We start from the raw sequence: 213,931 nt of genomic DNA on the forward strand, positions 1-213,931 counted from the left end.
ACATATGTCAATGAAACTTTTAATATTCGCTAGATTTTGGTTGATTTTTTTGTGAATGTTCTTAAGAAACACTTTTAACATTTCTTTTTTCCACCAAAAAATGTTTAAAACTTTCCTAAAAAAGTTGAAAATGTGGGTATCAGAAGTTTCACTGTAAAAATATACATTAGTTTTCCACATTTTCAAACTAAAATGGGTCAATTTTGACCAACAGGATGACAAGAGGGTTAAAGACTCCTGTATCTGGTACTCCTAGATAAGAACTCCACCACAAAGACTAAAGAACAGGAATAAGTTGGGAGATGGACAGAAGAACATTTTCAAGTCTCTGAATACCTCTTGGAGTTCAGTTAAATCCATCATTAAGAAATAAAAGAAATATGGAACACAAGTAGATCTGACTAGAGCAGGACGTCTTCAAAAACTGAGAGACTGAACAAGAAATAAACTTATTAGAGAGCCACCAAGACCACTGTGATTCCTCTGAAGGAGTTACAAGAAAGAGACTAGTTATGGAGGCCACCAAGACACCAAGACACCTCTGAATGAGTTCTAAGCTTCTGTTCTTCACCAGTCAAAGCTTTATGGAGACAAAGAGAAAGACTCTGTTGGAAAAATCTGGACTAGAGTTCACCAGAAGACATGTGGAGACTCTGAAGACACCTGGAAGGAAGTTCTTTGGTCTGAGGAGACCAGGATGGAGCTTTTTGGGCATCAGTGACCAGACTAGACACTACTAAACACTGAGCATCATCACAAACACACCATCTCCACTGTGGAGCATGGTGGTGGCAGCATCATGGTGTTCCTCAGCAGCAGATCCTATAAGGCTTGTAAAGGTAGAGAGTAAATTAATGCAACAAAGTCTAGAGAAATCCTGGAGGACAACCTGATGCAGTCTGGAGAGAACTGAGACTTGGAGGAGATCAGTTTTCCATCCAGACGGTAAGTCGAAGCAAACAGACAAAGATCCTCAGAAATGGTTTGAAGACAACAAGGAGGATTAGAGTATGGACCTGAAAAGGGACGTTTGATTATCATTTGTGTTGAACTCACCTCTCCAGCAGGTCCAGTCTCAGCTGTTGTCCATGTGGCAGCGTGAGCAGCTCCATCCCAGAACTAACTCCCATCATCCTTTGAACCTCCGGAGTCACCTCCAGAATCCTGGCCACCTGAGAACCACAGACACGAAAATTATTGGACTAATATGTGTCTTTAAAACATGATGCAGCTTTTTATTTGTTTTCTTCAGTTAGCAACAACTGTATGTATGCCTTTCAAGCTTTTGGGGTCAAAACACAACATTGACATCACCACCTCAAAGTAAAGCCATTGCGCCTCCATTTAATATCGTGTTTCTGTCTGTTTTTGGCGCTGATTTAGTCTCTACAAACTTTTAAGATAATAATCTGTCTCTTTAGTTGCTCCACTTTTTGTGTTTGGTGCTGAGCAGATAGGGTTCCCTGAAAGCAGCATGTGGAAACGCTGAAACTGGAGAGACGAAAGCAAAGGAAACCATAAAGAGGCTAACGGAGCTCAAACCCTTCAGAGAGCTGCAGTTTCTGGGATTAAAAGTGCAGCTTCGTACCATGCAGTCGGCCTTGGTGATGTGTTTTGCCGCCGTCCGTGGGTCGACCTCGGCCAGCAGCTCCTTCACCCGCCGCAGGATGCCCACCTCCAGGGGTTTGTTCTCTTTGGGCATCAGCGTCGACTGGTACCTGCTGGGCCTGAAGCACGACACCGTCTCCACCACCGGGCAGACGTAAACGTTTCCGTCTTCCACCCTAAGTGGTTCAACGCCCAGTGAGGTTCCCTCCTCGGCCCGGAGCCGCTCTACGTAGCTCTGAGGGCCCGGATACAGCTCCGTGTAGCAGCTTCCATCCAGATCGGAGGTGGAGTCCTGGTCCGGTCCGTCCAGGTGCTGCTGTTGGAGGGTGCCGCTGGGGGAAGGCAGCGGTCGGCCTGTGTCCGAACGCCTGGAGGGCGACGGGGACGGAGCCACGCTGGTTGATTGGCTGCTGGAAGGACTTCTGGACTGTGGGGCTGTAGGGGAAAGAAGAAGAAGAAAAAGTATATTTGAACTGCAGCTGAAGTTCTGTTTTTTTTAAATTAATCTCATTCACAGCTTACCTTTGTGGATTTTATCAACATGAAAATATACGTCCCTTTAAACTACTACTATTGGGTCAATCCTTCTAAAATCATCCATTTTTAAAAAATAATTTCTGCCCGAATACCTTTGATCATTGACTCAAAGCACCCACATCTGTAATTATGTAGAATTTAAAGCCTGAATACAATTAAAAAGAGTGAGTTCTGTAAAAGTTCTCCCACAATACAGATGTCACAAATTATAAAAATTAGCTATGGAGACCAAAAACATGCTTTGCAGAAGGTTGGAAATATGTTTATTTGTGCTGTAAAGTTTGACTTTTGAACATAAATACACAGATTTTTGATGTGATTATTCACTAACTGTATTTTTTTCCAGTATGACAGTTTGTCACAGATTTTTTAAAGTAGCAGGTACACATTTTTCTTATGTATCACCACCCCACTTTTGTTTAAATTGAATACAATTTGATCTTTTATTATCATTTATTATTCAGCAATGTTGATTTAGGTATACATCTTGCCTATCACAGCTTTAATGAGTCATTTTTTAAAAGTTGAAATCATTTTAGTAACAGTCAGATTGTCTCATTGCACCGTCACCTCAGCGTATTTGTTCTCTTATGTAATTCATTTGTCTTATAAAATCAGCCAACGAAGGTATGGAGTCCATGTGGCAGCGCACTGTTGGGTTCCACACTGCGATTACCCTTAACTTGCAGTCACACTATCAAAAAACTTATCAGTGAAACTGTAATAGAGGAGGCTGACATTACTATGTGAAGGGCCATGGTATGACTCATGTAAAAAGGTGCTACTTCAGTACATATGTATTTAAGTCCTGCTTCCTCAGCATCGACACCCTCCAGTTGGATACTCTGCAGAGACGACGACTGGACGTCAAACTACGAGCTCAGTCTGAAGACCTGTCGGCTGGAGGCTCACGGTAAGTTCACAAATGAGAGTCCAGGAGTTTTAGAAGCAGAAACTGTGACGAGGCTGCCGGTGTTTGAAGATAAACAACTTTTTCCTGAAGCCTGTTATTGAGCTCGACAAAAAACATACTGTAGTTAACTGGTAACTCTGAATTGTCCGTCAGTGTGAATGTGAGTGTGATTATTTGTCTCTATATGCGACCCTGTGATAGACTGGTGACCTGTCCAGGTCCTTTGCCCCAAGTCAGCTGGGAAGGACTCCAGTCCACCCATGACCCTAATGAGGACTAAACAGTGCAAAGAGAATGGATGGATGGACTTTGTGCAGTTTACTGCAGTTGCTAAACTCAAATTTGCCATAGATGTTTGTTTGCAACAGTTTTGAATCTTTTTTAACCACTAAAAATGCCACAAAACGCACACATTTATCATCATTATTAGCGGTAGTCGCAGTTTAAAGCTGAAGAAATTGTTCTTTGGCTCAAACAACAGCACGAGTCCTTGGCTGAATATTTTATGATTCCACTTCTTGCTAATTCACAGTGTGACAAACTTCAACCCTCCTAAATACATAAATCTCAAATACATAAAGTTTACAGCAACAACAACAGCTCAGGACTAATGTCCACTGGGCTCAATTTGTGTCAACGCACCAGTTCATCAAAATATGCCTCCTCAAATTGTGCTCAACAAAAGATCAGGTTCAGGTTTGTGCAAATACTGATCAAATGAAAAATATCTTGATCAGCCTGAATCATTCAGATTAGTTCACTAGCGAAAATGAGACTGAAGTGAAAAAGAAAGATATAATTGTAGTACAACATGGATCTTTCACCTTCATTGACCCCTCTGACCTTCACATGTGCTTCCTCGTAGAAAATGCACAATTGTGGCTTCCCCATTAAATGAAATAGCTCCATGAATCTCAAAGGTGTAGGAAGATTCCTACTGGATCAAATGTACGAGTACGATAATTCATTCAATGGGCTAATCACATTGGAAAGAAGTGGGTTGTGCCAAATATGACACTATGAGTTTGTTATGCAAGTGTTTCACATGGTAGGTAATTACCGGAAGAATGACCAAGACCTCAAACAAGGTGATTTTGTACCAGGAAGGAGGGGGATTTTCTGCGAAAAAGACAATTTCCTTTTGAGCTTTATAATTTTATTTAAAAAGTTAATTAACAAACCCAATATGAGTTCTTTAACAAGCTGCCAAAGTTGACAAATGACTCCAATTTCCAATGGCTCAATCATTGCCCTGACTAAATCCTTAGGCTCTCGGTGCACAATGAGACATATCTGAGAGGATTGCTCATTGTTTGTTGGGCTGATGAACATTCTTTAACTCAAGTCCCGAGTTGAGAAGAGATCTAACATCCTGACATGTCTCTTTCAGAAATGCACCGACCTATCTTGGTGGTGCTTGCAGCGCTGCTCTGCTCTGCAGCTTTGGTGAATGGAGGGAAGGTCTTGGTGTTCCCTGTAGATGGAAGTCATTGGCTCAACATGAACGTCATCGTCGAGGAACTTCACTCCAGAGGTCATGAAGTCACCGTGATGCGCCCGTCAGACACCTGGTACATCAAGGCAGATTCCCCTCACTACAAGTCCATCACGCTGAATGCTGCAGGTGGTTTCGATCATGACAATTTTGGCCAATTTGTAAAGAGAACGGTGGAGATGCGACGGCAAGGAGCGTCATTTTGGACTCGTATGGCTCTGGAGATTGACTTGATGAAAGAATCAAACAAGATCCACAGGATGGTGCTTCTAATGATGGAGGAAATGTTTGCTGATGACAAACTGATGCAGAGCCTCCGCGATACCAAGTATGATTTGGTCCTGACGGACCCTGCGATCGGTGGAGGAGTTCTTCTGGCTCACCGTTTGGGTCTTCCACTCGTCTTTAATGTGAGATGGACGATTCAGGGTGAAGGGCATCAAGTAATCGCACCTACTCCACTATCCTACGTCCCTGTAACCGGGTCAGAGTTGACTGACAAGATGACTTTCACCGAGCGGGTCAAGAACATGCTGATCTATGTTTTCACGAATTTACAGATTTGGTACATGGTAGACCCAAATTACACCCCGTTCGTCCATCGTTACTTCGGTCCGGATGTCCACTATATGGAGCTGTTCCAGTCAGCCGACATCTGGCTCATGAGGAATGACTTCACCTTCGAGTGGCCACGACCCACCATGCCCAACGTCGTCTACATGTCGGGATTCCAGTGTAAACCCGCCAAGTCCCTGCCCAAAGAACTGGAGGATTTCGTTCAGAGTTCTGGTGAACACGGAGTCATCGTGATGACACTGGGGACCTTGGTGGAAAAACTTCCAGAGGACATCACAGAGGACATCGCTGCTGCCTTCGCACAGCTTCCCCAGAAGGTGATCTGGAGGCACAAAGGCAAAAGACCGTCCACGCTGGGAAACAACACCTTAATGTTGGAATGGTTGCCCCAGAACGACCTCCTGGGTCACCCCAAAACCAGGGTGTTCGTGGCCCACGGAGGCACCAACGGCATGCAGGAGGCCATCTACCACGGCGTCCCCCTGGTGGGACTGCCGCTCATGTTCGACCAATCTGAAAACTTCTTCAGGATGAAAGCCAGAGGTGTGGCCAAAGTCCTGGACTTGGCGACGGTGAACAGAGACAACTTCCTGGAGGCGCTGAAGGAGGTCCTGTACCAACCGTCCTACAGGGAGAAGATGAAGGTTCTGTCCAGCCTGCACCGAGATCAGCCCATGAAGCCACTGGACCGGGCCATGTTCTGGATCGAGTTCGTCATGAGACACAAAGGAGCGGCCCACCTAAGGACAGAGTCTTACAAGATGTCCACGATCCAGTACCACTCCATCGATGTGGCGGCATTTCTGCTGGCAGTTGTTTTGTTCATATTTGCTGTTTTTATTGCTGCAGTCAAGTTTGTCTGGCGAAGGTTATTTGGCCGAAACAAAGTCAAAAAGGAATGATATATAAATATTTCACACAAATTTGAAATATATATATATATATATATATATATATATATATATATATATATATATATATATATATATTTCAAATTTTGAATGCAAATAGTTCTGACATTTTCTGAAGACCAAATCTAAACAAATCAGCTGAATCAGCAGGATCTCAAATCTGTGAATGTGAAAATACAATCTGGTGAGAGGTGCAATCTCCAGGGAAACAAATCGGGAAGTTTTATGGAATAATTTTGTAGCAGTGCTCTTTCTACTGCTGTAAACTACTGCACATTTTGTAAAAGAACAAATTACTTTTTTTGAAACTACAAATTTTTGATTTTAATATGAACTATAGTTTTAGGCATTGTTCGTACAGTGAATGTAAATATTTCTTTCGTGCTATACATTGTCTAGAATTCAACAAAATAATTAAAATAATGACATTTACTAGTTCTTTATTAACTTAATTGTTCTTTTTAATAACAGGCAAATACATTTTTTAAAAATTAATATAAATACAGTAGTCAGAACTTTATGGTCACACATTGTAAATTAATATCAATCAATACATTTTTTTCTTGTGATTTACTAGATATTATCTGCACTTTAACACAACAAGATTAAAGGTTAAAAAAATTGAACAAAAAATGCCACAGAATCATTTTCATAACAATCAGATTGTATTATCGGACCGTCACCTCTGCAAAATTGTTTACATAAGGAATTTATTTGTCTCATTAAGTCCGCCAACGAGGTTATGGAGTTTATGTGTCAGTTCACTGTTTGGTTAAACGCTGCAATCATCTTTAACATCCAATCACACAATAAAAAACGAACATCTTATCAGTGGAAGTGTAACAATGTCAGAGGTTGACTTTACTGTGTGAAGGCTGACGATATGATTCATGTTGTAAACTGGTGCTATAATAAAAAATCAGATTTTTGCTCACATTTCTTTTAAATTTTTGTGTTTTCTCCCTTTTTATTGTCACTTTATTTTATTTTCAGATTTTCTGCTTGAATTCCGATCAAGGTCTGTTACCATGTTAGTTTTACTGTTATTTGTCCCAGCAGCTCAATTTTTATCCCAATTTTATGATAATTTTCCGACAACCGTTCATCCAGTCAACTTAAAGTTCAGTGGGTCTGTCGTGAGTAAATTTCATCGTCAATTACGAGGTTTTCTGGATTAATGATTGGGCATGTTGATGTTTTTGTTGGTAATTTTTCCAGATTGAATGTTGTTTTTCTGTTGTTTTCTACTGCAGCATCCTTCAGTCAGACGTTGGCTGTTTATCTCGCCTTTGTCCTGAAATAATCGGCAACAATTAGGGCAGCAATAAATGTCAAATTGTAGTGTCAAAAATAGAATTAAAAAACCAAGGGGAAAGAATTCTACTTTTTGTAAACAATGTTTATCGATTACAAATCGCAGTTTTTTAACTATATGTTTTCAGACACAAAGAAAAAATAATGTACACTAATGTATGTATCAATAAAAAATATCTAATTAACTAAATCAATCTATAAAATAAACAATGTAATTCAATTCAATAATTAAATCGATAAGATAAATAAATATATTAAAAATTGAAAGAAAAAAAACTACTTTAGCTGATTATTGACAGTCACAGTAGCTGTTTAAACTGAAATGAAAAAGTCCAAAGAAGGTGATGGGTTATTAAAATAAAAGGCAATAAAATAAACATAAGGAACCTGTCTCCTCACGTTATCTCGCCTTTCATCTACAGTATCAACCTCAGGTGGAGCTCAGAGCAGAGTTCGAGGGCTTATCTTCTGATTCAGCTCTGCTTTTGGTAACCGCCCAACCAGCTGCTCCAGGAAAAGATCACACAGTGAGTACTTAAGTCCTGCTTCCTCAGAGTCGACACCCTTCAGTGGGATACTCTGCAGAGACGACGGCTGGACGTCAAACTACGAGCTCACTCTGAAGACCTGTCAGCTGGAGGCTCACGGTAAGTTCACATACGAGAGTCCAAGAGTTTTAGAAGCAGAAACTGTGACGAGGCTGCCGGTGTGAGAAGCTAAACAACTTTTTCCTGAAGTTGTTTTTCCATTTGACAAGAACTAAATTAATTGCACCTTTCTATTGCACCGGTTCATATCTCCTGGTCGTCTGACGTTACGGTGAGCGTATTGCGTCATTTCCTGTTTCAGCACTGTGTTGTGGTGTTAGCATGGCTTCTGCTTCTGCTTCTTCCTCTCCCTCTCCCTCTCTCTCTTTCTCCTGCTCAGTGTGCCACATGTTTAGTTATTCCTCTGCCTCCTTTAGTGATAACGATATATGTAATAAGTGCAGCCTTTTTGTAGTTCTGGAGGCGAGGCTCTCCGAATTGGAATCGCGGCTCCGCACCATGGAAAATAACCCGCTAGCAGCTAGCCAGGCCCCCTTAGCCGGTGCGGACCGCAATAGCTTAGCTTGTGTAGCATCTGTTAGCCGTCCCTTAGCAGCGCCCGAACAGCCGGGTGGATGGGTGACAGTTCGTAGGAAAAACAGTCCTAAACTCAAGCCTGCTGTCCCGACTCACCACAAACCGCTTCATGTTTCTAATCGTTTTTCCCCGCTCAGCGACACACCCGCTGAGAAACCAACTCTGATCATTGGCAGCTCCATAGTCAGAAACGTGAAGCTAGCGACACCAGCGACCATAGTTAAATGCCTCCCAGGGGCCAGAGCGGGCGACATAGAAGCAAATTTGAAACTGCTGGCTAAAGATAATCGTAAATATAGTAAGATTGTTATTCACGTCGGCGGTAACGACACCCGGTTACGCCAATCGGAGGTCACCAAAATTAGCGTGGCATCGGTGTGTACTTTCGCCAAAACCATGTCGGACTCCGTAGTTTTCTCTGGACCCTTGCCTGATCTGACCAGCGATGACATGTTTAGTCGCATGTCGTCGTTTCGCCGCTGGTTGTCTATGTGGTGTCCATCAAACGACGTGGGCTTTATTGATAATTGGAGCTCTTTTTGGGGAAAACCTGGTCTGATTAGGAGAGACGGCATCCATCCCACTTTGGCTGGTGCAGCTCTCATTTCTAGGAATATGGCTGATTTTATTAGTACTCCTAAAGCATGACAACCCAGAGTTAAGACCAGGATGCAGAGCTGTAGTCTTGCACACCTCTCTGCAGTTTCCTCACAGCTGTCACCCTCCAGTAATTCAGTTAATTCAGTTAACTTTATTGAGACTGTGTCTGTCCCCCGACCACCAAAATTCAATAAATTAATCAAATCAAAAATATACAAAAGAAATAGTAACCACAAAAATTTAATAAAAATTAATACCTCTATTTCAACAGAGCAAAGAGACAGGAAAATTAAATGTGGTCTGTTAAATATTAGATCTCTCTTGTCTAAATCTCTGCTAGTAAATGAGTTGATAACTGATCACCAGATTGATTTGTTCTGTTTGACTGAAACCTGGTTGCAGCAGGAAGAATTTGTTAGCCTAAACGAATCAACTCCCCCTAGTCATATTAACTGTCATATTCCTCGAATCACAGGCCGAGGAGGAGGAGTAGCAGCAATCTACCATTCTAGTTTAAAACTGAACCAGAGGCCTAAACCTGATTACAGCTCATTTGAAAATCTCACTCTTAGTCTCTCTCATCCAAATTTGAAAGCTCAGAAACCAGTTTTATTTGTTGTTATATATCGTCCTCCTGCTCCTTATTCTGAGTTTTTATCTCAATTCTCAGACTTTTTATCTGAATTAGTGCTCAGTTCAGACAAAGTTATTATTGTGGGTGACTTTAACATTCATGTTGACGTAGACAGTGACAGCCTTACAACAGCTTTTAATTCAAAATTAGACTCAATTGGGTTTTCTCAACATGTAAATAAACCAACTCATAGTTTTAATCACACTCTTGACCTTGTCTTGACTTATGGCTTAGAAATTGAAGAGTTAACAGTATTTCCCCAGAACCCTCTTCTTTCTGACCATTTTATGATAACGTTTCAATTTAAAGTAAAGGATTGTTTAGCAGCTGAGAACAAATATCATTACAGTAGGTGTTTGTCTGACAATTCAGTATCTAAATTTAAGGAAATAATACCCTCACTGTTTACTTCAGCAACATTTACTGATAAATCAGAAGGCAAATATTATTATTTTACCCCCACAGAAGTGGATTATTATGTTAATACTGCTTCAGCCTCACTGCGTACAATTCTTGATAGTGTTGCACCCGTAAAAAAGAAAGTTATATCTCAGAGAAGACTTGCTCCTTGGTATAATTCCCAGCTGCGGACTTTAAAGCAGGCATCCCGAAAGCTGGAAAGAAAGTGGTATTCCACTAATTCAGAGGTAGTGTATGTGGCTTGGAAAAATAGTCTAGTAATCTATAAAAAAGCTCTTCATAATGCCAGGACAACTTATTATTCATCTTTAATAGAGGAGAACAAGAACAACCCCAGGTTTCTCTTTAGCACTGTAGCCAGGCTGACAAAGAGTCAGAGCTCTGTTGAACCTTGTATTCCTTTAGCTTTAACCAGTAACGACTTCATGAGCTTCTTTACGCATAAAATAGTTCTGATTAGAGATAAAATTAATCTGGCCCTTCCTACAAATGTCACAGATGCTTTTGAATTGGCTGTTAGACCTGATGAATCTTTAGAATTCTTCACTCCTATATGTCTCTCTGAACTAATTTCAACAGTTTCTACATCCAAACCATCAACATGTCTTTTAGATCCTATCCCAACTAGACTCTTCAAGGAGATTTTACCTTTAATTAATTCTTCAATGTTAGATCTGATTAATCTCTCTCTAGTAACAGGCTATGTACCACAGGCTTTTAAGGTTGCTGTCATCAAACCTTTGCTTAAAAAGCCCACTTTAGATCCAGATGTGTTAGCTAACTATAGACCGATATCCAACCTACCATTTCTCTCTAAAATTCTGGAAAGAACAGTTGCAAATCAATTATGTGAACACCTACAAAGGAATAATTTGTTTGAAATGTTTCAGTCAGGCTTCAGAGTGCATCATAGCACAGAAACAGCTCTAGTGAAAGTTACTAATGACCTTCTCATAGCATCAGATAATGGACTAGTCTCTATACTTGTTTTGTTAGATCTTAGTGCAGCGTTTGACACAATCGACCACAAAATTTTATTACAGCGTCTAGAATATTCAATTGGCATTAAAGGGACAGCACTGGATTGGTTTAAATCCTACTTATCAGATAGGTTCCAGTTTGTGCATGTCAACAATAACTCTTCTGAGCATACTAAAGTTAATCACGGAGTTCCTCAGGGTTCTGTCTTAGGACCGATACTTTTCACATTATACATGCTTCCTTTAGGCAATATTATTAGGAAGCATTGTATTAACTTCCATTGTTATGCAGATGACACACAATTGTATTTATCTATGAAGCCAGATGAAACTGATCAGTTAGCTAGACTGCAAGATTGTCTTAAGGACTTAAGGATTTGACTGTAATTGACGCTATATAAATAAAATTGAATTGAATTGAATTAAATATTCTAGACTGTGCGTAATAACTAACAGAGCACGTCAGATCGATTGTCAGCTCACAGAAATGTTTCCTGTTGTTAAAACAAGTAAGTAAATGAATAAAAAGCTTGACAGGGGCCTTCACAGTGGCATGGGGGTTCGCACTTTTGCCTTGTAGCGAGAAGATCCCCGGCTCGCATCCCGAACTTCACGGGATCTTTCTGGTTGCATGTTCTCCCTGTGCATGGGTGTATTTTCTCCAGGTACTCTGGCTTCCTCCCACACTCCAAAAACATGCACAGGTTAATTGTCCGTCGGTGTGAATGCGAGTCTGATTGTTTGTTTGTATATGTAGCCCTGCAACAGACTGGCAACCTGTCCAGGGTGTCAGCTGGGATAGGCTCCAGCCCCCCCACGACCCTAATGAGGATGAAGAGGTGTAAAGATAATGAATAGATGGAAGTCCGACAGGGAGAGACTTTTCTTTGCTTGAACTGAGAGAAAATGCATTTTCATTCATCTTATTACACAGAATCCTGGTTATTTAGTGCAAAACTAACATAAAAAGGTACAATTTGTGAAGTTTATTGCAGCTGTTAACTGTAATGTGTCATAAATGTTTGTTAGCAATGGTTTTGAATCTTTTTCAACAACTAAAAATGCCACAAAGCCCACAGATTTATCTTCATTATTAGCAGTGTCATAGTTTAAACACTTAAAAATTACTCTTTTGCTCAAACTCAACATCACGAGCCCTCGGCTGAATATTTTAAAATTCCAGTTCTTGTTAATTGCAACATGCGACGAACTTCGAACCCCTTAAACATAAATCTCAAATACATGATGTTCAAAGCAACAACTACAGCAAAGGACTAATGTCCAATGGACTCCATGTGTGTCATCAACTCACTAGTTCATCAAAACTTGACTCCTCAAATTGTGCTCAACTTTTATGACATAAACAAGCCATCAGGCTCAGGTTTATGCCAATATCGATCAAATAAAGAATACCTTGATCGGCCCCAATATTTCAGATTAGTTCATGAGTGAAAAACCACACTGAAATTATAAGGAGAGATATAATCATGGTTTCAAAGTGGGACTGTCGCATTCATTGACCCCTCTGACCTTCACATGTGGGTCCTCATTGTAAGTTTAAAATCGTGGCCTCCCCATTTAATTAAATAGAAGCGGGCTCTGTGAATCTAGAAAGTGTAAGAAGATCCCTACTGGACCATATGTATGGGAATGATAAATCCTTTATTGTGCTAATATCATCTGAAACAAGTGGGTTGTGCGAAATGTGACACAACAAGGGTGTTACGCAAATGTTTCACATGGTAGGTCATTACCAGTATACTGACCAAGATCTCAAACGAGGTGTTTTTATACCAGAAAGGAGCAGGATTTTCTGTGGAAAAGAAAACTTCCTTTTGAGATTTGTAAGTTTAGTTAAAAAGTTCTTTAAGCACCAGCTAAAGTTGACAAATGAGTCTACTGTCCAATGGGTCAATCATTGCCCCGACTAAACTCTTAGGCTCCCAGTACAATATCAGACAGATGTCAGAGGACTGCTCATTGTTTGTTGAACTGATGAACATTGTCTAACTCAAGTCCCTTGTTGAGGAGGTCTAACATTCTGACATGTCTCTTTCAGAAATGCATCGACCCACCTTGGCGGTGCTTGCAGTGCTGCTCTGCTCTGCAGCTTTGGTGAATGGAGGGAAGGTCTTGGTGGTTCCTTTGGATGGAAGTCACTGGATCAACATGAAGGTCCTCATCGAGGAGCTTCACTCCAGAGGCCATGAAGTCACTGTGATACGTCCACCAGATGCCTGGTACATCAAGCCGGATTCCCCTCACTACAAGTCTGTCACGCTGAACGCTGCAGGTGGTTTTGAGGAGGACAATTTTGGCCAATTTGTAATGAGAACACTGGAGATGCGACGGAAAGGGGCGTCTTTTTGGACTCGTATGGCTCTGGAGATTGATGTGATGAAAGTGTTCTATGAGATGCACAGGACATTGGTTTTAATGATGGAGGAAATGTTTGCGGACGACAAACTGATGCAGAGCCTCAGTGATGCCAAGTATGATGTGGTCCTGACGGACCCTGCGACCTGTGGAGGAGTTTTTCTGGCTCACCGTTTGGGTCTTCCACTCGTCTTTAATGTCAGATGGACTATTCAGGGTGAAGGACATGAAGCAATTGCACCTACTCCACTATCTTACGTCCCCATACCCATGTCAGAGTTGACTGACAAAATGACTTTCACCGAGCGAGTCAAGAACATGCTGATCTACTTCTTCAACTGTTTACAGATTTGGTACATGACAGATCCAAACTACATACCATTCGTCCATCGCCACTTCGGTCCGGACGTCCACTACATGGAGCTGTTCCAGTCGGCCGACATCTGGCTCATGAGGAATGACTTCACCTTTGAATGGCCGCGACCCACCATGCCCAACGTCGTCTACATGTCGGGATTCCAGTGCAAACCCGCCAAGCCCCTGCCCAAAGAACTGGAGGATTTTGTTCAGAGTTCCGGTGAACACGGAGTCATCGTGATGACACTGGGGACCCTGGTGGAAAAACTTCCCGAGGACATCACAGAGGACATCGCTGCTGCATTCGCACAGCTTCCCCAGAAGGTGATCTGGAGGCACAAAGGCAAAAGACCCTCCATGCTGGGAAACAACACCTTAATGTTGGAATGGTTGCCCCAGAACGACCTCCTGGGTCACCCCAAAACCAGGGTGTTCGTGGCACACGGAGGCACCAACGGCATGCAGGAGGCCATCTACCACGGCGTCCCCCTGGTGGGACTGCCGCTCATGTTCGACCAACCTGACAACTTCTTCAGGATGAAAGCCAGAGGTGTGGCCAAAGTCCTGGACTTGGCGACGGTGAACAAAGACAACTTCCTGGAGGCGCTGAAGGAGGTCCTGTACCAACCGTCCTACAGGGAGAAGATGAAGGTTCTGTCCAGCCTGCACCGAGACCAGCCCATGAAGCCGCTGGACCGGGCCATGTTCTGGATCGAGTTCGTCATGAGACACAAAGGAGCGGCCCACCTAAGGACAGAGTCTTACAAGATGTCCACGATCCAGTACCACTCCATCGATGTGGCGGCGTTCCTGCTGGCAGTTGTTTTGTTCATATTTGCTGTTTTTATTGCTGCAGTCAAGTTTGTCTGGCGAAGGTTATTTGGCCAAAACAAAGTTAAAAAAGAATAATATCTGAACCGTTTTTGCATTTTGGATGCAGATAGTTGCACAAAAATCTGATATTTTCTCATGACCATGTCTGAACAGGTCAGGTTAATCAGCCCCATCTTAAATCTGTGAATGTGAAAATATAATCTTGTGACACGTGCGACCTTCAGGGAACAAATTAGAAAGTTTTATGAAACAATTTTGTCACATTGCTCTTCTAAAACTACTGTAAATGTAATAAAATACATTTTGTAAGCGTACACATGTTGTATCATTTTATATAAATCAAATTATTGAAAATGGTGAATACAACTGTGGATACCTATTAAGTAAGAATGTTTCTTAGCCGATTTGAATACAGTAAATCTTACATTCATAAACCTTCAAAGAAATAATTACTGTTTTTAAAAAAACATATTTTTGTTGTCAATATTAATTAAATGTATTTTTTTCTGGTATTGCAGCTTTTAACCCTTTAAGTTTCAGTCAATTCCAGCCGTTTTCAGTACAAAAAATCGCTAATATTCTATTTTTAAATAAAAAAAATTACGAAAAATACGGGGAATATTGGACGTCGGGAGGTGCATTTCCTTGAAAACGACCGATTCGGGGATTTTATACCGACTTCAGGACATGTTTTGGACAAAATAGTTTCCTGGCTTGTGTCATCTGGATGTAAAAGGTTGGATTATGGCCGTTTTTTGTGGAATCTTTTTTTTTGTGTGTAATAATGAACCCGGAAATGTGAGTCGCGCTGTGTGCGTTGAAGCCGTGTATAGAGAACGGATGGATGAATATTTGTTTTTGTCGGACAAATGTGTTTTTCTCACCCGCTGTGGTAATCGCATCTGAAAGTGGTTTATACCGGCAGATTCATGAGAATCTAAGCTTTCCATCGGCGTATAATGTTTATATAATCGCGTTTGCACCCGTCGGACATTCTTGAAATTCCTATGCAAATTAGTAGGTGTACCGCCGGCGGTACACTGAAGCTTAAAGGGTTAACAGATTTTGTAAAGTAGTTGCTAAATGTTTTTCTTGGGTATCACCCTCCCTTTTTATTTAATAATTCAATATTATTTATTACTTAATAATGTTTATTTAGGTATTTGTCTTGCCTGTTGCAGCTTTAACAAGTCATTTGTTGGAATATTTGGAATATTTTAAGAACAGTTATTTTTAACAGATACTGCATCGTCACCTCAGCATATTTGTTTTATGATGCAATTTATTTGTCTTATAAAGTCAGCCAATGAAATTATGGAGGTCATTTGGCAGCGCACTGTTTGGTTAAACGCTGCGCTTACCTTTATCTTTCAATCACACTGCAAAAAAATAAAACTTGTATCAGTGGAACTGAGGTTGACGCAACTATGTGAAGGGCCATTATATGACTCGTTGTAAACTGGTGCTACTTCAGTGCACATGTACTTAAGTCCTGCTTCCTCAGAGTCGACACCCTTTAGTCGGATACTCTGCAGAGACGACGGCTGGACGTCAAACTACGAGTTCACTCTGAAGACCTGTCAGCTGGAGGCTCACGGTAAGTTCACATACAAGAGTTCAGGAGTTTTAGAAGCAGAAACTGTGACGAGGCTGCCGGTGTGTGAAGATAAACAACTTTTTCCTGAAGCTGACTTTGCGTTCAACAATAGACTCAATTGCACCTTTAATTGCACTAAATATTCTGGACTGTGCGTAATAAAAAACAGTGCATATCAGATTGTCAGCTCATAGAAATATTTCCTTTTGTTAAAATAAACAAAGAAAGAAAGAAAAAAGAAAGAAAGAAACAAAGAAAAAGTCTGACAGGAAGAGACTTTTCTTGTCTTTTACTGAGAGAACACACACTTTTGTGTCGTTTATTACAGAGAATCCTGTTTTTTTAGTGCAAAACTGACATAAAAGGGTACAAATTTGTGGAGTTTGTTGCAGCTGCTAAACTCAAATGTGCCATAAAGGTTTTTCTGCAACAGCTTTGCACATTTTTCAACTACTAAAAATGTCACAAAATCCACACATTTATCATCATTATAAACGGTGTCACAGTTTGAGACTCAAAAGAAAAAGAAAGCTACAATTATGGTACAACATGGGACTGTCGCCTTTCTTGACCCCTCCGACTTTCCAATGTGGGTCCTCGTTGTAAGTGCAAAATCATGGCATCCCCATTAAATTAAAGTGCAGTCTAGCTCCATAAATCTCAAAGGTGTAGGAAGATCTCTACTGGATCGCATGTATGAGAATTATGAGTCATTCAATGGGCTCATATCATCTGACCGAAGTGGGTTGTGCCAAATACTACACTACAAGGGTGCTCTGCAAATGTTTCACATGGTAGATTATTCCCAGTGGAACAGGCCAGATGAACCCCCAGCCAAAATATACCCCTCTAGGCCAAAGTATACCCCAGGATATAGTCTGGCTTAAGTGAGTTTATACCTGTTGACACAAAAAGATTAAGCATGTTAAACAGGGTGACCATACGTCCTCTTTTGCCCGGACATGTCCTCTTTTGAGAGGCTGTCCAGCCTGTCTGGCCGGTGTTTATAAAGTTCTTCAAATGTCCGGGTTTTTTATCTTGCCTAGCTTGTGGCTTCAGCGACCAGTGTATTTATCATTCACGTTGAATGGTTCCTTTGGAAACACGCTCTGAGAGGCGGAGTTTGAGCCAAACCCCGGAACATGTATTAATCATTCACACAGCAGTACAGAGGCGCTCCACACTCCCTCACTCCTCGAAGGCTGACGGGCAGGTAGACACACTGCGAGAGAACACTCGAACCGAAAGAAAATGCCGAAACGCAAATGTCATTTCACTGATGAAACGCGAAAAAAGTACCCCTGTTTTCGTCTGGGTCGTGTCAAATGGGAGGCAGAATGTACAGTCTGCAAAGCTGGGACTTATGTCTCTGTAGCTAAGAAGAAAAGGAAAAAGAAGGGAAAAAAAGGACTGTTGACTTGAGGCATTATTTCTATATTTTTTTCATTTGCCATTAGACACATTATTTTGAAGAATGGGCTAACTGAACATTGAAGAATAGGCTACCTCTCTTTTTTCTTTTTGTTTAATATTTTGAGGCATTATTTCTATTTTTACATCATTGATAATTGAGAGGTTATTTTGAAGAATGGTACTCTACCTCACTTTTCCTAACTAAGGTGTAAGTGTCAGACTTAAGAGAGATGATTATTTCTTATTTTGTTAAACATCTGAATACATGTGTTCTACACAACTTGAGTCAGTAACTATTAAAGACTAGAGCATGCCATATTTGTATGTGACTGATTATATTGTTTAGGAGAATTGCTTTAAATTAATAAATATAATATTTATAAAGCAACTGTTTGTGAGTGTTTTGGGCTATTTTTCTGTATATCCAGGTAAAGTGTTCTTTTCTGGGGAATTCAGAATATCTGTTTAACTGAGTTTGAAGTACAGAAAGCCCCCTGACCCACAGAAAACCCCTAAAAATGGTGTGGGTTACCTAATGTTACCTCAATTTCAGCACAGATCAATGAAATTAAATGAAAAATTTTAGGCAAAAAAGGGACTGCACAGTGGATCAGTGATTAGCACTGTTGCTTTCGAGCTAGAAGATCCCCGGATCACGTCCTGGCCAGCCTGAGATCTTTCTGCATGGAGATTGCATGTTCTCCCTGTGTATGAATGGGTGTTCTCCAGGTATTCCGGCTTCCTTCCACAGTCCAAAAACATTGTGAGGTTAATTGGTAACTCTAAATTGTCCATAAATGTGAATGCAAGTGTGGTGTGATTGTTTGTCTCTACATGTAGCCCTGTGATCGACTGTTACCCATCCAAGTGAACCCAACCCAGACACCCAATATACGATGCAATATTCTGCTGATGTAATGGTTTATTTATGGAGCACAAATCAAGAAAATCTTAGTTTAAGCAAAATACAAAGGTAATAAAGATATTGTACTGAAATCAGTAAAACAGCAACAATTAAAATTAACAACAGCCAATGTTGATCTTCTTTGATCATGTTTTGCTTACAGCAAAATTTTATCTGAAAATGCAATTCAGTGTTTCCTTTGACTTGAACTTTTTAAATTGAAATTAGCTCAAGGAAATTCTAGTTTTGTTGTTTCATGATGACTTACTTGCTTAGCATACCTCTTTGTTAAAAAAACTAAATAATTTAAGAGCTTAACATGCTTAATCTTTACGTGCCAACATAATGGTAATCCACAGGGGGTTGCTTCTATTGATGGAGGAAATGTTTGCTGATGACAAACTGATGCAGAGCCTCCGTGATGCCAAATACGATGTGGTCCTGACGGACCCTGCGATCGGTGGAGGAGTTTTTCTGGCTCACCGTTTGGGTCTTCCACTCGTCTTTAATGTGAGATGGACTGTTCAGGGTGAAGGGCATCAAGCAATTGCGCCAACTCCACTATCTTACGTCCCCATAACCTGGTCAGAGTTGACTGACAAGATGACTTTCACCGAATGGGTCTAGAACATGTTGACCTACTTTTTCACAAGTATACAGATTAGGTACATCATAGACCCAAATTACACCCCGTTCGTCCATCGCCACTTTGGCCCGGACGTCCACTACATGGAGCTGTTCCAGTCGGCCGACATCTGGCTCATGAGGAATGACTTCACCTTTGAGTGGCCGCGACCCACCATGCCCAACGTCGTCTACATGTCGGGATTCCAGTGCAAACCCCCCAAGCCCCTGCCCAAAGAACTGGAGGATTTCATTCAGAGTTCCGGTGAACACGGAGTCATTGTGATGACACTGGGGACCCTGGTGGAAAAACTTCCTGAGGACATCACAGAGGACATTGCTGCTGCCTTCGCACAGCTTCCCCAGAAGGTGATCTGGAGGCACAAAGGCAAAAGTCCGTCCACGCTGGGAAACAACACCTTAATGTTGGACTGGTTGCCCCAGAACGACCTCCTGGGTCATCCCAAAACCAGGGTGTTCGTGGCACACAGAGGCACAAACGGCATGCAGGAGGCCATCTACCACGGCGTTCCCCTGGTCGGACTGCCGCTCATGTTTGACCAACCCAATAACTTCTTCGGAAGAAAGCCAGAGGTGTGGCCAAAGTCCTGGACTTGGCGACGGTGAACAAAGACAACTTCCTGGAGGCGCTGAAGGAGGTCCTGTACCAACCGTCCTACAGGGAGAAGATGAAGGTTCTGTCCAGCCTGCACCGAGACCAGCCCATGAAGCCGCTGGACCGGGCCATGTTCTGGATCGAGTTCGTCATGAGACACAAAGGAGCGGCCCACCTAAGGACAGAGTCTTACAAGATGTCCACGATCCAGTACCACTCCATCGATGTGACGGCGTTCCTGCTGGCAGTTGTTTTGCTAATATTTGGCGTTTTTATTGCTGCAGTCAAGTTTGTCTGGCAAAGGTTATTTGGCCGAAACAAAGTCAAGAAGGAATGATATATATAATCTGTTTTCACATTTTGGATTCAAATAGTTTTTTTATTTTCTAATGACTGCATCTAAACGGGTCAGGGTAATCAGCAGGATCTCAAATCTGTGAATGTGAAAATATGATCTGGTGAAAAATGCGACCTCCAGGGAAACAAATCAGAAGTTTTATGGAATAATTTGGTAGCAGTGCTCTTCCTATTGCCATGAACTACTGCAAATAAAATAAAATACATATTATAAGAAATGGTGCATGTATGTGTTGTGTAATTTCATTATATGTCAAACAATTTCTTAAAAATCTTGAATTTTTACAGTATTTTTTAGCTGATTTAAATACAGTAAAAAAAGACTTTTACAGTCACATATTGTAAAAGAAAAAAATACTATTTTCAAAAATACAAGTTTTTATTTTAATGTTAAATACAATTTTAGCCGTTGGTTTTACAGTTAACATACATATTTCTTTTTGTCATTCATCATCTGGAATTCAACAACACAGTTTAAAAAATGACATTGATCATCCTTCATAAACTTAATTGTTCTTTTAAATAACAAGCAAATACACTTTTAAAAAGTAATCTAAATACAGTAGTTGGAACCTTACGGTCACACATTGCAAATGAACATAAATCAATAACGTTTTTTGCTGTGATTTACTAGACATTATTTGCACTTTAAGACAATAGGATTAAGGGGAATATATATATATATATATATATTCTTTTAAAAAGCAAATAATAAAATCACAGAATTATTTTAATAAAAATCAGATTGTATTATTGGACCGTCACCTCAGCATATCTGCCTCAATAAGTAATTTATTTGTCTTGTAAAGTCAGCCAATGAGGGTATGGAGTTTATGTGGCAGCGCACTGTTTGGTTAAACGCTGTGTTCACCTTTAACATCCAATCACACTATAAAACACAAACATCTTATTAGAGAAACTGTAATAATGTTGGAGGTTGACGTTACTATGTGAAGGATCATGATATGTCTTGTGTTGTAAATTGTTGCTATTTCAGTGCATATGTACTTCAGTCCTGTTTCCTCAGAGTCCACACCCTCCAGTCAGATACGCTGCAGGGACGAAGGCTGGAAGTCAAACTACGAGCTCAGTTTGAAGACCTGTCGGCTGGAGGCTCACGGTAAGTTCACATACGGGAGTCGAGAAATGTTATGAGCAGAAACTGTGCCGAGGCTGCTGGTGTGAGAAGCTAAATAACGTTTCCTGAAGCTGTTTTTCCATTTGACAAAAACTAAATTAAATGCACCTTTTTACTGCACTAAATATTCTGGACTGCGCGAAATAAATAACAGTGCACGTCAGATCGACTGTCAGCTCACAGAAATGTTTCCTGTTGCAAAAATAAATAAATAAAAAAATAAATTAAAAGTTTGACAAGGGCCTACACAGTGGCTCGGTGGTCAGCACTTTCACCTTGCAGCTAGAAGATCCCCAGTTCGCGCTCTGGCCATTCTGGGATCTTTCTGCATGGAGTTTCCATGTTCTCCCTGTGCATGCGTGGGTTTCTCCAGGTACTCTGTTTTCCTCCCACACTCCAAAAATATGCTGAGGTTAATTGGTGATTCTAAATTGCCCGAGTGTGACTGTTTGTCTGTATATGTAGCCCTGTGATAGACTGGCAACCTGTTCAGGGTGTCCGCTGCCTTCGCCCCAAGCCAGCTCGTACAGGCTCCAGCCTCCCGCGACCCTAATGAGGATGAAGTGTTGTATAGAAAATGGATAATGGATAGAAGTCTGACAGGGAGAAATTTTTCTTTGGTTTCACTGAGAGAACATGTATTTTTATGTATTTTGTGACACACACTCCTGGCTATGTAGTCCAAAACTGACATAAAAGGGTACAATTTGTGAAGTTTGTTGCAGCTTTTAACTCAAATGTGTCATAAATGTTTGTTAGCAACAGTTTTGAATCTTTTTCAACGACTAAAAATGCAACAAAACCCAAAGAATTATCTTCATTATTAGCAGTGTCATAGTTTAAACCCTCAAAAATTACTCTGTTGCTCAAACAAACTCAACATCACGAGCCCTTGGCTGAATATTTTGTGATTCCAGTTCTTGCTAATTGCACCGTGTGACAAACTTTGAACCCACGTAAACACATAAATCTCAAATACATGATGTTCAAAGCAACAACTACAGCAAAGGACTAATGTCCAATGGACTCCATGTGTGTCATCAATGCGAGTTCATCAAAACTTGACTCCTCAAATTGCGCTCAACTTTTACGATGTAAACAAGACACCAGGCTCAGGTTTGTGTCAATCCGATTAAATAAAGAAGACCTTGACTGGCCCCAATCTTTCAGATTAGTTCATGAGTGAAAACCACACTAAAATGAGAAAGAAAGATTTAATCATGGTACAACATGGGACTGTCGCCTTCATTGACCCCTCTGACCTTCACATGTAGGTCCTTGTAAATTCAAAATCATGGCTTCCCCATTAAATTAAATAGAAGTGGACTCTGTGAATTTAGAAGGTGTAGGAAGATCCCTACTGGACCATATGTATGGGAATGATAAATCCTTTATTGTGCTAATATCATCTGAAACAAGTGGGTTGTGCCAAATATAACACTACAAGGGTGTTACACAAATGTTTTACATGGTAGGTCATTACCAGAAGACTGACCAAGACCTCAAACGAGGTGTTTTTATACCAGAAAGGAGCAGGATTTTCTGTGAAAAAGAAAACTTCCTTTTGAGATTTGTAACTTTAGTTAAAAAGTTCTTTAAGCACCAGCTAAAGTTGACAAATGAGTCTACTGTCCAAAGGGTCAATCATTGCCCCGACTAAACTCTTAGGCTCCCAGTACAATATCAGACAGATGTCAGAGGACTGCTCATTGTTTGTTGAACTGATGAACATTGTTTAATTCAAGTCCCTTGCTGAGGACAGATCTAACATCCATACATGTCTTCTCAGAATCTCTTTCAGAAATGTACCGACCCACCTTGGCGGTGCTTGCAGTGCTGCTCTGCTCTGCAGCTTTGGTGAATGGAGGGAAGGTCTTGGTGGTTCCTTTGGATGGAAGTCATTGGATTAACATGAAGGTCCTCATCGAGGAGCTTCACTCCAGAGGCCATGAAGTCACTGTCATACGCCCATCAGACGCCTGGTACATCAAGCAGGATTCTCCTCACTACAAGTCCATCACGGTGAATGCTGCAGGTGGTTTTGAGGAGGACAACTGGGGCCAATTTGTAACGAGAACACTGGAGATGCGACGGCAAGGGGCCTCATTTTGGACTCTTATGGCTCTGCAGATTGACCTGGTGAAAGTGTTCCATGAGATGCACAGGACGATGATTGTAATGATGGAGGAAATGTTTGCAGACAACAAACTGATGCAGAGCCTCCGTGATGCCAAGTACGATGTGGTCCTGACAGACCCTGGACTCTGTGGAGGAGTTTTTCTGGCTCACCGTTTGGGTCTTCCACTCGTCTTTAATGTGAGATGGACTATTCATGGTGAAGGGCATTTAGCAATCGCACCTACTCCACTATCTTACGTCCCCCTACCTGGGTCAGAGTTGACTGACAAGATGATTTTCACCGAGCGGGTCAAAAACATGCTGTTCTATTTCATCGGCCATTTTCAGATTTGGTTCATCATCGACCCAAATTACAGACCATTTGTCCATCGTCACTTTGGGCCGGATGTCCACTACATGGAGCTGTTCCAGTCGGCCGACATCTGGCTCATGAGGAATGACTTCACCTTTGAGTGGCCGCGACCCACCATGCCCAACATCATCTACATGTCGGGATTCCAGTGCAAACCCGCCAAGCCCCTGCCCAAAGAACTGGAGGATTTTGTTCAGAGTTCCGGCGAGCACGGAGTCATCGTGATGACACTGGGGACCCTGGTGGAAAAACTTCCAGAGGACATAACTGAGGACATTGCTGCTGCCTTCGCACAGCTTCCCCAGAAGGTGATCTGGAGGCACAAAGGCAAAAGACCCTCCACGCTGGGAAACAACACCTTAATGATGGACTGGTTGCCCCAGAACGACCTCCTGGGTCACCCCAAAACCAGGGTGTTCGTGGCACACGGAGGCACCAATGGCATGCAGGAGGCCATCTACCACGGCGTCCCCCTGGTGGGACTGCCGCTCATGTTCGACCAACCTGACAACTTCTTCAGGATGAAAGCCAGAGGCGTGGCCAAAGTCCTGGACTTGGCGTCGGTGAACAAAGACAACTTCCTGGAGGCGCTGAAGGAGGTCCTGTACCAACCATCCTACAGGGAGAAGATGAAGGTTCTGTCCAGCCTGCACCGAGATCAGCCCATGAAGCCGCTGGACCGGGCCATGTTCTGGATCGAGTTCGTCATGAGGCACAAAGGAGCGGCCCACCTAAGGACAGAGTCTTACAAGATGTCCATGATCCAGTACCACTCCATCGATGTGGCGGCGTTCCTGCTGGCAGCTGTTTTGCTAATATTTGCTGTTTTTATTGCTGCCGTCAAGTTTGTCTGGCGAAGGTTATTTGGCCGAAACAAAGTCAAGAAGGAATGATATATATAATCTGTTTTCACATTTTGGATGCAAATAGGTCTGATATTTTCTAATGACCATGTCTAAACAGGCCAGATTAATCAGCAGGATCTCAAATCTGAGAATGTTGAAATACAATCTGGTGAAAAGTGTAATCTTCAGGGAAGCAAATCAGAAAGGTTGATGTGAAACATAAAATTTTGTAGCAGTGCTCTTCCTATCATTGGAAATGACTGTAAATAAAATAAAATACATATTATAACAAATGGCATGTGTGTATGTGTTGTGTAATTATATATAAATTTAACAAATTCTTAAAAATAGTGAAAATGGTGAATATTACTGTAAATATCTATTAAGTAATTATGTTTTAAACCTGGTTGAAATACAGTAAATCATAGTCATAAACTTTTTAAAAAAACTATTTACCACTTTTTAAAAAACAGATTTTTGATGTGAATATAAATTGAAAGTATATTTTCTTGTCTTGCAGCATTTCACCGATTTTTTACAGTAGCCGGGAAATGTTTTTCTTGTGGATCACCCTCTCTTTTAATTTACTTTAAACCATTTCCATAATGAAATATTATTTATTATTTAACAATATTAATTGAGCTATATGTCCTGCCAGTTACAGCTTTAACAAGTCATTTGTTAAAAGTTGGAATCATTTTATAACAGTCAAATAGTCTGACTGAACCTTCACCTCATCGTATTTGCTTTAATAAGTAATTTATTTGTCATATAAAGTCAGCCAACGAAGTCATGGAGGTCATGCGGCAGTGCACTGTTTGATTAAACGCTGTGATTACCTTTAACTTCCAATCTCAGGATAAAAAAAACAACTTATCAGTGGAACTGAGGTTGACATTACTATGTGGAGGGCCACGATATGACTCATTGTAAATTGCTGCTATTTCAGTGCATATGTACTTAAGTCCTGCTTCCTCAGAGTCCACACCCTCCAGTTGGATACTCTGCAGGGACGACAGCTGGACGTCAAACTACGAGCTCAATCTGAAGACCTGTCGGCTGGAGGCTCACGGTAAGTTCACATACGAGAGTCCAGGAATTTTACAAGTAGAAACTGTGACGAGGCTGCCGGTGTGTGAAGCTAAACAACTTTTTCCTGAAACTGTTTTTTCTGTTCAACAAAAAACTCATTGAATTACACCTTTATATTGCACTAAATATTCTGGACTGTGCATCATAAACACCAGTGCACAGCAGCTCACAAAAATATTTCCTGTTCTGAAATCTACATGCAAAAAACCCCCAAAGGTCTGACAGGGAGACATATTTCATTGCTATCACTGACAGAACATGCACTTTTATTTGTTTTATTAAACAGAATCCTGGTGTTTTAGTTCAAAATTGACAGAAAAAGGTATAACTTGTGAAGTTTATTGCAGGTGCTAAATTCAAACGTGCCATAAATGTTTGTTTGCAACAGGTTTGAATCTTTTTCATTGCCACAAAACTCACACGTTTACTATCATTATTCGCTTTAATTGCAGGTAAACCCCTTAGAAACTGCTCTGTTGCTCAAACAAACTCAAGATCATAAGCCTTTGGCTGAATATTTCATGATTTCAAATCTTGCTAATTCATCATGCGTTGAACTTGGACCTCCATAAACACATAAATCCCAGATACATAATGTTTACAGCAACAACAACAGCACAGGACTAATGTCCACTGGACTCAATTTGTGTTAACTCACCAATTCATCAAAATATGCCTCCTCAAATTGTGCTCAACAAAACAAAAGATCAGGTTCAGGTTTGTGCAAATACTGATCAAATGAAAAATATCTTGATCAGCCTGAATCATTCAGATTAGTTCACTAGCGAAAATGAGACTGAAGTGAAAAAGAAAGATATAATTGTAGTACAACATGGATTTTTCACCTTCATTGACCCCTCTGACCGTCACATGTGCTTCCTCGTAGAAAATGCACAATTGTGGCATCCCCATTAAATGAAATAGCTCCATGAATCTCAAAGGTGTAGGAAGATTCCTACTGGATCAAATGTACGAGTATGATAATTCATTCAATGGGCTAATAACATTGGAAAGAAGTGGGTTGTGCCAAATATGACACTATGAGTTTGTTATGCAAGTGTTTCACATGGTAGGTAATTACCGGAAGAATGACCAAGACCTCAAACAAGGTGATTTTGTACCAGGAAGGAGGGGGATTTTCTGTGAAAAAGACAATTTCCTTTTGAGCTTCGTAATTTTAGTTAAAAAGTTAATTAACAAACCCAATATGAGTTCTTTAACAAGCTGCCAAAGTTGACAAATGACTCCAATTTCCAATGGCTCAATCATTGCCCTGACTAAATCCTTAGGCTCTCGGTACACAATGAGACATATCTGAGAGGATTGCTCATTGTTTGTTGGGCTGATGAACATTCTTTAACTCAAGTCCCTAGTTGAGAAGAGATCTAACATCCTGACATGTCTCTTTCAGAAATGTACCGACCTATCTTGGTGGTGCTTGCAGCGCTGCTCTGCTCTGCAGCTTTGGTGAATGGAGGGAAGGTCTTGGTGTTCCCTGTAGATGGAAGTCATTGGCTCAACATGAACGTCATCGTCGAGGAGCTTCACTCCAGAGGTCATGAAGTCACCGTGATGCGCCCGTCAGACACCTGGTACATCAAGGCAGATTCCCCTCACTACAAGTCCATCACGCTGAATGCTGCAGGTGGTTTCGATCATGACAATTTTGGCCAATTTGTAATGAGAACAGTGGAGATGCGACGGCAAGGAGCGTCATTTTGGACTCGTATGGCTCTGGAGATTGACTTGATGAAAGAATCAAACAAGATCCACAGGATGGTGGTTCTAATGATGGAGGAAATGTTTGCTGATGACAAACTGATGAAGAGCCTCCGCGATACCAAGTACGATGTGGTCCTGACAGACCCTGTGCATGGTGGAGGAGTTCTTCTGGCTCACCGTTTGGGTCTTCCACTAGTCCTTAATGTGAGATGGACTGTTCAGGGTGACGGGCATCAAGCAATCGCACCTACTCCACTATCCTACGTCCCTGTAACCGGGTCAGAGTTGACTGACAAGATGACCTTCACCGAGCGGGTCAAGAACATGCTGATCTATGTTTTCACGAATTTACAGATTTGGTACATGGTAGACCCAAATTACACCCCGTTCGTCCATCGTTACTTCGGTCCGGACGTCCACTACATGGAGCTGTTCCAGTCAGCCGACATCTGGCTCATGAGGAATGACTTCACCTTCGAGTGGCCGCGACCCACCATGCCCAACGTCGTCTACATGTCGGGATTCCAGTGCAAACCCGCCAAGCCCCTGCCCAAAGAACTGGAGGATTTTGTTCAGAGTTCCGGCGAGCACGGAGTCATCGTGATGACACTGGGGACCCTGGTGGAAAAACTTCCAGAGGACATAACTGAGGACATTGCTGCTGCCTTCGCACAGCTTCCCCAGAAGGTGATCTGGAGGCACAAAGGCAAAAGACCGTCCACGCTGGGAAACAACACCTTAATGTTGGAATGGTTGCCCCAGAACGACCTCCTGGGTCACCCCAAAACCAGGGTGTTCGTGGCACACGGAGGCACCAATGGCATGCAGGAGGCCATCTACCACGGCGTCCCCCTGGTGGGACTGCCGCTCATGTTCGACCAACCTGACAACTTCTTCAGGATGAAAGCCAGAGGCGTGGCCAAAGTCCTGGACTTGGCGACGGTGAACAAAGACAACTTCCTGGAGGCGCTGAAGGAGGTCCTGTACCAACCGTCCTACAGGGAGAAGATGAAGGTTCTGTCCAGCCTGCACCGAGATCAGCCCATGAAGCCGCTGGACCGGGCCATGTTCTGGATCGAGTTCGTCATGAGACACAAAGGAGCGGCCCACCTAAGGACAGAGTCTTACAAGATGTCCATGATCCAGTACCACTCCATCGATGTGGCGGCGTTCCTGCTGGCAGCTGTTTTGCTAATATTTGCTGTTTTTATTGCTGCAGTCAAGTTTGTCTGGCGAAGGTTATTTGGCCGAAACAAAGTCAAGAAGGAATGATATATATAATCTGTTTTCACATTTTGGATGCAAATAGTTCTGATATTTTCTAATGACCATGTCTAAACAGGCCAGATTAATCAGCAGGATCTCAAATCTGAGAATGTTGAAATACAATCTGGTGAAAAGTGTAATCTTCAGGTGAAGCAAATCAGAAAGGTTGATGTGAAACATAAAATTTTGTAGCAGTGCTCTTCCTATCATTGGAAATGACTGTAAATAAAATAAAATACATATTATAACAAATGGCATGTGTGTATGTGTTGTGTAATTATATATAAATTTAACAAATTCTTAAAAATAGTGAAAATGGTGAATATTACTGTAAATATCTATTAAGTAATTATGTTTTAAACCTGGTTGAAATACAGTAAATCATAGTCATAAACTTTTTAAAAAAACTATTTACCACTTTTTAAAAAACAGATTTTTGATGTGAATATAAATTGAAAGTATATTTTCTTGTCTTGCAGCATTTCACCGATTTTTTACAGTAGCCGGGAAATGTTTTTCTTGTGGATCACCCTCTCTTTTAATTTACTTTAAACCATTTCCATAATGAAATATTATTTATTATTTAACAATATTAATTGAGCTATATGTCCTGCCAGTTACAGCTTTAACAAGTCATTTGCTAAAAGTTGGAATCATTTTTATAACAGTCAAATAGTCTGACTGAACCTTCACCTCATCGTATTTGCTTTAATAAGTAATTTATTTGTCATATAAAGTCAGCCAACGAAGTCATGGAGGTCATGCGGCAGTGCACTGTTTGATTAAACGCTGTGATTACCTTTAACTTCCAATCTCAGGATAAAAAAAACAACTTATCAGTGGAACTGAGGTTGACATTACTATGTGGAGGGCCACGATATGACTCATTGTAAATTGCTGCTATTTCAGTGCATATGTACTTAAGTCCTGCTTCCTCAGAGTCCACACTCTCCAGTTGGATACTCTGCAGGGACGACAGCTGGACGTCAAACTACGAGCTCAATCTGAAGACCTGTCGGCTGGAGGCTCACGGTAAGTTCACATACGAGAGTCCAGGAATTTTACAAGTAGAAACTGTGACGAGGCTGCCGGTGTGTGAAGCTAAACAACTTTTTCCTGAAACTGTTTTTTCTGTTCAACAAAAAACTCATTGAATTACACCTTTATATTGCACTAAATATTCTGGACTGTGCATCATAAACACCAGTGCACAGCAGCTCACAAAAATATTTCCTGTTCTGAAATCTACATGCAAAAAACCCCCAAAGGTCTGACAGGGAGACATATTTCATTGCTATCACTGACAGAACATGCACTTTTATTTGTTTTATTAAACAGAATCCTGGTGTTTTAGTTCAAAATTGACAGAATAAGGTATAACTTGTGAAGTTTATTGCAGGTGCTAAATTCAAACGTGCCATAAATGTTTGTTTGCAACAGGTTTGAATCTTTTTCATTGTCACAAAACTCACACGTTTACTATCATTATTCGCTTTAATTGCAGGTAAACCCCTTAGAAACTGCTCTGTTGCTCAAACAAACTCAAGATCATAAGCCTTTGGCTGAATATTTCACGATTTCAAATCTTGCTAATTCATCATGCGTTGAACTTGGACCTCCATAAACACATAAATCCCAGATACATAATGTTTACAGCAACAACAACAGCACAGGACTAATGTCCACTGGACTCAATTTGTGTTAACTCACCAATTCATCAAAATATGCCTCCTCAAATTGTGCTCACCATCTACGATGCAAAAAAAAGATCAGGCTCAGGTTTCTGCCAATACCGATCAAATAAAGAATATCTTGATGGGCCCCAATCTTTCAGATTAGTTCACGAGCAAAACCGAGACTGAAGTGAAAAAGAAAGATATAATTATGGTACAACATGGGACTTTCACCGAAATTGAACCCTCCAACCTTTACATGTGGGTCCTCAGTGTAAATGCAAAATCGTGGCTTCCCCGTTGCAGTGGAGCTCCATGACTCAGGAAGGTGTAGGAAGAGTCCGACTGGACTATATGTATGGGAATGTTAAGTCCTTTAATGTGCAAATGTCATCTGAAACAAGTGGGTTGTGCTGAATGTGACACTATCAGGGTGTTATGCAAATGTTTCACATGGTAGGTAATTATCAGAAGACTGACCAAAACATCAAACAAGGTGTTTTTATACCAGGAAGGAGCTGGATTTTCTGTGGACAAGTCAACTTCCGATTGAGCATTGTAAGTTTAGTTAAAAAGTCAGTAAAAAAAAAACTCAATATGAGTTCTTTAAGGACCAGCAACAGCTGACAAATGAGTCTACTTTCCAGCAGTTCAATCATTGTCCCGACTAAACCTTGAGGCTCTCGATACAATATCAGACAGATGTCAGAGGACGGCTCATTGCTGAGGATGACGGTTCTAACATCCTGACATGTCTTGTCACAATCTCTTTCAGAAATGCATCGACCCACCTTGGTGGCACTTGCAGCGCTGCTCTGCTCTGCAGCTTTGGTGAATGGAGGGAAGGTCTTGGTGTTCCCTTTGGATGGAAGTCACTGGATCAACATGAAGGTCCTCATCGAGGAGCTTCACTTCAGAGGTCATGAAGTCACCGTGTTGCGCCCGTCAGACGCCTGGTACATCAAGGGAGATTCCCCTCACTACAAGTCCATCACGGTGAATGCTACAAGTGGTTTTGATGATGACAACTTGGACAAATTTCTAAAGAGATCGCTGGAGATGCGACGACATGGGACACCATTTTGGACTCGTATGGCTCTGGAGATTGAAATGGTGAAAGGGTCCTACGAGTTCCACAGGATCTCTCTTTTAATGATGGAGGAAATGTTTGCAGACGACAAACTGATGCAGAGCCTCCGTGATGCCAAGTACGATTTGGTCCTGACGGACCCTGCGATCGGTGGAGGAGTTTTTCTGGCTCACCGTTTGGGTCTTCCACTAGTCCTTAATGTGAGATGGACTGTCCAGGGTGAAGGGCATCAAGCAATTGCACCTAGTCCACTATCCTACGTCCCCATACCCTGGTCAGAGTTGACTGACAAGATGACTTTCACTGAGCGGGTCCAGAACATGTTGATCTATTTCTTCAGCCATTTTCAGATTTGGTATACCACAGACTCAAACTACAAGCCGTTCGTCCATCGCCACTTTGGCCCGGACATTCACTACATGGAGCTGTTCCAGTCGGCCGACATCTGGCTCATGAGGAATGACTTCACCTTCGAGTGGCCGCGACCCACCATGCCCAACATCGTCTACATGTCAGGATTCCAGTGCAAACCCGCCAAGTCCCTGCCCAAAGAACTGGAGGATTTCGTTCAGAGTTCCGGTGAACATGGAGTCATCGTGATGACACTGGGGACCCTGGTGGAAAAACTTCCAGAGGACATCACCGAGGACATTGCTGCTGCATTCACGCAGCTTCCCCAGAAGGTGATCTGGAGGCACAAAGGCAAAAGACCGTCCACGCTGGGAAACAACACCTTAATGATGGACTGGTTGCCCCAGAACGACCTCCTGGGTCACCCCAAAACCAGGGTGTTTGTGGCACACGGAGGCACCAATGGCATGCAGGAGGCCATCTACCACGGTGTCCCCCTGGTCGGGCTGCCGCTCATGTTCGACCAACCCGACAACTTCTTCAGGATGAAAGCCAGAGGTGTGGCCAAAGTCCTGGACTTGGCGACAGTGAACAAAGACAACTTCCTAGAGGCGCTGAAGGAGGTCCTGTACCAACCGTCCTACAGGGAGAAGATGAAGGTTCTGTCCAGCCTGCACCGAGATCAGCCCATGAAGCCGCTGGACCGGGCCATGTTCTGGATCGAGTTCGTCATGAGGCACAAAGGAGCGGCCCACCTAAGGACAGAATCTTACAAGATGTCCACAATCCAGTACCACTCCATCGATGTGGCGGCGTTCCTGCTGGCAGTTGTTTTGCTAATATTTGCCATTTTTATTGCTGCCGTCAAGTTTGTCTGGCGAAGGTTATTTGGCCAAAACAAAGTCAAAAAGGAATGATATTTATAATCTGTTTTCATATTTTGGATGCAAATAGTTCTGATATTTTCTAATGACCATGTCTAAACAGATCAGGTTAATCAGCAGGATCTCAAATCTGTGAATGTGAAAATACAATCTGGTGAAAAGTGCGACCTCCAGGGAATAAATCAAAAAGTTTTATGGAATAATTTTGTAGCAGTGCTCTTCCTATTGCCGCAAACTTCCGTAAATGAAATATATATTATAAAAAGTGGTGTGTGTATGTGTTGTGTAATTTCATATGTTAAACAAATTCTTTAAAATGCTGAATTTTTTACATTATTTTTTTAGCTGATTTAAATAGTTTTAAAATAAAGATTTTTGCAGTCAAGAAGAAGTTACTATCTTAAAAAACATTCATTTTTGATTGTAATATTATGTACAGTTTGAACTGTTGTTCTTACAGTTAATGTAATACCAATATTTAAGGGTTACAATATGGTCGATACTTCGCGGATTTTCGTCTATCACAGGAGGTCTGGAACGTAACCCAACGACAGGCGAGGGACCACTGTGTTTCTTTGTGGGATTTGCTATTCAGAACCTGGAATTCAACAGAACAGTTCAAAAAATTACATTTTTCTGTCTTTAGCAGACTTATTTTTTCTTCTGAATAACAGGCAAATACATTTTTTTCAACTTTAAATACGGTAGGTGTAACCTTCCGGTTGTACATTGTAAATTAATAGAGATTTTTTTTTTTGCTGCTTACTAGATAGTATCTGTACTTTAACAAGACAGGAGAAAAGATGAAAAAAATGTACATTTAAAAAAAAATCAGATTCTCGTATTGCATCTTCCCCTCAGTGTATTTGTTTTAATATGTAATTTATTTGTCTTATAAAGTCAGCCAATGAGATCATGGAGGTCATGTGTTAGTGCACTGTTTGGTTAAATGCTGCGATCACCTTTAACTTCCAATCACACTATAAAAAACACCTTATTAATGGAAGTGTAATAATGTCAGGGGTTTACAGTGTGAAGGGCGACGATATGATTCGTGTTGTAAACTGCTATAATAAATAAATCTAACTGACTTTTGCTCACATTTCTTTTATATTTCTGTGTTCTCTCACTTTTTATTGTCAGTTTACTTGATTTTATTGTCAGATTTTCTGTTGCCATATTACTTGTACCAGCAGCTCAGTTTTTATCATAATTTTATGATAATTACACAACAACACTCATCCGGTCAGCTTAAAGTTTGGCAGGTGTGTCGATGAGCAAATTTCAGTGTCGATTATGAGATTTTCTGGATTATTGGTTGGACATTCTGGTGTTTTGTTTTTTTTTTCTAGACCAAATGTAGCTTTCTGTTACTCTGCTACTGCAGTATTCTTCAGTCAGACTTTGGCTGCTTGTTATCTGTGAATGAACAGAAATGAAGTCCACTGCACGACAAAAAATAAAGCATGTGGACAATCGAAAATAAAAATACACTGAGACGAATGTTCCTGTAAACATACCATTATTGTATATCAGTGTATATTCACTAGTTTTGAACTCGTAAATTTCTTAAACGGTTAATTCTAGAAATTATTTCAGTATTCTAGAATAGAAAATGTGGTTTAATGCTTAATATTGTGACTAGAACATGGAGTCATGGAGCTTCACATCATGATGCTGCCACCAGAATTCAAGAAGCTGATGGGTTAAAAAAAAAGAAATAAAACCAACTCCTCTCACATTACCTCGCTGTTGTTCTGTGATAACCCGTAACAATTAGGGCAGCAGTAAAGGGCAAATTCTAGTCTCACAAATAGAATTAAGAAACCAAGGAAAAATAATGAAACTTTTTGTCAACATAGTTTAATATATGACAAATTGTAGTTTGATAAATATGTATTTTTAGAAACAAGGGGGAAAAAATAGTCAAATGCATGAATAAACAAAGAAAGGAAGAAAGAAAGAAACAGTCTATCGAAGGTCATCAGTGTAAAATGAGAAAAAGATTATTATTGTTTATATTTATTTGTACCTGAATGAGCATGAAAAAAACAGAAGTAGGAGGGAATCATAATTGTGTAATTTCATTGCTATTTTAAAAGATAAAATGAATATATTCAATTAATTAATTAAATACATTTAATTAAATAAAGAAATCGATATAAAAAATAAATAAATGAATAAAATTTGGGGAAAAATACAGTCAGTAATTTTTTTGTTTTAAATTTTTAACAGTCACAGCAGCTGTTTAAACTAAAACTTAAAAGCCCAAAGAAGGTGATGGGTTAAAAAAAAAGGGAATAAAACAAACATTAGGAACCTCTCTCCTCACGTTATCTCGCATTTCACCTACAGTACCAACCTCAAATGGAATTCAGAGCAGAGTTTGAGGGCTTATCTTTTGATTCAGCTCTGCTTTGCTCAACTGACCAACCAAATGCTGCAGAAAAACGTCAAACAGCGAGTACTTAAGTCCTACTCCCTCAGAGTCCACACCCTCCAATCAAATACTCTGCAGAGACGACGGCTTGGCGTCAAACTACGGGTTCAGTCTGAAGACCTGTCGGCCGTAGGCTCACGGTAAGTTCACATACGAGAGTTGACAAATTTTAGAAGCATAAACTGTGACGAGGCTGCTGGTGTGTCAAGATAAACAACTTTCCCTGAAGCTGTTGTTGTGTTTGACTCGACTGTGATGAGTTGAAACCGCTCTGAGCAGCTGCAGCTGGATGCTACAGAGTCCAGATTTTTCCTATTGACAACGACAAGAGCCGAGCTTCAGGAATTAAAGCAGCAGATTTCACAAGTTTAATCTACTACTAAACTACTACTATCAAAATTAAAATGGTGTTGCTTTTATGCACTTTTCTAATACTTGAAGGTGTTCTAAATGCTTCACAAAAACATTTATTAATGCTGCAAACACAAAAGTGATGGAAAATTTGAGATGAGTAAATTTTTTACTGACAAAAACCAAATTAATTGCACTATTGTATTGCACTAAATATTCTGGACATGTGTTCTCATGCTGTCAGATCGTCTGTCAGCTTACAGAATGATTTGTTGTGAAATCGACAAAAAAAAATGGCCTGACAGGGAGAGACTTTTCTTGGCTTTCACTAACAGAAGATGCATTTTATTTTATTGCACAGAATCCTGTTTACTTAGTGCAAACCAAACATAAAAAGTGCAATGTTTGTAGTTTATTGCAGCTGCTAAACTCAAATGTGTCATAAATGTTTGTTTGCAACTATTTGAAACATTTAAAGCACTTTCAAGTCTTTAAAATGCCACAAAACCGACACATTTATCATCATTATTAGCGGTAGTCACAGTTTAAACCTCAAGAAATTAAATTAAAATCTTCATTGTTGTCCCATAAAAAAATAAAATCAATTATTCACAGAAATGTGAGGGGTTTACTCACTTTTATGAGATAATTATAGGTATGGTACAACATGGGACTTTCACCTTCATTGACCTCTCCGACCTTCACATGCGGTTCCTCGTTGCGACTTGTGTGTTAAACTAAATCACATTGGAGGTCCATAACTCTAGAAGAGCCCAACTGGATCATATGTCTGGAAATGATGAGTCATTGATGGGGTCACATCATCGTTAAAAAAAGTCGGTTGTGACAAATGTGACAGGAGGAAGGTGTTATACAAATGTATAAACGGTGAGTAATTAGAAGAATGACAAGACCTCAAACAAGGTGTTGTTGTACCAGGGAGGGGCAGGATTTTCTGTGGAAAAGCCTTCATTTGTAAGTTAGGTTAAAAGTTAGTTTAAAAGCTGAAAAAAAACAGCAGCAAATGCTGACAAATGAGTCAATGTTTCCAGGATTCATTCATTGCCCCGACTAAACCCTTTGGCTCTGGGTAGAATATCAGACAGATCTCAGAGGACTGCTCATTGTTTGTTGAGCTGATAAACATTGTCTAACTCAAGTCCCTTGTTGAAAAGGACAGATCTAACATACTTATATGTCTTGTCAGAATCTCTTTCAGAAATGCATCAACCCACTTTGGTGGTGCTTGCAGCGCTGCTCTGCTCTGCAGCTTTGGTGAATGGAGGGAAGGTCTTGGTGTTCCCTGTGGATGGAAGCCATTGGATCAACATGAATGTCCTTATCGAGGAGCTTCACTCCAGAGGTCATGAAGTCACTGTGATACATCCACCAGATGCCTGGTACATCAAGCAGGATTCCCCTCACTACAAGTCTATCACGCTGAATGTCGCGGCTGGTTTCAATAGGGACGTTTTTGACCAATTTGTAATGAGAACACTGGTGCTGCGACGGCAAGGAGCGTCATTTTGGACTCGTATGGCTCTGGACATTGAAATGGCGAAAGAGTTGCAAGAGTTGAACAGGAAGTTCCTAATAATGATGGAGAGAATATTCGCGGACGACAAACTGATGGAGAGCCTCCGTGATGCCAAGTACGATTCGGTCCTGACGGACCCTGCAAACGGTGGAGGAGTTCTTCTGGCTCACCGTTTGGGTCTTCCACTTGTATTTAATGTGAGATGGACTATTCGGGGTGAAGGGCATGAAGCAATCGCACCTACTCCACTATCCTATGTCCCCCATCCTTGGTCAGAGTTGACTGACAAGATGACTTTCACTGAGCGGGTCCAGAATGTCTTGATCCACTTTCTCACAAGTTTTCACTTTTGGTACATGGCACACTCAAGCTACAAATCATTTGTCCATCGCCACTTCGGTGAGAACGTCCACTACATGGAGCTGTTCCAGTCGGCCGACATCTGGCTCATGAGGAATGACTTCACCTTCGAGTGGCCACGACCCACCATGCCTAACGTCGTCTACATGTCGGGATTCCAGTGCAAACCCGCCAAGCCCCTGCCCAAAGAACTGGAGGATTTCGTTCAGAGTTCCGGTGAGCACGGAGTCATCGTGATGACGCTGGGGACCCTGGTGGAAAAACTTCCCGAGGACATAACCGAGGACATTGCTGCTGCCTTCGCACAGCTTCCCCAGAAGGTGATCTGGAGGCACAAAGGCAAAAGACCGTCCATGCTAGGAAACAACACCTTAATGTTGGACTGGTTGCCCCAGAACGACCTCCTGGGTCACCCCAAAACCAGAGTGTTTGTGGCCCACGGAGGCACCAACGGCATGCAGGAGGCCATCTACCACGGCGTCCCTGTGGTCGGACTGCCGCTCATGTTCGACCAACCCTACAATGTCTTCAGGATGAAAGCCAGAGGTGTGGCAAAAGTCCTGCACTTGGCGACAGTGAACAAAGACAACTTCCTGGAGGCGCTGAAGGAGGTCCTGTACCAACCGTCCTACAGGGAGAAGATGAAGGTTCTGTCCAGCCTGCACCGAGATCAGCCCATGAAGCCGCTGGACCGGGCCATGTTCTGGATCGAGTTCGTCATGAGGCACAAAGGAGCGGCCCACCTAAGGACAGAGTCTTACAAGATGTCCATGATCCAGTACCACTCCATCGATGTGGCGGCGTTCCTGCTGGCAGTTGTTTTGTTCATATTTGCTGTTTTTATTGCTGCAGTCAAGTTTCTGTGGCGAAGGTTATTTGGCCGAAACAAAGTCAAAAAGGAATGATATTATAATCTGTCTGTGTATTGTGAGTGCAAATTGTTGTACAAAAATTTGACATTTTCTAATGATTGCGTCTATAGAGGTTAGGTTAATCAGCCCCATCTCAAATCTGTGAATGTGAAAATACAATCTGGTGACAAGTGCAATCTTCAGGGAATAAATCAGGAAGTTTTATGGAATCATTTTTTCTTCCTATTGTCATAAACTACTTCAAACAAAATAAAATACATTTCGTAACAAATGGCATGTGTTGTGTAATTTTACAAAAATCTAACAAATTTTTAAAAATGGTGAAAATGGTAAATACAACTGTAAATATCTGTTAATTGTGTTTATAGCTGATTTAAATACATTAAATCATACAGTCGTAAACTTTAAAAAAAATAATTACTACTTTTAAAAATGCTGAATTTTGATGTTTTTTGATGTTTTTAAAAGTTGGAATTATTTTAAGTCATTTTTATAAGCCAGGTTCTATTAGTGCGCCGTCACCTCAGGGTATTTGTTTTAATATGTAATTTATTTGTCGTGTAAAGTCAGCCAATGAAGTTATGGAGGTCATGAGGCAGCGCACTGTTTGGTTAAATGCTGTGATTACCTTTAACTTCCAATCACACCATAAAAAAAAACCTTATCAGTTGAACTGAGGTTAATGTTACTATGTGAAGGGCCAAGATATGACCCATGTTGTGAACTGGTGTTATTTCAGTGCATATGTACTGAAGTCCTGCTTCCTCGGAGTCGTCACCCTTCAGTCGGATACTCTGCAGGGACGAAGGCTGGACATCAAACTACGAGTTCAGTCTGAAGACCTGTCAGCCGTAGACTCACGGTAAGTTCACATATGAGAGTCCAGGAGTTTTACAAGCAGAAACTGTGACGAGGCTGCTGGTGTGTGAAGCTTAACAACTTTCCCTGAAGCTGTTGTTGTGTTTAACTCGCCTGTGATGAGTTGAAACCAGCTGGATGCTACAGAGTCCGGATTTTTCCTATTGACAACGACAGGAGCCGAGCTTCAGAAATTAAAGCAGCAGATTTCACAAGTTTAATCTACTACTAAACTTGCACTAACAAAATGAAAATTGTGTTGGTTTTATGGACTTTTTAAATACTTGAAGATGTTCTAAATGCTTCACAAAAAAATTTATCATTGCGGCAAACAAAACAGTGATGGAAAATTTGAGATGAGTAAAGTTTGTACCGACAAAAAACTAATTAATTGCACCGTTTTATGGCACTAAATATTCTGACGTGTTCTCATGCTGTCAGATCGTCTGTCAGCTCACAGAATGATTTCTTGTGGTGTAATCCATAAAAAAAAACAAGAGCAAAAACTGTCTGACTTTGAGAGACTTTTCTTGGCTTTCACTGACAGAACATGACCTTTCATGTATTTTATTGCACAGGATCCTGGTTACTTAGTGCAAACCAAACATGAAAAGGTGCAGTGTGTGTAGTTTATTGCAGCTGGTGAACTCAAATCTGGCACAAATGTTTGTTTACAACAATTTCAAAACTTTTTGTAAGGCATTTAAAGCATTTTCAAGTCTTTAAAATGCCACAAAACCCACACATTTATCATCATTATTTGCGGTACTCGCAGTTTAAACCTCAAGAAACTGCTCTTTGGCTCTAACAAACTCAACAGCACGAGCCCTCAGCTGAGTATTTTATGATTCCAGTTTGTCCTAATTCACTGTGCAACGAACTTCGACCCCCATAAACACATAAATCTTGAATACATATTGTTTGAAGCAACAATAACAGCAAAGGACTGTTGTCCACTGGGCTCCATTTGTGTCATCAACTCACTAGTACAGTTTGGACATTTTCAATTGGGGAATACTCAATTTTGTTGCCAGTGGTTTAGACATTAACGGCTGTATGTTGACTTATTTTGAGGGGACAGTAAATTTACACAGTCACACCAGTTGTACACCGACCACTTTACATCGTATAAGTGTAATTTCTTCATTGTTGTCCAAGAAAAGATATAATCAAATATTTGCAGAAATGTTAGGGGTGTACTCACTTTTGTGAGATAACGTATAGGTATGGTACAACATGGGACTTTTGCCTTCATTGACCCCTCCGACCTTCACATGTGGTTCCTCATTGCAAGTGCAAAATTGTGACTTGCCCATTAAATTAACTGCAGCAGAGCTCCATGAATCTAGAAGATCCTGACTGGATCATATGTATGGAAATGTAGTGTTTCCTTTCGGATTTTTTTAAGCAGTGGCGGCAGGGTCTTCGGGAGCCGTGATGCGCAAACCAATGACGCTTGACAGCAGATTTTAATTGTACAACCTATTTATTGAAGGGCCAGTTGAAAATAGCTTTTTAAAGGCTGAATATAAAAAGAAATTTAAAAAAATATTTGAACAAGCTCATCTGAAAACGCAGTCAGCAGTTATATCACGGTGTGTAGATATTAGCTTAATGCTATCAATTAGTTTACTCACGTTAGCGACACTGAGTTGGCACTGGACCCGATTAACTAAAGCTACCGATATGTTACGTAAAGTTTGCTGGCCACCAATATTTTAGGAATGTGTATTTAACTTGTAAAATATATTAAGAATGATCTTCAGCTAATAGTTTTTCTCCGTTAAGTTGCTGTCCTATTTTGCAAGACGGCACTCCTCCGACTCTCTGACCTGGTGCCTGGTGCCGGCGTACCAAAAGTAGATATTGAGCAAGATAGTTATCTGTGGTTTACCTTAATACTCGCGAGTACCCGGCACAATGCGGAACTTTGCTGTGAAGGTGGAGACATGTGGCGGTGGTGTATTTGCGACAATAGCAAAAAAAGAAAGAAATAAATTTGAAGGAGTGGCAGTTACGATGTAGGAATGGCGGCCTGCCACTGCTGAATGAATGGAGAGGAAACACTGAAATGATAAATCATTCAATGGGCTCATATTGTCTGAAACAATTAGGTTGTGCCAAATGTGGCACTAGGAAGGTGCTATACAAATGTGTCAAACGGTGGGTAATTACCAGAAGAATGAAAAGACCTCAAACAAGGTGTTGCTGTACCAGGGAGGAGCAGGATGTTCTATGGAAAAAATTATTTTGTATGTTTAGTTAAAAAGTCAGTTAGAAAGCTGAATATGAGTTCATTGCCCTGACTAAACAATCAGGCTCTGGGTACAATATCAGACACATCTCAGAGTGCTCATTGTTTGTGGAACTTATGAACATTCTTGAACTCAAGTCCCTTGTTGAAAAGGACAGATCTAACATTCTTATATATCTTGTCAGAATCTATTTCAGAAATGTACCGACCCACTTTCGTGGTGCTTGCAGCGCTGCTCTGCTCTGCAGCTTTGGTGAATGGAGGGAAGGTCTTGGTGTTCCCTGTGGATGGAAGTCACTGGATCAACATGAATGTCCTCGTCGAGGAGCTTAACTCCAGAGGTCATGAAGTCACTGTGATACGTCCACCAGATGCCTGGTTCATCAGGCAGGATTCTCCTCACTACAAGTCCATCACACTGAATGTTGCGTCTGGTCTTGATAAGGACAACTTGGACGAATATGTAACGAGAACACTGGCGCTGCGACGGCGAGGGGCATCATTTTGGACTCGTATGGCTCTGGACATTGAAATGGTGAATGAGTTGCACGCACTGCACAGGCTGCTGCTTGTAATGACGGAGGAAGTGTTTGCAGACGACAAACTGATGCAGAGCCTCCGTGATGCCAAGTACGATTTGGTCCTGACGGACCCTACATACGGTGGAGGAGTTTTTCTGGCTCACCGTTTGGGTCTTCCACTCGTCCTTAATGTAAGATGGACTGTTCAGGGTGAAGGGCATCAAGCAATCGCACCTACTCCACTATCCTATGTCCCAATGCCCTGGTCAGAATTGACTGACAAAATGACTTTCACCGAGCGGGTCCAGAACATGTTGATCTACTTCCTCACAAGTTTTCAATTTTGGTATGTCACAGACCCAAACTACACCCCGTTTGTCCATCGCCACTTTGGCCCGGACGTCCACTACATGGAGCTGTTCCAGTCGGCCGACATCTGGCTCATGAGGAATGACTTCACCTTCGAGTGGCCGCGACCCACCATGCCCAACATCGTCTACATGTCGGGATTCCAGTGCAAACCCGCCAAGCCCTTGCCCAAAGAACTGGAGGATTTCGTTCAGAGTTCCGGTGAACACGGAGTCATCGTGATGACGCTGGGGACCCTGGTGGAAAAACTTCCTGAGGACATAACAGAGGACATCGCTGCTGCCTTCGCACAGCTTCCCCAGAAGGTGATCTGGAGGCACAAAGGCAAAAGACCGTCCACGCTGGGAAACAACACCTTAATGATGGAATGGTTGCCCCAGAACGACCTCCTGGGTCACCCCAAAACCAGGGTGTTCGTGGCCCACGGAGGCGCCAATGGCATGCAGGAGGCCATCTACCATGGCGTCCCCGTGGTCGGACTGCCGCTCATGTTCGACCAACCCTACAACGTCTTCAGGATGAAAGCCAGAGGCGTGGCCAAAGCCCTGGACTTGGCGACGGTGAATAAAGACAACTTCCTGGAGGCGCTGAAGGAGGTCCTGTACCAACCGTCCTACAGGGAGAAGATGAAGGTTCTGTCCAGCCTGCACCGAGATCAGCCCATGAAGCCGCTGGACCGGGCCATGTTCTGGATCGAGTTCGTCATGAGGCACAAAGGAGCGGCCCACCTAAGGACAGAGTCTTACAAGATGTCCACGATCCAGTACCACTCCATCGATGTGGCGGCGTTCCTGCTGGCAGTTGTTTTGTTCATATTTGCTGTTTTAATTGCTGCAGTCAAGTTTGTCTGGCGAAGGCTATTTGGCCAAAACAAACGCAAAAAGGAATGATAAATATAATGTGTTTGCGTATTGTGAATGTAAATTGTTGCACAAATATCTGACATTTTCTAATGATTGCATCTAAACAGGTTAGGTTAATCAGCTCAATCTCAAGTCTGTGAATGTGAAAATACAATCTTGTTTAAAGTGTGACGTTCAGTGAACAAATCAGGAAGCTTGATTGAATCATTTTTTAGCAGTGCTCTTCCTATCGCCATAAACTAAAAATAATTTAAAAAAAAAAAACGTCTTAAAGCAAATGGCATGTGGGTATGTGTTGTGTCATTTTATTTGAATCATAATAATTCTTAAAAATGGTGAAAATGGTGAATACAACTGCAAATATCTGTTCAATAATCAAGATCTTTTTTAGCTGATTTAAATACAGTAAATCAGACAGTCATAAACTTTATAAGAACTAATTACTACTTTAAAAAATGCATATTTTTGATGTGAATATTAATTCAAAGTATTTTTTCTGGTAGTGCAGCATTTCACAGATGTTTGAAAGTAGCAGACAAATGTTTTTCTCGGGTGTCACCCTCCCTTTTTATTTAATTTAAGACAACAATTTAATATTATTTATTACTTAAGAATGTCTATATGAGTACACGTCTTGCATTTTGCAGCTTTAACGAGTAATTTTTTAAAAAACGCTGGAATAATTTCAATAACAATCAGTTATTATTATACCAATCAGATTGTAGTGTTGCACCGTCACCTGAGCTTATTTGTATTAATATGTAATTATTTGTCTTATAAAGTCAGCCAATGAGGTTATGGAGTTTATTGTTTGATAAAATGCTGTGATTGCCTAACTTCCAATCACAATATCAAAAAAAAACCTTATCAGTGGAACCGAGGTTGACGTTACTATGTGAAGGGCCACGATATGACTCGTTGTAAAATGGTGCTATTTCAGTGCATATGTACATAAGTCCTGCTTCCTCAAAGTCGACACCCTCCAGTTGGATACTCTGCAAAGACGACGGCTGGACGTCAAACTACGAGCTCAGTCTGAAGACCTGTCAGCTGGAGGCTCACGGTAAGTTCACATACGAGATTTCAGGTTTTTACAAGCAGAAACTGTGACAAGGCTGCCAGTGTGTGAAACTAAACAACTGTTTCCTGAAGCCTGTTTTGTGTTCGACAAAAAACAAAACTAATTTCACCTTTTTATTGCACTAAACATTCTGGACTGTGTGTAATAAAAAACAGTGCACATCAGATTGTCTATCAGCCCACAGAAATATTTGCTATTGTAAAAACTACACAAGAAAAAAACTCAGAGGTTTGACAGAGAGAGATTTTTCTTTGCTTTCACTGAGAGAACGTGCACTTTTATGTGTTTTATTACACAAAATCCTGGTTATTTAGTCAAAAATTGACACAAAAAGGTACAATTTCTAAAGTTTATTGCAGCTGGTGGACTCAAATGTGCCATAAATGTTTGTTTACAGCAATTTTAAATCTTTTTCAACAACTAAAAATGCCAGAAAACACACACATTTTCATCATTATTAATGGTAGTTGCAGTTTGAACCCGAAGAAACTGCTCTGTTGCTCAAACAAACTCAACATCACGAGCCCTCGGCTGAATATTTTATGATCAAATCTTGCTAATTCATCATGCATTGAACTCTGACCCCCATAAACACATAAATCACAGATACATAATTTTTTCAGCAACAATAACAGCACAGGACTAATGTCAATGGGGCTCAATTTGTGTCATCAATTCACCAGTTTATCAAAATATGCCTCCTCAAATTGTGCTCACCATTTACGATGCAAACAAAAGATCAGGCTCAGATTTGTGCCAATACCGATCAAATAAAGAATACTTTCATGAGCCCCAGTCTTTAAGATTAGTTCACTCGCAAAAACAAGACTGAAGTGAAAAAGAAAGATAGAATTATGGTACAACATGGGACTTTCACCTTCCTTGACCCCTCTAACCTTCACATGTGTGTCCTTGTTGCAAAGGCAAAATCATGACTTTCCCGTTAAATTAAATAGCAGTGGAGCTCCATGAATCAGGGCGGTGTAGGGAGAAGCGTACTGGTCCATATGTAAGGAAATGATGAATCCTTTAATGGGCTCATATCATCTGAAACTAGCGGGTTGTGCTAAATGTGACAATATGAGGGAGTTATGCAAATGTTTCACATGGTAGGTAATTACCGGAAGAATGAACAAGACCTCAAAACAAGCTGTTGTTATACCAGGAAGGAGCAGGACTTTCTGTGGAAAAGAAAATTTCCTTTTTAGATTTGTAAGTTCAGTCAAAAAGTTAGTTTAAAAATTCAAAATGAGTTCTTGAATGAGGTGCGAAAGTCAACAAATGACTCCAGTTTCCAATGGCTCAATCATTGCCCTGACTAAACTCTTAGACTCTTGATACAAAATTAGACATATCTCAGATCACTGCTCATTGTTTTTTTAGCTGATAAACTTTGTTTAACTCAAGTCCCTTGTTGAGGAGGACAGTTCTAACATCCTGGCATGTCTTGTCAGAATCTCTTTCAGAAATGTATCGACTCACTTTGGTGGTGCTTGCAGCACTGCTCTGCTCTGCAGCTTTGGTGAATGGAGGGAAGGTCTTGGTGTTCCCTGTGGAGGGAAGTCACTGGATCAACATGAAGGTCCTCATCGAGGAGCTTCACTCCAGAGGTCATGAAGTCACTGTGTTGCGCCCGTCAGATGCCTGGTACGTCAAGGCAGAATCCCCTCACTACAAGTCCATCACGCTGAATGCCGCATCTGGTGTCAATAGGGACAACATGGGCAATTTTGTAAAGAGAACGCTAGAGATGCAACGGCAAGGGGCGTCATTTTGGACTCGTATGGCTCTGGAGATTGACCTGGTGAAAGAGTTCTATGAGATGAACAGGGTTTTGATTGTACTGATGGAGAAAATGTTTGAGGACAACAAACTGATGCAGAGCCTCCATGATGCCAAGTACGATTTGGTCCTGACAGACCCTACATACGGTGGAGGGGTTCTTCTGGCTCACCGTTTGGGTCTTCCACTAGTCCTTAATGTGAGATGGACTATTCATGGTGAAGGGCATACATCAATTGCACCTAGTCCACTATCCTACGTCCCTGTAACAGGGTCAGAGTTGGCTGACAAGATGACTTTCACCGAGCGGGTCAAGAACATGTTGACCTACTTCTTCGTATGTTTACAGATTATGTATGTCATAGACCCGCTTTACAAGCCATTCGTCCATCGTCACTTCGGTCCCGACGTCCACTACATAGAGCTGTTCCAGTCGGCCGACATCTGGCTCATGAGGAATGACTTCACCTTCGAGTGGCCGCGACCCACCATGCCCAACGTCGTCTACATGTCGGGATTCCAGTGCAAACCCGCCAAGCCCCTGCCCAAAGAACTGGAGGATTTCGTTCAGAGTTCCGGCGAGCACGGAGTCATTGTGATGACACTGGGGACCCTGGTGGAAAAACTTCCCGAGGACATCACAGAGGACATCGCTGCTGCATTCGCGCAGCTTCCCCAGAAGGTGATCTGGAGGCACAAAGGCAAAAGACCATCCATGCTGGGAAAAAACACCTTAATGGTGGAATGGTTGCCCCAGAACGACCTCCTGGGTCACCCCAAAACCAGGGTGTTTGTGGCACACGGAGGTACCAACGGCATGCAGGAGGCCATCTACCATGGCGTCCCCCTGGTCGGACTGCCACTCATGTTCGACCAACCCGACAACTTCTTCAGGATGAAAGCCAGAGGCGTGGCCAAAGTCCTGGACTTTGAAACAATGAACAGAGACAACTTCCTGGAGGCGCTGAAGGAGGTCCTGTACCAACCGTCCTACAGGGAGAAGATGAAGGTTCTGTCCAGCCTGCACCGAGATCAGCCCATGAAGCCGCTGGACCGGGCCATGTTCTGGATCGAGTTCGTCATGAGGCACAAAGGAGCGGCCCACCTAAGGACAGAGTCTTACAAGATGTCCACGATCCAGTACCACTCCATCGATGTGGTGGCGTTCCTGCTGGCAGTTGTTTTGCTAGTATTTACCGTTTCTGTCGCTGTTATCAAGTTTGTCTGGCGAAGGTTATTTGGCCGACACAAAGTCAAAAAGGAATGATATATATAAAATGTGTTTTCACATTCTGAATGCTAACAGTTCTGATAATTTCTTATGACCACATCTAAACACATAAGGTTGATCAGCAGGATCTCAAATCTGTGAATTTGAAAATACAATCTGGTGAAAAATGCAATCTCCAGGGAAGTTAATCAGGATGTTTTATGGAATAATTTTGTGGTAGTGCTCTTTCTATTGTAAATTACTAATCAAATCAAATAAAATCAACTTTATTTATATGGCACTTTTCATACAATAGAGTAACACAAAGTGCCTCACAGAGGATAAAAACAAAAACAACACAATACAAAACACTGTGAAAAACCCGAAACCTTACACCCTCCAACAAATATACACACAGATACACAATCACATATACATTCACACACATACGTAGACATACGAACAGACATACATACCCACACACACAAACATAATGACATGCACACACCCACATACACCATCTGTCATTAAAGGAGATATAGAGGAGACATGGCTGGGCACCGAAATCCAAAGTGAGGAAGAAGCCACCTGTGGGGGCCACACACACCGAATGGAGTCCTGGACCATGACTGCAGGGGAGCCAACACAAGGACCACCCCAGCCCAGGCAGACAAGAGGCTCCACACGAAGGTGTAGAGCTCTCCAGCCACCCGGGCCAGGGCCATCCACGGGCCAGCACCCCCATCAGTGGACCAGAATCAACTCCAGGTGTGGTAGGCCCCCAGGAGGAAACACTGGAGAAACGAGGGACTAAAATAGTAAAACAAATAAATAAATTAAAAATGAAAAATAGTAAAAAATAAATACATCAATAAATAAATAAAAGGTATGGAAGCTAAGACTGAGATAAGGGAAAAGAATGTATAAAGTAAAAATTTATACATAAAATAATAATAAAAAGTCTAAGAATAAAAAATGTAAGAATAAAAGTCAGATTAAGAAATTATAAAGAATTAAAATCAGTCAGTTAAAAGCCTGATTAAAAAGATGGGTCTTGAGCCTCTTTTTAAAAACATCAACATTCTCTGCGGCCCTGAGGTTCTCTGGGAGGGTGTTCCACAATTTTGACTTTGTGTCGGCCATAATAACCGAATGCTGCCTCCCCGTGTGTTCTAGTTCTAACTTGTGGTATCGTTAAAAAGCCAGCACCAGAGGACCTCAGGGTCCGCGAGGGTTGATAAAATAAAAGTAGTGCAGACAAATAAGAAGGCCCAAGACCGTTAAGACACTTATAAACTAATAAAAGAACCTTAAAATCGATCCTGAAGCGCACGGGGAGCCAATGCAGCGATTTTAAAATAGGTGTAATATGCTCCCGCCCTCTGGTCCTCAACAGCACTCGTGCGGCTGAATTTTGCAAATAGTTGTAAGTTATGCATGCTCTTTTTAGGAAGACCAGAGAGCAGGGCATTACAGTAATCTAAACGACAGGAAATAAAAGCATGCATCAGCACCTCCGTACTGGCCTGAGAGAGGAACGGGCGGACTCTGGCTATATTCTTGAGATGGTAAAAACCTATCTTTGTTATGTTTTTGATGTGTGGAATAAAAGTGAGCTCAGAGTCAAAGATCACGCCCAGATTTTTTACTGATTTTGAGGGTTTAAAATCCTGTAACTTTGGTAAAATTTTCTCTCTCTGGCCTTCAGGACCAATAACTAAAACCTCTGTTTTGTCCCGGTTGAGCTGCAGGAAGTTTGCTGCCATCCATGAGTTGATGTCTAAAATACAGTGAAAAAGGGCATCAAGTGGCCCTGTGTCATCAGGAGACACGGTGATGTACAGTTGCGTATCATCAGCATAACTGTGGAAGCTGACGCCATGCCTCCTGATGACGTCCCCAAGGGGCAGCATGTAAAGATTAAAAAGAGTTGGACCTAAAATTGACCCTTGGGGAACCCCACACTTTATCTTATGGGTTGCTGAGGAACATGTATCCATACTTACAAAGAAACTTCGGTCAGTGAGGTAGGACGTGAACCAGTTAAAAACAGTACCAGAGAGGCCGACCAGGTTCCTCAGTCTATTTAATAAAATGTGATGGTCTACTGTATCAAAGGCGGCGGTTAGATCTAGCAGAACCAAGACTGTGAGTTTATGGCTATCTCAATTACTAATAAAATAAAATAGATATTATAAGAAATGGTGTGTGTGTGTGTGTGGTGTGTAATTTCATATAAGTCAATTTCTTAAAAATGCTGCATTTTTACATAATTTTTTAGCTGATTTAAATACAGTAAAAAAAGATTTTACAGCCACGTATTGTAAAAAAAAACAAATTACTGTTTTAAAAAATACAAGTTCTGATTTTAAAATTAACTTCAGTTTTAGCTGTTGTTTGTACAGTTCACGTAAATATTTTTTTCTTGCTACTCATTTTGTGGAACTCAACAGAACAGTTACAAAATTCCTCATCAGTCCTTAATAAAGTTCATCGTTCTTTTAAACAACAGACGAATACATATTTTTAAAATTAATCTAAATACAGTAGTCATAACAGTCGTTTGCACATTGTAAATTAATATAAATAAATAAACTTTTTTGCTGTGATTTACTAGATCTTGTCTGTACTTTAACAAAACAGAATAAAAGGTTAAAAAACTGCAATTTAAAAAAAGCACAGAATTATTTTTAGAACAATCGGATTGTCTTATTGCATCTTCCTCTCAGTGTATTTGTTTTAATATGTAATTTATTTGTCATATAAAGTCAGCCAACGAGATCATGGAGGCCATGTGTTAGTGCACTGTTTGGTTAAACGCTGCAATCACCTTTAACATCCAATCACACTATAAAAAAAATATCAGGGGAAGTGTAATACTGCAGGGGGGTTGACTTTACTGTGTGAAGGGCGACGATATGATTTGTGCTGGAAACTGGTGCTATAATAAAAAAAAATCTAACTGCCTTTTGCTTACATTTCTTTTATATTTCTGTGTTTTTTTGCATTTTCATTGTCAGTTTACTTGATTTTATTGTCAGATTTTCTGCTTGAATTCACATTCAGCTCCGTTCCCATATTATTTGTCCCAGAAGGGAACAAAAAAGAAAAGGGAATAAGACAAACATTAGGAACCTCTCTCCTCGCATGATCTCGCATTTCACCTACAGTACCAACCTGAGATTAAGCTCAGAGCAGAGGTCGAGAGCTTATCTTCTGATTCTGCTCTGCTTTTGGTAACCGGCCAACCAGCCGCAGCAGAAAAACATCACACAGCGAGTACATAAGTCCTGCTTCCTCAGAGTCGACACCCTCCAAGTCAGATACTCTGCAGAGACGACGGCTGGACGTCAAACTACGAGCTCAGTCTGAAGACCTGTCGGCTCACGGTAAGTTCACAAATGAGAGTTAAGAAATTTGACAAGCAGAAACTGTGACAAGACTGTCAGTGTGTGAAGATAAGTGCCTTTTATCTGTAGCTTTTTTTATGTTCAACAAAAAAATGAATAAATTGCACATTTTTATTGTACTAAATATTCTGGACTGTGCTTAAAAAGTAACAATGCACATCAGATTGCCACAGAAATATTTCCTGTTGTTAAAATAAATAAATAAATAAACGAAAACTCTGACGGAGAGATTTTTTTTTTGCATACACAGAGAATGTGCATTTTTATTTTTATTTTTACACAGATTCCTTGCTATTTTGCAAAAAACTAACAGAAAAATGTGCAATTTTGGAAAGTTGAGTGCAGCTGCTAAACTCAAATGTGTCATGTATGTTTACAGCAATTTTAAATCTTTTTCAACAACTAAAAATGCCACGAAACACACTTTTATCATCATTATTAGCAGTAGTCACAGTTCGAATCCAAAGAAACTGCTCTTTTGCTCAAACAAACTCAACAGCACGAGCCCTCAGCTGAATATTTTACAATTCCAGTTCTTGCTAATTCATCATGCATCGAACTTTGACCCCCATAAACACATAAATCTCAAATACATAAAGTTCAAAGCAGCAAGAACAGCTCAGGACTAATGTCCACTTGGCTCAATTTGTGTCATCAACTCACCAGTTCAATTTGGACATTTTAAATTCGGGGTGTACTCACTTTCGTTGCCAGCGGTTTAGACATTAATGGCTGTGTGTTGACTTGTTTTGAGGGTACAGTAAATTTACAGTCATTCAAGCTGAACATCGACCATTTTACATTGCATCAGTGTCATTTGTTCAATATTGTCACATGAAAAGATATCATCAAATATCTGCAGAAATGTGAGGGGTGTACTCACTTTTGTGAGATAATGTATAGTTTTGGTACAACATGGGAATTTGCCTTCATTGACCCCTCCGACCTTCATATGTGGTTCCTTGTGACAAGTACAAAATTGTGGCCTCCAAATTAAGTTAATCTGCAGTGGAGCTAGAACATCCATACTGGACCATATGTAAGGAAATGGTGAATCCTTTAATGGGCTCATATCATTTGAAACAAGTGGGTTGTGCTAAATGTGACACTAAGAAGGTGTTATGCAAATGTGTCACATGGAAAGTAGTTACCAGAAGAATGACCAAGACCTCGACCAAAGTGTTTTCAAACTGGTAAGGAGCAGGATTTTCTGTGGAACAGACTTCTTTTCTAAATTTAGTTAAAAATTTTGTTAGAACGCCAATATGAGTTCTTGCACCAGCAGCAAATGTTGACAAATGAGTCCATTTTCAAGGGGTCCAATCATTTCCCTACTAAACCCCTAGGCTCTTGGTACAATATCAGACGCATCTCACATGACTGCTCATTGTTTACTGAGCTGATGAACATCAACAAGAGACTGAAGTCTCTTGTTCAGAAGGACAGATTTAACATCCTTACATGTCTTCTCAGAGACTCTTTCAGAAATGTACCGACCTACCTTGGTGGTGCTTGCAGCGCTGCTCTGCTCTGCAGCTTTGGTGAATGGAGGGAAGGTCTTGGTGTTCCCTGTGGATGGAAGTCATTGGATCAACATGAATGTCCTCATCGAGGAGCTTCACTCCAGAGGTCATGAAGTCACCGTGTTGCGCCCGTCAGATGCCTGGTACATCAAGCCGGATTCCCTTCACTACAAGTCCATCACGCTGAATGCTTCAGGTGGTTTTGATAAGGACAACTTTGGCCAATTTGTAACGAGAACACTGGAGCTGCGACGGCAAGGAGCGTCATTTTGGACTCGTATGGCTTTGGAGATTGAGATGATGAAAGCGTTCTATGAGATGGACAGGTTGTTGGTTGTAATGATGGAGGAAATATTTGCGGACAACAAACTGATGCAGAGCCTCCGTGATGCCAAGTACGATTTGGTCCTGACGGACCCTGTGATCGGTGGAGGAGTTTTTCTGGCTCACCGTTTGGGTCTTCCACTCGTCTTTAATGTGAGATGGACTGTTCAGGGTGACGGGCATCAAGCAATCGCACCTACTCCACTATCCTACGTCCCCGTACCCTGGTCAGAGTTGACTGACAAGATGACTTTTACTGAGCGGGTCAAGAACATGTTGATCTACTTCTTCACATGTTTTCAGGTTTGGTACATCACAGACCCAAACTACATACCATTCGTCCATCGCCACTTTGGCCCGGACGTCCACTACATGGAGCTGTTCCAGTCGGCCGACATCTGGCTCATGAGGAATGACTTCACCTTCGAGTGGCCGCGACCCACCATGCCCAACATCGTCTACATGTCGGGATTCCAGTGCAAACCCGCCAAGTCCCTGCCCAAAGAAATGGAGGATTTCGTTCAGAGTTCCGGCGAGCACGGAGTCATCGTGATGACGCTGGGGACCCTGGTGGAAAAACTTCCCGAGGATATCACAGAGGACATCGCTGCTGCCTTCGCACAGCTTCCCCAGAAGGTGATCTGGAGGCACAAAGGCAAAAGACCGTCCACGCTGGGAAACAACACCTTAATGTTGAACTGGTTGCCCCAGAACGACCTCCTGGGTCACCCCAAAACCAGGGTGTTCGTGGCACACGGAGGCACAAATGGCATGCAGGAGGCCATCTACCATGGCGTCCCCCTGGTGGGACTGCCGCTCATGTTCGACCAACCCGACAACTTCTTCAGGATGAAAGCCAGAGGTGTGGCCAAAGTCCTGGACTTGGCGACGGTGAACAAAGACAACTTCCTGGAGGCGCTGAAGGAGGTCCTGTACCAACCATCCTACAGGGAGAAGATGAAGGTTCTGTCTAGCCTGCACCGAGATCAGCCCATGAAGCCGCTGGACCAGGCCATGTTCTGGATCGAGTTTGTCATGAGGCACAAAGGAGCGGCCCACCTAAGGACAGAATCTTACAAGATGTCCACGATCCAGTACCACTCCATCGATGTGGCGGCGTTCCTGCTGGCAGTTGTTTTGCTAGTATTTACCGTTTCTGTCGCTGTTATCAAGTTTGTCTGGCGAAGGTTATTTGGCCGAAACAAAGTCAAAAACGAATAATATTTATAATCGTTTTCACATTTTGGATGCAATTAGTTCTGACCTTCTGACCTTGAGGGAAGGGAATCAGGAAATTTTACAGAATAATTTTGTAGCAGTGCTCTTCTGATTGTCGTAAACTACCACAAATAAAATAAAATACATTTTATCAGAAATGGTGCATGTGTTATGTGTTGTAAAATTTTATATAAATCAAACAAATTCTTTAAAATGCTGAATGTTTAAATTACTTTTTAGCTGATTTAAATAGAGTAAGAAAATTACATTTTTGCAGTCACATATTGTAAAAGAACAAATTGCTATTTTTCAAAATACTTATTTTTGATTTAAATATTATGTACAGCTTTAGCTGTTGTTTTAACAACAAACAAATATTTCTGTGATTTTATTTACTTTCTGGAATTCAACAAAACAGTTCATAAAATGACATCTTTCAGTCCTCAAAACAATTTTTTTTCTTTTAAATAACAGTCAAATATATTTGTTTTAAATAGATCTAAATACAGTTGTAATTTTGCAGTCACACGTTGTAAATTAATTTAAATTAATACATTTTTGTTGAGATTTACTGGACGTTATCTATTTTAACAAAACAGGGAAAATGATTTTTTTTAAATTCATATTTTTTTTTAAAAATCACAGAATGATTTTCCTAATAGTCAGACTGCCTTATTGAACCCTCACCTCAGCGTTTTTGCTTTAATAAGTAATTTATTTGACCAATAAATTCAGCCAACGAGGTTATGGAGTTTATGTGGTAGAGCACTGTTTGGTTAAACGCTGCCATTACCTTTTACTTCCAATCACAGGATAAAAAAACACCTTATCAGCGGAACTGTAATAATGTAGTAGGTTGACTTCACTATGTGAAGGGCCACGATACGACTAGTGTTGTAAACTGTTGCTATAATTAATCAATAAATAATTATTTATATATACAAGAAAAAAATTCAGTCACTGATTGTTGACAGTCATAGTAACTAAAATTAAAAAGTCCACAGAAGGTGATGGGTTCAAAAAAAGAGAGTAAAACAAACATTAGGAACCTCTCTGCTCACGTTTTCTGAGCATTTCACCTACAGTATCAAACTCAGACGGAGTTCAAAGCAGAGCTCCAGGGCTTATCTTCTGATTGAGCTCTGCTTTGTGTAACCGGCCAACCAGCTGCTGCAGAAAAACATCACAGCGAGTACATAAGTCCTGCTTCCTCCGAGTCGACACCCTCCAGTCGGTTTCTCTGCAGAGACGACGGCTGGACATTAAACTACGAGCTCAATCTGAAGACCTGTCTCACGGTAAGTTCACATATGAGAGTTCAGGAATTTTACAAGCAGAAACTGTGACAAGGCTGCCGGTGTGTGAAGCTAAACAACTTTTTCCCCGAAGCTGTTTTTGTGTTTGACTCGACTGTGATGTGTTGAACCGACTCTGAGCAGCTGCAGCTGGATGCTACAGGTTCCAGATGTTTCTTATTGACAGAAAGAGCCGAGCTTCAGGAATTGAGCTCCAGGAATTAAAGCAGCAGATTTCACAAGTTTAAACTGCTACCGCTAACAAAAATGACAACTGTGTTTTTGTTATGGCATTTTTTTAATACTTGAAAACGCTGTAAATGCTTCACAAAAACATTTGCCACTGCTGCAAAGACAATAGTAATGGACAATTTAAGTTGAGTAAAGTTTGTACCTGTAAAAAATCTAATTAATTTCACCTTTTTATTGCACTAAATATTCTGAACTGTGCATAGTAAATAGCAGTGCTTGTCAGATCATGTACCAGCTCAAACAAATATTTCTGTTGTGAAATCTCCGCAAAAGAATCCAACAAAAATAAAAAAACGAAACCCAAAGTCTGGCAGGGAGAGATTTTTCTTTGCTTTCACTGAGAGAACGTACACTTTTATTGATTTTATTACACAGAATCCTGGTTATCTAGTGCAAAACTGACATTAAAATTTGTAATTTGTGTAGTTTATTGCAGCTGCTAAACTTAAATTTGCCTCAAATGTTTCTCTGTAAAGCATTGAAAGCATTTCCGGGTCTTAAAAAATCCACAAAACCCACACATTTATCATCATTATTAACAGTAGTTGCAGTCTAAACCTGAAGAAATTATTCTTTTGCTCAAACTCAACATCACGAAACCTCGGCTGAATATTCTATGATTCAAGTTCTTGCTAATTGCACCATGTGTCGAACTTTGACCCCCAAAAATACATAAAGCAGCTTCTAAATCCCCTTTTACAGGCCTCCAGCTCTCACTGCTTTACGGAACATGTGCTCCAACATGACACTGTGAAACCTGAGAGGGAGAATCCGCCCAAACACAAACAGCTTTTGTAAACCTCCGGGGGTTTAGCGGCAGGAATTCCCACACGGTAGTTGTGTAAGGATTTAGCTGTTGTTGAGCAGCAGAGGAGTTATGTAAGTCTGTGAGGCCTCAGGTTACAGAAAGAATCCTGAAAATCCTTTGTGGAAAAGGCTTTAAGTGCTCCCTGGCGTATGAGTCACATTAACAACCATGTTTGTGTACAATATCTTAGTCCCAAGGCTACACTTTAAGACTGACAAGACATTTGTTTTGCATGTTAAGAACTAAACTATTAAAATAAAGATTAAAAAGTTTTTGAAAAATGTTGGTGCATGGACCAATTTCAACCAATTAATTAAGCATGTTGTTGCAAAATAATGAAAAACAGTCCTTTAAATTGGTTGGATTGCGACAACTTGTGATTTTTTTGTCAATTAACTTCAAATTTTTGCATTAGTGGATTTAAAACTTGAGGTAACTTAATGAAGTTGGCTTGAGAATTTCATTTTTTTTACTTGCTTGGCGGCCACTTGGACTTCAAGCAGCTCTTTTTTTGGAAGCAGAGAGCATTGCAGAGGTTAAGCTAACAACAGGCAACATGACAAAGACTTCTTTGATGCTTAATGGCCTCCAACTAAAGTCACATAGTTGAACATGGACTGAGAAATCTGCAAAAAGGCCAATAATTTGATGATTATCCAGTGTTCGAGAGCAAAAATGAAAGAGCATCATGACAAAGACTTCACTTCTGTGATGCTTAATGACCTCCAACTAAAGTCATAGAGTTGAACATGGATCAAGGAGGACTGCAAAAAAAAAGCCAATTAAATTGACTATTATCCAATGCTGTGGAGCAAAAATCAGAGAGCACCATGACAAAGACTTCTGTGATGCTTAATGACCTCTGACTATAGTCATATAGTTGAACATGGATTAAGGAGGACTGCACAAAAAGGCCTTTAAATTGACTATTATCCAATGTTGGAGAGCAAAGTGAGAGAGCACCACGACAAAGACTGTGTTGAATGACCTCTGTGGAAAAGACAACTTCTCTTTGTAAGTTTAGTGAAAAAGTTACTCAAAAAGCTCGATATCAGTTCTTTGTCGAGCAGTCAAAATTGACAAATGAGTCCTGTTTCCAGCTGTTCAATCATTGCCCTGACTAAACCATCAGGCTCCCGATACAATATCAGACATATCTCAGACCACTGCTCATTGTTTGCTGACATGATGAACATTCTTTAACTCATCTCCCTTGTTGAGGAGGACAGATCTAACATCCTGACATGTCTCTTTCAGAAATGTATCGACCGACCTTGTTGGTGCTTGCAGCGCTGCTCTACTCTGCAGCTTTGGTGAATGGAGGGAAGGTCTTGGTGTTCCCTGTGGATGGAAGTCACTGGATCAACATGAAGGTCATTATCGAGGAGCTTCACTCCAGAGGTCATGAAGTCACCGTGTTGCGCCCGTCAGATGCCTGGTATGTCAAATCAGATTCCCCTCACTACAAGTCCATCACGGTGAATGCTTCAGTGGGTTTCGATAAGGACAACTTTGGCCAATTTGTAACAAGAACACTGGAGATGCGACGGCAAGGGGCATCATTTTGGACTCGTATGGCTCTGGAGATTGACCTGGTGAAAGAGTTCTGTGAGATGAACAGGGTGTTGCTTGAAATGATGGAGGAAATATTTGCAGATGACAAACTGATTCAGAGCCTCCGTGATGCCAAGTACGATTTGGTCCTGACGGACCCTGCAAACGGTGGAGGAGTTCTTCTGGCTCACCGTTTGGGTCTTCCACTAGTCCTTAATGTGAGATGGACTGTTCAGGGTGAAGGGCATCAAGCAATTGCACCTACTCCACTATCCTATGTCCCCATACCTGGGTCAGAGTTGACTGACAAGATGACTTTCACCGAGCGGGTCAAGAACATGCTGTTCTTTGTCTTCACACGTTTACAGATTTGGTACGTGACAGACCCAAATTACACCCCGTTTGTCCATCGCCACTTCGGTCCGGACGTCCACTACATGGAGCTGTTCCAGTCGGCCGACATCTGGCTCATGAGGAATGACTTCACCTTCGAGTGGCCACGACCCACCATGCCCAACGTCGTCTACATGTCGGGATTCCAGTGCAAACCCGCCAAGCCCCTGCCCAAAGAACTGGAGGATTTCGTTCAGAGCGCCGGCGAGCACGGAGTCATTGTGATGACACTGGGGACCCTGGTGGAAAAACTTCCTGAGGACATAACAGAGGACATCGCTGCTGCCTTCGCACAGCTTCCCCAGAAGGTGATCTGGAGGCACAAAGGCAAAAGACCGTCCACGCTGGGAAACAACACCTTAATGTTGGACTGGTTGCCCCAGAACGACCTCCTGGGTCACCCTAAAACCAGGGTGTTCGTGGCACACGGAGGCACCAACGGCATGCAGGAGGCCATCTACCATGGCGTCCCCCTGGTCGGACTGCCGCTCATGTTCGACCAACCCGACAACTTCTTCAGGATGAAAGCCAGAGGCGTGGCCAAAGTCCTCGACTTCGCAACAGTAAACAGAGACAACTTCCTGGAGGCGCTGAAGGAGGTCCTGTACCAACCGTCCTACAGGGAGAAGATGAAGGTTCTGTCCAGCCTGCAGCGAGATCAGCCCATGAAGCCGCTGGACCGGGCCATGTTCTGGATCGAGTTCGTCATGAGGCACAAAGGAGCGGCCCACCTAAGGACAGAGTCTTACAAGATGTCCACAATCCAGTACCACTCCATCGATGTGGCGGCGTTCCTGCTGGCAGTTGTTTTGCTCGTATTTACCATTTTTATTGCTGCAGTCAAGTTTCTCTTGCGAAGGTTATTTGGCCAAAACAAAGTCAAAAAAGAATGATATTTATAATCTGAGTGCGTATTTTGAATACAAATAGTTCTGATATTTTCTAATGATCACATCTAAACGGGTCAGGTTAATCAGCAGGATCTCAAATCTGCGTTTCCACCAGTCAACTCTGCATTGCCTTCACTATACTGTTATGCTAACTTACATACTGTTTGAATTTTACTGCTAGCTATATATGGAGTATGTTTAATGTCAGAGCCGTACATCATAAGAGTAAATTATGAGTCAGTTTTCAATGTTAGCTTATACTTTGTCTGTGTCACATATCCTGTCATGCATGTATCCAAATGTGTGTTGTGTTTTCCTTGCTTTCCCACCCCTCCCTCTTCTCCCATCCCTCCCCCTTGCCCTCCTCTGTCCTTCTCAACCCGCCCGGCCAGCAGGCAGATGGGTCCCCCCTATCAGCCCGATCTCACGAGGATTCGTGAAACTGTCACGTAAATTTTTGTTTCGGCTTCGTGCGCACCAACACGATTTCGTCATGTTTTTCGTGCCGCTCACCACGAAATGCGCACCAATGTATTTTAAACGGCGGACTTTTCGTGCCACTCAGAACGTATTTCAAAAGAATGTGTATATTATATCTTTAATGTAAAACCGTGGCGAATCCAACGCTATATTTTTCATGACATCGTCCCTAAACATAACCCTAACCATAACCTAACCATAACCTAACCATAAGCCGGTGGTACACTTACCAATTTGCATAGGAATTTCAAGAATGTCCGGCGGCCGGCAGCCGCAAACGCGATCACACAAGCAGTATACGCTGATGGACAGCTTAGATCGTCATGAATCCGCCGGTATAAACCACTTTCAGATGTGATTACCACAGCGAAAAACATTTCGTGGTGAGCGGCACGAAAAACATGACAAAATCGTGTTGGTGCGCACGAAACCGAAACTAAAACTTACGTGACAGTTTCACGAATCCCCGTGAGACCGGGTTGCCCCTATATAGAGCCGGGTTCTGCTCGAGGTTTCTTCCCTGTTAAAAGGGTGTTTTTCTTGCCACTGTCGCCTTTGGGCTTGCTCTGGGGGTCAGGCATATGGGTTCTGTAAAGCGTCTTGAGACGATTTGACTGTAATTGACGCTATATAAATAAAATTGAATTGAATTGAATTGAATTGTAAAAGTGAAAATACGATCTGGTGAAAAGTGCGAACTTGAGGGAAACAAATCAGGAAGTTTTATGGAATAATTTTGTCACAGCGTTCTTCCTATTGCTTTAAATTACTGCAAATAAAGTACATTTTGTAAGAAATGGCACATGTGTATGTTTTTTTAAATCTTATATAAATCAAATTCTTAAAATGGTGAATACAATTGTAAATATCTGTAAAGTAATTATGTTTTTTAGCTGATTTAAATACAGTAAATCATACAGTTATACACTTGAAAAGAAGTAATTACTTCTTTTAAATTTTGATGTGACTATTATGTACAGTTTTGGTTGTTTTTTTCAAAAAGTATTTTCTTTTACAGTTAACACACATATATTTCTTTCTGTGACTTTGCTATTTTTTAATCTGGAATTCAACAGAACAGCTAAAAATATATAAAATAACAGTTAAAAGATTAATAGTTCTGATCAGACTTAATTTTTCTTTTAAGCAGCAGCAAACACATTTTTAAAAAAAAAAGGTAATTTAAATATACAAAATATTTTACAGTCACACAATGTAAATGAATTGTGCAGGAGTTTCGGTGGAGCTAAACACCCTGACAGCTTTGAGTAATTGGTGTTTTTTTTCTTATATTTCAGAGGTAATGAGGAGTAAAGATTAATGAAAGTCATTTAAACCCATGTACGGATGTTATTGCAGAAATTTTCCTTCTACAGACAACAGCCTGCAGAAAACACTTTGAATGTTGAAACTCTGTCACCACCTTAATTTCTCCCTTCTCTTTTTCCATGTAATCCCAATGTCGACATTCAGGTGAGACATTCAGCGACAAACCAACCACCTGTTCCCCTTGACTTCCTCAGAAGCAGCTCATTTTATATGTACAATAACAGACTTATGACTTTTTAGTGGACTTCTTCTATCATTTCTGAGCCTCTGAAGTTCATCATTGCAGCAGATAAAAGAGTGTTTAGCTTTTGACTCACTTGGAGGAGAAGCTGAGGATTCTGCAGGATTCTGGTTGACATCTGCCCCCTGGTGGTGGAGAGAGGAAGGACTGGATGGAGATAAAGACAGACATGTTACCAGGAAGCTCTTTCTGGATTTTATTCCTTTTCCACACCATTTAAAGAGCTTAAAGAGGAACATGTGATGGAGTATCATGTGTAATTTCCCCCTGAAAGACAGGAAACTGCATGTTTTTAAAGTAAATAAGACGTATTCGCCATCTATACATAAAGGAAAATACATTTTATAGACTAAATGTTGCAAATCAGAGGTACTAGACGACTGAATATTTTCCCTTTTATTTGTTTACTGGGTAAAAATTAAAAACAGTCCACCTTAAAAAAAATGTGTCTAATTATGTTTTTTTTATTTGTTTAATAGATTTGGGGGCATTGGAATTTTTTAGAATTCAAATTTTAATTTTTCAAATATTTTCAATTCAAAACACTTTTTCTATCCTCCAGGGGCAAATAATTGATAAATAAATTGCACTGAATTAAATTGAATATGTATGAATAAATGCAATTTTATTTGGACATTTAAAAAAAACAATGTGAGACATTTTTAAAACTTTTTTAAGATGGACTCTATTCCACTTTTATGAACACTAAATGAAATTTAAAAATACAATTTTAATGCAATTTTTCAAAATGAAACAAACAAAACAAACCAATATGATGCATTTTTATTAAAGTGGGCTGTAATTTATTTTTACAATAAAGAAAATGAATCAATAAAAAATGGGATTTTAATGAAAAAATTTAGAAAAAAGAAACAAACCAAAAAACAATAATACCAGTAATTTAAATTTTTTAAAAAGTCGACTGTATTTCATTTTTACAATCATTAAAATAAATAAATGAAAATAAGACTTTAATTTAAAAAAGAAGAATTAACAAACAAAAAGATAACGCTTTTAAAGACAGATTTCAATTTAAGGTGGACTGCAATTAATTTTTACAATCAACAAAATAAATCAGTAAAAATATTATTTTAATTACATAAAATACAATGCATTAAAATAAAATTGGTGTATTTATTTTCCTTTAAGGACTAAATTTTTCAATGTATTTGGGCCATTGGTACTTTATTTTTAAAAAATTACAGAGGAACATTAGTAGAAACAACCTATTTTAATGCATATGGAGATTAAAAAGTTTTTTGGGTTTTTTTATTTTTCAGGGTTCTTTGTCTCAAATCACTCAGATCCACTGCTACATTTTCCAAAAAAAATCCTCAAATATATATAATACAAATTGTTTTCTATATTTGGGTTTTACAGGGGAAAAAATTAGTAAAAATTAATAGATATATATTTGCTATTTTTTCTATATTAAAATAGGCTGTAAAATAGGCTCTTTCTTCTAATATTACTCCATTATATATATATATATATATATAAATAATACTCCATAAGTTTTTTCCAGCACTCACAAAATTTTATTAAAAATCTCCTCATCTGAACATTCCCATAATACTTCCACTGTGACTCTACAGTTGATACTAACTTTGCACCTCCTTTTTAGCGATTTAGGGCAAATACAAACAAAGAGAAGGTAAGTAAAAACCCCAGCCATCTCAGTCGAACCTCACCTTCTCGGACAGACCCGCTCCTCTCCTGACTCGCTGCCGTCCAGCGCCCCCTGGTGGCCGGTTGGTGGGCTGCCTGCGGTTCTAAAAGCCGTCTCCAGGTAGCTTAGCGGTAGTGTCCTGTTGACCGGCTGCTGGATCTGAGCTCCACTCCAGCAGGTCAAAGTCTCACGGCTGCCCACGTAGAAGTGGACGAGGGCCGGTAAGGAGTCGAAGGACTCGGTCTCCAGGCTGAACTGGACCCGGGTGTACATCTCCGAAGACTGAACTGCTGTCTTCTTTACCAGGAAGTGGAGTGTTTTCTGCTCCCAGCGGCTGGTGAGGACGAAGTCGCCTGAGCTGGACTGGGAGTCTCTGATGAGGAAGTCACCGTGGTTCACCACCAGAGTCTCTGACACCTGTTTTGAAACAAATATACCTAGATCTGTATATGGTTGGTAAAGATGCCCCAATCCAATCTTAGAGGTAAGGAGTCCCAATCAAGTCACTTTTTTTGGACTACACAAACCTAAACCTGATTTTTGTTTACATCTACTGTTGCTCAAAACACATTACTTATGGTTGGAGGTCATTAACCACCACAGAAGTCTTTGTCATGAGCTCTTTATGAGCTAAACCTCCACAATGCTCTCTTCACAAACCCCAACCCAATCTTTTGCTTATGCCCGCTGTCAAATAGGTGTCGTAAAGGAAGAGCACGATTTGTGACAGGGTGCCAGGGATGCTAATGCCAAACAGTTTTCTTGTAAAAGTTTCACAATAATAGTGCACAAATTGAAGACAACACTTATTTATCCAGATATTTCTGATTTAGTCAAGAGATACATGATTTGGTCCACAAAGTTCTGGTCCATTTCGGGTCGTCCTGAACACAAAAGCTCTAGTCAGAGATCATTAGGCACCACAGAAGTCTTTGTTATGGTGCAAATTTACTAGCTAAACTCTCACAGTGGTCTCTGCCAGTAGTCTGAGTTATGCCTCATCTGGTTTCCACAGTATTAAACAGGAAGGGGCTCCACCTGGTGGAAGAACCAGGAACTACAGCTGATCTGCAATACATTAACTGACGTGGAGAATACAGGTTTCTACATCTGCTGGAGCCTTGTGGAACCACAGTACATCCTATCAGCTAATACTACATTTACCTTCTGAAGCTACATGTACCCTCTAATACTACATTTACCTTCCAACACTACATTTACCCTCTAAAGCTACATTTACCCTCTAACACTACATTTACCCTCTAACACTACATTTACCCTCTAAAGCTACATTTACCCTCTAAAGCTACATTTACCCTCTAACACTACATTTACCCTCTAAAGCTACATTTACCCTCTAATGCTACATTTATGTCTTCTCAGAACGCTGAAATCTTCCTTCTACAGTTGAACTATGTGACTGTTGGTGAGTATTGAATCCGAACCTCCCAGGGGATGCACCCGTGGTACCAGGCGTGGCTCTTCAGGTCTGCTCCGCTCAGCTTCAGCTCCTCCTCCAGTTCCTTCCTCAGCTTCTCTGACGGCGGCTCCAGCCAGAACTTCTCCTTGGAGAACTGGAACGGCATCGCATTCAGTCAGGAGATAGAAAAACACGACAACGCAACCATCACAGAGACCCAGAGCAAACTTTAGTCAGTTAACGTCCCCACCCTGGCCTCCATCCATCCCAGCATCCATCCATCCCACCAGAGGCCCAAACACCAAGCCGGAGTCTCGGCCTCGTCGCCACGGCAACGTTATTGTGCCACATGTCCATCGCTCAGTGGCGGCCTTTTGTGTCTTTACACAAACAAATCAAAAATAAAGCTACTGTAAATCAGTCAAGGACGAACTGGAAAACACTTACACTGTAAAAAAATAAACTGTGCAAAAAATTTAAAAAAAAAGTGAAAAACTGGCTTAAAGGGAGCCAGAAAAATGTCGAAAATAGTAATGCAGAGAAAATAACAGCCAGTATCTTCAAAATAAGCAAAAAAACTGTCATTTTTCAATCTAATGTTGTATAATAATTAACTATCAATTAGAAACTTTATTTTACTTGTTTTTCTACCATAATATTTTCTAATAACAGCTAATATGTGATAATATTTATTAAAACAGAAGTAAATAAATACATTCAATTTGAAACAGGCAAATAAATGAAGACAGCTTTTAAAATAGAAATTAAAGCTTAAATAAATACCTGTAGAACTGCTTAAACATCTAAATTTAGAACTAAATAAATGTGTCATTTTAATCTCCTTTTCTGTGATTTCATTGGATATTATCTACAATTTAATTAGTTGTTTTTTACAGTGTTTTTCTCCTCCCCCCTCAGCTCGGATAGAATGATTCGTCCCACCGGACCCTGAATCAGGCAGCGGGCCAAACCACTTCAAAACAAAGCAGGAGTGTGTGTGTGTGCGTGTGTGTGTGTGTCCAGTGTTTTCGTTCATCAAGTATCCAATTAGAAGTCAACGGGCTGGAACTCCTCTCTTCTCTTCTTCTCTGGTTGCCATTGGTAACCGAGGCAGCATCAAACTATGCCGGTGAATTCCTCGAGTCTTTTCTGTTTTTCTGTGGCTTGAACCCGAGCCAGATTTACAGAAACCAGGTTTGATTTCACTCAGAAAGTGTCGGTTTAGGCGAGAAGAAGCAAGAAAAGCAGCAGAAAGAAGAAAAAACACGAAGAAGAAGAGATAAAAGATAAAGTTTAACTCACTTTGACGTATTCTCCACCGCCGTAGGTCACATCCTGAGGCCTGGAACACCAAATAAACACTTAATAACAGTTAATATTAAAAATAGTTTATTCTACAGGCCTGAAACTGACAATAAACTCCCAAACATACATAAAGTCTCTGTTTCTGGATGAGTTTATTACAGAAAAGCTGTCTATTATAAATGTACAACAAGCCTTTGTGTAGCAAGCTCTTTTGCACGTTTAAAAATAAATATGTAAAAAACAAATGGTCAAAAATCACATCAAAAACTGTTAGAATACTGTGATGTTTGAAAACCATAAAAGATAAATATCTGCAAAATAGTCTTTTTATTTTTAGTTTATTTAATCCCGTTTAAAATCTGTAAAATACTTGAAACATTTAAAGTATTATTTTGTATTTATTATTATTTCTGATTCCGTGATTTTACTAGATATTATCTCTAATTTAAAAAAATAGGGGAAATCTGTAAAAATATGTACATGAAAATGTATTTATTAAAAACGGAAAAAAGTGAATTAATTCAACATTTCAAAGTATAATAATCACACTTTTTGAAAATTAATTAACAGCTGAAAAAAAATTAATTGAAAACAAAAATCTATTAATTAAAAACAAAAAATATTTGAAAACTAAAAAAAATTCAACTAATAAAACTAAAAACTCAAAAATCTAAAGCAATTAATTACAGTTTAAAAAAACTACAGAAACATTTTTTTACAGTGCAGCATCTAAACACTGATAAAACCAAACTATACAAACACAGCGGGTTTTAACCTAAATATGTAAACTTGTGCTCCATAAAACACTAAAACCTGCATTGTACTCATGAGGAGAGTTGATATTTCACAGCTTGTTGTGACCTCATCGCTGTCAGACGGCGGTCGGATCAGATTTATTTACCGTTTCCACGGTAACAGAAGTAAACAACCCGACCGCTGACATCATGTTTACAGTCTGTTTGCTCTGGTTGGTTCATGTGGAAATACCCAACAACTTCCACGTCTTAATCAGTAAATATTACATGTATCTGAGTAGGAGTACTAGTAGTACTAACAGTATTAGTAGCAGTAGATGTACACTGTGTGTTCTGAGCTGTGAGCTGATCCGACTCCACCCAGCTGCTTCTCCAGGGAGGAATTTATTTCTCTGCTGTTCTGTGAAAACCTCAAATCTACACACTCACTTCCTCAGAAGCAAAATGAAATACTGTTTGTAAAGATACACAGTGTTGAAAATATTTACAGTTTTGGCATTTTATTAACAGCAACAAATTAAAAAATAAAAAGGTAAATTAATCATTTTTTCAGTGATTTTATTAGCAATTAACTGTAATTTAAGAAAACAGGAAAAATCGTAAAAAATATTTAAAATCTGCACTTTTTAATACATAAATTTTTAAAATATTATATGTTATATACTATATAATATTATCATATATTATATAGCATTTTATCTATCATAATGTATATTTTTAATAAAGATTATTATTCTTTTAAATTATGGTAAATATCTGGGTTTTTTCAAATATTAATTTTATTTACTGCCAATCATTTGTAAAAACATAAAAAAATTCTGATTTTACTAGCAATTAAAAATAATTTAATTAATTAATTTATTTCATTAATTTAATTACAAATATGTAAAATAATGATCTGTTTTCTGATTTAAATACATTTAAATTTGTGTAATTTCACTGTTGGTCTAACGTTACAAAAGAACAAATGACTCGTTGTAGAAACAGTCGAACAGCAGCAGTCTTCAGAGTCTAACTTTGTGGTTTTTTGTGTTGTTGTCTTTTTTTTTTTTGGGTCTCTGTTCACGCTGCATACTTCAGGAGTCTGGGGAGGCGACCTTTTGTTCCCAAACACAAACTCTGAGGACAGACGGCAGAAAAACACAGATGTGGAGGAGAAACCGTCTGAGAAACGTCGAGAAGAACAAACCTCCAGCGGCTCATTTTAGGTCCTGAATGTCGACGTTTAACCGCCTGAAAGCTCGATTTTATCACGTTTATGCCAAACTGTGGAGGAAAAACAGACGGACTGATTTCTGTTTCCTCATAGCCAGCTTTAGTTTAATGGAATAATTACATCTGCAGAACTTTGTGGTGGAATATGAGTCAAAACAAATGTGATTTATGGAGTTTGTGCAACAATTTCAGACTGAAGAGAGAAAAAAATCTTCATCTTTTCTTTATTATGAGTAAAGCTGGAGTCCAGACAGGCAGAAATGAGAAAATTCTGGAGGCTGCAGCTCTTTTCCTGTTTTAAACTGAAATTAGTTTTAGTCCAAACAGATTCAGTTCTAATAATAAGTTATTTAACTGATATTCTTAATTAAAGCTGCTGCTTTTACTGTTTTTTTGTTTGCGGTTATCAGATTTCTGTTAGACTGAAGCTGAAACTAACTAAACATCATCAGTTTTCCTCCTTTACAGGTGAACAGAAGGTCAGTGAAGCTGTCGGAGCTCTGATTGGTCAATAAGGCAGAACACCTGAGAGGGGGCGGAGCTTAGAGATCAGTCTGTGAAACACATGGAGGCTGAAGAGCCGACTGAAACGTTCAACTTTAAGACTTCCAGCTGCAGCAGAATCACCTGAACTTTGGTGGATTTAAACTTTTAAACTGCTTTATAAAGAAAAGACCATCGTCATCGTCATCGTCGTCGTCGTCGTCGTCGTCGTCGTCGTCATCGTCATCGTCGTCGTCGTCGTCGTCGTCATCGTCATCGTCATCACAGCAGTTCTTTTCTTTTGGGGTTTAAACCGCAGAGATCAGAGCTCTGAACCACAAAATGAGATTACCGGGTCGATATGAAAATGTCCCGCCGTCATTTTCACACATTTCTAACGTTAAACTATTCAGTCTTTCTATTAAAAGTGTTCTGGTTCTGATTCTCCTTCTGGTCCTGGTTCTGGTTCTGATTCTTGTTCTAGTTCTGGCTCTTGTCCTGGTCTTGTCTCTGGTTCTGGTCCTGGTCCTGTCTCTGTCTCTGGTTCTGATTCTGGTTCTAGTTCTGGCTCTTGTCCTGGTCCTGGTCTTGGCTCTGGCTCTGATTCTGGTTCTGGTTCTGGCTCTTGTCCTGGTCCTGGTCTTGGCTCTGGCTCTGATTCTGGTTCTGGTTCTGATGATCTGCAGCTGTTCTACTAACGGTTGAAGTCTATTCCTCCAGACTTCTCTCCTTAAACCAGCATGGGGTTCTACAGCCTTTAACTTCCTGCAGACGTCCAGAAACATCCCATAATAACCCAAACAGAGAGTAACAGGAAGGAGAAAGTCTGTTGAACCTCAGAAACCACTTCTTCTGCTCCGACTGATTCAGAAACCAGAAACAAAACCCACTCTGAAAGTTAAACTTAGACTGAAACTAGACGGTTGCCGTGGTAACAGTACACCAAATGTTGATGTTTATTAACATTAAATTAAAAATGTTTAGTAAAACTGCTGCTTTATAAACAAGAGTGGCTTTGTTTTAGTTTTAATATTACAACTATACAACATTTAACTGAAAAATTACACATTTTTTAGATTAAATTAAATTCTTATTATTTCTACAGATTTTATAACAGAATTATTATATTAATTATTATATTAAATATTTAAAAAAATAGGTTCAACTCTGAGCTCAGGTTCTACAGTGATGTCTACACTGCAAAATAAATAAAAATATATTTTAAAAAAAAACCTTCGACAATAAATAAATAAATAAACAGCTGATTATACACAACGTTTGCTGTTAGGGGGCTTATTCCATCTCAAAACACCAAATATTCAGGAAGGTGATTGCAGCACCATCTTCAATATACCTGTGGGTGCTGGTGGTGGAAGATCATGATAAAAAAGCTTTGTGTGCAAAATTACAGGCTTATACTCCCAGTAGTTTTTGAGTTATGGCATTTTCAAATTTTAATAATTCAGGCCAAAATGCCCTCCCCCCAATCCTCGCCTGGAATTTTTAGGTTTTAAAATGCTTATATCTCTGCTTCTGGGTATCAAAGAGACTTGAAATTTTTTCTCCAAGCTCCCTGCATGTTGGTGATGTCCTAGAAACACACACACGATCAGGAGAAGTCTCTACAGAGCAGGGGGGGGGCTTGCCCAAAATGTATAATTATTTGTAAAAATCACTCGCGAGTAGGGTTAAGGGTTTTAAAAATACTAGAAATCTTACAGATTAATGTCTTAGCACCATTTAGTTTTGCTCTAGACCAGACTGGCTTATAACTTATACAGGGGGAGCCCTCGAGGCCCATTATTTAGAGAGATATGGACTGCTGAACATTGACCCCCATGAAAAGTGCCGAATTTTCAAGGACCCTGAAGTCAATGTAGCGCAGGTGGTAGAGATCTGCAAATTTGCACAGAAACTCGTCTATCCTCTTACTATAGCCATGCAACGTCCCAACTTCTAGCCATCACTGCATCATGCTCAATTTTACCCTCAAACTAGCCCATAAAACCTAAAAATTCCAGGTGAGGATTGGGGGGAGGGCATTTTGACCTGAAATATTAAAATTTGAAAATGCCATAACTCAAAAACTACACATTTTGCACGTAAAGTTTTTTTTTTTTTTTATCATGATCTCCCACCACTATCTTCCAAAGCCAAATTGAAAATGATGCTGCAACCCCCATCTGTGAATTCAGACGGAACTGGTCAGGGGGCTTTTTAAAAATAAAATCAGAAATGTGCTTGAACAGTGTGGCAAAAATATTTCTAATGCAATGATTCAGTCAGACTGAAATGTCATTCTGTAAAAAATAAAAGTCTCTTTTCTTTACATGAAATGACAGTTTGTAAAATAATGCTGTTTTCTATCTGATATTACAACTTATTTAGCAACATTTTTCAAGTTCATTATTTTTACTTTGTTCATTTACAAAACATATTTTCTTGGAACTTTTTCAAAATGAAGTTAAATGCTCTAAGAAATTTATTTAACCTTTTTTCTCTTACATTTACATCCTCTAGATCAGGGGTATCAAACCATTACTTACATGGCAGCAGGTTTTATAGCATTTATTTGCATTTTAGTAAAAAATAAAGGATCTGATTACTGTTTAACATAGAAGTTTAGAGTTTTTTCTCACAATAATGCGACTTTTTGGTCAAATTAAAACCATATTCTTATGAAATATTAACTTTTTAAGGAAAACTGCGATTTCTTTCTCATCGTTGTGACCTATATTTTTTAATTGAACAAAGAAAACTATGTTTTCCTGCAAATATTTTATTTTGTTTGAGTAAAACCTTGACTATAGTAGTATTATTTGTATTATAGCAGTTTTATAGCGTTTTATTGGTACTGGTGCAAGTTAAACTGTGAAAATATCAGTAAAATACCATTTTTCATACCAATAAAACAATACAAAATTCTCTTAACAGTTCTATTTTTAAAATTGTAATCACATTGAAGTAAATTATTCACAGAAAAATTTGCATGTTACTGATATTTTTACAGTTTTCTGAGCTTTAACTGTCATAACTTGAACAAAAGCACCAATAAAACACTATAAAATACTCTAATAACCCTGTTTTTAGAATTTTACTCAATTAAAGTGAAGTATTTGCAGTAAAGTGTAGTTTTTCTCTGTTCTATTAACTGTATTTGAAAAAAACATGTAATCTGATTTTTTTTTATTCAAATATCATCTTAATTATGAAATAAACCACAACAATGTTTGAAAAAATCAATTTAGAGGAAAGTTAAGACCCTGGAAGCTCTTCTGAGACACTTTCAGGTCCTAAAGCAGTGAAATCTCCTCAATAAAGTGATTTTAAATGAGGTCAGACTGAGAGAAAGCAGCTGCTGCATCTCTGCCAGAAACTCTTATCACAAACTGAGACCAGAGCTGAGGATCAGATTCTCTTCTTATGTAACTCCAGGCTGCACACAAACAGCTCAAACCGCTAAAACTCTGCTCAAAGCTGCAAAGCTTTCACCGTTTTCTGCTTTTCAGGATCCAAAATCAGCAAAAACGGCAGAAAAACTCAACTTTCTGCTTCAAATGCATCAAAATAAACTCCTAAAATCCGTCCAGAGTCTGAATGTTTACCGTGAATTCTCTTCAGTTTCTCCTCAAACCTCCTCAAAAAACGTAAATCTCGAAGCTCCTCACCTCCTCACATCCTCCGGTTCTCCGCAGCGGACCGAGCGGCTCTTTAAACCCCCAGATTCGCTCATCTTCTCCCGCAGCAGACCGACGTTCGACCCGCTGCCTGACGGAGCTCCGGGACGCTACTGCGCATGTCCGCTGCTGATACGACTGTTTATGTTTTTATCTTAAAATACGTTTTGTAGAAGTGTTTGAGTAAGTGTTTGATAACTGCTCAGACTGACCAATTCTCATAATAGCATTAATTTTACTGTCCTGTTAAAACGTTTGTCTTCTACAATTCCGATTTTTTTCGGAATATTTTAAAATTATAACGTTTTTCTGATAGTAAAACCAATTTCTCCTAAAATTACACAAAATTCTGATTAAAATGACAGCTTATTATTATTATTACTCTATTACTATTATTATTACTTATTTATTAATCAAATAAAATTCCAACCTTTTTCTCACTGTAAAGCATTTTTTTGTCTTTAGTCTTGTAATAATAATAAAAATAATAATAAAAAAAATAATTAAAAATTATCTGTGGGGTCGTTCCCATATATTGTAAATAATAATTTTAAAAATGCAACTTCTTACCATATATTATTATATACATTATGTTAATATAAATAGTATAATCTTAAATATAAATTGATTATTTACTATGTTTACTCTAAAAGTAATGTCACTTTCTTGAAATTTAAAAGACTTTTCAAAAGCTTTTTGCTTCACATTAAACTAATAATGTTTTAGATGAACATGTTAAATTCTCACTAATAACAATAATTAAAAAAACAATAATACAAATAATTTATTCATTGCCAGTAATATAATAATGCAATATATATAATATTTATATTATTAAAATTTATAGATTTATTTTATAATTAAGTCATGAGGAAATTTATTTCATTATAACTTGAAAAAATTATTCTTTCCTTTCATTTTCTCCTTAATCCACTGCAACCAATCCTCCTCTTACTAAGTCATTGTTCTCTGTTTTAAAAACCTCAAACTCTTACTTTCTTGCCCAGTAAAAGTTTTTCTGGTGACATTTTCAGGCTGACTACAGATAAACTGAACACAAACGAGTTCAGGTCTCTGAATGTGTCGCTAATCAACACCTTTAACTCCTCCGGTGACAGCAGGTTTCCTCCTCAGACTATTTCTGGACGTCTAAAAATAAAAATAAACGCTCCTTACTTTCCTCCGTTCTGCTCTTCCTGTGAACACGTGACGCCTCGCTGCCTCTCGCTTTCAGATATGGGGTCCATCGGTACGTACAGATCCTGGGTTTGCGTCGCTCTGGGGCTTTTAGCTGCAGCTTCTCCTCCACTTTCTGCCTCCTGGATGCTAACAGGATCCACTGGAGGAGGCCTGGAGCTGCCTGGAGCTGGAGCCCGGCTGGGTGTGGGGGTGGCGGGCAGCGGCCGGGCCGAGGCCGGGGGAGCCTCCATGCTGCTCAGACTGAGGCTGGACAAGGCGCTGAGGAGGGGGGAGTCTCTGACGTGGTCCGTCCTCCTGCTCTGCCCTCCGTCCATCCCTTCCTCCTCCTCGTTCTTCTTCTTGTCTCTCGGCCCTCTGCAGCTCTTCTTCTTCTGCCTCTCTCCTCGGGGCACGGTGCCCACATGGGTGTACATGTCGCTGGACCGGGCGTAGCTGGTGCTCCGCAGGCAGGGCTCCAGGTCGTCCACCGACTCGTCCCCGGCCCTGCCGCTGGTTTGGCCCTGCTGTGGCTGTTGTCGGGCCCCGGGGATGCTTTGATGGTGGTCTTGGCCGGCTGGAGGCGGGTAGAGAGGTTGGTGAGGCTCCCGAACCATTTCAGACCTGTAGAGGAGGAAGTTCATTAACAGACAGAACCTAAAAGCCTGAGCCAGTCTGTGCTGGTCGATGGGTTCAAGACCAACAAAAGGAGCAACAAAAGGTGGAAACCTTACTGTCAGTTTAACTGTTTTAGCCAGAAACATCCAAAATTGGTGCAAAAACCTCGATAACAAAGATGCCTTTCTGGTGGAAAATTCAACGTAGCCTTATGAAGAACCCTCAGGATGCATAGGTATATAGAAAAGCATCAAAGCTTTCTCCTCTTATTGCTTTTCAACCTTAAATGGCAGTTAATTTAATCAAACATCACGTCATTACAATCACACCATCTCCACTGTGAAGCATGGTGGAGGCAGCATCATGATGTGAAGCATGGTGGAGGCAGCATCATGATGTGAAGCATGGTGGAGGCAGCATCATGATGTGAAGCATGGTGGAGGCAGCATCATGATGTGAAGCATGGTGGTGGCAGCATCATGATGTGAAGCATGGTGGAGGCAGCATCATGATGTGAAGCATGGTGGAGGCAGCATCATGATGTGAAGCATGGTGGAGGCAGCATCATGATGTGAAGCATGGTGGAGGCAGCATCATGATGTGAAGCATGGTGGTGGCAGCATCATGATGTGAAGCATGGTGGAGGCAGCATCATGATGTGAAGCATGGTGGAGGCAGCATCATGAGGTGTTCTATAGTCTTCATGGTGTCTTTGTACTGGAATCACAGAGACACTTTCACTGATCTACATGCTTTTATTTTTAATTAATTGACTTTACTTGGTAGAAATCTGTTCCACTTTGACATGAAAGAGTCTTTAAGCCAAATGTTGAAAAACAATGAGAGGGAAACCTTTTATTTTCTATGTATTGAATATTTAAAGAGGTTTGGTGTTTTCTAATGAACATTCCAGCCTCATGTAGCTGCTGGTGCGACTGCAGAGCATTTATTTAGAGGACAGTTTGTTAATTATGAACAAAAACACATCCTGTTTTCTATCTGCCCAACTCATCTTCTGAGTCACTGGAGGCTGGCTGACCTTAATGTTGACTCACTCTGAGTGATGAAGTCCAGGAAACGGTTCTTACAAAACGGAACGTTCAGTACGACACGAAACTCTGAACTGTTGACCTCCTTATCCAGCACTGTTTTCAAGTGAACATACTTTAAATTCTTCTCAACCAAAGCTCAGATTCATGGTTTTATTGAGCTAATACAGTAAAAAGTGTTTTATTTATAGAGATAATTAAAGGACAGCAGAGTCTCCTGCTACAAACGTTTCATTCCTACTTCATCCCGCAGAGAAACCAAAGTGTTTTCTTTGCATAGGAGTCTTGCCAGGAATGTCTTGATGCCCTCGGTTGGGTTCTGAAGTGGAGCGTCTCAAGCTGTTTGATTATGTTTGAACCCCGGGGACCCATTAGACTCCCAAAACACCGACGGATATTTATCTCTGCAGCTAAACATGGACGACGGAGGAGGAAGAAGAAGCAAAGATGCTTTGTCACAATGAAGACAGGACATATCAGCGATACGCAAACATGTTGTTGCACCACCTCTGAATTCACAGTTTCGTTATTTAAGAGGCAATAATCAGCCTCATGTGTGGTTAAATATCTGCATTTAGACAACATGGGAGCAACTTGGAACTTTGCAAATTTAACACCAACATATAGACGCCAGTTTAGTTTCCTACCAATAAGTCCACGTCAACATTTAGTCTAACTATCCAAAAACTTGAACTTTGTCTTGTCAAACTGCTACAAATCAGATTCTACTGATGTTAGAGCCTCAAAAGTTGGTGGAATGTCGATCAAAGACTGTATTTTAGTAAAAGCAAAATATGGATCCATCCATAGACATACACTTAGAGGAACTTGATGGACATAACACCATAGTCATTCCAAACATTTCCACTTTTTTCCCCCCCGTTTTGAAAGACCAAGAATCAAAGATTTTGCCAGATGACTCAAAAAATGTCTGAAATGATTCAAGATTGGTCTAAAACTATTAAAAAAAACATAAAAAGTTTAAATGAGATGACACAATGACACAAAAACTGTCCGAAAAGATCAATATCTGCCCTGCTGTGTGTCAAAATATCTACTAATGGTATCGGATGGGGACTTGGTATCCACATATTCTAAATACGACAACTGCTTTTTTAGTCGAAGTTAATTCTCCAACCCAAAATGTGCAGAAAGAAGTGTGTGGTTTCAACTATCTGCTCATTTAGCCTCCATCTACTTCTTCAAACTTAATTCAGAAACTACTGATCAGACCTCAAACGTCTTTCAAACAGACAGATTAGCTGGTTGACGATCAACAGCAGAGTTTAACTTCCTGTCGTGTGTTTACGTGACTTCCCAGATCAAAACAACATGAATCTGATCCCTATCTGAACAAGAGATTCTCAGAATGTCACCAAATTCTGAGGCGCTATAATCAGTAGAATCTGATTTGTGGCAACACAAGCTTCCTGTTTTTCACTATGTTGGCATGAAATCTGTTCGAACTTACAATCATTAACAATTATTGGCCTTTAAAAATCAAAAAAGTGCAAGAAAAAGTGCAACATTTTCAACCAAGAGTGTTGTTGTGTCTCCAGAACATTCCTGTAAATGTATATCTATGGATGGATCCATTTTTCTACTAAAATCCAGTCTTTGGTCGACATTTCACCAACTTTTGAGGCTCTAACATCACTAGAATCTGATGTGTGGAAAGTTTGACAAGACAAAGTTCCAGTTTTTAGATATTTTGACAAGAAATCTGTTCAAAGTGACTGAAAATTTTCCAAGACGACAGTTTGTCTAATATGACTCTAAATCATTTGAATTTACTCAAAATGACTCAAAATTGTTAAAAATGTATATCCATTGTTGCTTAAAAGTGGTTAAAAGTGCAAAATTTTCAACTAACACTAGAATTGTGTCTCCATAAAGTTCATGTAAGTGTAAATATATCTATGGATGGATCCATGTTTCTACTAAAATACAGTCTTTGGTTGACATTTCACCAACTTTTGAGGCTCTAACATCAGTAGAATCTGATTTCTGGAAAGTTTGACCAGACAAAGCTCCAGTTTTTATATATTTTACTTGAAATCTGTCTAGAATGACTGAAAACAGTCAAAATTTAATCAAGATTTGTTCAAAATAAGATAAAGACTGTCTAAAGGGACTTAAAATCTGTCCAAAAATGACAACAATGAATAATTATTGCTCCTTGAAAATGGAAAAAAGTGAAAGTTTTTCAAACAATGATCATAATATGTCTTCCGAAAGTTCCTCTAAGTGTATATATACGCTTACACAATAGTATTCGGATTAAAAATACAGTCTTTGGTCGACATTTAACCAACTTCTGTGATTCTGACACCAGGAGAATCTGATGTGTGACAAACATGCCAAGAAAATTTTCCATTTTTTGACTATTTTAGCAGGAAACCATCCAAATTTAATAACAATTTGTTCATATTAAGATAAAGACTGCCCAGAATGGTTTTTCTACGAAATTTAAGAGCATAATTGTCATTTAAAACAAACAAAAACATTAATAAATCCTTCAAAACAAACAAAGCTACTATTAATTTGCCTCTAAAGCAACATAAAACAGCTCTATAACCTTCTGTAAGGATCATTTTTAAATAAAGCTTTCAAATATACCAAGGAAACTGTAGTATTATTTAATTTTATGACAGTTTATCATGTTTTTGTCTTTAAAGTCTTTGTGTAATTTATTTTTTAAAATCAGGCTGATTGTTAAAGAGCTTTAAAATTAAACTTTTCATGATTAAACTGTTTGATTTGCAGCTCTGGAGGGTTTGAAGCTTCGAAATCAGCAGAACTCTGAGTTTTTATTTCACTGAATTTCTTCCTGTCATGCAGCTGAAGTCTGTCAGAAAGACTGAAGTCAGAAACACTGAGCTGCTGTTCTTTTCTGCAAACATTCGCTGCTTTTCTCGCCTCAAACCTCCACAAAGACGCGTTTCTTCTGCTTCTACAATCGACCAGAACACTGTTTGTCGGATGAAACAGAGGACAAAGCCTCAGCAAACAGCCACAGAGTCGAGGAATCACATCTTTTATAGCGACTCATAAACTGACGTCTAATCATAAAGTAGAACTGTGTTTCAGTACATTTACTGAAGTAGTACTCTGAAGCACACGTTAGAAGTACTTTACTGAAGGCTTTCTAGTTTCTGCTGCTCCTCTAGAAGTTAAACACTAAACTTTTTACTGCACTACATTCATTAAACACACTCTACAAAGAGATTTATTTATGAAATGCACAACTACAAGACGATAATTTGCAGATTTACTGTAGATTTTTAAGTTGTAAGCATTACTTTCTAGGTTTAATGTTTCCATATTTCAATATTTATGAGCTGACAGTTGATTAATGTGGAGTCCCAGGAGTGCCACATCAAAATATAAATAAATAAATAAGTAAATAAATAAATGTGGAAATATAAAGACAAATAAATAAATAAATGTGGAAATATAAAGACAAATAAATAAATAAGCAAATAAATAAATGTGGAAATATAAAAATAAATAAATAAATAATAAATAAATAAAAGGAAAAAAACAGAAAAGGTAAAAGCAAAGACAAAATTTTCCTTTTTATTTATTTATTTCTCTTCATATTTCCACATTTATTTATTTATTTATTTATTTATTTATTTCTCTTTATATTACCACGTTTATTTATTCATTTATTTATTTATTTTCTCTTTATATTTCCACATTTATTTATTCATTTATTTCTCTTTATATTTCCACATTTATTTATTCATTTATTTATTTATTTCTCTTTATATTACCACATTTATTTATTTATTTATTTCTCTTTATATTACCACATTTATTTATTTATTTATTTCTCTTTATATTACCACGTTTATTCATTCATTTATTTATTTATTTCTCTTCATATTTCCACATTTATTTATTCATTTATTTATCTATTTCTCTTTTTATTTCCACATTTATTTATTTATTCATTTATTTATTTATTTATCTTTATATTTTCACATTTATTTATTTATTTATATTTTGATGTGGCACTCCTGTGACTCCATAGAATAAAAAATGAATTTGCCTCGATTAAATCACTTTTCAGTGGCTTTTTTGATTTTTTTTTTTTTTAATCTAACAGACCAATTTCAGAGATCTACTCATAATTAAGAGCAAGCTTCTGACATAAAAGTTTTAATTCTATTATTTACCAAATAACGTTTTTTCATACTAATGCTGCATTAATTTAATATTTTACGTGTAATTTAGACTCTAATTTCTGCCTTCATTGATTAAAAACTGAATTAAATTCAAGCTACATTAATGAAATTGGCTTCATAACCTCATTTTTCTTCACTTTGAGTTTAAAAAATGTAGGATTTGTAGCTGAATAAATAAGATAAAAAGGACAGTTCATGTCTTTTACTGATAAATTCCATTAAATTCATGGATTTTTGAATATTTTCACCTGTTACAGAACCAATATTGAACTCATACAGAGTTTAGGCTGCCCCATTATATTTGAGGGAAAATGCTTTATAACACGTAGCTGATGTTAAGTCATACATAGCAGTGTATGACTTAAGTCATACACTGTGTATGTTGTTGAGTCATACATAGCAGTTCATTTTGGGGATTTTTCGCTTTCGTTTAGCATAAAAAAATAAAGTTTCATTGACAAATCTGCTCATATAAGTTAAATGTGTGTTTTTTCGCATTTAAGAGTTAAATATAGGTGAAATATATGTTATTTTGGGTGATTGTACAGTATGTTCTGTATTCAATGTACACCCCCTGTCAAAAGTTTTAGGACACCTTCTCATTCAAATGAATGAGAACGTGTCCTAACACCTTTGACAGGGGGTGTACATACTTTTTTAGGCCTTTTGTCTCATTTTAAAAAATATATATATATATATATTTTTAACTTTTATTTTAGAAAAAAATACATAAAACTTTGATTTTAGAAATGCATAAATTTAAATATAAATTTTAGTCATTTTTTTGTTCTCTCAGGTAAAACTAGCGTTCCCATTTCTGCTAATCCTGGATCACAAAAACGAGGATTTTTAAAATCTGGATTATTCTGAACCAGATTAAACCTTTTAGACAACTAGAGAATGCCATAAATATATTAAAAAGCACACTAAATCTTGTTTTTTTGGAAATAAATGCTGATATCTGAAGCGGAAAATATAAAAACAACATTATGATGCACAAATATACAGTTTTTTTGTGAAATATTTAAAATTTTAACACATTTGTACCCCAAAAATGAAACTAAATATTAAATTTTGAGGGAAAAATCTGTTTTAAGTGAAGAAGCGGCAACTTATAAACAGCTGAATACTAAATAAATCATGAAAATGTCATTTTAATGAGTCTAAAAGAGACAGAAACATAAATAAATCCTCTGAAATAAATAAATCGACTCTTAATTTACCTCTAAAGCGACATAAAACAGCTTTTTAATCATCTGTAATGATATTTTTTTTCCAAATATCCCAGATATTCCATAAAACAGCCGTGAACTCACTCAGTTTGCGTTTGTTCATGTCTCTCGCTGCCTGTTCCTGGTTTTCTGCTGTTAAAAGGCTTTAAAAGTGGTTCCTGCTGTGAGATAGAAGCCTCATGCTCTTCACCCAAAGCCGCTTCCTTCTTCTTCTGAAGTCGGCGGAAGTGTTCAGGGGAGAAAATTTCAAACAGTTTCATGTTTGATGCAATCAGGTCGACTCGTAGCTTCACGCTGGAAACCTAAAAACAGCAGCGGCGTAAAGAATAAAGATGCTTCTTAACAGATTAGCAGGAAAATGTTGCTAAAAAATCAAACAACAGCAGCAAAAGCAGCAAAGAAATGACACAAATTTGGATTTAATACACATTTTTTAGGTAAATTACACCGTATGCACCATAAATTATCTCTAAATATTCACATTTTTTATGCTTCTTGTCTTGTTTTTGAATATTCGACCAAAATATTCAAGAAAACCACATTTTTTTGCACATGATTCAACATCTGCTTTACTTTAGAGCCCAAAAAATGACACAAATGTGAATTTAACACAAATAAAACACAGGGTTGTGACCTAAACTGTAAAGATATGTGTGTTTTTGGGTGAATTACACCATCTGCACCACAAATTATTTACAAATATGCCCCGTCTTTTATACTTCCTGTTTCATTTTTAGAATATTCGACCAAAATAATCAAGAAAACCACATTTTTTTTGCACATGAATCAACATCTTCTTTACTTTAGAGCCCATAAAATGACTATTTGAATTTAGCACATATTTTTTAAGTACATTAGACCGTATGCACCATTTTCTATCTATAAAAATTTTCTTTTTTTATACGTCGTCTTATTTATAGAATATTAGATCTAAAACAATCAAGAAAACCAAATTTTTTCCTCATAAATCAACATCTGTTTCACTTTAGAGACCAAAAAAGACAACAATTTGAATTTAACACACATAAAACACAGTTTGTTATTAAATTAAGGCCTGAAATTTACATATATGTCTGTTTTTGGATGAATTACACCATCTGCACCAAACATTATCCTCCTTATTTTATACTATTTGTCTTGTTTTTAGAAAATTAGACCAAAATTATCAAGAAAACCACATTTCTTGCCCACATGATTCAACATCTGCTTACTTTAGAGTCCAAAAAATGACACAAATGTGAATTTAACACACATTTTTGGGGTGAATTACACCAAATGCACCATAAATTATCTGTAAATGTTCTGGTTTTCTATAGTTCTTGTCTTGTTTTTAGAATATTAGATCAAAATAATGACGAAAACTGCATTTTTCCACATAAATCAACATCTGCTTCAACTGAGAGACCCCCAAAATCTGGCACCAATTTAATTTAATTTAATTTAATTTAATTTTAATTTTTTTGTCTGCATTTATTCTCACTGTTAAACTCCACAGAAGGGGTGTCAACACTTTATGAGATTAATGCATATTTTAGTCTTGCAGCCAAATATTTTATTATTTAGCGCATGCGTGTGACCATCACCAGCCCTCCCTGAAAGCTAAGCTGACATTCTTTATTACAATTCCCTGTTAAGAGCCAGGGAGGGCAGTGCTACACCTCAGTGGTGACGCGCAGGGACGTGCAAGAGGACCCACCCGCCACTCATGCCCCAATCCCGCCCGCCCCAGCCCCCACCAGGAACGGAAGTACGGCTATCAAATATCTCGGCTGAATGCCGGCTTCAGGTCGATTTTACGCTAACAAACAGTCACATAATTAATGTGGTAATTTCAAGCCGGCACTCCTCATGCAGTTATTAGCCAGATTATGCGAATCGTTTCAATTGTAGCTGCAGGCGACTGGAGGTAGCTGCTACTTGTTCTGTATGCAAAGCGAGCTGCTGCAACTAGCTGCTAGCATTCAGTAGCACGTTGTGAGGCGTCTGACAAATTTAAAACATTGGTCGGAAAACGCCTATTTCTGAAATCTGTGGGGTGATTAGGATGACTACTTAACCACATAAAATAAAATAAAAATTGCCCCGGTCCAGCCACAGATCCCGCGGAGGCTTCCATTTCGGTGGGCAGCTCGCAAAGCATTATGGGGCGGTTGAGTATGACTCGTGTGGTCACCACGCATACTTAAAAATTTTCCGGAAATAGTATACATCCGGGTATTTCTCGCGTACTCAATCTTTTCATACTATCTAATGTGAACGCACTACATACTTATTTTGATGTCACACTTAGTATTAGTAGTACGTTAGTATGCCATTTCGGACACAGCCATAGTGCCACCTGGTGGCCATTTTGAATGTCTCGCCACGAAACAGGAAGTGCTGTCTAACTAGCATGTACATGCTCCAATCTGCTTCAAATTTTAAAAGTGTCATCAGAGTCCGGCCCTAATCATATCCATGGGACACCTGGTGGCCATTTTGGAATCATCGCCATGAAACAGGAAGTGCTGTATACGTAGTCCAATCTGGCCGAAACTTTTCACTCTCAGTTTTAGCAGCACCTGGTGGACATTCGTGGGCCAGCCGGGCCGCTCGGATGCGAGGACCCGACCAACGCTGCTTGCAGCTTTAATTTGATTTTAGAGCTGAAAGCCTCAACAAAGTGCACGGCAAAACAACAACCGACGTATCAAAAAATCTTTAAAATCGAATTTAATGAGGAGTAGAAGCAACAGAACAGCTGGAAGGGAAACATCTGGATCCAAAATCTGAACGTTTACCGTCTGATTCATGAAGCTTTTCGTCATTTCTTCTGTTTTGTTGCTCTCAGAAGTTGATGTTTTGTCCTTTCTAACAGTAAATGTTGTAACTCAGAGAGTGGAAGTTGTTACCAAAGCAGCGTTTCCTCAGAAAAAAAGCTGCACTTTTAGAAGAATCTCACTTCTTCTTTCAGTTCTTTAAACGTTTGGGTGGAGCTCATGCTTGGAAAACAAACGGACAGACCGATAAAACTCACTCTGCCGGCTGGAAATAACAGGACAAAAACCATCAAGTTTGCTGTAAAAGATGAAAAAAACTGTGAAAAACCTGCATCTGTTGATTTAATGTGTGAAATAAAAAGCTTCTTGCAGCTTCTAAAGGAAAATCCAGGAGAATCCATTAGTGAAGCTCTGCAGTATGAGCTCAGGTTTCCTTCTGGTTTCTTCATTAAATTCTAAATTAAACTCGAGAATCTTCACTTTGAAAGATAATTTTGTAGAAAACAGAAGCAGAAAATCCACATGTGGAGAATTTTTATTTTTACCTCAGAGCTGTTCAGCATCTTGAGACATTTCCTCCCAAAGTTTCCTCATAATTGATGCAATTCTCTTTGTTTATATAAAAATAAAGAATTAAAAAGAAAATTAAAAATAAATAGTTCAAGAAAAAAATGAAGTTCAATTTATTAATAAAAGAAAAAAATCTCTGAAATTATATTACAAATCTTAAGAAAACAGAAAAACTAAAAGCAAATTGGTAAAAATAAATCTGGTTGATTTTTTATTATTTAAATGGAATATTTCAGTTTTGTACTTAATTACTTTATTCATCTAAAATTAATTAATATCTGTTCCTTTTTATTCAACAATCCAAAAGGTATTTATGTATGTATTTTTAAATGTAGTAGCTCTTAATGAATTAATTCAGCAGCAAAATTATCTTTGATTAATTTTTATTTTAATTTACTTTAATGTTGTAATGTAGAACAAACTATAACTAAACAATTTTTTTTAGATTTATCAAATAAAACTTTATAAGTTTTGAAGTACATTTTTAAAAAATTAAATTGTGCTTTTTTATTTATTTTATTAAAGTGTAATTTTTGCAAAAAATGTTCCTTTTTATTCCAAAATCCGATTTGATTTTCATTATTTTTTTAAACTTATTTATTTTTATTTATTATTTTTGGTTTGTTTGTTTGTTTTTTACACAATAAATTTTAAGAAATTAATTCAGCAGCAAAATTGTCAGTGATTAATTTCATTTTATTTTACTTTAATGTTGTAATGTGGAATTTTCTTGCTTAAAAAAATTTAGACATAAAAAAGTTTAAATTGGCCAAAAAAAGTTTCATAAGTCTTTAAGTAGATTTTTTTATTAAATTGTACTTTTTATTTATTTTGTAAAAATGTAATTTTGCAGAGTTTTCCCTTTTTATTCCAAAATCTAATTAGATTTTTACAAATACTTTAACTTTTTTATTTTTTTGTCATGACTTTTTTACACAGTAATTTTAAAGAAATTAATAAATTCAGTAACAAAATTGTCGGTGATGAATTCATTTTTAATTTTTTGTACATTGAACTGCACATAAAAGCTCAGATTTGTCCAGTAAAATTTCATCTTTGGAAATTTTTGTTAATTTTATGATGTATTATTTACTTTATTTTATTTATCATGTATTTATCAAGTAATTTTTTTTATTTATTATTTTATATTTATTTATAATTATTGATTTCTGATTCATTTGTTATTATTTATTTTTATATGGACTGAACCAGCAGCATAAAGAATAATTTTGACGTTGCTTGAATCAACGTGTGTCAGAAAAGAAACAATAAAAACATAAAACACAGATTTATCATCTTTGTTTTCTCTCAGATTTGTAGAAACATTCTGGACAATTCTTCGTTTTCTCGGCTGAACGCTCGTTTTCTTTCACACCGTCTCACACTGAGCTCATCTGTGAGGCTCTGGGCTGAAACAAAAACTGCTGCAGATGTTTGGAAGCTTCACACTGACCGACTGTTTCTGTCTGCAGCTGCTCTGAACAACGAGGCCACTCACAAAGACGTACCAAGGAAATCGTGTTACTGCAGAAAAGAGGCACAAAAAAGGAGAAAATTCACTTTAAACTGCAGGCAGAAGACATAAAACCAAATTAAACTGAAATATTCACAAATAATCCAACATTTTATTATAAAACATGAATAATTTCTCACAAATCAGAGCAGAAATGTTCATTTGTGTTGCTTAAACCTCCTAAAATGTCAAATTTCTGCTTCATCAAATGCCAAAAAATGCCAATTTTCTCGTATTTTGCACATAGACAACGTTGTTTTGTGGATTTAAGATGCACATATTTACTCGTTTTTCTCATTTTGCAGCAGATAAACTGAGATATTGACTTTTCAGACTAATAGGTAACAGGTAAATTCTGCACAGAAACACTCTTTTATAGATAGATTTGTTGTTTTTTTAACATCAGATTTGTTTAAAAACACACTTTTCATGCTGGTGATGAGAGTTCATATTGTGTTTTTTTGGTTTCGACCACCAGGTGGCAGCAGACGTCCAGAAAAAAGAGACTTTTGTGGTGAAATTGGCTCCTTTTAATTCAGGTTAGGAGCAAATAACATTGCAATTTCAAAATAAAAGCTCAGTTCTGGTGGTATAGAATAGAATAGAATAGAATAGAATAGAATAGAATAGAACAGAATAGAATAGAATAGAATGTCTCCACAGCTGCAGCCACTTCTGTTCCAGCACCTGTATCCGTCTCTGTCACAGAGACAGGGGTGATGTTGGAGCTTCAGAGACTTTGCTCTGGGAAGGCAGCTGGCCCAGATGGTGTATGTCCAAGACTGCTTAAAGACTGTGCTGCACAACTGTGTCAACCTCTCCACAGGATCTTCAACCTGAGTCTACAGCTGGGGCGGGTGCCTGCTCTATGGAAAACATCCTGTATCGTACCGGTACCAAAAATCAAATGTCCGGCTTAACTAAATGACTACAGACCTATTGCTCTGACCTCACACATCATGAAAACTCTGGAGCGGCTGGTTTTACATCCACTGAGGCTTGAGGTCAGAGACGAACTTGATTCCTTGCAGTTTGCTTACAAAGAACACATTGGAGTGGATGATGCAATCCTCTTCATGCTTCACCGTGCCCTGTCTCATCTGGAGGAACCTGGAGTTTATGTAAAAATCATGTTCTTTGACTTTTCAAATGCATTCAACTCCATCCAACCCACCATCCTCAAAGACAAGCTCACAGAGATGGGAGTGGATCCTTCCTGTGTTTCATGGATTACAGATTACCTGACAGGAAGGCCACAGTTTGTCAGGCTGGGGAACTGTGTTTCTGGGACATTAATGAGTAGTACTGGAGCTCCACAAGGAACAGTCCTGGCTCCATTCCTGTTCACTCTGTATACATCTGACTTCAAATCCAGCACTGAGTCCTACCACATTCAGAAAAACTCTGATGACACTGCTATCGTGGCATGTATCAGAAATGGACATGAAGCTGAGTACAGAGATCTGATAAGTGCCTTCAGTGACTGGAGTCACAAAAACTGACTGCTACTCAACGCCTCAAAGACAAAGGAAATGATCATAGATTTCCACAGATCCAAGCCTCCTCTTCAGCCAGTGAACACTTGTGGCGTGGACATCGAGATGGTGACATCATATAAATATTTAGGGGTCCACCTTGATAATAAGTTGGACTGGTCTACAAACATAGACTTCATCTACAAAAAGGGCCAGAGCCGACTTTACTGCCTCAGAAGACTTTGATCACTAGACATCCGCAGTAAGATGCTAAAGATGTTTTGTCAGTCTGTGGTAGAAAGTGTCCTGTTTTATGCTGCAGTCTGCTGGGGAGGCAGCATAAAACAGAAGGATGCAAGACGTCTGAACAAACTGATTAAAAAAGCTGCTCTGTGGTTGGAATCACAATGAACACACTGGAGGATTAGGTGGAGAGATGGGCACTGAGCAAGATGGAGACCATTCTGACAAACATGGATCATCCACTTCACATCTGCCTCAATGAACAACGAAACATCAGTGGACGGCTCCTATCCCTGCGCTGCAGGACTGAAAGATTTAGAAAATCTTTCATACTATCAGCAGTCAGGCTATTCAATTCAGTATTAAACAGATAAGAACCCTGACAACTGAATTTCCCTTCGGGGATGAATAAAGTGATTCTATTCTATTCTATTTCTTCGAGTGTCCCTGGTCCCAGAGCTGGATGCTTCAGATCTGTGGTTGCTGTCCCACCAACTGGTCTAGTCTCCATCATGTCCACTGTGGGATGCTGCTGCTGACCTTCCTCCAGCCCACTGCTTCCAGCTGCTCATTTCCACCAGTCTACTCTGCATCACCCTCACTATACTTGATATGCTCTTCTACATATTTTGGAGTTTCCTACCAGCTATATATATATTACATTTATTGCCAGAGTTGTAAATCATAAGAGTAAACTATAAATCAGTTTCAATGTTAGCTTCTACTTTGTATTGTCTGTCTTACCATGCATGTATCAAATTGTGTGTTTTATGTTCCCTGTGCACCCCCCACCCCTCTCTACACCTCTCTACACCTCTCTACACCTCTCTACCTCTTCTGTCCCTCTCAACCTGCAGCAGATGGTCCCCCCACAGAAAGAGCCGGGTTCTGCTCAAGGTTTTTTTTCCTGTTAAAAGGGTGGGTTTTTTTGCCACTATTGCCTTTGGGCTGCTCTTAGGGTTCATATGGGTTCTGTAAAGCATCTTGAGACAATTTCACTGTAATTGGCACTATACAAATAAAATTGAAATTAAATTGGTTAAGTCTTTGAAATCTGACTCAGAGATTTTCTTGCTGGGGCTCTTCAATGTTACATTCATTACTAAACAACCTGTAAATGTTCATCTGCTTGAAAACATTCAAAACATTTCATGAAGCAATCATGGAACTGTAGACGTTTTATTACAACTTTATTTCACGTCCAGATCTCCTCTGCTGCAGTGACACACTCTGTTGTGTCCTACTGTCACAATGTCTCTGTATCTCGTTGCCTCCTTTTACTTGAAAGACAGCAGAGCTCAAGCTGAGTGGATTCCAGCAGTATGTTCACACCTGAACAGCCATGTTCTCTCAGCAGGATGTGAAAATGTTCCAAACAGCTTCACAATATCTCCAATTACTGCTCTGCTGATGAAGGATGTCATGATAGCAGAAATGTAGCAGTCTGTACCAATACCATATCCATCCAGACATTCAGTTTGGTTCTTCTGCCTTCTCCACCACCACCACAGTCCAGACTCCATCTGGTCTAATCATCAAGGATTGCTTACATACTTCTTCACAATTGTTGTTGAATCACAGACTAAAGGTGCTTTAAATCTAAAACATCTACTATTAACCTCTACCAATGGATTCTCATGTGGGCTTTTAATCGATGATCATCTCTGAAACATTAGCTGCAGGTTTTACAAGACTACGGCTTCTCACCTGTGTGACATCTCATGTGGTCAGTCAAAGAGGACCGTTGACTGAAGCTTGTTCCGCAGGTTCCACAAGAATATGGCTTCTCACCTGTGTGACATCTCATGTGAGCAGTCAAAGAGGACCGTTGACTGAAGCTTGTTCCGCAGGTTCCACAAGAATATGGCTTCTCACCGGTGTGACATCTCATGTGGTCAGTCAAATAGGACCGATGACTAAAGCTTTTTCCACAGGTTCCACAAGAATATGGCTTCTCACCTGTGTGACATCTCATGTGGTCAGTCAAATAGGACCGATGACTAAAGCTTTTTCCACAGGTTCCACAAGAATATGGCTTCTCACCTGTGTGACATCTCATGTGGGCAGTCAAAGAGGACCGATGACTAAAGCTTTTTCCACAGGTTCCACAAGAATATGGCTTTTCCATTTTGTGAACTGCCATGTGCTTATGATGTGCTGATGAATCAGAAAAACTTTTTCCACAAGTGTTACAAACATACGGCTTCTCACCTGTGTGACGTCTCATGTGGTCAGTCAAATAGGTCCGTCGACTAAAGCTTTTTCCACAGGTTCCACAAGAATATGGCTTTTCCATTTTGTGAACTGCCATGTGCCTATTATGTGCTGATGAATCAGAAAAACTTTTTCCACAAGTGTTACAAACATATGGCTTCTCACCTGTGTGACGTCTCATGTGGTCACTCAAATGGGACCGTTGACTAAAGCTTTTTCCACAGGTTCCACAAGAATATGGCTTCTCACCTGTGTGACATCTCATGTGGGCAGTCAAACCGATACGTTGACTGAAGCTTTTTCCACAGGTTTCACAAGAATATGGCTTCTCACCTGTGTGGGTTCTGTGATGTTCTATTAATTTTGATTTATACCTAAAAGCTTTTCCACAGACATCACATGGTAGAGATTTTCTTGCCTTGTCATTATCACACTGTCTCTCTGACGTTGGAGCATTGTCTACATCATTACTGTGACTGCTGTTACTCTGATCTCTTGGTTTCTGCTCGATACATCTAGTTGATCCTGAGTCTACATCCTTGCATCCTTCCTGATCTGGGTTCTCAGCTACACAAGAGATGTGAAACAGGAGCTGATCACTGTTTGGTTTTGGTTCACTGTGGTCACTTTCCTCATCAGCAGGAGTCACCTCAAAGGTATCAGTCTCCTGTTTCAATCCAATTAACTCTTCCTCCTGACTGGAGCAGAGTTCATCCGGTTCCACTTTAATTTGTGGTAACCCTTGGTTTAATTGGTCCAGACTGGTGCACAATTCTTCCTCTTCCATTTTAATTTGAGAAATCTCTGGGTTTAATTGGTCCAGACTGGTGCACAATTCTTCCTGTTCCATTTTAATTTGAGAAATCTCTGGGTTTGATTGGTCCTGACTGGTGCAGAGTTTCTCCTGCTGGTCTTTAATCCGTAGAGGCTCTGGGTCCTCATGGTCCACCATGGAGTTTTGTCTCCTGGACATGGGGCTGATGGTCAACAACAGTCTTCTCATTCTCACAGACATAAGACTGTGGGAGCTCTGGAGGGACAAAGACACAATCGATAATGGTTACTACTGTGATGATGGGAGAACACACATCTGTCACTTTGTCCAGGACTGGCTGTCTCCAACAAAATCAGCTCAAGAGTCGAATGTTTGAAGGAAAAAGAATATGATGGTTTATAATAGAAGTCTAGGAGCCATGACACAGCAGCAGGAATGATACAAGCATCTCCAAATGACTGAACATTTCTATGAACACGTTGTTCCACAGTGGATAAAAGATCACAAAGATTCTAATGGTAAACACCACTGGGTACTTTTCTACACACCACACAGACATGGGGATCCATTAAAATCTGACTGAATAAAGCTGCTGTCCTCTTCAGACAAGGAAACTTGGAATAACTTTCCATAGGTAAGAATACTTTTTGGCTCATTTTTCATTATTAAACCTTGTTGAGAGCTTCCAGTCTATGAGAGCTAGCTAGTTAGCCACTAGCAAAACGATTAATGGGTTAGGGTTACTGACTAATGAACACAGTCAGTTTTCTGATATATTGATTATATTGATACTCCATACATGATTTATATATGTAGTATGATTTTCTCTGATATATAACTTTTATCTATTATATATATATATATGTGAATGATGTTGATACTCTATCTATGATTTATATATATTCATTTTCTTTGATATATAACTTCTATTGTTTTATATAGAAATATGTGTTTATTAGTCAGTGTTTTGTTTATATATTATATATAGCGTAATCATATATTGTCTCTTCAAATTATTAAAATAATTGACTTTACTGCCATTATCTGCTTCTCTAACATATATTAGTGTGTGTGTGTGTTTACAGTGTTTGCAAAATACCTGTCTACAGTCGAGCTTAATATCAGAATATTCTATTATTAGCTATTATTCCCGCTATGAATATTAAAATACGCCGAACCATTTGTCCTGTATCATATCTACATGTATGACATTTGCAGCAAAAATGAATAAAAATAAAAAATGCGTGAAAATCAGTTCAATATTCAGAGTTAAGATGGATTAAATGCGCTGTCAAACAGCGCTGAGTGGAGCGGCTGACCGGACCAAGATGGCGGCCCCACCGCTCGTCAGCCCCAATAGGCAGTAGAGGTCGATGCGGTGTCTACTCTTTATGTATGTCTATGGCTTAGCCGGCTGCTACAGCGCGCTGGCGTATCTACTCATAGATATACATAAAAAGGGTAGATGGCTGATAGGACTTTCGCCGGCGTCGTCACCGGTCGGCCATCTTACCTAGGGGGACTTTTCCGGAGCGCTCTATAGTAGTGGATGGAAGGTCAGCGACCTACACAAACAAAAATACACTTAACTTGCTGAATTCTTGATGGATTTACAAACGGTTTGGTTTATTAAAAACCTTATTAATGTGGCTATGATTCAGGCCGCGCAGACCTGTTGAAATTGCAGTTTTTCTTTTCGAAAATCGCTGCATAGTTGTGTGCTTGTTACAGCCATTTGCAAGGCTCCAATCTGGGAGTTTCAATTATTATATAGGATTCCGTGAGACCAATAATAATTTTGTGACAACAACATATTTTGTCTAAATGACAATTTGTGGGGATGCAGTTGGGTATTAGCTAGCAAAGAAACAAGAGGTTGTGAATGAGACATGTGAGCCACTTGGACTATTACAAAGTAACCTGGACTTAATTCTATACGGGTGGGAAAGGCATAATTACTCCTTCGTTTTAACATGATTCCCAAGCTGTTTCATTAGTGAAATATATCCTAGATTTAGATTCATTGTGATACAGTAACTGGCTGGCTTTGTGTTTGCAAAAATACCCCCCTTCAGTGCAAGATGCCACACTTTAGTGCAGCATATGGATGCTTAAATGAACGTTCCTTCAAAACAAGAGCCCGTGGAATTACCTTTCACTCGTAAGAAATGACTTGAGGGACATATTTCGGATAATTGTTACTAACTTAGTGGATTTGTACTTGTATAATACAAGTTATTTTGACCCTGACGTTTTAGAAATGTTTCTACCATTTGTTTACCTAATAATCATTGAATATTTCTTTTTTAAATTTCTTTTAACATGTCACTGTTATTTAGGTTTTCATCATGGCATTCAAGCATAGGCTAGATGAATTATCCCAACAATATCATAATTTAGCTCAGTATTTTTGTCCTTACCATTAATGTTAAAGGTAAGAAGGGTGTAAAATGTTGTCATTAATTCATGTATCTTGGTATCTTCTCATGTTTTTAAGGTTTCCCCAAAACGCAGAGAAGAGGAGGCAATGGGAACTTCCTCTAAGAAGGGACGGTTTTGTTGCAACAAAAAACTGCAAACTGTGCAGCGAACATTTCAGGAGTGAGGATTTTGACAGGACAGGGCAGACTGTCCGGCTTAGGGCTGGTGTTGTGCCAACCATTTTCAAATTCCCTGCTCATCTCCAAAGGCTATGTGTATCATTGGCCAACAAGAATATGTGATATACGTATTGTCACGATTTCTACAAGTTTAGAAATACATAAAGTGTTGTGCATTAAGGACATTTTAATATTTAGATTGGTTTAGAGTGACTGTTTATTTGGAGTGAATGTTGCATGGTTTAGTGTTACTGTTGGTTTGGAGTGAATCTTGAATCGTTTTGTAATTGCGCGCACCTGTTAATAAAAGAAACCTTGATGTCATGTTACTGAATGTGTTTATTTAAAAATGTATAATAAAATATATGTAGGGGAGAACAGGTAAAATGAACGAACCATCCCCTTGATCTTTAAAACTATACACATGAGTTGTCACGAGACCCTAAAATAAGAACACAAACATTTCCAACCGGCTGTGGAATTCTTTGACTTTTGTGGTATAATTATTTTTATGCTAAAGCAAATGGACCCAGGTCTAAACTTATACATTATGCATGTTAGTGATATTCACTGTATAGAACAATGTGAATCATTTAGCAAAAGATCATTCTGAATCATTAAATTAATTAGGTTTTATCAAAACGATGGCCATGGGGCAAGATGAACCAAAAGCCTTGGGGTAAATTAAACCAATATGAATCACAATTCATATATTGTACATACATTATTTGTTCAGTTTAAGTTTAAAATATCATGTGGGTCAACTTACCCCTTTATATTTAATATATGTATTAATTAGAAATATAAAATATCAAACTATTAAATGTTTAACATAAACACTGACGATTTTATTTCACTGTGTGTGTGTGTGCAGCTATGGCAGGTAATGCTCTACTATCTACTTTTTTAATTTAATATGAAAGTCCATGGTTATAATTATCTGTAAATATGAAATAACATAACTACATCTCTGATGTTTATAACAAATCAAACCATTTAAAAATCAGTTGAAAATTGAGCAAGCTCTGGTTAATTAAATTGTACATGCTCCATAGGCATTAATGTTCTCAGTGAGCCAGCAGCCCCTAGGTAAGATGGCCGCCGCGTAGCGACGTCAGCCCTCATTGGCTCACAGCGTCTGTAATCTATCTAGCCTTTCTATGCTCTTCATATCGATGGTGTGTTCCTCCACATTGCGGTCTCAGTCTGCTGTGTCCGGTTGCCGTGGTAAGCTGACCAGTTTAAGCTCCACTAGCAAAATGCTAATTAAGTTTAACCTCCGTGCTGAATATAGTCAGGAGGTTAATCAAGTTTTGACTTCAAATCATGATGCAAAGGTCCCCTTTGGTATGGAAGTACCTTAGGGTCATACAAGTAAATTTATCCTAAGACACAAGTGAGATCACGCTTTGGTGGCCATTTTTAAAATGGCCGCCGACCATCCTTGAGAGGCCCATATCTTTGCTTCCGTTATCGCTATAATGGCAAACTTGGTGTCAAATTGTACATTTTTGGGGTCAAGGAATCCAATAAAATCGGTTTCAAGACTTAAAAAAAGAATGATGTTCTCCTCACCATGACAACTGAAGGTAAAATATGCAATTTATTAAAAAAACACATACCAAAAACACAGTCGAATCAAAACTCAATAATTTAATAAATATAACTTAAAGTGTTGAATATGTGTATTATGGATGGTAAGAAAATGAGTAGTGAGACAACAAGTCCATAACTACAATCAAAGAAAAAATTATTAGACCTCCCTTGTCTTCTTCAGTTTCTTGTTCATTTTAATGCCCGGTACAACGAAAGGTTCATTACCTGAAGAACGCAATGAACATGACAAAAATGCAACTGATTCCATAATATTTGTCTTCTTACATCTTATTTAACATCCTCTGGCTTCATTGTATTCCCTGGTATATAAGAGTATTTTATGTCCTATCTGACATGCTTAAGCTTCATTGTATTCCTAGGGTAACTAAGAGGACATTTCATGTCATCAGCAGCACTGCACATGCAAAGGCCTAGAGTGGTTTCCTGCTGACATTCAAACGGTAGCACAACTCAGAAGTCGTCAGCTTTCACATAATGCCTAAAACTGAAGAATTATGTGAAGCCACAAAGGCAGCCATCTTGGTCCTTCTGGAAATTGGCATGAGTGAGAGACAAGTAGCAAAGAAACTGAAGATCTCCAAGACAGCCATTCATTACACCAAGAAAAAAACAAGCCCAACATGGTTCTACCAAACTGCTAGCAGGTCACAGCAGGAAACGTCTTTCTACCCACCAGACGACCGTCACTCATCCGTTCCTGAGTCAGGAATCATCCTCAGACCTCCAGAGACCTTAAAATGAGTGGACACTGCGGAGAAATAGGACTTGACTGTTGATGATTGGACTAAGGCTCTCTTCAATGATGACTCCAATTTTCACTTGATGCCCACTCCAGCCAACTTACTGGTTAGGAGGAAGCCTGGTGAAGCTACAAACCAGACTGTCTGCCCCTACAGTAAAACATGGGGGTGGATCAGTGACCATCTGGGGTAGTTTCAGTCTGGGTGGAACAGGGCAAATGGACCAGGTCACTACTCTTGGAAACAGTCTTCTTCCATCAGCTGAAAAACTCGTTCCTGCTTCCAATTACTGGACTTTCCAACAATACAATGCTCCTTGACATACGGCACGGTCAGTTAAAGCCTGGATGGAGAACCAGAACGTTGGAACCATGCCTTGGCTGCTCAATCACCAGATCTAAATCCAACTGAAAACCTGTGGAAAATCATCAACCGCTAAATGGAGAACCATTCATGCAACAGGAATGAGCTGCTGTGACAGCAGAACAATGTCAGAAGTTGGTAGGAAGGATGCCAAAATACATGGCTGCAGTCATCAGAAACAATGGTTATGGATCAGTACTAACTCCTGTGTGGATCATGGGACTAAACAGACAGAAAAGAAAACATGGAATCCTAAAAGCTGTTTTTGGCAGTACAATACTATAGCTATTGATGGAGAACTGAAGTCATTGTGGTTATTATTAAGAAAACCATGGAAAATGTCTGATATCAGCTCTGAAATTAAACTCTCATGAGTTATTTTTGTTGTTGTAATTACATTTGTTCAAACAAATGTACCTTTAGTGGTACCAGGAATTAAAATGAACAAGAAATTGAGGAAAACAAGGGTGGTCTAACATTTATTTCCATGAGTGTATGTTCACATTTTAGAAGTAGGCAATGCCATACCTACAATTTTTTAGTGATGAAGACTAATAGCTTGGTGTAAATACATCACAAAGATGATTGTCTATTTAGATGTCTGCACAACTGTGGGAACATGAGCCATGACATCTACAGAAAGACATGCAAAGCAGCCTCTGCATGCAGCATTTGCAAGGTGCCTTACAGCCAGTCTTAAATTTGCACATGACAAGATCCGGCAATTCCTTTGAAATAGTGGCAGTTGTAGTGTAGACAGGAGTTGGTGGAGAGTCTGGGGAACCCTGCTGCCATCCCCATAGAGATGGCAAGACTGTTGCATAGTGTTGGACAAGTGCCTTGCCCCATACATGTCCACTCTAAAGAGAAACATGATTTGTGACACCAAGGCCCCCCATATTTATATCATGTCCCTACACAATTTTTTCTTATCTGATAAGCTACTTAAAGGAGGTGCTGATGGAGTGCATCACTGCTTGGTGGAATGTGGTGAAAATCTTTTCCGTTGTGAAAGAAAAGGGAGAGTTGTGCAGCATCCACAGTTGTGATGTTGTCCTCAGACACACCACAGAGCATCAGGACAAATCTCTGGAGCACGGATGTCTGACCTGGACTACGGTAGTTGATTGTTTGTCTGAGGATTTTCATTGCATGCTGAGCTATAGTGGGGCTGGTAGACGACTCTGTGAACAGTGGCAACATGTATGATTTTGATGGGTGAAGTAGCCTCTGTGATGCTACAGCATTTCTGCAGTTTTTGTTCCACATGGCAGGATTTTAACTCATCACCTGCACTACATAGTGACTCGACCTGGATCTTATCTATAGCTTTCTTTTTTAACATGATTGCAATCACTGTCATCTTCCCCCTGGACGGAGCTGTGTCCCATTTGGAGAAGCCTGCAAGTTCTGCGAGAATCATGTTCTTTGATTTCTCCAGTGTTTTTAATACGATTCAGCCGGTTCTTCTGAGGGACAAGCTGGAGGTCTCAGGGGTGGATCACCACCTCTTTTCTTAGGATAATGGACTGCCTCACAGACAGACCACAGGTTGTGAGGACACAGGACTGTGAGTCTGACATGGTGGTCTGCAGCACAGGAGCCCCATAGGGAATGGTCTTGGCTCTGTTTCTTTTCACCGGGTACACTGCAGACTTCATGGACCACTCATCCAGCTGTCATCTGCAGAAGTTCTCTGATGACTCTGCAGTCGTCGGTCTCATCTCAGATGATGATGATTGGGAGTACAGAGAACTGAACTTTGAGGAGAACAGGACTTTGAGGACTGGTGCCAGTGGAACTGCCTCCAGATCAACTCAGGAAAGACCAGAGAACTGGTGGTGGACTTCCACAGAAGCAGTCACACACCCCCACCACTGGTGAACATCCAGGGCATGGACATGGAGAGAGTGGACTCATACAAGTACCTGGGTGTTCACCTGAACAATAAACTGGACTGGTCAGACCACACCACAGCACTTTAGAAGAAGGGTCAAAGCAGACTCTGTCTAATGAGGAGACTGCTGTCTTTTGGGGTGTAGGGGACACTCCTGAAGACTTTTTAAGACTCTGTAGTGGCATCAGCCATCTTTTACAAAGTAGTCTGCTCGAGCAGCAAGGAGACTTGATCGGCTGATCAGGATGGCCTGCCCTGTCCCGGTGAGCCCCCTGGATCCAGTGTCGGTGGTGGGTGTTGGACAGTATCTCCCACCCCATGCATGACAGACTCTGAGGGCACTGGACAGCTCCTTTAGTGACAGACTGATTATCCCAGGTGTGTGAAGGAGCGTTACCGCAGGTCCTTCCTTCATGCTGGTATCAGACTTTCCAACAGACAAGTACAATTCATTTGTGTATATATGTATAATAATGAAGTTAAATAACTAGCAAAATGTAGGCTATGTGCTTGCTTCAATAATGAAGCTAAGTAGTTGATAGCTAGCTAGCTATAATATAGCTAACTATTTATTAACTAGCTAGTTATTAATTATCAAACCTTAAAAATATTTTCTATTCAATGAGAAAGACATAAGAACCTCAAAGTGTCAACCTGTCACTTTGGACCTTCAACAGCTGCTACAGCTGTTACCATAGAAATCATAGAAGCCTCGCGCCACTGTCCAGCATAGGCTGGCGATGCGTCACCGGCCACCATCTTGGAACGGGAGTGAAGCTGTAAACAAACAACATCTGGTACATGCGAGACCATTACATAGACACAGTTTTCCGGTCATAACTTTCCTTGTAATGCATAGATTTCGACATGGTATGGCTCATTTGAAAGCTTACGAGGTTGTCTTTTGATTACACTCCCAAAGAGATGGTGTCAATCAGCACAACAAGTTTTAGGGACCCTTTTCCTGCAGCTGTTTGTTGTGTTCACCTGTTGTGATGTCAGGTTTCTCTGATCACCATGATAAGCAGCTTCTAAGTTTTATTTATTTAGTCTACTGATTATTCCTTTTTTGTGCCGCATTTCCATATGGGATTAACATCTTTGAACAATTATCTTGAAATTACGTTGAAGTTTCATATTAAGTTAATAAAAATTTTTAGGGTTTTTCTCTTTTCTCATTTTCAGTGCTTTACTACTAAAGAATTTCCAAAGCTGGCACAAAGTTGGAACCATGCCTAAATTCTTCAATTTACTTGTGTTCCATGCGTGCATGAAAAAAAAGCCCATTTACTAACTACCCATGACTACTAGCCAACTAACTGAAAAAAATTATGTTAACATGCCCTATGCTGTATGAATAAAGAGAAATTGATGTGAAATAGCGGTCATGACATCTGGCTAACTGTACATGATCATGGCATCGTGGAAGTGATAGACTGACAACGTCTTGGTATCATACCATGGGTTTCTGCTACAATATCTGATGAAATCTGTGAAAAGTTCAATGGAAAGGACATACTCACTTGTGGAATGTGATTCCTTGTGCCCTTGTGTTTGGGTTGCGTTGTATTGTACAGCCCCAGGCCGCACAAGACTGTGGCATTTTGAGATTTGTTGTCAATCGGTGTGTGATAAACACGCTTATCGCTGGTTTGTTTACTCCCGCTCACACCCGTTCCAAGATGGCGGCGCGCTGACGCATCGCTCATTGGCCGGCGAGGCATCTAGTTTCGATTTATATCTATGGCTGTTACAATCCCTGGTGCATCTGAGCATATGCTACTCCTGACTAGTTGAAATCTCATGCTACTTCGGACAAATGTAATGTACAGAAGTAGTTGGACTGCCGAAATAAAAAAACTTTTTGAAGGAAACGATAGGTAAAGTCACTCTGATGACACAATTTTATCTAAAAAGTGCATCTTTACCCCCAGTTGTCATAGTAAAGGGAAAGCTATTGGTATTTTAAACTTGAAACCTATTTTGTTGGATTCCTTGACAACAAAATGTACACTTTCACACCAAGGTTGTCATTATATCTATAACAGAAGTAAACATATGGGCTCGAGAGGATTTTCGGAACATTGGCGGCCATTTTTGAAAAAATGAGTTTATTTCCAAAACAAAGGGTGATCTCACTTGTGTCTTATGATAAATATATTTGTATGACCCTAAGGGACTTCCATACCAAAGGGGACCTTTGCATCATGACATGAAGTCAAAAGCCTATTTTTTTGTGATTGACCTCCCTACTAATAAATTGTTTTGTGTTTTTAGCATTATCTGGATGCTACCACGTGCATGACTGTGAGAGTAATATCAGTGTGTTTTACCAGCTCCTGCAAAATAAACGGCGGATTTGATGCCAATAGGGAGGATGTTCCCAGTTTAATTATCTACACAATGCAAGAGAGAGTACACAACCACTACACATGCTATAAGTGGAATTCTTCACCATCAAAACGCATACACACCTATGGGTTGTAAGGGGATGTGTGGTTTCTAGATGACATCCAGCAGTCTGCGCTGACGATCGATCTCCTCCTGGTACTGGACGATGGTTTTTTCAAACTCTGAGAATATTTCTCCAGCAGCAGCAGTTAGTCTGTCGATGATCAACTCTCTCAGATACTCAACTGAACACATCGTTACAGTATCGCTGTGATATTTCTCATCCATACTATAATACAGCCGTTTTATAGCGCAGTCCACACAGCAGTGAAGCTAACTCTGCTCATGCTTCTTTGTTTACATCCGCCGGGTGTCACACTGTGAAGTTCCGGCAGAAACACTGAGTTACTTTCTTCTTCGTCATTGAATTAGGCGGACAAGACTCATCACTGGCGTATTACTGCCACCTACTGGAAGTTACTCACAGTCCTTAAAGAATCCTCGATATTTTCTTAGGTTGATACTACAGGTACGGACCCGTACCCGTAGCATCTGTACAAGAGGTACGGACCCGTTAAGGTCACTGAAGAGCTGGCGCCGGTTAACTACTATTTGCTGCACATTACAGGCAGATTATATGAATGACTTTGACGGCGAACATTGTATAATTTAACCAAAAATACAGAGTCTCCTCTCACACTTTAGACATTGCAGTTTTTACGCTTTTAGACGCCGTGTCTAAATTGTTTGAAGTCAGCTCCTATTAATTAGTTTACCGCGTTCAGTGGTGGAAGCGGCTGACGAACTCCATTGCAAATGTTCCCATTTAATTTCGGACGCTAATTTACAAGATAAAATTAAGGATGTCGAATATGAAACAAACACTCGTGAATGGTGAGGAGCAGCTCTTTAATTGGGCATGAATTAAAAAAAACCACAAACTCGATTTACTGTGATATTGTGAGATTTGTTTGTGGTGATGTAAATTAGCCATTCAACAGAGTCCGCTAACATTAAAGTGACTGACGTGCAGGGTCTGTGTTGACGTAGAAAATACGTCAGGGTTTTGTTTAGGTTGTTAATATGTAATAGTCTGTCGCTACTTTTGAAGGTAAAAAAATACTTGTAGTTTGCTGGCTGTTAGTTCCGCCATTTGTTTTGTTTGCTGTTTGTGCTTTATTAGAACAGGGTCACGTGAATAAAAAGTTTTGCTATTTTTAATAGTAGTGCTGATTTCAACCCCCAAATCGCTGTCCGTGAAAAAGTCAGATAATGATATTTATAAGACATTATGCATGATAGAAAAGAGAACAGCAGATGACTGACATGACAGGCTCGGCACACAGATTCACCTCGAATCACGGAAGCGCCTTCATCACTCGGATTACCAAACCGGCTCATTAATATTTTTGTACGTGGGATTACCAGCCAATCACAAAGCGCGTTCATCAGCCGGCTCATTAATATTCATGTCGTCTCATTAATATTTATGGCAGGGAAAGTGCCGTATCCATAGGCCACAGGCTACGGGTACGGGTCCATATCTGCAGACACTACGATTTTCTTATGCAGTCCTGTGGTCATGAGAAAGTTCAGAAGTTTCTTCATATTTGTCCACTCCTCCATGTTAAGTAGAAAGCAAAGATTAAAAACAGTTCGTCCAGCTGCTCCTAGTCTCTAATGTTTCTTCTGTTGGCGTGAGTAGAGCTTACACTTAAGAAGAACATTTCTCACAGTTTCTGGTTCACCACACTCACAGTTCCTATCTCTGTGCTTCCCAATCAAAGCCAGTCCAATTTTCAGACTGCAGTGTCTGAGTCTTAGCCAGGTGAGAACAATTGAGTCTCTTCTTGCACCACTGAAGTGCCTTCTTACTTTTCCCATTTTACCTTGAATAGCAAAATCAGTCCCCCTCTTCTTTTGTTTCCTGAACCCTCTGCCATATTTCTTTGACTAGTTTGTTAATGACAAGAGTCATAATCTGACTTTCCGTGTGCTAAATCAAATTCTATTCTTTCCTCCTTGGTTGCTCTTTGTGCCAAGCTATCTGCTTCCTCATTGCCCTCCACACCCACATGTGCTGGAACCCAAATAAAACCACCTCACACTCTGCTCTGTGAATCTGAAACAGTGCTTGAAATATTTCTAATAGAAAATTGGGTCTGGATTTGGAGTTTGCTTCTTTATTGATGTCAACACGGCTGATGAATCGCTACATAAGACTGACTTGACCAGTTTGTTGTCCATCACCCATCAAAGTGCCAAAATGATCCCTGATATCTCTGCAGTGAATGCTGTCATCTGGAATTCTAAAGCCTTTTGTAATCTTGAAAACTGGAAAGAATAAACCAACAGTGGCTTCATCATTATCAGCGTTGTTAGATCCATCTGAGTAAATTTGTATATGAGAACCCCATTCTTCTTCAGTATGGGCCTTGACGATGTTATTCATGAATTCTGATTCCTTCTGAATTTTGATTCCATTTATATACTTAATGTACTTTGTACTGTTTATACTGTATTATATTGTAGACACCCAAACTGCTCATGATGTACATCCCCTGTCAAAAGTTTTAGGACACTGTCTCATTCAAATAAAGTAGAACCTGTCCTACAACTTTTGACAGGGGGTGTATTTCATCATATGGATGTGATCAGGACAGGACTCTGATCATACATGTAAAGTTTCAGGCAGATTGGAGCATGTTTAGGGCATTTACACAGCATTTGAAATTTCATGGCAAAGGATCAAAATTCCAGAGGCCGCCACGGACACGCCCTTTGACTTTGGAAAAAGATTTTAATAACTTTGGATCATTAAGGCCTCCTGTATGTACTGGCCCAATTTGAGGTGAATTGGAGTTTCCCCCTAGGAGGAGTTCGCTCTAGAAAATAATGAAAAATGGGCAAAATCTGACATTCAACGCAAAATAGCTCACTTCCTGTTGGGTTTGGAATGTGGCTGTCACTGACTTTTTTGTTCACCCTGATGTGCTGCATATGTGTACCAAATTTGGTAGATACACCCCCTGTCAAAAGTTGTAGGACAGGTTCTACTTTATTTGAATGAGAAAGTGTCCTAAAAATTGTGACGGGGGTGTACTTTTACTGCTTCTTTTGCACTTAAAGTTACGTGCTTAATTGCATTTATCTTTATACTTGGACTCTGTGTAATGACAATAACGTTGGTGTAGGAACCAAATTGAGCTTCATGTTGATTTCATACGTTTGTCATTAGTATGTGGATGTGAATGGGAGAGTGCGTGTGCGTGTGTGCCTATGGGAGAATGTTGGTGTGTTTACCTACCTAGAGGATCACAGAGAGTTTAACTCTACCTGGCTGAGGAAGTTGAAAATGGAGTCCAAGGAGGAAGGTTTAAGAACCAGCTGCTACAGCATCTGGTTGTCGCTGAGGAAGGCAAACAGTTTATTGACCATGTGGCTGCATCAAGGAACTAGGCCATCTTCAAAACTCTTAAGTGTAAATCTTTTTTATTCTGTATCAATTTATCTGTAATTCGTTAACAATAAATGCAAAAAATGGTCATTGGGATGACCGGATCCACTTCTACTCCTCATCTTTCATCTGCAGGTGTCAAAACTAAATCCAACTCAGCCATCAGTTGTCGTCCAGCAGCAGACTAAAGGGGTTTGCTTAAATTACTATTACGGTTGGATTGAAGCTCGTCTCATGGAGGATCCTTGATTTTTTGTGTTTTCTGTGTATCATATTGTAGCGGCCGTGGGGGCCGCTAGGGGTCATCGCAGCGGCTGACTGTGTTCCGGGTGTTAGAGCCGCTATGCATCATGGGAACTTGTGTGTTCTTTGGGGTTGCTTTGTGGGGTTATTTAGGCGATGTGAGACGTTCCCTTATTACTGGTTGTTTTGCATTGTCTTAATCCTACATGCTGAGTTCATTTGGTGGGTTCACTGTGTTTCACTGTACCGTGACTCAGGGGGGTTGTTGGGGGAATGACCTCGGCCTGCGAGCAGGCACAATGGGTGTGCATTTCTTGCGTGCTTATTGTGGTGGTAATAATAAGCCCTTGGTGTGTGAACTGCAAGATTCCTCGTCGTTCCTGCCTCCTATCGCCGCCCAGCACTATAATAATGTCGGTTCTTAGTCTGAACTATGAAGTTGGTCACTTTAGTTCAGGGGTCGGCAACCCGCGGCTCTTTAAGCCCTCTGTTGTGGCTCCCTGTAACTTTGGAAAATAAATGGTTCTGCCTTTCAGGCGGGTTTCAATGCATTTTAATATAGAGAATTTTATTGTGAAATTACCGCTCTTATTTTGACGTGTCACTCCACCGGATGTGCTGCTGGGGTTTTCCCCTGGGTGGAACATGAGAGTAGCCTAGCCGCGCTAGACAACCCACGGCAACGAATTTAATTCTCTGCCAGGGTGGGTCTAGTTACCCTCCGTAAGGCTCGAGGCTGGATTCTCCTAAAACTGGCCGGACCAATCACCATGAAGTGTAGAGTCAGAAGGTGGGCGTGACGATTCTGACAGAAACAACCGGCGCACAATAAACAGTTATCTTTTGACTCGGCTTTGGCCACAGCCCTTAAAGATTTGAAGCTAAAATTCAACTTGAAAGATAAACAAAGAACGGCACATAAGTGTTTCATTGAGAAGAAAGACGTATTTGGACTTATGCCGACGGGATATGGCAAATCCTTAATATACCAGTTGGCTCCGCGGCTCCGCTGGTTGGGAAGCTAATGGGACTCAGCCACAATCCGCTGGTGCTCTCGGAACTACGTCAGCCTATTCGTTGCGTTGATTGGTAGTATACCTACCCAATTGCTGCAGAGGGATTTGATAGACAACCTTTTAGCCCGCCTCCCTCCCTGTCGAGCTTCCCTAGACCCTTGTGCCGTCAGAAACATGGGTGTAGCATGGCGAGGCTAACATGAGAGCGCAAGGTTGATGCAGAGGAGATGGAGAAGCAACACCTGTAGTTTCATATCGTTTTGTACTCAAGAATGGCAAGCCTGTATATTAAAGCTCCACTCCAAGAAAGACATGTCTTGTCTTTGAGTCAAAAGTACTCGTGATAGGGTAATACACGTTACACGCAAGAACACGGCAGCAGGTCAGAGAGTCAGAGGAGTGTCGTCTTGGAAAATAGTTTGGATCAACTGTAGATGTTTGAGAGAGCTATTTTGACAACCCGATAATAAGGAATTGCAATAGTCAAGCCTGGAAGTAACAAAAGCAGGAACTAGTTTTTCTGCATCACTCTGAGACAGGATGTTCCTGATTTTTACAATATTACGCAGGTGATCAATCAAACCTTTATTGTCATTGCACACTTTCATAAACAATGACATTTCATTTCATATTTATAACATATTACAGCAGCTTTAATTTAATATTTGAATAAGTCAGATATTTGTATATATTTAATAATACTGTGGACTCATGATTTAAAATTGTTAGGTCAATTCTTAACATACTTATTTCTCCATTGGAAAATATTTTGACTCATTTGCTGTTGTTTTAAATGTGCTTTATGACGACACAATGAGATCCTGCTAACAAATCACATAGATTACCTATGTGGTGACAAAAGAAGAAATAAATAACATTTGATCTTTGTGTAAAACAGCAGAAACTGCAACACAACTTCAACTTTTTTTTTTAAACATTTCTGGTTTTGACATTTGCAGGAGTGTATCAGCTACGACTAGTAAAACCACTTGTGTGTTGGTTGAAAACATAATCATGTTGGTTATGTCTTTGAAATCTGATTTGGAGATATTTTTGCTGGGGCTCTTCAATGTTACATTCATTACTAAACAACTTGTAAATGTTCATCTGCTTGAAAACATTCAAAACATTTCATGAAGCAATCATGGAGCTGTAGACGTTTTGTTACAACTTTATTTCACGTCCAGATCTCCTCTGCTGCAGTGACACACTCTGTTGTGTCCTACTGTCACAATGTCTCAGTATCTCGTTGCCTCCTTTTACTTGAAAGACAGCAGAGCTCAAGCTGAGGGGATTCCAGCAGTATGTTCACACCTGAACAGCCATGTTCTCTCAGTAGGATGTGAAAATGTTCTTCACAATATCTCACAATATCTCTTCACAATATCTCCAATCACTGCTCTGCTGATGAAGGATGTCATGATAGCAGAAATGTAGCAGTCTGTACCAATGCCATATCCATCCAGACATTCAGTTTGGTTCTTCTTCCTGCTCCACCACCACCACAGTCCAGACTCCATCTGGTCTAATCATCAAGGATTGCTTACATACTTCCTCACAATTGTTGTTGAAACACAGACTAAAGATGCTTTAAATCTAAAACATCTACTTTTAACCTCTACCAATTCTTACATGTTGATTGAACCTTAGTTCTGACATTATGTTTTCCACAGATGTTACGGGATCACGACTTCTCAGCTGTGTGGATTCTCATGTGGACTTTTAATAGATAACTACGTTTGAAGCTTTTTCCACAGGTTCCACAAGAATATGGCTTTCCCATTTTGTGAACTGCCATGTGCTTATGATGTGCTGATGAATCGGAAAAACTTTTTCCACAAGTGTTACAAACATACGGCTTCTCACCTGTGTGACATCTCATGTGGACAGTCAAATTGGTCCGATGACTAAAGCTTTTTCCACAGGTTTCGCAAGAATATGGCCTCTCACCTGTGTGAGATCTTATGTGGTCAGTAAAATGGTCCTGTCGACTAAAGCTTTTTCCACAGGTTTCGCAAGAATATGGCTTCTCACCTGTGTGAGATCTTATGTGGGCAGTCAAATTGTCCCGTCGACTAAAGCTTTTTCCACAGGTTTCACAAGAATATGGCTTCTCACCTGTGTGACGTCTCATGTGTTCAGTCAAATGGGGCCGTTGACTGAAGCTTTTTCCACAGGTTTCACAAGAATATGGCTTCTCACCTGTGTGGGTTCTGTGATGTTTGATTAAACTTGATTTATGGCTAAAAGCTTTTCCACAGACATCACATGGTAGAGATTCTGTTGCCTTGTCATTATCACACTGTCTCTCTGACGTTGGAGCATTGTCTACATCATTACTGTGACTGTTGTTACTCTGATCTCTTGGTTTCTGCTCGATACATCTAGTTGATCCTGAGTCTACATCCTCGCATCCTTCCTGATCTGGGCTCTCAGCTACACAAGAGATGTGAAACAGGAGCTGATCACGGTTTGGTTTTGGTTCACTGTGGTCACTTTCCTCATCAGCAAGAGTCACCTCAAAGGTATCAGTCTCCTGTTTCAATCCAATTAACTCTTCCTCCTGACTGGAGCAGAGTTCATCCTGTTCCACTTTAATTTGTGGTAACCCTGGGTTTAATTGGTCCAGACTGGTGCACAATTCTTCCTCTTCCATTTTAATTTGAGAAATCTCTGGGTTTGATTGGTCCTGACTGGTGCAGAGTTTCTCCTGCTGGTCTTTAATCCGTAGAGTCTCTGGGTCCTCATGGTCCACCATGGAGTTTCTCTCCTGGTCATGGGGCTGATGGTCAACAACAGTCTTCTCATTCTCACAGACATAAGACTGTGGGAGCTCTGGAGGGACAAAGACACAAAAGATAATGGTTACTACTGTGATGATGGGAGAACACACATCTGTCACTTTGTCCAGGACTGGCTGTCTCCAACAAAATCAGCTCAGCAGTCGAATGTTTGAAGGAAAAAGAATTGTATGGTTTATAAGTGAAGTCTTGGAGCCATGAAACAGTCAGAATGATACAAGCATCTCCAAATGACTGAACATTTCTATGAACATGTTCCACAGTGGATACAGGATCACAGAGATTCTAATGGTAAACACTAGGGGTGTAACGAAATTTCGTGCCACGAAATTTCGCGAAATAAAAAAATGGCGAAATAAAATTCAAAGGCGCACGAAATAATAGCACGAAATAATGGAAATAAAAAACGTGAAAGGGCGCCGCGCACCACTGAGACTGATGATTTTTGACCCTCCTCGTGTACCGTAGCAAAACACTCGCTTCAAAATGGAGAAAGACAAAGTTGACGAATTAGCTGACGCTCCTTCATCAAATAAATCCGTTGTGTGGACATATTTTGGCTTCCCATGTAAACGACGAGAGGATGGTGAAAAGATTGCGAATAGAACAAGAACCGTGTGCAAGATATGCCGCTACAGTTCGCCGTATACTGCAGGGAGTACAACTACCATGATGTACCACCTACAACGCTACCACAAAGAGAAGCTACTGGAAGCTACAACAAAAAAACAACTCACAAAAGGCCAAACTACTCTACAGAAAACATTCGCTGCACCACTGCTAGCTGCTAGTAAGCGAGCAATAGACATAACACAGAGTATAGGCTTTATCATAGCCAACGATATGCAACCCTTTTATGTTGTCGATGACGCTGGATTTCGACAGTTGGTCCACACACTGGAGCCGAAGTATCACATCCCATCACGGACACACTTCAGTAAAACAGTGGTTCCAGCAATGTATGAGAGATAAAGTAAAAGAGGCTCTGCAAAAAGGTGAGACAGTAGCAATAACAACAGACGGGTGGACCTCACGTGCTACCCAGAGCTACCTAACAATCACAGCTCACACCATTGATGCTGACTGGCAAATGAAGTGCTTCGTGCTGCAAACACGTGATGTTTGAATCACACACAGGCCAAAACATTGCTGCTATACTGAGAGAGGCAGTTAATGAATGGAAGGTAGAATGAGCTGATCAGCCCACTGTTGTTGTCACAGACAACACGAGGAATATGGACATTGCTGTAAGAGAGGCAGGGCTGGGACAGCACATTAAACGTCTAGCTCACACTTTGAATCTGGGCACACAAGCTGGACTGGGTGTCCCAAGAGTCAGCCGTCTGCTGGGACGAGTGAGAAGAGTTGCAGCATTTTTTCACAGAAGCACCACTGCTGCTGCAGTGTTTGTCTCAAAACAAAAACTGCTTGAACTGCCACCTCATAAACTTGTGATGGATGTTTGCACTCGGTGGAAAAGTTCAGTAGAAATGTTTGACCGTTACCTGGAGCAGCATGCAGCTGTGACTGCAGCTCTAATCTGCCCAGAACTACGACGCAACACACGGGACAGTGACGTTGACACAATGGATGGCAGTGACATCACTGATGCAGAGGATATTGTCAAGCTACTCAGTCCTCTCAAAACAGCCACTAAAGTACTGAGTGATGAGAAAAACCCGACAGTGTCACTGATATTACCCCTGACCCACATGATAAAACAGAGCATGGCCCCTAATGCAGAAGACTCAACGACAGTGGCTGCAATGAAGAAGGCAATCCTGCAAAAGCTTCAAGACATGTACACTGGAGATGTTTCTGAGTATCTTCTGAAGAGTGCTGCCCTCAACCCCAGATTGAAAGGTCTGCCACATGTTCCTGAGGACCAGCGTGATGCTGTTTTTGAACGGCTGAGGGAGAGAGCACTGCAGCTACAGCAGAATCGGGTATGTTACACATTACACAATTCTACATTTTCATTTAGCAGGATATTATAACACCAATAATAATTTATCAGACACACATGTAGCTTTTTGTAATAATTTTAAAATTATGTACTAGTGCTAAGCCAGGAATTAAGAAATGTCTTCATATTTTGTTGTCCTAATGTCCTGCATTTTCTTCGTCTGTTGTATGCAGAGACCAGCCTCTGATGTGGAGGAAGACAGGAGCACAGCAGGAGCAGCCAGTGCCACCAGTGACAGCCCCCCACATGGAGCACAAGATGAGACACACACATGCAGAGCTGAGCTGGACCAGCCTCCCACGAAGAGGACAGCCCTTGAGGACCTTTTTGGAGACACTGACTGAGTTTATATGAGGTCCTTCAGGGTGGAAGGAGCACGTCTGAGAACCTTTTATGATTCTGTGGTGGCATCAGCCATCCTGTATAGGGCGGTCTGCTGGAGCAGCAGCATTACAGCTGCAGACAGGAGGAGACTAAACAAACTGGTAAAGAAAGCTCACTCTGTCCTTCTTGATACTGTGGAGGTGGTGGGAGACAGGAGGATGATGATGACAAAGCTGTTGTCTATCATGGAGGACACCTCCCACCCCCTGCAGGAAACAGTAACATCACTGGACAGTAGGGGTGCCGCGGTTCTCGGTTTTTAAACGAACCGTTTGGTACAACATACACGGATCAATACGCTTATAAACCGCGGTCTTTCGTTGCACAATAAATTAATTTCTTATAGCTGGCCACTGACTTGCAGAACAGATCTGCAGTCACTGTGTGTGCCTGCCTGCAGAAGCAAGCACTCTGCTAGAGAAATCCCCATCCCACGAGTAGCTGTCCAATCACTGGCTCTCCCACATCCCCCTCCCGCCTGTGTGCGAAATCTGAGCCGCAGAGGAGCGGGAGGCAGAGCCCACAGACAGAACAAAAATCACCATCAGAAAGCCATGGCGAGTGGAGGAGTGGAGGAGAACGAGAGGGAAAAGTTTGTCGAGGCACTAGCCTCGTTCAAGTCTGCAGTTTGGGAACACTTTGGCTTCCCTGTTGACTATGGTGATGGGGGAGAGAAAAAAGTGGACCGAACGAAAACAATTTGTAAGCGCTGCTTAACACGTGTAGCATACGCACATGGAGCACACATTTACAGCGTCACCACCCAGATGTAGCCCTCGTTTGGAGGCGGCCATCCGCGCAGGTAACATCGGGCAAAAAACAAAAGACAATCGCAGAATCTATGCAGCAGCCCTATAGCTTTGGTTCTGAGAAACATAAGAAAATAACCCTTGCAATTGGAAAGCTCATCACTAAAGATATAAGATAAGATAGACTTTATTGATCTCACAAAGGAGAAATTTACTGTTACAGGGCTCTTAGGAACAAAAAAGAGCCCTGTAACAGTAAATTTGTAAATGCAGCCTCTTTCAGTAGTGGAAGACATAGGCTTTCGTCACGTAGTGAAGACACTTGACCCACGTTACATTGTCCCTGGTCGTACTCATTTCACAGACAGAGTAATCCCTGCCATGTATGAAAGGGTGCGCACAGAGCTTGCAGACGATTTGGCTAATGCCCCAAGCCTCGCGCTGACCACCGACAGCTGGATGTCCCGTGCGACAGATAGTTATCTCACTGTTTCAGTTCACTATTTGTCAGAGTGGGAAATGAAAAGCGCAGTGCTGCAGACGCGTGCAACGCACGAAAGTCACACAAGTGCCAACTTGGCAAACGAGATGAGAAGTGTAGCGACGGAGTGGAAGTTGAAGCGACCGCTTTTAAGCATCCCAGTCGCCACTGATAACGCATCAAATATAGTGAACGCTATCAATGAAGTGGATGAGCTCGGGCCACAGATAGGCTGCTTCGCTCACACCGTTAACCTGGCAGCCAAGAAGTCCATTGACAACAGCAGTGTCTAGTGCATGCCGCTCTCGCCTTTCTGAAGAGAATGTTGACACGCTTCTCTTCTTGCAGAAGAACCTCAAAATAGAAGAATAAAAAAGCAAACCATCTTGATGTATAAGCTATATGCTATTGAAGTTGAAGTACTCTTTGTTTAATGTTTATTTGGTCAATTTGTTGCTGCTGCAAGCCATTTTTATTTATTTAACTGTTTCCCACTGAGTGGTGGTGAACTTGAGTTTCAGAACCACTGATATGGCTATTGCCAAAACTGTGCATCTTGTTTTTGCTATTTGATATTTACACTATAATATTTTATACTTGGAAATAGTAGGTTAAGTTGAGGCACTTTAATTTTGAATTTGTGTATTTTTCTTCCATGTAGTTAAATTCAAAACTTCAAAAAAGGAAAATAATTTTTTTTGAAAAGTCTTTTTTTTGTGTGTGTGTTCTTATATGCAAAAATACATACCGAAACTGAACCGAAACCATGAGCCCAAACTGAGGTACGAACCGATCCGTGGGAAAAGTGTACCGTGGCACCCCTACTGGACAGCTCCTTCAGTGACAGACTGCTTCACCCACTGTGTTTGAAGGAGAGATACCGCAGCTCCTTCCTTCCTGCTGTAGTCAGACTGTACAATCAAGCTCCCAGTAGTTCAGCTCATTCACTAATTGTGCAATAAAAATGAATAGGACACTGTGCAATTTCACAGAAATTTTCCTGTAAACATTTATATTTCCTCTAGAAGGAGAAGTTGATTGTCTATGCACTGTGTGCTGCTGTTTTTCTTTCTTTGCACATTTTTTTTTTGTATTGGCTGCTGGAACACTGAAAAATTTCATGCTGTGGAATCAATAAAGGCTGAATCTCCATCCACCCATCTATCACATGACTTCTATACTCTCTAACTCTGTATGTGCACTTTCATTACATTATGAATGATATCTATACACGGAATTATGTCTCTGGACTGAAATGATGGAATGACTGAGTCCTCTGTTAGAGTTTTATTATTAAACTGTTTGATAACACAATGCAGTTGCTGTCAGTGTGGAGTAGTTCAGATAAACACTTCCAGCACCTCTGAACAGGAAACTTTGGTTCTTGCTTCCAGGATCAATCAACACAACGATCACAATTTTAAAACTCCACACAGCATCAACTAACAGACACCATATTATGAGCCCATTCTCTCTTCCTCACAATGCGTCTCAGTTCACCGTTAACTATTCACCTGCACACTTCATGATGTTCTACATGATATAAGTGGAATTCTTCACCATCAAAACGCATACACACCTATGGGTTGTAAGGGGATCTGTGGCTTCCAGATGACATCCAGCAGTCTGCGCTGACGATCGATCTCCTCCTGGTACTGGACGATGGTTTTTTCAAACTCTGAGAATATTTCTCCAGCAGCAGCAGTTAGTCTGTCGATGATCAACTCTCTCAGATACTCAACTGAAGCCATCGTTACTTTAACGCTCTGATATTTCTCATCCACACTACAATACAGCCGTTTTATAGCTCAGTCCACACAGCAGTGAAGCTGACTCTGCTCATGCTTCTTTGTTTGCATCCGCCGGGTGTCACACTGTGAAGTTCCGGCAGAAACAATGAGTTACTTTCTTCTTCGTCATTGAATTAGGCGGACTCGACGCATCATTGGCGTATTGCTGCCACCTACTGGATGTTACTCATAGTTCTTAGAGAATCCTCGATATTTTCTTATGCAGTCCTGTGGTCATGAGAAAGTTCAGAAGTTTCAAAGATTAAAAACAGACCTATTCTTACCTCCTTGGTTGCTCTTTGTGCCAAGCTATCTGCTTCCTCATTGCCCTCCACACCCATATGTGCTGGAACCCAAATAAAACCCTCACACCCTGCTCTGTGAATTTGAAACAGTGCTTGAAATATTGCTAATAGAAAATTGGGTCTGGATTTGGAGTTTGCTTCTTTATTGATGTCGACACGGCTGATGAATCGCTACATAAGACTGACTTGACCAGTTTGTCGTCCATCACCCATCAAAGGTCCAAAATGATCCCTGATATCTCTGCAGTGAATGCTGTCATCTGGAATTCTAAAGCCTTTTCTGATCTTGAAAATTGGAAAGAATAAACCAACAGTGACTTCATCCTCATCAGCGTTGTTAGATCCATCTGAGTAAATTTGTATATGAGAACCCCATTCTTCTTCAGTATGGGCCTTGACGATGTTATTCATGAATTCTGACTCCTTCTGAATTTTGATTCCATTTATATATTTAATGTGATCACAATACTTTGTACTGTTTATACCGTATTATATTGTAGACTCCCAAACTGTTCATGAAGCACTTTTACGGCTTCTTTTGCACTTACAGTTACATGCTCAACTGCATTTGTCTTTATACTTGGACTCTGTGTAATGATAATAAAGTTGGTGTAGGAACCAAATTGAGCTTCATGTTGATTTCATACATTCCCTTTTGTTATCAATATGTGGATGTGAATAGAAGAGAGAGTGCATGTGTGTTGATGGGAGAATGAATGGCTGTACGTGTGTTTACCCCCTTAGAGGATCACAGAGAGTTTAACTCTACCTGGCTGAGGAAGTTAAAAATGGAGTCCAAGGAGGAAGGTTTAAGAACCAGCTGCCACAGCATCTGGTGTAGCTGAGGAAGGCAAACAGTTTATTGACCATGTGGCTGAATCAAGGAACTCGGACTTCTCAAAAACTTTGGAGTGTAAATCTTTTTATTCTATTTCAACTTATCTGTAATTCATCAACGTGATGAAGGTCAGCTTCATTGCCTGTATGGAGTTCACATTCTGGGACAAAGATACAAGAACACACAATGACTGTCTGATGGATTTAATGAGTGTGGTGTTGGGGCTGCCATGTGCAGTTTGGTGGCGTCTCCTCACACCATTGGGTGTAGGCCCTGGGGAGGCCTACAGGATCGAAAATAACAGTTTTAGTGCCATGATTAAGTGATTGGACTGAATTTATACCTGAATGACAGTAGAATTGGGAAAGTGGCATTGTTTTCAGAATGTAAGAATTGAAAAGTTTGACATGGCTCACCTCTTTTTTATCCCTGCAGGCGTTCCAGTTAAAAGAGTCCCCATGCATTGGAACATCCTTTTAAAGGTTCCAGGAAGAAACAGTCGTAGAAATAGTTAAGAATTAGTCACTTCAGGTGATAAAATCAATATGTTTCTTGATGAGGATGTCAGTTTTTGGCTTTGGGAAAAAGATGCTTAGTTTTAATGTTCATTACAGTTCAAATTAAATATATATTTTTTTGACTTTCTTGTGTTTGATTTTTTTCGGTTAACCCTTATGTTGGTAGGCCTGAGGGGCTGATTAGGGGGATGCCTATCAAAGGCTGGCAGTTGAGTGGGAGAGAGGAAAGGAGCGCCACAATACACCAGTTAACTGCCTTTGCTTTGTGTTCTTTTAGTGTGAATGTTGGTGAATAAACACCAGGTTGGTCTGCATCTCATCTTGCCTCAAGCCTCCTGTTTTATCCAACCGCAAAAGGATTATTCAAGCAATCAACAATAAATGCAATAAATGGTCATTGAGATGACTGGATCCACTTCTACTCCTCACCTTCATCTGCAAGTGTCAAAACTAAATCCAACTCAGCCATCAGTAGTAGCCAAGCAGCAGACTAAAAGGGGTTTGCTGAAGTTGTTACTGCAGTTGGACTGAAATTAGTCTCATGGAGGATCCTCGGGTTTATATTAATAATAAGTCACTTTACAAAAAACAAATACAGCAGAACAGATAGAAACCATACAAAATGATTAAAAAGAACATATATAGAGATAAAAAACCATACATAAGGAAAGAGGCAGTTAGAACGAATAAATAATCTTGAACTGGTGGGTTTTGAGTTTAGATTTGAAAAGAGGCAGAGAGTCAATGTTTCAAATGTCCCTTGGGAGTGAGTTCAGAGTTTGCCGAGATGATTGATGTAGCAGAGATGAAAATATACAAACCGGGTGATGTTATTGATGTGTGATTGGAAAGAAAGTGAGGAATCGAGGATGACACCCAGACTCTTCACCTGAGGGGAGGGAGAAACTGAGGCACTGACAATAGTGAGGGAGAAACTGTCAGTTTTGGAAAGTGTAGATTTTGTTCCAATGAGAAAAATCTCTGTTTTGTCACTGTTTAGTTTTAGGAGGTTTGAAGTGAACCAGCATTTTATGTCAGACAAGCAGTTGGTGAGGGAGGAAGGAGGGAGTGTAGAGTTAGATTTATTGAATAAGGAGAGCTTGGTGTCATCTACGTATCAATGAAAATTAATGTTATATTTACAGAAGAGGAGAAGGGGAAGGAGGTAGATGATGAAAAGAAGGGGCCCCAGGACAGAGTACTGGGGCACACCTGAGGAGACGGAGGAGGGCTGGGAACAGAAGGACTTGAGTTGGATGGACTGCGTGTGGCCTGAGAGACATGAGTGTAATCAACTCAGTGGGGTTTCAGTGATGCCTCTGCTGGACAGTCTATTGAGGGGGATGGAGTGAGAGATTATGTCAAAGGCCGCACTCAGATCAAGGAGAATGAGAATGGTGAGTAACCCACAATCAGCTGCTCAGAGGAGATCTTTAGTGATTTTTATGAGGGCAATTTCTATACTGTGGCAGGGGTGGAAACCAGACTGAAATAGTTCATACAGGCTATTATGAGTTAGATGGGAATGGAGCTGAGAAGCAAGTTGGGTTTTGTGTGTATAATACTGTCGCCTCTTAGCCTGAATCATTAAGTTAGTAACTTTAGCATATTTTAGGGACAACATATTATACGGCCTTTAACCCTTACAGGGCCATGTTTCTGGAGAAGGACATATACTAAAACATATACTAAAACCACCTAATCCATAAAAATATCGATCAAGTCTTGCGAGGTCGCATTGTCGTAGATCTTCACCATATTGAATTTCGGCAGGTACGCGGCCCCGATAAGAGCTTCGTAATTGCGGCTTCGTTATAACGGCTCATACGGCTTTATCGTTTGAAATAAGCAAATTTGGGGCCAATGTGTATGTCTTACCAAAACATATGGGTGTGTGCATATTTTATGTTAATTAGCAATCATAAACAAGTCACACGTGGTGAGCCAAGAATGTTCGGTTTCGGCTGTGTGTACGAGTAAGCGCGAACCAAGTATACTCGATCCCGGCTTTTTAAGGGTTAACTTAGTATTTGAATTAGACAGGCATTTTAAAATAACTAATAATACTGTGAAATCATTATTATTTAAACTGAAGGTAAATTCTTAGCATACTCAACTGGAAAATAATTTTACTGATTTGCTGTTGTTTGAACCTTAGTGCTGTCTTCAGGTCAAAATTGACCAGGCCATTATGTTTAATTGCATAGAAAGGCCCTTAAATGACCTTTTTCAACTTGAACTTTGATAACTTTTCCTCAAGTGACCCCAACATTAGAAAAAGTGAAACATTGTTTTTGTTTATATTTTCATCAAAGCTGTACACCACCAGGGTACAAAGACTGTCTTCGGGTCATTTTTTACCTGGCAGTTTAAAATCAGTCACATAAGACTAAAACACACATCCACATCACACACACTTCTACAACCACAACGACACACACGTATGTGCGCACAAACACACACAAAATAACAAAACTTAGATGATGCGTGCGACTGACTGATCTCAGATAAAGTAAGGACAGGTGTATCATTACCTATCCATGACCCCACACAACCCAAGTTCACAGACAAAACATGCAACACACACACACACGCACACACAGAGAAACTGAGAGTGTGCTACTGATTGAGCTCACAAAAACTAAAACTTTCTTGTGCAGGTGCCACATCAACCATCCACAACAAATCTCACGTTTTACCAATTTCAAACAAATGAAACATTTCTGAAAGCATCGTTTACTAACGGGGAATGTGTTCAGAGGTTAGAAATACTGCTGCACGTGTGACAAATACAGTTGCATTCTGTCCTCCATGTGTTAATTAGAGCTTAATATGGTCGGAATATTTTGCTTGAATCTGTTATTTTTTCTATTCTTATGATTGATGCAGGTTATGCATCTTTTGGGTGGGAGCAATGATTCAAAAAATGAGAGAGTACTAGTGTCTGGTAGTTGAGTTTTGTAGTTTTATATTCCATTGTACAGTATACAGTACACTGTTGTTTCCCTTCAAAAATGCATTTCAAGTTCATTTCTGCACATTTCTGCTACTTTATTAGGCTATAGAAGTATTATCTCTTACAAAACAAGAAATGTTTATACCTATGCAGCAATAATAGTGATAACAAACCTCTGCTTCAGGAAACAGCATGAATGATGGTATAAAAATGAATGGTTTCCACTCATTAAATAGTCTTTCTACCCTCTGAGGAAGCAAAAACAGAGGCATTCACAAAGTGTTTGATGCATGACAGGTTGTTTCTTCATGTAAAATAGATTTTTGGTTAAAACCTTCCTTTTTGACAAGGCTTATATTTAGGGCTGACTGGGTGACCCTGAGGGGGTCAGCTGCTGTCTTCATTGGCACATCTGGCTTCCTCTTCGACGTCCCTTAGTTCTGCCCCTCGTTCTGCTGCTAGAGGACTAGGCTGCTGGGGGACCTCTCTGGATGCACTGAGCCCTTCTCTATTTACCTTCAGATTTAATATATATGCAGTTATTGCATTACACTAACTCTGTTTTTCCCCGTGTCCTTTCTCCGAGTGTCCCTGGTCCAGAGCTGGATGCTTCAGATCTGTGGTTGCTGTCCCACCAACTGGTCTAGTCTCCATCATGTCCACTGTGGGATGCTGCTGCTGACCTTCCTCCAGCCCACTGCTTCCAGCTGCTCATTTCCACCAGTCTACTCTGCATCACCCTCACTATACTTGATATGCTCTTCTACATATTTTGGAGTTTCCTACCAGCTATATATATATTACATTTATTGCCAGAGTTGTAAATCATGAGAGTAAACTATAAACCAGTTTCAATGTTAGCTTCTACTTTGTATTGTCTGTCTTATCATGCATGTATCAAATTGTGTTTTATGTTCCCTGTTCCCCTCTCCCTCTCTACCCCTCTCCACACCTCTACCTCTTCTGTAACCTCTCAGGTTTTTTTTCCTGTTAAAAGGGTGTTTTTGCCACTGTTGTCTTTGGGCTGCTCTGGGGGTTCATATGGGTTCTGTAAAGCATCTTGAGACAATTTCACTGTAATTGGTGCTATATAAATAAAATAGAAATTAAATTGGTTATGTCTTTGAAATCTGACTCAGAGATATTCTTGCCGATCTTCAATGTTACATTCATTACTAAACAACTTGTAAATGTTCATCTGCTTGAAAACATTCAAAACCTTTCATGAAGCAGTCATGGAGCTGTAGATGTTTCATTACAACTTTATTTCATGTCCAGATCTCCTCTGCTGCAGTGACACACTCTGTTGTGTCCTACTGTCACAATGTCTCTGTATCTCGTTGCCTCCTTTTACTTGAAAGACGGCAGAGTTCAAGCTGAGTGGATTCCAGCAGTATGTTCACACCTGAACAGCCATGTTCTCTCAGCAGGATGTGAAAATGTTCCAAACAGCTTCACAATATCTCCAATCACTGCTCTGCTGATGAAGGATGTCGTGATAGCAGAAATGTAGCAGTCTGTACCAATACCGTATCCATCCAGACATTCAGTTTGGTTCTTCTTCCTGCTCCACCACCACCACAGTCCAGACTCCATCTGGTCTAATCATCAAGGATTGCTTACATACTTCCTCACAATTGTTGTTGAAGCACAGACTAAAGGTGCTTTAAATCTAAAACATCTACTTTTAACCTCTACCAGTGGATTCTCATGTGTTTTTTTAATCGATGATTATATCTGAAACTTTTGCTGCAGGTTTTACAAGAGTACGGCTTCTCATCTGTGTGACATCTCATGTGGGCAGTCAAATAGGACCGTTGACTGAAGCTTGTTCCACAGGTTCCACAAGAATATGGCTTTTCACCTGTGTGATGTCTTATGTGGTCAGTCAAAACGGACCGATGACTGAAGCTTTTTCCACAGGTTCCACAAGAATATGGCTTCTCACCTGTGTGACATCTCATGTGGACAGTCAAATTGGAACGTTGACTAAAGCTTCTTCCACAGGTTCCACAAGAAAATGGCTTTCCCATTTTGTGAACTACTATGTGCCTATTATGTGCTGATGAATCAGAAAAACTTTTTCCACAAGTGTTACAAACATACGGCTTCTCACCCGAGTGACGTCTCATGTGGGCAGTCAAATTGGAACGTTTACTAAAGCTTTCTTCACAGGTTCCACAAGAATATGGCTTCTCACCTGTGTGACATCTCATGTGGGCAGTCAAACTGGAACGTTGACTAAAGCTTTTTCCACAGGTTCCACAAGAATATGGCTTTCCCATTTTGTGAACTGCCACGTGCCTATTATGTGCTGATGAATCAGAAAAACTTTTTCCACAAGTGTTACAAACATACGGCTTCTCACCTGTGTGACATCTCATGTGGGTAGTCAAATAGGACTGTTGAATGAAGCTTTTTCCACAGGTTCCACAAGAATATGGCTTCTCACCTGTGTGACTTCTCATGTGGGCAGTCAAATTGAAACGTCGACTAAAGCTTTTTCCACAGGTTTCACAAGAATATGGCTTCTCACCTGTGTGATGTCTCATGTGGGCAGTCAAATTGGAACGTTGACTAAAGCTTTGTCCACAGGTTCCACAAGAATATGGCTTCTCACCTGTGTGATGTCTCATGTGGGCAGTCAAATTGGAACGTTGACTAAAGCTTTGTCCACAGGTTCCACAAGAATATGGCTTCTCACCTGTATGGGTTCTGTGATGTTTGATTAATTTTGATTTATACCTAAAAGCTTTTCCACAGACATCACATGGTAGAGATTTTCTTGCCTTGTCATTATCACACTGTCTCTCTGACATTGGAGCATTGTCTACATCATTACTGTGACTGCTGTTACTCTGATCAATACATCTAGTTGATCCTGAGTCTACATCCTTGCATCCTTCCTGATCTGGGCTCTCAGCTACACAAGAGATGTGAAACAGGAGCTGATCACTGTTTGGTTTTGGTTCACTGTGGTCACTTTCCTCATCAGCAGGAGTCACCTCAAAGGTATCAGTCTCCTGTTTCAATCCAATTAACTCTTCCTCCTGACTGGAGCAGAGTTCATCCTGTTCCACTTTAATTTGTGGTAACCCTGGGTTTAATTGGTCCAGACTGGTGCACAATTCTTCCTGTTCCATTTTAATTTGAGAAATCTCTGGGTTTGTTTGGTCCTGACTGGTGCAGAGTTCATCCTGTTCCACTTTAATTTGTGGTAACCCTGGGTTTAATTGGTCCAGACTGGTGCACAATTCTTCCTGTTCCATTTTAATTTGAGAAACCTCTGGGTTTAATTGGTCCAGACTGGTGCACAATTCTTCCTGTTCCATTTTAATTTGAGAAATCTCTGGGTTTGATTGGTCCTGACTGGTGCAGAGTTCCTCCTGCTGGTCTTTAATCCGTAGAGGCTCTGGGTCCTCATGGTCCACCATGGAGTTTTGTCTCCTGGTCATGGGGCTGATGGTCAACAACAGTCTTCTCATTCTCACAGACATAAGACTGTGGGAGCTCTGGAGGGACAAAGACACAAAAGATAATGGTTACTACTGTGATGATGAGAGAACACATCTGTCACTTTGTCCAGGACTGGCTGTCTCCAACAAAATCAGCTCAAGAGTCGAATGTTTGAAGGAGAAAGAATATGATGGTTTATAACTGAAGTCTTGGAGCCATGACACAGCAGCAGCAACGATACAAGCATCTCCAAATGACTGAACATTTCTATGAACACTTTGTTCCACAGTGGATACAGGATCACAAAGATTCTAATGGTAAACACCACTGGGTACTTGTCTACACACAACATAGACAGGTTTGATGTGGATCCATTAAAATCTGTCTGAAAAAAGCTGCTGTCCTCTTCAGCCTTCAAACCTGTCAGGACATCTGGATTTTAATGTTATTCTTATTTTACTGCTGGTCACTGTACTGTAGATTTGACTCATCAGTGAAAACCCAACATGTTAAAAGTGGAATGCAGTTGAACACATTACTCCTATACTCTCTAACTCTGTACGTGCGCTTTCTTTAGATCATGAATGATCTCTATACATGGAATTATGTCTCTGGACTGAAATGACGGAATGACTGAGTCCTCTGTCAGAGTTTTAGTATTAAACTGTTTGATAACACAATGCTGTTGCTGTCAGTGTGGAGGAGTTCAGATAAACACTTCCAGCAACTCTGAACAGGAAACTTTGGTTCTTGCTTCCAGGGTCAATCAACACAACGATCACGTTTTTAGAACTCCACAAATATCAACTAACAGACACCATTAGGGCTGCACAATATATCAAAAAAGTATCGTTTTTGCAATAATGGTAAGTGCGATATCCATATCGCAAAGTTGCGCGACAATTTTATGATTATTTAGATGTATAAATCATGCTTTTTGCATGCATAGATGTTTATTTGTGACCAATTGAGCACGACCTTAAACCCACCTCCCCCCACCCCGAATAGCACTTTTGCTACCAGCGCCACAACACAACATGGCAGGACATGAGAAAGACGACTGTAACAAAAACTTGTGCCTAAAAAACAGCGCACCTCCAAAATTTGGGAGTACTATGTCTTTAGGAGACAGGACGAGTCACAGACGCAAGCACTTTGCAAGTCATGCCGAAAACTTGTGGCTACGTTGTGAGGAAACACTACAAATCTGCACAGCCACCTCGAACACAACCACAAGGAACTGCATGCTGTTTTCTTACAATCTAAAACACCACGAGCTACTCCACGAAGGCAGACAAACGAAAGGCAAGCACATAGACAACAATTGGTGAGAGTTTTTCTTCTGTTACACCATATGAAAAAACTTCCAAGTGCCACCAAGATTTAACTGCGGCCATTACATGTTATATCGTGAAATGCACAGTCTCCGTTAATGTCGTGTGCAAAGAAGGTTTTTTGGATATGCTGAAAGAATTCAACCGCAGATACCAAGTGCCATCACAGAACTATTTACCAAGTCGCCATTCCACAGATGTACGAGGCATGCTTGGGGTAGGGCTGCACGATTTTGGAAAAAAACCTAATTGCGATTTTTCTGACCAAAATTGCGATTGCGGTTCGATTTGCGATTTTTTTGATTTTATACTACATAAAAACAATACACAAATAATCTGCAGTTTCCAAAATACTTGTGTTTACATGGCAGCAGCGCCCTCTTCTGGAGAACAGAATTTTTTTATGGAGGCTCAAGAGCTGTTGTTTGACAAACTGTCAGTTTATTTAAAAGAAAAAAAATAATCTTAAACAATATTCATTAAACTTGAACATCAAAAATAAGTAACAGCATCTCTTATTCTGTTGTGTAAACAAAAAAAAGATTAATTGCACACATTTTGTAAAAGTAGAAAAAGCTGCCTTGCATTTAACATGAACAATTATAAACTGGCTAAAGTGCAGTGTATTTGCCATTTTCTCTTGGCAGCAAAATATATAAAATAGCAAAGGCATAGTAAAAAACAGTTTTTTAAAACAATCTCTTTGTGATAAATCTTTGTGCTTTAGGTATAAATCAAGTATAAAATATTTCACAGGTTCTAGTAAAGCAAATGTTGTCTTGCTTGTTGTTCATGCAACATAAACTGGCCAATCTTTACAAACAAAAATGATTAATTGCACACATTTTGTAAAAGTAGAAAAGCTGCCTTGCATGCAACATATACAATAATAAGCTATTCAGTGTAATTTCCCACTGGCATAAAAATATAATATGAAATGGCAAAGGCAGAGTAAACAAAAGTTACTGAAATATAAAAAAAACCCTTTGTGATAAATATTTGTGCTATAAATCAAGTATAAACTTTTGCACAGGTTTTAGCAAAACAAACTATCTTCACACAATATAAACTGGCAAATCTTTACCCGAACTAAACTTGTCATAACAAAAAGTAATAAAACTAATAATTACAAAACAAAATAAGTCTGCAGTCAACTCACTGTAACTGAGTAAAGATAAAACTTGCCTGTATATTGCACACACTTTAAATTAAAATAATCAAAAACAAGAACAAAAGCTGCCTTTAGCAAAATAAAGTGCAAAATTGAGAACTTTGTGCCACAGTGCTATTTTCTTTAAGGTTTTTGGCTAAAAATACCAACATGTCCACCATTGTGGGCTTCACGCAGGCACGCTCGGAAGTCACAATGTTGCCACTGGCACTGAAAAGACGCTCTGAGGGCGAGCTCGTTGCAGGCACACACAAATACTTACTGGCCAGTCTGCTTAGTATTCACACTGTGAATTTTCCACCAAGCCAAGGGGTCGCTTTCTTCAGCAATAACTGGAGCCATCAAATAGCTGTTAAGTTCTGCTTCAATGATATCCTCCACCTGCACAACAACGGAGAGTGTCTGTTTGGTTAGGAGACTGCCCAGTGAGCGCAAGCCCTTCTTCTCCATTGCTCCTGTGTCGCTGCTGACTTGAGGTCTTCTCTCCTGTAAAACATAAAACAGTAATGCATTAATTCTTCTGTGAAAATTTTGAAATACAAATAAATAAGGAGACTATTACCGTTTGCACAACCTCCTCCATCTCTGCCCTCACTCGTTCCTTAATATGCGTCACATTCTCTGGACTGGTGATGTAATCTTTTTTAAATCTGGGATTCAGAAGGGATGCGACATCCAGCAGCTCCCGTGTGGCTGGGTCACTGTAGTGTTTCTCCAAATAGGCTATGATTTTTGACTTAATGGTTTTGGTCAAGTCAGTGTCTTCTTCTTTGGCTGCCAGAGTTGTGCTTTTTAACAAATGGAGGACAGGTTTGAGGTATGAAACACTGACGTACTCTTCCCCCGATAGGATGTCTGTAAACTCTTGGAGAGGTTTGAGGGCACTGTTTATGGATTCAAGCACCTTTATGTCCTGCCATGTAGGTACCAGGTGTCTTGTTTTTCTGTCTTCTGATAGTACTTGGTTCAATGCTTTGTTTTGTTCTAAAACTCGGTCTACCATCTTTTGTCTTGAACCCCACCTGGTTTGGCACTCAGTGATCAGTGTGTGCTCAGGTAGGTTGAGTTCTTTCTGGGCGTCTGTCAATTTTGTCTTCTTTTTCCAGCTGTGAGAAAAATGTCCCACCAGTTCTTTGCAAAGCTTCGTAGCTCGTGTGACCCGTGATTCATTTTTTACAGCATTTTCTGAAGAAAAGAGAACACAGATCTTTGAGATTGACAAATAGTTTAACGCAATAAGAAAACAAAAGAAACTCTCAAAGAAATCATAATTATTAACTGCAAATATATTTTTAAAAAACACTATAAAAATATTTCCAACAGCAAAATTTGATAAAATAATGAGTCTCAGCACACACACACACACACACACAAGACTAAGGGAAAAAAATAATCTTACCAATAGCCAAGTGGAGCCTGTGTCCAAAACATTGCAGCCTCATCCATTCGTTGAGCTCCACGGCTTTAATGACGTTTGCAGCATTGTCAGTGGTTATGCACGTCTGATTCCTGTCGCACAATCCTCAACTCATCAGCATCTCTTTTATTGCGTTTGCTATGTTTTCTCCTGTGTGCTCCTCTGGGAAGTATGATGTCGTCAGACAGCGGCTTTTCAGGTTAAACTCGTGGTCAATAAAGTGCAGTGTAAGGCTGATGTATGGCTCCGTGGTCCTGCTTGACCACAAATCAGTAGTTGTAGCAAAATATTCAGTGTTTCTGAGTTCAGCTTCCACCTTTCCCCTGCATTCAGCGTACATCTGGGGGACTGCCACTTGACTAAAATAAATTCGGGATGGAATTGTGTAGCATCTGTCCAAAGTGTGGATCATGCTTTGAAAGCCTTCCCCTGAAACAGTACTTAAGGGAATCATCTCCTTGGCAATATAACGTGTAATAGCCGTTGTAATTTCAGCATGTCTTCTTGAGGACTTTTCATATGGTGTAACAGAAGCGAATGCTATTTGGATGGATGTTTGCTTACTTTTTCCTTGGCTAGTACTAGCCCCCGTCTGTTCTTCGTCCACACTTTTCATACATGCATCATACTGCTGTCGGTGGTGATTCCTCAAGTGTTGGTACAAATTAGACATGTTTCCTCTGGATCTGGCTACTGCACGACGACATATTTTGCATTTGGCTCGCTTTTGCTCCACATTGTTTTTCTCAAATCCTAAGTAAGTCCAAACAACTGAAATAGAGTTCTTTTTAGATACCAACTGCTCCGCACCCTCTTCTGTTACTGAAGACGTTCCTTCAGCCATTTTTACGGCGTTAATGTGTCACAATGAAAACTTTTTGCTCCTCACGGCATCGTAAAGTACACGTGCGGGTTTGTTATTGGCTACTGGCTAAAGCTAGCTGCGGTAGTGCAGTGCATACGCACTTGCTTCCTGTTGCCATTTCTGATTGGCCAAAGGCCAGGAGGATCACGAGACTCAACGTTTTTGATTGGCAAATAGGTCTGTCAGTCAAATAGGGATTTAAAAAAAACAAACAAAAAAACCCCTCACCCTCGTGAGGTTAGGTTACCGCAGTAGTTATGTCGATTAATCGTGCAGCCCTAGTTGTGTACATACTTATTTACGTCTCTGTCTCCTTTTTTTTCTTTTCTAGGTTTCCCAAAGACTATGGGTTGAGGAAGAAGTGGGAAGCAGCTCTGAGGAGAGAGGGGTTTGCTGCAACTATATAACAGCCTAGAGAGAGAGAGATAAATTAATACTAATTAATATTAAAAATAATTCTGTTGTTTATTGTAATTGTGTTGTTCATTGTAAATGTAAATAAACTATCCTGTTCCGGTCTAGTTCCTTGATATATGTATATAACTGCCTCTATATATATATATATATATATATATATATATATATATATATATATATATATATATATATATATATTAATAAATAAATAGATTACATTTGCAATTAAATCTTTTGATCTCAAAACATTTTCTACATGTCTAAGTATTTACATTTATATATGTAATGGCTGAACTGAAACGATTCCCTGGCCTCTGGACCTAAAGAATAAGATAACTAAAACTGCAGGCTACATTTGTAGGAAGCCTTTTTCTGTTTTTTTTTTCAGATCAAATATTCTCTATCAATAGCACATGTTTTGACGTTGACAATAATACATGGCCTTCTCAGTCTGCTGTGTCCGGTTGCCGTGGTAAGATGACCAGTTTAAGCTCCGCTAGCAAAATGCTAATTAAGTTTAACTTCCGCGCTGAATAAATTGTTTTGTGTTTTTAGCATTATCTGGAGGTTACCACGTGCACGACTGTGAGAGTAATATCAGTGTGTTTTACCAGCTCCTGCAAATAAACGGCGGATTTGATGCCAATAGGGAGAATGCTCCCAGTTTGATTATCTACACAATGCAAGAGAGAGTACACAACCACTACACATGCTATAACTGGAATTATTCACCATCAAAACGCATACACACCTATGGGCTGTAAGGGGATGTGTGGTTTCCAGAGGACATCCAGCAGTCTGCGCTGACGATCAATCTCCTCCTGGTACTGGACGATGGTTTTTTCAAACTCTAGCAGCAGCAGTTAGTCTGTCGCTGATCAACTCTCTCAAATACTCAACTGAACACATCGTTACTTTAACGCTCTGCTATTTCTCATCCATACTATAATACAGCCGTTTTATAGCTCAGTCCACACAGCAGTGAAGCTAACTCTGCTCATGCCTCTTCGGCTGAATCCCAAACCGCCCCCTACACACTATCCCTACACACTACCCCTCCGTTTGCGCGTTCCCGTGGAGGGTCCTCCATATTAAGTGCCTTCCCAAACCGCGTAGTGCGGAGGGAGAGTGGACTGTTCAGCCCTTAAATAGCGAGTCTGCATTGATGCTCACTCCGGACAACTTTTTCAGGAAGTGCAACGTCGAAATGGAGGAGGAAACAAACATATCGATGTAAGTTCCACATGCGTTCTTTATTTCTCCCACGCATTTTTCACACTGACAGAACATCACAAAAAGAGTGATGTAAAAAGATAAAACAAAAGAAACAAATCTTCTTCTCTGCTGACGTTTGATTTAATTGTGCACCCCCTGACACCTTAAAATTTGAACACAACTGACAGAATTCATTTAGTCATTTGTTGGATCTGAAATGCCAGATAATAGGACTGGAAAAAATGTGAGTGAAAAAAGTGGGATGCTTTCGTCTTCTGGAAGCAGCAGCGATCCTTGTTAGTTGCAACCTGTGCCATAGCGCTACAGCCATGCACAGTAGGCGTTTCTGTTACCATGGCGATGACGTCTTCCGTTTTCCGGTGAGGCAACGGGGTGTCCCATTCCTGCCGATCGTATTTATACCCTCCCCCTTCAGTAATAGGTGCCCTCCACAGCTGCGAGTGTGACTTCTTTTGGAGTGACACTCGGTAGTGGAGGGGGAGTGTGTAGGGGGCGGTTTGGGATTCAGCCCACGTTTACATCTGCCGGGTGTCACACTGTGAAGTTCCGGCAGAAACACTGAGTTACTTTCTTCTTCGTCATTGAATTAGGCGGACTAGACGCATCACTGGCGTATTGCTGCCACCTACTGGATGTTACTCATAGTAAAAATGAATGGTGTCCACTCATTAAATAGTCTTTCTACCCTCTGAGGAAGCAAAAACAGAGGCATTCACAAAGTGTTTGATGCATGACAGGTTGTTTCTTCATGTAAAATAGATTTTTGGTTAAAACCTTCCTTTTTGACAAGGCTTATATTTAGGGCTGACTGGGTGACCCTGAGGGGGTCAGCTGCTGTCTTCATTGGCACATCTGGCTTCCTCTTGGACGTCCCTTAGTTCTGCCCCTAGTTCTGCTGCTATGGGAGACGCCAGTGTTTACAAACAGTGACGTCACAAAGTCACGTGATTACCCCGCTGGTTGGCAAAAGGAACCAGAGGAACAATGGCTGATGCGAACTATCCTTCCGTGAAATTATCCGATTATGCTCAATCCTTATCACCTGAGGCCCGACAAATATACGTGAGTAAGCTGAGATATCAGGGAAACAGTAAAACCTTGCCAGATCCCTACAATTTGAAGACTGTGTGGGTTGACGATCCTTCATTCTGGCCGGACATTTCCTTCACCGACATTTATTTTTACTTGATTGGCACCGCTGGGCAGTTCACCCACCCAAAAATATATAATTATGAATTAAAAATAATATATCTTCTGTTAATCTTCAACAAGATGTCAAAGAAACGTCAATACGTTGCTGTATTTTTTCTCTGCAGTATGGCTTCTATGTAACAGTAACAGACCCACAGCATTGGTGATCGAAAATAGGACAATTCTAAAAAAACGATCGCTAGATGCATACAGAAACAAATGTGGTTACAAATAGGAGGCTGCTGGCTTAAGGAGATGTTATTGAATATACTTCAATCGACTTTAGTGCACTTTCATCGCCTAAAAAGCGATCGGTAACACATGATAACACTGAACCAAACCGAAAGTGTAGAGATCGCTTCACGCGAAGGATGCGACACTAAATCAATATTTTTTGGTAAATAAGCTCAAAGTTGGACATACTAAACATGCTAAACTGTTGAATAGTTTACCCGAAGAAAAGTGGGAGCCACAAACACCATCTCTGCTGCTTACTGGGGTACAATTTTTCCTGTTGATGGCTGAAGCCACCGCCATCTTCTCTCTCCTGACATCGGTATTCGGTGAAATTCCAAGCCTGCTCCCTTCTCAAAACGCTTCGTACAACCAACAACTACACACGATATTACCATTGTGGTAAATACATGTGCAATTTCATTCATGAAAAGCGATAACTTTACGTATTTGTTTCAAACCCGATACCGTTCTCGTAGCAAGCCGTTATGTTACTGCCAGTTCTTGCCAACCAGTAGCAGTCTTGTACCACGTGACCATAGCAAATGACGACACGCTGGCGTCTCCCATAGGCCGAGGCTGCTGGGGGACCTCTCTGGATGCACTGAGCCCTTCTCTATCTACCTTCAGATTTAATATATATGCAGTTATTGCATTACACTAACTCTGTTTCTCCCCATGTCCTTTCTTCGAGTGTCCCTGGTCCCACAGCTGGATGCTTCAGATCTGTGGTTGCTGTCCCACCAACTGGTCTAGTCTCCATCATGTCCACTGTGGGATGCTGCTGCTGAGCTTCCTCCAGCCCACTGCTTCCAGCTGCTCATTTCCACCAGTCAACTCTGCATCACCCTCACTATACTTGATATGCTCTTCTACATATTTTGGAGTTTCCTACCAGCTATATATATATTACATTTTTGCCAGAGTTGTAAATCATAAGAGTAAAGAAGAATCAGTTTCAATGTTAGCTTCTACTTTGTATCGCCTGTCTCATCATGCATGTATCAAATTGTGTGTTTTATGTTCCCTGTTCCCCTCCCCCTCTCTACCCCCCTTTACCCCTCTCGACCCCTCCTTACCCCTCTCGACACCTCTACCTCTTCTGTCCCTCTCAACCCGCCCGACCAGCAGCAGATGGTCGCCCCCCATAAAGAGCCGGGTTCTGCTCAAGGTTTTTTTCCTGTTAAAAGGGTGTTTTTTTTGTCACTGTTGCCTTTGGGCTGCTCTGGGGGTTCATATGGGTTCTGTAAAGCATGTTGAGACAATTTTACAGTAATTGGTGCTATATAAATAAAACTGAAATTAAATTGGTTATGTCTTTGATATCTGACTCAGAGATATTCTTGCCGATCTTCAATGTTACATTCATTACTAAACAACTTGTAAATGTTCATCTGCTTGAAAACATTCAAAACATTTCATGAAGCAGTCATGGAGCTGTAGACATTTTATGACAACTTTATTTCACGTCCACATCTCCTCTGCTGCAGTGACACACTCTGTTGTGTCCTACTGTCACAATGTCTCTGTATCTCGTTTCCTCCTTTTACTTGAAAGACAGCAGAGCTCAAGCTGAGTGGATTCCAGCAGTATGTTCACACCTGAACAGCCATGTTCTCTCAGCAGGATGTGAAAATGTTCCAAAGAGCTTCACAATATCTCCAATCACTGCTCTGCTGATGAAGGATGTCATGATAGCAGAAATGTAGCAGTCTGTACCAATACCATATCCATCCAGACATTCAGTTTGGTTCTTCTTCCTGCTCTACCACCACCACAGTCCAGACTCCATCTGGTCTAATCATCAAGGATTGCTTACATACTTGCTCACAATTGTTGTTGAAGCACAGACTAAAGGTGCTTTAAATCTAAAACATCTACTTTTAACCTCTACCAATGGATTCTCATGTGGGCTTTTAATCGATGATATCTCTGAAACATTAGCTGCAGGTTTTACAAGAGCTTCTCACCTGTGTGACATCTCATGTGGTCAGTCAAAGAAGACCGTTGACTGAAGCTTTTTCCACAGGTTCCACAAGAATGTGGCTTCTCACCTGTGTGACATCTCATGTGAGCGGTCAAACTGATCCGTCGACTAAAGCTTTTTCCACAGGTTCCACAAGAATATGGCTTCTCATCTGTGTGACATCTCATGTGGGCAGTCAAATGGGGCCGTTGACTGAAGCTTTTTCCACAGGTTCCACAAGAATATGGCTTCTCACCTGTGTGACATCTCATGTGGGCAGTCAAAGAGTCCCGTCGACTAAAGCTTTTTCCACAGGTTCCACAAGAATATGGTTTCTCACCTGTGTGACATCTCATGTGGGCAGTCAATTTGGAACGTTGACTGAAGCTTTTTCCACAGGTTCCACAAGAATATGGCTTCTCACCTGTGTGACATCTCATGTGGGCAGTCAATTTGGAACCTTGACTAAAGCTTTTTTCACAGGTTCCACAAGAATATGGCTTCTCACCTGTGTGACATCTCATGTGGGCAGTCAATTTGGAACGCTGACTGAAGCTTTTTCTACAGCTTCCACAAGAATGTGGCTTCTCACCTGTGTGACATCTCATGTGGGCAGTCAATTTGGAACGTTGACTGAAGCTTTTTCCACAGGTTCCACAAGAATATGGCTTCTCATCTGTGTGACATCTCATGTGGGCAGTCAATTTGGAACGCTGACTGAAGCTTTTTCTACAGGTTCCACAAGAATGTGGCTTCTCACCTGTGTGACATCTCATGTGGGCAGTCAATTTGGAATGTTGACTGAAGCTTTTTCCACAGGTTCCACAAGAATGTGGTTTCTCACCTGTGTGACATCTGATGTGGGCAGTCAATTTGGAACGTTGACTGAAGCTTTTTCCACAGGTTCCACAAGAATATGGCTTCTCACCTGTGTGACGTCTCATGTGGGCAGTCAAATAGGACCGTTGAGTAAAGCTTTTTCCACAGGTTCCACAAGAATATGGCTTCTCACCTGTGTGACGTCTCATGTGGGCAGTCAAATAGGACCGTTGAGTAAAGCTTTTTCCACAGGTTCCACAAGAATATGGCTTCTCACCTGTGTGACGTCTCATGTGGGCAGTCAATTTGGAACATTGACTGAAGCTTTTTCCACAGATCCCACAAGAATATGGCTTCTCACCTGTGTGATGTCTCATGTGGACAGTCAAAACGGACCGATGACTGAAGCTTTTTCCACAGGTTCCACAAGAATATGGCTTCTCACCTGTGTGACGTCTCATGTGGGCAGTCAAATAGGACCGATGCCTAAAGATTTTTCCACAGGTTCCACAAGAATATGGCTTCTCACCTGTATGACATCTCATGTGGGCAGTCAATTTGGAACATTGACTGAAGCTTCTTCCACAGGTTCCACAAGAATATGGCTTTCCAATTTTGTGAACTGCCATGTGCCTATTATGTGCTGATGAATCAGAAAAACTTTTTCCACAAGTGTTACAAACATATGGCTTCTCACCTGTGTGACGTCTCATGTGGGCAGTCAAATTGGAACGTTTACTAAAGCTTTTTCCACAGGTTCCACAAGAATATGGCTTCTCACCTGTATGACGTCTCATGTGGTCACTCAAATGGGACCGTCGACTGAAGCTCTTTCCACAGGTTCCACAAGAATATGGGTTCTCACCTGTGTGATGTCTCATGTGGGCAGTCAAATTGGAACGTTGACTGAAGGCTCTTCCACAGGTTTCACAAGAATATGGCTTCTCACCTGTGTGGGTTCTGTGATGTTTGATTAATTTTGATTTATACCTAAAAGCTTTTCCACAGACATCACATGGTAGAGATTTTCTTGCCTTGTCATTATCACACTGTCTCTCTGACGTTGAAGCATTGTCTACATCATTACTGTGACTGTTGTTACTCTGATGTCTTGGTTTCTGCTCGATACATCTAGTTGATCCTGAGTCTACATCCTTGCATCCTTCCTGATCTGGGCTCTCAGCTACACAAGAGATGTGAAACAGGAGCTGATCACTGTTTGGTTTTGGTTCACTGTGGTCACTTTCCTCATCAGCAAGAGTCACCTCAAAGGTATCAGTCTCCTGTTTCAATCCAATTAACTCTTCCTCCTGACTGGAGCAGAGTTCATCCTGTTCCACTTTAATTTGTGGTAACCCTGGGTTTAATTGGTCCAGACTGGTGCACAATTCTTCCTCTTCCATTTTAATTTGAGAAATCTCTGGGTTTAATTGGTCCAGACTGGTGCACAATTCTTCCTCTTCCATTTTAATTTGAGAAATCTCTGGGTTTAATTGGTCCAGACTGGTGCAAAATTCTTCCTCTTCCATTTTAATTTGAGAAAAGTCTGGGTTTAATTGGTCCAGACTGGTGCACAATTCTTCCTGTTCCATTTTAATTTGAGAAATCTCTGGGTTTAATTGGTCCAGACTGGTGCACAATTCTTCCTCTTCCATTTTAATTTGAGAAATCTCTGGGTTTAATTGGTCCAGACTGGTGCAAAATTCTTCCTCTTCCATTTTAATTTGAGAAAAGTCTGGGTTTAATTGGTCCAGACTGGTGCACAATTCTTCCTCTTCCATTTTAATTTGAGAAATCTCTGGGTTTGATTGGTCCTGACTGGTGCAGAGTTTCTGCTGCTGGTCTTTAATCCGTAGAGGCTCTGGGTCCTCATGGTCCACCATGGAGTTTTGTCTCCTGGCCATGGGGCTGATGGTCAACAACAGTCCTCTCATTCTCACAGACATAAGACTGTGGGAGCTCTGGAGGGACAAAGACACAAAAGACAATGGTTACTACTGTGATGATGAGAGAACACACATCTGTCACTTTGTCCAGGACTGGCTGTCTCCAACAAAATCAGCTCAAGAGTCGAATGTTTGAAGGAGAAAGAATATGATGGTTTATAATAGAAGTCTTGGAGCCATGACACAGCAGCAGGAATGATACAAGCATCTCCAAATGACTGAACATTTCTATGAACACGTTGTTCATAGTGTCACCTGCTGTAGAGGAAATTATATGTTTTACACTTTAATGTTGTACTATATGTACTTTTAATAAATTTATCTGCATTTTTTTTCATTTCCTTTAAATTAACTTCTTTTCTATTTGTTGTTGCAATTAGTGTCTTACATGCTTTTACTTTTTCCATTTCTTGTCTTTCTTTGGCTGTTTTACTCAATCAGTTTTAATTATTCTAGAAATGGGTGTCCATTGTATTCAGTGAACCTTTTCTGATTAAAGTGATTTCATTTGTTATTACACTACTTTATTTTTTACATTTTACTCTGAAAAACCTCTGTGTATGTTAAGGCACTACATAAATAATGTTGCTTGATTTGTTACTCAAGACCTTTTTTGCGAGCTGTTCTTGTTGACGTGTTTGTGGAACTTTCATGAAAGTTCTTCGACATTTCAGGTGTCAGAGTCATCTGCTTCACATTTAACAGAACAAAAGGAAATCAAGCTTTTCATAGGATCTTATTACTTTTATTGTTTTGAATTCCACAGCTGACTTACAAATAGAATAGCAGAAGCTTGCTCGGTTACAAAGGACCAATTTCCAATGTAGGAACTTGCGTAATTTTGTTTTGAGGCAACCAGAACATTTGTGTGTGTTCTGACCGCAAGAATTGCTCCTCCAGAAACTTTTTATGGCCATTTTTGTGGGAGGAAAAAGCAACCATTCCAGGGTATGTGGGTCTGAGCAGCTGTGAAAAACCACCGTGCAGGTTCTGAAGCTGATTAGTTTAGCTTGTAGATGACAACATGCACGAGTTTTCTGCCCTGTTCATATCCTTGTGAATTTTCCATCCCTCTTTACACTAAAACATAATTTGGAATTTTTGACTACTGCATGTGCTGCTTTTCAAAGTCCAACTGAATAATTTGAATTGGAGAAAAAATGTTTAAAACACTAATTTTCTTATTTGGCATTGGTTCGAATATTTTCTAGAGCCCATGTAAGTGAAACACTAATGCTGCGAAAGTATGACACATTTTTTATTGACACAATCATTGCATCAGCAATCATTATCATTGTGTGGTGGTCTCCGTTTGTTATGGGCAGAACATGTTAAGAGGCTAAATATGAAGGATATTGGAATGGAGGCTCTGTGTTTTGCTATTATATGAGTGTGATTGCTGTAGAAACATGCCTTGTGCTTTGTTTTTTCTTGTCTGTGAGGGCTAAACAACGCTGTGATTGCCATGAAAACGTGCCTAGGACAGAGATTTTATTGTCTGCTAACAGTAAAAGCCATAACATAACACATATTGTCCCATCAGTGATGACAAGCAGGCCTTGAAGTTGGTGTATTTACACAGGATCAAATAGCGTGCCAGAGCTTCTTGCCACTACCGGAAGTCAGCGCCGATTTGCCATGGCGCAGCTGTTGTCCGCCAACGAGTGAGCGGTCTAGCTATATAGGTGGCTTGCAAATGACGTCACATCCGCCTCATTACTATGCATATCATGAAGTGGTGGTTAGCGGAGCTGATTGTTGACTGCAGCGAGCATGGCTAACATTCACTCATCGGTCAAAAATGCCTTTTGCATGTGTAGTTTTAGGTTGTTCTAATCGATCAAATCGCGAAATTGATAAAGGATACTTCAGGGTTCCTTGTGAAGAGATTAAAAAAGGGCCTCGCACTAAGGATTTTACGAAAAGACGCAGAGAAAACTGGCTTGATAACATTTCCTTAAGTTCGAAGGGAGCGGAGTCAAAGAATGCCAGAGTCTGTGGCGATCACTTTATTAAAGGTTAGTGAATTATGATGATATACATGCTTAGAGCCTTTCTGGGTTGGTTTTAAGACCCATTCTTTAAAGATTGGTAACACTAACTACCCACTTAACAAGCTAACGTTCGCTGTTTTTAGCTTGTTTACTGTCACAAAACTGTCACATTGAAGGATTATTTACCCTGCCATGCAGTCGCAGTGCGCGGTTATTATTTCTCCATCTTCTTTTATCAACAACCAGAGTTGGTGTTTTTGATAAACATTGCGAATGTTTCACCTGAAAAGAACAGCAGAAACACGTTTTAGCATCCACCGAGCTAACACACCTAGCAAGAACAAGTTTACATAAATCGTTACTTACACGGCTTTTTATGATGCAGGATTTGTCTTTCAGGATCTTAACTCCGACTTCTTTAACCCATCCACAGACAAAGAAATTGTATGAATCCATGCTTTTCCAAGCCTTCATTTGTTTAGCAATGCAAAAGCTTGTTTGTAGCACCAGATAGTTTGAGATGTCAGGGAACTGAACTGGCGGATATTTTTCCAACTCGTAGGTCAAATCCTTCGTGGATAACGCATACGGATCTATGCCATCACAAAATTTGAGTTTTTCGATGTATCGAGTTTGAGAACTAGAATCTAAAGTACGAAAATACTCCGAAAAAGAGTCGCGTTTTCCTTGCTCTGCGGCAGTCCAGTTGGTTGGCCTGACCACCACTTCATTAACCGGAAGTTAATGCCACCGCTAAAGTCACGTGTTTGCAAGCCATCTATATATACGTCATTGGCCGTCTCAGTCTGCTGTGTCTGGTTGCCGTGGTAAGATGACCAGTTTAAGCTCCGCTAGCAAAATGCTAATTAAGTTTAACCTCTGTGCTGAATAAATTGTTTTGTGTTTTTAGCATTATCTGGAGGTTACCACGTGCACGACTGTGAGAGTAATATCAGTGTGTTTTACCAGCTCCTGCAAATAAACGGCGGATTTGATGCCAATAGGGAGGATGCTCACAGTTTGATTATCTACACAATGCAAGAGAGAGTACACAACCACTACACATGCTATAACTGGAATTATTCACCATCAAAACGCATACACACCTATGCGCTGTAAGGGGATGTGTGGTTTCCAGATGACATCCAGCAGTCTGCGCTGACGATCGATCTCCTCCTGGTACTGGACGATGGGTTTTTTTTTCAAACTCTGAGAATATTTCTCCAGCAGCAGCAGTTAGTCTGTCGCTGATCAACTCTCTCAGATACTCAACTGAACACATCGTCACTTTAACGCTCTGATATTTCTCATTCATACTATAATACAGCCGTTTCAGAGCTCAGTCCACACAGCAGTGAAGCTAACTCTGTTCATGCTTCTTTGTTTGCATCCGCCGGGTGAAGTTCCGGCAGAAACACTGAGTTACTTTCTTCTTCCTCATTGAATTAGGCGGACTAGACTCATCACTGGCGTATTGCTGCCACCTACTGGATGTTACTCATAGTCCTTAGAGAATCCTCCATATTTTCTTATGCAGTCCTGTGGTCATGAGAAAGTTCAGAAGTTTCTTCATATTTGTCCGCTCCTCCATGTTAAGTAGAAAGCAAAGATTAAAAACAGTTCGTCCAGCTGCTTCTAGTCTCTAATGTTTCTTCTGTTGGCGTGAGTAGAGCTTACACTTAAGAAGAACATTTCTCACAGTTTCTGGTTCACCACACTCACAGTTCCTATCTCTGTGCTTCCCAATCAAAGCCAGTCCACTTTTCAGACTGCAGTGTCTGAGTCTTAGCCAGGTTAGAACAATTGAGTCTCTTCTTGCACCACTGAAGTGCCTTCTTACTTTTCCCATTTTACCTTGAATAGCAAAATCAGTCCCCCTCTTCTTTTGTTTCCTGAACCCTCTGCCATATTTCTTTGACTGGTTTGTTCATGACAGAGTCATAATCTGACTTTCTGTGTGCTAAATCAAATTCTATTCTTTCCTCCTTGGTTGCTCTTTGTGCCAAGCTATCTGCTTCCTCATTGCCCTCCACACAGGAGGGCAATGAGGGCATTCCTGCCTGGAATGGGGGTCCAGGCAGGAATGGGGGGTCCAGGCCTGAGCAGGAGGGTCCAGGAGGGGAAAACCGGTGATGACTGGCTGGGGAGAGCAGACGAGGGTTCTGGGAGGCTGGATCCCAGACAGCTGAGTTGTGAGGTCTTTGTTCAACGATCTGGCAGGGAGTGGAAGGATGAGCCGGTTCTTATTGCAGAGGTGTGTAATCAGAATGATGTTCGTCAGCTGTCCGGGAACCGTAGGGGTGGTTGATTGCCTGAGTGGAGTCAGCTGAGAAGCTAGACTCCACTCAGGCGCCGAGCTGCAGAGGGAGAGACAGGGCAGAGGAGTGGATGGGAGACAGAGGGAGAGACAGGGCAGAAACTGAGGGACAGAGTGAGAGGGGAGCATGAGTGGGAGAGAGATGGGGAAAAGGTATTTAGGATGCCAGATGGGAAAGACAGGGGATGAGAAGGGAGCTCTGACAAAGTGCAGTAAAAATGAAATAGGGCCCAGGACGGAGCCTTGAGGTACCCCACACAATAGATTCACGGACTCTGATTTTATCTGGTTTGTTGACACACAAAAGCTACGTCCAGACAAATATGAGGTAAATCACTGGAGAACCGACCCCAACAGTCCCACATGATCCCTCAGTCTACTTAACAGGACCTGATGGTCAACAGTGTCAAAAGCTGAGGACAGATCCAGGAGAACTAGCACGGTGCATTTACCCGAATCGGCAGACATCATTATGTCACTGGGCACTTTCAGTAGGGCTGTTTCCATGGAGTGGTGTTTACGGAAGCCAGATTGAAATTTGTCAAAGAAGTTATGTTGATCAAGGTAAGAAGACAGCTGATTGCAAACCACCTTCTCAAGGATCTTCGACAAGAATGGCAGCTTAGAGATGGGCCTGTAGCTATTTCAGTCTGCCGGGTCTAAACCTGCTTTTTTTTAGTAATGGCTCCACAATAGCGTGCTTGCAGGTATTTGGAAACACACCTGACGATAAAGAGAGGTTTATCATTTTGGTAACCCAGGGACTGACTGCCTCCAGTACCTCTAAGAACAGTCTACAGGGGATGACATCAGAGGAGCAGGATGAAAATTTCATCTTGGTTACCAGTGCCAAAACATCAGCAAGAGTTACAGACTCAAAGGTGAACCACATGCTGGAGGCAGGCTCGATAGCAACCGAGGCACCACACTGAGGGGGTGGCATATTATCCTTGAGCTTCTTGATTTTATCAGTGAAAAAATTCAAGAAGGCATGGCTATCGGTTTCGGTGAAAGCAGGAGTTACAGAAGCAGCAGGGCAAACAAAAGAATTGATTGTGTCAAACAGCACTTTAGGGTTTTTCTTATTCACTGCCACCAGTTGACGGATGTAGTCGGACCTGGCACTCTCAACCATTTCATTGTACGATGACATAAGATCCCTGAGATGGAGCCTGTGTACCTCAAGGTTAGTAGATTTCCACAGGCGTTCAGTCTTTCGACACAGTCTCTTAAAACTTAAAATTTGCTCATTAATCCAAGGACATGCTTTTTTCTGTGTAGTCAGGTTAGCTTTAACAGGGGCCACTTGATCCAAAATCACTGCACAGTGGTCATCAAAACACTGAATCAGATTGTCTACACCAGAGCAATTTGTTAAAAGAAGAGGATCAAACAAAACAGAGAACCTTTCTGCAGTATTAGCAGTGATAATGCACCTCTGGGACCCTACTTCTAAAGGTTTGGGCTCAGGACTGAAATGCAAATCACATGAAACAAGACAATGATCACTCATGTGGACATCGTTCACAGACACATTTGAAATGTCCAGGCCAAGTGTAAAAACTAAATCTAACATGTGGCCCTTTCGGTGGGTTGACTTTGAAACATTTTGCACAAGGTTAAAAGCTTCAGTCAATGTTAAAAGTTCCATTGCATAGGATGAAGAGGTGTTGTCAACATGAAGGTTAAAATCTCCAAGGATTAAAACAGATTCCAACTTTATAATAGAGGATAAAAAGTCACTAAAATCCTTTAAAAAGGCAGCAGCAGAGCCAGGAGGACAGTAAACCACAACACAGTAGAAAGGGTGCAAGGTGCCCACCTTGACCATCTGTGATTCAAAAGAAGTGTATTTCTGTGAAAGAATCACTTTACAAACATAATCCTCCTTATGGACAAATGCCAGCCCCCCTCCACCTCGACAGGGATGGGGCTTCCCGTAAACAGCAAAGCCAGCAGGGCAGAGTTCGTTTAAATGGATAAACTCCCCTTGTTTCTGCCAAGTCTCTGTAATACACATTATATCCATGTTTTCCCTTGAGATGAGATCGTTCAGGGAAAAAGATTTATTACCAATGGAACAAGCATTCAAAAGACCAAGGTGGATTGTGAAAGACGTCACGGAGGTCGTGTTCGAGGTGTGCAGTGCGATTGGACGAAGGCAGCGGTTGCGTGGGCACCAGCTGGTCCGTGCTGACGGAAACACGGAAGTGCGCTGCTCTGATGAACATCCACGACCAAGACTCAAGCGCTGTACAGGATCCAGGACACCCGTACCCCTGAGCAAACAGCAGCGTGAATACGCTGTCACAAACATTGAGGAGCAGGATGTGGCGGAGACACCGAACACGTCCTCCGCAGAGCGCAGTGGTCGAGCCCAGGTGAGCAGCCTCACGCCTTCGCCATACCTGGACACCAGCCCGCGATCCTCGCTTTTTCCTCGATCTCCTGTGGACCTTGCCCGAGGCCTGGAACAGCAACAAATATTCCGGTGAGTTTCAGTCAATAGTCAAGGGGGAGGAAACGCCTGTTTGTAACGATTCTGTGTATTAAATAGGCATGCCACGATTCACTCAACTCACGATACAATTCGAATCACGATTCAGGGTTCACGATACGATTCGAATCACGATTCGAATCATGTACAACACAAAATTAATTTACAGGCAAATCACTGATTTTTTATTATTATTATTTCTCTTCTTAACAATACTGTAGTGTTTTCTCTTATACTCTTTACAATGCAAATTAGACCTAGCAGCGAATGACAAAAAAATTGTATCAGTTCTCTGCTTTTTTTTTTAAACAATACTGTTTTTTCTTATCCTCTTTATACCTGCATAGCAAATGACTGGAAAGTGGAAAATGTTTTATCAACTCTCAAATCCTTTTTTCTTTTTTCTTTTTTTTTTTTACAATAGGCCTACTGCCTTCTTTTCAATAAATCAGTACAGTATAAAGATTTTTCCCCTTTATTTCAGATCAAGTGAACTCTATTTAAAGCCAGGCATAAACTAAGACATTATACGAACATAACAAAACTTGTGTTTTTTTTTACACTCTTTTCAAATCAATACTGTATCAGAAATTTTTTTTTTTTAATTCCTGAGGTAGATAAGCCAGGCACAAACTAAGGCAAATTTATTTTTGTCTGAACAAAAATTGAATACCAATTTAAAATAAATTCCTAATAAAAAAATAAAGAATGACTTAAAATAAAATAAAATGAATGGAAAAACATCCCACATTAAATAAATAATAAATAAAAACAGATAAACAAGTCTTTGCCAAGTTAGCCCCCTCGCCCCCCTGTTCTCCCTTTTCTTTCTTTTTTACATGTTCTTTTTAAGGAATACCAGCACATCTACATTCTCAGGCAATAGCTGAGATCTCTGCGCACTCACAATATCCCCTGCTGTTGAAAAGACCCTTTCACTAGAGACAGAGGTGGCTGGAAGAGGAAGGCTTTTGCTACAGCAGAAAGCACTGGGTATTGCTTTTCATTTTCCTTCCACCACTTCCTGTTGTAGCTGGAGCGGCGCCACATATAGAGAACGTAGTTTCGCTCGAGTGCGCCCTCTGCTGGCGTGGAGGCCACATCGCGATTCATGGTTTAATTAAATCGATTCGAATCATAAAAAAAAAAATCGATTTAAATCGTGTTTTTCAAAAATCGCGGCATGCCTAGTATTAAACAGGCCCTCCATAGTCTCTTTGATACGAAACAGTGAGTCCTTGTGATAAAGGGGATCTTTTTAAACTTGAAAAAAAATGTAGGGAAAAAGAAAACATACACTGGAAGTCTCATATAATATACATGTAATATACATCGATTATGAGTTCGACAAAAGCTACAAACTACCGAGAAAAGGACTGTTGCATTGTGTTTGCGTCTATAGCACATCAAAGTTGTTGTGCGGATGGTGTCTGGATGAAAAAGTGACAACATGAATCATTCATTTTTGGCCTTTTTAGTTTGTATGGAGGATCGAAGGATTGGCCTTTTTTTAGTTTGGCCTTTTTTAGTTTGCCTTTTACAACCACAACATGAAAATAATGAACAATGAACACAGAATGAAAAATTTAGATTATGCCTGCTCACTGATTGATGTCAGATAAACTACGTACAGGTGCATCATTGCCCATCCATGACCCCACACAACCCAAGTTCACAGACACAATATGCAACACACATGCAGGGCCGTAGCCAGGATCTTGGAATAGGTGAGGTCCATGATGCACGCTCAAAGCGCGCACCGAAAATTTTCAATATTTTTAAAAAATATTTATTTTTATATATATTTTTTTTTTAGGCTACAAGTCACACAAGATGTTTGTTGTTTAAATATCTTTTAATGATGTGAAATCAGCATTTTCCAAACAAAAATGTATATTTTTTCAAAAAAAACAAGTCAACTTTTTACATCAAAGGCTAGCTGAATCCTCCTGTGACCAGAGGCATCCCACCGTCGAAGGATATTCTCCCGGTTCACCTCCACTTTCTGATGCACATGCATCATCGCCAGGCCTGTCAGTCTGTCGTTGGACATGGTAGATCTAAGCCATGTCTTAAGTCTTCGCATGGCTGAGAATGACCTCTCACAGGCACAAGTCGTCACTGGCAAGGTTAGAAATATCTTCAACATACATTGTATGTTGTCTGATGAGCCAGGCGCTCATCAAAAAAAAAAAAAAAAAAAAAGCGCCGGACGCGCTCTCTGCTGTGGATAAAAGTAATTAAACTCTTTGATCAGATGATCTGACAGGCCGAACTAGTGCCGAATTATCTAAAAAAATATATTGTGGTCACCTTGGTGTAGATGGGCGGGGATGTGGTCTACAAAGTACTAATAATAAAAACACTAGTTTTTGAACGGGGTTTGGCCCGCTGCCAAGCGCGTCACAGGGCGCATTTGCGGGTACGTGCATCAGCTGATCAAACAGCTTTTCACCGCAACACGCACACAGGCACAAACAGAACACAAAGCCCATGGATGTTTACCACAATTTACAATTTACAAGCACGTTTCACAGAGAAGTTTCAAGTTTTTATGAGTTTATGTTTTATTCAGTTGGGCATATTTGGCGAAAAAAAAAAACTCGGAAAAAATAGGTGAGGTCCGGACCTCGCTGACCTCATACCTGGCTACGGCCATGCACACATGTACACACACACACACACACACACACACAACTGAGTGTGCTACTGATTGATCTCACAAAAACTAAAACTTTCTTGTGCAGGTGCCACATCAACCATCCACAACAAATCTCACGTTTTACCAATTTCAAACAAATAAAACATTTCTTGAAAGTATTGTTTTTCAGTACCCAGCAGGTCAGAGATCAGTTTTTTTTCAGTCATCCAGGAGTAACAAGAAGGACTGTAAAACAAATACTGTGTGCTGCACGTGTGACAAATACAGTTGCATTCTGTCCTCCATGTGTTAATCAGAGCTTTGGTCGGAATATTTTGCTTGAATCTGTTATTTTTTCTATTCTTATGATTGATGCAGGTTATGCATCTTTTGGGTGGGAGCAATGATTCAAAAAATGAGAGAGTACTAGTGTCTGGTGGTTGAGTTTTGTAGTTTTATATTCCATTGTACAGTATACAGTACACTGTTGTTTCCCTTCAAAAATGCATTTCAAGTTCATTTCTGCACATTTCTGCTACTTTATTAGGCTATAGAAGTATTATCTCTTGCAAAACAAGAAATGTTTACACCTATGCAGCAATAATCGTGATAACAAACCTCTGCTTCAGGAAACAGCATGAATGATGGTATAAAAATGAATGCTGTCCACTCATGAAATAGTCTTTCTACCCTCTGAGGAAGCAAAAACAGAGGCATTCACAAAGTGTTTGATGCATGACAGGTTGTTTCTTCAAGTAAAATAGATTTTTGGTTAAAACCTTCCTTTTTGACAAGGCTTATATTTAGGGCTGACTGGGTGACCCTGAGGGGGTCAGCTGCTGTCTTCATTGGCACATCTGGCTTCCTTTTGGACGTCCCTTAGTTCTGCCCCCAGTTCTGCTGCTATAGGCCTAGGCTGCTGGGGGACCTCTCTGGATGCACTGAGACCTTCTCTATTTACCTTTAGATTTAATATTGTTCGCCAGTCAAGCCTTCTTTAACCCTTGCCTCAGGTTAAATATGGTCCAGCTCTCCGTTTAAAGGGTTAGATTCTATCTGCCTATTAGTATTCCACCTAACAGGTTTCAGCAGAATAATTAAGCTGGAGTCGAGAGACACTCGCCCAGGTTCTGACTGCCTTGCATCCGAACGTCTCACCCCTCTTATCTGATAAATGCTATCCCACTGAGCAGCCTTTCTAAGTAGTAGAATTGATCTATCAACCACGTTCGTTATCAGTCAGCTTCTCTCTAAGGACTTGCATGCACTTGGTGCTATTCCTGGGTTCGTTTTAGAGGTTTGGAAAAAACTAACCTCAGGGGTAATGTTTAAAGACTCTCAATTTGGACTGAGTAACCTGTAAGAACCATTAGATTGAATGCACACAATCAACTTAACTTTTTACCACTATGCAGAATCAGTGGTTTATAATAATTTCATTAGGCTTCTCTTTAAATGCAATAGAGTGTTTTATTAAGCAATTTTAGCAAGAGCACAGCATCAATTCATGATTAAACAATTAATTATTTCTGATTAAAAATTATACCAAAGTAACTTAATTGAGCGTACCTGACAATCTTCTCTAATTATTAAATTTAGGAGAGAGAGCGAACAGCGTGGCCACTACCGTATCACTCGGTCTTGTCTTGCGTCTGGGAGGAGTCCTCAGTTGTCCAGAGGACTCAGTACGATGTCTTCTTGGCGGACAAAAGGATCTTTCCCTCAGCAGGGGGAGAGGAGGAGTCCCGTGGGCCAATTGTGGTCTGGCAGTTATCTTTGGAATCGGCTGGAACGTTAGTGCTTACGCCCCAGCTGTCTTCTCTGTGGAATGGTGGTGATGGGGAACTCTCGTCTGTTCAGGATGTGGTGGGTCACTGGATCTCCCAGCCCTGGGGAGGGGAATAGCCCGGTGCTGTTGCCTCCTTTGCCTCTTCGGGTGTAGTCGGATCTTCCCTCTATTGGTCTCTTCTGGATAACTGCAGAACCTCTTAGGACTCTCCGTTTGGCAGAGTGTGGTCTTCGCTTGTTGAACAAAGTCAGAAAAAGACTTTGCTTCCAACGATGTTCTCAGCGATCTCTGGAGCCTAAGTCCCGCGTCGTCTTCCCGTCTCTAGGGCAATAGAGGAAGGTGAAGATTCTTCAGAACTCCGGCTAAGTTCCCTTTGCAGCTCTTCTGGCAGCTCCGGCGAACGTCTCCCGTTCTATGCTTGTGGCTCTGCCCTTTTATCTCTCTCTCCTACACACAAAACTGGCTAGGTATGCCCTTGGCTCCGTCTAACTTATGCAATCAACTTGTCATCACATACAGCAGCAATACAGAAGTCATGTTGTTACAGCAAATACACAGTGTCCACATTCTGTTTAACACACACACATTTCAACAGGCCCTGCTGGGACTTTCCAAACTTCCTTTTTTTCTGGGGAGGTTGCTGTGTCATTGTGACTGTTGTTTACTGCACTTTTGCTTTTTTAAGACTTACACACACAAAGCCTATGAGGCCTGTACACACACACACAGAGCCTAAACAAGGATTACTTTACACAGAATCACTTCTTAAATCATTCCTCTCAATCTAAACATAATAAATCATCTGAATCATCACTTTAATCAAATCAACACTTTAAAAACATATATATTTATCAGCTAGCATAATCATGTGGTTAACTCATAATGTTTCTTCTTATGATCTTTATTTGTCTGCTTCAAAACCTTTGTTACCTTAGGGCCTTAATGAGCCTGAGTGCTTTCTGAGACCTCAACTCCTGCATCTTACTTGACAATATACATACCGTTATTGCATTACACTAACTCTGTTTTTCCCCATGTCCTTTCTCCGAGTGTCCCTGGTCCAGAGCTGGATGCTTCAGATCTGTGGTTGCTGTCCCACCAACTGGTCTAGTCTCCATCATGTCCACTGTGGGATGCTGCTGCTGACCTTCCTCCAGCCCACTGCTTCCAGCTGCTCATTTCCACCAGTCTACTCTGCATCACCCTCACTATACTTGATATGCTCTTCTACATATTTTGGAGTTTCCTACCAGCTATATATATATTACATTTATTGCCAGAGTTGTAAATCATGAGAGTAAACTATAAATCAGTTTCAATGTTAGCTTCTACTTTGTATTGTCTGTCTTATCATGTATGTATCAAATTGTGTTTTATGTTCCCTGTGCCACCCTCCCCCACCCCACCTCTTCTGTCCCTCTCAACCAGCAGCAGATGGTCCCCCCACATAGGGCCGGGTTCTGCTCAAGGGTTTTTTTCCTGTTAAAATGGTGGGGTTTTTATGCTACTGTTGCCTTTGGGCTGCTCTTAGGGTTCATATGGGTTCTGTAAAGCATCTTGAGACAATTTCACTGTAATTGGCACTATATAAATAAAATAGAAATTAAATTGGTTATGTCTTTGATATCTGACTCAGAGATATTCTTGCCGATCTTCAATGTTACATTCATTACTGAACAACTTGTTAATGTTCATCTGCTTGAAAACATTCAAAACATTTCATGAAGCAGTCATGGAGTTGTAGACATTTTATTACAACTTTATTTCATGTACAGATCTCTTCTGCTGCAGTGACACACTCTGTTGTGTCCTACTGTCACAATGTCTCTGTATCTCGTTGCCTCCTTTTACTTGAAAGACAGCAGAGCTCAAGCTGAGTGGACTCCAGCAGTATGTTCACACCTGAACAGCCATGTTCTCTCAGCAGGATGTGAAAATGTTCCAAACAGCTTCAAAATATCTCCAATCACTGCTCTGCTGATGAAGGATGTCATGATAGCAGAAATGTAGCAGTCTGTACCAATACCATATCCATCCAGACATTCAGTTTGGTTCTTCTTCCTGCTCCACCACCACCACAGTCCAGACTCCATCTGGTCTAATCATCAAGGATTGCTTACATACTTCCTCACAATTGTTGTTGAAGCACAGACTAAAGATGCTTTAAATCTAAAACATCTACTATTAACCTCTAACAATGGATTCTCATGTGGGCTTTTAATTGATGATTATGTCTGAAACTTTTGTTGCAGGTTTTACAAGAGTACGGCTTCTCATCTGTGTGACATTTCATGTGGGCAGTCAAATTGTCCCGACGACTAAAGCTTTTTCCACAGGTTCCACAAGAATGTGGCTTTCCCATTTTGTGAACTGCCATGTGCTTATTATGTGTTGATGAATCAGAAGATCTTTTTCCACAAGTGTTACAAACATACGGCTTCTCACCTGTGTGACATCTCATGTGGGCAGTCAAATAGTCCCGTCGACTAAAACTTTTTCCACAGGTTCTACAAGAATATGGCTTCTCACCTGTGTGACATTTCATGTGGGCAGTCAAATAGTCCCGTCGACTAAAGCTTTTTCCACAGGTTCCACAAGAATATGGCTTCTCACCTGTGTGACTTCTCATGTGGGCAGTCAAATACTCCCGTCGACTAAAGCTTTTTCCACAGGTTCCACAAGAATATGGCTTCTCACCTGTGTGACATCTCATGTGGTCAGTCAAATGGCGCCGTTGACTGAAGCTTTGTCCACAGGTTCCACAAGAATATGGCTTCTCACCTGTGTGACATCTCATGTGGTCAGTCAAATGGCGCCGTTGACTAAAGCTTTTTCCACAGGTTCCACAAGAATATGGCTTTTCACCTGTGTGACGTCTCATGTGGACATTCAAATGGGACCGATGACTAAAGCTTTTTCCACAGGTTCCACAAGAATATGGCTTCTCACCTGTGTGGATTCTGTGATGTTGGATTAAATTTGATTGATACCTAAAAGCTTTTCCACAGACATCACATGGTAGAGATTTTCTTGCCTTGTCATTATCATACCGTCTCGCTGACGTTGGACCATTGTCTACATCATTACTGTGACTGTTGTTACTCTGATCTCTTGGTTTCTGCTCGATACATCTAGTTGATCCTGAGTCTACATCCTTGCATCCTTCCTGATCTGGGCTCTCAGCTACACAAGAGATGTGAAACAGAAGCTGATCACTGTTTGGTTTTGGTTCACTGTGGTCACTTTCCTCATCAGCAGGAGTCACCTCAAAGGTATCAGTCTCCTGTTTCAATCCAATTAACTCTTCCTCCTGACTGGAGCAGAGTTCATCCTGTTCCACTTTAATTTGTGGTAACCTTGGGTTTAATTGGTCCAGACTGGTGCACAATTCTTCCTGTTCCATTTTAATTTGAGAAATCTCTGGGTTTAAATGGTCAAGACTGGTGCACAATTCTTCCTGTTCCATTTTAATTTGAGAAAGTTCTGGGTTTGATTGGTCCTGACTGGTGCAGAGTTCCTCCTGCTGGTCTTTAATCCGTAGCAGCTCTGGGTCCTCATGGTCCACCATGGAGTTTCTCTCCTGGTCATGGGGCTGATGGTCAACAACAGTCTTCTCATTCTCACAGACATAAGACTGTGGGAGCTCTGGAGGGACAAAGACACAAAAGATCATGGTTACTACTGTGATGATAAGAGAACACACATCTGTCACTTTGTCCAGGACTGGCTGTCTCCAACAAAATCAGCTCAAGAGTGAAATGTTTGAAGGAAAAATAATATGATGGTTTATAATAGAAGTCTAGGAGCCATGACACAGCAGCAGGAATGATACAAGCATCTCCAAAGGACTGAACATTTCTATGAACACATTGTTCCACAGTGGATACAGGATCACAGAGATTCTAATGGTAAACACCACTCGGTACTTTTCTACACACCACACAGACAGGTTTGATGGGGATCCAGTAAAATCTGTCTGAATAAAGCTGCTGTCCTCTTCAGCCTTCAAACCTGTCAGGACATTTGGATTTTAATGTTATTCTTATTTTACGGCTGGTTACTGTATTGTTGATTTGACTCATCAGTGAAAACCCAACATGTTAATAGTGGAATGCAGCTGAACACACAGGAAGAAGATGGAGTATCAGCTGCTGCAGAATAATGTCAGGGGGTTCTGGAGAAACCTGAAAACCATCTCTGGCCACAAAGATCCTAAGACTGAACTGAAACAGGAGCAGGAGTGGATGAATGACCTGAAAAGCTTCTTTAACATGTTTGACCCGCCAGCCACCCCTCCCCCGGCCCAGTCCACCCTGCAGCAGCCACCACTGCCTCTGTCTGCACCCCCTGCTGACTGCACCACCCCCGCTGTATTCCCCCTCTCTCTACTGCTCCATCACAGCTCTCCAACCATCACACCTCCCCTCCCCCACAGGGCCCCACACTCACAACCATCTGTCCTGTCTGGTCCCGGTACTGAAGATCTCGCACCCCAAGGACCTCAACCACTACAGGCCGGTGGCACTGACATCCCACCTGATGAACACCCTGGAGAGATCGGTCCTTTGTCATCTGCAACACCTGATGAGCTCAGGGTTCTCGCCAGCGCATTTCAGCGTAACGGCCCGTTACACTGTCATAACGGCCCGTTACGCTCAGTTTAAAAGATTACGCTGTGATTAGGGCCGCTACGCCAGCGCATTTCAAAGATTACACTGTTGTTACGAGAGTGTGTGGCTCCGTCATGAGAGTGGGAGAGAGAGCAGCATGTGTGTGTGTGTGGGAGGGAGGGGGAGGGAGGGGGAGAGCGAATGAGACAGACGGGCAGTCGGTGCAGTCGGAGGAGGAGAGAAGGTGTGCAGTTGGTCGTACTGTGTGGTTCAGTCATTGTTGATAGACAATAAAGGCTGCAGTGTTCTTCGATACGGCTGGGCTCCTGTGTCTTTGCCTCTACGGCTGCTGAGGAAGTGAAAGGGGTTAACACCGGGCTTCCTGACCACGGTCGGGGGCCGAACAGGAAGGGTTAACACTGTGATTAGGGCCGCTGCGTTGTTATTTTGACCGATAACGCCATGTGCATTTGTTTTAATCGACTGGGTGCCTATTTAGGTTAATTTATGTCTCCCCACCTCAGCCGTACTTTCCTGTCGTTGATTGACCCGTTCCCGTCTATTGTGCATGCCGGACCTGCGGTTACGGTGAAAAAAAATCTTGGGCTGTGTCCGAAATGGCATACTAAAGTACTACATACTCAATGAGTATATACTGTATACTACTTACTATAAGCATGATTAGATTGCCAACCGTTCACACTGTAGTATACTACTACGTTTCCCATAATGCATTTCAAACCACCAACGACAAAAACCGGAAGTACGGCTATCAAATATCTCGGCTGAATGCTGGCTTCAGGTCGATTTTACGCTAACAAACAGTCGCATAATTAATGTGGCAATTCCAAGCCGGCAGTCCTCATGCAGTTATTAGCCAGATTATGCGAATCGTTTCAATTGTAGCTGCAGGCTACTGGAGGCAGCTGCTACTTGTTCTGTATGCAAAGCGAGCTGCTGCAACTAGCTGCTAGCATTCAGTAGCACGTTGTGAGGCGTCTGACAAATTTAAAACGTTGGTCAGAAAACGCCTATTTCTGAAATCTGTGGGGTGATTAGGATGACTACTTAACCACATAAAATAAAATAAAAATCGCCCCGGTCCGACCACAGATCCGCGGAGGCTTCCATTTCGGTGGGTAGCTCGCAAAGCATTATGGGGCGGTTGAGTATGACTAGTGTGGTCAACGGGCATACTTAAAAATTTTCCGGAAATAGTATACATCCGGGTATTTCTCGCGTACTCAGTCTTTTCATACTATCTAATGTGAACGCACTACATACTTATTTTGACGTCACACTTAGCATGAGTAGTACGTTGGTACGCCATTTCGGACACAGCCCTGGTGAGAACCCTGATATCACTGGACAGCTCCTTCAGTGACAGACTGCTTCACCCTCTGTGTTTGAAGGAGATATACCGCAGCTCCTTCCTTCCTGCTGTAGTCAGACTGTACAATCAAGCTCCCAGTAGTTCAGCTCATTCACTAATTGTGCAATAAAAATGAATAGGACACTGTGCAATTTCACAGAAATTTTCCTGTAAACATTTATATTTCCTCTAGAAGGAGAAGTTGATTGTCTATGCACTGTGTGCTGCTGTTTTTCTTTCCTTGCACATTTTTTTTTGTATTGGCTGCTGGAACACTGAAAATTTTCATGCAGTGGAATCAATAAAGGCTGAATCTCCATCCATCCATCCATCACATGACTTCTGTACTCTCTAACTCTGTATGTGCACTTTCTTTACATTATGAATGATCTCTATACACGGAATTATATCTCTGGACTGAAATGATGGAATGACTGGAGTTTTATTATTAAACTGTTTGATAACAAAATGCAGTTGTTGTCAGTGTGGAGTAGTTCAGATAAACACTTCCAGCACCTCTGAACAGGAAACTTTGGTTCTTGCTTCCAGGATCAATCAACACAACGATCACAATTTTAAAACTCCACACAGCATCAACTAACAGACACCATATTATGAGCCCATTCTCTCTTCCTCACAATGCGTCTCAGTTCACCGTTAACTATTCACCTGCACACTTCATGATGTTCTACATGATATAAGTGGAATTCTTCACCATCAAAACGCATACACACCTATGGGTTGTAAGGAGATCTGTGGTTTCCAGATGACATCCAGCAGTCTGCGCTGACGATCGATCTCCTCCTGGTACTGGACGATGGTTTTTTCAAACTCTGAGAATATTTCTCCAGCAGCAGCAGTTAGTCTGTCGCTGATCAACTCTCTCAGATACTCAACTGAAGCCATCGTTACTTTAACGCTCTGATATTTCTCATCCACACTACAATACAGCCATTTTATAGCTCAGTCCACACAGCAGTGAAGCTGACTCTGCTCATGCTTCTTTGTTTGCATCCGCCGGGTGTCACACTGTGAAGTTCCGGCAGAAACACTGAGTTACTTTCTTCTTCCTCATTGAATTAGGCGGAATAGACTCATCACTGGCGTATTGCTGCCACCTACTGGATGTTACTCATAGTTCTTAGAGAATCCTCCATATTTTCTTATGCAGTCCTGTGGTCATGAGAAAGTTCAGAAGTTTCTTCATATTTGTCCACTCCTCCATGTTAAGTAGAAAGCAAAGATTAAAAACAGTTCGTCCAGCTGCTCCTAGTCTCTAATGTTTCTTCTGTTGGCATGAGTAGAGCTTACACTTAAGAAGAACATTTCTCACAGTTTCTGGTTCACCACACTCACAGTTCCTATCTCTGTGCTTCCCAATCAAAGCCAGTCCACTTTTCAGACTGCAGTGTCTGAGTCTTAGCCAGGTGAGAACAATTGAGTCTCTTCTTGCACCACTGAAGAGCCTTCTTACTTTTCCCATTTTACCTTGAATAGCAAAATCAGTCCCCCTCTTCTTTTGTTTCCTGAACCCTCTGCCATATTTCTTTGACTGGTTTGTTCATGACAAGAGTCATAATCTGACTTTCCGTGTGCTGAATCAAATTCTATTCTTTCCTCCTTGGTTGCTCTTTGTGCCAAGCTATCTGCTTCCTCATTGCCCTCCACACCCACATGTGCTGGAACCCAAATAAAACCCTCACACCCTGCTCTGTGAATTTGAAACAGTGCTTGAAATATCGCTAATAGAAAATTGGGTCTGGATTTGGAGTTTGCTTCTTTATTGATGTCAACACGGCTGATGAATCGCTACATAAGACTGACTTGACCAGTTTGTTGTCCATCACCCATCAAAGGTCCAAAACGATCCCTGATATCTCTGCAGTGAATGCTGTCATCTGGAATTCTAAAGCCTTTTCTGATCTTGAAAACTGGAAAGAATAAACCAACAGTGGCTTCATCCTCATCAGCGTTGTTAGATCCATCTGAGTAAATTTGTATATGAGAACCCCATTCTTCTTCAGTATGGGCCTTGACGATGTTATTCATGAATTCTGACTCCTTCTGAATTTTGATTCCATTTCTATACTTAATGTGATCATAATACTTTGTACTGTTTATACTGTATTATATTTTAGACACCCAAACTGTTCATGAAGCACTTTTACTGCTTCTTTTGCACTTACAGTTACATGCTCAACTGCATTTGTCTTTATACTTGGACTCTGTGTAATGACAATAAAGTTGGTGTAGGAACCAAATTGAGCTTCATGTTGATTTCATACATTCCTTTTTGTTACAGTATGTGGATGTGAACAGAAGAGAGAGTGCATGTGTGTTGATGGGAGAATGAATGGCTATAGGTGTGTTTACCCCCCTGGAGGATCACAGAGAGTTTAACTCCACCTGGCTGAGGAAGTTGAAAATGGAGTCCAAGGAGGAAGGTTTAAGAACCAGCTGCCACAGCATCTGGTGTAGCTGAGGAAGGCAAACAGTTTATTGACCATGTGGCTGCATCAAGGAACTAGGCCTTCTTCAAAACTCTTTAGTGTGAATCTTTTGTTTTCTGTATCAATTTTTCTGTAATTCATCAACAATAAATGCAACAAATGCCAGGCTTCCCCGATTCCTGCGTGCGGCCCTTTGCTGCATGTCTTCCCTCCACTCGTCTCCCTCTTTTCCTGTCTGTCTCCACTGCACCTATCAAGAATGCAGTAAAAAGGCCAGTGGCATAGATTGTCACATAGGACTAAAACAGACTCACACACACCTTTACAAGTGTTACACGGGTTACATACCACGATGGAAGCAACAGTGTAGTTTTCAACAATTATTTATTTCATAAGGAGAAGTGGGTATCCCTGCTTACTTCATCATTTTGTCTCTGAAACTCATCGAACCCGATTAATTTTACAGCACCACAAATGGCGGACCAACCCGCAGGTATAACATGCATGAATTCACGCCAAACTCTAGGGCACAGCAAAAGAACTGCAAACTAATACACCTCATACGAAAACACACCACAAGATCGAGTATGGAGAGTCAGAGCATAGATGGTATTAACAGGGGAAGTGACCCAAATCAAACAAACATAAAACAAAAAACAAATGTAGGGAGTTAGTTCGCCCGCACAAGTTCTTTATCCTTTCACACAGCTGTAGTGTATTACTGGGCAAACTAACTCAAATTAAAAAAATCTAAACAAGGTTACAAAAAGGACAGCAGACAGCGGCCCACACGAACACTGCAATACACAAAAACACAACATTACCAAAAGCTAAAAAACACTTTAATCACAGCTCTAAAAACATTAAAAAGCCGCATACCTGAAACCCTGTCGTCCCACGCTCAGTTGTTCACTCACACGGTGCCACACAATCACTCCATTCTTCAGCAAGTCCATAAAACCCTGCCATACAACATGCATATAAAATACTGAACAACATAAAACAACCACCATATTACAATAATATTTACCGGATTGTCTCATTTCATCCTCCTGCCTAGCGTGTGTGCCCAGCAAACACTTCAGGCCACCCCACAGGAAACCGGCGTCTACTTCGGCAAGCAGCCGACTTCCTTTTTAAAGGAAAATGCCCAGGAGAAGAGCGACACTCCGCGGTGTCCTATGCTACACAAGTAAGTAAGTAAATTTTATTTATATAGCACCTTTCACAGGCAGAGAGCCACAAAGTGCTTCACAGCATGAATAAAAAAACAACAATTAAATGCACATAAATAGTCAACACAAAAAATAAGATCATAACAGCCCCAGAAACTAAGCGAATGCTTGAGCAAACAAGAAGGTTTTAAGTTGTATTTTAAAAGCGTCAACAGACGCAACTGAGCGGAGAGAGAGCGGGATCATTCCAAAGCCTGGGAGCAACAGCCTGGTATGATCGGGCTCCTCTGGTCTTAAACCGAGTACGTGGCACCTTTAACAGATTCTGATCCACAGACCTTAAAGCCCTCGCATGGGAGTAAGGCTGGAGCAGGTCACAAATATAAGAAAGAGCTTGACCATGTAAGGCCCGAAAGGTTAGAACCAAAATCTTAAAGTTAACTCTGTAAGAAACTGGCAACCAGTGAAGTTCCTTTAAAATAGGAGATATGCGAGTCCGCCTGTGTGTGCGGGTCAAAATTCTTGCTGCAGAGTTTTGCACAAGTTGCAACCTCGAAAGCTCCCCCTTGTTCAGACATGAAAACAAGCTGTTACAGTAGTCTAAACGTGATGAAACAAAAGCATGAATGATGAGCTCTAAATCATTACCTGAGACCATTTTCCTGAGTTTAGAGATTTTTCTTAGTTGAAAGAAACAGTTTCTTGTCAGCTGCTTACAGTGCTGCACTAGAGACATGTCTTTATCAAGGAAAACACCCAAATTTCGAAGACTCGATTTAGCAGACTGTCCTAATTCACCAAGGTACTGTTTGATCCCTGGCATTGAGACATCAGGGGCGACAACGAGTGTTTCAGTTTTGTCTGCGTTGAGCTGAAGAGAATTTTCACTAAGCCATTGTTTAATTTCTGCCAAACAATGGAAAAAGGAATTGAGCTTCTTTATCTCGGCCGGTTTAAAAGAACAATAGAGCTGGATGTCATTGGCATACAAGTGGTAAGAAACATCCCTAAACCTTTGGATGATCTTACCCAGGGGGATCAAGTGCAGTAAAAATAAAATAGGGCCCAGGACGGAGCCTTGAGGAACCCCACACAATAGATTCACGGACTCTGATTTTATCTGGTTTGTTGACACACAAAAGCTACGTCCAGACAAATATGAGGTAAACCACTGGAGAACCGACCCCAACAGTCCCACATGATCCCTCAGTCTACTTAACAGGACCTGATGGTCAACAGTGTCAAAAGCTGAGGACAGATCCAGGAGAACTAGCACGGTGCATTTACCCGAATCGGCAGACATCATTATGTCACTGGACACTTTCAGTAGGGCTGTTTCCATGGAGTGGTGTTTACGGAAGCCAGATTGAAATTTGTCAAAGAAGTTATGTTGATCAAGGTAAGAAGACAGCTGATTGCAAACCACCTTCTCTGACATCAGAGGAGCAGGATGAAAATTTCATCTTGGTTACCAGTGCCAAAACATCAGCAAGAGTTACAGACTCAAAGGTGAACCACATGCTGGAGGCAGGCTCGATAGCAACCGAGGCACCACACTGAGGGGGTGGCATATTATCCTTGAGCTTCTTGATTTTATTGGTGAAAAAATTCAAGAAGGCATGGCTATCAGTTTCGGTGAAAGCAGGAGTTACAGAAGCAGCAGGGCAAACAAAAGAATTGATTGTGTCAAACAGCACTTTAGGGTTTTTCTTATTCACTGCCACCAGTTGATGGATGTAGTCGGACCTGGCACTCTCAACCATTTCATTGCTGACAGAAACACGGAAGTGCGCTGCTCCGATGAACATCCACGACCAAGACTCAAGCGCTGTACAGGATCCAGGACACCCGTACCCCTGAGCAAACAGCAGCGTGAATACGCTGTCACAAACATCGAGGAGCAGGATGTGGCGGAGACACCGAACACGTCCTCCGCAGAGCGCAGTGGTCGAGCCCAGGTGAGCAGCCTCACGCCTTTGCCATACCTGGACACCAGCCCGCGATCCTCGCTTTTTCCTCGATCTCCTGCGGACCTTGCCCGAGGCCTGGAACAGCAACAAATATTCCGGTGAGTTTCAGTCAATGGTCAAGGGGGGAGGAAATGCCTGTTTGTAACGATCCTGTGTATTAAACAGGTCCTCCATAGTCTCTTTGATATGAAACAGTGAGTCCTTGTGATAAAGGGGATCTTTTTAAACTTGAAAAAAAATGTAGGGAAAAAGAAAACATACACTGGAAGTCTCATATAATATACATATAATATACATCGATTATGAGTTCGACAAAAGCCACAAACTACCGAGAAAAGGACTGTTGCATTGTGTTTGCGTCTATAGCACATCAAAGTTGTTGTGCGGATGGTGTCTGGATGAAAAAGTGACAACATGAATTATTCATTTTTGGCCTTTTTAGTTTGTATGGAGGATCGAAGGATTGGCCTTTTTTTAGTTTGGCCTTTTTTAGTTTGCCTTTTACAACCACAACATGAAAATAATGAACAATGAACACAGAATGAAAAATTTAGATTATGCCTGCTCACTGATTGATGTCAGATAAACTACGTACAGGTGCATCATTGCCCATCCATGACCCCACACAACCCAAGTTCACAGACACAATATGCAACACACAAATACACACACACACACACACAGAGAGAGAGAGAGAGAGAGAGAGAGAGAAACTGAGAGTGTGCTACTGATTGATCTCACAAAAACTAAAACTTTCTTGTGCAGGTGCCACATCAACCATCCACAACAAATCTCATGTTTTATTAATTTCAAACAAATAAAACATTTCTTGAAAGCATTGTTTTACAGTACCCAGTAGGTCAGAGATCAGTTTTTTTTCAGTCATCCAGGAGTAACAAGAAGGACTGTAAAACAAATACTGTGTGCTGCACGTGTGACAAATACAGTTGCATTCTGTCCTCCATGTGTTAATCAGAGCTTAATATGGTCGGAATATTTTGCTTGAATCAGTTTTTTTTCTATTCTTATGATTGATGCAGGTTATGCATCTTTTGGGTGGGAGCAATGATTCAAAAAATGAGAGAGAGCTAGTGTCTGGTAGTTGAGTTTTGTAGTTTTATATTCCATTGTACAGTATACAGTACACTGTTGTTTCCCTTCAAAAATGCATTTCAAGTTCATTTCTGCACATTTCTGCTACTTTATTAGGCTATAGAAGTATTATCTCTTTCTACTTTAGGAAACAGCATAAATGATGGTATAAAAATGAATGGTTTCCACTCATGAAATAGTCTTTCTACCCTCTGAGGAAGCAAAAACAGAGGCATTCACAAAGTGTTTGATGCACGACAGGTTGTTTCTTCATGCAAAATAGATTTTTGGTTAAAACCTTCCTTTTTGACAAGGCTTATATTTAGGGCTGACTGGGTGACCCTGAGGGGGTCAGCTGCTGTCTTCATTGGCACATCTGGCTTCCTCTTGGACGTCCCTTAGTTCTGCCCCTCGTTCTGCTGCTATAGGCCGAGGCTGCTGGGGGACCTCTCTGGATGCACTGAGCCCTTCTCTATTTACCTTTAGATTTAATATATATACCGTTATTGCATTACACTAACTCTGTTTCTCCCCGTGTCCTTTCTCCGAGTGTCCCTGGTCCAGAGCTGGATGCTTCAGATCTGTGGTTGCTGTCCCACCAACTGGTCTAGTCTCCATCATGTCCACTGTGGGATGCTGCTGCTGACCTTCCTCCAGCCCACTGCTTCCAGCTGCTCATTTCCACCAGTCTACTCTGCATCACCCTCACTATACTTGATATGCTCTTCTACATATTTTGGAGTTTCCTACCAGCTATATACAGCCTGTTTAAAGTTATTATGCAAGTATGTTATAAGAGAATATCGAAGGAAATATTAATGTTCATTCGCTCAAATTTGGAAGTTTGATTTATATTGAAGAACTAAAACTGTAAAAAGCCCAGTAAAATTAAAGGTATTTTAGAATAATTTAAGGAAAATGCTATGTAAGAAGTGTTTAAAGTTATTATGCAGATCAGATTTTTTATATTTATCGGGCGAAGATGAAACCAAAACTACTAAAAACGAACCAAAATATATTTATTAACCAACAAATAACCATAAATATTCAGCAACAAGTCCCATTTACTGGTACACAATGTTCAGGAGATCACTTGCTGACATATCCACCTTTCTTCTGGATCACAGCTATCAGACGCCTGTCAACCGAACTGGTCAGTTCTTTGATGGTCTCTTTGCTTCCTCCATCTGCGGCAGTTTTCACCGTGCACCAGAGTTCATCCTTGGAGGTGTACTGATTTCCGTTTGCCACAAGAAAGTAGTGTTGGTCTGAACGAGCCGAGGCACCGATTCACGTATCATGCACTGAAAGCAATACCTCAGCCGAGCTGTATCACTGAGCGTATCGCTTTAAGAGAAGTCACGTGACCGACACAGTAACTGTGTCGTATTGTATCATGTTGTATCACGTGTCCTCGAGGCGCCAGTTCTACTTGAGGAAGTCCAGCACCCATCGACTCACTTGTTGCTTCGACGCTGTTCATTGCTATGGAACCTCCGAGAAAGAGAAAGTACTCTGCCGTGTGGGATCATTTTGACCTTATATCACCTGATAAGGTAATTTCTTTGTACTTCGTTCCAATTTAAATGGCTGACAAAATCTGTAGTGTATATTTTTATGATCCACAGGTTAAATGTCGTCTGTGTTCAACGGAGTTGTCTTATGCAACCCGAAACACATCATCAATGCTACGGCATTATAAAGCTCGTCATGAAAGAGAAGACAATACACCAGGAATGGATACTGGTGGATTATTATTTTGTAATCTATCACTAATTATTATGGAGGCTAATTACATTCTAAATCAAACTGTTTTTTTTTTTTACTTCAAGCCTCTAGAAAACAGGCCCTCAATCGATGCATTATAAATATGATAATCAAAGATTGCCAACCTTTAAGCATCGTTGAGGACGAGGGATTCAGGGAGATGCTCCAGACTCTTGAGCCATCATACGCAATACCAACCAGAAAGGTACTGTACTATATTTCCATAATATTATATTGACAATATTTCAATGGAATTCTGGATCTGTAATAGACTCTGGTAGAGAAATTATTGGTGGTTTGCTAATAAGAAAGGTACTATATGTCAGAAATTGCACTTATCATTAGGAGTTTCAATTATTATTGTTTGAAGATTTTCTTCTACTTTACAGGCTCTAAAGGAAATGGTTTCTGAGAGATATGCAGCAGAAACCCAGAACATTAAGGAAAAATTACACTCCACCAATGCAATCAGCCTTACAGCAGATATGTGGACTTCAGTAAACATGGAGGCCTACTTGGCTGTGACTGGCCACTTCTTTGACACTGAAAATAAAATGTGCACCACTGTGCTGGGAGTTAAATATTTTCCCAAGAGCCACACAGCAGAGAATATTGCTGAGGTAGGTTTTTTGAAAATATTAATAATGGTATCTGTTGATGTCATGTACTTGTCATATACTTATTTTTTATTTCTGTATTTTTTTAGGTCACACAAGATCTGATTGACAGCTGGGCCATCACAGGGAAGGTTGCACGCTTTGTAACTGATGCCGGGGCAAATATGATCGCGTCTGCAAGACTATTAAAAATCGGGCATAGTCCTTGCATCGCACATACTTTAAATTTGATTGTTAAAAAATCTTGCGATCAAGTGTCAGACCTAACTGATATCCGACATAAAACCAAAAACATCGTCACCTATTTTCGTTCCAGCACTCTTGCCAAGGAAAAGCTGAGTCACGTGCAGCAACAAATGCAAAAACCAATTCTGAAACTCATAAATGAAGTTCCTACACGCTGGAACAGCACATACCAAATGCTGTCAAGAATAGCAAGCCAAAAAGAGCCTGTTTGGGTGAGTCTGGCATCTTTAAAAACACCATTGCCTGCACTTACTGGAGAGGAGCATGACATCATTGCAGAAGTCCTGATTGTGCTTGCCCCTTTTAATGCTGCTACTGTGGAGCTTTCAGAGGAGAAGCGAGTGAGTGGGAGCAAAATAATCCCGATGATGAAAATGCTTCATCATACAATGCAAAAATGTGCTCCATCTCTGGAAACATCAGTTGGAAAAAAACTGCGTCATGAACTCGACAAAAGAGTAACCGAAACCTTGAACAATTATGAATCTTCCAGTCATCTGTCTCTGGCAACCTTATTAGATCCACGATTTAAAGCCCTTGGATTCTTAAATGGGACCAAAATAAATGATGCTGTGAAGAAACTAAAATCTGAATGTGCTGCAGAGATGAGAATTTCTGGGCCACCTTCGGCACCACAGGAAGATCAGCCTGGCCCCTCATCTCATTTGCCAGCATCTTCTATGTCAGGTGTGTATTTATTTATTCAAAATGTTTTCGGGGTGATATATTTACATTTGAAGCTAATCATGTCTTGTTTTACAGACAACCTGTGGCAACAGCTGGACATGGAGGTGGCCCGTACTCGAACAAGTACAAGTGTTGTGGCTGATGCCATGATAGAAGTACAAAGATACCTTTCATCAGCAAACATTCCCAGAACCGAAGATCCACTGGAATACTGGAAATCTCAAAAGAATACCTACCCACACTTATTCAAACTGTCCCAAAAATATCTGTCTACTCCAGCCTCATCAGCTCCTTGTGAACGAATTTTCTCCAAAGCTGGAGAAATTGCATCCAAGAGAAGAAATCGTTTGAGCCCAAACATGCTTCAAAAACTTCTTTCTGAATAAAAATGTTTAATGTTATGGAAACTCATTACAAGTGTGCCTTTAGTTATATGCTGCAGTACATTTTTTAACCACTAGATGGAACCCATACACATACCAATACAGCGTGATACAGCGTCGACACAGCAGGGGGAATGTGTGACACGCACACTGAGGTATCATCTGCACATCACTGCAAGAAAGCCACCTCTGAACAACAAACACAAGCCTCAACGGATGGAATGGGCCACAAAGACTGTTTGATGATGAGAATCTGTGGTCCATCATCAAACATCATCAAAGCATCTTGAGACAATTTCACTGTAATTGGCACTATATAAATAAAATAGAAATTAAATTGGTTATGTCTTTGATATCTGACTCAGAGATATTCTTGCCGATCTTCAATGTTACATTCATTACTAAACAACTTGTAAATGTTCATCTGCTTGAAAACATTCAAAACATTTCATGAAGCAGTCATGGAGCTGTAGACGTTTTATTACAACTTTATTTCACGTCCAGATCTCCTCTGCTGCAGTGACACACTCTGTTGTGTCCTGCTGTCACAATGTCTCTGTATCTCGTTTCCTCCTTTTACTTGAAAGACAGCAGAGCTCAAGCTGAGTGGATTCCAGCAGTATGTTCACACCTGAACAGCCATGTTCTCTCAGCAGGATGTGAAAATGTTCCAAACAGCTTCAAAATATTTCCAATCACTGCTCTGCTGATGAAGGATGTCATGATAGCAGAAATGTAGCAGTCTGTACCAATACCATATCCATCCAGACATTCAGTTTGGTTCTTCTTCCTGCTCTACCACCACCACAGTCCAGACTCCATCTGGTCTAATCATCAAGGATTGCTTACATACTTCCTCACAATTGTTGTTGAAGCACAGACTAAAGGTGCTTTAAATCTAAAACATCTACTATTAACCTCTAACAATGGATTCTCATGTGGGCTTTTAATTGATGATTATGTCTGAAACTTTTGTTGCAGGTTTTACAAGAGTACGGCTTCTCATCTGTGTGACATTTCATGTGGACAGTCAAATTGTCCCGTCGACTAAAGCTTTTCCACAGGTTCCACAAGAATGTGGCTTCACACCTGTGTGACATTTCATGTGGGCAGTCAAATAGGACCGATGCCTAAAGATTTTTCCACAGGTTCCACAAGAATCTGGCTTTCCCATTTTGTGAACTGCCATGTGCTTATTATGTGCTGATGAATCAGAAGATCTTTTTCCACAAGTGTTACAAACATATGGCTTCTCACCTGTGTGACATTTCATGTGGGCAGTCAAATAGTCCCGTCGACTAAAGCTTTTTCTACAGGTTCCACAAGAATATGGCTTCTCACCTGTGTGACATCTCATGTGGGCAGTCAAATTGTCCCGTCGACTAAAGCTTTTTCTACAGGTTCCACAAGAATATGGCTTCTCACCTGTGTGACTTCTCATGTGGGCAGGCAAATACTCCCGTCGACTAAAGCTTTTTCTACAGGTTCCACAAGAATATGGCTTCTCACCTGTGTGACATCTCATGTGGTCAGTCAAATGGCGCCGTTGACTAAAGCTTTGTCCACAGGTTTCACAAGAATATGGCTTTTCACCTGTGTGACGTCTCATGTGGACATTCAAATGGGACCGATGACTAAAGCTTTTTCCACAGGTTCCACAAGAATATGGCTTCTCACCTGTGTGGATTCTGTGATGTTGGATTAAATTTGATTGATACCTAAAAGCTTTTCCACAGACATCACATGGTAGAGATTTTCTTGCCTTGTCATTATCACACTGTCTCGCTGACGTTGGAGCATTGTCTACATCATTACTGTGACTGTTGTTACTCTGATCTCTTGGTTTCTGCTCGATACATCTAGTTGATCCTGAGTCTACATCCTTGCATCCTTCCTGATCTGGGCTCTCAGCTACACAAGAGATGTGAAACAGAAGCTGATCACTGTTTGGTTTTGGTTCATTGTGGTCACTTTCCTCATCAGCAGGAGTCACCTCAAAGGTATCAGTCTCCTGTTTCAATCCAATTAACTCTTCCTCCTGACTGGAGCAGAGTTCATCCTGTTCCACTTTAATTTGTGGTAACCCTGGGTTTAATTGGTCCACACTGGTGCACAATTCTTCCTCTTCCATTTTAATTTGAGAAAGTTCTGGGTTTGATTGGTCCTGACTGGTGCAGAGTTTCTCCTGCTGGTCTTTAATCCGTAGAGGCTCTGGGTCCTCATGGTCCACCATGGAGTTTCTCTCCTGGTCATGGGGCTGATGGTCAACAACAGTCTTCTCATTCTCACAGACATAAGACTGTGGGAGCTCTGGAGGGACAAAGACACAAAAGATCATGGTTACTACTGTGATGATAAGAGAACACACATCTGTCACTTTGTCCAGGACTGGCTGTCTCCAACAAAATCAGCTCAAGAGTCGAATGTTTCAAGGAAAAATAATATGATGGTTTATAATGGAAGTCTAGGAGCCATGACACAGCAGCAGGAATGATACAAGCATCTCCAAATGACTGAACATTTCTATGAACACATTGTTCCACAGTGGATACAGGATCACAGAGATTCTAATGGTTAACACCACTGGGTACTTTTCTACACACCACACAGACAGGTTTGATGGGGATCCAGTAAAATCTGTCTGAATAAAGCTGCTGTCCTCTTCAGCCTTCAAACCTGTCAGGACATTTGGATTTTAATGTTATTCTTATTTTATGGCTGGTTACTGTATTGTTGATTTGACTCATCAGTGAAAACCCAACATGTTAATAGTGGAATGCAGCTGAACACACAGGAAGAAGATGGAGTATCAGCTGCTGCAGAATAATGTCAGGGGGTTCTGGAGAAACCTGAAAACCATCTCTGGCCACAAAGACCCTAAGACTGAACTGAAACAGGAGCAGGAGTGGATGAATGACCTGAAAAGCTTCTTTAACATGTTTGACCCGCCAGCCACCCCTCCCCCGGCCCAGTCCACCCTGCAGCAGCCACCACTGCCTCTGTCTGCACCCCCTGCTGACTGCACCACCCCCGCTGTATTCCCCTTCTCTTTACTGCTCCATCACAGCTCTCCAACCATCACACCTCCCCTCCCCCACAGGGCCCCACACTCACAACCATCTGTCCTGTCTGGTCCCGGTACTGAAGATCTCGCACCCCAAGGACCTCAACCACTACAGGCCGGTGGCACTGACATCCCACCTGATGAACACCCTGGAGAGATTGGTCCTTTATCATTTGTGACAACTGGTGAGCTCAGGGTTCTTGCCAGCACATTTAACTTCCCGTTACGCTGTCTAACGGGCCATTACGCAGTCTTAACGGCCCGTTACGCTCAGTTTAAAAGATTACGCTGTGATTAGGGCCGCTACGCCAGCGCGTTTCAAAGATTACGCTGTTGTTACGAGAGTGTGTGGCTCCGTCATGAGAGTGGGAGAGAGAGCAGCGTGTGTGTGTGGGAGGGAGGGGGAGAGCGAGTGAGACAGACGGGCAGTCGGTGCAGTCGGAGGAGGAGAGAAGGTGTGCAGTTGCTGGGTTGGTGGTACTGTGCGGTTCAGCCATTGTTGATAGACGATAAAGGCTGCAGTGGTCTTCGATACGGCTGGGCTCCTGTGTCTTTGCCTCTACGGCTGCTGAGGAAGTGAAGGGGGTTAACCCCGGGCTTCCTGACCACGGTCGGGGGCCGAACAGGAAGGGTTAAGACTGTGATTAGGGCCGCTGCGCTGTTATTTTGACAGATAACGCCATGTGTGTTTGTTTTTACCAACTGGGTGCCTATCTACAGTGCCTTGTGAAAGTATTCGGCCCCCTTGAACTTTTCAACCTTTCGCCACATTTCAGGCTTCAAACAAAGATATAAAATTTTAATTTTTTTGTCAAGAATCAACAACAAGTGGGACACAATCGTGAAGTGGAACGAAATTTATTGGATATTTTAAACTTTTTTAACAAATAAAAACCTGAAAAGTGGGGCATGCAGTATTATTCGGCCCCCTTGCATTAATACTTTGTAGCGCCACCTTTTGCTGCAATTACAGCTGCAAGTCGCTTGGGGTATGTCTCTATCAGTTTTGCACATCGAGAGAATGAAATTCTTGCCCATTCTTCCTTTCAAAACAGCTCGAGCTCAGTGAGGTTGGATGGAGAGCGTTTGTCAACAGCAGTCTTCAGCTCTGCCCACAGATTCTCGATTGGATTCAGGTCTGGACTTTGACTTGGCCATTCTAACACCTGGATACGTTTATTTGTGAACCATTCCATTGTAGATTTGGCTTTATGTTTTGGATCATTGTCCTGTTGGAAGATAAATCTCCGTCCCAGTCTCAGGTCTTTTGCAGACTCCAACAGGTTTTCTTCCAGAATGCTCCTGTATTTGGCTCCATTCATCTTCCCATCAATTTTAACCATCTTCCCTGTCCCTGCTGAAGAAAAGCAGGCCCAAACCATGAGGCTGCCACCACCATGTTTGACAGTGGGGATGGTGTGTTCAGGGTGATGAGTTGTGTTGCGTTTACGCCAAACATATCGTTTTGCGTTGTGGCCAAAAAGTTCGATTTTGGTTTCATCTGACCAGAGCACCTTCTTCCACATGTTTGGTGTGTCTCCCAGGTGGCTTGTGCCAAACTTCAAATGAGACTTTTTATGGATATCTTTGAGAAATGGCTTTCTTCTTGCCACTCTTCCATAAAGGCCAGATTTGTGCAGTGTACGACTGATTGTTGTCCTATGGACAGACTCTCCCACCTCAGCTGTAGATCTCTGCAGTTCATCCAGAGTGAACATGGGCCTCTTGGCTGCATCTCTGATCAGTCTTCTCCTTGTTCCAGGTGAACGTTTAGAGGGACGGCCGGGTCTTGGTAGATTTGCAGTGGTCTGATACTCCTTCCATTTCAATATGATTGCTTGCACAGTGCTCCTTGAGATGTTTAAAGCTTGGGAAATCTTTTTGTATCCAAATCCAGCTTTAAACTTCTCCACAACAGTATCTCAGACCTGCCTGATGTGTTCCTTGGTCTTCATGATGCTCTCTGCACTTTAAACAGAACCCTGAGACTATCACAGAGCAGGTACATTTATATGGAGACTTGATTACACACAGGTGGATTCTATTTATCATCATCAGTCATTTAGGACAACATCGGATCATTCGGAGATCCTCACTGAACTTCTGGAGTGAGTTTGCTGCACTGAAAGTAAAGGGGCCAAATAATATTGCACGCCCCACTTTTCAGTTTTTTATTTGTTAAAAAAGTATAAAATATCCAATAAATTTTGTTCCACTTCACGATTGTGTCCCAATTGTTGTTGATTCTTGACAAAAAATTAAAATTTTATATCTTTATGTTTGAAGCCTGAAATGTGGCGAAAGGTTGAAAAGTTCAAGGGGCCGAATACTTTCACAAGGCACTGTATGTTCATTTATGTCTCCCCACCTCAGCCGTACTTTCCTGTTGATTGACCCGTTCCCGTCTGTTGCGCATGCACGTTCTCGTCTATTGTGCACGTGCGCGTGCAGGAGGACCTGCCGTTACGCTGAAAAAAAATCCTGGTGAGAACCCTGGAGCTCATCAATGCACCCGCTGCAGTTCGTCTCCCAGCCTGGTATCGGGGTTGATGATGCAGGAGAAGACGAAGAACACTGTGAAAATCATGTTTTATGATTTCTCCAGTGCCTTCAACACCATCAAGCCTGCACTTCTGGGGGACAAACTGGAGCAGACAGGAGTGGACTCTCACCTCACAATGCTGCTGGATTACCTCACCAACCGGCCACAGTTTGTGAGGGCAGGGGACTGTGTGTCCGATACTGTGGTCTGCAGTACAGGGACCACACAGGAGACTGTCCATGCCCTCTTTCTTTTCACCTTCTACACTGCACACTTCTCCTATCACACCACAAACTGTCATCTTCAGAAGTTCTCTGACGACTCCACCATTGTTGTCGGCGTGTTGGGGATACCGACACGCCGACAAGCTGGTCCGCCGTAGATCACCACTTTATTAAGCTTTTATCCTCATTTCTGTTTGGAGAGCTGCGGTGTGCTTCAAGATACCAGTCACTTTTAACCCTGAGTTCTTTTAAAGTTGATGGTTTTAATGATCGGTTATTCCTACTTGGTGTTTTAAGTCACTGTCTACAGGCAGCTCTGGTGCTAGCTTACTAGCATTGCTAGTAAGGGAACCAAACCTAAATCCCAGGCTAACTCCACTCCTAGCCACCAAGAGCCGTGGATTGCCGCAGGGAAGGGCAACCACGGTGGGAAGCTTCTCTCCCGGTCATATCCATGGATTTTAGAACCCATGAACCTCTTATTCCGAGTAGGGAAACACTAGAGAAATTTGTCCTGGTTGATGCTGGGATGTTGACAAGGGTAATCTCTCAACTCAAACTCACATCCTGCATTTTAGATCCCATTCCTACACCCTTTTTTAAATCAGTCCATGGCTTTTTGGTTAAGGATTTGCTCGACATAATAAACAACTCTCTCCAGACCGGTGTTTTCCCATCCTCTCTCAAAACTGCAATAGTCAAACCCCTTCTGAAAAGAAACAATCTAGATCCATCAATTCTCATTAATTACAGACCAGTATCCAATCTGACATTTTTAAGTAAGATTTTAGAAAAGCTTGTTTTTAATCAGTTAAATGATTTTTTAAATTGTAATGACATTGTCAAAAAACTTTACTTTGGTTTTCAGGCCAAACACAGTACAGAGTCGGCATTAACAAAAGTTGTGAATGACCTAAGGCCCAACATGGATGTGAAGAAACTTTCTGTTTTGGTTTTACTGGACCTAAGTACAGCATTCGACACGGTTGACCACAAAACCCTCCTGAACAGACTTCACATCATGGTTCGTCTCTCTGGCACTGTTTTTAGCTGGTTCAAATCTTACCTTACTGGTAGAGAGTTTTTTATAAGCATGGGCGGATACTCCGCAAGGAGCTATGGATTGAAGTGTGGTGTCCCTCAAGGTTCAATTTTAGGTCCCACTCTTTTTAATCTTTATATGTTGCCACTGGGCGACGTCATCAGGGGACACGACATTAATTTCCATAGTTACGCTGATGACACTCAGCTTTATGTAGCCGTGTCTCCTGATGACACCAGACCAGTAGACACACTTTTAAATTGTATTTCGGATATTAAGTTATGGATGGCAGGTAACTTCTTACAGCTCAACCAGGACAAAACAGAAGTACTTCTTATCGGTCCTGAGGCACACAGGGAAAAGCTTAACTTACGACTCAAAGCCCTGGATTTTAACACATCCGATCGAGGTGTTATCTTAGATTTTAAATTAAATTTTAATGCTCACATGAAAAGCATAGTTAGGAGTGGTTTTTATCATCTCAAGAACATTTCCAGGGTACGGCCATTTTTATCTCAATCCAACACTGAAGCACGAAAACATGCTTTTATTACCTGCAGAATAGAATACTGTAACGCTCTTCTTTCTGGTCTCTCTAAAAAAAAGTATTATCCCACTACAGCATCTTCAGAACTCAGCTGCACGGGTTTTGACGAGGACCAGAAAGAGAGCACACATTACACCAATTTTCAAGTCTCTGCACTGGTTACCTGTCTGCTTCAGAATCGATTTTAAGAATCTTTTAATGGTTTTTAAAGCTTTTAATGGTCTTCGTCCAAATTATTTATCTGATCTGCTTTTGAAATATGTGCCTTTTAGAACCCTCAGGTCTTCAGGCAGCGCTCTTCTAACTGTTCCTCATGTTTTAACTAAAACATATGGTAAGGCCTCTTTCTGCCATTACGGTGCACGTTTGTGGAACAGTCTGCCTGAGGACCTGAGGAAAACAGAGAATGTGGACATTTTTAAAAGCAAACTCAAGACCTATCTTTTTAGCTTGGCTTTTGATTAAACTATATTTATTTATTTGTTTATTATTTTAACCTTTTAGTCTGGTTTTAGCTACTTGTGTTATTTTATTATTTATCGTGTTTTTATTTTTTATTTTTTACGTTGGCTTCAGTCCGGTCTGAAGTCTTTTATCCCTTGTAGTTATTTATCTTAATTTTTTATTGCACTTATTTCTTTTATTTATATATCCTATTTATTTTTATTTATATATCCTTTTACCGATTTATCTTAATTTTTTATTGCTTTTATTTATATATCCTATTTTTTCCATTTTAATCTAAACCTCATTCTCTGTTGTTTCCCCACTGTGTGAGATAGCGTTTCCTTAAGTGTTCAAGTGTTCTTAATTCCCGAGTTTGTGTGAGTGTGTGTTTATGTGGTGTATGTGTGTGCGTATGTTTGTTTTATATCTCTTGTATTAAATGCTTTTAATTGTTGTATTGTTTTATGTAAAGCACCGTGAGCTGCTCCCTGGCATGAAAAGGGCTTTATAAATAAAGATTGATTGATTGATTGATTGTTGGCCTCATCACGGATGAAGATGAGGAGTACAGAGAACTTATCTGAGACTTTGTGGACTGGTGCCTGCTGAACTGCCTACAGATCAACGCAGTGAACACCAAGGAGTTGGTGGAGGACTGCAGCAGGAGCAGACACATTTCTTCTTCACCAGTGAACATCCAGGGAATGGACATTGAGATTGTGGACTCCTACAGGTACCTGGGTGTTCACTTAAACAATAAACTGGACTGGACTACTAACACCAGCGCACTTTATAACAAAGGTCAGAGTAGACTCCACCTACTCAGAAAACTGAGGTCCTTCGGGGTGGAGGGAGCACGTCTGAGAACCTTTTATGATTCTGTGGTGGCATCAGCCATCCTGTATAGGGCGGTCTGCTGGAGCAGCAGCATCACGACTGCAGACAGGAAGAGACTAAACAAACTGGTAAAGAAAGCTCCCTCTGTCCTTCTTGATACTGTGGAGGTGGTGGAAGACAGGAGGATGATGACAAAGCTGTTGTCTATCATGGAGGACACCTCCCACCCCTGCAGGAAACAGTAATATCCAGGGTTCTCACCAGCGCATTTCGCATTACACTGTCATAAACGGCCCGTTACGCTGTCAGTTTAAAAGATTACGCTGTGATTAGGGCCACTATGCTGTTATTTTGACAGATCAGGGTTCTCGCCAGCGCATTTCAAAGATTACGCTGTTGTTATGAGAGTGTGTGGCTCTGTCATGAAAGAGGGAGAGAGAGCAGCGTGTGTGTGTGTGTGTGTGTGTGTGTGTGTGTGTGTGTGTGTGTGTGTGTGAGAGAGCGAGATGTCCAAGCGACCCTGAATGCGGTGCGAACGAGAGAGAATGCAGTCGGTTCGGTAGAGGAGGAGAGAAGGTGTGCAGTTGCTGGGTTGGTGGTACTGTGCGATTCAGCCATTGTTGATAGACAATAAAGGCTGCAGTGTTCTTCCATACGGCTGGGCTCCTGTGTCTTTGCCTCTACGGCTGCTGAGGAAGTGAAAGGGGTTAACCCCGGGCTTCCGGACCACGGTCAGGGGCCGAACAGGAAGGGTTAACACTGTGATTAGGGCCGCTGCGTTGTTATTTTGACCGATAACGCCATGTGCGTTTGTTTTAATCGACTGGGTGCCTATTTAGGTTAATTTATGTCTCCCCACCTCAGCCGTACTTTCCTGTCGTTGATTGACCCGTTCCCGTCTATTGCGCATGCGGGACCTGCGGTTAACGCTGAAAAAAATCTTGGGGCTGTGTCCGAAATGGCATACTAACGTACTACATACTCAATGAGTATATACTGTATACTACGTACTATAAGTATGATTAGAATGCCGACCGTTCACACTGTAGTATACTACTACGTTTCCCATGATGCATTTCAAACCTCCGATGACAAAAAACGGAAGTACGGCTATCAAATATCTCGGCTGAATGCCGGCTTCAGGTCGATTTTACGCTAACAAACAGTCGCATAATTAATGTGGCAATTCCAAGCCGGCACTCCTCATGCAGTTATTAGCCAGATTATGCGAATCGTTTCAATTGTAGCTGCAGGCGACTGGAGGGTAGCTGCTACTTGTTCTGTATGCTAAGCGGCTGCTGCAACGAGCTGCTAGCATTCAGTAGCACGTTGTGAGGCGTCTGACAAATTTAAAGCGTTGGTCAGAAAACGCCTATTTCTCAAATCTGTGGGGTGATTAGGATGACTACTTAACCACATAAAATAAAATAAAAATCGCCGCGGTCCGGCCACAGATCCCGCGGAGGCTTCCATTTCGGTGGGTAGCTCGCAAAGCATTATGGGCGGTTGAGTATGACTAGTGTGGTCAATGGGCATACTGAAAAAATTTTCCGGAAATAGTATACATCCGGGTATTTCTCACGTACTCAGTCTTTTCATACTATCTAATGTGAACGCACTACATACTTATTTTGACGTCACACTTAGCATGAGTAGTACGTTGGTACGCCATTTCGGACACAGCCCTGGTGAGAACCCTGATATCACTGGACAGCTCCTTCAGTGACAGACTGCTTCACCCTCTGTGTTTGAAGGAGAGATACCGCAGCTCCTTCCTTCCTGCTGTAGTCAGACTGTACAATCAAGCTCCCAGTAGTTCAGCTCATTCACTAATTGTGCAATAAAATGAATAGGACACTGTGCAATTTTCACAGAAATTTTCCTGTAAACATTTATATTTCCTCTAGAAGGAGAAATTGATTGTCTATGCACTGTGTGCTGCTGTTTTCTTTCCTTGCACATTTTTTTTTGTATTGGCTGCTGGAACACTGAAAATTTTCATGCAGTGGAATCAATAAAGGCTGAATCTCCATCCATCCATCCATCTATCACATGACTTCTGTACTCTCTAACTCTGTATGTGCACTTTCTTTACATTATGAATGATATCTATACACGGAATTATATCTCTGGACTGAAATGATGGAATGACTGGAGTTTTATTATTAAACTGTTTGATAACAAAATGCAGTTGTTGTCAGTGTGGAGTAGTTCAGATAAACACTTCCAGCACCTCTGAACAGGAAACTTTGGTTCTTGCTTCCAGGATCAATCAACACAACGATCACAATTTTAAAACTCCACACAGCATCAACTAACAGACACCATATTATGAGCCCATTCTCTCTTCCTCACAATGCGTCTCAGTTCACCGTTAACTATTCACCTGCACACTTCATGATGTTCTACATGATATAAGTGGAATTCTTCACCATCAAACGCATACACACCTATGGGTTGTAAGGGATCTGTGGCTTCCAGATGACATCCAGCAGTCTGCGCTGACGATCGATCTCCTCCTGGTACTGGACGATGGTTTTTTCAAACTCTGAGAATATTTCTGTAGCAGCAGCAGTTAGTCTGTCGATGATCAACTCTCTCAGATACTGAACTGAAGCCATCGTTACTTTAACGCTCTGATATTTCTCATCCACACTACAATACAGCCATTTTATAGCTCAGTCCACACAGCAGTGAAGCTAACTCTGCTCATGCTTCTTTGTTTGCATCCGCCGGGTGTCACACTGTGAAGTTCCGGCAGAAACACTGAGTTACTTTCTTCTTCCTCATTGAATTAGGCGGAATAGACTCATCACTGGCGTATTGCTGCCACCTACTGGATGTTACTCACAGTCCTTAGAGAATCCTCCATATTTTCTTATGCAGTCCTGTGGTCATGAGAAAGTTCAGAGTTTCTTCATATTTGTCCGCTCCTCCATGTTAAGTAGAAAGCAAAGATTAAAAACAGTTCGTCCAGCTGCTCCTAGTCTCTAATGTTTCTTCTGTTGGCGTGAGTAGAGCTTACACTTAAGAAGAACATTTCTCACAGTTTCTGGTTCACCACACTCACAGTTCCTATCTCTGTGCTTCCCAATCAAAGCCAGTCCACTTTCAGACGGCAATGTCTGAGTCTTAGCCAGGTGAGAACAATTGAGTCTCTTCTTGCACCACTGAAGTGCCTTCTTACTTTTCCCATTTTACCTTGAACAGCAAATCAGTCCCCCTCTTCTTTTGTTTCCTGAACCCTCTGCCATATTTCTTTGACGAGTTTGTTCATGACAGAGTCATAATTGACTTTCTGTGTGGTAAATCAAATTTTATTCTTTCCTCCTTGGTTGCTCTTTGTGCCAAGCTATCTGCTTCCTCATTGCCCTCCACACCCAATGTGCTGGAACCCAAATAAAACCACCTCACACTCTGCTCTGTGAATCTGAAACAGTGCTTGAAATATTTCTAATAGAAAATTGGGTCTGGATTTGGAGTTTGCTTCTTTATTGATGTCAACACGGCTGATGAATCGCTACATAAGACTGACTTGACCAGTTTGTTGTCCATCACCCATCAAAGTGCCAAAACGATCCCTGATATCTCTGCAGTGAATGCTGTCATCTGGAATTCTAAAGCCTTTTCTGATCTTGAAAACTGGAAAGAATAAACAACAGTGACTTCATCATTATCAGCGTTGTTAGATCCATCTGAGTAAATTTGTATATGAGAACCCCATTCTTCTTCAGTATGGGCCTTGACGATGTTATTCATGAATTCTGATTTGTTTGACTTGTGGCTCTTCAGGATGGTGGATCAACATCTGGGTAAAAGAACAGCTATGATGGGATATTTGGCCAACAAACTGGAGAGCACACCTGAAGGTTACCTTGCCCTCTTCATCTTTATCTGTCTTTCATCACAGTTGTGAGTATTCATCTAAAATATACAAGAACATATAAGAACAGATTCTGAACAACAGCAAGGCTACAAAGACAAAACTAGAAAGATACAGAATAACTGCATATATCTCATATTGTTCATTTATCTATTTTATATTGTCTTCTACAGCTTATTCCATTTATACACTTAATGTGATCACACCACTTAGTACTGTTTATACTGTATTATATTGTAGACACCCAAACTGTTCATGAAGCACTTTACTGCTTCTTTTGCACTTACAGTTACATGCTCAACTGCATTTGTCTTTATACTTGGACTCTGTGTAATGACAATAAAGTTGGTGTAGGAACCAAATTGAGCTTCATGTTGATTTCATACATTCCTTTTTGTTGTCCAGTATGTGGATGTGAACAGAAGAGAGAGTGCATGTGTGTTGATGGGAGAATGAATGGCTATTGGTGTGTTACCCCCCCGGAGGAGCACAGAGAGTTTAACTCTACCTGGCTGATGAAGTTGAAAATGGAGTCCAAGGAGGAAGGTTTCAGAACCAGCTGCCACAGCATCTGGTGTAGCTGAGGAAGGCAAACAGTTTATTGACCATGTGGGTGCATCATGGAACTAGGCCTTCTTCAAAACTCTTTAGTGTGAATCTTTTTATTCTATTTCAACTTATCTGTAATTAAACAATGTGATGAAGGTCAGCTTCATTGCCTATATACAAGAACACACAATGACTGTCTGATGGATTTAATGAGTGTGGTGTTGGGCTGCCATGTGCAGTTGGTGGCGTCTCCTCACACATTGGGTGTAGGCCCTGGGGAGGCCTACAGGATCGAAAATAACAGTTTAGTTGCCATGATTAAGTGATTGGACTGAATTTATAACCTGAATGACAGTAGAATTGGGAAAGTGGCATTGTTTTCAGAATGTAAGAATTGAAAAGTTTGACATGGCTCACCTCTTTTTTATCCCTGCAGGCGTTCCAGTTAAAAGAGTCCCCATGCATTGGAACATCCTTTTAAAGGTTCCAGGAAGAAACAGTCGTAGAAATAGTTAAGAATTAGTCACTTCAGGTGATAAAATCAATATGTCTCTTGATGAGGATGTCAATTTTTGGCTTGGGAAAAAGATGCTTAGTTTTAATGTTCATTACAGTTCAAATTAAATATATATTTTGTGACTTTCTTGTGTTTGATTTTTTTTTCAGTTAACCCTTATGTTGTAGGCCTGAGGGGCTGATTAGGGGGATGCCTACCAAAGGCTGGCAGTTGAGTGGGAGAGAGGAAAGAAGCGCCACAATACACCAGTTAACTGCCTTTGCTTTGTGTTCTTTTAGTGTGAATGTTGGTGAATAAACACCAGGTTGGTCTGCATCTCATCTTGCCTCAAGCCTCCTGTTTTATCCAACCGCAAAAGGATTATTCAAGCAATCACAATAAATGCAATAAATGGTCATTGAGATGACTGGATCCACTTCTACTCCTCACCTTCATCTGCAAGTGTCAAAACTAAAATCCAACTCAGGCCATCACGTAGTAGCCAAGCACAGACTAAAAAGAGGGTTTGCTGAAAGTTGTTTACCTATGCAGTTGGACCTGAATAGTCTCAATGGAGGACTCCCCGGGTTTAATAATATTAATTAATAAGTCCACTATTAACAAAACAAATACAGCAGAACAGATAGAAACCATTACAAATAATTAAAAAAGACATATATAAGAGATAAAAAACCATACAATAAGGAAAAGAGCAGTTCGAACCGAATAAATAATCTTGAACTGGTGGGGTTCTTGAGTTTAGATTTGCAAAAGAGGCAGAGAGGTCAAATGTATATTCAAATGTCCCTTGGGAGTGGAGATTCAGGAGTTTGCCGAGATGATTGGATATCCCGTCTTGGTAGCAGAGAATGAAAATATCCAAACCGGCAGTGACTGTATAATTGATGTGTGACTTGGGAAAGAAAGCTGAGGAATCCGAGGATGACACCACAGACTCTTCACCTGAGGGGAGGGAGAAACTGAGGCACTGACAATAGTGAGGGAGAAACTGTCAGTTTTGGAAAGTGTAGATTTTGTTCCAATGAGAAAAATCTCTGTTTTGTCACTGTTTAGTTTTAGGAGGGTTGAAGTGAACCAGCATTTTAACTGTCAGACAAGCGTTGGTGAGGGAGGAAGGAGGGAGAAATTTTAAACATGCGGTTGTGCAACCTCTGATTAAAAACTGGACTGGATCCGCTATTATTGCAAATTTCAGGCCCCATTCTCAAACTGTCTTTCCTCTCCAAAATCTTGGAGAAAATTGTGTACTCCAGCTCACCGGACTTTTTAATGAAACAAACATGTTCTGGAGATTTTGTCAATCTGGTTTTAAAAAGAACTGCATTGCACTGAATTGGCTCTTTTCAGAGTTTTAATTACATCTTTTTTAGCTACTGACTCTGGTCACTGTGTGATCCTTGTGCTTTTAGATTTAACCGCAGCATTTGATACAGTGGACCATGACATCCTCATGACAGCGTGGACCACGGACAGACATCAGCGCTGCATCGTGCATATATTATTTACGCACGATACAGCGTGGACATACGCAATCTATCGTAAACGTGGATGTGAGCGTTTAAATGAATTAGATACATTATAATTCATAGACTCTGAACTCTAAATTTCTCTGAGCTCTAAATAGACCCTCCAGAAAAACGCGATCATGCGATCGCATGAATTCCCGCATTAATCACCAAAATGCCGGCTGATTATGCGGGAGTCATTTATTTCCCAAAAGCCGCATAATCCCCGCAAGAATCTCACATTTTCACGAAAAAAAGAGAAAATATGCGGGTCGCGCTTGATTTCCACATTTCCGCATAAAATGAGAAAACTATAAACCAATATAAATGGAGTTGTGAGTTTTTTATGTGACGCCTGGCCTGACGTCATCAAGTTTGCGCGTTCACACACACACTGGAAGCATGAGCTGATGTGGAGCACGGCGCTAGTGTTGCCAAACTTAGCGACTTTCTGCTAATTCTAAGCGACTGTCCAAAGCGTCCTAGCGACTTTTTTTTGTCAAAAGCGACGAGCCAACAAATCTAGCGACTTTTCTGCCGTTTTGGAGACCGACAGGAAAACTAAGATCATTCTGCAGTTACTGTCCTCAACAAGCAGCAGGTGCTGCTGTGAGCTTCTCCCCCTCCCAGAGCACAGGCTGTCAGTCCAGTAACCCCACAGCAGACCCAGTGTCTGATGAGAGGACACATCCCTCCGCGGCCAGACGGCAGGTGAATCGTGCATATTTCTGCATATTTCACAACCATTCGCATACTTTGCAACTTTCCGCAATTTCCCCGCACAGAATGGCATAAAAACCCGCATATTTATTCACATAATCAAGGATTTTTGTCCACGTTTTTCTGGAGGGTCTATCTAAACATGCTAAATCTGTTTCTTAGCACAATATTTTGTTACATTGCATGTTTTATTCAATGAAAAATGGAGTTTAAACAGGATAAGAGTTAGGGGCCAGAATAGCCCCACTGTGGAGGGGCTATTCTGGCCAACCCTGCATTGATTTAGAGCCCTGTATTTATTTCATTACATGTCTCCCATTTGAAACTGTTTATGATATTAAATGTGCTGTTGAGGTGCATTTTGTACCATTCTATCATGATTTTGTGCATATTAAACCAGTACAAATATCACATGAAGAAAAGGGGGCCAGCATAGCCCCCACGTTGCCCTATGTTTTGGAAATCTGACTCAGAGATTTTCTTGCTGGGGCTCTTCAATGTTACATTCATTACTAAACAACTTGTAAATGTTCATCTGCTTGAAAACATTCAAACATTTCATGGAGCTGTAGACGTTTTATTACAACTTTATTTCAACGTCCAGATCTCCTCTGCTGCAGTGACAACCTCTGTTGTGTCCTACTGTCACAATGTCTCTGTATCTCGTTGCCATCCTTTTACTTGAAAGAACAGCAGAGCTCAAGCTGAGTGATTCCAGCAGTATGTTCACACCTGAACAGCCATGTTCTCTCAGCAGGATGTGAAAATGTTCCAAACAGCTTCACAATATCTCCAATCACTGCTCTGCTGATGAAGGATGTCATGATAGCAGAAATGTAGCAGTCTGTACCAATACCGTATCCATCCAGACATTCAGTTTGGTTCTTCTTCCTGCTCCACCACCACCACAGTCCAGACTCCATCTGGTCTAATCATCAAGGATTGCTTACATACTTCTTCACAACTGTTGTTGAAGCAAGACTAAAGGTGCTTTAAATCTAAAACATCTACTTTTAACCTCTACAATGGATTCTCATGTGGGCTTTTAATCGATGATTATGTCTGAAACCTTAGCTGCATGTTTTACAAGACTACGGCTTCTCACCCGTGTGACATCTCATGTGTACAGTTAAATAGGACCGATGACTAAAGCTTTTTCCACAGGTTCCACAAGAATATGGCTTCTCACCTGTGTGACATCTCATGTGGCAGTCAAAGACCTGACGAAAGCTTTTTCCACAGGTTCCACAAGAATATGGCTTCTCACCTGTGTGACATCTCATGTGGGCAGTAAAATAGGACCGATGACTAAAGCTTTTTCCACACGAATATGGCTTCTCACCTGTGTGACATCTCATGTGGGCAGTCAAATTGTCCCGTCGACTAAAGCTTTTTCCACAGGTTCCACAGAATATGGCTTTTCCTTTGTGAACTGCCATGTGCCTATTATGTGTTGATGAATCAGAAAAACTTTTTCCACAAGTGCTACAAACATACGGCTTCTCACCTGTGTGACGTCTCATGTGGGTAGTCAAATAGTCCCGATGACTGAAGCTTTTTCCACAGGTTCCACAAGAATATGGCTTCTCACCTGTGTGGGTTCTGTGATGTTCGATTAAATTTGATTCATACCTAAAAGCTTTTCCACAGACATCACATGGTAGAGATTTTTGCCTTGTCATTATCATACCGTCTCGCTGACGTTGGAGCATTGTCTACATCATTACTGTGACTGTTGTTACTCTGATCTCTTGGTTTCTGCTCGATACATCTAGTTGATCCTGAGTCTACATCCTTGCATCCTTCCTGTTCTGGGCTCTCAGCTACACAAGAGATGTGAAACAAGAGCTGATCACTGTTTGGTTTTGGTTCACTGTGGTCACTTTCCTCATCAGCAGGAGTCACCTCAAAGGTATCAGTCTCCTGTTTCAATCCAATTAACTCTTCCTCCTGACTGGAGCAGAGTTCATCCTGTTCCACTTTAATTTGTGGTAACCCTGGGTTTAATTGGTCCAGACTGGTGCACAATTCTTCCTCTTCCATTTTAATTTGAGAAATCTCTGGGTTTGATTGGTCCTGACTGGTGCAGAGTTTCTCCTGCTGGTCTTTAATCCGTAGAGGCTCTGGGTCCTCATGGTCCACCATGGAGTTTCTCTCCTGGTCATGGAGCTGATGGTCAACGACAGTCTTCTCATTCTCACAGACATAAGACTGTGGGAGCTCTGGAGGGACAAAGACACAAAAGACAATGGTTACTACTGTGATGATGGGAGAGCACACATCTGTCACTTTGTCCAGGACTGGCTGTCTCCAACAAAATCAGCTCAAGAGTCGAATGTTTCAAGGAAAAATAATATGATGGTTTATAATGGAAGTCTAGGAGCCATGACACAGCAGCAGGAATGATACAAGCCTCTCCAAATGACTGAACATTTCTATGAACACGTTGTTCCACAGTGGATACAGGATCACAAAGATTCTAATGGTAAACACCACTCGGTACTTTTCTACACACCACACAGACAGGTTTGATGGGGATCCAGTAAAATCTGTCTGAATAAAGCTGCTGTCCTCTTCAGCCTTCAAACCTGTCAGGACATTTGGATTTAATGTTATTCTTATTTTACTGTTGGCTACTGTACTGTTGATTTGACTCATCAGTGAAAACCCAACATGTTAATAGTGGAATGCAGCTGAACACACAGGAAGAAGATGGAGTATCAGCTGCTGCAGAATAATGTCAGGGGGTTCTGGAGAAACCTGAAAACCATCTCTGGCCACAAAGACCCTAAGACTGAACTGAAACAGGAGCAGGAGCGGATGAATGACCTGAAAAGCTTCTTTAATATGTTTGACCCGCCAGCCACCCTCCCCCGGCCCAGTCCACCCTGCAGCAGCCACCACTGCCTCTGTCTGCACCCCCTACTGTCTGTACCACCCCCGCTGTATTCGAGGGGGGTCCAGCTGCAGATCTCCAGAGTGAGGCCGCTTCCGGTGCAGGTTGCCCTCTCAGGTCACCGCCAGCATAGATATGAAGAGTAGATGCGCCAGCGTGCTGTAGCAGCCGGCTAATCGACGTGCCTACGTGGCGGCCATCTTGACGGGGGCAAAGTTCCCATTCAAAGCAATGCATGCACATTGAAAATATATCATAATTTGCTGATTTCTCAACCGATTTTCGTGTGGTTTACTTTATTGTCAACATAAAAACATGTACTATTAATCGAAAATATGTGATCTAAAATAAACACTGCAAAGGCTTCCTACAAAATGGAACCTGCAATTTTAGTTGTAATTCTTTAGGTCCAGAGGCCAAGGACTCTTTTCAGTTCAGCCATTACATATATAAATGTAAATGCTGGATACATAGAAATGTTTTGAGAGCAAAAGATCTAATTGTAAATGTAATCTATTTATTTATTTCTTATTAAGATTAATTTGCCGCAGACCACACATGCTCATGTGCCATTCTAGCACATGCTGACGACAACAAACGGGAACAACAATTTGGTATACTACTCTCCAGCCCTACCGAGATTCAACCAATGCTCTGTCCAGCTGCGGAGCCCACTTGCACATCAGCAGACCACTATAAAAGAAAAGGTCTGTTTCTTGTCAATTACACTTAGTGTTTGCTTCTTCAGTGGACCTGAAATACTTTGCCAGGGTGGAACACTTTTCTGAGCACTGATAAGTGCCTCATGGGTCAGAGGCAGCGACACCGCAGGAGGATGAACAGGGACAGTCACTTCTTCCAGCTCCCGTGGAGGGCAGCTCATCGATAATGGGGGCAACTGATCCTCAAATAGAGCAGAAGCAAGCTGTGAGTCACTCAAATCAAACTCCTTGCCTGCTCACGGGCCTTTACTCGAGTTAACACACTCACTGCAAATACCTCAGGATGGCTATGGGCCACATCAGCCTGCACGGGCTCAGAAATTGGACTGGCAACAACTTCAGCCACAGGAGAGACCCTACCACCAGCAATATAATTCCCCACAATAAATCAAACACCATCAATGGGACAACTATCTTGGAAACCCACCGAAAAAACCAGTCACCAGTTTAGTCTGGATATGAATCCTGTGAAGAGGGGCAGGCACAAAACCCATTTCAATACCCCTCACCACTACACTGCTATTACAGGAAGATCCAGCACCAGCGGCACAAACCAGAGAGATGAGGCACTGAGAACAGGCCGTATCCACGCAGCGACTGTGACCAGTCGCTGGTCCTCCGCCTCCCCTGTGAGGGAAACAAACCTTCGAAAAATGAATGGTTTGAAACAGTCATCGGGCGCCCTAGAACATGGCAGGGACGGTGGGAGCTCTAATCAACCTATCCCTTTGGCTGACTCTGACTGAGCCCCGCTGCTCACGCTTCAACGCTGCACATTCAGCTATAACGTGGCCTGACTGACGGCAGAAAAAAACATTTCCTCTCAGTCGGAGGACTGCCAACACACTACCTGGAGCCTGCTGCTCTGCTTGCTGAACAGATTCACGGAAGGAGAGATCACGCTTGAAAACACATTCTGTGTGTCAGAGCAAACTCATCAGCCATAGTAGCTGCCTGCTGCAGCGTAGTAACCTTCTGTTCATTCAGGTAAACTACAGTACGCTTCCTTGGCAGACAGTTTTTGAACTCCTCCAACAACACAAACTCATGAACGGAAGCTAAATCATCAGCCCTACTGGCTGTACACCACTATAAACAACGTGCCCTTTTCCCTGGCAAAGTCCATGTAGCTTTGGTTCGCTGCTTTCTTAAGGCCACGGAAACGCTGTCTATAGGCCTCGGGGACCAATTCATAGGCACGTTGAACAGCACTCTTCACTTTATCATAAACCAGACATCCGTTACAGAGAGAGAAGAACAGGCCTCCAGAGTCTTACCTGACAACTTGCACTGTAACAAAATAGCCCACACCTCTCTAGGCCAACACAAAGCAACAGCTATCTGCTCAAATGCCACTGAAATAAGCGTCCACTTCAGTCTCACGAAATGCAGGAACCAAAGAAATGTTTTTACTCATATCAAAGAGGAACCCGCATCCCACCAACGGGTGCATTCACTACTTTCTGTAACTCGAGTTGGCATTTTAACGGCGGTCTCCGCCTCCGCTTCTTCAGCTCCAAACTCCCTGCGCAGCTGAAATTCTACGCTCACGTTCCTCTTTCTCCAACTGCAAACGGAGCCAGTCGGACTCCCAGACGTGCATCTAATCTGGAGCCTGGAGATGACTCGACAGACTGTGGGTCAAAACGTGGTAAGGTGAACAGCCTATCCCCCGGAGTTTGCAGTACTTCACCAGACAGACCGACAACCGGCGGATCAGTCTCCTCCTTCCCCTGAAGAGCACAGCGACCGACTCCTGAGATCCCCGCTGCAGCATGCTGGTCTCCACCAGCGGACACAGCCGCTGGTGGCTTCAGCCACCAGTTCAGCAGACTCAGACACCGGTGAGGTAAGAATCCCCTTACGCATTATCGAGTAAAACTGACTTTAACTCCAGTTTAACGAGCGACGATGAGATAATAAACCATAATGGTCCGCGATCCGCAAACAAGTCCTGTTTCCGACACGTGTCCAACCGCTCCACCGTCGGATTAGCCACAAATTCAGAAAAACCAAACGCAGCCATACTCACCAACAGCAGCAAAAGGGCCGCAGGCCACAGCCAAACAGGCTAACAGAAACCCGTCTGATGACCGGTCCTACGCACACAAGTGGACCGTACCACTGCAGCCAGTGCGGGGACATACGATAGGCAGAACTACACCAACACCCACCAAACTGTCCCTCAGTCCTCCTAATTTCATTTCACCTGTCTATCTTCTGGAGCGTGCCGGGCTCAAGGCGGCTTTAAAGGCTGAACTCAGCAGCCAAAGCCTTGAACGCCTACCCCAACAGGGACTGAATCCCCTGCCCGGGATTCAGCCCGAAAACAACAAACACAAAACAACAGAGTGTCCGACGGAGGAGCTGAAGCTGAACACTCACCTGTCTGTCTGAGGAAAGCCGTGAATGAGGCGACAGCCACCCGAAAACAACAAAGACCCACACCATCCAGAGGACCAACGTCCTCCAAAAAAGTGGACGAGCCCCCAAATATGTTACATCCCGTGAGCTAGGGGATGAGGGGAGTAACAAGTAGCAAGAATTAAGATATACAGAGGCAGTGAAAACTGGGTGCAACTCAACAGAGGGAATTTATTTTGCTACAAAGGAAAAACAATAGCTCAAAACAAAAACAGGCTTCACAAAGCCAACACTGGGTGCCCAACACGCAGCCCGTCAATAAGTAGACCCTGGGTCTTGAAGAGAACACGAGGAAACACCAGCTCCACACTCTGGCAGCTGATTTGGCTCACTGGCACCGATGATCAGGCTTTCCTCCCATTTAACCATCTCGACTGATGGTAAGGAGCCACAGGTGCACCTAGCCACTCCCACCTGGTGTAACCTTGGAACAGAAAAAAAAAGAGAAGGGAACACAATCCTACTAACACACCACAGTCCGTAACTATATATATATACACACACACACACACACACACACACATATAGGCTATTATATACATATAACAAGGAGCTAGACTAGAACAGGATAGTTTATTTACATTTACAATAAACACAATTATTATTAATATTAACCATTTATTTTTTATACCTCTCTTTAGGATGATATATACATATAACAATGAGAGACTAGAACAGGATAGCTTAACGTTTACAATAAACAACTTAAGTATTAATATTAATTATTATTTAATTATTTATTTCTCTCTCTCTCTCTAGGCTGTTATATACATCTAAGAAGGAGATAGATTAGAACAAGATAGAGGCACACTGGACCACAGTTTATTTACATTTACAATACACTGGTACTCAATCAAATGTTTAAAATGTTTAAAACTCATCAGGTTTAAAAATGTTTGCTGCAGAGCACCGACTCATCACTTGCAGCAAACCCCACCCTCCTCAGAGCTGCTTCCCACTTCCTCCTCAGCCGAAAGTCTTTAGGAAACCTACATGGAGTAAGAACAGTAGAAAAAAAGTAAATAAGTCTGTACACAACAACATATCTAAAAATAAATCATGCTACTAAATTAAGGACAAAGAATTGAATTAGCCAATATACTGTAGACCAGAGTTATTTAATTTAGTATAACCTTGTTTAGTAACATTTCAATTGTGTGAGAGCAGTCCTAAAGGATTGCCTGAAATCCCAATCATAAATGGGTTTGGAGGAATAACATAGATGCTAATCTGTATATATATATATATATATGAGTTAGGCTTTATAACTACTATTGGTAGTATTGGTGGTATTAACAGTAATGCGACTACTAGTAGTAGTAGTGGTGATAATACACCAACTACTGCTGCTGATACTGTCTCTGCTACTACAACTTGTAATACTATTACAAATGCTGACACTACTTCTACTACTCTAACGGCTATTTATACTACTGCTGCTGCTTGAACTTTTGGTATTACTATTACTGCTGCTTGTACTTTTAGTATTACTACTACTGCTTGTACAACTATACTACAGCTACTAATAATCGCCTGATGTTTGGTTGTCCAGCTGTTAGCTTGCGTAGTGTTTTGGTAGCGGCTAACTAGTTAGCTCTCATAGACTCTGAACAAGATTTAACAATGAAAAAAGAACCAAAAAATATTCTTACCTATGGAAAGTTATTCCAAGTTTCCTTGTCTCCAGCGTTCGACGTAGTGTGCAGTAAAATGCAGCGCAATGAGCCAGTATTGTTACTTTTTTTGTTTTCGCCCCGTACACACCAATGGAAAAAATGAAATCTTGACCCGACTAGCCTTGTGTCTCCGTAGGCACGCCGCTCTGAGGGGCGTGTCTTATCTACTCTTCATATCTATGACCGCCAGTGTCAGGCCCGGAATAAACCTTTTTGTGCATCTGTAAAAGGACTCCGGACAGAAACCAATGAGGTTACACACTCGGTACAGTAGGTGGCAGTATGCATCTTTATGCATACCGTTTGCGATCCGCCATTTAATCCAGAGAAGAAGAGAAAGCGCAAGACTCTGGACTTTAACAGCTGCAATGTGTTATTTTTTCAAGTAACACAACTCCGTGTAGGACATTTACGGTAAGTGAAATTTATGCATCCCAAAAAAACAAATCCACGAATTGCATATGTTTGCTGTTTCACTTGCTGCTCTATGCACGTAAATGATTCTGACAAAAAGCTGCTTTGGAAGTGTCCTTTTGCTATTTTCTATGTACTGTAATTTGTACATTAATAACTTATGGCACTGTTTGTACAGCAGTTTTGCTATAGGAAGACTAATCGTTTTCTCTCTGTCTTTTCCATAGGACAAAGACGAGGCCAGGGTAGTCTCAGAATGTAGACAAGCAACAGCTTGGGTTTTAGAAAACCAGCACTTGTTTGTAGACAAGGTGGAGTTGCCCTGTGCCCTCACAATGGCAGAAGAGGAACTGGCAGAGGCTGTGCAGCAGTACCAGAGACTTTGGTCTGAGGATGAAGGCTCCATTATTGATGACCAGGAGAAGGAAGAAATCTTGGAGCCATTTAAATTCACTTTCTGTAAAGTGGAGGACTTATGGATCTTCTGCGAAAAAATTGCAGACCGACGGAATGTTTTGATATATGCAGAATGCAAAACTCAGGAATAATTCAATAATCTGTTCAATTAAAGACAGAAAAAAACAATAAAAATGTCTTTTCATATTTGTTATTCTGAGATAATGCACACATAATAATTTATATTCCTTATATCATGAACAACACAGATAGGTTAGTGCGTTTTAAGAAAATCAATACAGTTTTAACGAGCCCTATGCTGATGTTTTTAAATTTAATAAAATTTGATTGGCTTCTATGTCTTCTATCTTCAGGTGTAAAGTATGACATGCAAGAGATAGCTGGAATCGCTTAATGTGATAGTAGACGAAACAATATATTGTGTATAATATATATTAACATGTTATACATTAGGGCTGCACAGTGGCGTAAGTGGTTAGCACTTCGCCTTGCAGCAAGAAGATCCCTGGTTCGAATGCCAGGGTGAGCCTGGGATCTTTCTGCATGGAGTTTGCATGTTCTCCCTGTGCATGCGTGGGTTTTCTCCGGGCACTCCGGCTTCCTCCCACAGTCCAAAAACATGCTGAGGTTAATTGATGACTCTAAATTGCCCGTAGGTGTGAATGTGAGTGTGATCGTTTGTCTGTATATGTAGCCCTGTGACAGACTGGTGACCTGTCCAGGGTGTCCCCTGCCTTCGCCTGAGTCAGCTGGGATAGACTCCAGCACCCCCTGCAACCCTAATGAGGATAAAGCGGTGTACAGAGAATGGATGGATGGATGTTATACATTATATACATGAGATGCTGTGGCTATGAAAAAAAGCTTCATTAATTATGTTGATGATTTGATTTAACTACACTTCAAAAGAGCGTTAGGTTCACAATGTAAACAGATGCATAAGCACATTTAGTTCAAATCTTTACAATAAAACAAACTATTCAATTATAAATTAATTGTAAATGGCAGGCGTCCAATCAAAAAGTGTTGTTTTTCTGTATGAAATAGGCACAAGCTATATTGATGCAGTTGTAGTGCAGATGTAGGCTCATGCAATAATGTTGCTGGCAAACGTCTAACCATGCTAAATGCTATGTATACAGAATAGGCTACATCAACATGAATTCTACATTTAATAAACATGCTTTTCATGTTACGCTGTTGAGTCATAAAATACAAATCCACGACAAACCACTTCCTTCGAAATTGTCAACACGATCTTATTTTGAAGTTCCTGCTGTGCACTTCTTGTCCTGAGTGACCTGACGCTGGAGGCGACCTGAGCAAGGAGCCTGCAGCATAGCGTTCTCAGGCGGGAGGTCTAGCGTTCTCAGGCAGGAGGTCTGCAGCCAGACTCTCTTGCTGTATAGACCCCTTGCAGTGTTTACTAACACAAGGTATGCGCGCGCAGACCCGGTGCAGGAGCTCCTCCACATTCCACTTTAATTTAATGGGTGAGCCAGTGTCTGACGACTGGGGTGTCTCGGAGTTCCCTGAACAAGAACAGAAAGATAGCGATTAGGAAATTGCACGTCTCTGCTTTAGCCGCATCAATGGGCTCGCTTTGAGAAGGCGGTGGCGGCTGTTGTTTGGGGCTGCTACCGCTGACAGCTGCCTCCTGCCGCCTCCTGCTGCCTGCCGGACACGGCCGCTTGCTGTTTGGATGCAGCAGACGGTGTGCTGTCCTGTTGCTGCTGGCCTGGTTCGGCATGTTGGGTATTAAAGTAATCCTTCAATGCGTTATCAGGCACTACTTTGACATACTGCACTGTCCTGCTAACGGGCTCAGGGCTTCTCCGGTATATCAGCAGGAACTGTGATATCAACGTAACGACTGCTCCGGAGAACGCGTTAATCAGTATTAAGTAAACCAAACGTTTAGCCGCGGTAACAAAACAAGTTCCACCTGGTCTCACAGCTGCCATATCATCTGCTTTACTACGATTCTGACAGCCGACAGCACAAGAAGAAGGCATATTTAGCGTAATATGTGCTTGCAATATCACGCCTTGGCCAGGTAAACAGGCTTTGTTTTGAACCGAGTCTACGGGCGCGGCTGCCTAATTAAGTATGCATACGTCATGTGAAAGGGGTCTATTCCCCTCTCTCTATTGCTCCATCACAGCTCTCCAACCATTACACCTCCCCTCCCCCACAGGGCCCCACACTCACAACCATCTGTCCTGTCTGGTCCCGGTACTGAAGATCTCGCACCCCAAGGACCTCAACCACTACAGGCCGGAGGCACGGACATCCCACCTGATGAACACCCTGGAGAGATCGGTCCTTTGTCATCTGCGACCCCTAATGAGCTCATCATTGGACCCGCTGCAGTTTGTCTCCCAGCCTGTCATCGGGGTTGATGATGCAGGAGAAGATGAAGAACACTGTGAAAATCATGTTTTATGATTTCTCCAGTGCCTTCAACACCATTAAGCCTGCACTTCTGGGGGACAAACTGGAGCAGACAGGAGTGGACTCTCACCTCACAATGCTGCTGGATTACCTCATCAACCGGCCACAATTTGTGAGGGCAGGGGACTGTGTGTCCGATACTGTGGTATGCAGTACAGGGGCCACACAGGGGACTGTCCATGCCCTCTTTCTTTTCACCCTCTACACTGCACACTTCTCCCATCACATCACAAACTGTCATCTTCAGAAGTTCTCTGACGACTCCACCATTGTTGGCCTCATCACGGATGGAGATGAGGAGTACAGAGAACTTATCTGAGACTTTGTGGACTGGTGCCTTCTGAACTGCCTACAGATCAACGCAGTGAACACTAAGGAGCTGGTGGAGGACTTCAGGAGCAGACACATTTCTTCTTCACCAGTGAACATCCAGGGAACGGACATTGAGATTGTGGACTCCTACAGGTACCTGGGTGTTCACTTAAACAATAAACTGGACTGGACTACAAACACCAGCGCACTTTATAACAAAGGTCAGAGTAGACTCCACCTACTCAGAAAACTGAGGTCCTTCGGGGTGGAGGGAGCACGTCTGAGAACCTTTTATGGTTCTGTGGTGGCATCAGCCATCCTGTATAGGGCGGTCTGCTGGAGCAGCAGCATCACGACTGCAGACAGGAAGAGACTAAACAAACTAGTAAAGAAAGCTCCCTCTGTCTTTCTTGATACTGTGGAGGTGGTGGGAGACAGGAGGATGATGATGACAAAGCTGTTGTCTATCATGGAGGACACCTCCCACCCCCTGCAGGAAACAGTAAGATCACTGGACAGCTCCTTCAGTGACAGACTGCTTCACCCACTGTGTTTGAAGGAGATACCGCAGCTCCTTCCTTCCTGCTGTAGTCAGACTGTACAATCAAGCTCCCAGTAGTTCAGCTCATTCACTAATTGTGCAATAAAAATGAATAGGACACTGTGCAATTTCACAGAAATGTTTCTGTAAACATTTATATTTCCTCTAGAAGGAGAAGTTGATTGTCTATGCACTGTGTGCTGCTGTTTTTCTTTCCTCGCACTTTTTTTTGTATTGGCTGCTGGAACACTGAAAATTTTCATGCTGTGGAATCAATAAAGGCTGAATCTCCATCCATCCATCCATCACTTGACTTCTGTACTCTCTAACTCTGTATGTGCACTTTCTGTAGATCATGAATGATATCTACACACGGAATTATGTCTCTGGACTGAAATGATGGAATGACTGGAGTTTTATTATTAAACTGTTTGATAACACAATGCAGTTGTTGTCAGTGTGGAGTAGTTCAGATAAACACTTCCAGCACCTCTGAACAGGAAACTTTGGTTCTTGCTTCCAGGATCAATCAACACAACGATCACAATTTTAAAACTCCACACAGCATCAACTAACAGACACCATATTATGAGCCCATTCTCTCATCCTCACAATGTGTCTCAGTTCACCGTTAACTATTCACCTGAACACTTCATGATGTTCTACATGATATAAGTGGAATTTTTCACCATCAAAACGCATACACACCTATGGGTTGTAAGGAGATCTGTGGTTTCCAGATGACATCCAGCAGTCTGCGCTGACGATCGATCTCCTCCTGGTACTGGACGATGGTTTTTTCAAACTCTGAGAATATTTCTCCAGCAGCAGCAGTTAGTCTGTCGATGATCAACTCTCTCAGATACTCAACTGAACACATCGTTACAGTATCGCTGTGATATTTCTCATCCATACTATAATACAGCCGTTTTATAGCGCAGTCCACACAGCAGTGAAGCTAACTCTGCTCATGCTTCTTTGTTTGCATCCGCCGGGTGTCACACTGTGAAGTTCCGGCAGAAACACTGAGTTACTTTCTTCTTCCTCATTGAATTAGGCGGACTAGACTCATCACTGGCGTATTGCTGCCACCTACTGGATGTTACTCATAGTCCTTAGAGAATCCTCCATATTTTCTTTAGCAGTCCTGTGGTCATGAGAAAGTTCAGAAGTTTCTTCATATTTGTCCACTCCTCCATGTTAAGTAGAAAGCAAAGATTAAAAACAGTTCGTCCAGCTGCTCCTAGTCTCTAATGTTTCTTCTGTTGGCACGAGTAGAGCTTACACTTGAGAAGAACATTTCTCACAGTTTCGAGTTCACCACAAATATATAGCAAAATCAGTCCCCCTCTTCTTTTGTTTCCTGAACCCTCTGCCATATTTCTTTGACTAGTTTGTTCATGACAGAGTCATAATCTGACTTTCCGTGTGCTAAATCAAATTCTATTCTTTCCTCCTTGGTTGCTCTTTGTGCCAAGCTATCTGCTTCCTCATTGCCCTCCACACCCATATGTGCTGGAACCCAAATAAAACCACCTCACACCCTGCTCTGTGAATTTGAAACAGTGCTTGAAATATTTCTCATAGAAAATTGGGTCTGGATTTGGAGTTTGCTTCTTTATTGATGTCGACACGGCTGATGAATCGCTACATAAGACTGACTTGACCAGTTTGTCGTCCATCACCCATCAAAGTGCCAAAATGATCCCTGATATCTCTGCAATGAATGCTGTCATCTGGAATTCTAAAGCCTTTTCTGATCTTGAAAACTGGAAAGAATAAACCAACAGTGACTTCATCCTCATCAGCGTTGTTAGATCTGTCTGAGTAAATTTGTATATGAGAACCCCATTCTTCTTCAGTATGGGCCTTGACGATGTTATTCATGAATTCTGACTCCTTCTGAATTTTGATTGCATTTATATACTTAATGTGATCACAATACTTTGTACTGTTTATACTGTATCATAATGGAGACACCCAAACTGCTCATGATGTACACCCCCTGTCAAAAGTTTTAGGACACTGTCTCATTCAAATAAAGAAGAACCTGTTCTACAACTTTTGACAGGGGGTGTATTTCATCATATGGATGTGATCAGGACAGGACTCTGATCATACATGTAAAGTTTCAGGCAGATTGGAGCATGTTCAGGGCATTTACACAGCATTTGAAATTTCATGGCGAAGGATCAAAATTCAGAGGCCGCCACGGACACGCCCTTTGACTTTGGAAAAAGATTTTAATAACTTTGAATCATTAAGGCCTCCTGTATGTACTGGCCCAATTTGAGGTGAATTAGAGTTTCCCCCTAGGAGGAGTTCGCTCTAGAAAAAAATAAAAAATGGGCAAAATCTGACATTCAACCCAAAATAGCTCACTTGCTGTTGGATTTGGAATGTGGCTGTCACTGACTTTTTTGTTCACCCTGATGTGCTACATATGTGTACCAAATTTGGTAGATACACCCCCTGTCAAAAGTTGTAGGACAGGTTCTACTTTATTTGAATGAAAAGGTGTCCTAAAACCTTTGACAGGGGGTGTACTTTTACTGCTTCTTTTGCACTTAGGTTAGTTACATGCTCAACTGCATTTATCTTTATACTTTGACTCTGTGTAATGACAATAACGTTGGTGTGGGAACCAAATTGAGCTTCATGTTGATTTCATGCATTTGTTTTTGTCAGTATGTGGATGTGAATGGGAGAGTGCATGAGCATGTGTGCCTATGGGAGAATGTTGGTGTGTTTACCCACCTAGAGGATCACACAGAGTCTAACTCCATCTGGCTGAGGAAGTTGAAAATGGAGTCCAAGGAGGAAGGTTTAAGAACCAGCTGCCACAGCATCTGGTTGTCGCTGAGTAAAGCAAACAGTTTATTGACCATGTGGGTGAATCAAGGAACTTGGCCTTATCAAAAACTCTTCAGTGTAAATCTTTTTTATTCTGTATCAATTTATCTGTAATTCTTTAACAATAAATGCAAAAATGGTCATTGGGATGATCGGATCCACTTCTATTCCTCATCTTTCATCTGCAGGTGTCAAAACTAAATCCAACTCAGCCATCAGTAGTCGTCAAGCAGCAGACTAAAAGGGTTTGCTTAAATTACTATTACAGTTGGATTGAAGCTCGTCTCGTGGAAGATCCTTGATTTGTTGCGTTTTCTGTGTACAATATTGTCGGCTCTTAGTCTGAACCATGAAGTTGGTCACTTTTGTTTATTTTATATATTTCAATCAATCAATCAAATCTTTATTGTCATTGCACACTTTCATAAACAATGACATTTCATTTCATATTTATAACATGTTATAGCAGCTTTAATTTAATATTTGAATAAGTCAGACATTTGTATATATTTAATAATACTGTGGACTCATGATTTAAAATTGTTAGGTCAATTCTTAACATACTTATTTCTCCATTGGAAAATATTTTGACTCATTTGCTGTTGTTTTAAATGTGCTTTATGACGACACAATGAGATCCTGCTAACAAATCGCATAGATGACCTATGTGGTGATAAAAGAAGAAATAAATAACACATGATCTTTATGTAACTTCCCAGAGGAAGTGCAACCTTGTCGTGGTTGGGAAGCTTGCGTGCCTCAGTGACCCCAAGAGCTATGCCGGAGGGAGATTCGTCTCCTGGTAGGGCCAACCATGCCGGACTGGTCGACGGGTAGAGGCTCGACTAAGAGCACTTCACCCTTCACCAAACAGGGGTACTGGCACTGGATGCCCGGGTAGATGGAACTCGTTAGCTCAGGCAGGCAACCCATCTAGGAGAGGGACAACTTCGAATAAGAAACTCGGTCCTTCCGGGAAGGTTGGGCATGGGGTCAGCACCCTCACCCCAGGAAAAACTTTTTGCTACAGAAGCATTCACAACAGCCCAAGAAAAAAGAACTCCGGTTCTGGGAGAGGAAGGTCCTGCTCCTGCAGGATGTATGACGCGCAGGGGCCAAAGCCGAAAGGACGCTTCAGTGCCGACAACCCTTCTATCGCCCAGTAAGACCACTACCATCGCTACATGGAACGTCAGGACCATGTATGAAGCAGGGAAGGCAGCACAAGTGTCAGCAGAGATGCGCCGATATAACATCGCCCTGCTCGGACTGAGTGAAACGAGGTGGCTGCAGGCTGGACAAAAAAGACTGGCTAGCGGCGAACTCTTGTTGTACTCAGGACACGAAGAAGAGAACGCAGCGCACACAGAAGACGTAGCAATCATGCTTTCAAGAACAGCACAGAACGCTCTGATAGGGTGGGAAGCGCACGGTTCAAGGATAATAACAGCATCCTTCACGACCAAGAAGAAGAACATCAAGATGAACGTGATTCAATGCTACGCGCCCACCAACGACCATGACGACAAAGACAAAGATCAGTTTTACAATCAACTACAGGCAATTCTGGACAAGCTGAAGGACAAGGACATCAACATCCTGATGGGGAACTTCAATGCGAAGGTTGGATCAGACAATAGAGGCTACGAGGAAGTGATGGGACAACATGCCCTCGGAGAAATGAACGAGAATGGAGAGAGATTTGCTGACCTCTGTGGACTGAACGACATTGTCATTGGAGGCAGCATCTTCGCCCACAAGAGAATACACAAGGCCACCTGGGTATCGCCTGACCATATTACGGAAAACCAAATAGACCACTTCTGTATTACCAAGAAGTTCAGGCGTTCTCTCCTAGACGTACGAGTGAGAAGGGGAGCAGATGCAGCATCAGACCACCATCTTCTGACTACGAGACTCAAGCTGAGATTGAAGAGAACGGACAGGCAGGCAGCAGGCAGGATGAAGTATAACATCAACCTACTGAAAAATCAGACAATACAGGGAGCTTTCACCGTGACAATGAGGAACAGATTCCAGGTACTGCAGGAGCTTATCACCAATGACACCAATGCCCACGACCTTTGGAAAGGAACAAAAGAAGCACTCACAGAAACATGCCAGGAAGTGCTCGGGCCAAAGAAGAGCCAACACAAGGACTGGATCTCAGTAGACACCCTCCAGAAGATCAAAGCAAGAAGACTCAAGAAAGAAGCAGTCAATGTGAGGCGTACAAGAGCCGACAAAGCAGCAGCCCAAGCAGAGTATACAGAAGCCCACAAAGAAGTGAAGAGGAGCGTGAAGAAAGATAAGCGAGACTATATAGACAGCCTGGCGCAAGAAGCAGAAGAAGCAGCCTATCATGGAAATATGAAAGACCTGTACATGACAACCAAGAAGCTAGCAGGCAAGTACAGTAGACCAGAGCGACCGGTCAAAGATAAACAGGGACAAAACATCACAGACTCACAACAACTATTAGAGAGATGGGCGGAACATTTTGAGGAACTCCTCAACAGACCAGCTCCTGAGAACCCTCCAGACATAGCAGAAGCAGAGATTGACATCGACATAGACTGCGATCCACCAACTAGAGAAGAAATTACCCACGCCATCAAGAAGATGAAGAACGGCAAGGCAGCCGGCCCAGATGGAATTCCAGCAGAAGCCCTCAAGGCAGACGTAGAGACAACAGCCGACATGCTACTACCGCTCTTTGTGAAGGTCTGGGAACAGGAAGAAACACTAACGGATTGGACAGATGGACACATTATCAAGTTGCCCAAGAAAGGTGACCTCAGCAGTTGTGAGAACTACAGAGGCATCACACTCATGTCAGTGCCGGGGAAGGTGTTCAATTGGATTCTGTTGGAGAGGATGAGGGACGCAGTGGATGTCAGGCTCCGGGATCACCAGGCGGGCTTCAGGCGGGACAGATCATGTACCGACCAGATCGCCACGTTACGTATCATAGTCGAGCAGTCCCTGGAGTGGAATTCCTCATTGTACGTAAACTTTGTGGATTTCCTCAAGGCCTTTGACAGTCTTCATCGTGACACCCTGCGGCAACTCCTCCGACACTATGGGATCCCAGCCAAATTGACACACATCATCAAGGAGTCTTACAAGGGAATGGCGTGTCAGGTTGTTCATGGAGGCCAGTTGACGCGTCGTTTCGAAGTGATGACCGGCGTTCGTCAGGGGTGCCTTCTGTCGCCGTTCCTGTTTCTCCTCTCCATTGACTGGGTGATGAGGCAGACGACGGATGGACAGAGGGATGGCATCCCGTGGACCCTCTGGACTCAGCTGGACAACCTTGACTTTGCTGATGATCTCGCTCTGCTCTCCCACAATCAAAAACCGATGCAGAATAAGACCACAAGACTAGCCTCCCAAGTCGGCCTCCGGATCCACCCCAACAAGACCAAGATCCTGAAAATCAACGCCTCCAGTAGAGAAGCGGTGAAGTTGGGAGACAACAACCTGGAAGAGGTCGAGACTTTCACCTACCTTGGGAGCGTTATCAACCAGCAGGGAGGAACAGATGCAGACGTTAAGACCCGCATCGGGAAGGCAAGAGCAGCATTCATAATCCTAAAGAACATCTGGCGATCCAACCTTATAACATCTCGCACCAAAATCCGCCTGTTCAACTCTGTCATCAAATCAGTCCTTCTGTATGGAGCAGAGACGTGGAGAACAACAAAGACCACCATCAAGAGAGTTCAGACCTTCATCAATTCGTGCCTGCGAAGAATCCTAAAGATCCACTGGCCAAATACTATGAGTAATGCCGATCTCTGGGAAAGAACCAACGAAGTGCCAGCAGAAGAAGAGATCAGGAGAAGAAGATGATGATGGATAGGGCATACCCTGAGGAAACCATCAACAAACATCACACGCCAGGCCTTGACCTGGAATCCTCAGGGGAAGAGAAAGAGAGGCCGACCAAAGAACACCTGGAGAAGAGACATGGAGGCGGACGCCAAGCAGACCGGCTGCACCTGGGGAGAGTTGGAGCGAATCGCCCAGGACCGTGGACGCTGGCAGACTGTTGTGAATGGCCTATGCCCCTCTAGGGGTTCAAGGCCTAAGTAAGTAAGTAAGTAAGTAAGTAAGATCTTTATGTAAAACAGCTGAAACTGCAACACAACTTCACCTTTTTTAACATTTCTGGTTTTGACATTTGCAGGAGTGTATCAGCTACGACTAGTAACACGTGTGTTGGTTGAAAACATAATCATGTTGGTTATGTCTTTGATATCTGATTTAGAGATATTCTTGCTGGGGCTCTTCAATGTTACATTCATTACTAAACAACTTGCAAATGTACATCTGCTTGAAAACATTCAAAACATTTCATGAAGCAGTCATGGAGCTGTAGACATTTTATTACAATTTTATTTCATGTCCAGATCTCCTCTGCTGCAGTGACACACTCTGTTGTGTCCTACTGTCACAATGTCTCAGTATCTCGTTGCCTCCTTTTACTTGAAAAACAGCAGAACTCAAGCTGAGTGGATTCCAGCAGTATGTTCACACCTGAACAGCCATGTTCTCTCAGCAGGATGTCAAAATGTTCCAAACAGCTTCACAATATGTCCAATTACTGCTCTGCTGATGAAGGATGTCATGATAGCAGAAATGTAGCAGTCTGTACCAATACCATATCCATCCAGACATTCAGTTTGGTTCTTCTGCCTGCTCCACCACCACCACAGTCCAGACTCCATCTGGTCTAATCATCAAGGATTGCTTACATGCTTCCTCACAATTGTTGTTGAAGCAGACTAAACGTGCTTTAAATCTAAAACATCTACTTTTAACGTCTACCAATGGATTCTCATATGTTTATTTAATTGATGATTATATCTGAAACTTTTGTTGCAGGTTTTGCAAGAGTACGGCTTCTCATCTGTGTGACATCTCATGTGGGCAGTCAAATAGGACCGTTGACTGAAGCTTTTTCCACAGGTTCCACAAGAATATGGCTTTCCCATTTTGTGAACTGCCATGTGCCTATTATGTGCTGATGAATCAGAAAAACTTTTTCCACAATGGTTACAAACATACGGCTTCTCACCTGTGTGATGTCTCATGTGGGCAGTCAAATTGAAACGTTTACTAAAGCTTTTTCCACAGGTTTCACAAGAATATGGCTTCTCACCTGTGTGACATCTCATGTGGGCAGTCAAGTTGGAACGTTGACTAAAGCTTTTTCTACAGGTACCACAAGAATATGGCTTTCCCATTTTGTGAACTTCCATGTGCCTATTATGTGCTGATGAATCAGAAAAACTTTTTCCACAATGGTTACAAACATACGGTTTCTCACCTGTGTGACGTCTCATGTGGGCAGTAAAATTGAAACGTTTACTAAAGCTTTTTCCACAGGTTTCACAAGAATATGGCTTCTCACCTGTGTGATGTCTCATGTGGGCAGTTACATTGGAACGTCGACTAAAGCTTTTTCCACAGGTTCCACAAGAATATGGCTTCTCACCTGTGTGATGTCTCATGTGGGCAGTCAAATTGTAACGTTGACTAAAGCTTTTTCCACAGGTTTCACAAGAATATGGCTTCTCACCTGTGTGGGTTCTGTGATGTTTGATAAATTGTGATTTATACCTAAAAGCTTTTCCGCAGACATCACATGGTAGAGATTTTCTTGCCTTGTCATTATCACACTGTCTCTCTGACGTTGGAGCATTGTCTACATCATTACTGTGACTGTTGTTACTCTGATCTCTTGGTTTCTGCTCGATACATCTAGTTGATCCTGAGTCTACATCCTTGCATCCTTCCTGATCTGGGCTCTCAGCTACACAAGAGATGTGAAACAGGAGCTGATCATTGTTTGGTTTTGGTTCACTGTGGTCACTTTCCTCATCAGCAGGAGTCACCTCAAAGGTATCAGTCTCCTGTTTCAATCTAATTAACTCTTCCTCCTGACTGGAGCAGAGTTCAGCCTGTTCCACTTTAATTTGTGGTAACCCTGGGTTTAATTGGTCCAGACTGGTGCACAAATCTTCCTGTTCCATTTTAATTTGAGAAATCTCTGGGTTTGTTTGGTCCTGACTGGTGCAGAGTTCATCCTGTTCCACTTTAATTTGTGGTAACCCTGGGTTTAATTGGTCCTGACTGGTGCAGAGTTCATCCTGTTCCACTTTAATTTGTGGTAACCCTGGGTTTAATTGGTCCAGACTGGTGCACAATTCTTCCTGTTCCATTTTAATTTGAGAAACCTCTGGGTTTAATTGGTCCAGACTGGTGCACAATTCTTCCTCTTCCATTTTAATTTGAGAAATCTCTGGGTGTGATTGGTCCTGACTGGTGCAGAGTTTCTCCTCCTGATCTTTAATCCGTAGAGGCTCTGGGTCCTCATGGTCCACCATGGAGTTTTGTCTCCTGGCCATGGGGCTGATGGTCAACAACAGTCTTCTCATTCTCACAGACATAAGACTGTGGGAGCTCTGGCGGGACAAAGACACAAAAGATAATGGTTACTACTGTGATGATGAGAGAACACACATCTGTCACTTTGTCCAGGACTGGCTGTCTCCAACAAAATCAGCTCAACAGTCGAATGTTTGAAGGAAAAAGAATTTTATGGTTTATAAGTGAAGTCTTGGAGCCATGAAACAATAGGAACTAGAAAAGCACTCGGAGAGTGCATACCTCCGCCATGCCGTTTGTCTGTCCGTCTGTGTGTGTGTCCGTGTGTCTCTGTGTGTGTGTGTGTGTGTGTGTGTGTGTGTGTGTGTTTGTCTGTTAACAGCATAACTCAAAAAGTCATGGACGGATTTTCACCAAATTTTTACAGGATGTCCGGAAGAGCAAGAGTAAGAATCGATTAGATTTTGGAGGTGATTTTGGGTGCCTGGCGGTAGCCGGCGGCCTTGCGGCTCAATTGTCCTTCGACCTTCAAAAAATTCCTGGATCCAGACGGCGATTTTTTTTTCTTTTTCTTTTGTCCTGTCCAGCAACAGAGCAGGCAGAATGGGGATCTGGCTGCTGCACTGTGCCACACAAGTTTGCTTTTCCAAGGGGAGTTTATAAGTATAAGACTCCCCTTGATACTGTTCAGTAATTTATTTAGTTTGAATACTTGTTGATTAGTTAAATATACATAAATTTGCTGGACCTGACAGGGAAACAAAGAGGCAGGAAAAAAAAAACAACAAAGAGGGATAGAGAAGAGAAAAGGAAGAGTGCAAGAATACAATAATCTTTCAATTGAAACCGACAAAACAGACAACAAGCTAGTACACCTTAACAAAGACACAGCGGAAAGCATCCTACGGGTTTTGTTAGGAAACACAACTCGTAATTATTCAGAACATCTATGTGAAATGAACAAACTGAGGAAACATATCTTTTGATATTTTGGCACCTGGACAAACTTAACACCCCACAAGACAACATGGTTGCTATGTCCACATGCAAAGTACGGTGCAATTGTGACTGTGATCATGCAACTATGACCTCTGATCTCCGTGAAGGCCAGAAGTGGGCCCGAGAGCCCACAAGACCCAGGCGAGCCGGCAGCGATCCCAGAGTAGAGACCCGAGCCACCAAACCACGAGGACGACCACGGACCGTCCCGGAAGGGGGCCGAGGGAGAACCCGGCCAGGACCCCCAGCGTCCAGCGGGGCCAAGCCCCAGGCGACCAAGACCGGCGGCCGCCGAACCCGCCAGGGGCCGGAGGCCCAGGGCGGACACAGCACAGGACCCCGGGCCCCAGGCATCCAAGAGGCAACCCCCGCCCCCCAGGCAGAGGGTCAACATCACTAGGGGAACCGGTCACCCCAGACGGCCACCCGGCACGGGCCGGTGCCTCCACCGCAGCCCAAGATCCAGGGCACCCCCCTCCCCACCACCCCACAACCACTGCCCCCCACCACCACCACCACCACCACCAACCCCCCCATAACATCCATAATCATTTACTCACTCACCCACCCATAGTGCCCCATGAGGGCACCCCCGGAAGGCCGGGGAATACCGGGCCACAAAACCGGGCCCCGAGGCCGGCCGGATTTGATGGACACCATCTACACTAGTAGGCAATTAAAAGTTATCCAAATCGTAAAATTTCATTTTACTGTGTCCGTGTGGCAACACCTCAAAGTTGATGTCAAATTTTGCCATTTTTTGTGCGTGATAAATGGTTGCCATTCGTACATAATGACTCTAATTCAAAGCAAATTTTAAACGCTTATTGACCCTTCCTACCTGGACACATTGACAGTGAAATTTTGACACTCAGCGTTACAGCGCCCCCTCCAGAATCAAAATAAAATCTGTATGGGGAGGAAAATTATTAGTTTGTCAGAAATGAATGAAATTTGGGTGACTATTCCTTCATGTGGTCACAATGAAAAAAGCAAATCGTAACCATGTTGTAATTTTAATGGCGTTGCTGTGGCGATGGCTGAAGTTCCCCATGTTATTCTAATGGGCACAAGTGAAAAATCTCCCATTAGATTAAATTTACATATTACCATGGAAACGTCCCAAATTTGACACATAAATTCTGACACACATGCAGGTCAAAAAAGTCAATGGTATCCATGCAGTATTTTGGACGTGTTGCCATGGCGATGGCCAACATGTTCCATATTATCCCAATGCAGATTTGACCAAACTGTGAGCTATGAATGCTATTTAAATTTTTTTTTTTTAAAAAAAAAACACTTATTAAACACACTCAGGCCTAAAGACTTTTCAGACAAAATTTTAAAATAGAAGGGGCGGGTCAGGTCGGCGGCCGGCGAGGGCCTTTTGACGCCACTTGCGGCTTTAATAAGCCCCGAGCCCCTGGTCGCCCAAGGCGAAGGGCCTATTGTTTATGCAACACAGAGCAGCGCTCGACCATGGATATTCACACACTTAAACACACAAAAATGACAAGTCGAGCACGCAGCGCTCGATCACGGATGGGGGCCAACATGTCAAATGAGCTGAAATTTGGTGGACGCTATCTACACAAGTAGACAATTAAAAGTTATCCAAATCATAAATGTTCATTTCACGGTTTCCGCGTGGCAACGCCGCAAAGTTGATGTAAAATTTTGCTATTTTTTGTGCGTGATAAATGGCTGCCATTCGTACATAACGACTTCAATCCGAACCAAATTTTAAACACTTATTGACCCTTCCTACCTGGACACATTGACAGTGAAATTTTGACAATCAGCGTTACAGCGCCCCCTACAGAATTAAAATAAAATCTGTAGGGGGAGGAAAATTATTAGTTTGTCAGAAATTAAGGAAATTTGGGTGACTATTCATTCATGTGGTCCCCATCAAAAAAGCAAATGGTAACCACGTTGTAATTTTAACGGTGTTACCGTGGTGATGGCTGTTATTCTAATGGGCCCAAGTGAAAAAACTCCCATTAAATTTATCTGTTACCATGGAAATGTCCCAAATTTGACACATAAATTCTGACTCACATGCAGGTCAAAAACGTTAATGGTATCCATGCAGTACTTTGGACGGTGTTGCTGTGGCGATGGCCAACATGTCACATATTGTCATAATGCAGCAATGAATGAGCATGGCTCCTGTTGCTGCAGTTTGCACATTTGTAAATATTTTGATGAAATTTTGAAGTACTGTTCGCCAGTCTAGCCTTTTTTAACCCTTGCCTCAGGTTAAAGTTGGTCCAGCTCTCCGTTTAAAGGGTTAGATTCTATCTGCCTATTAGTCTTCCACCTAACAGGTTTCAGCAGAATAAATTAAGCTGGAATCGAGAGACACTCGCCCAGGTTCTAACTGCCTTGCATCCGAATGTCTCACCCCTCTTATCTGATAAATGCTATCCCACCAAGCAGCCTTTCTTAGTGGTAGAATTGATCTATCATTCACATTCGTTATCGGACAGCTTCTCTCTAAGGACTTGCATGCACTTGGTGCTATTCCTGGGTTCTTTTTAGAGGTTTGGAAAGAACTAACCTCAGGGGTAATGTCTAAACAATCTCACTTTGGACTAAGTAACCTTTAAGAACCATTGGATTGAATGCACACAATCAACTTAACTTTTTACCACTATGCAGATTTTCAGTGGTTTATAATAATTTCATTAGGCTTCTCTTTAAATGCAATAGAGCGTTTTATTAAGCAATTTTAGCAAGTGCACAGCATCAATTCATGATTAAAACAATTAATTATTTCTGATTAAAAATGAGATTTAAGTAAATAAATTGAGCGTACCTGATAATCTTCTCTAATTATTGAATTTAGGAGAGAGAGCGAACAGCGTGGCCACTACCGTATCACTCGGTCTTGTCTTGCGTCTGGGAAAAGCACTCAGTTGTCCAGAGGACTCGGTACGATGTCTTCTTTGTGAACAAAAGGATCTTATCCCTCGGCAGGGGGGAGCGGAGGAGTCCTGTAAGCCATTCGTGGTCTGGCAGTTATCTCTGGAATCGGCTGGAACGTTAGTGCTTACGCCCCAGCTGTCTTCTCTGTGGTCTGGTGGTGATGGAAAACCCTCGTCTGTTCGGGCTGTAGTGGGTCACTGGGTCTCCCAGCCCCGGGGAGGGGAACAGCCCAGAGCTGTTGCCTCCTTTGCCTCTTCGGGTGTAGTCGGATCTTCCCTCTATTGGTTTCTTCTGGATAACTGCAGAACCTCTTAGGACTCTCCGTTTGGCAGAGTGTGGTCTTCGCTTGTTGAACAAAGTCAGAAAAAGACTTTGCTTCCAACGATGTCCTCAGCGATCTCTGGAGCCTAAGTCCCGCGTCGTCTTCCCGTCTCTCGGGCAAAAGAGGAAGGTGAAGATTCTTCAGAACTCCGGCCAAGTTCCATTTGCAGCTCTTCTGGCGGCTCCGGCGAACAACTCCCTGATAATGTCTCTGCTCTCCCATTCTTATACTCTCTCCAGACACACAAAACTGGCTAGGTACGCCCTCTGACACCGTCTAACTTATGCAATCAACTTGTTGTCACATACAGCAGTAATACAGAAGTCATGTTGTTACAGCAAATACACAGTGTCCACATTCTGTTTATCACACACACATTTCAGCCCACCCTTTTGGGTTTTTCCCAAACTTCCCTTTTTTTTGAAGAGGCTGCAATGTCATTGTGGCTGCCGAGTCATGGTGACTGTTGTTTACTGCACTTCTGCTTTCTTAAGGCCTGGACACACAAGCCTATGAGGCCTGTACGCACACACAGAGCTTAAACAAGGATTACTTCACACAGAATTACTTCTTAAATCATTCTTCTCAATCTGAACATAACAAATCATCTGAATCATTACTTTAATCAAATCAACACTTCAAAAATGTATATATATTTCAGCAAGCATAATCATATGGTTAACTTATAATGTTTCTTCCTAAGATCTTTATTTGTCTGCTTCAAAACCTTTGTTACCTTAAGGCCATAATGAGCCTGAGTCCTCTCTGAGACCTCAACATCTGCATCTTACTTGACAGTACGCTCGCCAAAAAAAACGGGGCGGATCAGGTCGGCGGCCAGCGAGGGCCTTTTGACGCTGCTTGAGGCTTTAATTTAGTATTTCTTTTTCTTCTTCTGCTCTTTAAACTGGAATTTGACCCCCTAAACATGCTTGAAAACTCACTAAATTTTGCACAAAATTCAGTTCCGGCGAAAACTTTTTTCAATATGTGTTTCAAAATTGGGACTTAAATATTGGCTCTACAGCGCCACCTGCAAAAATCAAAATGCATTGCGTCAATGGGAGGGGGTCCGACATTAACTTTGTCTTACAGCCACCAAATTCGGCACACACATGCATCTTGTCGGGACAAACAAAAAATATTATGAACCTGCCCTCAGACAAACAGGAAGGCAGTTATTTCGGATTAAAATTTCAAAAATGGTGAGTCAGCGCTTTCGAGGGCGTCGTCCAAAATGTTCATTTTGATTGTGCCCTTCTCCAAATGAGCTGAAATTTGGTGGACACCATCTACACAAGTAGACAATTAAAAGTTATCCAAATCATAAATTTTCATTTCAATGTTTCCGCGTGGCAACACCGCAAAGTTGATGTAAAATTTTGCCATTTTTTGTGCGTGATAAATGGCTGCCATTCGTACATAGCGACTCCAATCCGAACCAAATCTTAAACACTTATTGACCCTTCCTACCTGGACACATTGACAGTGAAATTTTGACAATCAGCATTACAGCGCCCCCTCCAGAATTAAAATAAAATCTGTAGGGGGAGTAAAATTATTAGTTTGTCAGAAATGAATGAAATTTGGGTGACTATTCCTTCATGTGGTCCCAATCAAAAAAGCAAATGGTAACCATGTTGTAATTTTAATGGTGTTGCCGTGGCGATGGCTGAAGTTCCCCATGTTATTCTAATGGGCCCAAGTGAAAAATCTCCTATTATATTAAATTTACCTGTTACCATGGAAACGTACCAAATTTGACACACATGTAGGTCAAAAACGTCACTGGTATCCATGCAGTATTTTGGACGGTGTTTCTGTGGTGATGGCCAACATGCCACATATTGTCATAATGCAGCAATGAATGAGCATGGCTCCTGTTTGCACATTTGTAAATATTTTGATGAAATTTTGATGTACACTCGCCAGAAAAAAACGGGGCGGGTCAGGTCGGCGGCCAGCGAGGGCCTTTTGACGCCGGTTGTGGCTTTAATAATGTTATTCTTATTTTACTACTGGTTACTGTACTGTTGATTTGACTCACCAGTGAAACCCAACATGTTAAAAGTGGAATGCAGTTGAACACATTACTTCTGTACTCTCAAACTCTGTATGTGCACTTTCTGTAGATCATGAATGATATCTATACATGGAATTATGTCTCCGGACTGAAATGCTGGAATGACTGAGTCCTCTGTCAGAGTTTTATTATTAAACTGTTTGATAACACAATGCAGTTGCTGTCAGTGTGGAGGAGTTCAGATAAACACTTCCAGCACCTCTGAACAGGAAACTTTGGTTCTTGCTTCCAGGGTCAATCAACACAACGATCACAATTTTAAAACTCCACAAATATCAACTAACAGACACCATTAGGGCTGCACAATATATTTAAAAAGTATCGTTTTTGCAACAATGGTAAGTGCGATATCCATATCGCAAAGTTAGTCCAGAGTAGCCTCTGGACCTAAATAATAAGATAACTAAAATTTCAGGCTATATTTGTAGGAAGGTTTTTTTTCAGATCAAATATTCTCGATCAATAGCACATGTTTTGACGTTGACAATAAAGTAGACCACACGAAAATCGGTTGAAAAATGAGCAGATTCTGATTTACTTTCAATGTACATGCATTGCTTTGAATGGGAACTTTGCCCCCTCCAAGATGGCCGCCACGTAGGCACGTCGCTGAGCCGGCTGCTGCAGCATGCTGGTGTATCTACTCTTCATATCTATGGTGTGTTCCCCCACATTGCGGTCTCAGTCTGCTGTGTCCGGTTGCCGTGGTAAGATGACCAGTTTAAGCTCCGCTAGCAAAATGCTAATTAAGTTTAACCTCCGTGCTGAATAAATTGTTTTGTGTTTTTAGCATTATCTGGAGGTTACCACGTGCACGACTGTGAGAGTAATATCAGTGTGTTTTACCAGCTCCTGCAAATAAACGGCGGATTTGATGCCAATAGGGAGGATGCTCACAGTTTGATTATCTACACAATGCAAGAGAGTACACAACCACTACACATGCTATAAGTGGAATTCTTCACCATCAAAACGCATACACACCTATGGGTTGTAAGGGGATGTATGGTTTCTAGATGACATCCAGCAGTCTGCGCTGACGATCGATCTCCTCCTGGTACTGGACGATGGTTTTTTTTCAAACTCTGAATATTTCTCCAGCAGCAGCAGTTAGTCTGTCGCTGATCAACTCTCTCAGATACTCAACTAAACACATCGTTATTTTAACGCTCTGATATTTCTAATTCATACTATAATACAGCAGTGAAGCTAACTCTGCTCATGCTTCTTTGTTTACATCCGCTGGGTGTCACACTGTGAAGTTCCGGCAGAAACACTGAGTTATTTTCTTCTTCCTCATTGAATTAGGCGGACTAGACGCATCACTGGCGTATTGCTGCCACCTACTGGATGTTACTCACAGTCCTGAGAGAATCCTCCATATTTTCTTTAGCAGTCCTGTGGTTATGAGACAGTTCAGAAGTTTCTTCATATTTGTCCGCTCCTCCATGTTAAGTAGAAAGCAAAGATTAAAAACAGTTCGTCCAGCTGCTTCTAGTCTCTAATGTTTCTTCTGTTGGCGTGAGTAGAGCTTACACTTAAGAAGAACATTTCTCACAGTTTCGAGTTCACCACACTCACAGTTCCTATCTCTGTGCTTCCCAATCAAAGCCAGTCCACTTTTCAGACTGCAGTGTCTGAGTCTTAACCAGGTTAGAACAATTGAGTCTCTTCTTGCACCACTGAAGTGCCTTCTTACTTTTCCCATTTTACCTTGAACAGCAAAATCAGTCCCCCTCTTCTTTTGTTTCCTGAACCCTCTGCCATATTTCTTTGACTAGTTTGTTCATGACAGAGTCATAATCTGACTTTCCGTGTGCTGAATCAAATTCTATTCTTTCCTCCTTGGTTGCTCTTTGTGCTAAGCTATCTGCTTCCTCATTGCCCTCCACACCCATATGTGCTGGAACCCAAATAAAACCACCTCACACCCTGCTCTGTGGATTTGAAACAGTGCTTGAAATATTTCTCATAGAAAATTGGGTCTGGATTTGGAGTTTGCTTCTTTATTGATGTCGACACGGCTGATGAATCGCTACATAAGACTGACTTGACCAGTTTGTTGTCCATCACCCATCAAAGTGCCAAAATGATCCCTGATATCTCTGCAGTGAATGCTGTCATCTGGAATTCTAAAGCCTTTTCTGATCTTGAAAACTGGAAAGAATAAACCAACAGTGACTTCATCCTCATCAGCGTTGTTAGATCCATCTGAGTAAATTTGTATATGAGAACCCCATTCTTCTTCAGTATGGGCCTTGACGATGTTATTCATGAATTCTGACTCCTTCTGAATTTTGATTCCATTTCTATACTTAATGTGATCAAAATACTTTGTACTGTTTATACTGTATTATATTGGAGACTCCCAAACTGTTCATGAAGCACTTTTACTGCTTCTTTTGCACTTACAGTTACATGCTCAACTGCATTTGTCTTTATACTTGGACTCTGTGTAATGACAATAAAGTTGGTGTAGGAACCAAATTGAGCTTCATGTTGATTTCATACATTCCTTTTTGTTATCAGTATGTGGATGTGAACAGAAGAGAGAGTGCATGTGTGTTGATGGGAGAATGAATGGCTGTAGGTGTGTTTACCCCCCTAGAGGAGCACAGAGAGTTTAACTCCATCTGGCTGAGGAAGTTAAAAATGGAGTCCAAAGAGGAAGGTTTAAGAACCAGCTGCCACAGCATCTGGTGTAGCTGAGGAAGGCAAACAGTTTATTGACCATGTGGCTGCATCAAGGAACTAGGCCTTCTTCAAAACTCTTTAGTGTGAATCTTTTGTTTTCTGTATCAATTTTTCTGTAATTCATCAACAACAAATGCCAGGCTTCCCCGATTCCTGCGGCCCTTTGCTGCATGTCTTCCCCCCACTCTTCTCCCTCTTTTCCTGTCTGTCTCCACTGCACCTATCCAGAAAACAGTAAAAAGGCCAGTGGCATAGATTGTCTTTGTCACATAGGACTAAAACAGACTCACACACACCTTTACAACCACAACATGAAAATAATGAACAATGAACACAGAATGAAAAACTTAGATTATGCCTGCTCGCTGATTGATGTCAGATAAACTACGTACAGGTGCATCATTACCTATCCATGACCCCACACAACCCAAGTTCACAGACACAACATGCAACACACACGTACACACACACACAGAGAGAAACTGAGAGTGTGCTACTGATTGATCTCACAAAAACTAAAACTTTCTTGTGCAGGTGCCACATCAACCATCCACAACAAATCTCACGTTTTACAAATTTCAAACAAATGAAACATTTCTGAAAGCATCGTTTACTAACAGGGAATGTGTTCAGAGGCTAGAAAGGTGCTGCACATGACAACACCACCAGTTCTCTCTTTGATGAAGCCATGAGGGCAGTTCTCAGGTTTCAGTACCCAGGAGGTCAGAGATCAGATTTTTTTTTTCAGTCATCCAAGAGTAACAAGGACTGTAAAACAAATACTGTGTGCTGCACGTGTGACAAATACAGTTGCATTCTGTCCTCCATGTGTTAATCAGAGCTTAATATGGTCGGAATATTTTGCTTGAATCTGTTATTTTTTCTATTCTTATGATTGATGCAGGTTATGCATCTTTCAGGTGGGAGCAATGATTAAAAAAATGAGAGAGAGCTAGTGTCTGGTAGTTGAGTTTTGTAGTTTTACATTCCATTGTACAGTATACAGTACACTGTTGTTTCATTCAAAAATGCATTTCAAGTTCATTTTTGCACATTTCTGATACTTTATTAGGCTATAGAAGTATTATCTCTTGCAAAACAAGAAATGTTTACACCTATGCAGCAATAATAGTGATAACAAACCTCTGCTTTAGGAAACAGCATGAATGATGGTATAAAAATGAATGGTTTCCACTCATTAAATAGTCTTTCTACCCTCTGAGGAAGCAAAAACAGAGGCATTCACAAAGTGTTTGATGCATGACAGTGTTAAGAGTTGAATTGTAAATACATTTATCATAATCGAGCCTCAGAGCATTAACTGTGTGTACATAGTGTTTTACATGACTATTTTTATAGAATACCACTCACTCACTTCTACCTGCACATCTCTCTCTCTCTCTCCCTACTCTCCACATCCCAGTACTTTTCCACTCTCTCAGCAGCTCCTCCAATGTTAGCACTCCCATTTGTGTAACTTGAGCTACTTCTTATCTTATGCAGCCATGTACCCACACCTGCTTCTGTATAAATAAACCATGTATTGGGACAGCCCTTGGTAGCTGGCACTGTCCTGTTACCCTTGCAAGTAAAGTACTGGTCTCCGTGTGTTTTTCTGGTCTGGTGAAGATCTTCTTATGTTACGTGAGAGCTCTTAACGGAGTTTCTCCCTGACAGACAGCAATCATATTGAAATGGAAGGAGTATCAGACCACTGCAAATCTACCAAGACCCGGCCGTCCCTCTAAACTTTCACCTGGAACAAGGAGAAGACTGATCAGAGATGCAGCCAAGAGGCCCATGATTACTCTGGATGAACTGCAGAGATCTACAGCTGAGGTGGGAGAGTCTGTCCATAGGACAACAATCAGTCGTACACTGCACAAATCTGGCCTTTATGGAAGAGTGGCAAGAAGAAAGCCATTTCTCAAAGATATCCATAAAAAGTCTCGTTTGAAGTTTGCCACAAGCCACCTGGGAGACACACCAAACATGTGGAAGAAGGTGCTCTGGTCAGATGAAACCAAAATCCAACTTTTTGGCCACAATGCAAAACGATATGTTTGGCGTACACACGTGGACAAAATTGTTGGTACCCCTCAGTTAAAGAAGGAAAAACCCACAATTCTCACTGAAATCACTTGAAACTCACAAAAGTAACAATAAATAAAAATTTATTGAAAATTAAATAATCAAAATCAGCCATCACTTTTGAATTGTTGATTAACATAATTATTTAAAAAAAACAAACTAATGAAACAGGCCTGGACAAAAATGATGGTACCTCTATAAAAGATTGAAAACTATTTGACCAGAGTGACATGATTAACTCAGGTGTGTCATTTAATTGACATCACAGGTGTTTCCAAACTCATAATCAGTCAGTCTGCCTATTTAAAGGGAGACAAGTCGTCACCCTGCTGTTTGGTGAAAAGGTGTGTACCACACTGAACATGGACAACAGAAAGCGAAGGAGAGAATTGTCCCAGGACATCCGAAAAAAAATGATAGACAAACATCTTAAAGGTAAAGGCTATAAGACCATCTCTAAACAGCTTGAAGTTCCTGTGACAACAGTGGCTCATATTATTCAGAAGTTCAAGACCCACGGGACAGTAGCCAACCTCCCTGGACGTGGCCGCAAGAGGAAAATTGATGACAAATTGAAGAGACGGATCGTTGGAATTGTATCCAAAGAGCCCAGAGCAACCTCCAAAGAAATTAAAGGTGAACTCTAAGGCCAAGGTACATCAGTGTCAGATCGCACCATTCGTCGTTGTTTGAGCCAAAGTGGACTTCATGGGAGACGACCAAGGAGGACACCACTGCTGAAAAAAACTCATAAAAAAGCGAGACTGGAATTTGCAAAAATGCATGTTGACAAGCCACAAAGCTTCTGGGAGAATGTCCTTTGGACAGATGAGACCAAACTGGAGCTTTTTGGTAAGGCACATCAACTCTATGTTCATAGACTCAAAAACCAAGCATACGAAGAAAAGAACACTGTCCCTACGGTGAAACATGGAGGAGGCTCAGTAATGTTTTGGGGCTGCTTTGCTGCATCTGGCACAGGGTGTCTTGAAAGTGTGCAAGGTACGATGAAATCTGAAGACTATCAAGGCATTCTGGAGAGAAATGTGCTGCCTAGTGTCAGAAAGCTTGGTCTCAGTCGCAGGTCATGGGTCTTCCAACAGGACAACGATCCAAAACACACAGCCAAAAACACCCAAGAATGGCTGAGAGAAAAGCGTTGGACTATTCTAAAGTGGCCTTCTATGAGCCCAGATCTGAATCCCATTGAACATATGTGGAAGGAGCTGAAACATGCCATTTGGAGAAGACACCCATCAAACCTGAGACAACTGGAGCTGTTTGCTCATGAGGAGTGGGCCAAAATACCTGTTGACAGCTGCAGAACGCTCATTGACAAATACAGAAATCGTTTAATTGCAGTGATTGCCTCAAAAGGTTGTGCAACAAAATATTAAGTTATGGGTACCATCATTTTTGTCCAGCCCTATTTCATTAGTTTGTTTTTTTAAATAATTATGTTAATCAACAATTCAAAAGTGATGGCTGATTTTGATTATTTAATTTTCAATAAATTTTTATTTATTGTTACTTTTGTGAGTTTCAAGTGATTTCAGTGAGAATTGTGGGTTTTTCCTTCTTTAACTGAGGGGTACCAATGATTTTGTCCACGTGTGTAAAAGCAACACAGCTCACCACCCTGAACACACCATCCCCACTGTCAAACATGGTGGTGGCAGCCTCATGGTTTGGGCCTGCTTTTCTTCAGGAGGGACAGGGAAGATGGTTCAAATTGATGGGAAGATGAATGGAGCCAAATACAGGAGCATTCTGGAAGAAAACCTGTTGGAGTCTGCAAAAGACCTGAGACTGGGACGGAGATTTATCTTCCAACAGGACAATGATCCAAAACATAAAGCCAAATCTACAATGGAATGGTTCACAAATAAACGTATCCAGGTGTTAGAATGGCCAAGTCAAAGTCCAGACCTGAATCCAATCGAGAATCTGTGGACAGAGCTGAAGACTGCTGTTCACAAACGCTCTCCATCCAACCTCACTGAGCTCGAGCTGTTTTGCAAGGAAGAATGGGCAAGAATTTCAGTCTCTCGATGTGCAAAACTGATAGAGACATACCCCAAACGACTTGCAGCTGTAATTGCAGCAAAACGTGGTGCTACAAAGTATTAATGCAAGGGGGCCGAATAATACTGCACGCCCCACTTTTCAGGTTTTTGTTAAAAAAGTTTAAAATATCCAATAAATTTCGTTCCACTTCACGATTGTGTCCCACTTGTTGATTCTTCACAAAAACTTAAAATTTTATATCTTTATGTTTTAAGCCTGAAACGTGGCGAAGGGTTGAAAAGTTCAAGGGGGCCGAATACTTTCACAAGGTACTGTATTTAGGGCTGACTGGGTGACCCTGAGGGGGTCAGCTGCTGTCTTCATTGGCACATCTGGCTTCCTCTTGGACGTCCCTGAGTTCTGCCCCAAGTTCTGCTGCTATAGGCCGAGGCTGCTGGGGGACCTCTCTGGATGCACTGAGCCCTTCTCTACCTTTATATTTAATATATATACCGTTATTGCATTACACTAACTTTGTTTCTCCCTTTGTCCTTTCTCCGAGTGTCCCTGGTCCAGAGCTGGATGCTTCAGATCTGTGGTTGCTGTCCCACCAACTGGTCTAGTCTCCATCATGTCCACTGTGGGATGCTGCTGCTGACCTTCCTCCAGCCCACTGCTTCCAGCTGCTCATTTCCACCAGTCTACTCTGCATCACCCTCACTATACTTGATATGCTCTTCTACATATTTTGGAGTTTCCTACCAGCTATATATATATTACATTTATTGCTAGAGTTGTAAATCATAAGAGCAAACTATGAATCAGTTTCAATGTTAGCTTCTACTTTGTATTGTCTGTCTTATCATGCATATATCAAATTATGTGTTTTATGTTCCCTGTTCCCCTCTCCCTCTCTACCCCTGTTTACCCCTCTGTACCTGCAGCAGATGGTCGCCCCACAGAAAGAGCCGGGTTCTGCTCAAGGTCTTTTTTCCTGTTAAAAGGGTGTTTTTTTTGCCACTGCTGCCTTTGGGCTGCTCTGGGGGTTCATATGGGTTCTGTAAAGCATCTTGAGACAATTTCACTGTAATTGGCACTATATAAATAAAATAGAAATTAAATTGGTTATGTCTTTGATATCTGACTCAGAGATATTCTTGCTGATCTTCAATGTTACATTCATTACTAAACAACTTGTAAATGTTCATCTGCTTGAAAACATTCAAAACATTTCATGAAGCAGTCATGGAGCTGTAGATGTTTTATTACAACTTTATTTCATGTCCAGATCTCCTCTGCTGCAGTGACACACTCTGTTGTGTCCTACTGTCACAATGTCTCTGTATCTCGTTGCCTCCTTTTACTTGAAAGACAGCAGAGCTCAAGCTGAGTGGATTCCAGCAGTATGTTCACACCTGAACAGCCATGTTCTCTCAGCAGGATGTGAAAATGTTCCAAACAGCTTCAAAATATTTCCAATTACTGCTCTGCTGATGAAGGATGTCATGATAGCAGAAATCTAGCAGTCTGTACCAATACCGTATCCATCCAGACATTCAGTTTGGTTCTTCTGCCTGCTCCACCACCACCACAGTCCAGACTCCATCTGGTCTAATCATCAAGGATTGCTTACATACTTCTTCACAACTGTTGTTGAAGCACAGACTAAAGGTGCTTTAAATCTAAAACATCGACTATTAACCTCTACCAATGGATTCTCATGTGGGCTTTTAATCGATAACTACGGTTGAAACATTTGCTGCAGGTTTTACAAGAATATGGCTTCTCACCTGTGTGACATCTTATGTGGTCAGTCAAAGAGGACCGTTGACTAAAGCTTTTTCCACAGATTCTACAAGAATATGGCTTCTCACCTGTGTGACATCTCATGTGGACAGTCAAATGGGAATGATGACTAAAGCTTGTTCCACAGGTTCCACAAGAATATGGCTTCTCACCTGTGTGACATCTCATGTGGGCAGTCAAATAGTCCCTTCGACTAAAGTTTTTTCCACAGGTTCCACAAGAATATGGCTTTTCCATTTTGTGAACTGCCATGTGCTTATGATGTGTTGATGAATCAGAAAAACTTTTTCCACAAGTGTTACAAACATATGGCTTTTCACCTGTGTGACATCTCATGTGGGCAGTCAAATTGGTCCGATGACTGAAGCTTTTTCCACAGGTTCCACAAGAATATGGCTTCTCACCTGTGTGACATCTCATGTGGGAAGTCAAATAGGACCGATGCCTAAAGCTTTTTCCACAGGTTCCACAAGAATATGGTTTCTCACCTGTGTGACATCTCATGTGGTCAGTCAAATAGGACCGATGACTAAAGCTTTTTCCACAGGTTTCACAAGAATATTGTTTCTCACCTGTGTGACGTCTCATGTGGGCAGTCAAATTGTCCCGTCGACTAAAGCTTTTTCCACAGGTTTCACAAGAATATGGCTTCTCACCTGTGTGACATCTCATGTGGACAGTCAAATGGGACCGATGACTAAAGCTTTTTCCACAGGTTCCACAAGAATATGGCTTCTCACCTGTGTGATGTCTCATGTGGGCAGTCAAACTGATCCGTTGACTGAAGCTTTTTCCACAGGTTTCACAAGAATATGGCTTCTCACCTGTGTGGGTTCTGTGATGTTCGATTAATTTTGATTTATACCTAAAAGCTTTTCCACAGACATCACATGGTAGAGATTTTCTTGCCTTGTCATTATCACACTGTCTCTCGGACGTTGGAGCATTGTCTACATCATTACTGTGACTGTTGTTACTCTGATCTCTTGGTTTCTGCTCGATACATCTAGTTGATCCTGAGTCTACATCCTTGCATCCTTCCTGATCTGGGCTCTCAGCTACACAAGAGATGTGAAACAGGAGCTGATCATTGTTTGGTTTTGGTTCACTGTGGTCACTTTCCTCATCAGCAGGAGTCACCTCAAAGGTATCAGTCTCCTGTTTCAATCCAATTAACTCTTCCTCCTGACTGGAGCAGAGTTCATCCTGTTCCACTTGAATTTGTGGTAACCCTGGGTTTAATTGGTCCAGACTGGTGCACAATTCTTCCTCTTCCATTTTAATTTGAGAAATCTCTGGGTGTGATTGGTCCTGACTGGTGCAGAGTTCCTCCTGCTGATCTTTAATCCGTAGCGGCTCTGGGTCCTCATGGTCCACCATGGAGTTTTGTCTCCTGGCCATGGGGCTGATGGTCAACAACAGTCTTCTCATTCTCACAGACATAAGACTGTGGGAGCTCTGGAGGGACAAAGACACAAAAGATCATGGTTACTACTGTGATGATAAGAGAACACACATCTGTCCCTTTGTCCAGGACTGGCTGTCTCCAACAAAATCAGCTCAAGAGTCGAATGTTTGAAGGAAAAAGAATTTTATGGTTTATAAGTGAAGTCTTGGAGCCATGACACAGCAGCAGGAATGATACAAGCATCTCCAAATGACTGAACATTTCTTTGAATACGTTGTTCCACAGTGGATACAGGATCACAAAGATTCTCATGGTAAACACCACTGGGTACTTGTCTACACACCACACAGACAGGTTTGATGGGGAGCCGTTAAAATCTGTCTGAATAAAGCTGCTGTCCTCTTCAGCCTTCAAACCTGTCAGGACATCTGGATTATAATGTTATTCTTATTTTACTGCTGGTCACTGTACTGTTGATTTGACTCATCAGTGAAACCCAACATGTTAAAAGTGGAATGCAGTTGAACACATTACTC

At 41.2% G+C, this 213,931-nt stretch overlaps 9 protein-coding genes, 3 long non-coding RNA genes and 1 pseudogene across 54 annotated transcripts; 8 read left to right on the top strand and 5 right to left on the bottom strand.

Annotated features, from left to right (window-relative positions):
- The first annotated feature begins 2,986 nt into the window (after positions 1 to 2,986).
- LOC110972556 (UDP-glucuronosyltransferase 2B31-like) lies at positions 2,987 to 58,965 on the top strand. Of its 16 annotated transcripts, none has more exons than XM_051950791.1 (4): positions 7,973 to 8,001; positions 21,218 to 21,310; positions 23,118 to 24,678; positions 28,717 to 28,996. In XM_051950791.1, exons 3-4 carry the CDS (start codon positions 23,132 to 23,134, stop codon positions 28,748 to 28,750), a joined length of 1,581 nt encoding a protein of 526 aa, XP_051806751.1. In that variant the 5' UTR covers positions 7,973 to 8,001; positions 21,218 to 21,310; positions 23,118 to 23,131; the 3' UTR covers positions 28,751 to 28,996. The 16 variants fall into 16 exon arrangements, with proteins under 16 accessions (XP_051806747.1, XP_051806748.1, XP_051806746.1 ...); XM_051950790.1 differs by having other exon boundaries at positions 7,978 to 8,001; positions 21,204 to 21,310; XM_051950778.1 differs by lacking the exons at positions 7,973 to 8,001; positions 28,717 to 28,996 and adding exons at positions 16,128 to 16,276; positions 58,948 to 58,965 and having other exon boundaries at positions 21,188 to 21,310; positions 23,118 to 24,749.
- On the top strand, positions 4,451 to 6,086 carry LOC127534767 (UDP-glucuronosyltransferase 2C1-like). Its single transcript, XM_051950803.1, has one exon. The coding sequence runs from the start codon at positions 4,451 to 4,453 to the stop codon at positions 6,029 to 6,031; it is 1,581 nt and encodes a 526-aa protein (XP_051806763.1). The 3' UTR covers positions 6,032 to 6,086.
- Positions 18,463 to 21,068, top strand: LOC127534768 (UDP-glucuronosyltransferase 2A3-like; annotated as a pseudogene).
- Positions 23,445 to 58,829, bottom strand: LOC127534769 (uncharacterized). 3 transcript variants are annotated; one of them, XR_007943185.1, is made up of 5 exons: positions 53,215 to 53,306; positions 46,763 to 46,793; positions 37,832 to 42,659; positions 31,977 to 32,271; positions 23,445 to 23,913 (listed from the first exon to the last, which is right to left on the bottom strand). It is a non-coding gene; the product is annotated as an uncharacterized LOC127534769 (long non-coding RNA). The 3 variants fall into 3 exon arrangements; XR_007943186.1 differs by lacking the exon at positions 23,445 to 23,913 and adding an exon at positions 58,749 to 58,829 and having other exon boundaries at positions 31,683 to 32,271; positions 53,215 to 53,556; XR_007943184.1 differs by lacking the exon at positions 31,977 to 32,271 and having other exon boundaries at positions 23,445 to 24,208.
- LOC110969048 (UDP-glucuronosyltransferase 2A2-like) lies at positions 35,173 to 38,335 on the top strand. Its single transcript, XM_051950802.1, has 2 exons — positions 35,173 to 35,322; positions 36,741 to 38,335. Exon 2 carries the CDS (start codon positions 36,755 to 36,757, stop codon positions 38,333 to 38,335), a length of 1,581 nt encoding a protein of 526 aa, XP_051806762.1. The 5' UTR covers positions 35,173 to 35,322; positions 36,741 to 36,754.
- Positions 39,026 to 43,413, top strand: LOC127534765 (UDP-glucuronosyltransferase 2A1-like). Its single transcript, XM_051950800.1, has 2 exons — positions 39,026 to 39,164; positions 41,600 to 43,413. Exon 2 carries the CDS (start codon positions 41,614 to 41,616, stop codon positions 43,192 to 43,194), a length of 1,581 nt encoding a protein of 526 aa, XP_051806760.1. The 5' UTR covers positions 39,026 to 39,164; positions 41,600 to 41,613; the 3' UTR covers positions 43,195 to 43,413.
- Positions 43,567 to 47,534, top strand: LOC127534763 (UDP-glucuronosyltransferase 2C1-like). Its single transcript, XM_051950794.1, has 2 exons — positions 43,567 to 44,230; positions 45,703 to 47,534. Exons 1-2 carry the CDS (start codon positions 44,113 to 44,115, stop codon positions 47,295 to 47,297), a joined length of 1,713 nt encoding a protein of 570 aa, XP_051806754.1. The 5' UTR covers positions 43,567 to 44,112; the 3' UTR covers positions 47,298 to 47,534.
- Positions 54,831 to 60,187, top strand: LOC127534766 (UDP-glucuronosyltransferase 2A1-like). The gene is made up of 2 exons (XM_051950801.1): positions 54,831 to 55,013; positions 57,328 to 60,187. Exon 2 carries the CDS (start codon positions 57,330 to 57,332, stop codon positions 58,908 to 58,910), a length of 1,581 nt encoding a protein of 526 aa, XP_051806761.1. The 5' UTR covers positions 54,831 to 55,013; positions 57,328 to 57,329; the 3' UTR covers positions 58,911 to 60,187.
- Positions 60,188 to 64,115: 3,928 nt separating this feature from the next.
- On the bottom strand, positions 64,116 to 71,529 carry LOC110969050 (uncharacterized). The gene is made up of 3 exons (XR_007943210.1): positions 71,410 to 71,529; positions 65,349 to 65,388; positions 64,116 to 64,200 (listed from the first exon to the last, which is right to left on the bottom strand). It is a non-coding gene; the product is annotated as an uncharacterized LOC110969050 (long non-coding RNA).
- A 15,953-nt stretch (positions 71,530 to 87,482) lies between these two features.
- On the bottom strand, positions 87,483 to 125,184 carry LOC110946052 (zinc finger protein OZF-like). 4 transcript variants are annotated; one of them, XM_051950796.1, is made up of 4 exons: positions 111,583 to 111,885; positions 106,141 to 106,457; positions 88,521 to 89,172; positions 87,483 to 88,352 (listed from the first exon to the last, which is right to left on the bottom strand). In XM_051950796.1, exons 1-4 carry the CDS (start codon positions 111,752 to 111,754, stop codon positions 88,003 to 88,005), a joined length of 1,491 nt encoding a protein of 496 aa, XP_051806756.1. In that variant the 5' UTR covers positions 111,755 to 111,885; the 3' UTR covers positions 87,483 to 88,002. The 4 variants fall into 4 exon arrangements, with proteins under 4 accessions (XP_051806756.1, XP_051806755.1, XP_051806757.1 ...); XM_051950797.1 differs by lacking the exons at positions 87,483 to 88,352; positions 88,521 to 89,172; positions 106,141 to 106,457; positions 111,583 to 111,885 and adding exons at positions 89,333 to 89,553; positions 122,634 to 122,857; positions 122,934 to 123,556; positions 123,771 to 125,172; XM_051950798.1 differs by lacking the exons at positions 87,483 to 88,352; positions 88,521 to 89,172; positions 111,583 to 111,885 and adding exons at positions 122,634 to 122,857; positions 122,934 to 123,556; positions 123,771 to 125,184 and having other exon boundaries at positions 106,390 to 106,457.
- On the bottom strand, positions 87,483 to 126,332 carry LOC127534761 (endothelial zinc finger protein induced by tumor necrosis factor alpha-like). The gene is made up of 3 exons (XM_051950792.1): positions 125,822 to 126,332; positions 117,816 to 119,922; positions 87,483 to 87,641 (listed from the first exon to the last, which is right to left on the bottom strand). The coding sequence occupies exon 2, from the start codon at positions 119,905 to 119,907 to the stop codon at positions 118,105 to 118,107; it is 1,803 nt and encodes a 600-aa protein (XP_051806752.1). The 5' UTR covers positions 119,908 to 119,922; positions 125,822 to 126,332; the 3' UTR covers positions 87,483 to 87,641; positions 117,816 to 118,104.
- On the top strand, positions 87,951 to 212,293 carry LOC127534770 (uncharacterized). 23 transcript variants are annotated; one of them, XR_007943195.1, is made up of 7 exons: positions 87,951 to 88,075; positions 88,160 to 88,327; positions 129,929 to 130,012; positions 130,937 to 131,020; positions 146,457 to 146,540; positions 161,554 to 161,637; positions 196,218 to 196,320. It is a non-coding gene; the product is annotated as an uncharacterized LOC127534770 (long non-coding RNA). The 23 variants fall into 23 exon arrangements; XR_007943208.1 differs by lacking the exon at positions 130,937 to 131,020 and adding an exon at positions 146,205 to 146,288; XR_007943196.1 differs by lacking the exons at positions 130,937 to 131,020; positions 146,457 to 146,540; positions 161,554 to 161,637; positions 196,218 to 196,320 and adding exons at positions 130,181 to 130,348; positions 161,386 to 161,469; positions 212,199 to 212,293 and having other exon boundaries at positions 129,929 to 130,096.
- LOC127534764 (zinc finger protein ZFP2-like) lies at positions 157,372 to 188,821 on the bottom strand. Its single transcript, XM_051950799.1, is given in 3 exon segments — positions 157,372 to 161,129; positions 161,132 to 162,379; positions 188,511 to 188,821. Coding segments are annotated over 3 exon segments (1,593 nt in total). The 5' UTR covers positions 188,716 to 188,821; the 3' UTR covers positions 157,372 to 160,989.
- Positions 212,294 to 213,931: the final 1,638 nt, after the last annotated feature.

Source organism: Acanthochromis polyacanthus, chromosome 7 (genome assembly GCF_021347895.1).
Source record: "Acanthochromis polyacanthus isolate Apoly-LR-REF ecotype Palm Island chromosome 7, KAUST_Apoly_ChrSc, whole genome shotgun sequence".
NCBI lineage: Eukaryota > Metazoa > Chordata > Actinopteri > Pomacentridae > Acanthochromis > Acanthochromis polyacanthus.

Excerpts from the sequence above, each read along its gene's own strand:
- LOC127534761 (XM_051950792.1), bottom strand. The coding sequence starts at position 119,907 with ATGTCTGTGAGAATGAGAAGACTGTTGTTGACCATCAGCCCCATGACC.
- LOC127534767 (XM_051950803.1), top strand. The coding sequence starts at position 4,451 with ATGCACCGACCTATCTTGGTGGTGCTTGCAGCGCTGCTCTGCTCTGCA.
- LOC110969048 (XM_051950802.1), top strand. The coding sequence starts at position 36,755 with ATGCATCAACCCACTTTGGTGGTGCTTGCAGCGCTGCTCTGCTCTGCA.
- LOC127534766 (XM_051950801.1), top strand. The coding sequence starts at position 57,330 with ATGTATCGACCGACCTTGTTGGTGCTTGCAGCGCTGCTCTACTCTGCA.
- LOC127534765 (XM_051950800.1), top strand. The coding sequence starts at position 41,614 with ATGTACCGACCCACTTTCGTGGTGCTTGCAGCGCTGCTCTGCTCTGCA.
- LOC127534763 (XM_051950794.1), top strand. The coding sequence starts at position 44,113 with ATGTACATAAGTCCTGCTTCCTCAAAGTCGACACCCTCCAGTTGGATA. Across the intron at positions 44,231-45,702 it reads CTGTCAGCTGGAGGCTCACG|AATCTCTTTCAGAAATGTAT; the intron begins GTAAGTTCACAT and ends ATGTCTTGTCAG.
- LOC110946052 (XM_051950795.1), bottom strand. The coding sequence starts at position 111,754 with ATGGCTTCAGTTGAGTATCTGAGAGAGTTGATCATCGACAGACTAACT. Across the intron at positions 106,458-111,582 it reads GATCCCCTTACAACCCATAG|AGCTCCCACAGTCTTATGTC; the intron begins GTGTGTATGCGT and ends TTGTCCCTCCAG. Across the intron at positions 89,173-106,140 it reads AGGAGACTGATACCTTTGAG|GTGACTCCTGCTGATGAGGA; the intron begins GTGACTCTTGCT and ends GATACCTTTGAG.
- LOC110972556 (XM_051950778.1), top strand. The coding sequence starts at position 16,159 with ATGTACTTAAGTCCTGCTTCCTCAGAGTCGACACCCTTTAGTCGGATA. Across the intron at positions 16,277-21,187 it reads CTGTCAGCTGGAGGCTCACG|TGCATATGTACTTCAGTCCT; the intron begins GTAAGTTCACAT and ends TTGCTATTTCAG. Across the intron at positions 21,311-23,117 it reads CTGTCGGCTGGAGGCTCACG|AATCTCTTTCAGAAATGTAC; the intron begins GTAAGTTCACAT and ends ATGTCTTCTCAG.